Source organism: Hyperoodon ampullatus, assembly GCF_949752795.1.
Source record: "Hyperoodon ampullatus genome assembly, chromosome: 1".
In the NCBI taxonomy this organism is placed as follows: Eukaryota; Metazoa; Chordata; class Mammalia; order Artiodactyla; family Ziphiidae; genus Hyperoodon; species Hyperoodon ampullatus.
The window spans coordinates 228029582-228317939 of NC_136914.1; the positions used below are offsets into that span (position 1 = coordinate 228029582).

At 48.3% G+C, this 288358-nt stretch overlaps 1 protein-coding gene across 1 annotated transcript; it reads right to left on the bottom strand.

The window, feature by feature from the left end:
* Positions 1–20453: 20453 nt before the first annotated feature.
* Positions 20454–222554, bottom strand: TCERG1L (transcription elongation regulator 1 like; the record flags this gene model as incomplete). Its single annotated transcript, XM_079713647.1, has 12 exons — positions 20454–20610; positions 24292–24410; positions 28340–28429; positions 39758–39893; positions 64614–64683; positions 77147–77301; positions 87849–87937; positions 91375–91466; positions 183128–183313; positions 219102–219282; positions 220038–220184; positions 222225–222554. The coding sequence occupies 12 exons, from the start codon at positions 222552–222554 to the stop codon at positions 20454–20456; spliced, it is 1752 nt and encodes a 583-aa protein (XP_079569773.1).
* Positions 222555–288358: the final 65804 nt, after the last annotated feature.

Consider the following 288358-nt stretch of genomic DNA (forward strand, 5'->3'; position numbering starts at 1 on the left):
ATAAAACGAAAGATTGATAAACACAACAGCATACTTTTAAAATTGTGTGGTACAAATCCCCATAAATGGATTCAGGAAAAGAGCAAACTGTGAAAACGTATTTACAGCTTTACTCATAAAGGAGACTAATACGTTAAAACAACGTGTTGATCCCATTTCTCACCTCTCAGATTAACACGAATTCATAAGTTTGACAACACTCCCCTTGGCAGGTAGGGGGAGGAAGGGCCCCTTCCCCAGTGATGGTTGGTGTACAGAACGCTACTTCCCTGTGGCGGGGAACTAAACTAAATGTCTAAGAAAATGGCATAATCACACAATTTGGCCTCAGGGTGTACTTCTAGGAATCCCCTCAAAGATGAACCCACCTTTGCACACATTCACCAGGGCAGCGTTTTTCCCTCTGGGAATAGTGGAAGCATCCCGGGGATAGTCATGTGGACCACAGCACATCCTGCTGGTGGGAAGTCAGGAGACTGGAGAAATGACCAGGGGCCTCTCTACGCTGAGAGGGCAGTACCTGTTTTATTATTACTTTTACTTAAAAAAAAAAAAAATTGGAGTATAGTTAACTTACAATGTTGTGTTAGTTTCAGGTGTATAGCATTGGTTATATATATATATATATATATATATATATATATATATATATATATATATATATATTCTTTTTCAGATTCTTTCCCATTATAGGTTATTATAAAATATTGAGTACAGTTCCCTGTGCTATACACTAGGCCCTTGTTGTTTATCTATTTTATATATAGTAGTTTGTTAATCCAAAACTCCTAATTTATCTCCCCCCCCTTTGGTAACCATAAGTTTGTTTTCTATGTCTGTAAGTAAAAACAAAAAGTACAAAAAAATGCACATAGTACACAATCACTTATTTTTTTTACAAAAGGAAGCCCAGGAAGACTAAACTGTGTGGTGTGGAAGGACACAGGGTGAAGGGGAAGGAATGGGTGTGAGGCTCCTCTGATGAATCTGGTTTTTGATTTTAATTTTGAGCCATGTACATATTTTCCATATTCAAGAAATGAAATTAGTTAAGAAAGAAAGAGGAAATAAAAGCAAGCCATAAAACTGAATTCAAACAGAACTACATGGGCCCAAGTGTATATCAAATTTATAACAAAAAACAAACAGGAAAATAATTCAAAGGTCTTTTAAATAGTGCACTCTGTCTACCCTCAGTGGGATATATTTTGAGAATGAAAATAAAAAGTTTTAAATTTTAGTTAGGTTTATTGTTGAAAGTGGCAATGATGTAGTAATTGTGAAATGATTTTGTGTGTATTGTAGGAGAGAACAAATGAACGAGAGCTCTCACTGTGGCGGAAGGGAAATAAAATGCAGAACCACAGAGGGTGTAAGAGAAACCCGTGATGCTGGCTTTGAAATAGTCGTGTCGGTATAGCCTATGATCTTAAAGATATACATTCTTTAATTAAAAATATAAAAATAAAATTCCATGTACCTCTGCTGTAATTGTGCGTATATATGTGTGATGTGTGTGCCTATACGTGTATGTATATATAATCTCCTGTATCTACCCAGTAAAAGGAATCAGCGTTCCTTGGAGCCTGGCAGAGGGAGAGTGGCACATGAACCCAGGACATCTCATTCTTCCAGAAATAAGGCAGAGCCCGAAGCCAAAGGACTCCATGGCAAAAGGACACAGATGCCCATTTCAAGGGCCTCCGACTGGCCACATCTGAGACCATTTGAACATCAAAAAGAATACTGGTGGTAAAGGGTGATAACACATTGAAAAACCTATTTGTACAGATGCCCACGAGAGAGGAACAGGCAGAAAGGAGTATTTATTTCTCTTTTCCAGTGTAACACACATGTCCCACTATTTTGCTGCCTGTGGTTCCCTAAGTGAAGGGTCGTGACCCTGGGAGGGAGGTGGCTGGAACCAGGCGTCCATGCAGGCTCAGCATCACCCACTGAGTGCACAGCACTGCAGAGCACGTTCCCAAGGACACCTCCCACCTTGGGGACAGATAACAGAGCAAGCGCCGTCATGCGCCTCCTGACAGGAGGCAGGGGGAAGATGACATAGTCGAGTTCTGGGCGAGAATGCTGATTCCGTGGTTAACCATATAGGACAATCCGACAATCCCAAGCACTGATGCTGATCTTCCAAAGAACCAAGGTCCTGAAAAATAAACAAAATACTGGGAAGCAAAGGGAGTTCTGGATTTTTAAATGTCCAAAGACAACTGACCAAATCTAGTGAGTGAAATTGATTGTATCCTGGGGGAGGAAAAAGTCTGATGTTTTTATAAATAGAAAAAACTTGAATGTGGACCATGAGTGGATATTATTGCATTAATGTCAAAACGCCTTAGGTGTGACAATGGCATTTTTGGCTAGGTGGGCAAGAGTCCTTATTCTTTGGAGACTCATGATGAAGCATTTAGGGGTAAAATGTCATGATGTCTTAAATTCACTTTCACATAATTTAGAAAAAAGGTAAGTGTGTTTATAGATGTGTATGTGTACGTATGTGTATACATATATAAAGAGAGAACACAGATATGACAAACTGCTGAAAACTTATGAATTTGAAAAGTACAGCACTGTTTGTTTTACAATTTTTAAACTTTTTTTGTCGGTTTCAAAATTTAAAACTAGAAGCCAGGTAACAAAGAATAATTCTATGTACACAAAGCTAGGTAATTTCTTTAATCACTAATATGAAAGGTGAGTCAGAGCTGATTCTAGCTGGAAAAGAAGGAATCCCTCAGAAAAGCAAGTATCTCAGGCCACCACCCGACAGGGACCGGAATTGCCTCTGGCCCTTTGGGACACGGGGGAAGAGGGGGCTCTGGGCACAATGTGGACGACGGCCGCATCCTCCTCCAGTCCTGGGCAGAGTGTCCTGGTCTCTGGCCTCCCGTCCCTGGCTGGGTGGTTTGTTTTCAATGCCCAGAGGTTCCTCAAAAATACCGCCTTCCCTAAGCTGTATCCCTCTAAATATACACTTGTAAAATTGCTCAGCACGAATCTAGTCGCCCATGACTCCATTCATGCAACAGCTACATGATGTCCGACGTTTATGTGCTCGCTATGAAATATTTTTATAGCAAAATAAAATTCATATTTCAAAAGGAAGTAATGCCTTTAATAATTTCTGTACCCAAATTATCTCACACTTGCATTTCCCAGCGTGTGTGGGTGTGTGGACACAGGGTGCACTGGGTCTTGTGTTGAATGAACACACATCCAGGGCTTTGTTCTCCCCGTTGTGAGGAAACCATAGGCCCTGTCTTGCTGCTGCTGCCTGCCATCCAATCCTGCAGTCCAGGTGTGGACAGATCACCCACTACGTGGCACTCTTCTCCTTTCCTTTCCAGGCACACACACATGTGCACACACACGTGCTCACACACACACGTGAGTCCTTGCTCCCCAGGTGCTTTCAACTCTACGTTGCATGTTTAACCCTCATAGCTCAGAGCGTACAGTGGGTCCCTACAGCATCCGTGCTTCCAGACTGTGAGAGCTCAAAGCATCCCAGCCCAATGGAGCAGGGTCCCTGCGTCCTGGTGGCCCACACAGCTCGTGCTACCTCTACCCTGAGCACCCCTCCACCCAACCTGGCCTGGCCTCCACTGCTGCCTGTGTGTCCAGGCTGAGCTCAGTAAATGTCGTCCAGGTAATTGAGAAAAGCAGAGTGAAATTGTTGGGTTGGGGCTCATGGCAACAGGCATGAGTGCCTGAGAGCCATAAGTCAGCAAGGACAGAAATGACTCTGATCCAGACGGAGAGACCCCATGTGTGATGTTCCAGGGGAGGACCCACCTTAGAGCTCTGCTGGGCATGTGCTCTGGCCGTGGTCTCAGCCCCCAGGGACTCTGTTGGAGGGAAGGGTGTGGCATGTGTCCCTGCAACGCAAAAGGGGCTGCTGTGGCCCCTTGAGGACCGGCACCAGGCTGTCTAGAACACAGGAGGAAAGAGCCCGGGAACACAGAAGTTCCCACCCAGGACCAGGCGGCTCTGCGGGGTCTGTGGGGCAGCCTCGGGGCTGTGCTCCTTCCTGCACGTGAGCCCGTCTTCAGGTCGCCCCCCTTGGCTTCACTCCCTTCTCAAGCAGATCCCGGGCCCCTCCTCCAGATCTCTGCAGCCCACTCCTTTCCTGACGGCAAAGCGCCCCGAGCACTCCCTTACAGAAGACCCTAGTCACAGAGAGAGTCCTCGTGTCACCTCCACGAAGGCTGCTCAAGCCAGAGGCACACATGCGTCACCGTCCCCAGCACTGTCACTCCAGCCTCACAACTGCACACACAACCCTCCCTGCAGGGCTGCACCTGGGCAAGGCGTGTGGGCTCAGTGAAGGGCCTGGTTATGATCGGGGGAGCTCATCTGGCCCTGGCTGCAGAGTAACTACCCTCCAGTCCACTCAAAACACAAGCTTTCATAGGGAGATCAGCTCGGTGCTTTGTGACCGCCTGGAGGGGTGGGATAGGGAGGGTGGGAGGGAGGGAGACGCAAGAGGGAAGAAATATGGGAACATATGTATATGTATAACTGATTCACTTTGTTATAAAGCAGAAACTAACACACCATTGCAAAGCAATTATACTCCAATAAAGATGTAAAAAAATAAAGGCATTTCAGTGTTTCAATACACACACACACACACACACACACACACACACACACACAAAACACAAGCTTTTCGGTCCAGGGGTTTTGGGAGACATTCCTTTCCCGCGTTTCTGTATTGAGTCTGACCGAGAGAGTTCTCAATGCCTCTCTCGTAGAAAAAAAAGTCTTTCAGTTAATCAATAGTTTGTCTAACGACTCTGCTGAGACTATCAGTAAAACTTCTAAAGATATAGATTTTGTCCTAATCTCATTATTGGGCCTTCATCACAACTTTCTATTTTGAGCAGCTGATTCTAAACTCAAGGAACAGCAGGAAGGTCGGCTGACCTTGAGCAGTGCGGGGCCAGGCCCTTGATGACCGAAGACCCAGCAGGACCTGAGGGACTGGGCCCACGTGGATGAGTGGTTTCTGCACCTGCTGAAGCTCGTCTTCCCAGGAGGACTGGGCTGGCCACACCCAGATGTCACCTCCATGGAAACTGGTCTACATGGCACAATGCCGTCCAAACAACAAGTGCACGCAAAACCGAAAATGAAAAGAAACATCAAACCAGCCAGTGCACAGAGGACCCGGCGGGCCGAGCGGCTGGATTTCCGTGGGCCTAGGGAGGAGGTCGGCTTTGTTGGGAGGTAGACTTGGGCTGGTCATCCCTTGGCAGCACAAGGCAGGAGCAGGGGCCTGGGGACCGGGCTGTTTCTCTCTTTACGTCACAACCACAGGGTCAGGGCCGTCTCTACTCCGGGCAGGGCTGAGAGGGATGCTGATGTGGGGCTTGTGCCCAGGAGCCCTCCTCCATCACCCCCGACCCTAGGTGCTAGCTCTGTGGAGTCTGAAGTCTGGATCTGGAGGGGGAGGGGGCACCCAAAGGCCCAGCGGTGGGGACTGGGGCTCCTGATGAGATTTGGGGGCCTGGGGGTCACTGCTTTCTCTCCACTCTTCTACATGTTTGAAAAATTCCATCTTAAGCTTTGTTTTTTGTTTTTTGTTTTTTGGAGTACGCGGGCCTCTCACTGCTGTGGCCTCTCCTGTTGCGGAGCACAGGCTCCGGACGCGCAGGCCCAGCGGCCATGGCTCACAGGCCCAGCCGCTCCGCGCCATGTGGGATCTTCCCGGACCAGGGCATCGTGTCCCCAGCATCGGCAGGCGGACTCTCAACCACTGCGCCACCAGGGAAGCCCGGCATCTTAACATTTTTTAAAGGCCTTAATTCATCCAGGTCCGCATCTCATCTAGGTCTGCCTGAGTGTTGCTCAGAAGCAGGGAGGGGTGAAGGTTAGGATGTGTGAGGACCTCGCCTTTCATTCTTCTGGTGCCGAGTCAGCCCTGGTTCCCTCCTGGGACCTCGCTTTCCCCGTCCTGGTCTCCAGCTGTGCCTCCATCCGGTTCGGGCCATCACTGCTTGCCAAGAGGTGACATGTTACTCACCATGTGGTCCCAGCCTCGCTGCCTCCTGGGTCCATCCACTCCCGGGCTGAGCAACCCAGACGCCGCCAGAGCCTGCTGTAAAAGCGGCCCAGTCCTGGCCTGGGCCCCTCGGTCACCAGCGTGATCTGATCTGGCAGCATCCCTGGCCTCCCTGTTTTTGCTCCCAAACAGCCTCTCTCGGTTTGGTGCCAGGACTGATGAGAAGGTGACTAATTCATGAAATATACATAAAGGTAACAAGAGGCTCCACCAAGCTCGGAGCATTCAGCAAGGCCTCTGCGGTGACCTCATTCACAGCCCGGGGATGCTGCCAGAGGCTGGGAAGCAGCACAGAACCCACAGAAGGAGGTTTGGAGATGTTGGAACCCAAACCCTCACCTACGGGTGGAGAATTACAGTCCCACAGACGAGGAGGGATTGACCGGCTTGTGCTGCTGGATGCCGCCACCTAGGCCAAGCCTGGACCAGGAGGAAGCAGTGCTGCTTGGGGTGGGGGGGCGCGGAGCACAGGCAAGGACACCACTTCCCCCCCAGCCACGACCCCCCACCTGATCAGAGACTCTTTAAAAAGCCACCCTGCACCTGGCCGGCTTTCTCAGCCTGTGGACGAAAGGAACAGTTAAATCCTAAATATTTTCACGTAAATTTGTCTTTAGACTTAATACTAAAACCACAAATGATCGTGGAAGTGAACACCATAGCTGAGAGGCTGATTATTTTTCTGGACATATTTTCATTATTTGATAAGGATATAAATGGATTTTAACCACTTCCCCAGATAGTTCTTTTAAAATGTTTTAATTTTAAGAGCTTCCTGGCTTCATATATTATATGGTACATAATCAGGTTACATATTCTCTATCCTAACTCTGCCTGAATAATAAGAAAATGGGATTATAACAATACCTCTGCAGGGGTGATTAAATGCAGCAAGGCTGGTCTCCTCCCCATCTGAGCTGGGCGGGGGGGAATCTTTGTCCCCATACCTGCCATCTCCCTGACCTCCTCCGCGCCGCTTCCACTGTCGGCCTCCGCAGGCCCAGGGTCCTGGCCACGCCCAGTGCAGTCCAGACCCCAGGGTTCCTCCCCTGTGATAAGGACGCCTTGGAGGCCTAAGATGTTGTGCACGTGGCATCGGCCGGGCCTCTCTTGTGCCAGCCACCTGCACGTGTGACCCCCTCGTCCTGCAGCCCTCACGAGACGGGAACCTCTATCCGGCAGCAGAAGAACTGAACTGCCTCTTCTGAGAGTTTACAGCGCCAGCCCTAGCTTGCTGGCTGCCCACCAGCCCTCGCTGACCCTCTGGCTCTATTCCCAACAACACTGAACCTGAGTCAGCCCTGGAGGGACTACGAGGTCGGGTGTGGGCTAGGTCTGTGGCCCTAGGTACGTGCCTTCTGTCTGAGCCTCAGAAGGCATAAGAAAGGACTCCTGAGAGCTGGGTGAATGCGGGAGGGGAGGGGTTAAAAGGATTGATGGGGCTCTGGGCCCAGAGTTGTCATCACAGGAAGGTCTCTCTCCCTGGAGGTCACCTCCCGTCCTGACTGTGAGGGGGCCGTGTGGAACGGTGGCTGGACACCCAGGTCCTCGAGACAGCCAGCTGTGCTCCAGTCACCGCCCCAGTGCACACGGCCTCTCTTTGACTCAGTCTTTCCATCTATAAAACGGGCGATAATCTTGACCAGCTCCTGGGTGCATGGGAGGATCACAGGAGTCTGCAGTGTGAAGCGGAGAAATGCCTGGCAGGGGCTCTGCACTGAGGACATCGAGGGCCACTGTTGCCTTCAGCCCATAACACCCTGGACCTGGCTGTGCGAGGTCAGCAGGGCCCCGTCTCACCTCTCCCTTGTTTCCACTGTGAGCCCTGGATGCAGAGGCTGGGTCTGCCCCTTTTCCATTCCCAGAACGTAACAGGCTCTGACACTTGGTAGGGATGCAGCATCTGTTTTGCCGAGTTGCCACGTGGGACCTAGTTGTCCCACCATCACACCTAGAGATGAGGGCGGTGGCAGGATTCGGACAGCCGACAACCCCCTGGGCAAGGGGTTCCTCCAGTCGAGAACCCGGGGTTTGCTGACCTGACCTCACGGAAACCGTCCCGGCTGCTGGAGTTCACAGTCCCCTGAACTGGCGCCAGGAACACTTTACGCTTTACTGCGAGCAGCCTGGAGGGAAGCGGCCCTCCCCTTTGCCTCCTGGGTTATGCCGATGTGTTCACCGGCTTCTTTATGGGCTGTTTCCATTTCTAAAATATGGTGTCAGTTGCCAAGTGATAATGCATGTGGCAAGAAATATTTATTATGTGCAGGACCGTAACAAATATTTCTTTTATATCCTAAATAAAACCTAAAACTCCTGAGCATTTTGTGGGCCTATTTTATGTCTTCCCATTATGGACCCTGTCCTGTGATTTAGCCAAAATGTAGTGGCCTTGAACGTGAGCTACCGTGGGGCTCCCCTGACCCCGGGCAGCTGTCAGCACTTGGTGCCCAGAGCAGGTTCCATCACCTTTGTCCCGAACGGAGACCCCTAGGGGGCGGAAAGCAGGGGGGCATGGCTGAGAGGGACAGCTTTCAAAACACGGGAAGTGGGGCTTCCCTGGTGGTGCAGTGGTTGGGAGTCCACCTGCTGATGCAGGGGACGTGGGTTCATTCCCCGGTCCGGGAGGATCCCACGTGCCGTGGAGCGGCTGGGCCCGTGAGCCATGGCTGCTGAGCCTGCGCATCCGGAGCCTGTGCTCCACAATGGGAGAGGCCACAACAGTGAGAGGCCCGCGTACCGCAAAAAAAAAAAAAAAAAACACGGGAAGTGGCCTCTGATATGCTGATTCCTGCCTTCGGGAGCCATGGTTAGATCAGGATTTCTGTTTTCAGATCTCCAAGGGCAGTGCGTTGTGTAAAAGGTAAGAAAGGTGAAGACAGTATGTCTGCAAATACACCTGGATTCAGAGAGCATCTCAGTGCTGTCGGTCAGACCTACAAAATGGGGGGTGCTGGTGTGGGCCTGTGACTTGCGTATGGAGTGCGGGTGTTGGCGGCAAAGTGGCAGAAGTTGGAAGGGGCGGAAGTGTGTGTCCTTCCTCGACACACCTGGCCAGAAGGTGACTTATCGTAAGAGGCATGTGGGACGCCCACATTCTAAGGTTTCGCTGGCAGAATAGGAGGACGGAACGGAGAGGTTCACCTCAGACGACGTGGAGATGAATCCAGGTGAATCCAGTAGCGCCACCCGCCGACGCCACCACCTGCCCACCTGCGACTGCAGGGAGTGTCTGTCCTCCCCTGGGAGCTGTCGTCCTGTCTGTGATCGTGGCCCTGACTGTTATCCCCACGAGGTGGCAACCATCTCCCTAAGACTGGTCCACACAGGATCAAGACAGGGCCCCCAGAGGCCGGCTCACAGAAGAGAGTTTAGAGAACAGACACCTCCAGGTGGGGCACAGGGGAACCGGAAACACTCATGGTCCCCAGCATCCTGCTGAGATGCTCGCTCTAAAACAGCCTCTGAGGAGACGGACTCCCTAAGGACAGGTGAGAGGGCGACAGAAGGCACAGGGAGAGGGCGCTGTTTGGTGCACACTTGTGCCCCAGGCGCTGTCACGGGGCTGTTCACACACACACACTGCACACGCGTGTACACGTATAGACACGTGCACACACCTCACACACCGGGGCACTCACTCACTGAGGCGGAAGCAGCACGGCCTGCTGGCTCAGTGCCACTTTGGTGCAGGGACCTCCACCGCCGGCCACCGGGCACACAGAGGCCTTGATCCCAGCTCTGCTCTCGAGGGCAACAAAGCCACAGGGTTATGTCTCCTGATAACGCAATCAGTCCTCTTGAAATGAAAATGTTTGTACGCCTTCTCGCCGCAGCTGGCGCCTCGACCCCCTCTGCCGTCTCTTAGACGATCCCCTCCTGCGGGGGGCGGTGGAGGCAGTGAGCATGGTCCTGGGACCGAGGGACGACACAGAAGCAGGTGGAGAGAGTCCTCTTGCTCTGACCGGTGTCCAGTGAGCCCGCTTCCTGTAGCTCACAAGGTCATAGCCCAGCAGAAGCAGAGAAACAAGAATCCAGACCAAAGGACAGTAGTCCCCGCCTTCAACAGAGACGTTGTTTTGGACCATCTGAGCCAGGCCTGCGTGAGCAGTGGATGGCAAGTAGGTGCCCATTTCACTGATGTGAACCTACCGGTGGAGATACTGCTTTAAAATCCCGCCTCTGGGTTCTCGCAGAAAAGAGACGTTCTCACGCGGAAAAGCCCTGCAAGGGAAGAGGCTGAGCTGCGCGGTGAGCTGAGCACAGAGGCTGTGGGTCCCCGTCTCCTCCCGGCAGGTGGAGGCTGAGAAGGTCCTGGAGGAGCTGGTGTTTGGCTCTGGAGGAAAGGGGTTCGGGCCGGGGTGGAGGATTCGACACGGGCAGGTGTCCCCCAGGCTGACAGGCCTGCCGGGCACAGGCACTCCCAGGCCAGGGCACCTGGAGCCCAGGGTCCCCGTGAGAGCAGGTGCAGGGGCACATGTGCTGCTGGCCACCGGGCAGCAGGAGGGTCACCTGGGCTCTTCCCATCAGCTCGGTGGCATTTCTGAAAACAAGAGACCTGCCGGTATGTTACTCAACCCTTATTTCCCTTTCCTCCTGACCCTCGATCCACCAAAAATGGAAAAGTGACAAAGTTCAGTGTCCTCAGAGAACCAGCTGGGTGGCCTGCTGGAGCCCGCATCTGGGTCATTGCCACCAGCTGGGCGGGGGTCTCCTGACCTGAGTGTCCGGAACTCCCGGAGGATTGATGATATCCCCAAACAGAGTCCCCCAAAGGGGGCGGGTGGAGGACTGGCCTGGACAGGTTGGCCGACAGCTGGCTGAGGACCGACCATGAGGGCGCAGCACCGCTGGCATGAGGCTTTACCTGCTGGGGACGGTGTCCCTGGAGAACGTGGAGGGGGGCATTTGGAACCAGAGGGGAGGCAGATGGCAGCCCCCAAGGACATTGTCCATGAGCAGCGGCTGGAACCCGGCCGGGGGGCTGCTGGGGTCGCCGGGAGAGCGGTGCCTCCTGGGTACTGCATAGGACACCCTCTGCTGTTCTTGGGGCGACAAGGATTCCCAGATCATGCCAGCCTAGGAATAAAGCCAGGATCCTAGGGACAGGGGCAAACTGGAAAAATAGGGACCCTCTGGTTTAGGCCCAAACTGCTAATGCATGAGCACCCTTGTCACCCCCGCCTCCACGAGACGATATGGGCCATTTCTAAAGGTGTCGTTCTGGTTTCACAGCAGCTCCTGGGAGGGCCCGTCATCCAGCTGTGTTCGGGGTGCGTCCTGATGCCCTGGGTGGGATGGAGATGGAGTTGAGTTTCGGCTGAGGGCTCGGCTTCTGCACAATCCCTGTTTTCAGATTATTCTCTGTGTTCACAGCAAAACGCGTGTGCCAGGCTTTGAAGAGATTGAGTTGATAAAGTCATCCGATTACAAGTTTTCTGTGTCGGGGCGAGGTGTGACGGAACAGGGAAGCAGCTGTTTTCATCTGTGGTTTGCAGGAGGAGGTCACCAGGCTGAGGGCCTCGGGGTGAGCTGACCGGGCTGGGAGTAATTGGTCATTTCAGGACGGTCTCGGCCAGCGCTGCAAATCCACAGCCGCCTGACACAAACTGCATCTGAAAACCCGGAGCCTGTGTGCTGAGTGAACAGGGAGACGCACAGCTAATTGGCTTCACCGTTTCTCTCACACGATAGCAGGGAGATGGGAGGAGCTGAGCAGCTGCCAGCTGGCATCACCCAGGCCAGGGACACAGTGGATTTAAAGTCGCCCCTTCCCTTTCCTGGCGTTAGGAGGCACTGACATCCCAGCCCCCGGGGCCTGAGCCTGTGAGACCGAGGGCAGGGCAGGGACCGGATGAGAATGGTCCTGTGACTGGACCCAAATCAGACGTGAACTGGAATCGGGGTAAAGGGCAGAGATGAGACGGGATCTCGGCCAGTGACCAGTGAGGTCTGGCTCCACTGGGGTGGAAGGCTCCATGCTTCTAAAGAACAAGGGGGCGTGAGGCTTGGACGACCTGGGAGAAAATGGGGCAAATACCAATGGTGCTGATTCAAGTACCGTCCAGGGTAGAGGCTGGTCGAAATGACCTTGAGGACCTTGGGCGCCTGGGGAAGGCTGTCCCCTCACAGGGGTGAACGTGCAGCCCTCGCACCCCTGTGGCTGATGCACCACCTACAGAAGGTGCCCTCTGCTCCCAGCACAACTGCCTCATCCTCCCAAGAACCACGGCTCAGCAGGTTCACCGGCCCTGGGGTTCTGGTCCCACTGAGCCCTTGACCCGGGACCTGCCCCCTCCCGTGCCTGCCCAGCCCCATCTCCGTCCCTGGGAGGCTCCCCCTGACTTTCTACACTGGGCACAGGCCCCTGGACCTCTGTCCCAGCCACGACCCCTTTGTGACCCCACATACGGGCCAGGTCATTGCCAGAGTGCGGGGTCACATCTCTTCATTTCCTCGTTTCCTGCCTGGCACCTCCTAGAAGCTCACCAATACCTGTGGGTCATATGGAATGAATGAGACCATCCAACACTATGACCTTGCTCTCCATGGACACACATGTGGCAGACTTTGAAGAAGCCTCCCGGGCCCTGTCACTGACTCAGCCATTTGGTGTGTCTGTGCTGCATGCTTCCCCAGGAGGGGCCGGGCGCTGGGTCTTCCCTGGGCCTCAGGTGCGTGAGACGTGCGCTCGCGGGGTCACTGATGCTGGGGCAGGATGCTGCGGGAAGTTCCCAGGGCTGATCTCGCCCCCATCCTCTGAGCCTTTGCTGAGCTCTTCCCCCCGCCTCCAGCCCTTCCCCTCCTCACGCTGCCCTGCACCCGCTCCTGCAGCACCTACCCAGCTCTGCATTAACCGCTCCATCACAGGCTGACCCTCCTGCTGGCCTGGGAGCCGCTGCTGGGGTTTCCCTCCCGCAGGGCCTGGTGCGAAGACACACAGTAAACGTGAACGTCCGTGAGTAAAGCAAGGAATGACCACTTCCAACCACAGTGGCCTGAGCCCTACGTGCCCTGGGGGGGTCGGGGGTCAGGGAGGGTGGTGGTTTAGAGCACAGATTCCAGAGTCAGACCGACTTCTGTGCAAGCCCTGCCCGCATCGCAGTCTAGGTGTCTTTGGGCAAATTGCTTACCCTTCCAGACCTGAGATTCTCCTGTGAACGGAGGATGGAAACAGAACCTACCCCAGAGGTTGCTGAGAGGACCCGTGAGGCCCTCGGCCAGTGCCTGGCACGGAGCAGCGTTCGTGACATCAGCCACCATGATTGGTGTGTCCGTTATCTGCACATCAAGTGTGCTGGTCACTTGGAGCCAGGAGCTTGTCCCAGTTACCGAATCCCTCTGAACCGCGGTGGCTCTGAGCAAGGGCATGTCCCATTTTGCTCACAGGCCTGCAGTTTGGGTGAGGCTGGTGTCTGCTCCCCCCAGGGTCAGCCGCTGCCTCTCTGAGGCCGGGAGCCACGTGCATGGCCCCCAGCTGGGGCCGTGAGTGGGACACCTGCACCGGGCCTTTCCGAGGGGCCAGGGCTTCCGCACAGCACGGCGGCTCTCTGGAGGAGCTAGGAGAGGTGGCATCCTCTCCCCTCTCGGCCTAGGGAGCCTCGGCACCGCATCTGTCACTCTCTGCTGGTGCAGGCGGGTGCGGACTCCCACCCAGCTCGGGTGCAAAGCGGGGCGTTCATTTTGGAGAAACACGATTGGCCACAAAACTGCACCCGAGGGAAGTGTGTGAACTAAAAATGTCACTGCCGTATCAGTAAACAAAGGATGTTGCCGCCATCAAGCCATCACAGGGCAGCCGCCCCACGGTGAGCCCGGAGGGAACTTGGGAAAGAGGCAGGCTTTGTCGCCCACTCCCCCACCTAGCTGTCAGCCCCTGCAGCCGACGGTGCCCCGAGGAGACTCGGGATGAGAAAGCACAGGACGCTGGCCCCAGAGAGCTGAGGTGCACATCAAAGGAAGGATTTCGGTGAGCCCAGACTCCTGCCTCTTCTCACACACAGAAAAGTGCTGCATTCCTTAACTTGAGATGTCTGGTTTTCCTGATCTGACGGTAGCCTTTTGATGTTCTGATCACCTGTATCTGACTACTCCTGTGTATCCTGGCTTCACCCTTACCTCTTCAGAGCAGTCCCTCAGAGCGATCTGAGATGTTGTGTCCCGGAATTAAGTCCTCAGTTTTGTCCACCGAGTAAAACATAACTCTCGTCTTCTAGGCTGTGCATTTTTTTCAGTCAACAAGAGGATGCTGCTGAGCCCTGTGCCTGGGAAAAGCACACCCAGGTCCTAGAAGAGGTCAGAGCTCCACGTCCTCCCACTTCTGCAAAGAGCATGTGTTCTCTTCACGGTCATAAAAACATTTTTAGTGTAATGCAATTTTTAAAGATTGTTTCTTGGGAAACAGAAAGTGGAGGCGGAGAATTATCACATGACAAAAATCTCTAACGTTCCATTTAAACAACTCTGTGTGTCCTGCATTCCGTTCTCCTGAGAGGCTGTCTGAGCCCCTCCCTCCTCTCGCTCGTGCCCACCTGCCCTCTTCTCTCCCCACATCATCCCTCTGCACCACCCCCCTGCCCCGGCTCTGCCTTTGGACCTTATAACTGTCTGTAAGGCGAGCACAGTGGTTTTTTAAAGGCTTTGCTTTAAGCATTCTTTCATAGCAGTGACCCCCTGCAAAATCATCGCTTTGTTATCTCAACAGCTGGTTCATGAATCATCAGGAGCCTTTAACCTAGTTGACACTTTAAATATTTTATGGGGAAAATATAAACAAAGTTTACGTATTTGGGGGAAAAAAGATGCAGGGACAACTTTCCCTCATTATTGTTGATGAATTGTTTGAAGCATATCATTCAAATGAAGCAACCAGAACATGAACAGTAAAGACAGTAAACATTTAGTAAGAAAATAAACACTCAGCAGATCAAGGACAAGAAATCTGTCACAGCTGTCAGTAAGGAAACAAGTGGGAAGGAATCCACTCGTGTTTGTCATTCTTGCTCATGTCAGCAGACAGTTCAAAGGTCCATTCTAAAATCACTGCTCCAGGCCAGTAAGACCCAGGTCCAGGCCCCCTGCCCGCCTTCCAAGGACCTTCCCTGCGGGGCTGAGCTCTCCCAGGGACGTCTGCCCTGAGCGAGAGGTCCTAAGTCGATGAGGAAGCAAGGGACATGGCATCACCAAGAAGGACTTGAAAACTGTCAGGTGGAGAGAGGAAGAGGGTCACTGCCGACCCAGGGACCACAGACCGGACCCCACCTGTGGGTGGTGTGTGGCAGGATAGCGGGGGAAGCACGGTCTGGAGGACAGGTTCTTGTCTGGGTGACACACGGGAAGAGAAGCAAAGGGAGGGGCTCAGGTTGAAACGGAGCAGGACCCTAGGGTCCTTCCCCCTCTAATCATCCTCCACCTGCCTTTTGTCTGTGGAAAAACTTTAGCCAAAGAATAAGTTTAATCAGAGAAGTGAGAAAATGCAGAAACAGAGGAAAACAGTCCAACAAGACTAAATAATAACAGTTTAGTCATTAAGCAAAGTCAAGGACCTTTGGTTCCTTTTCATGGGCTCTAGATCATATTCTGAGCCGTACCCCGTGAGCTGTCTTGTAGATACGGAAACCCTCCACCCACCAACTCTATGATGACCAGGTTGTAGCCGTGACATAAGCTGCCGCAGTTCCGAGAACTGGCCTCAGGAAAATGGGAACAAACCGACCCTGGAACTGAAGAGTCACTGTACCTAAAACAATCAAGAGGACGCTGGTCAGACCACCGATGACCTATTTCAAGATGACTGTCAGAGCAGCCTGGGCTGTTTCTGCATGGAGCCCTCCCCCTCCGCCTATAAAAGCTCTTGCCCCCTGATTGTCAGAGGCGGGGGGAGGGAGGGCCGGGGGTGGGGCGGCCTTAGGACAGGAGTCAGCTCTGCAACCTCACCCCCGCCCCCCGGTTACCAGCATCCAAAATAAAGTAAACTTTCCTTTCCACCAACTTTCTTCTTTATTGGCTTTTGAGTGTCGAGCAGCTGGGCCCCACTTCCGGTTACAAGGTGACCAGGGGACCAGGATCAGAGCCACTTCGTCCCGAAGCTCTGGCCTCTGGGTCATGAAAGGAGGTTTAATCCAATGACCAATGACAGAAAGACCCACCTCTTCTTCCAAAACTCATCTTTGTCCTTTGACTGGATTCGGTGTTAACTGATTGACATGCTCACAGTTTCCTGCTAAATGTTTTTTTAAGAGGAGACACAAATGAGGTTTATGTTTTTTCTCTACTTTTCACCAATTTCTCCCACCTCTACCCCTTGCCCCTGGCAACCACCAATCAGTGGTTAGTTTCCTACTAATTTTTAACAGCTGAGAAGTCACTACTGAGTTTGCCACTACCTAATCTATGCTAGTGGCATTTAAAAAGAAAGTGAAATGTGCAAAAATTAAAGGAACGTACCATTTAAAAGAAATCTTCGTCTACTATATTTTTACAATGACTTAAATATATACAGAAGTCTAAAAAATGTTGATTACTTCTGCTGCCCTGAAAAGGAGCAAGTATTTCAAATATAGTCCGTGTACAAAGATAAACCAGCTTTTGTGCTTTTGGTTTTTTTTTTGCGGTACGCGGGCCTCTCACTGTTGTGGCCTCTCCCGTTGCGCAGCACAGGCTCCAGACGTGCAGGCCCAGCAGCCATGGCTCACGGGCCCAGCCGCTCCGCGGCATGTGGGATCTTCCCAGACCGGGGCACGAACCCGTATCCCCTGCATCGGCAGGCGGACCCTCAACCACTGCGCCACCAGGAAAGCCCAACCAGCTGTTTTGAAACTTGTGTTTCTCCTTGAGGGCTTGTCTGATTAGACCCTAGCTGTCCTTTCCCCTCCTACAACATACGGATTGCTAAGTGATAGGTGTGAATCTAGATGTAGATATAAAGATAATCATAGAGATGATCTGTCTATCCATCTACAACTTTCAACCGTTTAATTTTCTTAGATTCAAAATCACGATTATGTGAACTAAAATGTAAGCTTCCAAATACTTGGGTGAAAAGCAAAAATGTCTAGAAATTTTCCTACAGGCCATCAGGCGCCTGTGTCTTTCTAAGCACTAAGATACGTATAATTTAAGCTTAGAGGCAACATTCCTTTAGTGGTTAACTTGTAGCAAAAGCGGTAGAATACAAAGGTTAGAGTAAAAGAAAGAGATCCAATGTGGAGTCAGCTTTATTCTTCCCTGTTACAGTTTAGTTCCAGGAGTTGTCGACATGGCCAGAATCCAAGCGTCTAACTGAGCAGAGCCAAGGCGCTGGGTTCTGCCCTTGGGCACCAGGCCCTCCAAACCTACCAAGCTGTGGGCAGTGGGAGTAAGGATTCCCCGCGTGGGTAACTGAGAGGGGTCCCTCCCCCCTCCCCTCCCACTGCAGTTGGCTCGGGGAGACAGCCCCACCTCCCAGCCGCGGGTTCACCACCCCCTGTGAGAATCACCCAGCCTCACGGGGTCTGTCCCTCCAGTGGCATTGTGTCCACACCGTCAGCGGGCTGTCCAGCACTTCATCAAGCCAGCTGCTTCCGAGGGAGAAGGCCCATGGTCGCACCCATGAATTTGGTGGGCAGGAGCCCACTGTTGCATTGTTTCCCTTAAAACAAGTTCTGTGGTCGACAGGACGTTCTGCGGGAAGCCAGGACGATAGACGAGTCCATCTGGGAGAGCGCGGTCTGTGATGATGCTGGAAGCGCTTTGGGCAGGAAAGGAATCTACATCTTAGGGATTCGTTTCTTCACGAGGAGAAACTGCTGCCCCGTTAACAGCCAGAGGATCCACGTGATCTGCCCGGAAGAGTGCTGCAGTGGGGGCTCACAGCCACCTCTTGTGGCAACAGCTACACCACAGTGACAGCGATGTTGCTAAACTCACACACACACCCCCCACCCCCAGCATCGCAGTCTCTCTGCAGGTTGGACCACGGAGCAAGGATCCAGGGGAGGATGCGGCTGAAGTCCTGCAGGACTGCTCACCTGGCTCACCTGGCATTGAAAGCTCTGTGTGATGCTCGTGGGGCATCAGTACCCCCAGCTCTGTGGTGGCCTCATCATCACCCATCACCCCAGCCTCTGGCACCGCATGAACCCCAGCCCAGAGCAGCGTGGATTCCTGCCTCGGGCCACCTCCCCCTGATGCAGCGGATGACGCAGTTTCCAGAACGGTTGCTTGGAACAGCCTCAAGCTCCCCACAGAGAGAGACTCTCCCTCCACTGGTGCTTTTGGGGTCTCTCCTGACCAGGGCTGCGAGGGGCAAACAGCAGCTCATGGCTGGGACCAGCAGCACGTGAGTTAGATCACTAACCCAGGCTGCACCTTCTAGGTGATGTGCAGGAGGCAGGAGGCAAAGCCATAGACGGGGAGAGGCATCCGGAGGGGGGCGTGGGTTCTCTTATGCCTCCAGAACGGATCAGGCCCGGTCTCGGCTGTAGTCGTTCATTTTAAACGACGCTGTCATGCACATCTGGCGTCATGCTGGGGGATCAGACGGCAGTTCATGGAGGGCGACTCGGCTGCAGACGTCTGGTGTTCTGTGGTCAGGTGGTCAGCACCTCCCCACACCCCGGGCAAGAAGCAAGCAGCTGGCCTGGCAGATGGATGTTGCCTATGGCAGGAGAGAGCCCTGGTTTTGTGCAAAGCCCCAGGGGACCCCAGAAGCCCCTTACTGCAGCTCCCAAGGGCTGGGGAGCCAGAGCCTCCCCTCCCAGACACCTTTCCTGGTGGTTCTGGGCAGAGTGCAGCTAATGAGACACGGCCACAGGGCGACCTTCCCCCAGAGGGTGGCTGACCAGCAGCTCCCGTCGGCTTCCTGGCAGTTCGCTCAGCCGAGCTGTGCCCTCTCTGGCCGTGTCTGGATCTCTGCGCTGGTGGGGAAGCTTGTCTGAGCTGGGGCAGGGGGTGGGGATGGCTGCTCCTTACCTCTGCTGTTCCCATGTTCTTCAGACCTGTCTCTACTCACAGCCCTCATCACCCCAGTTCCCTTTCTGTTCAGTTCCTCTCTTTACATTACAAGGGGATTTCTATCTCCTGATGGACCCTGTCTGACCTGGCAGTGGCATACGCATCTCAGAGCCCATCTCCTGCAGGGCTGATGGCCACAGACGCCCAGCCCCACTGGGTGATGGTCTGAATCTGAGCCATGGCTCCGGAACCCACAGAGGTCACTGGCATAGAAGGTAACCAGTTAGCAATATGGGCATTAAGACCAGGACGTACCCCAATAAAGAGAGAACCCCTCCTTGACCAATACCCTCCTAATATGTGTGGCAAAAAGTGTTCTTTTTTTGGGAACTGACTGATGAGAAAGAAGGTAGGTGGGGAGGAGGTGCCACTGTGAGCTAGGGACAAAGACAGGGTATCCGATAGTGACTCCATAAACCTGAAATCAATGAACAGATGTTCAATAATTTACAGAATGCAATTAATTAGCTGGAGTTCTATCAAGTATGGTTCCACCCGGAACTCGTAATTTGAAAAGCAAGATTTCTCTTTGAGTAGTACTTTCACAGTCCTTACGTGCAATAGTCAATATTTTTATGATTCTTTCCAAATAGAGTATCTTTAGCTGAAACACCGTTTTGTTGCTTAAGATTGTGTTGGAAGTCTAAGCCACAAAAATACACTGGTTTAAAATATTTATTAATTCAAAAAAATTTTTAATTTTTTATACAAAGATGGTGAGAAAAATCTCATGCAAACTCTGGGCATACAAGAAAAATAACTTAAATATTAATAGGATGATTTTGTACAAAATAATTCTTTTTTAAGTAGGACCTCCCACAGAAAGCACAGCCCCCTTCTCCAGGCCCGATGTCCCCGGAGGGGGCTGGGGCGATCGCCCTTTGACCTGTAGGTGGTCCACGGTCCATGTGTCCGACGGTCACAGGTGTCACTATGAGGATGAACAGCCTACACTACTACTCAGAAAACTAGACCCGGGGACCCGAGCCGGGACGTCCCAACACCACAGAACTCCTGAAGGATGGAAGGAACTCATGGATTTTCAGAAAAGTTTCAGATAATCAGCTCGACTCATGAAAACACCTTGAGGTGGTTAGAGATGGTGTCTGTTTCCGCTGAGGTACAAACCTGCAGCAGATTTAGAATCTGTCTATATTACAAGTAATTTGCATAATTAAAGCAATTAAGGGAGCAACATATCATGGCGATTAGAAATGCATCAAACTCGGAAAGTTGTACCAAAGAGAGCTTCAATATGAAACAATAACCCTCTGAGAACGAAGCCCACGGCCCCTGGGGCTCCCGACCTGGCTGCGTGGGCGCCCGTCCCCCAAGCCTCCGCCACGCTCAGCCTGATGGCATTTGCACACACTCATCTCATTTTCCGTAGCCTGAGTCTGTTTTCCTTGTCCCGCTTCTTGAGAATAAGGATGAATTGGTTGAAAAAGTGCTCCTGGTCCTTCTGTTTCTGGACAAGTTGAAACCTCTGATCCCGGCCGTACTTCTCAGCAAACTCCTTAAATGTGGTCCTGAAAGACCAAAAGCATCCTGAGACCGCTTCCTGGAGAAGAGCGGGTCCTGGTGCTCTGAGTACCTCCTGCCCGAGCTCAGGGTGGGGAGCTCCCTCTTCCAGACCTGGGAGCAGGACCCTTGGCAGGAGGACAGCAGGAGGACGGACAGAAGGAACAGTGCTGGGCCTCCGACACCCCCTGACTGCTCCCTTCTCTGGCTGTTATTCCCCACTGGGCCTGGCAGGGGCCTGAGCCACGTAACTCACACACGTGCCCATCTCTGCATCCAACCGGCCCGTGGGCACGAGCCTGGCCTCGCCTGCCTCCTGGGCCCGGTGGCACCCCGAGCGGCTCGCTGCCCGCCCCCATCACCGCTCCGGCCACACGGGTCTTCTGTGCCCTGCTCTCACTGTGCCCCAACTTGCCATGGTCTTCGCGTATGCTGTTCCCTCTGCCTGGCACACCCTTCCCTCATTTCTTCACTCATTGTGTAAAGCCCTCTCCTCATTAGATGTCAGGACCGGCCTGTCTTCCTCAGGGAAACTCGCCTTATCTACGGGTCAGAGAACTGGGTATCATCTTCATGAGCCTCAATTGTGCAATGTTACTCGCCTCTCCCTGCTCGAGTAGAAGTGTGTTACCTGCTTTGTTTTCTATGGAGCATCTCGAATGTCTAAGCCCAGTGGCCGGCATGTGCTCAGCACCCAAATACTGACTGAATCCATGATTGCCAGGCTAGGGAGTCCCCTGTAAGAAACTCAGTGGCACCAGCCAGGCCCGGCCAGAGCGGGTGGGGCAGCTCAAAGGGCAGAAGGAGTGGACGTGGCTTTGCAGACAAATGGAACCTTTGCCAGCAGCGGCTCCCCGTGGCTTCCTCTTCTCCCAGGCCGGAGCTTGAAGCCGGTGGTTGGGACAGCTCCGGGCTGTGGAGGGGGGGCGGGGAGGCGGGAGGGGAGGGCTGAGGAGCCAGTCCCTGCAGACGCTTCCGCCTGCCTTCTGCTGGCAGAGAGCTGGGCTGGAGCTGCAGGAGGGGCCCTAGGTGAGTAGAAACATGCTCGCCCTGTGCCCGGGGGAGGCCTCTCGCTCCTCCTATTTCTCTTTGTGGAGAAATTTATATTTCATGGTAGACATTTAATTGTTGCATTAAATTACTATAACTTAATGGTTCTTTTTTTATACGTGAATAACAAGATTACACTGACATGGCTGTTAGGAGACAAGATGAATAATCCGTAGGCCCATCCTCACTGCTGTCACTAAACCATGAGTCTCGATCCTTCCTCACCAGGCACTGCTCTCCTCCCTGCACGCTCCGGGATTCCGCTTGCTAGACGCTTCCCGAGGAGGGAAAACTCTTCTCTCTGGTTTTCAACTTTCTCCATTCGTTCTTTCCTTCTTTTCCCCCCTCCCTCCCTCCCTCCCTCCCTCCTTCCTTCTATGATTTCACAATTGCCATGAGGTGTGACTAACACACACTTAATTGAGCTTCCATCACCGACCTTCTTGGGAAAAGTAAGATGCTGAGAGACACAGGGGGCTTGTTATTTTGGTCACGTGTCTAGGGGGAGCCTGAGCATCTTCAATCGGGGGCTGGGCAGAGTCCCTTCTAGAGAGGTCCTCTTCTGGGCACCTCTGAAAAGAAGTAACCCTGAAAAGAAAAAAGAAAACTCCGACCCTTTAGCCGTGCCCAAGGGGACAGCCTGGCTTACTGCTGACCCTGGTGGACCGTCCAGTGAGCCTGGGGAAGTCCTCTGAGTCACCTGCACTGCGTGTCCCTTTCCCCTGGGGACGTGGCCACCCACAGTTGAAGGAGGTGGCCGCTGTGGCCAGAGCACCAGTCCGCCAGCCCACGGGGAGGTCCCCGGAGGCTCCTCTCCCCTCTCCAAGACTCCGAGAGCTGGGCAGGGCTGGGATCTGGCCCTGGACTATCCCCACGGCTAGGATCAGAGCCAGGATGACTGGAGGTGGGGCTGAGGGTACTCAGGACGCCTGCGCTGAGCCCGCTGGCGACCAGTGGGCAGCAGGGAGAACTGTCCCTAGGACGCCTGAGAAATGGCAGGAAGAGAATGTAAAGAAGATCTGAAAAGGGTTTTGAACTAAAAACTCGTTTTAAAATTATAAAAGTAATATATGCCCAGTGTACATTTCTAAAAAATAGCAGGCAATTAAATCTAATTTCAAAGAAGAGTAACTTCATTTCTAGCACTGATTTTCCTTCTCTGTGTGTGTAATCTTTTTCGTAATTGCTGAATACATTCTGAATATTTCTCCTTTGCCTTCATAACATATTCATGGCAGGGGGACTAGGTTGGCTACTGTTAACATTTTACCAATGGTTGGACAGAGACTATTAGCTAATTGTCTTCACAGGCGGCACCAGTGGTAGTGACGGGAGCTCTCCAGGACCTGCCAGGCACCGTGTGTCTTGCCTACATGAAGGCCCACACACCGTCCTCCTAGTGGCCTGTGAGGCAGGGCAGCTACACCCCCTCAGGTCAAGACACCTGAGCTGTGAAGGTCCAGTGCCTGACCCTGCAGCGGGGGCCAAGGATGGGCAGGGCTGCTGTGCACTGAGGCGGGGGCTCTAGATCCAACTCCCCCCTCCCACCCAGGGTCACCAGCTGCGGGGACAGAGCAAAGCCACGGCTAGAACCCGGAGTTCTCACAGAAAATCACAACTTACAAATCACGAGGCCCACATCTGCTTTCCGAGGTCAGCATTTGGTGATGCGGATAATTCATGGGAATTTTTTTCCCATTCAGAAAGTATCTACCCTTTAAGTAGTCGAAGAAGTTTTCTGAGGCCTATGTAACCAACACTAAACTATATTATCCAATTATTGGCCAATGAATTAACCAATCATTGATCAAAATGTAGATGCCTACATCTGCACAGAAGGCAAACATCAATTAATGTTCATTTAAATATGATTTATTTATGCATTATTATTAAAAATGCATGATGTCAGCCTTATTATTAAAAATTATAATGTGTAAATGTCCATTTAAAAATCATGTCCCAATTTAAAATAAAAATACATCAAAATCAACCATTTTTTGCTCATAAAAGTTATGCTTGTATAATTAAGTAGTTCTAGTGCATTAATTTTTAAATGTCAATTAAAGTTAATTTTAAGGTTGAGTTCAGCTTATGTATTCTTCTAGTTTCTAACATCGTTTTCATATTAGTTTGTTTTATTTCATGGGAATAATGCCTGATTATCTTAGGTGAGGTTGACAGCCAAGTTCACTCGGGCCCTTTGCTGGTGTGGAGCGTCTGCACTTCACACTCTGGACAGCTGCCCAGGCGTGTGGAACCCGGGGCTGGTGGGGTTTATTTTGCTGTTGCTGTGTATCGTTTGTTTTGCATTTGTACTCCTCCATCATTAGATCAGGGGAATTAGGCCCCATCTCACGAGGGCTGACCTATTGATGAGTTATTTTGGCCTTGGAGTCAGGGCTGCTGACGTGTGGAAAACCACCACATAAGGTGGACAGAGCTGCTGGGGTGCCTTTGGTTAGCAAGCAGGGCTGGGAGGTTTGTTCACGGCCGGCACAAGGGAGAAGGGCTTCCCACTCCAAAATTACACGTTTGATGTCTATGGAACATAGGTCACATGATTTAACCCAAAGACCCCTTACAAAATTTGGTAAATTTCCAGCCCCAGAAATCGCCTGGCCTTAACTCACTTTCCATACCTGGGTGAGAGTTTAGATTCCTCTAGAAGCTTTTTGAATTCTTCTTTGGCTAGCAGCAATTTGCTTTTCTTTTCCTTGTATTCTTCTTTTATTCTTGTCTTGACAAACTGTTCAAATATCTTAAGACACACACAAAAGAGAACTATTACAAGAATGCATGAAATGAACGAGGTGTGCTTCAAACACCACACAAAACACAGCAAGAATCTGAGATAAGCCTGTCTTTTTCAAGTTGCTGGAGCTACAAACTAGAGCCTTTAATCTGGCCTCTCCATGAAAACAAGTGTCTGGATAATTACACCTGCTCTCCCACGAGGCCAGTGTGCTTCTCCACGTGCAGGCACCGTCTGGGGGCCAAACACTGAATCAGCCTGCTTAGAAATCCTGGGTATGAGTGGGCGGCCCTCTCTAGAGGTGTGGTGGGAGCGGTGGACAGTTTGGAAATCCCAGCTCCAGCGCTCCGATGTTTCTTGTTTTGGAACCTCCTGAGCAGCATTTACCTGCGTGCGTTGTCTCACCGCCTTTCACATCCTGGCCAGCAGCACCATGTCACACGAGAGTCTGTACTTTGTTCTAGTAACCCCTATGGCCATGTAACTGGCATTTGAGTCTCCAAAATGACTTTGAACTTGTGAAAAGAAAGTCAACCCAGCATCTCTGGTTTCCCACACTCTAGTCTTCAAGGAGACCCACTTGTGAACAAGGGTCTGGTTCCGCAGGGGCTCCTGTGGGCAAGGTGAGCCTCTCCTTGGTGTCATGGAAACACCCAGTGAGGAGACCTGGCCACCGGGCACTGCACTCCCACTCCCCAGCTTGATGAGAATGGGCTTTGAAGGCTACCTCAACAGGAAAACCAGACCCTTAGCCTAAAGGATATGGATATTGCCTGGTAGGCAAATCCATCCAAGACCCTGGAAAGGTTTATCTTGGGTACTGGCGGCCGACATGACAAAACGCCCACAGAGAATCCTTCTTTGCAGTAGACCATAGAGTGAGCCTCCCTTGCTTGGATTAAGACTGCTCATCGTTCTAATATCAGAAAATTGTCATTTGTAGACCAAAGCCAAAAGGAGGTGAAGACAGCTGTTTCATTCCCAAAGCTCTCCAAGCCTCGAAAACGTTAAAAGGAGAATAAACTGGGGAAAATTTAGATGTGTGTACGAACGCAGATAAAAAGATCAACAAAAAGCCCACATCTGGTCCTATTAGGCCAATGAATAGCAATTCTGTACCAACCCAATCAGTGGCCACTGCAGACACTGGAATCTGAGCCAAGAGCTCAGGGAATCTCCCGACCTCCTGCCGAGGACATGGAACCAGGAAGTGGCGACTCGGCCGAAACCCCATCACTCCCCTGCAGAATGGGTCTCCCGGCTCTGCCTGACGGTTTCAGTTTCCATTTCAGTCACGGCCAGCCTTTACAGGAGTATAAATACAAAATGCTACTCGCCTCCTGAAGAATCATCAGCAAAATGAAATATTCAAGAACAGGCCTTAGACGGAGAGCGTGCATATACATTTAAGAAAGAATATGATCGGCTTATTTCACCTTCAAGGCAAGTGGTAATGTAAACTCTCCAGTTCTTTTGTAATTTAAGCTAATAAAAAAGGTAAATGTAGGGTTATGATACAAATAAAATCGTGTGGGTCCATCGTTAGTCAGAGTTTTGCTCTATTAATTTTAAATCTGGATAGAAGCCCTGGCTGGTGGTGGGGTCAGAGCTGGCGAGAAAGACCTCCTTCTCTCTCTGCCTGGAACCATTTATCCCTCTAATCAGATTTTGCTCTGTCCTCTGCCTTTGCTCTGCTGCTTTATTTATGCCGCTATAATTTAATGTAACACGTTCTTTTTCCCTCCTCTTTAACAAATTACACCGGTTTTATTCAAAATGGGGCATGACTTTTAAAAAGAGAGACCACTGGCCATTATCTTGTCATGGTGTGTTCTAGTGAAATAAGATGGAACACTCTGTGTTACCATAGAAACAGGTCTGATCAGCGCTCCCAGGACCCCTACTCTCTATTTCGGCTCATTCACATTTCTGCAGACCCCGTGGAAGGATGGATGCAGTGCACACACCATGAGCCTCGGCTTTTCCCACAAACACTATGTGACAGTAGGCCCCACACAGAGTCCGTGTCTGGTGCTTGCCAGCCCAATTCATTCATAAATAGGACTGTGTTTTCTGAATGGGGCCCAAATATTGTTTCCTTCATCAGTTCAGCTTCAGCCCCATGCCTCTTAGAAACTACAACACTGTCGATTTGCTGGGGTGGGGTTTCTCTTACGATGCAGGCATTTAATCTGAGGCCTCTCTGGTGCTGAAGTGCATCAGCTACGGGGAGCCTGCTTCCTCCTCCCCCTCGTGGGGCTCTGGGACCACACTCTGGTATGAACACAGGCCTGATGTTTCCTCTGCGTGATTTCACAGGGACGTCTGAGGGCCTCCCACCAAACGGCGGGCTCTGGCTGTGAGCTGACCTTCTAGTCTGATCTGTCTGCCCCGAGAGCACCCTGGCAGTCATAGCCCGTCCCGGTCAGCACCTGTCTCTCTCACCGGGGCTGTGGGAGTCCAGCCCCCCTGCTCCCGTGGGTGAGTCTTGTGCCATGACCACCCCCCAGACACCCGGAGGGCAGGAGACCCTGCCCTGCCCAAGAGTCTGGTCCATTCCGGGCAAACAGCGCCCTGAGCTCCCTGACGTCTGAGAGACGGGGCTTAAGCAATGAATCATCAGCTCGGCTTTTCCTGGGGGTGTGGTGGGAAGGGTCTTACTTCTTCACTTCTTCAACTTCCTTTAAAGAGGCTGATGGCCTCTAAAACCATCCATGGACTAGAGATGGAATAGCATGGATCACGACAGTCAGTGAGAGGGAGTCCACAGCTGTGCTGATCATTATCTGTTACGGTTTAAAGTGATCTTGTCACCAAAATAAACGGGCTTCTCTCAGGTCACAGCTGGAGAGTTGAACTTCGTGATTTGTAATAGGGCAACAAAAGGGTGAGATATTACCAATGATTAAAATCACCGAGTTTCCTCGGCTGTGGGGAAAACAGATATAAAACACGCAAACACAAAGCGAGGCCCTGCCCGCTTGGCCTGCATTGAGCCCCTTGGTCTACACCTAAGGGAATTTCACGAGTTGACGACAGAATTGAAAATAAAATTGCACTCTCCATCCTCCTGGCCCGGGCTTTCCCAGACCCGACTGTCTGAAATCAGATGGATGCCGCCAGGGCCGTGACATCGGGGGTGAGATGACCCTCGTGGGCGAGATGACCCTCGTGGGCTTGTGTCTCTAGTGATGGCGCCTGGCCACCCACTTTCCACATGTATCTGCTCTGCACTCAGAGGGCAGAGGGAGGGAGACGCATGATTGGGGCGGGAACAGAGATGCAGACGCAGAATCTGGATCCTTCTGGAATTTATCTTGGGGCCCTTCTTGGATGTGCCCCAGGAGCCACCAGATCCTGGCAGGGCTGTGAAAGCTCAAGCGTCCCCACCGGTCAGCACAGCCCGTCCCTCTGTCTGCTTAATCCGGGAGACAGTTCTGGCTCTGTGACTTGACTTCTCAACAAGCCAGGGCGGACCCCTGTCAAGTGTCCATTTAAAATGACCTCCAGGCCAGCTATCTCGAATCCATTCTTGCTTTTCTGGGGACCCACTTTCTAGAAAAGTCCATCCTTTACTTTTGCTACTATTGTTCCCTGGACCCTCTCCTATTTCACTTTTATTATATCAGATCTTAAGCCTTTTCAATACGGCCATCCAGGATGTGGTTAATGTTCCCCAAAGCTGAGTTTTCACCTCTGTATTTGCCTCATGGGGTCATGAGCAGGCGGTTTGCCAAGAGCAGGTACCAGGTAGCCTCCCGCTGCACCCGCAGCTCTTTCCGTTCACAAGCTCACGGGCCAGCAATCAATTCTCACGGCTTCCCCACTGACACGGCAAAGACGACAGGCACCTGCTCGTCCGCAGAGCTCTCAGGACGGAGCATCACTTTAACGCCGCGTCCTCGAGTCCATCACCACACCTCCTACCGCCTTACCTGTTTCCGCTCCTCGGAATTTAGCAGCAGATAGCGCGGATCAAACACGATTTTATGTAATTCTTTCTCCCAGGTAGAAAACGCTGACACCTGAAGAAAGATAGTCAATAGAGTTGCTTTTAGCATCTCATGCTGAGCCTGGAGTCGCACTGAAATGATCAATGGTGAGAAACAGCACTAAGGCACCAGGGGTTCAGGGACGTAGCATCGTTTAAACGTGTTCAACTTGTCAAACTTCTAAGAAAATCACTATTTAGAGCATCTGAAAATCTAATTTCTAGACTCACGACACTACTTCCTCCCTGGATATCTTCCAGAGCCATGCGTCCTGATCTAAAACCCCAACTATGCCTGTGAAGCTGGGACATTCTGAAATGTCACATTGTGAAAGGAGATATTTGTAAAAGTTTTCAGGACACCGCAGGTCGTAACAGAGGACAGTATTGTAGAAATAATCAGAGTTTGGCACAATTTTAATTGATTTTTGATCAACATTTAAACCTTTTTTACGTAGGTCACCTTTTTTAACAAACTACCCTACTTTCTAATAGTTTTAGATTTACAGAAAACTTGCAAAAATATTATGAAGCTACCGTCTACCCCATACCCAGTTTCCTATATTGCTGACATCTTAATGTTAGTATGCTAGATGTGTCTACACAATTATTAACAGGAGTCCACACCTTACTCAGGTTTCTTTAGTTTTTGCCTATTTTTTTTTTTTCTGTCCCAGGATTCCACGTAGGACACCACATCACATGTAGTCTCATGTCTCCTCGGGCTCCTCTGGGCTGTACAGTTTCTCACTCTCCTCGGTTTCGATGACCTTGATAGTTCTGAGGAGTACTGGTCAGGTATTTTGTGACACGTGCCTCTGCTGGGATTTGTCTCAGTTTTTCTCTTGGTTCGACCAGGGCGGTGGTTCTGGGGAGGAAGACCCCAGAAAATGTGCCCTTCTTGTCACATCCTATCAAGGTCCATCCTGTCAACGTAACTTATCAGAGCTGATGTTGACCTTGACTGACCAGCTGAGGTCTTTCCTCTATGAATTTATTCTTTTTCCCCTATCCCATGCTGTCCTCTTTGGAGGGAAGTCACAATGTATAGCCCACACTTAAGTGGTCCGGCTCCACCTCCTGAGATGGGAGTATCTGTATAAGTTCCTTGGCATTCTTCTGGATGGGATATTTGTCCATTCTCTCTCATTTACTTATTTGTTCAGTCATTTGTTTATATCAATATGACTCATGGATATTTATTTCATACTTTGGGTTATAATCTAACATGATTATCGATTTGCTCCTGGTTTGGCTGTTGTGGTTGGCTCCTGTGTCCCTGGGACATTCCCCATCGTTTTGTTTTCTGGGCCCTTCAAGATGCTCCAGGGTCACCTCATATCGCTCCTACCTTGGCCCTAGAATCAGCATTCTCTAAGAAACCCTGGTCCCTCTTATTGGAGACCCGGGTGCCAGGTGAGCTCATTGCTGCTGGGATGTTGTTGATCCAGACTCTCTCAGCTGATGGAGCAGTGAGACAGTTAAGTCATCCAAAAATAATTTATTCATTTAAAAGCACTGACCAAATATTGACTGTGCCTTAGGCCCCATGCTGGGTGCTGAGGGTTCAGAGAAAATAAACCAAGGCCACTGACATCAGGAGGCCCACGGTCCAGGGTGAGGCAGAAAGCTAACTCAGGATCTCCTGGGGGACATTAGTGTCCTTCCAGAGACATGCCCAGGAGTCAAGGGGACACAGAGAAGGGCCTGGGGAGAAGTTGTCTCGAATACTGACTGTGCTGGAACTGGGCCCACGAAGGGCCTGGAGGTGTTCAGGAGGAACTGTCTGTGGGGCGAAGGCCAGGCTCCAGGAACTGTGGGGAATGTGGGGATTACAAGGGAGGAACGTGGTTGGGATGAAGGAGGCTATGAGGGCTGGGAAGAGGCAGGAGAGACGGGCAGAGCAGATGCGCAGGACACTCCCAGACCTACTTAGGAACCAGGGCCTTGTCTGGAGAGCAACGGGAGAAGAGCCAGATGTGATGTGTATCTAGGAGCCTGGGCAGGGGAGGGACTCCTGGGACGTGGGGAGGTGAAGCCAATAGGCAGTTTACAAAAACAAGATCCCTTCACATTCTTACTTTTGAGCAGGTTAAAATATTTCTGGTAGAGATATTATTTCAATAGGAATTGTGCTTTGCTTTGTGCATCATAACATAATGATTTTTCAAAATTGACAATTCCTATCTTCAATAATAAAAATTAAAGCCCTTTTTAATACTCATGAGCTCTTTTATCAGGCAGGGTGACCCAAACTCCACCCAGGGATTTTTTTCAGTTGACTAAAAACATGGTGAAATTTTGACACGTTACAGGGATTGGGGGTAGGGGCTCTGGAAAAGCATCAGGGCAGAATGATTTCTCTGTTTTTTGAGAGCTGACACTTGACCACGTGAGCCTTAGGGTGGATATGGAGAGAAGGAATGGCCAACTTCAATACAGCCCAATCAGATGGGCATCTCTCCACCATGTAGAGACCTGTCAACCCCTCCAAGGTCCTCGTTTTGTAAGGAAGGCCAACGATTGTTAAGAATTGGTGTCACATAACTGACTCCACCAGTTTGTTGAGAAGTTCTGGAGTTCTAGATGGATAATAAACTACATTTAAAAAATTAATATAGTGTCCTTGCCTCCAGAGGAATTTACAATCTGTATACAAGGCACGATGAGCCATCTCCCCAGTGACTGTAATTTGTGATAAAACAGACGTCGTCACATAACCTGACAGCCACACTAACAGATGCTCTTGAGGTTCAGAGGAGGGTGGCAGTTCTGGACAGAGGGTCAGCCTGGGCTTGGGACCTGTGACAGAGGCTGGAGGCTGACCTGTGGACAGTCGAGTGTGAAACGGGGCCCGTCACTGCCTGCGGGTGGACACAGCCTTGTCGGTGAGACAGACTCTTCCCAAAGAAGGACCCTGATGACTGTCGTTCCCTCGACTGGTGAGACTCACTCTTGATGGAAGCCCAGCCTCCCTGGACCTGTGTCCCCACGGTCACGTTGTCTGGTAGGTTCATTCCATGGGGCAGGGGCTGAGGCCTCCCCTTTCTTGCTGGAGGCCTGCGGGGAGCCATTCTCCACTCCCGGGGTCCCCAAGTTCTCCACGGTGGGCCCTCCACAATAGGTTGGCTTCCTTAAAGCCAGTGGGAGAATCTCTATATATGAGACCCAATTTTACATAACATGGTGTCACACCGACACAGGGGTGACCCCCCATCCTATTCAGAGTCCTGCCCACTCTCAGGAGAGGGGGTTATTCAAGATGTGTGCCCCGGGGTGGGAGTCGGGGCCACCCTAGAACTCTGCCCACACAGCAGGTCCCCAGGACTAATGCATGTTCTTGCCTCTAACTTGGCCTTTGTTTCTCAACAGCGATCTCCATCCCTTGCCTGCCTAACAGTCTTTTGAATCTTTGACATTTTACACGTGATTTGGTCCAGGATCGTGGAATTCTTCAGCCAATTTTAGATCCTTTCCTGCAGAAGTCCCGTCCTTCCCTGCAGCCTGACCACGTCGTGTAGTGCTTCCGTCTCCCTTGCTGGGCCATGTTCTGTGATGTATATATCATCTCCTGACACTTGGCAACTAGTCCATCTCAGGGTGCTGACACCAGGTGACTCTGTGCCGTGGGTGAAGGTCAGCACTACTTGTCTTGGTGAGAGTGTTTGGACACTGTCCCGGCCCGTGCCGCTGGCCTCTGGTTAACACTCATGCACAGCTTTATTTAACTCCCCTCTGGAACATCACCCCCTATGGGCTGGGAATTGGGAGACATGGGCAGCGGGTCCCTTGAGCTGCACTGGAGGCCAGCCTCCTGCAGTCTTGTGCTTCTCCTGCTGGCAGACTCCCCTCTGACTCATCCTCAGTGTCTGAATTGTGTTCCCTGCCACTTCTACAACAGAAGACACCAGAGCTGGTGGTTTGAAACACAGGCACAGAGAAGGAGCGGCAGCGTGGACCGGCCAGGGCACAGTTCCCAAACCTGGACAGATGCTGCCATAAAGTGGAAACTGTCAGCAGGCGTCCACCCCCGGCATTGGTCCGAGGCTGCCGCCTGGCTGGCTGACACGTGGGCATCCCATGTGGCACTGTCTGCACCTACAGGTGTCACTGCTGGAGGGATGACAGTTCCAATGAGGCTGTAGATCAAAGCGGAGACACTGGTATCCTCTCTGCGGCCACATAAACCAGGCCCTTCCTGTCATAGTTGTTGTCAAGGTTCTCCCAGAAAAATAACCTTGTTTTAAAACCCCAAAGAATCGTGCCAGCACAAGTAGCAAAATGACCACCTCATCCTTGTCGCCTTTGGGGGTGGTCATCTCCTGCCTGGACGACCACAGTGGCCTCCTGATGGCTCCCCGTCCCCCAGCATCATTTTCCCTTGACCCGCAGCCCCCATCTTTCCAAGAGCCCTCAGACCAACGGGTCGGCCACTCGGCCAGCACCCAGGCCTCTCGGGTCTGGCCCCAGCTGTCCACCCAGCGTCCTGTCCTGTCCAGCTGAGCGGCCCTGAGCACCCCCCACCAGCGAGGGTCCCCGACAGTGCCCACGCCGTGCGGCTGACCCCTCCACCCCCTCCACCCATGGGGCACTGCAGGGTGACGCTCTCTCGGAAGCCACGACGAGGTGACCCTTCCCCGGATGACACCGGCTCCAACCTCAGCCCCACCTTCATGGAAACCTCTCCGAAGGCCAAGGAGTGGGTCCTGCGTTGCTCCTGGGGAAAGGGACTCCGTTAAGTAACGTGCTCTGAGAGCGTTGGGTTAAGGCTAAAAAGCAAGATAATAACGCAAGTCCCGTGGGTGCCACGGGGCCATGGCCGTCCCCTAGGGGTCCTGCTCCCAGCCTGGGCACCCAAAGGAGGCAGGCATGCTTCGTCTCCGAAACTAAAGGCGGTTTTGGGTGCTTGTCAACCCTTGGGTCACAGAAAAGGCCAGGAGCCAAAGGACGAGAGGAAGGCACCCGTCTGCCTGTCTGTCTGCCTGCACGTGCTGGTCGGACCCTCGGCTGGCATCCTCTCTCCCTTCCTATCACCTCTGGTCTCTCCTGGTCTCAGGCAAACAGACCAAGGCCTCAGCCGGGAGGTGCGAAGGCCTCTCTCACCTGGGAAGCGGAGAAGCAGGTGCGGGAGTTCTGAGGGGGCATGAGGCCACTGCGGGGGGGACCTGACATGCTGAGCCGTGCAGGAGGCCCAGTGGCCCCTGAAGACAGTCCCTGAATCTCCCTCCAGCCTGAGCCCACTGCCCTCTGCTTCCAGGGGCCGGAGACCGTGGCCACAGCCCCTCCGTGCATTTGCTCAAGACTGCCCTCCTGGCTTCTCTACCTCCAGCCCCTACCTGCGCCCCAACACCACCTCCCTCCGTCGGCGCTCACCCCACCCCTCCCGAGCCCAGACCCCCTCCCTGCCCACTAGCTCTGCCCGCGGGGCCACCCCTCCTGAGCGCCCAGGCCCCGCCCCCTGACGCCGCGGGTCACGTGTGAGGATGTGCCCAGCAGCCTCCGGTCGTCTGCGCCGTCCTCCACGCCGCCTGCAGGCTCCGCTGATGGCAGGTGGCGTGTTGCTTGTAATTAGCACTCACGCCATTACCCTCTCTATCCATTTTCCTGGAACGCACAGCTGTGTCTTCTATTTCTGGTTCTGGAGCTCCTGACAATTAAAGGCGGCCTGAGGTGGACACAGCACAGGATGAAGTGAGCAGACTGTGCTCCTGGCTCATCCTGGGCGGGAGGCGGTGTCATCTCCGGGATCATCCAGAAGCAGCCGCAAGAAGGGAGCTTGGGTGATGGCGACGTGGTGGGGAGGTGATGCCAGGCGTGCAGGACACTGACACGTGGAGGGACAAGAAAGAACCAAGGACGGTGCCTAAATGGGAAGGTGGCCCCTGGGGGCCGCAGGGCGCCGTGTCCCCAGGGAACCGTGGAGACTCATGTAGAACACGCTGGAATCTGCCTGCAATTCATCCCACTGAAGGCGGGGAAGTGGGGGTTTACCTCCGCTCCCACCCTCCCTGGTGGAGCGCTGCCCCTGGAGATAGTCAATCCCTAAATTTAGAGGGGGGAGTGGTCGGCATGTGGAAGGTTCCCCTGAGCCCAGGTGAGCCAGGTGACCCACAGGTGATCCAGAAGTGAGAAAGGGGCTGCGTACTTCGCCCAAACTCTGGGACATGTCGATTCCCACCCTCAACTCCTAGTGTGCTCATGGTATTTTGCCAATTTTGGTGCTTTTTTTTTGGTATTTTGATTTGATAAATAAAATTTTGCACTGTTATTCCACTGTATCTCAGCTAATTTTACTTACTTTTCTTTCACATTAGGGGTAGTTATAACCCCTTTCTAGGCATTAGAGTGGGTGGTCCACAACTCCCCCAAGGTCATCTTCATGATTAGACTGACATCCACTCACTAATAGAGAGGTGACCACAGTAATATCTGCAGAGCTGAATCACCAAAGGCCATGAGAATTAATTCAGGAAAGAAAAACCACAGCATGGAAACCAAGAGAAAACCCAAATCAAAGGTAAAGAAGAATGAGATTCAAAAAATAATAAATAGTAAATATTTATACTTCTTACTATTCAGTGCTGGTGGAGCACGCTGGTCAAACACCGCTGGGAGAATACATTGTAAGAAAACGACTTTTTCCAAAACAATTTGGTAATACACGTCAAATGTTGACAGCATGTAGGAAACAATCCTACACACAAAAAAACCAACATTAATGCATCGATATGGTCATCAGAGTATTATTTAAACTAGCAAAACTGGGCAATAAACTAAATAAATGAAAAAAGGGATTTTTGAACTGACAATGAATTGACTACTATACCCTCATCAAAAATGTTTCCAAAGGTTTATAGTAATATTTTAAAAATGGGTAAAGGGAGAAAACAGTATACAAATGTATAAGTTAGGTTGAACCTTATGAAATTGACTATATTAAAAAACTTGGGTTCAGCCATGTTCAACTACAGTTCAATCTCGGTTATACTATATAATACAAATGTTTATTTTTGCTATTTCTTTAAAATCTGTGTTTAGAAAGAAAGACTGGAAGGACATGTACCCATTGATGATAATAATTGGGGTAGAGCTTCAGGTGATCTTTTTCTTATTTCTATTCTTTGTATTTTGCCATTTTCCTATAATGAGCATGTGTTCTTTTGAGAGCACGATTTTATTTCATTAGTTGTATGTGCCTGGTGAGGCTTTGAAGAGCTGCCATTGGAACACGAAGCAGATAAGCTTCCCAAGGAGCAAAGATTCACCTCGTGGAAGAGACCCTGCAGGTGTCCACAGCTCAAGAGCTACAGCTCAGGCACCTCACCTCCAGAGCCGTCTCGCCTGTGATGCGTACCTGCACCTGCGGGTGACGGAAACCCTCCCTCATATGTCTCGGCCCAAGTGCCGCTACAGCTCCAGGCAACACCACTTATGCATCTGAGTGAAGGAGCACCGGACATCCCCCACCGGGGAGGGGTCTTCCTGCCACATGGAAGAAGATGCAGCTTCCATGATGGTGGGAGGACACCTGGTAAAGAACCCCTCCTTCATTTTTGGACCAACTTTGCACCAAAAACCTCATGGTGGATGCCTGTCTTAGCGCAGAGAGAGACAACCATGGCTGGGCTGGCGAGGGCCTGCGGCCTGTGAGTTCCATATTTCAACACAGACTTGGACCCAAGTCCAGGGGTCTCAGCTGCAGAGCTGGCCACTGTGCCAGTCAGTCTCCCCAAGGCTGCCCGCTGCTGGGAAGCTGGCTGGGAGTCACCCGCAGAGGGACCCTGGAGTGCCTGAATCAAGGTCCAGGGTTATGGAAGAGTCTTTCTTTCTCGGCACCTGGGAAAGCCACTTCCAAGGGATACTTTGCAGAAGGAAGACCTTCAACAAAATGTCTCTACTGCATTTATCTAAATAGACAGGGTTAAATTAATCCTCTGCCACTCAGTGAATCCTGCCTCTTTATCGACCAAAGTTTAAAGAAAGCCCCACTGTGGTTTATACCAGTGAAACAATATAAAAACAAAACCTTCCACCTACATATTTCAAAACCACAAAACCGAAGGCCCCTTCCCCAAGCCATAATCCCCATGGAATGCCCCAATCCACGCCCTTTTTAAACGACTAGAAATCCACAAACCTGGGGCCATCATTCTATAGGCACATGAGTTTCTGAGCTGAAGCCCTGAACAAATGCAATAAAAAAATCTTATTAATCACCCAACCTATGAAAAAAGTGACCTTTCTCGGCCTCCTTTTTAAGCAACTGGAAATCTGATGGGCTTAGCTATCAACTCCTCTTGAGCATGTGTAACTCATAAAATCTCCTGGCACACTTTATAAAGTCCAAAAGTCATAAATGCTGGCTTTGCTTTACGACATCAGCAGTGCATTCAGGTTGGCCTTTTCTATTCATGAGCAGCATACGGGCTTCTTCTGAAACCCTTGTAAGATAGGGGTCTAGCCTCACCCCAGTCTCTCTCCAGAGAAAACCCAGAGCACTGGAGTTGGTGCCTCCCATTCCCAGGGTGTTTTTGCTGAGGCTCATGCATGAGTACCTATGGAATGGGTGGGTGAATGGAATCACCCACCTCAACGAGATAAGAACACACTGAAAATCTCCTTAGTAAAACCGCTCAGCTGAGGCCACTGGGATACATTCAGAGACTCACACCCTTGGGAAGGAGAGGGAGGCGTCTCCGGCAGCCCTAATCTCCCATGTGGGTTAGTCTGATGTTGTGCTGGTAAGATGGGCCTGGTTGGTTTCCAAAACAAAGAGGTGGAAAACTCAGACATTGATGAGATGGATGCTGCATATATTTCTCAAATGCTCACAACGCAGTCACGTCTCACAGAGGATGGGCCATGTCTCCCAGTTAATTCCACTGGGACAGACTGGCTGGGTCCATTCAGATACTCGGAATTATGAATATTTCTGCACTGTCCTTGCAATCAGAAGAGGTGTGGCAGCAAAACTCGGGAGTGTCCCTCCCAGTGGGTTTGCAGAAGAGAATCGTATTCTCAGTGGCTCTGAGGGCAGAGGAATCTGCTTTATCACATTCACATGAGTGATGCCATAAGCCCTGTCATGCAGAGGCTCTGGGGCCACACGAGTGGGGGAGAAGGAAACCGAAACAGCAGCTGCTCCAGGAGATAAACCCCCTTCTCCAGGCTCATGGGCCCACTCCGGGATCAGTGCTGGGCCGGCCCGGGGCACGTGCAGCAAGACCAGAGCTCGGACACGAAGGGAGTCCTGGGAAATCATTGAGCGCCTCCTGGGAGCCAGGCCCTGGGAACCCAACGGCGCATTGGAGAGTCCTGCGTCTCCAGGAGCTGCGAGCCCGCACGGTGACTTGGTGATGTGGAAGGGACGCAGAGCAGCTGTGTGGCATCATGTGTCAGCTGGGGAGCCAGGGAGGCGAGGGAGGGAGGGCCTCCCAGGGAAGGGACCCCGTGCCAAGAGTGGAAGGTGGGTGAGGGAGGCTGTGAGACAGCTGAGGGCGGCCACCAGGGACGGTGACCGGTGGTGACACTGGGTACAAGCCTCCAGGACCAGGAGGACACTGACAGCCACGGAATAAGCAACCCCATTGAGTGGCAGTGACGACCTCTAAATGGGAGTCAAAGCCCTGTTGGCAGAATCCTCCCGGGGTGGCTGGAGAAGGGAACGCAGGCACTGGACCCATTTCTCCGCTGTAGGAACAGAGGGGCTGGACGGCCAGAGCTCGGAGCGCCGGCCTGTGTTCCTGGCCTCCTCTCCTTAGCCAGGTAGTGACACTGGCTTTGTCTGCACGTCTTTGCTGTTGAAGTGGGAAGGCTGAGAATGGGGCGTGGGCCGAGCAATGGGCCAAGGGAGAGGTCGGCCGGAGCCCCTTCCCAACTGCCACGCGGAGTCTTCAGTGGGTCGGGCAGGGAGCCCACACCACACACACAAACACACAAACACAAGCATGTACACACAGGTGCACACACACACATATACACAGAGACACACCTCTCACAAGAGAGTCAGTTGTTTCAAGGCTATTTCACCCTGCAGGATTTGTTTAATCAAATCATCTTTATGTCTTGATAAAAAAAAAAAAAGGAAAGTTGCAGGGGGACGGAGTCTTTTTTAAAAAATAAAAATTTAGCCAAGTAAATATAGTTTTTAAAATTATGTCTTTTTACAAAAACACGTCCTCCATCTACACCAGGGACCACTCCAGTGTGCGTGTGTGTTCACGGCCTTCCCATTTTGCACTTCTGGGTTACTCGGCATATATGTGAATATAGGCTTAATCCATTGCATTGCAGTTTTAAGCTCACAAGCCTACTTTTCCTTCCAGGTCCTTGCACCAAGGGCTGTATTTTGTTTTTGAGTGAGTCTCTAGATAGATAGAGCGATGCATGCATTAAAATTCATGGTGCAGAGGAAAAGAGGTCTCCCACGGAAGGTGCATGAGATAATCTCCTTCTTACTCCTAATTCTTAAGCGCTGGCACCGTTTAAGTTTCCCTGTAGCCCCAGGGCCTCAACGTGCCCAGGTGCCAGCGCTGCTCAGACCCGCTGCTCTGGGGGAGAGGAGGTCTCCCCAGGCTGCCCCCCCCCCCGCACAGTTCCCAGCTGCACCTGCTCTGGGAGAGGCCGTGCAGGAAGCAGCCTTGGGTGGGTACTGACTGCAGAGGGAATTTGCTTTTGAATTCCCAAGGCCATTTACAGTGTTCATTATAATTATCATTACACACCGGTTCCTATTACTGCCTTCTGCGTTCAGTCTCATTTTATGAAGAAATCCAACTGGGCTAAACTATTGTATCGGGCTCATTTTATACCCGAAAGCCAAAACAGGAACTAAAAGTCATTGGAAGGAGATTCAATTATAAACTGTTTTTTCCTCCTCAATTCAAAATGAGATTCAGAAGTCAACTACAATTAAGACGTCCCAGGTGTAGGAAAACCGTTGGGTTGATCCAGAGGTGTATGAGTCCCTCCCCCAAGTGAAGAGGAGGGCTCGTCCCTCAGGGGGTGTGGACCCCGGAAGCCAGCAGGGCTCCAGCAGGAAGGCCATCAACACAGACCAATCATTTCTCCACATGGCCCCGGGGACCGTCCCTTCCAGGTGACCCACACCTGTTCACCTCTCAGCCACTTCCTTGGACAGGTGGCGACAGCTACCCCGCGATGCATCACACGTTTCAAAGCCTCCTTTCCCTTTTAGGACAAGAGGCAGGATCCATTTTCCTTTGATTTGGCCTCACATCACGTGGCCCCTGAATGTCAGGCAGCGTGATTGTGGGCTCGGTGAGGAAGGGGAGGGGGCTTGGGCTGGGGGACAGTAGCTCAGCCACTCCCACTGAGGGGCGCTATCATGTGACATCCTTACCCCTCTCTCCAGGAGCATGTCTCGGAAGTGGGTCACCCGCTCCTCCAGGGGCAGAAGGATCTGGGGCGGCGGCGTCTTGGCACCCGTGTCTTTTCTCTCCACCTCCTCGGGCCCGGGACTCACATGGCCTTCCGTCCTTCAGGGCACAAGACACAGAGAGTCAAACGTGACCTTGGAGACCCAACTGCTTCTCACTGCAAGCTCTCAAAACCCTCTGGGTAACCCTGTAAGGGGCAAAGATTCTTTGGACACATTGCAAAGCCTGGAACAGTCAGACCAGCAAAGCAGAGATTCTGCTCTTGGGATGCAAACAGCTCTGCTGCCTTTGGGGCAGAAAGTTGAGACTGAAGCCCTAACAGGATGGACACTCTCGGGAGGGAAGGCAGCGCTGGGAGCCCAAGGGCCGAGGGCACCCGCTGGGCCACCAGGAAGGAGGCTGTGAGTCCCTCACTGTTTCACCGCCAGAGACCAGACGTCACCCGAGGGAACGGAGCGAGCCTGTCACTTGAACCAAGCGGTGGAGCTTCAACCTGGTTCCGCTTTTGTTTTTAGATACTGTTTCATTTCGGATAAATGCATGGAAGACATTTATGGGGAGACTATTCTATCCACACTCAGGGGACAGAAAACATTGTCCCGACGTCTAACCTGCGAGGGAGATTTCAGTGACAGCGGGGAGACGGGATGCCACCTGGGCGATCTGCACAGGGATGGGGACAGCTGGGAAACGTGAGCCCAGAGACGGTCCGTCCCCCTCCACAGGGGTGGCCACAGCCACGGCCCAGACACAAGGGGCAGGGAGGAGGAGGGCCCAGCGTGGGCCCAGGGCAGGGGCCAGGCAGGGTGGCGGGGAGGAAGGAGAGAGCCTGCTTTTACGAAGCACCAGCTCGGCAACGTGCGTCCTTTTCTCTAACTGGCCAGTTGACAGATCTCTTTATGGTTCCACACCTTCTTCTGAAAGCATCTGGAAACCTCCTTCTAAAGCACCTTGATGTTTGCTGCTGGAAGAAGTCATCTGGCCAAATGCAGACGTGTTACCCCCACTCCTGTCCCTCTTGCTCCCCAACCTGGGGGCGGGGTCTGCCCAGCCCCACCCCCACCCCCGGTCTCCTCCCAGGCAGTCTGTTCTCAGCCAGGATGCACAGACTGGACCTCCACCGCCTAGAGAGCAGCCCTGCTTAGACACCCAGACCCCTCTGCGGGGCCTCCTCCTGGCCTAGCCCTGCCCCCCAGGACCAGGGCCCCGGGCAGAGACTTCAACAGGCTGGTGCAAACCTGATCCTGAGGCCACCTTTCTGATATGCCCTCAGGTCAAGTGAGGATGTCGAACCTAAACAGCCGCCCGCTGGGAAGCACCGGGACTTAGTGTCTCCTGCCTCCGGGACAGCGTCCTAAGTGCTTGGAGGTCCAGAACAGCAGGGCACACACACTTCAAAAGCCTGGCGCTTCCCTCCGTCTTTGCAAAACCAACCTCAACCCGGGAATCGCAGGGTTGAAGGTGCTCACGCCATGCACAGCCGGGTTTTCTGATGTAGGTCAAGATCAGGGCTCAGGCCCGGGTGGTTTGTTCCTGGGGGACTGTGGCAGTGTCTGGAGACATCTGTGGTTGTCACCACTGGGAAGGTGCTCCGGCACATAGGAACAGAGGTCAGTGATGCACAGGATGATCTGGGCACATCTGCACTCCCGCATTTTGGGAGAAGGAGACGGACCGTTCAGGTCATACAGTCACTTAACGGCTCAACCAGGACAGCCCCACCTCCTGACGCCCACCAAATCTGCAGCTTTTCCACCTCTGTCCAGGGTGCTGTGAAAATATGCAGGTTACCAATTTGGGGACGTGATGAGAAGGTGGTATCCCATGTGCTACGTCTAACAAGGGTTTTCACGCATCAGGGTTATAACGTGGGTTAATCCAACCTCATACCAAATGTGCAAAGAAAAAAACCTGCTTGCTCAGCCCATTAGGGAATCTTATTTATAGACCAACTATTGCAGGAGAACTTACATTCTTCGCTTCTTATGCAATTATGTGGAATTTTGAAAAAAGAAAATTACCAGTGGATTTGCCATTGAATCACACTCCAAAGGGTATAATTAGGATTTCTTTGTAATAAATTTTCATCAGTTAAAAATAGAAGTGTGGAAACAAGCCTCGCATTGTTGTAACTTGAAATAAGATTAATAGGAACATTGTGAGTGTGGCAATGATCACGGATTACAGCTTATTCCACAAAATATTGTGTTTAGAACCACTGGGCACCTTCCAGACTGCAAAGCTATCGGTTCAATTAGAATTAATCAAAAGCAAATGAAAACTTGCTAAATATATTTTCAATATTCTTATGGCTGAAAAATTTTGGTACAAAAAGTAAATTCAGGGAGGAGTTTCAAGATGGCGGAAGAGTAAGATGCGGAGATCACCTTCCTCCCCACAGATACATCAGAAATACATCTACACGTGGAACAACTCCTACAGAACGCTGGCAGAAGACCTCAGACCTCCCAAAAGGCAAGAAACTCCCCCACGTACCCGGGTAGGACAAAAGAAAAAACAGAGACAAAAGAATAGGGACGGGACCTGCACCAGTGGGAGGGAGCCGTGAAGGAGGAAAGGTTTCCACACACTTAGAAGCCCCTTCGCGGGCGGAGACGGGGTGCTGGGCGGGGGGAAGCTTCGGAGCCGCGGAGGAGACCGCAGCCACAGGGGTGCGGAGGGCAAAGCGGAGAGATTCCCGCACAGAGGATCGGCGCCGACTGGCACTCACCAGCCCGAGAGGCTTGTCTCCTCACCCGCCGGGGCGGGCGGGGCTGGGAGCTGAGGCTCGGGCTTCGGTCCGAGCGCAGGGAGAGGACTGGGGTTGGCGGCGTGAACACAGCCTGCAGGGGGCTAGTGCTCCACGGCTGGCCGGGAGGGAGTCCGGGAAAAAGTCTGGACCCGCCTAAGAGGCAAGAGAACATTGTTTCCGGGTGTGCAAGGAGAGGGGATTCAGAGCGCTGCCTAAAGGAGGCTCCAGAGACGGGCGCAAGCCGCGGCTGAAAGCGCGGACCCCAGAGACGGGCGTGGGATGCTGGGGCTGCTGCTGCCACCAAGAAGCCTGTGTGCGAGCACAGGTCACTCTCCACACCTCCCCTCCCAGGAGCCTGTGCAGCCCGCCACTGCCAGGGTCCCGGGATCCAGGGACAACTTCCCCGTGAGAACGCACGGCACGCCTCCGGCTGGTGCAACGTCACGGCGGCCTCTGCCGCCGCAGGCCCGCCCCGCATCCGTACCCCTCCCTCCCCCCGGCCTGAGTGAGCCAGAGCCCCCGAATCAGCGGCTCCTTTAACCCCGTCCTGTCTGAGCAAAGAACAGATGCCCTCCGGCGACCTACACGCAGAGGCGATGCCACATCCAAAGCTGAGCCCCGGGAGCTGTGCAAACAAAGAAGAGAAAAGGGAATCTCTCCCAGCAGCCTCAGGAGCAGCTGATTAAATCTCCACAATCAACTTGATGTACCCTGCATCTGTGGAATACCTGAATAGACAACGAATCATCCCAAATTGAGGAGGTGGACTTTGGGAGCAACAATATATATATATTTTTTTCCCTTTTTCTCTTTTTGTGAGTGTGTATGTGTATGCTTCTGTAGGTGATTTTGTCTGTATATCTTTGCTTTTACCATTTGTCCTAGGGTTCTGTCTGTCCTTTTTTTTTTTTTCTTTTTTTTAGTATAGTTTTTAGTGCTTGCTATCATTGCTGGATTTGTTTTTTGGTATAGTCGCTCTCTTCTTTCTTTCTTTCTTTCCTTTTGTATTACTTTTCAAATTTTTTAACAACTACATTTTCTTTTTTATTTTAATAACTTTATTTCATTTCATTTTAATTTATTTTATCTTTTCCTTTCTTTCTTTTTTCTCCCTTTTATTCTGAACAGTGTGGATGACAGGCTCTTGGTGCTCCAGCCAGGCATCAGGGCTGTGCTTCTGAGGTGGGAGAGCCAAGTTCAGGACATTGGTCCACCAGAGATCTCCCAGCTCCACATAGTAACAAATGGCAAAAACCTCCCAGATATCTCCATCTCAACGCCAAGGCCCAGCTCCACTCAACAACCAGCAAGCTACAGTGCTGGACACCCTATGCCAAACAACAAGCAAGACAGGAACACAACCCCACCCATTAGCAGAGGCTGCCTAAAATCATAATAAGGTCACAGACACCCCAAAACACACCACCAGACGTGGACCTGCCCACCAGAAAGACAAGATCCAGCCTCATCCACCAGAACACAGGCACTAGTCTGCTCCACCAGGAAGCCTACACAACACATGGAACCAACCTTAGCCACTGGGGGCAGACACCAAAAACAATGGGAACTACGAACCTGCAGTCTGCGAAAAGGAGACCCCAAACACAATAAGTCAAGCAAAATGAGAAGACAGAGAAACACACAGCAGATGAAGGAGCAAGGTAAAAACCCACCAGACCTAAAAATGAAGAGGAAATAGGGAGTCTACCTGAAAAAGAATTCAGAATAATGATAGTAAAGATGATCCAAAATCTTGGAAATAGAATGGAGAAAATACAAGAAACGTTTAACAAGGACCTAGAAGAACTAAAGAGCAAACAAACAATGATGCACAACACAATAAGTGAAACTAAAAATTCTCTAGAAGGAATCAATAGCAGAATAACTGAGGCAGAAGAACGGATAAGTGACCTGGAAGATAAAATAGTGGAAATAACTGCTGCAGAGCAGAATAAAGAAAAAAGAATGAAAAGAATTGAGGACAGTCTCAGAGACCTCTGGGACAACAGTAAATGCACCAACATTCGAATTACAGGGGTCCCAGAAGAAGAAGAGAAAAAGAAAGGGACTGAGAAAATATTTGAAGAGATTATAGTTGAAAACTTCCCTAATATGGGAAAGGAAATAGTTAATCAAGTCCAGGAAGCGCAGAGAGTCCCATACAGGATAAATCCAAGGAGAAACATGCCAAGACACATATTAATTAAACTATCAAAAACTAAATACAAAGAAAAAATATTAAAAGCAGCAAGGGAAAAACAGCAAATAACATACAAGGGAATCCCCATAAGGTTAACAGCTTATCTTTCAGCAGAAACTCTGCAAGCCAGAAGGGAGTGGCAGGACATATTTAAAGTGATGAAAAGGAAAAACCTACCACCAAGATTACTCTACCCAGCATGGATCTCATTCAGATTTGATGGAGAAATTAAAACCTTTACAGACAAGCAAAAGCTAAGAGAATTCAGCACCACCAAACCAGCTTTACAACAAATGCTAAAGGAACTTCTCTAGGCAGGAGACACAAGAGAAGAAAAAGACTTACAATAACAAATCCAAAACAATTAAGAAAATGGTAATAGGAACATACATATCGATAATTACCTTAAATGTAAATGGATTAAATACTCCAACCAAAAGACATAGACTGGCTGAATGGATACAAAAACAAGACCCGTATATATGCTGTGTATAAGATACCCACTTCAGACCTAGAGACACATACAGACTGAAAGTAAGGGGATGGAAAAAGATATTCCATGCAAATGGAAACCAAAAGAAAGCTGGAGTAGCAATTCTCATATCAGGCAAAATAGACTTTAAAACAAAGAAGGACACTACATAATGATCAAGGGATCAATCCAAGAAGAAGATGTAACAATTGTAAATATTTATGCACCCAACATAGGAGCACCTCAATACATAAGGCAAATACTAACAGCCATAAAGGGGAAATAGACAGTAACACAATCATAGTGGGGGACTTTAACACCCAACTTTCACCAATGGACAGATCATCCAAAATGAAAATAAATAAGGAAACACAGCTTTAAATGATGCATTAAACAAGATGGACTTAATTGATATTTAGAGGACATTCCATCCAAAAACAACAGAATACAGTATATTCTCAAGTGCTCATGGAACATTCTCCAGGATAGATAATATCCTGGGTCACAAATCAAGACTTGGTAAATTTAAGAAAATTGAAATCATATCAAGTATCTTTTCTGACCACAACACTATGAAACTACATATCGATTACAGGAAAAAATCTGTAAAAACTACAAACACATGGAGGCTAAACAATACACAACTTAATAACCAAGAGATCACTGAAGAAATCAAAGAGGATATCAAAAGATACCTAGAAACAAATGACAATGAAAACACGACTCCCCAAAACCTATGGGATGCAGCAAAAGCAGTTCTAAGAGGGAAGTTTATAGCAATACAATCCTACCTTAAGAAACAAGAAATATCTCAAATAGACAACCTAACCTTACAACTAAAGCAATTAGAGAAAGAAGAACAAAAAGCCCCCCAAAGTTAGCAGAAGGAAAGAAATCATAAAGATCAGATCAGAAATAAATGAATAAGAAATGAAGGAAACAATAGCAAAGATCAATAAAACTAAAAGCCGGTTCTTTGAGAAGATAAACAAAATTGATAAACCATTAGCCAGACTCATCAAGACAAAAAGGGAGAAGAATAAACCAACAGAATTAGAAACAAAAAGGAGAAGTAACAACTGACACTGAAGAAATACAAAGGATCACGAGAGATTACTACAAGCAACTCTATGCCAATAAAATGGACAACCTGGAAGAAATGGACAAATACTTAGAAATGCACAACCTTCCGAGACTGAACCAGGAAGAAATAGAAAATATGAACAGGCCAATCACAAACACTGAAATTTAAACTGTGATTAAAAATCTTCCAACAAACAAAAGCACAAGACCAGATGGCTTCACAGGCGAATTCTATCAAACATTTAGAGAAGAGCTAACACCTATCCTTCTCAAACTCTTCCAAAATACAGCAGAGGGAGGAACACTCCCAAACTCATTCTATGAGGCCAACATCACCCTGATACCAAAACCACACAAAGATGTCACAAAGAAAGAAAACTACAGGCCAATATCATTGATGAACATAGATGCAAAAATCCTCAACAAAATACTAGCAAGCAGAATCCAACAGCACATTAAAAGGATCATACATCATGATCAAGTGGGGTTTATTCCAGGAATACAAGGATTCTTCAGTATACGCAAATCAATCAATGTGATACACCATATTAACAAATTGAAGTAGAAAAACCATATGATCATCTCAATAGTTGCAGAAAAATCTTTCAACAAAATTCACACCCATTTATGATAAAAACCCTCCAGAAAGTAGGCACAGAGGGAACTTACCTCAACATAATAAAGGTCATATAGGACAAACCAACAGCCAACATCGTCCTCAATGGTGAAAAGCTTAAACCATTTCCACTAAGGTTAGGAACAAGACAAGGTTGCCCACTCTCACCACTATTATTCAACGTAGTTTTGGAAGTTTTAGCCACAGCAATCAGAAAAGAAAAAGGAAATAAAAGGAATCCAAATTGGAAAAGAAGAAGTAAAGCTGTCACTGTTTGCAGATGACATGATACTATACATAGAGAATCCTAAAGATGCTACCGAAAAACTACTAGAGCTAATCAATGAATTTGGTAAAGTAGCAGCATACAAAATTAATGTACAGAAATCTCTGGCATTCCTGTACACTAATGATGAAAAATCTGAAAATGAAATCAAGAAAACACTCCCATTTACCATTGCAACAAAAAGAATAAAATATCTAGGAATAAACCTACGTAAGGAGACAAAAGACCTGTATGCAGAAAATTATAAGACACTGATGAAAGAAATTAAAGATGATACAAATAGATGGAGAGATATACCATGTTCTTGGATTGGAAGAATCAACATTGTGAAAATGACTCTACTACCCAAAGCAATCTACAGATTCAATGCAATCCCTATCAAACTACCACTGGCATTTTCACAGAACTAGAACAAACAATTTCACAATTTGTATGGAAACACAAAAGACCCCAAATAGCCAAAGCAATCTTGAGAAAGAAAAACAGAGCTGGATGAATCAGGCTCCCGGACTTCAGACTATACTACAAAGCTACAGTAATCAAGACAGTATGGTACTGGCACAAAAACAGAAATATAGATCAATGGAACAGGATAGAAAGCCCAGAGATAAACCCACGCACATATGGTCACCTTATCTTTGATAAAGGAGGCAAGAATATACAATGGAGAAAAGACAGCCTCTTCAATAAGTGGTGCTGGGAAAACTGTACAGCTACATGTAAAAAAATGAAATTAGAACACTCCCTAACACCATACACAAAAATAATCTCAAAATGGATTAAGGACCTAAATGTAAGGTCAGACACTATCAAACTCTTAGAGGAAAACGTAGGCAGAACACTCTATGACATAAATCCAGCAAGATCCTTTTTGACCCACCTCCTAGAGAAATGGAAATAAAAACAAAAATAAACAAATGGGACCTAATGAAACTTAAAAGCTTTCGCACAGCTAAGGAAACCATAAACAGGAAGAAAAGACAACCCTCAGAATGGGAGAAAATATTTGCAAATGAAGCAACTGACCAAGGATTAATCTCCAAAATTTACAAGCAGGTCATGCAGCTCAATATCAAAAAAACAAAGAACCCAATCCAAAAATGGGCAGAAGATCTAAATAGACCTTTCTCCGAAGAAGATATATAGATTGCCAACAAACACATGAAAGAATGCTCAACATCACTAATCATTAGAGAAATGCAAATCAAAACTACAATGAGCGATCTCCTCACACCGGTTAGAATGGCCATCATCTAAAAATCTACAAACAATAAATGCTGGAGAGGGTGTGGAGAAAAGGGAATCCTCTTGCACTGTTGGTGGGAATGTACATTGATACGGCTACTATGGAGAACAGTATGGAGGTTCCTTAAAAAATTAAAAATAGAACTACCATATGACCCAACAATCCCATTACTGGGCATATACCCTGAGAAAACCATAATTCAAAAAGAGTCATGTATCACAGTGTTCATTGCAGCTCTATTTACAATAGCCATGGAAACAACCTAAGTGTCCATCAACCAATGAATGGATAATGAAGATGAGGCACATATATATACAATGGAATATTACTCAGCCATAAAAAGAAATGAAATTGAGTTTTTTGTAGTGAGGTGGATGGACTTAGAGTCTGTCATACAGAGTGAAGTAAGTCAGAAAGAGAAAAACAAATACTGTATGCTATCACATATATATGGAATCTAAAAAAAAAAAAAAGAAGGTCATGAAGAACCTAGGGGCAAGACGGGAATAAAGACTCAGACCGGCTAGAGAATGGACTTGAGGACACGGGGAGGGGGAAGGGTAAGCTAGGACGAAGTGAGAGAGTGGCATGGACATATATACACTACCGAATGTAAAATAGATAGCTAGTGGGAAGCAGCCGCATAGCACAGGGAGATCAGCTCGGTGATTTGTGACCGCCTGGAGGGGTGGGATAGGGAAGGAGTGAGGGAGACGCAATAGGGAGGAGCTATGGGGATATATGTATATGTATAGCTGATTCACTTTGTATACAGCAGAAACTAACATACCATTGTAAAGCAATTATACTCCAATAAAGATGTTTTAAAAAAAGAGTAAATTCTAATACTTAAAATAAAAGCTAGCTCAAGCCAAAACTGTATGGAGGGTGAGAGACAGCATCCCCTGGGGCACAGTTGGGTACCCAAGCCTTGCTGGCTTTGGGGGGCTGGGAACGGTTGCAGTGCTGGGGTCTCTTCACTCTGAGGGGCCTCATGTCCCGTGCATCTTGTCCCCCTCTTGGAGACATGATGGTGGCCACACCCTCCTGGAGCTCTGCCCCCCCCACCCCGCACTGCCCCTCCCCCAGCCCTCTAAATGCCACTGAGCTTATCCAGCTGAACCCCTAATGACGCGTGTGCATGTGCATACGTGTGTCTGTCCCGTGTGGGTGATCTGTAGGGCCAGCGTTTTCGGATTCTGCCCGTGTGCACAGTGCAGCACATTATTCTGTCAAACGCACTAGACTAGATGCAGTGCAGCTGGATTCTAGACACAGCGAGTCCTTTTACGAACAACAAACTTTCATTAGTTTATCTGGGGCTGAGGGGACTCGGGCCTCTGGACCTGGCACATCGGCTACCTGTCCAGAGGCCACCTCTCCGACGCACAGACACACCTCCTTCCGCCTCCCGAATCTTTCCATGGAGCCATCCTGGGGTCGGAATGGTCACCCTGGCAAAGAAATTATAGCCACTGACCCGCTGCCTGTTACAGTTCAAAGGAAAGTGTTTTTTTTTTTTTTTTTTTGTCCAGTCTATGAGGGGAGGTGGTGAGAGAGAGAGAAGGAAGGAAGGAAGGAAGGAAGGGATGGAGGGAGGGAAGGGAGAGATTGATACAGAAGACTGCACTGTTTTTTCAGCAGGTGCACACTGGGGAGGTATATTTCTCAGCAATTCTGAGGCTCCCCAGTTGACTCAAGTATCAATACAGTTGTGCCCCCTTATCCACAAGGGATATGTTCCTAGACCCCCGGCAGACGCCTGAAACATTGGCTAGTATTGAATCCTAAAGATATAGACATATGTTATGTTTTTTTCCTATCCAGACATACCTATGACAAACTTTAATTTATAAATTAGGCACAGTAAGAGATTAACAACAATAATAAAATAGAACAATGATGACAATATACTGTAATAAAAGTTATGTGCATGTGGTCTCTCTTTCTCAAAATGTCTTATTATACAAATTCAATGCCTTTTCCATCTTAACTTGAGCTCACCAGGCACTGTGGCCAGAACTATTGCAGTGTGAGGTGTAATAGCAAAACTAGCATGAATTCCCTTTTTCCTTCTTCACAATTTCATGGATGGAAGATTCGTTCTGACCAGAGATCTTAGCAACTTTATCATACAATTTTTTTTCTTTCCTTATTAAGTCAAGAACTTTCACCTTTTCACTTACAGGAAGCAGGTTCTGGCTTCTCTTTGGCAGATTCGAACTGCTATCTGAATTGCCAGCATCACTACTCTTATGCTTTGGGGCAGTTATTAAGAAAAATCGGGGTCACTTGAACACAAGCACTGTGACACTGTGACTGTGGGTCGGACAACCGAGACGGCTACCAAGTGACGACCAGATGGGACAGGCTGGACAGAGGGATGAGTCACGTCCCGGGCAGGATGGAGCAGACAGTATGAAATTTCACGTTACTCAGAACGGCATGTGATTTAGAACACATGAGTTGTTTATTTCAGGAATTTTCCACTTAATATTTTTGGACCTTGTTTGACCACAGATTAGCTGAAACTGCAGAAAGCAAACTCTCAGGTAAGGGGGGACAACTGTATACACATGTGTCATCATCCCATCACCCAGATGGGCAGGAGCTCAGAGTACAGAGCGGAATGCATACAGAGTCAACTGGGGCAAATTGCACACCTTCATGTCCTCATGTGGGGCATCAACAGTGCCCACCTTGTAGGGTCGTTGTGAGCATTCAGTGAAGTGATCCAGGTCACTCCCTCAGGGCAACGCCTCACTCAGCGGGTGCCTCCTCCCTCCCTCCCTCCCTCCCTCCCTCTCTTCCTTCCTTCCCTCCCTCCCTCTTTCCCTCCCTCCCTCCTTCCCTCCCTCCCTCTTTCCCTCCCTCCCTCCCTCTCTTCTTCCCTTTCTTCCTTCCTTCCCTCCCTCCCTCCTTCCCTCCCTCCCTCTTTCCCTCCCTCCCTCCCTTCCTTCCCTCCTTCCTTCCCTCCCTCCCTCCCTCCCTCCCTCCCTCTTTCCCTCCCTCCCTCCCTCCCTCTCTTCTTCCCTTTCTTCCTTCCTTCCCTCCCTCCCTCCTTCCCTCCCTCCCTCCGTCCCTCCCTCCCTCTTTCCCTCCCTCCCTCCCTCCCTTCCTTCCTTCCCTCCCTCCCTCCCTCCCTCCCTTCCCTCCCTCCCTCCCTCTTTCCCTCCCTCCCTCCCTCCCTCCCTCCTTCCCTCCCTCCCTCTTTCCCTCCCTCCCTCTTTCCCTCCCTCCTTCCCTCCCTCCCTCTTTCCCTCCCTCCCTCCCTCTTTCCCTCTCTCCCTCCCTCTCTTCTTCCCTTTCTTCCTTCCTTCCCTCTCTCCTTCTTCCTTCTGTCCTTCCCTCCTTCCTTTCCTCCTAATACTATACTTTGAGAGACTTTGAAGAAATAGAAAGTTTTTGATTTGACCATTGTCTGAACGCTGAACGTGAGATGGGAAGAGAAATAAATGCCAACTCAGGCTGAGATGGGCGACTGCAGCCCTGGTGATTCCATCTTCTGTAAAGACAATGCTGACATCTGAGCAGCACCTGGTTCTGGAGAAAAAACCAAATGTGGCTGGTGGGGTTGAAGACGCTTCCCAGGTGGGGACGTCTTGCTGCAAAACCTGGGGCCAATGATGGGAGCACTCTGGACCTTTTTTTTTTTTTTTTTTGGTAAAACAGATAGTTTGGACAGGATGATCTTTACACGTCTCCAAGCACTGCAGTTCTGTGATGCAAATGTGATCCTGTTCTTTCGTCCTGTTGAAATATTTAAACATCTTGATTCTGCCATCAATTTATGAGCTCTGTCTCCCAATTTTGCAGGTCCTATAAACGTGATAAGTTCCTATAAACGTGGTAAGCGAGCCTCCTGCCACTTTGTCCAATCCATGCTTTCCTGCTGGTGAGGAGTGGGGGCAGGGTGGCCACCGCGCCAAGAGGTCTCCTGCACAGTCTGTGTCTGCTCCTGCCATGGCCACCGTCTGGGGTCCCCGCTGGTGGCCAGCCCATGGTGGCCTCCGAGGCTGTGCAGCCCCGGGTGAGGAGGGCCACTGAGTGACGTGGGTTTTGTGCCAACCCACACTTCCTCCCTCCCTGCCCCTAGGCTGCTCCCCAGCTGGAGGGCGGCTGGGACGTCTTCCTGCTTAACCCACCAGCTGTCCATAAACAGTGACCGCTGGGGGCCACAAGCCGCCAGCCCCCCAGGGCGGGTGAGCAGAGCGGTGTCCTTGCAAGGGTGGTCCTATGAGATAACGAAGAATGTATCTGGTCTTTGTCCCCGTTCCTGGCACAGAGCTTCAAAAAGGTGTGAAATTTGCTGAGTGAAAGGAGCCCTTTTGGCCACACCTGAGTTGATGCCAACAAGGCAATGCAGAGTGGGCCTGAGATGCTTTCAAGGGAGGGGTGGCCCACCCTGTGACTAGAGGGTTGGAACTTTCAGTCTCACACCCCCACCTGAGGATGGGCAGGGGGCTGGGGACTGAGTTCATTCACGCAGCCAGTGATTGAATGGCTCGTGCCTGCATCATGACACCGGATATAAACTCTGCAGAATGGGGCTGGGGATCTTCCAGGCTGGATCGCATATCCGTGTAAAGGGTGGGGCTGGCAGGTGCTCTGCGACTCCACGGGGACGGCAGCTCCTGTGCTCGGGCCCCTCCTGGACCCCATCCCCTGCTTCAATTCCCTTTGGCTGTTCCCGAGCTGTACGCTTTACAACAAAATTGGCACCCTAAGCATAGCGCTCTCCTGAGTTCTGTGAGTCATTCTAGAGAATCATCAAACCTGCAGAGTGGTCATGGGAACCCCTGAATTTACAGCCAAGTGAGCCAGAAGCAGGCAAGGCCAGGGGACTCCACTTTCCACTGACATCTAAAGTGGGGGGGTCTTGTTGGGACTGAGCCCTTGACCGGGGGGTCTGCACTGACTCCAGGGGGTTCAGGTCAGAGCAGTGCTGTCAGGAGGAGCGGCCAGCTCAGTTTGTTTAAACCCTGTGCAGCAGTGTGGCCCTCATCAGCCAGGGCAGCCGGCGCGTCTCCCGGGCGCCACTGTTCCCTCATCGGTGACCCCAGTGACCCCGGCTTGGCTGTAGGGCTCAGCTAATCTCCCTGCCCTGGAAGAGCTCCCGAGGGGCACACTTTTAGGATGGACACAGGCCCCCCACGGCCCCAGGCTCACCTATTTGAGAGAGGGGCAGAGAGTAATAAATAATCAACCTACTAAGTGTGCAGTTACGTGGGGTATTCAGAGATGTTACCTGACTAGGAAGTTTAACACAAAAAAACCCAGATGCGGGTGGGATAGGGGCCATCATGGGGGCAGGCAGGACCCAGGATGTCCCTGGGGGTCAGGGCTGCCTCCAGAAAAGGGTGCCTGGGAGCACATCCCAGAGAGTGAAGGAGGCCCGTGCACATGTGGAGAAGGGGACCAGGGCTCCACTGTGCAAAGGCCCTACAGAGCATCCAGAATGTTCCAGAGACAGCCAAAAGGAGGCCACATGGCTGGAGCACCTAAGTGCTCACAGGGGCAGTGCTCACAGGTCCCTGGGGTCTCCTGGGCCACGGTGTCGGGGGACACGGCCTGTTACCTGAGTGAAGTGGGGAGACCCGGAAGGTTAGGCGTGGTGTGTCCTACGGTCCCCACTGCCCCAACCCCTGACTCGGCCCTCCGCCCCTTTGACTGCTCGGCCAGCGACGCCCCCAGGTGTGAGGTCCAGGGTCGGCTCTGGCAGCTGACGTGGGGTCCCTACCGTGGCCTGCATCTGGAGCAAGTGGTTATTTATCCTCAAGACTCCGAGGGGCTGAGGCTTGCCAGCCCACATCTTCCCAAACATTTCCTGGACATGAAACGATTCCCGAATGCTTATTTCCTTGGTGTGCTTTTCCAGCTCATTCATCATTCTAGGCGGCGCACAAGATGCTGGCTGCTGCCTGCGGGGAAGGATGGAGTTAACAGGTGCAGCGCGTGCACAGAGACCCCGCGTCCCCTGCAGAGGCTCTCGGGGCTGTTAGTACCGTGCATTCCCCTTGCTGCTTTACAGATGCTCTGACCGGCTGACATCACAAGCTTCACGCAGGTTTGCGCATGAGGCCGCGCCCTTTGGTCCATGCTTGTCACCCGGTTTGTGCATTTGACCTTGGACGTGACCCAAGGGCTGTATTTTAGGGGCTCTGTTACCAGACTCTGAGCGATGGGAAGTCCAGCTGAGAGGTATTCATGTCATATCCCCTCTCTCCCTCACAGTTCAAGTCACCCCTGAGCCCCCACCCAGGACAGGGGAGTGGCCGTTACTCCAGGCCACACTCTGTGCTAATAGCCTTCATGGCCGCTCCTCACGGGTCCTCAGCACCGCCAACAGGGCAGCATTGGAGGTAATTAACAACACTCCCAGGGCTAACCACCCGGGCTCCTGGGTTCTATTCTAGAACATTCAGATTGGGCTTGTGCAGAGAAGTCTCAGCTTCTCCAGGACGTGCCTCCGTTTGCCCACAGCCTGCACTGTGTATCTCCTGTGCCCTCCTGCAGTGGCATCATCTCAGGGTCTGCATGTCTTCCATCCAGGCTGGGTCCACGTGCTGGTGGCCATGATAAGCTGGATCTGCAGCCTCTCCCTGGGGTCCCTTGGTCACGGCCCCGGCAGGAGGACCCTAGTCTTCCTCAGGTCCTTGTCTGCTCCAATCCGGTCCCGCACACGCTGCGCCCCGTCACTGTCTCGCACCTCCATGCCTTGGCCACGATGCTTCCTCTGCCCACAGGGTTCTTCCTGCCTTCTTTCCACTCACAGGTCTTGGCTGGGCTTCTGCCTGGCCACCTGGCCATCCCCTCAGAGGTCGTGCCCCACCCCGAGTGACCCAGCTGTTTGCTCCGTGCTCGCAGAGTATGGTGGCCCTGCAGCAGGTGGGACACATGATGCTCTTATTGGGGTCACACCTGGATCTGCTCCTATAATTGCCAGGTGAGTCCCACAGGCAGAGTCAGGGCCTGATTGTGTGCCCACATCAGCACTAAGCATGGTGCTGGTGCCCAAAAAGCAGTCAACAAACACTTGTACACTTAGATTTTGTGGCTGAGTTTGTTCCTTGTGATCTTCTTGAAGCCCATCGAATGCAGAGGAGCTCCAGGTCCTGCTTTCTAAAGAGAACGGGGAGCCCTGTCCTCAGACAACCCTGTGCAGCCATCCCCACCCCAGCTTTTGTCTTGGTGCTGAGGACCAGTGTCCTTCCCGAGCACTCCTTCCACAATTTGTCCAGGATGTAACTGGCACATTTTTGTAAGCCTTCAAAAGTGTGGCTGTTCTTATTTAACAGAATTGTCAGAGGAATTTGTAAAACAAGGTTGCTTTTGTAAGTGCACTGTGGTCTGGTGTCACTGCCCCACGCAGTGCAGAGGGGTGAGAGCGAGACTTCAGGACTCGGGCAGGCTTGGAACCTGTCGTGCCACGATACCTGTCTGTCTGGATTGTCATCAACTTCCTCAAGCCCCACGTTCTGTATCCTCAAAATGGGAAGAAGGAGAAAGAAGAGGAGCGGGGGGACAGGACTGACACTATGAGGTGATGTAAAGAGGCAGGTCAGGCGTTAATTAAAGGCTGGACCTGCACAGATTTCTCTTTGAATCTGCACTTTCAGAGATGTGCTCTATGTTTTCAGATAACGCTTACCATTTCACTGACTCTCCATTTTTTCATCTGTGAAGTCAAAATTATAATAGTACTTGCCACTTAAGATTTATTTGTAAGAATTAAGTGAAACAATAAGAATGTCTGATATTTGTTGAAAACACTGTCAAACCCTCTCCTCCCACTTTACCTTCATCACTTCATTTAATCCTTATCACAACGCTATGGGGGGGCATGGTTTTCATCCCCATTTTCCAGCTGGGAAAACTGAGATGATGCATATAAAGTCCTCAGCACAATGGCAGGTCTATAAATAGTGATGGTGATGATGATGGTGATGATGATGATGATGATGATGATGGTGATGGTGATGATGATGGTCATGATGATGATGATGGTGATGATGGTGATGATGACAATGATGATGATGGTGATGATGATGATGATGATGGTGATGATGGTGATGGTGATGATGATGATGATGATGGTGATGATGGTGATGATGACAATGATGATGATGGTGATGGTGTTGATAGTGATGGTGATGATGATGATGGTGTTGATGATGATGATGGTGATGATGATGGTGATGATGGTGATAGTGATGGTGGTGATGATGATGATGGTGATGCTGGTGGTGGTGACCATGGTGACGGTGATGACAGTGATGAAGATGCTGATACAGTGGCGGTCCTAATGATGATGGTGGTAACATGATAGTGATAATGATGGGGATGACAGTGATGATCATTCTTCACCTTCATTGTCTCTGGGGCTTCTGAGCATCCACACCAACCCTCCGCAGGCTGGGTTCCAGCCCTCTGTTCAGCTGGATGATGTCTCATCTTTTATTTAACTTAATTGATGGGAAGAATCTGTTCTTTCCTCTGGCAAAGAGGGCTAGGAATTCATCATCAAAATACTGCCAGCCTGTAACTCCGGTGTGAGAAACGATAAGAAATTCTGCAGGAATCAAAGTGTCTGTGAATCTCTGCCTTGTAGGGCCTCAGACACTCTGTCGTTTGGGTTGTAACAAATGGACTTCAGATGAGGCAAACTTGGAAAGATCTGTATTCTCTAGTTTTTAGCCTCAATGCTGCTGCGTGGGAGCGTGCCTCTGGCTGCCATCAGAAGACTGGAACATAAATCAGGTGGTCTCCAAGTCCCCTGGTGGGCAGGGGTGCGGGGCCACCAGCTCGACCAGCACTGCCCTTCCATGTGGACTGTCAGGATTCAAAGCCAATGGTGGCGTCAAGGAAGATGCCTCCCCAGGATGGAGTCATGGTCAAGGGCACGATCTGGGCTCTGGCCCCAAGCAGGGAGCCATGGGACCTGACCGGGAACAGCTGTCCCTTGCCCTTATGGAGCAGCTGTGCCACCCAGCAGCTGTGCCACACAGCATGCAGAGATGAGGCTCTAGGATGGGCAGAGATGCAAAATCCACCTGGAGGAGCAGGATGCAGGGGGCCAGGCTGGGGCCTGGGCGGTCCCGGCTCTTGGGTACGTGTCCCCCAGCCACGGCTCACTGCTCCCCCGCTCTGCCTGACTGCTGACCACCTCCTCATGCCAACTTCCTCATGCCAGCCCCTATCCTGCTCCCCTAACCCTGGCTCATTGTGCCCTGGCCCCACCCCCGGCCCCTGATGTGGGTGGTCCTTCTGGTGACCCCTGCCAGGGAGGGGCTCTGGGGGTCACTAAGCCATTCCCAGCTGTGCCGAGGCCAGGCAGACCCTCCACGGGGGTGACCGTGCTCACCACCCCTTTCTGTCCATGTGTTGTGGCCGATGATGAGCCAGGAGCCACGTGGGTGGAGGGGTGAGCAGATCCCGGATTAGGAGCCACAGCACCCTGGACCTTCCACCACACTGATGGCCCAGTCACTGAGGGCCTCTGGAGGGATGCAGGGTCTCCCAGCTGCGGGTGTACTTGCGTCTTGGAGGCCAGGATTCCTTCCTGGGGAAGCACCTGCTGGAAGGTGTCTCACTGTAACAGCAGGTGGCCTCCCTCTGGGGTGGGGTGGAGCCCCTGTGAGCGCTGAGGGCAGGCCCCCGGGTCTCCAGAGACAGGTGTGAGCTACCTGCCGGAGGTGGCCGTGACCCCCACCGGCCCTTGACCCGGCTCTCGCAGGTGTTATGTGGCCCTGTCTTTAGAGTTTGTTGGCTAAAGCTGAGAGGACTCCCCAGCAGTTAGAAGTCCTCAGGCACGTCACTGGAGCCCACGTGGTCACCTCTTCTGGGGACTCACGCTGCTGGCCTCAGAGCGCCAACACTGTCACCCAATAGGTGACAAGTCATACCGGCTGGCATCTGGTTCCCACTGTCCCTGTTGCCCCAGTTTCTAGTTGCACCTGCGAGGTCACCGCATGCTCAGCCCTGAGGATGGGCCAGGGTGCCCTCAGGCTAAGGATTTGGGATGTGTCTCACAGAGGCTACTTCATCACTTACATCACAACAACAAACCAAAACTGACCTCCTGCCTCTACTTGCTGCTTCCAGCGTTGTTTTGGGGGACATTGGAGGAAACGTAAGAGCCCAGTCACGTCCATCATAGGACACAGGACTCTAAGACGTTCTAGTCCTAAGGTTTAAGACAAAACAAACCTCATGGGCTTCCCTGGTGGTGCAGTGGTTGAGAGTCCGCCTGCCGATGCAGGGGACACGGGTTCGTGACCCGGTCCGGGAAGATCCCACATGCCGCTGAGCGGCTAGGCCCGTGAGCCATGGCCGCTGAGCCTGTGCGTCCGGAGCCTGTGCGTCCGGAGCCTGTGCTTCGCAACGGAAGAGGCCACAGCAGTGAGAGTCCCGCGTACCGCAAACAAACAAAAAAACACACCTCATGATGTGAAATAAAGTAAAGGCAGAGGGATGCTTTTCTATCTATCCAAGTCCTCACACAAAAGCAGATGGGCTGTTAGACTAAGAGAACAAGAAGCCTGCAAACAATGTCCTCCCAAACTAAGGGGTGAGGCATCCCAAGAGCTTACATTGCGAGTGGGCGAAGCCAGACCATGGCACCAACGGACTCAGGGCACTGGCGGCTGTCCAGGGAAGCAGAGGGGTGGCAGAGGCCTGTGCCAAGGCCCTGAGCCCCATGAGTCTTTGATGTCCCCAGATGGAGGGGCAGCCACTGAGCTGTGGCTGCTAATGGGGGGGGCACTGAAGCTGGTCGGGGCTTCTGAGCTCCAAACTGCGAAGGGGCCAAGGTGACCCATGGGGGTTAGACAAGAATAAAACCAGGGATAAACACAGAGAAGCTGACATGGGCATAATCTAAACTAGAAAAGACACCTAGGAAAGGGGAGAGGAGACCCTGGGAAAAGTGAGGGAGCACATGGGACAGACCCCCAAACACAGGGCACGTTCACACAGTATGACAACAAGAGAGGAGGGGCCCCAGGGCCCAGACACCAGCAAGGCCATCCCAGGTCACCCTCTTTCTGTCACCATTCCAATGAACCTGGAACCACAGCAATGGGTACCATCTCACCCCACACGAAGTCAGCGAGAGAACAATGAGACTAACACAGAGTAAACACCCGCAGGCAGAAGAGGCAGGAAGACAGCCCGAGACTCTGATGCAATTTTAACTGACTCCGAAAATGAGCTAAAGTTTTCAAAGAAAATGGTGGATGCTATAAAATAGCAGCACATATCAGACAGACAAATTCAGGGGAAGAAAAGGATACTGGACCAAAGAAAGATCTGAAAAGACATCTCAGAGATCCAAGAAATTAGAAATAAAAAAGGAAAAAAAAAACACTTTAGAAATGAAGAATAAACCAGAATTTGCACAAACTTGAGTAGAATAAATGCCACACAGGTAATGCCTTAAGACTAACAGAAGGTGAGGAGAGGAAACTCAAGAAACAACAAGAAAATACATAAGAAGGATGCAAAACAAAGTGACACAGCAAGAGGGCAAAGAAGAGCCAAACAGTATACTTGGAGCTGCCAATGTGGAAACTCAAAGCAATGAAATAGAACAAATACTAAAATATAATTCAAAAAAGTACCTTATATAGAAAAGATGCACAGCTACACTTGGAAAAGGAACATATCATACATGGGACAATTACCCAAGAATCACCAAGATAGAGACATACTGTGTCATTTAAAGGCTAAAATTAAAAACTAAGATGGACTGAAACACATCAACTATGTGTCAATCTAGGGATTCATAATAAATTTGTCATGATTGGAGGATGCTGCTAGAGAGCTGACACAATTTTTTTTTTTTGCGGTACGCGGGCCTCTCACTGCTGTGGCCTCTCCTGTTGCGGAGCACAGGCTCTGGACGCGCAGGCTCAGTGGCCATGGCTCACGGGCCCAGCCGCTCTGCTGCATGTGGGATCCTCCCGGACTGGGGCACGAACCCGTGTCCCCTGCATCGGCAGGCGGACTCTCAACCACTGCGCCACCAGGGAAGCCCAAAGATGTAATTTTATAGCAATCTTAATTTGGATTCACATACTTTCTAGCATTACCTTATAGCATTTCAGAGGAGCCATGCTCTTACTTTCTCAATAGCTAACTTTTCTGGGATTCTGGAATCATGTATATGGAAGTGAAAGAGCTGGTCTCACAGTTCATGTGAGGACAGGGCACAGCATGCCGGCCCCTCCTTGCTGCCCACACTCACTGACCATCCTTTGCCTTTGCACCTCGGCGGGCAGCAGCAGCTATCTGACTATGAACAGAGTGTTTCCTCTCCTCTCTCACAGCTGACTCTCTCTAGGTGTGTGGGCTTGATCTGGGGACAGGCTCAGGGGTGGCAGCTACAAAACCTCCAGATACTAGATTGTTTGGTCTTGTTCTGTCTTTTGGATGGTTGTATTCTTTTTTTGTCCTAGACAGATGCCCCCTGCCCCAGGTGGCCCCCAGGTGGGATGCAGAATTGCAGGTGGATGGATCATAGCCTCACAGCTCTGTGAGGGCACCTCGGTGTCACAGATGGGCATGGGGGCTGGGGACTACCTCCTCAGGCTGCCCCCAAATCCTTAAAGATGCAGCCTGGTCCAGGGGACATGCTTTCAGTGTGACTTGGTCACCTTGGTTTGTCAAGAGGAAAGTAACAGAGGGCATATTTGGGGAAAGCAGAAAAATGCCACAAGGGCACTTTTGCTAATTCCATGCTCTTGTGTCTCCAGCCATGGCTGTATATGACTCCATGGAAGCACCTACTGTAGAAGGTCAACTTTACCACTTTCATCCAAGGCCATCAACGGGACTTCCCCGAAGTTTACGAGCTACCACAATAAACAATGTTCCAAGCCAAGAGATTTCTTTTAGTCACTTACCGTAAAAGGCTTCTGTACCAAATGGCCTAGAAACATAAATACATTTCCAAAGCCGTGGGGCCGATGATATTTAAAAACTCAAAAAAGTAACTGCACCCTGTCATGCTACAGAAAACCATTAGTTTAGCAGGAATCCCCTGACTTGGCAACTGGCAAAAACTGGCACCTCGTGAAGGGGCTGGAAGCCGTACGTACCACTGACAGTTTCTTTACTAACGGGTTTTGTAAAGAGTGATAATTTCACTCTGGCTTTTAAACCAAATGACATACTTTTGCTGAATCCTTCAAATAACTCAACTCAATGATTTGAAATAAATTCTAAATTCTTTAAGTAGACAGCACATTTGAAAAGCAGGTCTGAACTATAAACAACTTACACATCAGAAACCAGCAGAACCCCTGGGCACTGCACACAAAGGGGAGATGCAAACAATCAATTTTCCGGTCCCAGGGAAGACGCACTACCGTGCATCACAAACACATTCCATTAAACAGTAAATAACAAGTCATCTGAAACAGCGCTTACCAGGTAGTTGAAAATATTTGAGTAATTTGAAAGCTTGTCATTGTGACATATTTCTCTTCCCAGGGAATTTTAGGAAAAGTTATCATTTGGACCTGAATCATATGCACAACTGATTTAATCCCATCTGTGTAAGAATGTTCAAAATGTATATGAACTGGGCCAGGGTGTGAAAAATATGCAGGGAGCATAGAGCAGTGTCCAAAATGTGCCTTGTAGTTTAGAGGCCAGGATATGGCCGCTTAAGAGTCATAATTTGCAGAAGCATTTAAGTGCTTTTTTTGTGAAAAATTACACTATGTATACAAAAGGGAAGGTCAAAATGGACTGATTCTGGCAGGTTCTCTGGAGCCTGGCCTCTTACTAGTTAGGCAACGTCTACTAAAGCAGCTGGAAGCTTGAGGAGTCCTTGGGCTTACTGACAACAACCTTCCCCAAAAGGACAAAAACGCCAAGATGATGCTGGTGTCCATGCACCCGAGTGAAGAGCTCTGAGCAAGGGGCACGCAGGTCCAGGCTGGGAGAAAGCTTTGGAAAAAGCCACACGAGGGTGAAGCTTCCCCTAGAGTGGGCACAGTTTGCAAAGCGGCTCAGAAGTGAATGACCAGGACTCACGGAACATTCCAGACCCTGAGTGCAGCGCCCCCAACTTCCGTTGAAACCTTTTCCTCCTGGATCTCAGTGGCAGAACACAGTGACCCAGGGACCGAGGCCTGAACCATGGCGGGAGCCAGGTGCCTGGGCACCTGAGGGCCAAGGGGGCTTTGAATCATATGATGGCCAAAAGCTTCATGCAAACACCCGTGTTGGTTTCAAAGTCAGTGCTGAGTCATGGAAGAAGTCTTTCAGATGATGAAAACTGAGACTAATGCTTTGACATTATTTAAATGCCAAGTGTTCAGAGTTTGGGGCCAGTCTCATGGGAAAACGAATAAAGCTGGGTGATATAGGCAGACATCCCCACTCCTTTGGAGCTAGCTGAGACTTCCCTCCTGCAAGAGTTCAAAATGCATCCAGTAATGGCTAGATTGTTGTTTCTCTTGTGCCTCAGGAAGTTCACCTTGTTTTTAAAATTATATACATTTATCCAAAGATCACAGAGACTGGCTTAGCTGACAACCAGGGTGTGAACATAACAATAAAGAGATGACGCTTGATTTCCTTTCCTGGAGCCCTTGGTCCCCAGTGAAGACACTTGGTGTCTATCCTCTGTGGCCCACACAAGTGTCCTTTGACCCCAAAAGTGACTGTCTAAGCAGAGGATATGGGGAGCAGAAAAACAGAGGCCTGGGCGATTGGGCGGGAGGTGCCTTGCTCCAGCACCGCAGGGAGCCCCCGGTCCCGCCAAACTGCTGCCCCTGGTCTCCTTCACCTGCGGAAGGAGAACCCACCCTCCACTCAGACTGCCTTCCTGTCTTGGGAAGGACACTGCTTACCCTTCCCTGCATTGTTTCCAGAAAGTTCTGTGGTGTCTGCTTGGTACCAGTTAAAATGACAAGATACCTGGGCCCTGGTCAGTGAAATAGTTTTGTGAGGGGTGCACAGTGGAAAAAGGCCAAAGGTGTTGAAATAAAAGGAATAATGTACCCACTTAGGACTAATTCTGTAGGCTTGTGTCTCCACAGGCACCCTGACCCCTGGCTGCCAGCCCTGCCTCCACTTCCTGTCTCCCTTCCTCTCCCACCGTCTTTCACCAGGAAGCCACAGGGCAAGGATGGAAGAGGTGAGAACGGGCTCAGGTTCTGAGTCAAGATTGCATTTTCCTTCATCACTGCGAACATTTGTTACTGCAAAAGTATTTCTCCTAAGGCACACGTTTTTAAAGAGAAAATACGCACAGTGCAAACATCCTGACAGCTGCTCAGGGATTCCTGCCGCAGGCCTGGGTGTCCCATGATGGGGGCTGATAAATAGGCACCGGGTACAGGACTGAATGCACTGCTAGGCTGGGATGAGGGCCATTCCCGCCGGGACATCGGAACCACGTTGGCTCAGGAAGTGGCCTCGTGGGTCCTTTTTTAGATTCGCCTTCATCCTTCCCTGCCTCGTGCCTCCCACCTCCCCCTTCTGGGAACGTGGACACACAGACCCCGAATTTTACCCTTTACATAAAACTCAGTAGGAAAGGGACCACAGACCGGGCCTTCCAGGAGGGCCAAAGCGGGAACAACCATTCCCCGCCCCCAGCTTGAAAGGAAGGGCGGATTTCCCTCCCTCCCGTGTTGTGGCTACAACCAAATCATAACAAGCAAACTTGGATGGAGAACTTATTCTCCTGGTGCCACAGGAAGTCACACGGGCAACATGTCACTAGGGCATCACCCACTTTGCAGATGAGAAGTCTGATGTGGGAGTGAAATTACTTTGCCCAAAGTCACTAAGCGAGCAAGACACGGAGCTGGACCTCCAACCCAGGGCTGCCAGACGCACAACCCGCCGCCCCCCCAGCGCACGGCACCACCTTCACCTCGGTGCTCTGCCACTCCTCGGGGCCCCCAAAGCAAGGCTGGGGTGAACGTGGCCCCGGGGAGGCCCGGGGAGGGGAGACGACACCCAGTGTAGACCCTGGGCACCCAGAGCAGGTTCTGCTAAGACAGACCTGGGACCTCCTGCCCTCTGTTTAGGGGTTGGATCCATTCTTGGCTCAGTCAACAGAGTCAAAGGGATCCCTCTTCTTTCTCCACCACCCAATCATCCCTCGGAGAAAGACGCACAGGGAAGGACGCGGCCACCTACCGATTCCTCTTGGTTTTCACGTGTGCGTCTTCCCCGCCATCTTCGGAACTTGATCCATCGCCGGGCTTGGCTGAAAGAAAGCCAAGTTCACCTGTTAACACGGAGCCTGTGGCTTTGACAAACCGTTGGGAAGCACCACTTTCAAACAGACTCATCTTGAAATTAAGAAAACAGACTTCCCTTAAAGATGGTCCTCAAATCCTGTAACTACGCTCTCAGGGTGCACTCCTTTCATATTTCAGCAGAAGAGAAATCTGATGTGCTTTGGTGCAGAGAAGTCATCTCTAGCTGCTGGCTGTGTAGAGGCTGCTGGACCTTCCAGAAGGGCTGGAGGAGGAAGGGGTGTCCACCTGACCCCACCCCTCACAGGACTTAGGCCCTGGACCAGCCCTGCTAGCCACACTGCCTTCACATTCTTGTGCTTGAACCACAGACCTGGACTCCCCGCTTTGTCTCCTGCAATGAACAACCCAATTTCTCCTGCATGCGGCATGCCCACCACTGCTGTCTACATGTCTGCTTTCTAAAAGCTAAATTGATTTTGAAGCCGGGTCCCCTACTTACATCCTGAAGAGGTTGGCCCTATAAATGTTTGATGAGCTTTCGGAATGAAAAAGTAAAAAGGTGCTTCGGTGTTTCATATCTGTCTCCAAAAGGAAAGAGGAAAAATGAGTATAAAGATGGTTCTAGAGCATCATTGTTTTGGTGCTGGCAGGTTGAATGATGTCCAAATACTCCCTGGCATCACAACTGCCTCCTTGCCTGCTTTTTATTCTGTGTCTGTCATCCCCAAGAAACCACTTTCTCATAACCACATCCTGTGTGGGCACAGGTGCAGGGTCCTGGGCTCTGCAGTGCGTGCCCCACGTCCTCACCCACTGCCCCCGTCCCCCAGGGCTGCTTGAACCCATGTCCTTCCTGAGGAGGCTCTGTAATGAGCTCATAATGAATGTGAAGCTTATGGGAAAAAATATGAATTTCCACGACTGCAAAGCCCTCCACACCTTTTCTTTTTATAAAACCTGACAACTCTCCATATGCGTGGTTTGAAATCCCAGTAATGCCCCCCTGCTCTGGCTCCAACCCCCGTCTACTCTCCGGTTCGCTTTCGGTGCACAGTGTGGGGCTGCAGCGAGCTGAGAGGGGTGGGTTCTGGTGGCCTCTTCCCACCGACGGCCCGTCCACAGCGGGTCCTGCCCAGTACAGCACTGTGGGACCAGTGAGCGCTCCCTGGGCGAGAGCCCAAGCCCAGGTGGGCCTTTCAGGGCTCTCCAGTGGGGCCCTCCCCACCTTGGCTCCAGTGACACGTGGGGCTGGATGATGGGGCGTGCCGTGCACCGTAAGGTGTTGAGCAGCATCCCTGGTCTCTGACCCCAAGACACCCAGTGCCCTTCCCAGTAGTGACCACCACAGATGTATCCAGTAATTGCCAAATGTCCCCCAAGGGACAGAGCCTCACCCCACCCCCTGCCCCTGATGAGAACCAGCGATCTAGAGAGAGACCTTTGCAGTGACCGAGCTGACGGGGAGGGGACGGGCTTTCTTCTTCACTCCCATGCTCTCTCCCCACGCGCCCATACATGGCTCTGACAGTCAATCCCCTCTCTGCTGTGACCCCAGAAGGCACATGTACCTCCCCTGCTTCTGCCCGGCTCTCCACCTCCGTGTCCCATGGGCCCCTCATCTTAGCACATTCCACCTGGATCTACCCTCGCTCCCACTCTCCCGTCTCAGCCCCCAGATCCACCAACACCCCTCCACATAGGAGCTGGGACTCTCCCTTACGATGCTCCTCCTGGCCCCCACTGGCTCTGGCTGGGTTTTGAAGAAGGAGTGGGTTGTGTTTGTCTGCTTGTCCTTCAGGCGGATACGCAGAGACATCATCATCAAGACATTTAATAAGGTGTAGACGAGGCAGCCCTTCCCCACACCCCGCACAGAACACACTCGGCGAGACCAAAGGCAAGACAGGAAAACTGAAGAAATAATGGTTTTAAATGAGGTCACACAATTATAAAGATGTTGGTTCTTTTCTAGAGTGTTTTTGTTCATTTTGAAGAATTCTATCATGAGTGAAGTTTCCTGATCAAGATTCAAAATTCAGAAGTCATAAAGGAAAACACAAATTTGACTGCCTTTAAAAATACAAGACCAAAGGAATAGCAGGAAAAACGGTGGAATAGGGGACTCTTGGGTCCGTCCCTCCACGAAAACAGCTGCTGAACTGGAAAAGTGACTGGAGTCAAGTATTTGAGAACTCTGGGACCTTCAACATCAAGGGCAGTGCTGGCTGCGGGGAGGGGCTGCTGTCCTTCAGCTGACCTCAGAGATAACGGAACAGAAACTTCAGTTCTCCGGGACTGAAAGTGACAAGGAATACGCACATAAAAACTAGTCTAGAGGGACTTCCCCGGTGGTCCAGTGGCTAAGACTCTGCACTCCCAATGCAGGGGGTCCGGATTTGATCCCTGATCAGGGAACTAGAGCCCACATGCCGCAACTAAGACCCAGTGCAGCCAAATAAATAAATAAATATTTTAACAAACTAGTTTGGAAAGGTCACAAATGGACGGCTCCAGCCCTCAACCAGCAGGAATCAGAAATCCTTGAGGAGCAGGAGAATCACATTTCCAGTGCTGCCACACCATCACACTCAGAAAGTCCAGATCTCAATAAAAACTACAAAGCATACAAAGAAATAAGAAAGAAAGTATGGTCCATTCACATGAAAAAAAAAAAAGAATTTGACAGCAACCATCTCTGAAAAAGCCCAAGTACCAAAATTCACTCAAAATGGATGAAAGAGCTAAACGTAAGAGCTAAAACCATGCAAATCTCAGACAAAAATGTAGGGGTAAAAGCCATGATGCTGGATTTGAAAATGGTCTCTTAAATATGACACCAAAACACTGGCAATAAAAGAAAAAAAATAGATAAATTGGACTTAATAAAAAATTTTAAATTTCTTGCATAAAAGGACACTATCCACAGAGTGAAAAAGCAAACCACAGAATGGGAACCACATTTGCAAATTAAATATCTGATAAGGGATTCATAGTCATAATATATATAAAACTCCTATAACTCAGCAACAACAACTAAAACAAAAACAGCCCAGTTACAAACGGGCAAAGACTTAAATGGACCTTTCTCCAAAGAAGACACGCAAAAAGCCCATGAAAAGGTACTCAACACGTAGTCATTAGGGAAATGGAAATCAAAACCGCAATGAGGTACCACTTCACACACTCTGATGGTAATAAAATAATAATAAGAAGAATTTTAAAAAGGAAGACAAGTGTTGACAAATAATATGGAGAAGGACGTGGAACCCGTGTGCACTGCTGGTGGGAATGCTAGACGGGGCAGCTGCTGTGGTAAAAGTTTGACTCTAAGAGTTAAACGTAGAATTACCATGTGAGCCAGAAATTCTACTCCTAGGTATGCACCAAAAAGAACTGAAAACAAGGATTCAAACAGATATTTGTATGCCAACCTTCATACGAGCATTATTCACAACAGCAAAAAAGTGGAAACAACCCAAGAGTCCATCAACAGGTGAATCAATAAACAATATGTGATTTATCCCTACAATGGAATACTATTCAGCTATAAAAAGGAATGAAGCATTGACACAGGCTATAACATGGATGGACCTTGAAAACGTTACGCTAAGTGAAATAAGCCAGACACAAATGGACAAATATTGCATGATTCCACTTACATGAGGCATATAGAACAGGCTAATCTATAGATATGGGAAGTAGAATAGAGGTTACCAGGGGATTTATCAATAAATGGTTAGAGTTTCTGTTTTGGGGGAGGAAAAAGATGGGAAATAATGGTGATGGTTACATAATGCTGTGAAGGTATTATTGATAAATGCCTCTGAACTGTGCACTTAAAAATGGTTAAAAAGGCAAACTTCATATTATGCATGTTTTACCACAGTAAGAAAAAAAATTCAAGATCAATTCGTTTTATGAAAAAAATCAAAAGAAAAATATTGGAATCACACTATAGACAAAATATTGATCTCCTTGATTTACAGGATTCCGTATAATTCAATAAGGAAGACAAACACACTTCACAGGAATACAGAACAAACAAATGGCCAATCAACCAGGTGAAAGGTTCAATTTCACTCGCAATTAAAGAAACGCCAACTGACACAATGAATGGGTCTAAAAACTTAAGATTGGATGATCTACAGTGCTTATGAGAATAGGCAGAATCTATTAGTGGGCATGTGAACTGGTTGATCTTTTTGGAGGACGATTTAGCAATATCTGTCAAAATAAAATGCATGTACCTTCTGACCTGGCAATTCCAGTAATATGAATTTATACAAGAAAAGTACGCGTAAAAATGCTCCTAAGATAAATATATGTGTACAAAGGTGTCATATCAGCATTCTGTGTGTGCATGAATAAACAGATGACCTAGAAGCCCACCAGCTGGAAAGAGTCATGGGTATCCAGCCGAGAGAGAGAAAGAGAGAGAAAGAGAGAGAAGAGAGATGGGCTATGTGGGGAGTGGGGCTCAGGACACGGGGAGCCGGAAAGATACCCACAACGGTGAAAAGCAGAAAGTGCAGCATGTCAATTCCTCAGCTGTTCTACTAAAAATATATTCAATACATACTCACAAACATCTACCTATTTTCAAAATTTATTGTTTTATGCCTTTAACCGGCAAGGAAAGGCATGTACATTTTTTTTAAAAGGCACTGAGCATACAGTGAGGCTGGAGCAGGTGGTCAAAGCTCTTCTGAGTCTGTGAGACAAATGTCTTCCTTTGGGCAAGTGAAGGTGATGACCCCTATTATGTTCAGTGCCATCTCTCAGAAGGGAAGGCACAATGTCTGGTTAAACTTGCTGGAGAACTGCAGGAGTGGATTTGTTGGGGGAGGGCATGTTTGCATTCAGAGGAGAACCCTGGTATGTGGCAGACACCTGTGCCCCAGGCAGATGCAACTTGGAAAAGTCCAGGGCTGTAGCTGCCCCCAGGGATCTAGGAACAGTGGTGCTCCGGCCTGTGAATTGTGCGAATCCAAAGTTCACCCCTTAACGGCAGGTGCTGGTCACCGAGGCTGGGGTCGCGTCCATCACCTGAGCGGGCTCCACTCCTCCGCTTCCAGACTCACTAGCTTTTTCCAGGGGAGCCGTACGCCCTTAACACAGATGAGCTTTCACCTTAACACACGTGAGCAAAGCATGTGACCTGAGATCTTCGGGAAGTTCTAGGGGCGTCTGCAAACATCTGGCTGAAAAGACCGACAGCGGGTTATATAGTCTTGATAGTCAAGCAATGCACAGGCTGCTCAGCAGAACAAGACCTCCAAGTTTCTCCACCCCTGGAAATGCTCACGGCCCACAAGGAGTGCTGGCCGAGATGGGGCCGTCCTATCAGTGGGATGGCCCCTCCGGCCAAAGTCCGGTCCTTTCACTGAGGTGTCTGCAAACAAGGCAGTTTGGGAACCTGGCAAGCAAAGTGATGTGGTGCTTCCGTCCTGGCCTCTGCGAGTCATCAACCCCTAGTGGGTCGCCTGCCCAATGAGGCAGCACTGAGCTGAAACCTTCGTCAGCTCCTGAGACTGTGACCTGCGAACCCTGCCAAGAGAACGTGTACTCGGCCCACCTGGAACGCTGGGGGAAAACGGCCCCGGGTGGAAGCCTGGCTGGGCCGTCCGAGCTCCACCGGCACGACAGCCCTCACTCCCGGGCCAGGAGGGCAGGGCAGCTTGAAGCACTAAGTTCCGGGGAAACTGCTTTGAAAAATGCTGCTCCTGTTTCACCTGTTTAGCAGTCCTGGGTCTTGAAGGCACAGAGACAGGACATAACCCCTTTATCGGTACTAATTCAGGGTGGCATCTAGAACCCTGGATGATCCTTGGCCCTGCCCGTCCAGCAAACAGAAGGTGAGTGTTACAGAGCATCGTAAAGGCCTCACGGCGCCTGCACGTCCGGCTCCTCCCTTCCCATCACAGGCTGCCTGGTACATTCTGTCAATAGCGATTCTCGGGAAGGAAGACCTGTCTCCACTCACCTCCCTCACTTGCGGTCCCGTTACCGGGGCTGACCAGTGTGGGCACCGATGCTGATAATGGCGATAACAAGCCACCTGTTTCATTCACTGTGCAAAGAGGAGGCGTGGGCGAGGCTGCCAGGTGGCGTCGGGCTGTGGATGGGACACAGGTCCCAGGTGATGGTCGGGGTTCCTCCCAAACAGCCGGGGCACGTGACTTCTGCGTGGGGAGAGCCCCTCTCATCCACCTGAGTCCTCGCGGATGAACAAATGAGGCACATCTCTGCCACTTTGGAGAACACCCAGCATCTGTGTTTTCAGCAGTCCTGGGTCTTTTGGAGTACCGGGCACCTGGTCCCACTGTGAGGTGGAGGTCAGTGCACCGTCCCTGGGCAAACAACGCTCGGGAACGTGACCCATTCACAAGTCCTAGCTGGGTTTACTCACAGGGACAGTTTCATGTCCTCCTTGGTGAAATGCATGTCATTGTCCATGTAAGTTTGTCTTGAATATAAACGACTGAAATGTTTACAGAGCAGCTGAAGCCAAGTGACTTCCTGCCACGTGGAAGTGCCAGGCTCCCCGCGCCTGACTGTCCTGTGTCAGGCACAGGGAGAAAAATGATTACCAGGAGCTCCTTTTTATCCTATGCTCGTAAGATGCCTGGCGAGGCCGCCCTTCCTTAGGTCTGGAGTCAGACCCTCCAGGGTGCAAACCCTGGTCCCCCACTGGGTAGACGTGTGACCTTGAGCATGTCAGCTGATCTCCTTTCTTTAATTCCCTCTTCCATAAAAACAGGTATAAAGATGCTGGATTGCAGAATAATGGCCTCCAAAGATGTCCACATCCTGATCCCTGGAACCTGTGAATATATTAGGTTGCAAGGCAAGGGTGATGAATGCTCCTAACCAGTCGACCTTGAGACGAGTGGTGAGCCTCAGACATCCAGATGGGCCCAGGGTCATCACAAGGACCCTGGAAAGTGGAAGAGGGAGGCGGAAGACTCAGCCAGAGAAAGAGCTGAAGATGCATTGCTGCAGCTTTGGAGCGGGTGGGCAGGGCCATGGAGCCCGGGAAACCAGGTGGCCTCTTGAAGCTGGAAGAGGCAGGGGAACAAGTTCTGTCCTAGTGCCTCCAGAAAGAATGCAGTTCCGACAACACCAGTGAGACGTAAGCTGGGCTTCTGAGCTCCAGGACTGGAAGGTAATACATTGGTGTTGGTTTAAGCCACTAAGTTTGTGATGATGTGTTACAGCAGCAAAAGGAAGCTGATGTGGATGGCGCCCACCTCCTGCGGCTGCGGTGAGCATGAGGAAACAAGCGCCCCTTTTTCCCTCCAGGGTTCCCTCCCTGCTCCCCCCTCAGCACTTCTTGCCCCCCCCAACGCTCCCCCCACCCCAGCGCCGCTTCCTGTCCTCCTCATCCACTGGGAGGCACCCGAGGGAGACGAAAAGCAGGAGAGAGAGGCTGGGAGATACTCCTCCTCATCTCTGTCCCCGCCTCCTGTCTCCTCCACCCCAGAGGATGGGCCCACAGGCGTTTCATCTGATCACCCTCTGATACACCCCACTGGACTGCACCAAACCCTCCCAGCAGAAGGGACGGTACCCCGCTGTGGACGGTGCAGGTGACCAGGCAGCAGGTGCCTCAGCCAGACTGCCGGAAGATTTCTACCTGGGACAAAAAAAGAGGTCACCTGCCATTTCAGTCAACAAAGAATGTTTGTTTGATGGCTAACAAGCCATCAGCCACAGCAGCTGTCCTGATGGTGAGCCCTGAGGGGACTTCAGGATGGAGAAAAGCAGGATACTGGCCCTAGATAGGTGAGATGCATGTCTAAGGAATGATTTCAATGGGCCCGGACTCTTGGATCTTCCCACAGAAAAGCACTAGAATCGTTCACTTGAGATGTCTGGTTTTTATGATTAGCTGTAATCTTTGACGTTCCATTAAATGTTGTTTTTTTTTCCCTCAACAAAACCTCCTATATACCCTGGCTCTTCCCTGACCTCTTTGGAGCAGATCGTCAGAGCGATCTGAGAGGCTGTCCCCCTGGCTTATAGTCCTCAGTAGGTCCCCGAATAAAATGCGAACTTACAACTTTCAGTTTTCCTTCAGTCTACACTACCCATTGCTCAGAAGAGAGGTCTTTGGTGCTGCAGGTAAATACAGTGGAAGAATTGAGCCTCTAAGAGATTTGAGAAATGCTGAAGCTGGCGGAAAAACACACATGAGTATGGTACCCTCCACACTGAAGAGCTTGTAGCAGCCCCGAGAACATCAGGACATAGAACGGATGAGGGGTGAAGGCTGGTACTTGGCATTTCACATCAGTTCAACAGGCACTTATTCCCAATTAACAGTGTGTCTGCTAGAGACATAAAAAATCTGGATGTGCTGCAAGATAATTAGAAAATAATTCAGGCCTTCATCTGAACCTAGCAATGAAAACAGAATGGAAAAAAGGCGACTTTTCCCTTATCTGCTGAATGATGAACTGCTTAGCACTCTTGGCATCTCTGTATCCTTTTCCCTGTAGTTGTCTGACACTCTTAGCTCCCCCTTCCACAGCTGACATTCCTAGTACACACAAACACACACACGCACACACGCACACACACACACCTTCAAACCTACTAGCAGTTAAATGTGGCAGCGATTTTGTCAAATTCATTTATTTCATTTGCCTATTGAAAAATAATCAATATCAACTGGAATGTTTAATGCTTCCATTTCAGGCGAGAAACAGGCTTTAATATTCAAATCTATAATGACTCATAGTTGAACAAAATGTGAAAAACAAAATTCTACACTGAGAACAATATCTTCTAGAGCTGGTTCTTATAATAATTAGGGTCAAATCTTTGAATGAGTCATGATGGATGACAGCCAGGGAAAAACGTCCCTTGCTGGTGGCCTGAGGTCATCAACTCCACCTGCTCTTTGCTAATTAGTCCTCCAGAAATACTTCCTGTCCTGTTTCGCAGCAAACAGAACAATTGCGGTGAGTGGTTCTTAGGAAATTAGAAGTAATGCATTTAAATGCCAATTCTACTCTGCAAAAGCAAGTTGAGAATTGAGGTCATTTGCATATCTTTAAGATTCAGGTTAAAATACACTGGTTTAAGGCAGTGTCTTCCTCTTTTACAAGAGTTAAGTAAGGTTAAAGCTCATTTTGTAACTGCTTGTAAGTTTATAATCACACATCTATCTAGATAGAGTAGTTAAGGGGCTACCATTATAAAGGTGGCAGACAAAATGACTTGATATGTTAAATCTATGAGAATCAGGTATTTCCGGTTGTGTCTGTTAGATTTAAGGTTCCATTCTCCACCTTTTTAAGTGTAAAATGAGATTCAGGTCAGCAGAGTGAAGTGGAGCCATGATCTATGACCCAGATAATTCAGGTCCTTGTTGCAATTAATTACACAAGGAGGCCACTGGACCAACATCTAAGCCAGTAGAAGCCTCCAGGTTACAAATCAATGGACACGCTGAGGCCCAGTCTGGGCAGCAGGCTGGGCTTAACCTCTCGCCCATCAGGTAATGTCCTCTCTCCGCCTCTGCACCGTCACTAGGTCAGCCTTCCCAGGCGCTAACCACGTCCAGTTTGGTGCTGCGGGATCGGAATCGATTTTTGCTCAAATGAACTCTTCGCGTTTCTAATATGCCTGATACTGTTTTAACGCTGTCTTCCACGTACAGTCCTCACAAGCCTCGAAAGGGCAGAAGACTCAGTGGGGGACTCTGCAGGCCCCTCTCTGCTCTCGCAGCCCTGACTCCACTTGGTCCAGAGGAGAGAAACAGGCCAACAACTGTACACTGACTGCTAATGCGTGCCTTCCTTTCTCATTCCTTCCAGGCCTTGGGGAAAAAAAAGAAACAGCACCCAATTATCTCCAAGAATGACAGCTGAAGAAAGGAGCAAGGACTCTGCCTGCATTGTTTGCCTCTATCAAGAAAATAAACATCATGGCTATGACAAACTGCCCCCCAGGGCTTCCCTGGTGGCGCAGTGGTTGAGAGTCCGCCTGCCGATGCAGGGGACACGGGTTCGTGCCCCGGTCCGGGAAGATCCCACATGCCGCGGAGCGGCTGGGCCCGTGAGCCATGGCCGCTGAGCCTGCGCGTCCGGAGCCTGTGCTCCGCAACGGGAGAGGCCGCAACAGTGAGAGGCCCGCGTACCACAAAAAAACAAAAAACAAAAACTGCACCCAACTGTCCTTGAGGTTTGTAGGTCTCAGGACACCCCCCCCCCCCCGGGTGTGCTGTTCTCTCTTGCTCCAGAGTGAGGGTCTTGGGATATGGGTGTCTGTGAGGGGTTTTTGGTTCAAGCCTCCATTCAGCATGCAAAGCATCCCTTTTAAAAATGGATGCCACTTAATCAAAGGAGGAAACAAAATCACAAACCCAATTCTTACTGCCCCTGAGCACAGTTCAGTGTTACAGACTCAGTTGGATGTGCACCTAGAACATTCCTTTTTCTCCACATCAGTTGACCTGAGTTGACTCTTGGCAGCGGGTGGGGTGGCGGGTACGGTGGGGGGGTGTACTCTTTATCTTAAGTGAGGGGGACTATTAACCGTGTCAATCTCTCCATCCTAGCAAACTGCTACCAGCTTTGCAAGAGCAACCTTTCCCATGTCTTTTAGCACTGGTAAAAATGTTAAAACTTTTATGATACCTTTTCCTAAATTTCCATTCAAATACCTCTGGCTCTGACTAAAAATGGGGGCTGGTCTCTGTCATCTGTGTTAGCCCCACCTGAGGCGGAATCAAAAATATCACTGCAAACCCAATAAAACACCAACAAAAATAAAACAAACACTTCTTCAAGGGGTCAAGATCCTATTTCCTGGCCTTTCAGCCAAGCTCTGCGGGTCAGTCAGGGAGAACCACTGATCTCAAGTTTCCCCAGTGAAGCCAGTACTATTTCAACCCATGTGCTCAGGGAGTGGGCCTTTCCCAACACAGCAGCTGATTAAAAATGTATGAGATCTAATCGGAAAGGATCCTTTCTGAAAATGTTAAGTGTTCTCCTCTGACTCTTGGGGATACGAGATTTGTTGGGGCATCATTGGGAACAGTTACTGTCTGCAAGCACCCGATTCCTCTACGGCTGAGAAGAATCTTTCTCCTCTCCACATGCACTTCCATTGAAATCAAGCATCCCTTCAAATAAAGAACGGATGGATTTCATACAAAGCTCTGAAGTGGGTGTGTGAGGAGGAAGGGTTACGTGCTCCCATTCGTGACATGTGGTCTCAAGGGGCGTTCCTATGACATTTGGAACAAAAATTAAATGCTGGAGAAAAAAAAAAAAAAAACAGGAATTAGTACATCAAAATGACCACCATGGATGAGCTTGAAAAGTGAGAATTTTCTGCATTTTCTAAAATGTTTAACCAGCACACACTAATTTGATAGTAGAAAACAGATTTTAAAAGCAAAAAAAAAAAAAAGTTAAATGCAGGCTAATGTCTGTGCTGGAAAGGAAGTTTTGAGTGGCTGACAGATGAGAGGGCTTCCCCAGGTTAGTAACTTTATGCGAAAAGAAAGTCGTTAGTGAAATGCAAATCAAAACTACAATGAGGTATCACCTTGCACCGGTTAGAATGGGCATCATTAGAAAATCTACAAACAACAAATGCTGGAGAGGGTGTGGAGAAAATAGAACCCTCTTGCACTGTTGGTGGGAATGTAAGTTGATACAGCTACTATGGAGGACAGTATGGAGGTTCCTTAAAAAACTAAAAATAGAACTACCATATGACCCAGCAATCCCACTACTAGGCATATACCCTGAGAAAACCATAATTCAAAAAGACACATGCACCCCAATGTTCATTGCAGCACTATTTACAATAGCCAGGTCATGGAAGCAACCTAAATGCCCATCGACAGATGAATGGATAAAGAAGTTGTGGTATATATACACAATGGAATATTACTCAGCCATAAAAAGGAATGAAATTGGGTCATTTGTAGAGACGTAGATGGACTTAGAGACTATCATACAGAGTGAAGTAAGTCAGAAAGAGAAAAACAAATATTGTATATTAATGCATTTATGTGGAATCTAGAAAAATGGTACAGATGAACCAGTTTGCAAGGCAGAAATAGAGTCAGAGATGTAGAGAACAAATGTATGGACACCAAGGGGGGAAAGCAGGGGCAGGGGGTGGGATGAACTGGGAGATTGGGATTGACATATATACACTAACATGTATAAAATAGATAACTAATAAGAACCTGCTGTATACAAAATAAATAAACTAAAAAAAAAAAAAAAGAAAGAAAGCCAGAGCCACCTCCTTGGAAGGATCAGTGTTTCTGCAGAAAGCACCATAAAAACTTAATGACTAAATTCTGAAACAGGGAACACAATTCCTTCAAAATCAATTTGCCAAATAACCAGGAAAATTGTCCTTTCCTTTCATGCTCATTGGGAATGTACAGTTTAGACTCTTATAAAACTGGGTTCACAGGGCCCGTCTCTTAGTTACTTGTTGCCGCCTCCAGCTTGCGCTTGTGGGGAGGGTCTTCGATGATCCTGTTGAGGTCCCCGCGGTTTCTCAAGTCCATCGGCTTCTCCCAGACGGACAGCTGCATCGTCGGGTTGAAGAAGAAAACCCGGTCATCGCCCGTCCAGACCACACACCTGTGTGAATGGAGAAACTCCTCTAAGTTTCCCTCAAAGACCCTTGGTATGAGCCCTAACTCAAAAATCCCTTCAGGGCTGAAATCCACACATGTGCAAAGGTTATTTACGCAAAGTATGAATGACAGTAGCAATGTCTGGCTTTTGGGGTGATTCACAGATATTTCTCATATGTTATCTCATTTGGTTCACAGGCAGACAGTGTCCTCACCGTCGTTTTACCGGTAAGGACACAAAGTTCAGAGAAGTGGGCGGCTTAACCAGACCCCAGGAGGTCTGAGCTCTTCCTGTAGGCCAGCTCTCTCCTTTTAGTGGAATTCCCGCTCTGGCCCTGGATCCAGGGACCGAGTAACATGGAGCGTGGGGCCCAGTAAACCTCCCCGACTGGGAGCTGCCCATGCGGCAGGGTTCCCAGGCCCTGGAGGCCCACACAGGTGGGCAGCTCACCCCTCTCCAGCAGAGAACTAGCAGATGGGCTGCTTGAATCATCAGCCTCAGCCTCAGCTCAGTCCTGGTTTGTTTTCAGAAGAGCAAGGAATTAAGCTTTGTGTTTTCACATGTAGGATCCTAAAATCTCCGAAAGGAATAATACGAAATTTTAAGACCTCTTATCTGTGAAAGGTTATCAGGGAGGAGAAAAAAATTACAAAGGAAAAAATAGTGAAGAAAAGAAAAACTAAAGAAAGGAAAAGCTTCCTTCCTTAGGAATATGTCTGTAACGTGGGAATGCACACAGGAATTCAGATTTGGCCTCAAGGTACCCCAGCAAACAAGGCCAGTTAAGGCCACCAGACTGGCCTCTGGCTGTGTCCTGTGACCAGTCTTGTGATTGTGCAGAGAAATGAGCTCTGTACCTGTTTCTGGTCTGGGCCTTCCAGAAGATTCCTCTTGGGCAAGGCCTCCCCCCTTCCTGGACCTCAGCTTCCCCCAGTGACCTCTGAGGGCCCTGAAAGCTCCAGGACTCCCCTCGGGCTCCTCAGAAGCTGCGGAAAGGGGCAGGACAAGTCCACGTGACCTGAAACCCTCTGACCTTTGATTCCTCTCTGGGGGGAGACCCATCAGGGACACTTCTGGGCAGTGCCAGGGCTCCCGGCAACCAGCTCCGGCCTTACCAGACAGACACACATGGGTGTCTGCCCTCTCTCTGGATCTGAGCGAGCACAAGCTACTCTGCTTCCCAAAGAGAAAATCATTTCCACCCTGAATCTCCATGCTCAGCCCAGCCGGCCACTTCCCATAGGCTGGACAGATGTTCAGGGGCTGAGCCTCATGTTAGGGAAACTCTGTACAGACCAGGTCCCTTCGTAGAAATGACCTTGAGATGGTCCATCTGATTTACTACCCGGCCAGGCCAGGTTCATGGGAGTGGTGGACCGAATAATGGCCCCGAAGAGGTGCACATCTGACTCCCTAGAACCTCTGAATGTTACCTTACATGGCAAAAGAGACCTCGCAGATGTGATTAAGTTAGTATCTTGAGATGGGGAGAGTAGCCTGGACTGTCCAGGTGGCTTCAGTGTCATCACAGGGTCCTCATAAGAGAAAGGGGTGGGGGTCCGAGTCAGAGAAGGTGTGAGGACAGAAGCAGAAGACAGACAGACAGGCAGACAGGCAGACACACGCACACACCTGGGGTAGGTGGGTAGGGAGAGAGAGAGATTGGAAGATGCTCCACGGCTCGCCTTGAAGTTAGAGGAAAGGGCTAAGGAATGCCGATGCTTCTAGAAGCTGGGAAGGCCTGGAACAGATCCTTGCCTGGAGCTTCCGGAGGGAACCAGCCCTGCCCACACCTGGATCCAGCTCCGTGGGGTCCGTGTTGGATTCTGACCTCCAGAGCAATGAGATGACAGATTTGTGGAGATGAAATCTCTGAGTCTGTGGTAGACGACCCAGCGCGCTTCACCTTTGGCCCCTCTCCGTCCTGGGTGCCAGCATCCGGGCCTGCATCCCTCCAGCAGTGACCCAGACCCCAGCACTGTGCCCACAGCACTGGCCCCTGCTGGCCTGGTCAGCCAGGTGGAAGGCCACGACCCGCCTCTTTGGTGGACGCGCCCTCCAGCTCTAGACCTGCCCTTGACCTTCAGGTGATCTTGAGAGCCACCCTCACCCTCTGTGGCCTTCGTTCCATCATCTGCATAGGCGGGGGTTGGAATGGAGATTTGTGTTGTTCTGACATGCTCACCGCTGTGGGAAAATTCAGGCAAGACATGAGAGTCCCGCCTTTATTAGACGTTGGGCGGCTCATGGGCCCACAGGGGCTGGAAGTCGAGGGGCAACGCTGGCAAACTGGACAAGATCCCTGCCTATGGATTGGATCCCCCCCAGCCCCAGCAAGCCCAGGTAGGGGAGAGGTACCCTCTCGGGGCCTGGAGGAAGCTGCGTGCCTTTTGGTGCAGAACTCAGCTGGCATAAGACGTTTTTATTGAGTATAAAGCTGCAGGTAATTATGCTGTGCTGTAGATTATGTACAATTCCGCTCTCAAACAGGATTCGGGGCTAGCAGGGACCATAAACCCTGCTGGGGCCTGTGGCCCCTTCCCTCTCGGACACGGCTCCGGTGGGTGATGGAGAGCTTCCTGGTGGGTCTGGGAGCTGCGCTCTTGGCAACACTGAGCACATGTTAGCTTCTGGGGACCGTGGCGTGGGGTTGGGGGAGGTTGCCTGTTGCGAACGCAGGCTGTTTCCAGCTTCAACTGGATGAGAATGCAGGTAATGCCAAGTAAGAGGCCAGCAGACCCGCAGCAGCACCGGGGTGACGGCAGGTCCCACCGGGCGCCTCCCTCCCTGTTGAGCGCATCAAATCAGGTTTGTCTGGGGCACAAAAGCAGCTGGCCCCTCACCCGCATGCAGGCTTCTGAAGCCTTCTTTGGCTGGGCTGTGGCTGGAAAGATTTGCTCCAAGACCAAAGCTCCTGGCAGCCACCAGGCTACGTTTGTAACAGTCTGGCTTGAATTTTCTTTTTCATTATGTTTGACTTCACTTGGCCTGAGTGAAAACTTCTAGAAGCATCTTTGGCTCCCTGCACCCCTGTCTATACACTTAAAAATTTAAGAACTGCTGTGTGGACCCCAGGACCCCTGACCTCACTTGTAGGACAACGAAGTTCTGCAGCTGATACACCTGACAGGTGCCGCTGCCCTGGCAGGAAGTCATCCTGTCCCCACCACCCATAAACACACAGACACGCGCACACCAGAGACCTGGGCTTCATAGCCCAGCCCCCAGCAGCCTCACGCCCACAGCCGACTGGTCTACTCCCTCCTCTAAGAGTCATAGTGGGGAGCTGGGGGCGCGGGGTGTGCACCCAGGAGCCCAAGGGCATGGAGACCTGCCTTCCAGGACGGCTCTCTCTGTGTCTCAACACCTCAGACAGTGAATTCACTCTCCTGGGCCTCAGTGTCCTCATTTTTAAAAGATGAGTGGACGAGGCTCTAGCCCCAGGTGATTTCTTAAATCCCTTCTGACTTGTATTCTAGCTTCTATTCTTTTCTCCTAATTTTCCAGTTCGGTCCAGGGCTCCAGTCATAGTGAAGTCGGTGCCCTCCCCGTGGATCCACCTTACAGGCAGGCACACCCACCCCCCAGCTCCCTGAGCTGGTCTGCCCTGGGCTACGGACAGTCGTGCTCAGTGGGTCACTGCCTCACCTGGAGACCATGCCCACCCCAGGGCAGCCTCCCCTAACAGCCAGGGGATGAAAGCATGAGACAAATCCAGGTGTTCATGGCCCACAGCACCCAAGGCTTGGCCTCCAGCTGAGACCACAACCTCGCTTAGCCCAGCCCCCTCCTGCCCTGCGTCCCCACTGCCCCCTCCCTGGAAATCACTCCTCAGGTAACTGGTAACTCACAGGCACCCAGAGCGCTGTCCGGGGTGCTGCTTCTGGGGACCCCGACTCAGGACAGACCCCAAAGGTGAGGAAGGACTAAGTATTCAGGAAGACCTTCCAAAAGCAAGGCAGCAGGTGGTGTCTGGGATGGGCCACCCTCCCCCACCACCTCCCTCTTCCCTAAAGACCTGCACTCTGGGTTTTCAAAGATGAGACCTGGTCCCACCAAACCCGGCAACGTCATCGCTACAGCAGCTGAAGGACCCAGGGAGTGATGCGCTTGCTGAGAAAGTGTAGCAACTAGGATCTGCCGACGTGGGCAAGTCCGGGGCGTGTGACTCCCTCCCACAGGGGACAGGGTATTTCAGTGAGAATTACTGAGGAGCTGGCAGCCTCGGACACAGAGACAGGGAGGTGGTCATGCATCCATGGGCACAGAGAGAGCAGCCCCGGGCCAACCCCCCAAAAGCTGTGAGAGACCAGCCTCAGCACACCCCAGTCCTCCCACTGGCTCTGGGGGGCATCCTGAGGTCCTGGAGCCGGGGGCCTGCCGGACATGAGAAGCTTCTGGTCGGCAGGGGCAGGGTCTGGGTAATAAGAAGCAGCTGGAAGTAGGTGAGTGAAGGTGTCCCGGCCCCTGGCTGCGGGGAACAGGCCCTGTCCTGTGCTGCTGGGGGATGAAGAGCAACGGGGTTTCAACTTTCAGCCCAGGCAGATGCTGACAGATGTCACCTCCACCTGATGCTGGGCTGAGGGCAGACGGCTCAGCTGGGCAGGTGTCCTTCCCCGAAGAATCGGATACACTCAGACACAGGGAAACATGGGCTCCAAAAAGTCCCCCTGACGCGAGGCCCCAGATGTTCTTTATCAGGTGGACACAGTTCAGTATCTCAGTTTCCTGGGTACCTGCCCCTCTGGCTGCAAGCCTGGCTATTAAGAAAGAAGCTTTCCATTGGGGGATGGACTTGGGCCAATTCTCTCCCGACGCTGGATGGGTCTGTGTTGTACCTTTGCTGCCTCGGGGATGCACTGACTCTGTAAGCGCCTGGGGCTGCGTCCACGGATGCCCACACCACACCTTCATCGCGGGGAAGAGCCAGTGCCCAGGACCACAGTGCAGGAAACATTCACAGCCTCCTACTTTCACCACCCACTGAGCCGCTCCAGTGAGGGAAGAGAGGAGCTAATTAGGGACTTAATAGGGGATTATTACCTGGGAGATAGAGGAGAGGCAACAATTAGCACGGCACACGTTCATATCTAGGCTACAAAAAACCCAGTTCCTGTGCCGTAGGGACACGTGTGGGACTGAAGCAAAGAGCTGGTGGCCAGGTAAATAAACATGATTCCCCAAGAGAAATCTGCTTATCCACTTGTTACGGTTGGTCTCAACTAGACCAAGGCAGCTGTGACATGCAAAATTAATTTTATGTATCGTTTTATGCACATTTTAAGTAATACGTATACGTTTCTCTGCTTTAATCACGCTGTAAAGTTTCTGGATGGTTGCCATATTCCCTCTTCTCTTTAACTGTCCGCAGATCCCAGAGGACATAATTAGTGCATCAGAGTTAGTTAGGTCCGGTACAAAGCATCCATACTTAGCAGCCTGATTATATGGAGATCTGGATTTTAGCAACGGAAGCGGGGATTGCTGGTGTGTGATACAAAAGGATCCCTGTGCCCACCTTCACATTGCAAATCCAGACGTTTATGGGTTCTGCAAGATGGAAGTCGTCTTTGCTTCTCTCTCCAAGCGTCCATCTCAGCCCAGTGGCGAGAGGGGTACATGCCTTGCCACCCCCGACACAGACACACCTCGGTCCCTCTCTGCACCTGTTGCTTGCCCCCAAGCGCCCTGTCCCAGCAGGAGTGTCCCATCTGCAGGACATTCCCTGGGTCACATCCCCAGGGCCGAGGTCTCTGAACTGAAAAGGCAGCACCTCTGCGTCCTTGGCTCTCGGTCCCTGTCCACATTCTGCCCACCTTGGTCCCCGGGAAAGGGCTGACCTGGAAGGACTGAGCAGCCCCGGCTTCACGGGGCAGGATGGGTGAGGCACACTGGGGCCCGCAGACACGAAGATTCGAGGAAGAGAGAGTAGAAACCTCGCTCCCACTCTCCCTCCTGGGATAGCGTGACTTACGCCCAGACATGCATATCTGGTCCCCGTCCCCGTTTCTGCACAGAGCTCCTAACCTCTTCCCAAGTGAGGAGGGAGGAGGCATCGAGGTGGGAGGAGCGTCTTCTTACCTACATCCCAGGCTCCTTCCTCCACGCCCGAGTTCATGTCAGTGAGGGACTCTGGGAAGGTCCCTAAGGAAGGGGGCTGGTGAGCAGGGGACCAAGCCTGTGATTAGAAGGTGGGGAACTTCTGTCCCCTCCCCAGCCTCTGGGGAGGGGAGAGGGGCTGGAGGTTGGGTCGGTCACCACCGACCAATGATTTAATCAATCCTACCTATGGGATGAAGCCCCATTAAACCCCACAAGGACTGGAGAGCTTCCAGGTTGGGGAACATGTGAGATTTGGGGAGTGTGATGCCTGGAGGGGCCGTGGAGGCTCTGAGCCCCTTCCTCATACCTCACCCTGTGCACCTCGTCCATCTGGCTGCTCCCCAGTTGTACCCTTTTGTAACAACCGATGACCTAGTAAGTAGACGGTCTTCCTGAGCTCTGTGAGCCGCTCTAGCAAATTAACTGAACACAGAAGGAGGTGCTTCGAACCTTGATTTAGAGCCGGTGGATCAGAAGCACTGGTGACAACCTGGACTTTCACTCAGCATCTGAAGAGGCGGTAGTTTTGTGGGTCTGACAGTGTCAGGTGGGTTGACCTGTGGGACACCAGCTGTTGCTGCAGAACCACTCCATGTGGGTGGACCACACAACCTGTGTCAGAAGTGAGGTCAAGGCTTAGCGGGGTCTTGAGAGCGCAGGACACACTGGCGTGTTTTTGTTCACCCTCTAAGCCTGGTCTCCAGCTCGGGCACCACCGGCTGCCACGCCCACCGACACCAATGTGCGTTTAGTGACCCGATAACCTGCCGGCTGGAGATGAGGGCAGTGACCAGCCACAGGAACATCTCATGTGTGTAGGGGAAGCACCCGCGGGTCCTCAGCTCCCAGCTTGGGACTCAGGATCTGGAAGGGCCCCAAGACCCTGGCAGCGTGGGAGCTGCCTGGAGAAGGGGATCCCCCTGTGCCCCTGAAGACCCCACTTGCTTTAACTTCGTTGTGTAGCTTCTGAAAGATGCTGCCTGGCAGCCCTCAGTCACTGACCATGAACTTATGGTCCCATTTTCAAGTGGTGGAGACAGGGGACAGCACAGAAGCATCAGGCAGCCCTGCGGAGAGAGTGGCCCCCGCAGGAGGCTTGTTCTCACATCAGAACTTCGTCCAAGACCCCAGGCCATCTTCCCAGAACAAATGCCTTCCGGGCGGCTCCATCTCGACCAAGGGCCAGGGCGTCCAGGAGAATCCGCCTCCAGGGACAGTCACAGTGTTTCCTCCTCTGCTGTTGCATCAACCAGCCATTGCCCTCAACCAGGCAGAGAATGTGCCGGGGACCCGCTGCAGAGTCCAGCTTCCTCAACCCGGGGGTCTCTCACTGCAGGGAAGTTTGAGTGCTGGCTTCCCTGCCAGCCTAAGAGGGCAAGATGGGGGTCGGCTCCGCGGGAGCGGGCCCAGAGTCTGACCGGCTGGGGACCTCCATGGGGAGGATGCACCATCCAGGGAAGAACACAGTAACTTCGGACACAGAGAGGCACTCCGGGAGCTCGGCCGTGGGAAGTGGAGACCCACTCAGTGGAGACAGCCGAGCTCCCCCGCGGCCCTGCCCACTCCTCTGGTCACCGCAGCCTCTGACAGCGCCTGGGGATCCACCGGGATCCCTGGACTCACTGACTCTTACAGACCCAGTCACCTCCCCCAGTCTCCCCAGCGCACTGTCGTGTGGATGCCCCACTGTGGATCCCTGCTTACCAGAGAGTTAAAGACAACGGGTCCCTGGCACGTTCTCGGTCTGGGTGAGGGTTTCCTTACACACACGGGCGAACTCACGCTTCCTGGCCTGCGATGGCTGGCGGGGACGGCAGGTGGAGGAGGCAGCGCTTTGGCCTCCCGCACCTCCAGGAGGTCTCTCTGTCCTTCGTCTCCTGAGGCCCTGGCTGACCCCAGGCACAGGCTAACGACTAGCCCACTCCCTGCACGGGGTCGTGGTGGGTGACCCGAGCTCCCTGGGTGCAACAGGTGCAGCGCCCAGGGCAGAAGAGCTCTTCCCAGAGGCAGACGGCGGTCACACAGGGTGTGTCCTCACCAAGGCTTCCGTGGGTGCAACACCAAGGTTAAGGACGCGTCAGACCACGCTGCACACAGCCTCCCCCAGTCGGTGGGGAGGGAGGCTGCAGTAGAAGCCGGTCTGGTGCTGCCCCTATGTCCCCCTGCTCCCTGTAAGGTTCAGGTCCCTCTTCCACTTTTCAGGGGATGCACAGACCCAGCCTCCCAGGTGCAGGGTTTTTAACACACTGGCACCCTTTACCCCGGGCTGCTCAGTGAGGCCGGGCAGCCTCGCTCAGCTGGGACTGAGTCAGGGAAATAGGGGAGCGGAGCTGGGAAAGATGCCAGGTCCGGCCGGCGGCCCAACTCCCACTCAGAAAGCGCACCACGGCCTCGTCTGGAAGTCCGGACCGCGGCCTGGACACGCCTGCCCTGCGGCACGACTTCCTCGTGCAGTGTGACAGCCTGAGCCACCAGCCTCCCTGTCCTGTGAGTCAGGAGAGGACGGCTCCCTCCGTGGCTGCCACTCGGGCTGGAGGCCTGATGAATAATTCAAGGCAAAGGACCCACACAGAGGGGGCGCGGCAGCCGAGGATGGTGTGACTTCAGGATCCCAGGAAGCATTTTGGGCTGTAACACAGTATTCATGAGGAATTGAAACCACAGCTTCCATGATCAGAAGCTTCTAGGGCCCAAGGTCGTGTCTTCTCCCCAGTTATAATCCCCAAGGGCAGCATCATGTACACAGTAACAGGGCCACGCACCCACGCTGAATTTATCCTCACCCCAGTATGATTTGTGGCAAAGTGCGCTGTCCTTAGAAACACAGGTGAGGGGTCTGGTTACAGAAGACCCCGAACAACATTCGTGGCGTCATAAAAAATAAAGAGTTTAATTTTGTTTTGTCCCCCATTCGGTTCCTGGTACTAAGCTCCTAAAGCCCTTGGAATGAGCTAAGTGACTGAGCGTCTTTTTTACCCATAAGGAGCCCCGCTGAGCACGCTCGAGTTTGCGCCCGTGCCCCGTGCGGTGACTGCTGGAGGACGGGGCTGGGCCCGGAAGGACCCGCTACGTGGCGAGAGGGTTGGTTTGTGGCCTCACCTCACGCCCTCCAGGAGGAGAGAGGGCGTGCCTAGTAATGAGACGTCCATAAACCCTCCTTCAGGTCAGAGAGGCTGAAGGTGGTGACCACACTGGTGTCCTGGGAGGGTGATGCCCCCAAGAGGGAATGGGGGCCCCGAGACCCCTCCCACACCTTGCCCTGTGCCTCTCTTCCACCTGGCTGTCCCTGTGTTGTGTCCTTATAATAAAACCGCTATCGTAAGTAAATCACTCTTCTAAGTTCTGTGAGCCGTTCTAGCAAATTCTCAAACCGAGGGGAGGTCGTGGGAAGCCCTGAGTTTGCAATCAGCTGGGCAGAGATGCCGGCAGCCGGCTGGGTCTGAAGGAGGGGAAGAGGGGTGGGGCTGAGCCCTCAGCCTGCGGGGCTTTGGCTAACCCAGGAGTTGGTGTCAGAAACCAGCTGAATTGCAGGACACTCTGTAGGCGCTGGAAACACTGTGTCACTGTTAGCACAGGAGCCCGGACCCGTGAGGCATCCCCAGGGTGCTGAGCATGTCAGCTGAAGGCAGAGGGCGGGGGGCCCCCGGGTGCCGGCGACACCGACCATTGACCAGCCAGAGGAGCGGGTGCTCCATCTGTCCAGTTAAGAGCACAGGTTCTCGCAGTGAGCAGGTGACCAGGGCAGGGCTTCAGGGCAGGACAGATGCCAGACACCACTCAGGACACCATGCAGGGCGAATGCCACAGCCGGGGACCACGGTCTGCTGCTGCTCCCGCCGATGGTGCATTAAACGATGCCAATGGCTCTACTTCTGTTCTCTAAATTAGCTGTTCCTCCCAACTGTATCCTGCAATCTAATCTTCAGGTTTTAAAACTAATTTTACTATAATAACCTTTTCTTCTGCTTCCAAATTACTCCATTATAAAAGGACATTTTAAAAAGCCAAAGTCAGTGGCTCCCTCGTGGAGGGCGCTTTGAGTGGGGCGTACTCAAAGATGAGGAATCCTCACAGGGCAGCTGCAGAGAGCCAGACACATCTTTAATTAACAGCTATTCAGTTACGCTTTTCTTGGAGTAGAAGGAAAGGCCTTTGAAGCTCAAGGCGTGCTGCCGTTTCTTCAGACACTGCTTTTCACTGATATATATGCAACAACATTACTATTTTAATACATGTTTGCAAATATATTCGAGCAGGATAACTTATCACTTAAATGCTATTTTTTGGCAGAAGGTGACCACAGTGTGGAGAGCTACCTGCCAGGAGCTGCAAATTAATTTTTTAAACCAGCATTACCGATGGACTATGCATTTCTCTCTGGTGACAGCAAGCAAATGCTGGATCAGACAGGGCTCTTTCCCACCGCTCCCAGCCTCCGGGCATCTTACCAGGGGGATCCGGGCACCGGGGTGGAGGCCACGGGTCTTGTGCCTTTGGCCGCTCTGTCTTCTCCTGTCACTAGTATCGATGGAGCCTCCTTTCAGTAGAGAGAGAAGGAGGGCACTTTAAAAACACATTTAAACCGTCCTCGTCAATACAGGCAACCGAGTACAGAATAACAAGGCTCCTGCAGACAGACCTGCCCACAGTAGCTATTAGATAATGACCTGCCCAGTAGAGCCAGCTAATGGGACCCGGCAGTCACATGAGAACTTAGAATTAATGGATAATAATAATAAATAATAATGCGGGCACCACTGACCGTGTTCAGTGATTCAGACTAAGGCTTCCCTCTAATTATCCCAAATTGGCTCAGCTGCCTACTTTTGTAGAAACAGACACAGGTAGGTGGTGGTGGCTGAGAGTTTGCCTCCGGACGCCTTAGTGTCTTGGGGGCAGAAATTCCCACTGGATTCGTCTCTGGAGATGGACTGAAGTTACCCAGGGGCTGGAGTTACTCTACCGCCAAACACTGCCTTCAGCGGCCGGGAACCTTGGAGCAGTGAGGGTCCCAGGTGCGGCTGGGCTGGCCCGTCCCGTCCCTTGAAGGCAGGGGAAGTGACAAGCCTGTGTCCTTGCAGCGTTCCATTGCTCCAGTGACTCCCCCCACCCCCTCCTTCTAGAGCATCCATGTGAGGGCAGAGTTCAGGGCGTGTGCTACACTGTGCAGGTGAGTGTGGTGCACAGCTGGGTTTGAAAATCACTCTGTCTTCAGGTAGAAAATAAAGAATGTTTGAATATGACATCACCCAGAAGAAAATGAAGATTATTCCCTAAAGTTAAAAAAACAACAACAACCTATGACTGGGACACTTGATCATTGTTCATTATGGACAGAGTCTGGAGAGAAACAAAAGTTGTTTGAGATTAGAAAATGGGCAATTATGACGCCAACATAAACATGGATCCAAGATTCAGATTAACTTAGTTAGCTGCACTGATGTACGACACGTAGCAGATTTTCTCAAACAAAGGGAAACAGAACCAAACTCCTACAGGTGGACCTGAAAAATTACCATGAGGAATTTTTTTTTTTTTTTAAGTCAGTGCCATCTCAATTTTGGAACAGCTATAAGAAAGAAATGAAACCATAGTGAGCACAATAAATTCTAGGGGTGAGGAAACACTTTTTGTTCTTCTACCCGCTGTTTCCATGGTTTTAATCTCAAATTCAGAATAGTATAATAAGGACTGTGTTCTCTTTCACAAAATCGGAGAGATTAAAAGATACTCGTGCATTATTCAAAACAGCAACCCAGTTCTGAGTTGAGAATGTCAGGAGCAATTAAAGCCCTAGATTCGTTTAAAAAAAAAATTAAATGTCCTCCTAAAATTTGAGGATCTGTGTCTACCATCATCAGTGTCAGTGCTTTATGAGGTAGTGTGGGTGAGGAGACGGTTAGCCGTTTGTGGGAATGATTCAAAGTCAAGGACGCCAATGCTGCCACGCCCCATGTGGGCACCGCTGCCGGGCCGGTTGCACAAGCACAGGGCAGTTGCACCAAAAGTCCACAGGCTTGTTCCAGGGCCCCCGAGGGCCACACTGGGACCAGTACTCATTCCCACCGTCTCAACCTCCTTTGAAACAGAATCGTTAGCAAGGAAAGTGCTACATTATGAAAGCACTGAAACATAAAATTCAAATATGAAGTTAAAAGATCACCAAGGGTCTATAAGGGTAGGAAAACCCCCCAAACCAGTCAGGTGAACTCCGGTAAAACCACAGGCGATGGAGTGAACCTGTCTCCTGCTCACTCGGGAGCGGAGCCCATGACAGCAGGAGAGAAGGGCCAGAGCCAGCAGAGCCAGGCAGAGGATGGACGGGAAGGGCCGGGAGGAGAAGGTCATCCGGACCAGGTGCAGCGCGGCCTCTGGGCAAGGACCACGGGGAACGGCATCAACTAAGGGTTAGACAGGCCAGATCCATGACATGAGGGGTGACCTCCTTCACGCCTGTCCATCCTGGTCTCTTACTGGGGCCTTCCCGGGGCCCTGCACTCATTGTGACGTATAATTACACTGACTAAATGATTTGTAATTTACGTAATTATCCCTAAGTTCATAAGTTGAAGAACAATCTTTTTGTAGAGTTTTGGGGTGGTAGAACATGTCTTTGTTTCCTGTGAGAAAATAACATAACTGGGAGTATTCAGAAACAGTTGTGTTAGAAATATATGTGTCTATCAAGACCAGAGTTTACATTACTAATCCAATTAGAAAAATGAGGAGAGATTTTCATTATGAAGCTAACTGAAGAATGAAACCTAGTGAGGGGCCTCGGAGTAGTAGATTTCCCCCACTAATTATTCAAGTAAAGGCGGTGGGACATGATTTCTGATGGGGACTAACACTTAAATTTGGCAAAGCTGGGGTTCTCTTGGTAATTCTCACTAATTACCAAGGTCGTCTTCTTGAGATGCACGCTGGTTATGATTTCCTGTTGGTGATAAAAATGGCTAATCATGGCATAAAACTCTCCTTCCACACTGAAGTAATAAAAGTGAATTAGAGGCACAGAGCCCAGAGATAAAGAAAGTAGTTAAAACAGAAGAAAGACGATCTGTTTAATAAATATGTAATTCTGACACGGATGTTAATCTCTTCTAGAGAAATCCTACATCCGGGAGCAACAGTTTAATTTGCACTAACGTTCATGATCCATTTATACCATTTAGCATGGGCACTAATGATAGGGAGGAAGGCGTGGCCCACAGGTGAGTGTGCCCAGGGATGTCACTAACGGGGAACTGGCGGGACAACCAGCGGGAACGGGGACGTAACAGGCTGAGGCAGAGACACACCTGGTAACAGCAAAGGAAGAGAGAATGTTCACACGACACTGGGGCAGACCAGAGGCCAGCAGTGTATCTGACAGGTCAGACCAGAGGCCAGCAGTGTATCTGACAGATCAGAGCAAGTTAAGTGCCATTTGTGACTTTCAAAAGCAGCAATAAAAGCTGATTTCTTGGGTTAGTCGTGGGAAGAGAAATGCACCCAACACATTCACAGTCTATAAAATGCCCTTTGGTAAATGAGCAAAGGGAAGGACCTGAGATTCTAATGCGTTCAGAAAACACAAACATGCGCTGGTTTTCCCATAACAGTGAAACCAAACGCAGACCGCAGCCTCGCCTGAGGGGCGTCCAACTGCATGGCCTGGCTGCCCGCGTGCCCGTGCCTGCTGAGATGTGAGGGCGGCGGACCCAGGAAGCCAGGGTCACTACTCCTCTGAGCAGTGCTGACCAGCGAGCTCTGGACCCAGACCAGGAAGGGAAGGCCAGGCTGCTTCTGCCCGGCTCCCGGAAGCCTCTTCCCTTCCTCAGGGCTGTGGAGCTGTCCTGCTGGATCCGGCCCTGTTCCACACAGGGGACCGCAAAGCACCACTGCCGAGAGCCAGGTGGGAAAACAGGGGCGAAGGCCGTGCGGGCCCCGCAGCCCCCAGCCCGGGGTTTCACATCTTCACAGCCCACTGACCTTGGCTGGTCTGTCTCCCGCCGGGCTCTTCGTCTCCCCGTGCAGCATTAGGGCCGGCGGGCAGGGCGCCCGGCTGTGCTCTCTGCTTTTATCTGCGGGGCCAAAACAACCGTCGTTAGCATCCGTTTATCCTGTCAGTTTGTAAAACTGAACAAGGACAGACAGTGGCTTGGAGAATTCAGAGTGGTGGTGCACACGGTGCAGCCCACGGGAAGCTGTGCCCACTGGTGCTGACCACGCCTCCACTGCGACTTCATGGTGAGGTCCTGGCAACCCCATCTGAGCCTGCACAGCGCTGTCCACGGAGCACTTGGCCACGCATGCATCCTGGACCAGGCCACGTGGGTCACAATGGAAAGGACTCAGGTCTCCCTGACAAGGGGGCCAACGTGGGCAGCAGAGCCAGGTTTCCGTAGGCTTCAACAGCCAGTGGCCGTGATGGGCCGCCCTGAGCCCTGTTCCAACAGGGGCTGGGGGTCCACGCTGGCCGGACTTCCCGTTACCATTGTTTGGCCATCACTAAAGTGGACTCTGGCCCCTGTGGTGGCCTGCACAGTGCTTTGTGCTTTGACTGTGCAGACAGTGACCGTCTGGGAGGAGGGGGGGGAAAGTGGCAACAACCTGACTCCAGGTATGAAAACAGACTTAGGCTTCATCTTATTCAAACACGTTGCGTAGCCTCAGACGTCTGCGGGCAGTGACGGGCAGCAAGACTAACCACGGTGTTAGGACCAAGGATTAGTAGAAACACCAAAGCCACCTAAACACACCAGCCTCACAAACAGATAAATTCACCGAGGAGACCCTGGAAGGGTCTGGAAGGGATTGCTTGACCTGGAGCTCCTGTCTGTGCAACACAGTTGAGAAGGTCCCAGGGTCTCTCCTTCCCAGTGGAAGGGAGGAAAGGACAATGAGCACCGCTCTGTGTGTGTGTGTGTGTCTGTGCGTTCTCACGAATGTACGTGTGTGTGTGTGTGTGTGTATGTGCATGCTTGGGCTTGGCTCCCACCTGGGGCCCGGCCATGGTGCCACGGTGGGCATCGGTACCTGGTACCCTAGTGGCCGCAGAGCCAGCCACCCCAGAGCCTGGGTGAGGAAGCAGGCACCCCACTAACAACTGCACCTCAGAGATGCAGCAGTGCCCCGGGGCCAGCTCTGGACTTGGACCAGAAGTCCAGTCCCCACAGAGGTGCTGCGTCTGGACGAGGCAGAAGCACGCGGGAGCCAGCCCTGAGGCCCCGCCTCCACCTGTCTCGGACATGGATGGACGGACAGAGGTTGTGATGACCACAGCCAGGCTTGCTGTCACTCTGAAGAGTGGCCTGGCCTGCAGGCTCTCCCCAGGGGCCAGCTGGCTGGTCCTGGCTGTTAAAGGGACCTTAGCTCAGGCTGGTGGCAAACAGACCAAGTGTGGACCCCAGACCTTGCGGCTTCCGGCTGCCTTCACATCTCCACACCGCATGCGTCTGGAGCCTGGAACGCACATCCCCTTCACATGGGGGCGGTCAGTGCCGACCACTGGGCTCCCGGACAGCCGTGACCACCACCCAGAGGCTCGCCTCGGGCCTGGCAACACCACTTAAAGGGCCATTTCACCATTGGCCTTGGGGAAGGGACTGTAAAGCAAACCTCAGTCAACAAACCACACCCCAGCCTCGAGGGCAGCGGAGCTACTTTATCATCCCTCCCGCAGGGGCCACGTTAGCGTTTCCAGAACCTGTAAGAATGACCCCCACAGCCTGCCTCTTGTCAAGGTGCAGAGGGCTGTGCGGGACCGGGACGGCTCCACCCCGGGCACCCCTGTCCCCGCCCCCTTCCCGTGTGTGCAGAACAGGCCAGCGCGTCACACTGTCTACAACAGACAGAGGGGCCGATAGATGGGGAGGATTTAGGGAGACGGTCATTTGCTCGGTGACACTGCAGCTCTGCTTGAAAAAACAGAGGCAGAGACAAGTGCGGCCCAGAGAACAGACATCCCAGGAGAGGGGGCTTCATCACGAGATCATGCGACTGCATCCCTCATGTCTTCCGTTGTGTGTGGGACAGCACGTCCCCAAGTCAACTACGCAGGCCTCAGCGACGTCCAGGTCAGACCACCCTGTCCAAGCTTCCTCCCGTGGCTGCCCGCTCCTCTCCTTTACTCGGAGACCCTTCGTGAGGTGGAGACCCAACGCTCTAAACCCCCGGCCGCCCCCAGCAACAAGATTTTCCTCGTCTGGTAGAAAGAGCCATAAAGCAAACGCGCGGGTGGCTCTCCTGAGTCAGCAGTAGATTCTCTGACACCCTGTCCCCACTCGTCCTGCAGAACCCGGCGTGTCACGAGGTCCAGAGCCGGGGGCCCCCGTCTGGGCTTCAGCTCAGGCCCTGATCCCACGAGCCACCAACTCCGCGCCAGACGGGAACGGGGGTTTGCCAGGGGTCATCCGTGGGGCAGTCCTGGAACCAGCCCTTCCCGGCGCTGCAGCTGAGGAACAGGATGGGAGGCTGGTGCCCAAGGTGGGCAGAGGGGGTTTGCAAGGATGCCTGGGTGTGGGCAGCCTTAGCAAGAGGTCTACACCGGCCAGAAAAGCGCAAGGGCCTGGGCCGGGGTGGGGGCCACTGAGGAGAGAGCCACGGAGGGTGGTGTCTGAAGAGGCCACCGGAGCAGCTCTTGTGCGAAAGAGAGGCCGGGGACACAGGGACACTGCCTTGTCCAGGAGACCAAGGCTGCAGAACCTCCCCAGGGCCGCCCACAGGACCTGGGACCCTCGACCCCTGCTCTGTGAAGGAGGCCAGAGAACAAAAAGGAAGCTGAACTCTCCCCGCTCCCACCGTGCCTCCCGGCAAGGCCCAAGGACGGGGGAGAAAAGCTTGAACTTGCAACGAAGTGGAAGGGTCTGGGTTATGACCCTGGGCTCTACTTTCGAATTGCTGGACCGAGACCTGAGCTGTGAGTAGAAATGAGCAGCTTTCCACCACCTGAGCACACAGTCTGGGTTCTTTCCCAGTCCGCACGGGCCGTGCCCGGAGGGAGGGGCCGTGTGCCAATGCGGGGGCTCCACACAGGAAACAAAGCAATCGGGCGTCACCGGAAACGTGAGGATCTTCTCACCTCATGCAAATACTATACGTTGTCAAAAAGTATGAGGAAACTGACTGCAAGGCCCTGTGCTCATCACAACGCAATTCTCAATGAGAGTAGCCTTGCTTACGTGTATTCCCTCATTATTCTGAGAAAATATATTAATTTTTTTTCCTTTATTGAAAACACTTGATCTTTGTAAAAATCAGCTCTTCAAATCTGGCATTTGGGCTACACGCACGGCATTGCTCGCTGTGACGGCTTCTTTGCAAAGATGGTCCTGATCCTCACGCTAAAGGCCCTCACGGCACACGCGTCCCCCAGAGCGCCTGTGACCGATGTTGAGCCTCGCCCCGCACAGCTTCCTTAAGAGCTGGCCCCCTCTCACAGCCGTGGCTCACGCAGCCTTGCTGTTTGGCTGAGCTGGGGCACCCAGATCCCTCTCGTAATAGCCTGGGTCTCCACGTTCGTCCTGGAAGAGCTGATGCTACGTCTCCCCGAGGGCCACTCCGGGGCCCACTCTGACCTGCTTAACCACCCTGTGCTTTGGGCCTCTCCACAAACCCCGATGATGTTGCCATCAGATGCTCCCTTGGGTGTCAAAGAGGACTAGTTTGTGGAGGAGAATCAACGAGTCTGAAGACCTGGTGCTGAAGTGCTTAGGGGCGTGCATGATGCCTTTCCACCCTGTGAGGGGGCAGGATGGTCAGATCTTTTGGGGCGGTTGGTCTATTGATCAAGCCCAGCCCTGGCAGGGGAAGAGCTCTCAGATAGTTTGCTTTTCCTCCTGGCAGGGCTGAGCGACAAGGAGGCCCAGAAAGGTCGCATGGAAGCCGGGAAGAAGAAAGGGGGCCTGTGTGAAAACTGCCACACAATCCACTGAAAACATGTATTTGCTGCTTGTACAGAATCCAGCACAACCCTGGTTGTTTGTGGGGAGAAGTGGGGGGCGGGGGAGTGGAGTGAGCAATTAGACAGCACCTTCCCTCAAAATGCTGCAGGAGTTGGCAAGGGTGACAGGAGGGGATACACAACAGCCCTCGGAAGGTGAATAGTCGGCATAGCTTGTCCCGTGGAACAAAGGGGACAGAGAAGCCATGCTCCTTCTCATAGGCGAGACTTAGCTGTGGAAACGTCTAGTTCAGCAATCAATCAATCTCGTTTCCCTAAAAGAAGAGTGAGGTGGGCTTGCTGTGTCCTAATCTGAGGTTAGGGGTCCATGTCAGCTTCCCAGCATGTCACCTGTTGGTCATTAGTCCCCATCTGAGCCACCTGTTCCCTTAGAGTCCCAGGGACGTGAAGACTCAAAGTTATCTGGTATCAGGCCTCAGACCAAAGATGGCTCATATACAATGGTAATGGGACAATAACTATACACCCAGAACTATATTGAATAAAGACTAGGATTGTTTTAAACATTTAAAAATGGCTTTCTTAATTATTAACATAAAGAACCACTGCAGACGAGTCAAAGTTGTCTAACTTGTCAAAAAGATATGAAAACACGTCCGCATCTTTTAATTCAAAAGGTGACTCTGAAATTCAATCTCATTTTAATCCAATACATTTTCCCCTCCCTTGGTCTCAGTTTCCTCATCTATAAATGGACCAATCTCCTAAGTTTCTTACAATTCTGGGATTCTGAAAGTCAACAGGACATCTGGAACTGTTTGGGGTATATTCCCCCAAAATAGAAGATATAAGCAGTGAACTTGGAGGGCCAGAATAATCTTCTGGTTTCCTGCTGGAAGAAGGAAATGGATTAACCCCAAGGAAGAGGGCAGGAGAGACAGTTAACCTTTTCTATCCTGAAAACCAACGGTGGCTTCTGACGAATTTGGAATTAGTGGGGAATCTCCTCTTAGACCAAGGGGACCCCTGATCCACAGATGGTCTGCACCACACGACCCTGATTGTGACCTCCTGGGGGAGCCCGTGAGGTTGGGGGGACAGCAGGATGACTGGAGTTCCCTGGTCATTGCAGACCACTGGCCACGATGGGAAGGTTGACAAAGCCAGTCCATACCACTAAACACCACGTGCGCACAGGCCTCCGCCTGCAGAGACTGGAAGTGAACAGACGGGTCCCTGCCGGGGACTGTGCTCAGAAACAGAGGTTTCTCTCCAGTGAACCCCCCAGTCCTGGAGAAGCCTGTGTAGGATATGGGGTGCTAGGGGCAATCCTGGAGTGTTGGGGTCCCATTTTCTGTGTTTGCCACGATCTAGTGACCCCACTTCCATATATGAATGTTCTCACCTCCAAGAACCAATAGCGTATCACCCACTTAAAGAAATGTCTTAAGGAGAATAATGAATGGTATTTTAATCTTGAATACTGTCTCCTGTAAGTGCTGCCTTAAAATAATTTCTGCGATGCTTAAGCAAAGTAGAAACAATCACCTCATTTTACACCTAAGAATACTAGACAAGGCCTTCTAGCCTCCACTGTAACTGAAGATCATTTTCAGGCAAAGGGCAAATCATTTGTGAGTCCTCCTACATTTTTCATAGGCAGTGATTTCCCAGAGTTGACACGTTGCAGAGACAATTCATTTTCTACCGGTTTGTAACACCCTGGGCTTCCCTTTGCAGGAACAAAGGGTTTTATTTAAAACACTCACATTAGAGGCCTTGAACTTGGCTTCCTCCACAAGAAAGCATCATAGCACTGCCACGTGGCTCCACCCTTGTGACATGGCTCCACCCCTGTAACCTGACTGTTTCCCACTCCTGCAAAGTGACCACACCACACGTAGCTTGTCTCCATCTCCTCGGGCCCAGCCAGGATCTCAGGCCAGGGCTTCCAGATCCCGCTGCTGGCCTGACTGACTTAACAAGGGTCTGATGTCACCATTGCACAGAAGGGTGGTGGAGATGATGGGCCATCCTCACCAGACTGTCCTAGAGCCTGAAGCACCCCGGTCCTCTCGTGAAGGCAGGCCACATTAGATGACAGGGAGCCACATTAGAACGGAGATGCAGGAAACCTGCCCGCAGCACGGCGAGCTGTTGAACCTTGATGGTCAGAGCACTCCTGCCCTGTTTTCATCAGGAGACACGGAGAAGGGCGCAGTGACTGCCTCACCTGGACGTGGGTCTCCCAGAGCAGAGGAATGTCAGGGTCTGGGAGGGAAACTGGCTCCAGTGCTGTGCCAGCCCAGAGAGCTACTCCCAAGGCACCCAGGCACTGCAGCCCCCAGGAGCAGGCCCAGAGGAAGCTGGCACCCAGAGACAGTGTGTATCCAGGGGATGCTCAATCCTGTTGGCTGCCTAGTCCACACCCCTGATCTCAGTAAACGTATGTTCAGTGGATGAACGGATGAATGGATGCATAAGCTGCATGTGAGTCCTATGCAATTTCAAACACATGTTCAAAGTTCTAATTATCATCCCCAAATAGGGATATCAGAGGCAAAAGAGACGCATTAAATGAGATAATTTCTATAAGAAAAGAAATTTAGAATATTCTGTGCACTTCGTCAGATGTATGGTGAGCCAACTCGGACCAGGAAAAGAGGAGAGGCTGGATGGAGAGATGGAGGTGAAGGCTGGAGGGGGAGCGAGAGGAAGAGGGAGACTCCTGTAGACTGCAAACCATCATTTAAAACACTTCTCTCTGGTTCAGGTAGAGCATGTTGCGTAAGTGCGGCATTCAATCTTTTCCAAAAAGCATAAATCCATTTCACAGTCCCAGGCTGAGTTATGTCAGCAACGCCCACCTTTCAAGGCAGCACAGGAATTACAGTTGCTGAAAGAGGGAAAACATCCGCCCATCACTCCACCTCGCCCTGGGGATGCCAGAGAGCACACACCTGGCAGTGCTTGTTCCACCAAAGTGGGCGTCACAAGAGTCACAGCTGGGCTTGTCACGGTGGTTACCCTGAGGACTTGAGCTGGCACCAGGGGCTCAGGTGCCCATCCACCTGAGAGGCAAAGGTGCACCCCCAACACACACAGGCACATGCTTACACGCAGACAGACAGACAGACAGACAGACACACACATGTACCCACACACACAGAAAAGACTACTATTTTGATGATTTTTCAGCCATCGCAGAAGCGAAATGCATTATACAGAAATCCACTGCTTAGTTAGGTTACTCTCTGGTCCACCCATGTCAGAAAAGAATGGAAAAAAAGCTGACATGTGTGTGCAGAAAGTGTGATGACTTTTTCTACAGCTGACATCAAAAATAAGTTGTCTCTGTTATAAGAACTCTATATACTATGCATTGCTTTCAAAACACGGACAGCATCTTTGAAAACTGTCCTACGGTCTATCATTTCCCCTCTTCTGACTCCGAGGGCACTCTGTCACCTCCTCTTGCTTGGGCGCTCACACCTGCAGGCACGTGATGGGTGGATTGTGTGCTGTGCCCCTGCCTCCAGCAAGCCTCCCGCGGCCACAGCTAACAGCCACCTCCGGGGCTGGCACCGAGCAGCAGGCATGGGACAAACGTCAGCTGATGGGCAGGTGAAAGGCTGGAGGGCGGGCGCCCAGGACAGGACTCTCCACGATGCCCCCTGTATGCTCCCCCCATATCTCCCGTCTCCACCGACGTCTGACGGCTCTAGATCCAGACTCCAGTTTCTTTTCGTCTTTAATGACACTTGCGCTCCCAGACTGTAGCCATCCAGCCCCCAAGCCCCTCTGCTGCAGTCCTTTTCCTTCTAGTAACAGGGCCTGCATGTTGCCATTTTTTACCTAAGTGGCCTCTACCTTCCTGGACAGTTATCAAGTCTCTTCCTTCTCTCTGTCCTGAGGCTTTTTCAAGCTCCCCCATGTCCCTCTCGGAGCTTTAACAAATCGCGGCTTCCACAGGGGACTGAAGTCACGGGGGAGGGAGGTTCAGACCTAATGTGCTCAAAATGGCAAAGCCGGACGCCTCCCCGCCAGGCAGGTGCAGACCTTGGCCCATCCCTGGGCCCCTGAGAACTCTGCCTTGTAGCCGAAGTCTCCTCGGGAGGGCCGCCCGCGGAAGCTTCGTCCAGCCTCTGCACCCCGAGGTTACCTGTTTTAGTAGGATAATGAATTTAAAACAAGACAATGGGGCTTCCCTGGTGGCGCAGTGGTTGAGAGTCCGCCTGCCGATGCAGGGGACACGGGTTCGTGCCCCGGTCCGGGAAGATCCCACATGCCACGGAGCGGCTGGGCCCGTGAGCCATGGCCGCTGAACCTGCGCGTCCGGAGCCTGTGCTCCGCAACGGGAGAGGCTACAACAGTGAGAGGCCCGTGTACTGAAAAAAAAAAAAAAAAAAGAAAAAAAAGACAATGGCCAGAGTGATGCTCCTAGGAGCTTAGTAGTGAGATTCTCGTGGGCTGGTGCAAGAGACGAGACAGCTCACTGGCTGAGGTCCTTGCAGTCGTTTTGGACAAGGATGACATGCTTTGGAGTTTGAACGTCTCTCGTTCCATCAGCTGAGTTTCCACAAATGTAACGATGAGCGTCTCACGACTGCTGAGAGCTCCTCAAAAGGCCAAAGGAAGCCCCTTGGGGCTGAGCGTGATTCCAGGGTCTCACTCGACGGGCGGGGCTCCTCCACCCTCGGGGACAGGACCCCCAGCTCTTGCGGGCACTGGCCTTAATGTAGAACCTCTCCCCCATCTCCCAGACGTGAGGTCTCCCCAACACTGGGGCTCCGGGGGAAGCGCACGACACGGGGCGGCCTCCCCCCGCCCCACCTCCCAGGTGTCTCCAGATCCCTCAGGACCCAGCATCTGCCTCAGTGTAAATGCTGCCAGGTTGACTGTCCAGTTTCCACACCTGCTGGCTCTCTCTTTCATCAAGTTGAAGAACAGAATCAAGAGACAGGACTCCACTGTACCCTCCAAAAAGCCCCAGATTAATTGTTTAATGAGAAAACACAGCAACTCCAAGAGAGAAGTGTTAACTCCTTCTTGGACTCAAGCATTTAATAACTCGACATGATCCTTGACGCTGGTTTTGGTCCCTTGGGGACACGCTCCTGTATGGTCCCCACCGAGGGGGGCCTATGATCCTCTCTCATGGAGACACCAGGCAAACATCCCTCCCTGGGGGACCTGTGTGGGCACCTGTCAACACACCCCCCTGCCCTCCTTGCAGTGGGAAAGGTGAGCAGGGCCCCATCACAGAGTGGACGGGTGGGGTTCCCAGGCCACCTGGGTGGGAGCTACACCCGTGAGCAGCCCCAGGGGAGAACCTCTCTGTTTCCTTTCCTGGGTCCTGGTGACAGCCCACGCTGTGCTTAAGGGCAGGACTGGCTCCAGTTAAAAATATAGAAACATCAAATTGGTATCATTTAAGTTAATTTTTAAACTTTCTTCTCTATTCGAGAATGCACTAAGCACAGGTGTCAAGACTCCTCTGTTTAAAGCGCTGGGATGTGAAGAGCTCAGCCTGTCCTGCCTCACAGGCCACTGGGTCCCCCGGGTTCCCCTGGGTGTCAACCTCACAGCAGCCAGGAGGCCGAGCCAGCCTAGCCCCAGGAACCTGGGAAGTTCAGGCACAGCCCAACCACCAGTAACACCACCATGGAGGGCTGGGAGACGGGGGCTTCCAGCAATTTCTTCAAATCCGAGGTCATTAAAGCAAGGATCACAGATTTTTATTTGATTTGGGTTTTGAGGTTAATGGAAAGGTTACTCATTTCTGATCTACAGCAGACGAATAGAACCTGCACTGGCACGTCACAGTGATGGAAACAGTGCACACACAGCGATGGTTTTGTCACACCGCTGATCAGGGCGGGTCCTTCCATGAGAGGGGGCCCACGTACCCTGATTCTCCAGAAGCCACTTCTGATCTGACCACAGGGGGTGACTGCCAGTAGGTTCAGTAGCCACCACATTCTCATTTCTGCACCTGGTGACAGCAGTCCTCCAAAAGGCTCACGACAGTTTCTTCATGTTTTGGTCAAAACATGTGGCAGGTGTGGCCCTGTTCTAATGTGGCATGAGGTACAAGGTGGGTAGAGGGAAGAGAAAGGCACGTGAGGACTTGAGGACACGGGGAGGGGGAAGGGTAAGCTGGGACGAAATGAGAAAGTGGCATGGACATATATACACTACCAAATGCAAAATAGATAACTAATGGAAAGCAGCTGCACAGCACAGGGAGATCAGCTCGGTGCTTTGTGACCACCTAGAGGGGTGGGATAGGGAGGGTGGGAGGGAGACGCAAGAGGGAGGGGATATGAGGATATATGTATATGTATAACTGATTCACTTTGTCATACAGCAGAAACTAACACACCATTGTAAAGCAATTATACTCCAATAAGGATGTTGAAAAAAAAAAGAAAAAAAGGAAAGGCACGTGAAGCCAGGTGAGCTGCAGTCCTCAGGACCAACCAACCCTGCGGCCAGGGGCCTGGGAGAGGACAGGACAGGTCCCTCTGGAGCTGGCAGGTGAATCTACAGGTGGAGGGAGGGTCCAAAGATGGATAGGGGTTGGGACAAGGGGGTGGGAACAACTTATGGAGACAAGGAATAGCAAGTCCCAGAGCTGAGACCCACATCCGGGATAGGACTCGGACCACAGGTGCCAGGGCAGGTGACAGAAGGCAGGGCCCAGTGGGGAGATAAGGCCACTCAGGCCAGCGAGAGAGCAGCCATCCCCCTTCCCCCCCACCACGTGGATATGACAAGGAGCAGTGAAAGCTAAAAATACGAGGACAATGGCATATGAAATTGTCAATATAAATAATGTTATACATACTACATTATACATAGTATATTATAGAGTGCTTTATACATGTAACAAAATAATTAAATTTTATTTTCACACTGAAGATTTTTTTCAAGGCTACTAGCTACTGTTACTATTATTTCATAGAAAAGGAATCTCAAGAGAGGCCTGTAGCAGCCTTAGGAGCCTTTTGACGATGCTAAAATTAACTGTTAGAGTCTTAGAGTTCAGATATCATATTTAACACATTAGTTATCTTGGCATAAGTATTCATGGCCTCAGATTTTAAAACATCCTCAAAGTACATTTTTATATAACCTTTAGTTATATATGGAAGAGAAGCGCATGATTAAATATATTCATATTCTAAATTACATCATTAAATTTTATCCAATAGGAACATTTATGTAAAAAAAAAGAAATTCAATATTAAAGCAATTGTAATATAAAAGGGAGATTTGTGAAACCCTTGTTGCTGGAATGGGAATTATAATCACTGAGCGTGTTCTATTATTAGCAATGTCCAACCCCATGAAGAGGAGGTGTGTGGCTGAGCCCTTGGGTTTGATGTAGCCGTTGGAGGGGATTCTCATCTTGGGGAACTTTAGGGCTCAGGACAGGGGGGCACAGCCTCCCCTCAACACACTGCCCACCATGGAACTGAAGCAGCCGTCCCGAGTCTGAGGAATCTCCTGGGTCTGTGTGGTTGGGACATACCCTCTGGTTCTCCTGCCGGGGCTGGGCCCTCCCCCAGCAATGGGTCCCTGGCCTGGGAGGAGGGAGCTGCAGTGGGGTTCAGTTAGGGACAACCCTCTCCCTTCACCTGGTTTGGGAAGCTCCGGAACCAGGGAGTTTGGCACAGCAGCCACTGCATCCTGGGGTACCAGACTGGTGTTGGGCTCAGCACAGAGACTGGGGTTTGGAATCAGGCAGGGCTGGGAGTCTAAACCCAGCTTAGCCACTTATTAGGCCTGAAATATGGGGACAATCTCTCACCTCCTTTGAGTTTCAACTTTTCCAACAGAACAGGAAAAATAATACCTTAGTCAGCTCAGGCTGCTATAACAAAATACCATAGATGAGGTGGCTTAAACAACAGACATTTATTTCTCCAGACTCTTCTGGAGGCTGGAAGTCCAAGATCAGGGTGCTGGTACTGTGGGGTTTTGGTCAGAGATCTCTTCCTGGCCTACAGATGCCACCTTCTCCAAGAGTTTTCATACGACAGAGAAAGACTGCTCTGTGTCTCTTTTATAAGGGCACCAATCCCATCATAAGGGCCTCACCCACATGAACTCATCTAAACCTAATGACTTCTCAAAGGCTCCACATCCAAATCCTATCACATTGAGGGTTACGGCTTCAACATATGAATTTGGGGGGGGGGGGGGCAGGAACATTCAGTCCATAGCAATACCACATGAAGATTCTGGCTGTGGACACAGATACTGAGTATACTACAGTGCTGAGCACAATGTCTGCCAAGGCGGGTGCTCATGCAATGGGATCCTAGCAATAATTAGGGCAAAATCATCCTAAACTAGCCTCATCTACTGCACAGTGTCTGCCTGCCATTGAGCAGGCAGAGAGGACCCCAGGCTGGACGGAGACCCAGGAGGGGCCCTGTGAGCCAGAAGCAGAGGGGTGCCCTGCGTCCCTGCTCCCCACGTGTGTAAACTCAGCCCCAGGTCCAGTTATCTTCCATGCAAAACACAGCTTGTTCTTCTGGCCAGATCTTCAAAAAAAACTGTAGTAGAAACTATTCTATCATGAAAATTTTAAGGGAAACTTTGTCAGCCCTTTGCAAATACTATAGGAAAGACCATTTATTGCTCCAAAGCATCATCGCTCATGTTAAGATGTAGCTGCAAATCAGAACACAGAAGTCAAAGCCATTCTGGGGGACCCACCACCAGTCCCTACCATCAGGAAGCTTGCACAATCCTCTTAGATAGCCTCATCCACCAGAGGGCAGATAGCAGAAGCAAGAAGAACTACAGTCCTGCAGCCTGTGGAAGGAAAACCACATTCACAGAAAGATAGACAAAATAAGAAGGCAGAATACTTTGTACCAGATGAAGGAACAAGATAAAACCCCAGAAAAACGACTAAATGAAGTGGAGATAGGCAAGCTTCCAGAAAAAGAATTCAGAATAATGATAGTAAAGATGCTCCAGGACCTCAGAAAAAGAATGGAGGCAAAGATCGAGAAGATGCAAGAAATGTTTAACAAAGACCTAGAAGAATTAAAGAATAAACACCTAGAAGAGTTAAAGAACAAACAAACAGAGATGAACAATACAATAACTGAAATGAAAAATACACTAGAAGGAATCAAGCAGAATAACTGAGGCAGAAGAACGGATAAGTGACCTGGAAGACAGAATGGTGGAATTCACTGCCGTGGAACAGAATAAAGAAAAAAGAATGAAAAGAAATGAAGACAGCCTAAGAGACCTCTGGGACAACAATAAACACAACAACATTCACATTATAGGGGTCCCAGTAGGAGAAGAGAGAGAGAAAGGACCTGAGAAAATATTTGAGGAGACTAGAGATGAAAACTTCCTTAACATGGAAAAGGAAATAGCCACCCAAGTCCAGGCAGTTCAGAGAGACCCAGGCATGATAAATCCAAGGAGAAACATGCCAAGACACATAGTAATCAAATTCACAAAAATTAAAGACAAAGAAAATTATTGAAAGCAACAAGGGAAAAAATGACAAATAACATACAAGGGAACTCCCATTAGGTTAACAGCTGATTTCTCAGCACAAATTCTACAAGCCAGAAGGGAGTGACATGACATATTTAAAGTCATGAAAGGGAAGAACCTACAGCCAAGATTACTCTACCTGGCAAGGATCTCATTCAGATTTGATGGAGAAATCAAAAGCTTTACAGACAAGCAAAAGCTAAGAGAATTCAGCACCACCAAACCAGCTCTACAACAAATGCTAAGGGAACTTCTGTGAGTGGGAAACACAAGAGAAGAAAAGGACCTACAAAAACAAGCCCATAACAATTAAGAAAATGGTACTAGGAACATGCATATTGATGAATGGATTAAAGGCTCCAACCAAAAAGACACAGGCTCACTGAATGAATACAAAAACAAGACCCATATATATGCTGTCTACAAGAGACCCACTCCAGACCTAGGGACTGAAAGTTAGGGGGTGGAAAAAGATATTCCATGCAAATGGAAATCAAGAGAAAGCTGGAGTAGCAATACTCATATCAGATAAAATAGACTTTAAAACAAAGAATGTTACAAGAGACAAGGAAGGACACTACATAATGATCAAGGGATCAATCCAAGAAGAAGATATAACAATTATAAATATATATGCACCCAACATAGGAGCACCTCAATACATAAGGCAACTGCTAACAGCTATAAAAGAGGAAATCAACGGTAACACAATAATAGTGGGGGACTTTAATACCGCACTTACACCAATGGACAGATCTTCAAGACAGAAAATTAATAAGGAAGCACAAGCTTTAAATGACGCAATAGACTAGGTAGATTTAATTGGTATTTATAGGACATTCCATCCAAAAACAGCAGATTACACTTTCTTCTCAAGTGCACACAGAACATTCTCCAGGATAGATCACATCTTGGGTCATAAATCAAGCCTCAGTAAATTTAAGAAAATTGAAATCATATCAAGCATCTTTTCTTGATGCTATGAGATTAGAAATCAATTCCAGGGGAAAAAATGTAAAAAACACAAACACATGGAGGCTAAACAATACGTTACTAAATAACCAAGAGATCACTGAAGAAATCAAAGAGGAAATAAAAAAATCCCTAGAGACAAATTACAACGAAAACACGACGAACCAAAACCTATGGGATGCAACAAAAGCAGTTCTAAGAGGGAAGTTTATAGCAATACAAGCCTACCTCAGGAAACAAGCAAAATCTCAAATAAGCAATCTAACCTTACACCTGAAGGAACTAGAGAAAGAAGAACAAATAAAATTCAAATTTGGTAGAAGGAAAGAAATCATAAACATCAGAGCAGAAATAAATGAAATAGAAACAAAGAAAGCAATAGCAAAGATCAATAAAACTAAATAAACTAATAAAACTAAAAGCTGTTTCTTTGAGAAGATAAACAAAATTGATAAACCTTTAGTCAGACTCATCAAGAAAAAGAGGGAGAAGACACAAATTAATAAAATTAGAAGTGAAAAAAGGAGAAGTCACAATGGACACCACAGAAATACAAAGCATCCTAAGAGACTACTACAAGCAACTCTATGCCAATAAAATGGACAGCCTGGAAGAAATGGACAAATTCTTAGAAAGGTATAACCTTCTAAGACTGATCCAGGAAGAAATAGAAAATATGAACAGACCAATCACAAGTAATGAAATTGAAACTGTGATTAAAAATCTTCCAACAAACAAAAGTCCAGGTCCAGATGGCTTCACAGGTGGATTCTATCAAACATTTAGAGAAGAGCTAACACCCATCCTTCTCAAACTCTTCCAAAGACTTGCAGAAGAAGGAACACTCCCAAACCCATTCTATGAGGCCACCATCACCCTGATACCAAAACCAGACAAAGATACTACAAACAAAGGAAACTACAGACCAATATCACTGATGAATATAGATGCAAAAATCCTCAACAAAATACTAGCAAACATAATCCAACAGCACATTAAAAGGATCATAAATTTGTATGGAGACAAAAAAGACCCTGAATAGCCAAAGCGGTCCTGAGGGAAAAAAACGGAGCTAGAGGAATCAGACTCTGTGACTTCAGACTGTACTGCAAAGCTACAGTAATCAAGACAATATGGTACTGGCACAAAAACAGAAATATAGATCAATGGAACAGCATAGAAAGATCAGAGATAAACTCATGCACCTATGGTCAACTAATCTATGACAAAGGAGGCAAGGATATACAATAGAGAAAAGACAGTCTCTTCAATAAGTGGTGCTGGAAAGCTGGACAGCTACATGTAAAAGTATTAAATTAGGACACTCCTTAACACCATACACAAAAATAAACTCAAAATGGATTAGAGACCTAAATGTAAGACAGGACACTATCAAACTCTTAGAGGAAAACATAGGAAGAACACTCTTTGACATAAATCACAGCAAGATCTTTTTTGATCCACCTCCTAGAGCAATGGAAATAGAAACAAAAATAAACAAATGGGACCTAATGAAACTTAAAACCTTTTGCAAAGCAAAGGAAACTACAAACAAGGGGAAAAGACACCCCTCAGAATAGGAGAAAATATTTGCAGATGAATCAATGGACAAAGGATTAATCTCCAAAATATATGAACAGTTCATGCAGCTCAATATTAAAAAAACAAACAACCCAATCCAAAAATGGGCAGAAGACCTAAATAGACATTTCTCCAAAGAAGACATACAGATGGCCAAGAAGCACACGAAAAGCTGCTCAACATCACTAATTATTAGAGAAATGCAAATCAAAACTGCAATGAGGTATCACCTCAAACCAGTTAGAATGGGCATCATCAGAAAATCTACAAACAACAAATGCTGGAGAGGGTATGGAGAAAAGGGAACCCTCTTACACTGTTGGTGGGAATGTAAACTGATACAGCCACTATGGAGAACAGTATTGAGATTCCTTAAAAAACGAAAAATAGAACTACCATATGACCCAGCAATCCCACTACTAGGCATATACCCAGAGAAAACCATAATTCAAAAAGACACATGCACCCCAGTGTTCACTGCAGCACTATTTACAATAGTCAGTTCATGGAAGCAACATAAATGCCCATCGACAGACGAACAGATAAAGAAGATGTGGTACATATATACAGTGGACTATTACTCAGCAATAAAAAGGAACAAAATTGAATCATCTGTAGAGATGTGGGTGGATCTAGAGACTGTCATACAAAGTGAAGTAAGTCAGAAAGAGAAAAGCAAATATTGTATATTAACACATATATGTGAAACCTAGAAAAATGGTACAGATGAACTGGTTTGCAGGGCAGAAATAGAGAAAAACAAAAACAAAAACCGTTCTGCTGCCGCAGTGAATCTAAGTGCATCTGTGCGCTGTGTGTGTGTGTGTGTGTGTGTGTGCAGTTCTAGGCTTTAAACCAGGTCATGCTGCTGAATATTCTAGACCCTTTCACAGGTCCCTCAGTCTCTGGTGTGAGTGGACATAGGAAAAAAGGCCTGAAGAATTTTCTCATGCCTCTTAACAAAGTTCATCTTGCATGGTCATTGTATAGACAAGAGGAAAGCACACAATGAGGGTCTATCAGCATAAAGACAGCGAGGTGCTTGGAGCCTCACCGAGTGGCTTTCTGTTCCCTATATCTGGCAGGGGGCCTGGCACCAGTAGGGCCTCATTAGGTATATATTTAATAGGAATAAACACCTATTTAAAAATTTTTTTCTTAGATATAAATCATGATATGTGATAAATTCATCCTAACCTAACCCATTGGTGCGATTTAAATGAACAGATACTTACAAGGGTGTATGCCCAATGCACAAAAGTGTCCTTATGTTTCTTAAAACTCTGCATGGCTAAAGCAAAAGGTGATTTGGAAAGAGCTATGCAGATTCCCTGCATACTTGATGTGGTAGCCATGGATTTATATAACCCCCGCTTTAGCATTTGTAGGCTGGTTATTCTCCAAAGAGCTCATACTGAGGCAGCTCTGACTTTCTGCAGACTAATCTATATGAACCTGCAGGCCTGGCCAAGCTGATTTATTTTCACATTTAGATGTAATAAAATTAATAGTGCAGTTCTATGTCAGTTGATGAAATTAACTCAGACTTTTTTTGGGGGGGCAGCCAACATCTTTCAGTTATTTTCTTTATTTTCAAAAGGGAAGTTGTTTCAGTCATTTGATACAAATGGCTTTAATTAGTTTAAGGCAAACATAACCTTTAAGAAAAATACAGGCTGGGGACTACAGGTCTGTGTGCTACGGGAGAAAAAACAGTGCAGTGCCCACAAGTTGGTTTGTCATGGCTGCTGTATAATCCGATTTGGTTCGATGTCAGAGAAAACAACCCATCACCTGGGAGAATGCTTCCTCTGTTGAGGCCATCCAGAAGCCAGCCCATTCCCACACACAAACGTATTTTTATGACAAGTGCAGGTGCATGGAATGATGGGGACGAGGAGATCCACTGCATCCATGTCCTGTCTATTCTGCTCGGTGCCACCCAAGACAGGGCTTGCACTGGCTGAGAGCATAGGAGAAGTTTTCTAAGGGACTTGCATTTTTAATGACTAGCTCTTTTAAAGGTATTAAACATTAAAAACAGTCAATCCTATACTTACCATGAAGCACCTGGTAAAAAGAGACCCTTTGTTTTGGAAATACTCAAATGAAGGTTCTTATCTTAGGTTTACCCTTCCCCAGTTCTGTGGGGCTGGTTACCACCTGGGTCAGCTCTTTGTCAACTAGAATCAGAATTATTGGTCCAGAAATCAGCCCTTCGGTTGTAAATCTGACCTTGGACCTCCCATGCCCTTCAGTGGTACCCTTCCTCCACAGGACAGAATCCAATCCATTCTTTCCTTGTCCTAGGACTTGTCAATCATGTTCTCTAGGACTCCTGCTGCTCTGAACCCCTCCCCAGAATAAGCACAGGGTGCAGTTTCACGTCCCCGCTGTGTCTGCAGTGATTTCCTGCAAAGGGGGCGCAGGGCTCCTCCTCTCCGACGCTGACCATGACTTTCCACGGTGAGCAGAGCGTCCTTGCTCCGCCCTGTGCTCTGTCCTTTTCTTATCTCTTTACTGAAACTATTGGTCGATGCATCTGTCCTGGAAGATAAACTCCATAAGGTCAGAGCCAGGTACCTACACTGGCACTGGTGTTCAGCAGGGATCATCTGACCCCTTTGGCCAAAGTCACCTCCCCACTTTGACTATTCCTTCCCTCTGCATCTGGTTGGGCTGGGCTGTTGGTTTTTCCGCATGCCCTGTGCCTGTGCCTCTGCACTAGAGTTTTCTGTTTGCTGGTATTTGCTTCCCTCTCTGCCTGACAAAGTCCTTCCCTCCACAGTTGCCAGCACCACTGCACTCAGTGCCACTTGGAGTAAAGACCTCATGTCCTTCGGTGTTTTAAAATCCGTGATATATATTTCTATTCCTGCATATCACTTTTAAATGACTGATTTCATAGCTGCAAGCTCCTTGAAGACAGAAGGAGCTCTTTTTTTTTTTTTAACATCTTTATTGGAGTATAATTACTTTACAGTGGTGTGTTAGTTTCTGCTTTATAACAAAGTGAATCAGACATACATATACATATATCCCCATATCTCCTCCCTCTTGCGTCTCCCTCCAGCCCTCCTTATCCCACCCCTATAGGTGGCCACAAAGCACCAAGCTGATCTCCCTGTGCTATGCAGCTGCTTCCCACTAGCTATCTATTTTACGTTTGGTAGTGTATATATGTCCATGCCACTCTCTCACTTCCTCCCAGCTTACCCTTCCCCCTCCCCGTGTCCTCAAGTCCTTTCTCTATGTCTGTGTCTTGATTTCTGTCCTGCCCCTAGGTTCTTCAGAACCATATTTTTTTTATAGATTCCATATATATGTGTTAGCATATGGTATTTGTTTTTCTCTTTCTGACTTACTTCACTCTGTAGGACAGACTCTAGGTCCATCCACCTCACTACAAATAACTCAATTTCGTTTCTTTTTATGGCTGAGTAATATTCCATTGTATATATATATGCCACATTTTCTTTATCCATTCATCTGTCGATGGGCATTTAGGTTGCTTCCATGTCCTGGCTATTGTAAATAGAACTGCAATGAACATTATGGTACATGACTCTTTTTGAATTATGGTTTTCTCAGGGTATATGCCCAGTAGTGGGATTGCTGGGTCGTATGGTAGTTCTATATTTCATTTTTTAAGGAACCTCCATACTGTTCTCCATAGTAGCTGTATCAATTTACATTCCCACCAACAGTGCAGGAGGGTTCCCTTTTCTCCACACCCTCTCCATGCCTTTTCATCTTTAAATCTACTTTAAATCAACTGTGAATGACACAAAGTAGGTGCTTAATAAGTGTTGAATGGTTGAGTCAATGTGCACAGAGATGGGTGAATCTAGCCCCTGGAAGAGGTAAGTGTGCTTGTCAACTGTCCTCTCCCCTATAGAGAGCAACCAAACGAAGAGGAACAAATCAGCAGACAAGCAAGGGACTGGATGCGATGTCTGGCAAGAGCTGAGGCAGCTGGTGTGGGGTTTCCACTCCAGAGCCAAGCCCTCCGCACCAGTCAGCTAAGGAGCCCACTACCAAAGGGCAAGCTCCCAGCACACCCACATGCAACCCCAGGTGAGATCTGCCTACAGAGGCTCTGCGGGAACATAAGAGATCACAGCGGGAGCTCACTTTTCTACTGGCTGATTCTAAAGTGTGGATGGGCAGCCCAGGACTGCCGGACACCTGAGCAAGTCTGCCGTGTGAAAGAACAAGGTCAACTGTAAACACAGGGCAAAGAGTGACAGTGGATCTCAGATTACAGAGGAGAAGGCAAGACATCCCACCTAGGGTCTATTCATGTTTACATAGTGTCCTTAGAGGGACTGGAGAAGGTACTTTATCCATGAAACAAGAACAAAGTGCTATCAAAAAATAACAATCAGAAAACATAAATAAGCTCTAGGAAACTATATATATATATATATATCCTATTATATTTATGTATACTTAGGTTTATATTTCCCAAAGAGCACTTTCTTACTCTATAATGTATATAAATATAATATATGTATATATTTATATTAACGTATGTATATTAATATAGATATGGATATATATCATCCAAACAGAAAAATAATAACTAGAGGTTTGAAAGGCACTATCAAGTAAATATCCCCAACTAGAGAGGAATGTGATAAAGATTTTAAAAAGAGAGACATGAACTTGAACTTGGCAATGGATTCTTACATATGACATCAAAAGCATGAGCAACAAAAGAAAAAATGTAGATAAACTGCACCTCACCAAAATTGAAAACTTTTGTGTATCACAGGACAATATCAAGAAAGTGAAGAAACAACTTGCAGAATGGCAGAAAATATTTCCAAATCAGGTATCTGATAAAGGTTTAGGATCCAAAATATATAAAGAACTCTTGCAACTTAACAAGAAAAAGACAACCCAATTTAAAAATAAGCAACAACTTAACTAGCTATATCTCCAAAGAAGATACATAAAAGGCCAACAAGCACATGGAGAGATACTCTACATTATTAGTTCCTAGGGAGATGGAAATCCAAACCACAGCTAGAGACCACATCACGCCCACTAGAGACCACATCACACATACTAGAATGATAACAATAAAAAGAGGAAGGTAAGTGTTGGTCAGGATATGGAGAAATTGGAATCTCTGTACATTACTGGTGGGAATGTAAAATGGTGTAGCTGCTGTGGAAAACAGTTTGGTGGTTCCTCAAAAAGTTAAACATACATCAACATAAGACCTGGAAATTCCACTCCTAGGTGTGAAATTTTCTCAAAAAATTGAAAACAGGTACTCAACAGATACTTACAGACAAATGTTCATAGCAGCTCTATTCATAATAGCCAAAAGGTGGAAATAACACAGAAGTCTATCAATGGATGGTTGGATAAACAAAAAGTGGTCTACCCATACAATGGAATATTATTCAGGCATAAACAATAATGAAGTACTGACACCTGCTGCAACATGGTTGAACTTTAAATAGTATGCTACATGAAAGAAGCCAGACACAAAAGGTCACCTTATGTGATTTCATTTATATGGAATATCCAGATTAGGTAAATCCATAGGACGGGCCATAGTGTGGTAGCTGTGTGGGGCTGAGGGAGGGAGGAGTGTGGAGAATTGACTAGTTAACGGATGAGGGGTCTTCCTTTGGGTGATGAAATGGTTTTGGAACTAGATAGAAGTCGTGGTTGCACATTTTGCCAATGCACCAAATACCACTAAATTGTTCACTTTTAAACTGTTAATTTTATGTTATGTGAATTTTACTTCATTCAAAAAAAAAAAAAAAAGAGAAAAACGTAAGAAACAAGGAGACATAGAGAATTAATCCAGGAAGTTGAACATCCAATTAATAGAAGGCCCAGAAAGAGAGCAGAAAGTGACAGGGGAGGGTTTCTGAAAGCTTCAGATTTAATGGCTACAGAGTTACATCTGTAAACATCAAAGAGATATTTTGGAGCAGCAGTGATAAGGATCAATCTAGAAAGTTCCAGAAAGAAAAAGAAAACCTATTTTCCTATAAAAGGATGAGGACAGGTTGCAGGTAGCCGAGCGTTAAACGTGGTCGATAGGAAGACCCTTGTCCTTGTGCATCAGGTTTGAGGACAGGCAGAACGGCCTCAGCACAGAAGCTCCTAGACCTGGGTCTGCCCCTCTACACTGGGCATCGCACACACCACTGAGATGCCCTCAACATCCTTGTTGCTCATTGGCTGGTTTTTGCCTTTTCTCACTAGTCTCACCGGGATGAAGATAATATTTCTGTTTACCCCACAGAACGGCTGGTAGCCTAATGCAAGGTGATATTTATGTAAGAGTTTTGAAGAGCTGGAAGCTGGGGACGAGAGAGGCATCTGGGGGAGCCGCCACTGGCTACCCAACCCCCAAACCACACTGCCAGCTGTAGGCCAGTGGCCTTTCACCCCCTGAGGGTCCTTTCCCACCCAGCCCACGCCCTCACTCCCTCCAGCACCTGTGACCAGAGGCAAGTCCACCAGAGCTGACACACACAGTGGCTCCAATGGTAACAGAGAAGCACAGGCTGAAAGCTGGACGAAGGACAAGTCTTGAGATACCAAAGACAGTGACCTCGGTGACGGCAGGGCACCTGGGTCAAGTTCACTGTCACCACCACCCTGACCCCAGCTCTGGGGCAGGAGGGTCTTTTGGAGGAGGGGGTGATTCACAGAGGATCAGGTATGTACTAGGGCTGTGTGACCTCGGGGTCAGGGTCCACGCCAACCCACAGCTGTCCTGGACCCTCCCGTCATCCAGGACACGACAGTGGACGTCCAAGAGGCCCAGCAGGGAGCATCCCACCTGGCGCTCCACTCTGCTGATGGTCAACCTGGTGGCTTCACTGAGGACTGCCCGGTCCCTCCCTGTGATCCTCGTAAGGAGGGCAGGTTCGCAGGAGGCAGCCAATCTCTCCTGCACTGTGTCCTTAACTCTGAGACGGAAAGCCAGAGGCTGAGGTATGTGCCCCTCTGGCAGGGGTCACCTTGGTCTACCTCAGGTCCTCAGTTTCCCAACTTCCCGCCGGCCGCCCTCCCTATCCCTCACCCACAAAACTGCCCTAAATGGTGGTGTTTGGGTCACTTGGGAACTCTCACGCAGGCCCGTGCCACGCTCCCCTGTGACATGCTCTGTCCCCTGCTTTGGGGGACTCAAGGTGAACAGGTCAAAAGAAGGAAAGGACCGCACGGTCTCCCGCAGAGGGGGTGTCCCGCACAGCCTATACGGTCAGCACGAGCCCCACACCATCCCAGCCTGCCTCCTGCCTAATGGATGGAAGGGGGTCCATTTGGAGGTGAGTTAAGTGCGCGCTCTGCATCCCAGGATGCTCCTACTCTCCTGAAAGGCAGCCTATCCTTTGTCCCCAGCACACTCTGGGCTGGGAGACTGCAGACACCTCCACGCCCGCCTTGGTGCAATTAGAGCCAGGAGCACACAGCTTTTGACAAGAAGATGGAAAGCTTGGCTGTTGTGGTGGTTAATTGGGGGTGTTATTTATGTGTTTTGAATGCTTGTGATGTTCCCTGGCTGTTTCTGATGCAATTAGTTTCATTGACAGCCAGGTTTACAAGTTGAAATAGTGGGAATCAAAGTACCGCCAGATACAATACAATAAAAATGAGTAGGCTCTGCTGATTTCCATGCAGAACACCTAGAAAATGGGTTTCAAAGTTTTTACAGGGAGATAAAATCTCCCTCTTGCCTACACAATTACTTTATCTACTTTGGAGATATATAGGCAGCAGTCAGGGAGAAATGAGCTTCTGAAATAAGAGGTGAACATAAACGAAAATAATTTTACTGGTAAGGCAGCTCCAACATCTAATTAGTGTGGCAAAAACAGCTAAATTTCTACATTTCACTTACTTCTACATTCAGTAATGGACACATAAGTAACATGAATTCAGGACAATTATTACAGAAAAATTCAAACGATGTCTCACACAAGTGTTTCAGTGGTTTGACTTTGGATTTTTTGCATGTGTAAGTAGGACGGGACTCTTCTTTTTAAACCAATTAAAACTTTTATAGATATACTACTGTGTCTTTGGGATCCAGGTGAATAAAGCACACACTGACCTTTTGAGCAGCTCAAGATACCCATTTCATGGATGTACCAGCGTTTGTTTTCTCTAGTCTTTTGTTGTAACATGCAGCGCTGCACACACCCACCCGGCACCAGGGAGTTTACTGAAGCCCAGTGCCCTCAGGGGAGTAGGTGGATCAGAAGCTACACGTACTTGTGATTTTGATAACGTGGCCAAATTGATGGTCTCATCTTTAATTGTAATGAATGACCGAGCCTCCCACCTGGAGGCGAGTCCCTGGCTTCCTGCGTCCTGGCCTCACATGGGACATTCATGACCTGTGCCAACCTGAGAAATGAAAATGCAGGTCTTAAAAGGGATTCACCTAACTTTCACTCCTCCATTCAACAGATACTTTTCGAGAACTTACTGTGTCCCCGGCACTGCCCTTGGCCTGGAAGAGCACAGAACAGATGAAATTCCCTGCCCCGTGGAACTTACATCCTGATGGTGGCACACAGGGTACCATCCCGATCGAGTCTGAGCACCTTCCCAAGGTTGACAACGTTGCTGTGCTGTGCTTCCTCTTCTGTGACCTACACACTCGTGCTTCTGCTCTTTTCCCTTTTGGGTTGTGGCTCTATTGTCTTATAGATTTAAGGACCCTTCCGTCTAGGATAAGAATGGCAAAATACTGTTTTCCTTCTGACTTTCCTTGTGATTATGGTTTCTACGCCCCCAGTTTTTTAAGGGGTTAAATTTACCATTCTTTTCTTTTAGAGCTTCTGGGTTTTTGTTGTCCTGGGAAAGACCTGCCTCACTCCAAAAGTTGGTAATAATTCTCCCGTGATTTTTCTCTGGGAGTTTCACGGTTTCATTCTGCATGCCATTGTTAGGTCCATCTGGACTTTATTCAGGTGAAGGTGTGAGGTGTGGCTACACCTCTGTAATTCAGCAGGTGGCCTCCCTGTTTCCTCAACACCATCACCCTGACAATCCATTTCACCCCTTGATTTGAAATGCCTTCCCATCATACACTAATTGTCTGCAGGGACCTGAGTCTGTCCCTGGACCTATATGCACGTATTTAGATACAGGTAGACTTCGTTTTATTGCACTTTGCTTCATTGTGCTTCGAAGGTGTGGTGTTTTTTTTAACAAATTGAAGGTTTGTGGCAACCTTTCACTGTCAGATGATAATTAGCATTTTTTATAATGGAAGTATTTTTAAATTAAGGTATTTCCATTGTTTTTTTAGACAATACTATTGTACACTTCATAAACTGAAGTATAGTGTAAACATAACTTTTATGTGCACTGGGAAACCAAAACATCTGTGTGACCGGCTTTATTGCTGTATTTGCTTTATTGCAATGGCCTGGAGCCAAACTTGCAAAATCTCTGAGGTGTGCGTGTACTGTCCATATATTTTTGCATACACACACATGCATGCACACATGCTATTTTAAGATGGTAAAATTTGGCTGATGATACACATGTTACTAAATCCAACCCACCAAGGTTTTTACCATTCCGTTTCTTGAGGTCCCTGACAGAGGCAGACAGCCCTGGAAAGCCAGCCCTTCTGGTGTCTGTAGAATTCACCCTCGAGACAATGTGTTTCAAGGTCAAGTGCTTGGGACTTGTTCTGACAAGTGCGGGGAACAGAGGTGAAATGGGGATTAGCAAACCCACGCGGGAGCCTGATGCTGTGAGCACCATGCCCGAATCGCAGCCTGTTTGTCCTCCCCGGGCAGGTGGGCGTGCCGTCTTCCTTACATGTGGGTGCACATTTCAGTTCAGAAACAAGTGCTGACGGATAGAAGGGCACCTCACCAAATCCATCATCTCAAAGGCTTAGAACATCCTGAGTATAACCGGACCCGCCAACGAAATCAAACTGAAATTGAAACAAGGAACTCCCCTAATTCCAAGGTTGATTAGCATTGGGAATCCCTTCCTGAGATGGACCACAAGAAGGCTGACTTATTTCTAGAGAGGCTCTCCTGGATGGTCTTCCCAGCTCCCCGCCCTGAGGGCTGCCGGGGAGGGGCCCACAGGACCAAGACAGAGCCCCGCCTGCCCCTGGGTGCCTGGAGCGCCCATCAGTGGTGGGATGTGGTCCCCACACACCAGCCCTCTTTGTGGGCTTGGTTCTTCCCTTGGCCTGGGATGCTTCACTGTGGTTCCCCAAGCCTATTCTTTCCTCCTGCTCTATGCACCCTATGAGGGATGCCTGGATCAAGCATCGCCCCTCTGCAGAGACCCCCTGCACAGCTGGGGCCGTCAGCTCTGCGTACGCCTCTCTCATCCCTCTGGCAGTGCAGAGGGGGCGAGCACAGCCGCTTGCATCCCAGTCTCAACTGGACTGGGGGTCCGTGAAGAACCATGTCACATGGGTACAGGAAGCCCGTCCCCAGAGCCTGGCCCGGGGCTGGTACGCAGTGGACACACTAAACCAGAAGGATGAAGGTCAGCCACCCTGACCACTAGCTGTGCCCACATTTTCATGAGCCCTACTGGGGTGCCAGCTGATAAAGAGCCCAACATTCATGAAACTCACATTGTAGGGGACACAATAACAAGGGAAAATTAATGGAGAAATGAAAGTGATAAGATGTTCTGAATACAGTATAAATTAATAACAGACAAAGCAAGCTCACGACCCGTCCCTGGGTGGATGCCAGGGTGTCAGGGCTACGGCCTCTTGACAGCCTGCCCACCGGACAGCTTCAGTTTGGCGGTAACCTCTGTCTCCAGCAGCTGTGGGTACAGGGTGCTTTATGTCAGGGAAGAAAGTAACTTCTACACACAGTAAAGTGAGTCTCCATTTGTCCCAGCAGATGGAGATCTGACCTCTGCCCTGGAGACGGGACTTTCATAGGCTCAGCATCATCTGCATAGCTGGTGACAACACCCTCTGGTCACTACTCGTCCAAGCCTGGATGATCACTGTCTTCCTTGAACCTGAGACAGAGGCGCAGGCATGTGGCCTCTGTACAGTCACCTCCCACGTCTGCAGGCGTGCGGGCCCCTCCCAAGAGGAAGAGGAGGCGGGACGCTGGAGGCCTGGGACACGGGGGGCGTTAGTGTGGTTGGTGCACCCACGCCTGAGGCTGGAGTAGTCCCTGCAGACAGCCCGGATGTGCCAGGGACGTCTCCGCTCTCTGGGCTCGGAAGGGCCAGTCTCCACACTCCTGAAAGTCTGTGAACACGGCCTGAGCTCTCGCCAGCGCAGACTTAAAGACAGGGCAGGAGGGGCCGTGGGGGCAGGAGCCCACCTTCCCACCCCTCGGGGTCACTGCCCAGAGTCTCAGCTTTTCTGCGGCCTGAACGGCTTCACTTTGCCTGGCCAGACTGGCTGGGATGCCACCCCCAAGCAATTTTTAGAATTAATAAACATTTTAAAAGACAAGCACCAATCACTTCTACTAACATCATGTAGCAGTTATTCACCTCTTAGTATAAGTGGGTCAATTTGTGTTGTTGATACCAGCGATACTAAGAGAAGAGGAAGAACTTTTTAGAGTAGGAGGTACTTAGGAAGGGCCCTGACCGGGCCCTAAAAGGGAGGTGGAATGAGGGAACTGGTAACAAGACAGTAAAAGAGTCGGGGCTTCTCCAGGGAAGCTGCCGATGGGAGCGCAGCCCGGTTGGGAGACCCACCCACCCACGCCTCCCCTTTCTGCACACGGCACTTCCCTCCCGGTCCTTCAGCATCGGGGGACCAGAAGTCTCATCACAGCTTTCAGTGGGGACCCAACTCGGTTCCCTCTTCCTAAGCATCACCCAAGGGTTCCCTTCTCCCTCTATTTTTCTCTGACACTAACCGCAGAACGTTTGTCAAGGATCGAAATGCAAAATGAAGCAAAAAAGAAAACTATCCATAATCCAGTATTAAGAGACAATAACTAAACCCTACTGAATATTTTGTTTACATTCTAACCTTTACCGATAAACACACCAACCCAGTTGAGATGATTCAGGGTAGAAGGCTCATGTAGATGCTGGGCCCTCATTAAGAAAAATAACATAAAAGTATATGTCGGGCTTCCCTGGTGGCGCAGTGGTTGAGAGTCTGCCTGCCGATGCAGGGGACACGGGTTCGTGCCCCGGTCCGGGAAGATCCCACATGCCACGGAGCGGCTGGGCCCGTGAGCCGTGGCTGCTGGGCCTGCGCGTCCAGAGCCTGTGCTCTGCAACGGGAGAGGCCGCAACGGTGAGAGGCCCGTGTACCGCAAAAAAAAAAAAAGTATATGTATATGTATATATATCACCAAATATTGTATATATGTATCACCAAATCCAGAAAAATAACATAATATTTACAACAGCTCCCTTTCATTTTTCTAAAATTATTGTTGCTCCTACATCTTCAGGCCGCATCCTTGTCAAATGCTTCTTCATATGATCATTTTGTAACATCATCGCATCACTCTATAGAAGAATAGAAATGTAATTCCATTTTCCTGTAGTCTCACTGGTAACAGTCACCACACCTAAAGCTGTTTCCACACGTGCAGACATGCTGGGCGGGTGCAATGTCCCTGCCCAAAGGCACAAGCATTCAGGTAAATTCTGTTTTGTGGCATCACCATCATTGTACATGCTGTGTTATAAAACATAACTGGACCAGAGAGGACTCGTATTTGACTGGCTCTTGTTGAGAAATGAATCCTCATCTCACAGTTTCTATGTCATACAGTTTCTATGTCACTGTATTTTGGCCTTCAAGGTACATTGCTAAGTAAAAAGTCAGAAATACATGCACTATACAACCCCACGCTAGGGTAAAAAAATCCTTCATATTTTTAAGAATACATGTGAATGCCATAAGGAGTAGGAAATGTTTGATTATCACCCCAAATTGCTAACAGAAGTCTCCTTTATGAGAAGAATAAGGTTGAGAGCAGCAGAATCTACATCTAAATTGTTTCCATTTCTTAAATAGAATATATTCACAATTTATTGTTTAATTAGAAAAAATCTAAACATTTAAATAATTAAGTTTCTAGTCTACAGAGACACACATCTCGGCTTAAAATTGCCTGGTGACTTATGTTAATCAGTCTCCATCCTAAGTGGCAGTTTGGGGTGAAGAGGCTTCTTCTGATTCCTGGATGATGAGAGGTGGGGGGCGGGAGCAAAGGCCACGCGGACGCGCGTCTGTCTGCTTGGTTTATCACAACACCGCTGGGAGTGCCACTTCTAAACTCAAGAACACTGAGAACAGCCCTTGAAGAGTGTGAATGACTGTGACAGCTTCTCAAGGAGCAGCGGCTGCATCTGTGAATGATGCCTGAGCCCCATCGCCAGCCTCAGAGCTTCGCGCACTTCCTTCCCTGAGAGCAGCCGTGTGGGAGGAGGATCTGCCTTATGACTTTCCACAAGTTCCACGGTGACGCCCACGGGGGCTCAGCTCTTCAGACCAGCTTATCTCGGTGCAGGACGGCGTGTTTAGTGAGGCTGAGGACTAAGCAGTCCCCGAGACTTCTCTTCTGTCATAAGACAAACCACTTCCGGTGGAATACCCAAGTTGGCGCCAGGCACGCATAGATGTTTTCACCTTAAGAAAATGCAGTCTAGGCCTTGTTAGCTCTGCCACGAAAATGTCCCTCTGTGTCAACCCCCTCAGGTTGGAGATTAGTCATCCCGTGTAAGAACCAATGACTCAGGGACATGGTCCCTTCCTTTGGGGGTCCTGCCATCCCCAGAGTCTCAGAGGAGTTAGAATGAAAGTTAGGTGGGGAACAAGAGTGGAGAAGGCAGGTCCTGTTCTTGGCCACCATGCCGGGAGGCTGGTCTCACCACTCTGCTCAGTCTGCTGGTGTGTGGTCCACCGCGGGTCACCTCAACTCAGGGCAGCAGGGAAATGCAGTCCTGAGCCAGCAGCCACGTTCCAGCTACAGCCCTGCACCTGGCAGGGGGAGCAACCTTGAGTGGATGGCTAGTGTCTCGGCACAGCACAGCTGGCACGGAGGGGGGGACGTTAAGTCACAGACCAAGAAGTGGGCTGATGTCACGGGCTCCACCTCTCAGGTGTCCACAGATCACCAGGGGTCCTGGGTCTCGGCATCGCTGGTAACCCTTCAGGGCTCCCCCGTCAGGGTCCTCATGTAGGTCCCCTTGAGCATCCAGGATGGGGGTCCAGGGCATCCACACCATGCCCTCAACTCACTTGGTGGCTTTAAGTGGTACGGAGGTTCACTGCTGTAGAACACTGGCTCACCCAAGGATAAAGTGGATATTTTTGTAGGAGACAATGAATTATGTTTGCTCTTTATTTATTTATTTATTTATTTATTTATTTATTTATTTTTTGCGGTACACGGGCCTCTCACTGCTGCAGCCTCTCCCGTTGCGGAGCACAGGCTCCGGACGCGCAGGCTCAGCGGCCATGACTCACAGGCCCAGCCGCTCCGCAGCACGTGGGATCTTCCCGGACTGGGGCGTGAACCCGCGTCCCCTGCATCGGCAGGCGAACTCTCAACCACTGTGCCACCAGGGAATCCCATTATGTTTGCTCTTAATTACTGTCATTTTATTTTTTTATTTTTATTTTTTTTGTGGTACGCGGGCCTCTCACTGTTGTGGCCTCTCCCATTGCGGAGCACAGGCTCCGGACACGCAGGCTCAGCGGCCATGGCTCACGGGCCCAGCCGCTCCGCGGCATGTGGGATCTTCCCAGACCGGGGCACGAACCCGCTTCCCCTGCATCGGCAGGCGGACTCTCAACCACTGCGCCACCAGGGAAGCCCAATTACTGTCATTTTAATTGGGTCATTTGGCCTTTGGGTGTGCTGCCACGCAGCGTGGATTCCATTACGTTGTAGAACTAAGTGGAATATTTTGACGAAGTCGGCCGTGGGCGTGTAGCTAAGGATATCCAGCCCTACTGGGCTTCTCTGTTGAATGTCATTCACTTCCAATGTCACGGCACCTTCATGAGCTGCCAGTGCTGTTACCAGGCCTCCAACAATAAAAGGTGCTTGGGCCGCAGGTGTGCACCACCCTCTGTGCAGTGGGAAGGGCCCCGCCGGGCCCTGGCTGGGAGAGGCGGGGTCAGCGTGCCTGGAGGGGTCTGTTCCCTCCCATCTACGACAAGCTTTCTCTCCTCTGTGGCCTGTGCAAACTGCGCGTATTCTGGGTGGAAGTGAGGGGGGAGGCCAGGGACGGGTTCCAGGAGAGAATGTTGACCGTGAACCAGAGCCACCGCTGGCAGGTTCCCAAAACCCGGCCCCATGACTCGTCCTCGTCACCTGCATATGCACGACTGAGAAATGGGGTGAGAAGGTCAGACCCGCCCCAGGCGCTGGCAAACACCTGTGCAGCCCCTTCCAAAGGGAGGAGTCCTTTCAGATGGCAGCAGAGCTCACAGCTGACCATCCCTTCAGCTCTGTGGGTAGAAGGATGGGGTGAACCAAATGCACGTGTCCTCAAGTTGAAGGACTTTGGTGGAACATTCTTCCTCTGGAGGATACAACAAACCAATAAACCTGCAGTGTTTTCAGAGCAGAAGCCTTCAGGGAGAGGCCCCTCTTTTTTTTTTTAATGGGGGTACAGTTGTTTTACAATGCTGTATTAGTTTCTACTGTACAGCGAAGTGAAGTTCCCTGTGCTGTACAGCACGTTGTCATTAGTTATCTATTTTATACATATGAGTGTATATACGTCAATCGCAATCTCCCAATTCATCCCACCCTCCCCTTGTCCCGCCCTTGTGGGGTATATTTTCCATCAGCCCTTCGCAACTGGCTTGCAAGGCCAGTGGGTTGCCTGGGGACCAGACCTGTGAGAGCCTGGACATCAAAGGATCTCTGCATAGATGAAGCAGTGCAGACAGACCAGAAGATGCAGCAAGACTTCGGGAGTGGGGGGAAGATGTCTAAGGTGGGGGGCGGTCACGATGTCCTGTGCTGTGTCATATGCATCACACATCCCCCTAATTTTTCCAAAAAATGTCGCATTGCCCAGTGTATTAGTGTCCTGGTGTTGCCAAAATAAATTACCACAAACTGGTTTAAACAGAAATTTATTATCTCACAGTCCGGAGGCCAGAAGTCCTAAGTCAAGGTGTCGGCAGGGTTGAGATCCCTCTGAGGACCCAGGGGAGGGTCGTTCCTGCCTCTTCCAGCTCCTGGCGGCTCCAGGCATCCTTGTCTTATGGCCCCATCACCCCCATCTCTGCCTCTGTCTTCACATGGCCTTGGTCCCTAGGTTTCTGTGTGTCCTTCCTTTTCATGTGAGGACACCAGTCCTTACAATGGGCCTACGGTCCATCCTAAGTCCAAGATGATCTCAAAATCCTTAACTAATGATATTACCAAGACCCTCTTTCCAAATTAAGTCCCATTCTGAGCTTCCTGGTAGACATGAATTTGTGGGAGGGGACGCTATCCAACCCTGTACACCTTCTGAAATAGATTTCTTCCTAGAAGAGGTTACAAGGATGGTTCCTGCTTCCAAGTCGGTATAAGTTGAAACCATCAAGGGGTTTGCACAGGAATGAAAACGCTGAGATATTCAAAGGTGTAAACGTTACTTAGTCCTTTGTACTAAGAAGGGATCCGGGGAATCATGCCGCCCACCTCCTGGCTTTATCAGTGGGTGGAGGAAGAGGTTCCTGTCAAGGCTGCAGACTCTCGGCCTCCAGGGTCAGGTTCCCGCGAGGCCAGGGCTCAGCCTGCCCATATTCGGGATCCAGACTCCATCTCTGTCTCTGGGACTGACCCCCCAGCCCTGCCCCTTTGCTTGTCCTGGGGCGGCTCTGGGAACCCAGCCGAGTCACGACAACTGGCTCATTTTGTCAGCAGACCCAGCCTCCCTCAATCCAATCTCATCACACCTGGTTTATTGCCTTTTGTGCCTGATAAGCGATTCCCGTAAAAAGGGAAAGAAAATGTTCATCTTACTGCTTTACCCTTTCACCCCCGCAGACCTCTTGTGCGGGAAGCTGCGTCATTAACAAGGGAAGGAAGGTCTCACCGTGCAGCAGAAATTAGACACGTCCTGGCTACTGGCTGTGTCCCTTCTAAACTGTGAAGCAATGAAATCTAAACAGGTTTTCAATGTCTCCTCATGTCAAAAAATGGCAATAAAGTCAAAAAGTGAGAGAGAACGGGGGAAGGAGAGGGACCCGGGAACAGCGTGTGCCCCGCAACGACATCAGGTGTGAATTACATCCACGATGATCTCTCTGTAGAACTGACTCCTTCCTGCCTCTCTCTCACACTGAAATGCTTTCACGGGCTGCAATTTTATTTGGAAAAAAATAAAGACTTCCTCCTAAGGAGCCCCGCTGCAGGGGGCACTGCTTCCTGGGGCCACAGCACCTCCCCCGACCCAGGGGCCTCCTCGCTGAGGATACCAGCCCTTCAGGCCCAGCACTGCAGGGACTTGACTGCTTCTAACATGCAGTGCCCAAGGGGACCAGAGGCAGAGGGAGCCCTGGACACAGTGTCCGGCACGTGGCCGATGGTGTAGGGCCCAGGTGACAGCTCTCTTCCCGTGCGCCCCACCCCTGAGCCTCTGCGGGGTCTGCAGAGCCCTGGGGACCTCTGCAGGGGCAGAGATGGATGGATGTTGCAGACCCCTGCACCTGCCCTTAAGATTCCCCGGTCTGGAGAACCAGCTGGCAGCTCTGCATTCTAGAACAAAAAAGCACAGACGGCACCTGAACAGTGCCTTGGGCACCAACCGGCTTCACGAGAGGCCTCCCAAGAACAGCTGAGGGTCCCGCCAGAACGGCTGGGCTGGTGACCAGGATCCATGACCCAGTGGACTCAGGCGGCAAGGAACAGCAGAGGGTCCTCCAGGGGGACACAGGCTGCTGGTTCGGACACGGGCATGTGGATAGAGAACAGTCTCAGGGAGCTCGGACCCTGCCTCCACGGCCCTCTGACGACTGGGATGGGCGGGACCTGGCTTCAGGACACGACGAAAGGCAGAGTAGTGGACCTTTCGTGCGCATACCGGCATTTGTGGAGGCCAATTGTGAGCCAGGCGGTGGGGCTTGTGGTCCCAGACAGGGAGCCGCGTGGCTGAGCTCACGGCCCGTGGGGAGGGCGGCTGTATCCCCAGCGAGTGACCGTGATGGGAGCCAGAGAGTCATGAGAAAGTGCCCCCTGCTCCTGGAGCCTGGAGGGAGGGCTGAGGTCAACGAGGGGTGGAGGGGAGGCTGGGGCAGCCCCGGAGCACAGACCTCCCGGGAAGCAGCTCAAGGCCTGGGTTCACTGCGCACAGGATTAGGAAGGTGGGGAGAGAATGGGGTGCATCCAGGCAAGGGGTGGGGCACTGTAGGGTTTGGGACAATCACTGCGCTCCCAGGGAGGCTAGGAAGGGCCAGGGAGCAGACGGCCTTCCAGCCTCTCCTCACCGCGGAGAGGTCCATGCGGCACCCGTGGCTGGCGCCTTCCTCAGTGCCCGGCCTCAGACCCGATCCAGAAATCTTCCAGGGGTGCTGCGTCCCTGTCTGTGACTCTGAGACTGGGCGCTCCACACACGCTGGCCGTCGGCAGAGCCCAGAGAAAGTTGCACGCTTATTCGTGGGGAGGTTACCCGCCTCTGATCCCAACACCTGGGTCCCCACTTCAACCTCTGCTCCAGGCAGGGTGATGCCAGCTTCCCCGAAGGAAGGAAGGTTCTGTTGGAGACACAGTGATGTCACCTGTGCTTTCCAAACCAGCTGAAGTCGGCAGAAGTGCTGCGCATGGAGGGGGGTTGCTGTTGACCAAGGCCGTGCTGCCAGGAGGGGCCCCGGGCATGGTGCCAGCTCAGTTCCTCCACCAGAAGCCGGTCACAAATGCCCCCTTCCACTCAGGCTGGGGCATTCTCTCGTCTCAGTCGCATCCGTTTTGTCCTGTCCTGGCTGCAACCAGTGGGCAAGGAAGAGCCCCATGGGGTTTAAGAACACGGACTGGCAAAAACTAAAATCGGAGAGAAGGGTCATGCAGACTGGGAACGTGCATCCCCAGCCTGGACGCGAGCACCGCCCCTGCAGACGCAGGGCACTCCCGGTGACCGTCCTCGGACACAGACTCGGCAGGCCCAGGGGCAGCCAGCTGTGAAAAACCAAGGTTCCCGAGTGGGTCTTTGGCAGGGTGGCATTGATGCAAGGAAGAAAGAGGGTGCCAGTATCAGCTGGGGACAGGCTTGACCTCCGAACGAGGGCCCCCCAGGCCAGGCAGCTTCAGGGCTGAGGCAGGAGAAGCAGGGCTGGGAGACCCCCAGGGGCCTGAACTGCCCCGCAGGCCAGCCCGCCCCTCCCCCCTGTTCTCTTGGGAACCATTGGTCTGTTTAGCCTTCATGGATCACAGGGCCAACCTAATAACTTCTCCTGGAGTCTCTGGCCTGGAATGCACCTTTCTGAGCACACCAGCCGACCCAGAGTCTACAGCGCACAGCCATCTCCCAACCTGTCTCCACAGCAGCCCCATCTCCCCTGCTGAAGACCACCCACACCCAAAGCCCACCGAGACCATTCAACCCAGCTGTCCTGAGCCCTCTCCCTACCCCTCCTGCTTTCTCCTGAGGAGCCACCATGAAGGCTCTGGACTTGGCAACAAGTTCTTTCAGTGGCACTTGTCTCTCCATGTGGTCACAAGGCATCTCTATGAATTAAATCCCAGACACAATGTTAACCAGCCTCACCCAAGGCCCCGGGACCCTGAGGACTGCAAGAGGACAGGCCTGAACTTCATCAGCCGCCATCGGCCCCGTCATCTGAGTCACACTGGCTGCAATGCCCGGGAGGGTCAGCAAGCCTGGCCTTCCTCCACTGACCTCCTCTGCGGCCCAGTCCAACACCCCTCCCCCATGAAGGATCCCCCAAACCTAGTGCCCCTCCCCTATGAGGGATCCCAAAGCCAGTGCCCCTCCCACTAAGGGATCCCCTAATCCAGTGTCCCTCCTGCAGGGAGGATCTCCAGATTACTTCAATTGGAAAACCTCTCTGCCTGAGCTGTGACAGCGCCATCACCTGAGTCGTCCTGGCCGCCATGCCTGGGAGGGTCCACGGTCCTGGACTTCCCCAGCTTGGCTCCTCCATTCTGGCCACGTCCAGAAGCACCAGCTCAGTAGAGATGATGCGCTCCAGCCTGGGCTCTGAGCGGGCCTCTGTGGAGGTGACGTCTTAGCAGACAGAGTTTTGTGGTCAGAGTCAAATATAAACAGCACTGATATCTGGGTGCTGTGTCATCTGTCCCCTGCCTGACCACAGGGAAACACTGTCTGCCTGCAGCAGAACCCCCCTTCTCAGCCCATCCTTAACAGATATGAGAAAATCTAGGAAACCATGATCCGTTTACGTACAAACGCAAACTTAGTTCATGGATAATTTCCAGTGTAACAGTAAGGGGAGTGTTTACCTGCATACTGTAATTATGATTAAAAATAGCAGTTTTGTTTAAAAATCATTAAGAAATCACTATTAGATAGGCTTCCCTGGTGGCGCAGTGGTTGAGAGTCCACCTGCCGATGCGGAGGACACAGGTTTGTGCCCCGGTCCGGGAAGATCCCACATGCCGTGGAGCGGCTGGGCCCGTGAGCCATGGCTGCTGGGCCTGCACGTCCAGAGCCTGTGCTCCGCAAAGGGAGAGGCCACAACAGTGAGAGGCCCACGTACCGCAAAAAATAAATAAATAAATAAATAAAAGAAATCACTATTAGAGCTTGGAGGAATGGACATTTTTATATGCACATGGCATGATGAATACAATAATTCTATTATCACAAATGTAAATGTTCTAGATAAATGTACTTAGCAATATAAAATAAATAATCCCTACCACTTGTGAGACCTGCCAACCTTCTCTGGACAATCATTCAAATTCTGTAGGTTCTGGCAGCTAAACACCCCTATCTGTCTTCCCCGCATAATGACTGGCATCACAGAAGAGCATTACAATAATCACTGTATTTTATAATTATTTAAATACTTATTAAAATAAGTTACGAAATAAAACATTTTAAATTATCTAAATAAATATAAGTATTGATTTTAAGCTGAAAGAATACTTTATGTTTTTAATATTAATTTTCAGAAATAAATGCTTTATAAATATCGTTGTTTAATATATCAGAATCTTAACGATATGTCAGCCCAAATAGCTACATTTCAAAAATATGGTGTACCTACAACTGCAGCATTCATGGATCAGACTGTACAATGAAGATACCATAATTTCACTGGGCTGGTCAGGTCATACCAACAAAAGTGAGAATTTTGAAATCTAGAAAAATACTTTTCCTAGTTTTCAAAAAGGTATTTTTGTAACAAATGTCCATGAGATAAAGATTAGCAGAAGAAATATAAAAGCCCTGATCTGACATTCAGTGTAACACACTTTCACGCATCCTCACACCCTCTCTCTCTCAGTATGGCCATAATTTCAAGAAAGCTGGGAGCTGTTCTTATGTCCATTTTGCAGATGCAGACACTGATGCTGGAGGGAGGCGTTTTCCCCAAGGGCTCCAGCTTTGTAGGGAGTGTCAGCTCACAGGCCGACACCAGCACCTCCTGGTTCCTCGGCAACCCCCGGCCCTGATCCCGCTCCAGGCAGAGCTGAGAAGCTGCCCTCCCTGCTCTCACCTGGGCCACCTCTGAAAGGGCCCTCTCTGCAAAGCCCCTTCTGGCAGGGAGACAGCAAAATGGGAAATGCCAAGGGGGAAACAGGAGAAAGAAGATCATTTGGGGAAACTGGGGGGTGTGCATCCAGGCTTTGTCTCTTACAGGTGGTGTGGCTTTGCTGAGCCATTTAAACCTGGTGACTCTTGACACTGAGGACACTAAGAACATGCTTAGCCCTGGGAGCATTACAGGATGAAATTCTGGGCCGGGAGGAGCCCGGCAGGTCTGTCCTGGGGCCGCATCCTCCTCTTCCTCTCTCTCACGGTACCCACCTCCTCACCAACATCTTAGTATTCCTTCCTCCGGCTTTGCTAACCACGCCATCAGGCCCAGGTTACAAACATATTTTGCTCATTAGCAAAATTAAATCTGCAGAGTCGATAATTCATTTTCCGAAAATTAACTTGGGAGCAACAATACCCAGCTCCCTCTGTAAAATCAAGTAGGCACTTCAAGCCTGGGAAACACCAAGCCATTATTTCATGTTCTTCCTGTTTTCTCATTTTCCGCCAGTAAAGATTTACAGTTTCCATGAGGAGCTGCCACACACTTTAATGTTTTAATCAAAATAAAATGTCTGGAGACTTTGCGGTCAATCTCCCCTTCTGACTCAGTCCCACTTGGGGACCTGCTGATGCTTGTTTTCGGACTCTGCCTGCAGCGTATGCATCTGTGCTCTGAGGTCGGCAGCAAAGGGTAGCGCAGCAGGGCAGGGAAGACTGTCCGGGGATGCCGTGTGGCTGGTGCAGTGCGGTCAGGCCCAGTGTGGCCCAGGGCTTGATGCCAGAGGCACCACAGTCCTCCAGCTGCAAGTACAAAAACTAGGACGGCCTGGTGGGGACAAGGGCCATCCTGGGCCCTCAGGCCTGCAGCAGGTAGGGCTAAAATTAGACCAGTTGCCCCAAATCAGGACAGTGCCTGGGCACCTGAACATGCAGGTACCCATGGCTCTGTCTTACCCCACCATCGCCCCAGGAGATGATGAAGGGCTTCCTGCTGCAATTCCTTTCCTGGTGTTCTGGACCCAGACTGTGATGGGGCCCTGCCCTTAAACACAGCACTTCTACCAACACTGACATACATCATCCACCACTGTAACCATTGCTACCAGCTCCACCTCCGTCACCATCACCACCACCGTCAGCCTCACCATCATCATCACCATCATCATCACCATCATCACCACTACCATGACGACCATCACCACCACCATGGCAGCTGCCATCACCATCTTCACTATAACTGCTCACACTTTTGGAGCTTTACTCGGTACACGGCCCTGCATTAATTATCCTCACTTGTAGCATTTAATTTAATTCTTCCCTCTACCCTCTGCACTATAAATATCCACATTTTATAGTAAAGAATCTGAGGAACAGAGAGGTAAAGTAACTTTCCTAAGATCAAACAGCTTTTACATGATAAAGCTTAATTTTGAACCCTAGACCTCTGATTCTAGGACCATGGTGTCTAAGCCCTAAACCATTCGTTAGGGCCCCGACACTGTCCAGTGCTAACCAGTTTCAATCTCCTCATCTCTGGGCCAGATGTCTCTTTTCTAGTACCAGACCATCATTGATGGGAAGGTGAGGCTGCCACCCCCGACTCCCCTTTGACCTGTGGCCTGGACTCCCATCCAGGTCCCACTCCTGGGCATCCCTCAACTCTTGCTTGTGTTGCTGTGTCCTGGAACTGAGCTGGAGGTGTCATGGTCCTCTGGACAGTGGCTGGTTTCCCTGCAGGGAGAGCAGAATCAGCAGAGCCAGTTCTAAACGCCCACCTCACCTCGTGCATCTTCTCCCTGGAGCCTCCCGAGTCTCCCTGAGCTCTGCCATGCACATTTGACTATCACTCCATGTGGCCAGAGACTGAGCACGGAGCCACAGGATCGGGGGCTCCAGGCTGAAAGAAGGGAGTGCACTGGACGCTGACACAGGCCGGCCTCCGCCTGGAAGTCAAGGCACCCAGAGAAGAGAGCCCATCCCCCATCAAGGCCCTGCAGGGGATGGCATCGCGGAAGGAGACTGTAGATGGGCAGCACAAAAGACAGGTTCCCATGGAGTGTCCCCTTTACATGGCCGAGCCCCTCTCCCTCCCTCCCCCCTCCCTCCCTGTCTATCTCCCTTCCCCATCTGCTCTGCTTATCTATGGACCCGTATACATAAGGCTGGGAAGCAGGTACCTCCGCCACAACCTGCCACATCCCATCAGCAAAAGGAGACAGTTTTAGAATGAAATCAGCCAACAGGCAAAGTGATACAGAGAACCACAATAATTGTTTGCATGTGGACAAGTTAAAACCCACTCTTGGAAAAGCTCACGACGTTTTGAGGGTCCATCAATCCAATGGCACCAGGTGTTCTCGGAAAGTTCCTTCCCCTTTCTTCTGAGTGCCTCAGTGAAGTCCTCCTGCACTTTGAAGTTAGTAACTGAAGAGCAGGGGCTATCAAACTGAGGAAATAGCCCCCAAGTCTGGAGGGGTGGTGGGGGCTTCATGGACCATCTTGCATGTTTCAGAGAGCACAACCCTCACCCATGAGGATCCTTGGGCAACAGTGTACAGGTGAAGTGAAAGAGCTCAGCGCACTGACAAAAATGGTGAACTCTCCGAAAGAGAAATTAAGGAAACAATCCCATTTACAATCACATCAAAAATAATAAAATGCCTAGGAATCAACCTACCTAAATGAGGTACAAGACCTGTATTCAGAAAACTGTGACACTGGTGAAAGAAATTGAAGATGACACAAACAGATGAAAAGATATACCATGTTCTTGGATTGGAAGAATCAATGTTGTTAAAATAATCATACTACCCAAGGCAATCTACAGATTCAATGCAATCCCTATCATAATACCAATTTTTCACAGAAATAGAACAAATAATTTTAAAATTTGTATGGAAACACAAAAGACCCCAAATAGCCAAAACAATCTTAAGAAAGAACAGAGCTGGATGAATCATGCGCCCTGACTTCAGACCACACTACAAAGCTACAGTCATCAAAACAGTATGGTACAGCCACAAAAACAGACACATACATCAACGGAACAGAATAGAGAGCCCAGAAATAAAGACTTATGGTCCACTTATCTATAACAAAGGAGGCAAGAATATACAATGGAGAAAAGACAGCCTCTTCAATAAGTGGTGCTGGGAAAACTGCACAGCTGCCTATAAAAGAATGAAGTTAGAACATTCTCTAACACCATATGCAAAAATAAACTCAAAATGGATTAAAAACCTAAATGTAAGACCAGATACTATAAAACTCCTAGAGGAAAACAGGCAGAACACTCTATGACATAAATTGCAGCCATATATATATATATATTTGATCTGTCTCCTAAGGCAAAGGAAACAGTAGCAAAAATGAACAAATTGCACCTAATTAAACTTAAACACTTTTGCACAGCAAAAGAAACCATCGACAAAATGAAAAGACAATCTATGGGATGGGAGAAAATATTTGCAAATGATATGACTGATAAGGGGTTGATATCCAAAATATATAAATAGCTCATACAACTCAACATCAAAACAAAAACCCAATTAAAAAATGGTCAGAAGACCTGATAGACATTTTTCCAAAGAAGACATATGGATGGCCAACAGGCAGATGAAAAGATGTTGATTCAAATCAGAACCATTAATATCTAATTCAAATTGGAAAAGGAACTATGACTTTCATGCAGTTTATTTTGCAGGCAAAATCCTTTAAAACAAGAATCCATGGTGTGGAGAAGTGCAGCATAATGGGAGACCCGTGGGTGGTAAAAAGTTGCAGGGCCCAGGACTCAGGTGCTAGATTTGATAGAACCTCATGAATTGCCATGACGTGTTACACCTTGGGGCACAGTGACACCTTCATTCACCTCCCAGACCCGTGGAAGAAAAGCCAGGCTGCAGCCCAAGTTCCAGCCAAAGGTGGAAATTTGTAAGAAAGATTTTAAGTGGCTTCTTTCATGCATACAATGTACGTTATTAACATTTAGAGCTTCGAACTGCCCTAATGCTGCTCTAACTTCTCAGCCATGGCACAGGAATTGCCCAAGCAGAGGAAGATGACTCTGGGATGTGGACTCAGGCCTGAGGGTGGGCTCTGCCCCAGGAAGTGCCAGAGAGCTGGCTACCTGGCCATTCACCCATAGGCACCTCCTGGACACCCGTGACTGGCAGCACCCATTTCTCTGATTGAAAGGATTATGCCAGAACTGTAAAGCATCCAAGTCATCAAACAGACAGAAATGTCCATAGAATTAGTCCTGGGGAAAATCCTCTTTGTGCTACTGCTGAGAGGGTATACAACCATTCATAGATTTTCTTATTTTTTCCCAGGTTATGAAGCAACGACAGATGATAAGACACAGTAAGTCTAAGTCTCCGTGCAGACATGTACACGAACACACTTAGGGCCATGCATTCTTTCTGTGGAAGCTGGGGCTGCCTGGGGAAGCACAGGGAGGGGACTCCATGGAGAAACCACTCTGGCCCTCTGGCTGTGTGGCCCCAGGAGAGAGGCACAACCTCTCTGTGCCTCAGCATCTTTACCTGAGGAGAGAATCATAGCAGCACCTACCAGTGCCTTCCCCAAGGGCTTGCAAGGTGAGCAAGATAAATGCTGTTACTACGATTATTATTCTCATGGGATTATTAAAAGTTTCACCAGAGAAGCCTAGATTATTTTAGGGGAGCACTTTAGTATCCTCAGTTGGCTTAGAGAGAATTGTATTTCTGGGCTGGAAGCTTACGTTTGTACCCACTGCTAAAATCTCCCAGCTAAATTTAATTCTTGGTTTGGCTCTCACTCTAGCAAAACTCAGACACAACACACAAAGGCTTTGAGACACAAGGTGCAGTGAGCCTCGTTACCCTCATCTCTCAGGTGGACAACAGACCGTCTCATCCCGAGAGATGCACTGAGGTGCGGGCAAGGTCAGCCAAGCCGTGTCTGCTTCCCTGTCCTCTCTCTCTGCCTGTTCACACCATCTTAACTCAGACTCAGAGACCAGGCAAGAAAGCCGTTCCCTCTCCCCACTGCCCTCAGACCCATAGCACAGTTTATTTTGCAAGGTCTTATAGAAAAGATCTCGAAAATCCTCCTCAATGTCCACATCCATGACCTGATGTTGAGTATCCCGAATGCATGATGGGAAACTCATTCATCCAGCCAAATGCATGATGGGAACTTTCATTCATTTAGAAATGGCACCTGTAAGATGATAATTATTAGACCTTACCTAATGAACCCATAATTAAATTTAGCATGCAAAAAGGAAGGGAAAATAAAAGAGGCGAGGTTCCAGGTGATTTGACAAATGTGTGTAGATAATTCTTTGAAGGGTCTCCGGGTCCCTCTAATTTGCACATATAGAAGTCTGCTATTCCAAGATTCTCAATTACACCTGAAACTACTAAATTAGGCCTGTTGTTTACTGATGGCTAATAAAACAACTAATTAACTTGTGAATGCTGAGTAACCACAGATGCAAATAAAAGCTCATTTTACAATAAGATGAAAATTGCTAAGGCGTGAGTAGTTAGGACAGTTTAAGAGGATATGGTGCAGGCCCTGGGTGACACATGCTATGACAGGTGACAAAGGGCCCCTGCGGGGCTGTGTCCCTGGAGCACTCTTTATAGAAAGGTTCCAAGTACACCCTCCCCACAGCCCATTGTTAGACCTTCAGCGCTTCTTGGATCTGCAGACTTTAATCACTAATCAGCCCCCAAATGCCCCTTTCCACCCCTGCCAGGCAGGCAGCCCAGAAAACCATTTCCTAATCGGCCTCAAGCAGAGGCGGCGTCAGCAATGGGGGGTGTGGAGCAGCTGCAGCCCCCTAGAGTCCAGGCGGGGCCCCTCCTGTGGCTGGTGCAGTCCTGACACCCCGGAATGCCCTGCATTTTAGGGTGGGAGAAAGGATCACCCAGACTCTACAGAATCAGCACCTGCATTTCGATCTTCCCCGAGATGCTGGGAGGGCTGGAAATCCAGGACATTTCTACAGAAATTCAAACACTGAAAACAGATATAACTGGAGCCGTAGCTCCAGGAATTATAAAATAATTCTTCACTAGGACCAGCCATTTGTGAACTTCTATAAGGTACTTAAACATGATTCTGTTCTTCAAATTCCTAGTAAACTATCAGAGGGCAGCTAAGACTTCAGACCCCGGGAGCTCTGCAGACTCAGTCAGGTTCTGGCTCAGATGGGGCCGTTCTCTGTCTGTCCAGCCAGGCTGTGTCTCAGTCCCTTTCTGCAGATCTAGACAATCCCCAGAGCTGTGTCCAGGGCTGCTGGGGAGGTTCAGTGAACTTCTTTAAGCAAAGCACTTACAAGGGCATCTGGATCAAGGTAAGCCCTGAACAAATGTGATTGCTGTATCCTGCTCTCTGCTTTGTTTGCTCAACAAATGCCTGATTCAAAGAGCGATTGACACATGAATGTGAGAACTCAGGTCAGCAGAAGCTTAGAGCTACTGACGTGCTGAGCTCCAGAGACAAAAAGGGGGAAACCGGACACCTGCCCCACAAGAGGCTGGGATGCTTCGTGGGAGGGCTGTGCATTCCCGGAGCCTGAGAAACCCTCCCAGGCACTGGTCTGTCCTACAGTGGGGATGCTGTGAACCAGTTTAACCCAGCAGAGGTTCCCCGTGTGTCAGAATGGGGATGGGCTTTCAATGTAAAACAAACAGAAACAAAACTCAGTGACTCTGTTGACTGAAGAACTGGGCGTTTTTGTGTGAATTCCCAGCTCCTTGCAGATACCCGCAGGCTTCCTGGCATCCCCTGCACGTGGCTCTGAGGCCCTGCCAAGTGAAGGGTGGGGTTCTGAGGGGCCAGGACTCACGTCTGAGCCAGCTCGGCTGGTCCTGAGCTCCCACATGAAGCTGATTCACCAGACCCCAGAGTCCCTTCCCATCTTCAGTTAGCCCTCAGTGGGTAACTGTGAGACCATCAGTGTCAAGGGACATTTGGGCAAAGCCAGGCGGGTTATTGGAGTAGCTCTGCTGTCCCAGATGGACCCAGATCACTTCTAAAGTCACCAGGTTGTCCTCCACAAAGACACAAGCACGTGCTCAGCAGCCCTGGTGCATTCCAGCCGCACTGAAGATTCACAGAGTGGCCAGAGTCCCCTGCTTCCCAGACAGCCTTGTCCCTTAGAGAAAAGTATATGTCCTGTGCATCCTTCAGACTCTGACCCAGATGTCGCCTCCAGGAGCTGCCTGTCCTCCTCCCACCTGGCAGAGCCCCGGCCGCGCTCTTGGAGGACCAGACCACTCTTAGACGTATGCGCACAGAGGGGCTGGTTGGTGGACTTCTGGTCTGAGTCGTCCCCGCCAGCAACGGGCTGCCTGGACATTTCCTTCTCTCCTAGGTGATCCCTGTGCTGGTCATGGCACACAGTAGGTGCTCAATAAATATTCGTTGGGGGTTGAATGGCCCTTGGCCCAAGACCAGTCAGCAGCCCATGGTCTCCGACACTAAGCTACACAGGGTGTGGTGCTCAGGCCCCTGGGCGGCTTCCTCGTTGCTCTCCGTCCACATCCCCAAATCCCCCGGGAAAGCTTTCCCAGCCGCCCCCCCACCCCAGGAGTCTCTGGGGCACAGAGTCCATCGATGGGCAGGCACCCCAAGGCCACGGCCATGGGAGTTAAAGCTCATCTACCTGCATCTCTCATTTATGCCACACTAAGTGATTTAAACCAGAGTTGTCACCACAAAACAGTTACGTAACAACTGGAAGGCAAAATTAAAGTCGATTGTTACCTTAAAGGCTGTGGTTGAAAGACTGCCCTCTGCCGCCCTAGGACCCTCCTGGGGGGTGGGCTGAACCCCAGCCCTGGTGGAGCTCTGCCTGCTTGGCAGGTCCCTGGCACCCAGCACAGAGCAGAGTGCAGGACACACACACCCACACACACACCACGCACGTGCACAGACACAGACACTGTCTAGATTCTGCCATCCTGCCTTTGTAACCTGGAAAATGTGCCTGGGTCTCATCCCGCTGAGATACTGGCAAAATAAAAACAAAACCCAGAACACAACCCAGTGCTGCCAGTGATGCCTTGGAGCCCTCCATCCCTTTCACACTCAACCCCGGCTCCCCAGACCCACTGTGCATGTTTTACATCGTGACCCAGAGCACGGACTTCAGCTCTGGACTCACCACCTCGGAGTTCTTCCATAAGCTACCTGGGCTGTGGCTTCCTCTCCTGTAAAATGGAGATAAGACCAGCACCTTTCCCCGGGCTTGTTTTGAGGGTCATAGGAGGTAAGATGTATAAAGAGTGCACATCACGAAGTAAGTGCTTAATAGGTGCTGAATTAATACTTAGTTAAGTAAGTGCTGAATAAATGCTCGGGGCTCTGTAAGCATGACTTTACAATACTGGAGGATGTCCTGTCTTTCCTAGACTTGATTAACACCCCAGACATGGACCAAACAGGGGTACCGTTCCCTGTCGGCCTGGACTGAGCAGAGAATGAACAGAGAGGACACTTTGACTGACAGCCTCCACTCTGCAAACACCAGAAAACTGACCCCAGAACACAAGTGTGGGTGGGCAGGTCACACATCAGCAGGTCACCTCAGATGCAGAGCAGCTTCTGTCTCCAAGTAACAGGTGAGGATAGAGATCCTGGTTTCCCAAGGAAAGAAGGAAGTAAATTAAAAAGTGTTTTTCTCTCCATGACTGAGACCCAATGTCCCACCTAATTCTCCGGAAAGTTTTCAGCTCAAGGAAAATGCTGATTCCAATGTTCATCAACTGACTTTAGAGAAAGAACACATTCAGAATTTTCAAACCTATGCCTCTTAGAGACATTTTGAGCAGAATGCATCTTAAAATTTTATCAAGGAAATCATCTATTTATTAGCAGCCAATTTCATTGGTAATGCCAATTGTATATTTCTATGCATTTAATTTATAAAGATTCCTAAAGGAGATATTTCCTGTGAATTAAAAAATTTAACCACACTTCTTCTTTTATGCTACACTAGTCTAGTTGTGTATATACAAACACAGTTTTTATGCTGAGAAACACGCTGCTATGCGTTAGGGAGGAGACTCAGTTCTGAGATGGTAACACCAGCACATAGAACCGAGGGGCTTTCCTCTCAATGTCAACTTCTACAGAAACCGCCAAGAGGTGCAATGAGGAGAAATCCTCCAGGGAGAGGGCAGAGAAGGCAGTGGAGAAAGACCCTGCCCAGGAGAAAAGAGCACCATTCCCAGAAACCCACCTCCTCCGAGCAGCAGCAGGCAGCCCGCAAGAGACAGGGTCTTCCAACCAGGTCTCCAAGTGGGAGATTTCCAAAAGGTATATAACAGGCATACAGCACCCAAAAGTAGTACACTCTTAAGATATGCCAAACAGGTTAAAAATTACATGTGCTTTTATTGTTCATTAAAAACAGGTTTGAGAACTTCCCTGGTGGCTCAGTGGTTAAGAATCCACGTGCCAATGCAGGGGGCACGAGTTTGAACCCTGGCCCTGGAAGATCCCACATGCCGCAGAGCAACTAGGCCCATGCACCACAGCTACTGAGCCTGCGCTCTAGAGCCTGAGTGCCGCAACTACTGAGCCAGCGAGCCGCAACTACTGAGCCATTGAGCCACAACTACTGAGCCTGCATGCCACAACAGCTGAAGTCCGCGCCTAGAGCCCATGCTCTGCAACGAGAAGCCACCACAATGAGAAGCCGGCGCACTGCAAGGAAGAGTAGCCCCCGCTCGCTGCAACTAGAGAAAGTCCGTGCGCAGCAATGAAGACCCAGTGCAGCCAAAAATAAAGAAATAAAATAAAATATTAAAAACAAACAAACAAACACAGATTTGAGCTCCTTGCAAAATGAACTTGGTACCATTTTTTACAGCCAGGCAAGTCCCCGGGCTGTCACTAAACACAGACACCAGGATGCGTCATCCTCAGACAGGAGGCAGCGTGGCCACTGTCTGCTGAACTGACATCGTCCAGGAAGCAGTGCGGGTCCCTCTGCAGACTGCTGGCCCCGTCTTGCACAAGAGCCTGTGCGGACCCCCCACCTACAGTGACCTCAACCTGTGGTGAATGGAGGAGCCCAGCTGCGGTCACAGGGTGCTCCCTTCCACCCGGGTCCTCCCAGGCCCACAAGTCCTAGTCCTCAGAGAACACGGAAACCCACTGAATCCCTCAAAGCCCTGGCAGTCATCCACATTCTGCAGCAACCCAAACCCGAGCTACCTTCCTCCGTCTGGAGCTCAACTGTGTAACGTGTTACGTGGTAAAAGTGAAACAGTCACAGGTCCCAGGCCGCTGAGATGTTGTCTCTGCAGGTGCTGGTTTTATCCTGGCAAACACGACGACTCATCCAAAGATGCCTCCTCAGGACCCTGAGTGTGCCACCTCTGACAAACACTTCCGAATTATTCACACAGGGTGTTCTTGTTTGGACAGCGATGGCTATATTTGGAACCATGCTCTGCTTACTATTCATGCGTGAATTCGTGCTGCTCTAATGGCCCATGAGTCTGAAAACTGCATGGGCTCCTTTACACAAAATTCAGCATTCTGAGAAAGGTGCGTATCTCTATTGGCAGATGGGAGACTCACTGTAATTTCTCCATCTAAATCAGGAGGCACCCACAGGGTGTGCGTGTGGCCAAGGTACTAAGTTTCCTGATGACAGAGGAGAAAGTTCGAGGTTTTCAGGTGGTTTGTTCAGTGCAGTGGATCTTTGCAAAGTGAAGCTCCGTGAAACAATCAAGATGTGGCCTGGCTGTTTGGGACCGTCCCTCTCAGGAGAGGACATCCTGCACACAGCCATCGGCATGGCCTCTCTCACGTGGGCATTCTCGCCTGGTCCCCTCCTGCCCCCTCTCACATGTGGGCAGGGTCCTTCCCAATTCAGAGCCTTCCGGGGAAGTCAGGAGAGGAGCCCTGGGGTCCCGTCAGGCGGGGGCCGTGGCTACGCCCAGTCTGATCACCTGCCCTCCCTGTCCTCTGTCATAGACCTTGGGGCAGAATTCCATCCTTGGTGATGACCTGTCCCCAGCCCCATCCCTGGGGCCACAGAGCATGGAAGCATAGTTCTTAATTCCCCATGAATCAACTAGGAGGGGCGGGGACCCCAAAAGTTCCCAATCAGCTGTGCGTCTAAGGGAGCAGAGACCACACATGATTTGTGCACTTCGTCAAACCCACACTTCACCATTTCCCTCGGTCAAGTTCCTCACTGTTAACTCATGGCTCCACATCAGACCTTCGCAGCCACGGGCCTCAGAGACGCCCCCGTGGGCAGTGGGGCAGAGGACCAGCTGAGCCGCGTCCCACTCAGCACAGCAAGACCCGCCGGAGCCCCACCGCCAGGTGCCGGGGCCATCTCGCCCCTCCGCTCCCCTGGGCTTCGCCCCAAGGGCTCCCCCATTACCGCAGCTGGGCTTGTGTTCTGCCCCAGGGAGGGTGAAGCGACACCACTGTGATTTATTCAAGTATTCTCTGAAGACCACCCTTTTCTGTGTCTTCAGTTGCTCTCTGTTGACTATTAGAATATAAATAGATCCCAAAGCCTTTACCCTAAAAACCAATAACTACAAAAATTAAACAAAGTATGTGTGTGTGCACACGCACACAGGGTCATACAGCACTCTGACACAGAGGCTTACACACACACACACACACACACACACACACACACTTTGACCCAGCTGGGGTCCAGTTACTGCCTGGTCAGCTTTCTTATTCCAGGGTACTTTCCTGAAACATCAGACTCTGCTCTGAGTCTGTGTCCTGCCCCCTTCAACCCCCGCCCCAGCCAGTGACAAGATAATCAGATAAACTTTGCTCTTACTGCAGTGACTTCACAGACGAAGGGCACAGGGTCTACCCTGGCTCCGCCCGCATGGCTGCTCTGAGACTGGACGCTGGTGACGGGCGTCCTGGGGAAGCATCGTTGGGACCCATCGGCCTGCAGGTCTGGTTCAGCCCTCGGGTCAGGGTCAGGGTCACCCCCTCATGGTCTGTCCCTCGCTCACCGAGCCCCTCCAACACCCGGCGTTGCCCAAGGGTCCTCCTGGTCACTCTGTCCCGAGTCCCTCCCCCAGATCTCCCAGATAAAACATAAGAAAACACCAACAATCTGTGCAAATAACCAAAAAAAGCAAGTCTGGCAAATTTCAATCTTCATAAAATCACTGTTTCTACGCTAATGAGAACACTTCTGCTTTAAGAATTCTGAATACGGTGATAAGTAGAAAGTGTTTTCTGATCACTGGAGACAGGCATAATAATTTGGAGGTAACATGACAATGACAACATGGTTTATAATAATAAGAATAACCCACATCACTCTGCAGTGTGTCTGTTCCGCACCAAGTCCTGGTCCGGGCACTTTTGCTTATTAATGCCATCAGCATGTCACTGAGGGGAAGTCTGCTCATCCCATTTCACAGGTGGGAACAAGGCGGTGCTGAGGGCACAGCCCTTGTTCAGGATCCCAGCTTGCAGCACTGGGATTCCAACTCGCTCCCCTTGGACGAGGGCTGCCTTCTGCCTCAGGCATCTTATCAGCTCAGCAGAGGACAAACACTGCGAGGGCAGCCAAACTGCTACAGGCTGATGAAGCTTCCTCTCTGATGGACCACGAACCCCAGACACAAACATCCAACAGCGAAGCCCAGAGACAGTGACCTGGCCAAGCTGCTCAGACCGGAAACTATAGCCCGAATAGTCAATAACGATCTAAGAAGCCTGGCACCTGATCTAAGAACAAGCACATTCAGAACCGGCGGGGGCGGGGGGGTCGGGGAGAACGCAGGCCGTCCTCATTTTCCTCATCTTCTTAACGAAGGGCCTCCAAGGACACCAGCTCAGAGCACTGCCCTTGTGACACTCCCACTTGTTTTTATTCCAGACAAGGATATACTTTGATTAATTTCAAGACCCAGTTGCCATTTAATGCTGACACCCGAAGCAACACATCAGAAGGAAACCCCCAAATCTCACAACCAGTATAGAAGTGGTCCCCCCAAAGTACTGGAATATGGATCCCCTGAGACGCAGATGAAGACAAATTCCCATGTCACTGCACATCCCTGGATATCACACACTGTCCCTCACACGAGCAGTGTTCTTATTTGCGTGTGTAACGATACCCAAAGTTCGGCTAAAATAAGTGTTCTCGGCTGCATGAATGCAGATTCAAAATTAGTGACTTTGTTTTAAATCATTTTAATGAGATGAAATGACTTAAAGGATACACACCTCAGTGTCACAAACTCCAGGCTCCAAATATGAATGTCCCTTAAGCCCCTAACTTGCCCTATATTTCTCCACTCAGCAGAATTCTAGTCAGTCTTAGAAACAGGTGACCACCTTTCAAAGAACAGTGGAGAATCCAGAAAATGATTGGGTTTTCAAGTTTTCCTTCAGAGCCATAAAAATTAAGATTAGAGCCATGGAAATCAGCATTCAGAAGAAGCAGTTTTTTCTGCTCCGCAGCTGAGGACCTGAAGCATGGTCTTATTAAGCAGACAACTAAAGGAAGTGAGAAATAATCAATGCAACAGCTGGTGTGAAAGAGAGAAAACTACATCCACAAATTCAATTTCAAGGCATTCAAGGTAAATTAGCCACACAGTAAATACACGTAATCAAAAATAATAATTATCGTTAATAAGTTTAAAAGCCCAAGCAATGAAAACTAGGTTCATTTTGAACAAAGAGGAATCCTGTTTTTGCCTCAGGGCGTATGGACAGAGAAAATGCTGTGTTTTAATGTTTGTGCAAAACTTGGAAGGAACTGAGCTTTCCTGCTTCAAAATAAAAGCACAGAAGCCAAACAAAGACCGGAATACGGGACATTCTTACACCTGCTGGCCTCTGTGTCAGCTCCCAGCTGCGGGAGGTCGCTGCTCCGGGCCAGGTGGGCTCCAGGGGCAGGGGGGACGCGCCTCCCACTCTCTCCCCGCTGCTCAGCTCCTCCCCCTGGTGTGTCCCCTGCCTCTGGCCTCCTCACCACAGCCAGGTTGGCGGCCCCAGGAGACAGCCACAGCCCATCAGAGGCCTGCTGTCCAGAGCTTGCCATGGCGGTGGCCACGGGTCTCAGGCAGGGAGATTTCCTTTAGTGAGGAGTCACCACCAGGTGTGAGCCGCCAGCACCCGTCCCCATGGAGGGCTCCCATCTCTGTGCCCGGGCAGGGTGGTCTGGGGAAAGGCCGCTCCCATTCCTCATCCTCCCGGGCTGCACGCAGAGCTGGGAAACTCAGGAGCGGAATGCACTTGGGGGTCAGGAGGTACGGGCGGCGATGGACACAGTCGGCCCCCCACGCAGCCCCAGGCTCTGCCCGCTCCCAGGCAGGGCTGTGGGCTCCCGGTGTCAGGGCTGGAGCAGAAGGGAGAGCCCACCCATCCCTCACACACACCGGACACAGACCTGAGATGGCAACGCCTCCAAGGAGGAGCCCGAGCACGTCTGAAACCACAAACACCTGTGCTTTTCACGGAACTGACTCTCCACTGAGCCAAACAACCAGCCCAGCCGAAGCTTCAGAGTCCATCAAGCTGGCTGTCTCTGAATTGGCCATTCTGGACTGAATAGATGAACAGGTGACGGACAGGAGCACACAGCCTAAGAGGTGTGTTGTGATTATTCCAAAAGGTTACAGTCATGCTCGCTAAAACACTGATCACTTACGAATAATGATTTTTTTTCTATAAAACCTCCGTTTTATTGTATATTCTTGTGTTTGCATTATTTCATAAAAAGCACATGGAAAGTTAAGGCTACCCTGGCTGCATTCACAAAAGTTCAGACTTACTGAAATATTCCCAATTAATCTATCAACCACAAATACATAAGGTGAATGTAACAACAAGTGCCTTGCAGAGTTATTAGTGGATATTATTAGAGGATTACAGACATTGATAATGTATGTAACACAATGCCTTGCATATTAATAGATGCTCAATAAATTGGACTATAATAAAATGTATTCAGCAATGACAATAGTCTTAATTACTATTTATAGTACTTACTAACAAATTTGTATCATTATCAGATAATTCAGAAGTTAACTCAGAACCTGGAAGTACCTCAAGGTCATTGTCCCCTAAATCCAGTTAGTCACCAATAATGTTCTTTACTTCTCATTTTTTAACAGAAAAGGGAAGCTCTGCTCATGGTGTCTGTCTAGCATTCAAGTTTTCATCTGAGCACCAGCATCTTTAAAGTCGAATTCAGCAGCAGCCTGGACACACCTGTGGGAGACACTCACCATGTTTCATTCCCGCTGCCCCGGCAGTTCCCACCTTTGCGTCATCACCCCAGTCCTCCCTTCGTCCTGACTTTGATCCTCTCCCCCCAGCCCCCCACTAAGGCCACTGCCTCTCCTGCCCAGCCCCACCTGTCCTTTGCTTTCTCAGTAACATTCCAGGAGTATTACTCTGGATGATTCCCGTGTACTTCAGAGGAAGGGAAAGGCAGCTCTCAGGGACCCTTCGAATCTCTCCTCCTGGTGTAACCTCTGGTCAGAGTCTCTCCAAGCCGGCAGGGGCCACTTCCCAGGACAATAAAACTGGGGGTTAGCTCTTCCTTCAGAATTCCACACAGATTTTTTATTTCTCCCCAGATAGATGGACTGGGGAGGAAGCTAAATGCCTTCAATAAAATATCAAGGTCTTCTTTTTTTTTCTTACATCTTTATTGGAGTATAATTGCTTTACGATGGTGTGTCAGTTTCTGCTGTATAACAAAGTGAATCAGTTATATGTATACATATATCCCCTTATCCCCTCCCTCTTGCGTCTCCCTCCCACCCTCCCTATCCCACCCCTCTAGGTGGTCACAAAGCACTGAGCTGATCTCCTTGTGCTATGCGGCTGCTTCCCACTAGCTATCTGTTTTACGTTTGGTAGTGTATACATGTCCATGCCACTCTCTCACTTTGTCACAGCTTACCCTTCCCCCTCCCCATATCCTCAAGTCCATTCTCTAGTAGGTCTGTGTCTTTATTCCTGTCTTAACCCTAGGTTCTTCATGACATTTTTTTTCTTAAATTCCATATATATGTTAGCATACTGTATTTGTCTTTCTCTTTCTGACTTACTTCACTCTGTATGACAGACTCTAGGTCCATTCACCTCACTACAAAAAGCTCAATTTCGTTTCTTTTTATGGCTGAGTAATATTCCATTGTATATATGTGCCACATCTTCTTTATATCAAGGTCTTTAAGCAGCACGAACGTCTGCAGTCAACGACGTTCGCGTGTTTCATGCTTCCCGCCCTCACTTCCCGCCCTCACTTGCCGCTTCTACCGGCACATTCATCCTCCAGCAAGAAGGCCGTTCAGCATCGCTCCCGGCACACGCCTGACACAGAGCAACGGGAAGGCTGCACGCCGGGAAGCAGAAATGCCGACGACTAATTAGCACAGTCATGAACCTCTGATTCTGGGAGGGGAATGAAAGCGTTAAATCACCCAAGAAATAGAGGGATAGTCTACGTAGAAAAGCGAACGACTAAGAATCAAGGGATGGATGAGTAGCCTTCTAATTCGAGTACAGGTGTGACCTTGGAAGAACGGGATCCCGTCTGGCTCCCCCGCAAACCCTTACTGCGTTTAAGAGAACAAAGCCTGCCCCCCACAACGGGCTCCGAAGCTTCTCTGATCTGAAAGAGGGGAACGCTAGTCACAGATAATCGACAGACTCGGCCCCCAGCCCCCAACACGATGAGCTGACTGTCTACACAGCCCAGCAGGAGCACTTTGTAGTGCTGTGTCCCTACCAGGCGTCAGCAACCTCAGAGCAAACGGCCACCTGGGAGCAGCAGCCTGGGTGAAGCAGCCTGCGCTCCCCACAGGGGGTGGGGGCGGCCGGTCCATCCACGGAGGCCCAGATGGAGGGAGAGAGTGGAGGAAGAAGCCGCGCTCTGCCCGGCCCGGCGCTGGGCGTCCTCTGCTCCTGCCCTCGTGCTCCGGTTCTCAGGCCCTCAGACACGGCTGGGATCCGCCTTCCTGCTCTCAGGCCTTTAAACCTCCCGCCGGCTCTCCTGGGCCTCAGCTTGCAGCCGGCAGATGGGATGGTGAGACTTCTCAGCATCCATAATCACAGAGCCACTACTTTATAATAAATCTCAGGCTATAGAACCCTTAATAATACAACATACATACAAGCGTCTGCACGTGTCTGCATATATGCACGAGCGTATGAGATGTACATGTGTATGCATGTATATGTATGATGCATGTGTATACCTTTAAGCTGAAGAGGGACCTTCACTTTCATGGACAATTTTGAGATTCTAATTGCTAATATTTAAATACGTGTCAAAGGGAAACCTCACTCAAGTGTGACAGCGCATTTAACGGCCGATCTTTCCCGATGTCAGGGACCACAAAGGCTGGGCGCTGCTTCTGTGTGGCCTGTGCCTGAGACCATCAGGACTGCAGGCTCTCAGACCCCACCCAGACGCGGGAATCAGAATCTGCACGTCACCCAGCTCCCAAGGGCGTGACAGTGTGAGTCCCGCTGGCTCACAACGTTCCCTTCAGCCTAGAGAAAGCTCTGAACCAGCGTGCAGCCCACAGGGCATTCAGAGACGCACCCCTCCCTGCACAGCACCCCCACCTCAGCGTCCTCGCTGGGAAGCCACGGCTCGCCCGGCTGCAGCTGGCAGGGCCTGAGGCTCCCACAGGGGCGCAGCTCCTCCTCTGCTCACTGACCGTCCTGTCCCGCTTCCCCCAGGGCCACTGTCCTAAACTCACCTGCAGCCCAGCCAAGCTGTGTTCAGACCCTGGCCTTGGATGACTCCTGAGGCTATTAGCCTGCACAGCAATAAACAGTAAAAACACGTGTTCATTATAACCCCGAGGGAATCATCGTAGAATGGAAACAGAGTTGATAGCTTCCATGAAGACGGATACCAAACACACAAAGTCAGTGTTCTCCCTTTTGTAGACGGATGTGTATGTGAGTGTGTGCACATGAGTGTGTGTGCTTATATTAACAGAAAAAGAAAAGCTCAGAATACTATGCTCCACACTTTCTTCCAGCAGCTGCCGCGTCCCCAGGGGAGTGAGATCAGACTTGGTACAGAGTATTTTCATGTCCACTATGTATACATCTGTGTGGTTCGGACTATTTCAAAAACCACGTGCCACTTTTGTCATTAATCCTTCTGTTCACCGCGTGCCCGTGCCCGGCTCTCCTGCCTGCCTGCCCAGCTCCTGGCCCACCAGCCCCACTCAGGCCCCACATGGCCACGTCTCTCACGGGCCCCTCAGAGGGGACCAGGTGAAGAAGCAGAATCCGGGCAGTTCTCACCTGTGGCAAATCTCTAGCAGGGGAAGGAACACCAGGTAAAACAACCATTTGCAAAAGACACAGAAATATTCTGCCACTTGGTGATCCTGGTGGATCCCCAGGGAGGGACAGGGGACACTGAGTCACACCTCAGCAAAGCCAGTTGTGTTGGAGCAAGATGGCAGCCGTAGGCACGCTACCTGGGACGCCCAGCTCCTTGGGCCACAGAGCTCAGGCTGCTGGACGGCAGCTGCTCCCAGACGCCAACCCCTCGGGGGCAGCTCACAGGCCCCCGGAGCAGCCCAGGACTGGGGCTCCCTGGCTGCAGAGAGGAAGGTAGCTCCTGACAGGCAAGTGGCAGTCAGTGCTGAGGGGCCGAGGGGGACAGTGTGCCCCACACCAGCACCGAGGGGACACCTCGCAGTGGGGGGGGGAGGTGTGCAGGGCCAAAATCCAGCACTTCTGTCTGCTCGGGGTGCAGGAAATAGACCCTAAGAGCCACTCCTGGAAGTATGAAAACCGTGTAAGCAGGTGTTGCCAATAGATGGTCATGCCCAGGGGACCACGGCTGGCGCGACCATCGGATCTGGAGCTGGGCTCTGGCCTCCTCCACCTGCCAGGACAGGGTGACTCAGCCACCAAGTGCATCCTCGGGTTCTGGGTGGGCGGCCCTTCACTGGGGTCACATGGATGCCAGAGAAGGCCTGAGGAAGGCACCCTTGATTTTAGGGTGGGTGACACTAAGCATTTCTGGCAGTAAAACGCCACCAGGTCATCCAGCTGCTCCTCTGCATGGCTCCTGTCTGTGAAAATAGAACTGTCATTGGAAAATGACCACGTCAACTCAGTCAACGGTGACAGCTTTCTAAACGCCCACTAGATGCCAAGGATGCCTGTCCACCTCCTAGGCGAGGGTCATGATGAACAGTTGAGGCTCAGAGAGTTTGAGCTCCTGGACCCGGGCCAACCTCAGGCCATGCCTGGACCCGCCTCGACCCCGGCTGCAGAGCCTTCGCCCCATACCACTCTGGTTGTGCTGCTGCCTGTTGAACCGCAGCTGCGAGCCACACGGACGAGTCCCGCTGTCATCGGATAGGTGCGGTGCTGGGGAGTGAGTGGGGCAAGTGTGCTCTGAAGCATGTCATGGCCCTCCTCTGGCATTTCTTTGCTCTTGACCTTCCTCCTGGCCGGGCATCCACATGCCTTGGAGGAGAGATGAGGCCTCTGGAGCAGGAACGGAAGAGGGGAAAGGCCAATGTGCAGATTTTACCTGATGCACTCAGATTTTACCTCCACTCAGCCCAAGAGGACACAGATGGGCCTGAGTCTCAGAGCTTCGTGACCGCTGGGGGCAGGGAGGACTCGGTTTCCATATGTGGGGCTCTGGGTAGAGACGGCAGGTGGACCTGACTGCTGAGCGCCCCACGGTTGGGCAGACGGTGGCCTCAATAAACCCTTTAAAAGTTCCCTTGGGTTCATGTAGCACGAGGGGGTCATGGAGGAAGGAGGAAGGGGGGAGGGGGAGGGAGCGGCATGGGATGGTGGGGGTGGGGCACTGCCTGGGGATGGTGGACTTTCAGTGGAAAACCACCAGGGAGCCACCCGCAGACTCCCAGAGCCATGATGGGCTGATCAAGCCAGGAAGACCCCGTCTGGGCCCCCCGACCCTTAGAAGAGATCTGGTTGACACCCTGCAGAGCTCAGCAGAGGGTCTCAGACCGCAGTGAGGGTCTCAGATCAAGCCACTCAGGGGACAGCAGCCAGCACACCCAGGCCAGCCCGAGGCCCCAACACCACGGGGACACTGCGGGCCCGACAGCTTCTATCCTGAAGAGGCAGACGCGACCCAAAGTCACCCGAAGAGTGAATAATCCAAGGAGATCGTCTTAACCAACCGCGACAGGGAGTTTCCTTTCGAAAAGACTGAATCTTTAAAAAGAATAAAGCACTTGCACACAGAGACCGCGAAATCCTGCTTAGTTTAGTGGGAGGATAACTCAGAAGACAAGGCTCACAAGGAGGTGTACTTGCCGTGTGTGGTAGCAACACTCTGTGCAGCCTTGAAGGCTCTGGGCTTTAATGTCATGGAGCCCATCCACCCTGGGAGGGGCAGTCCCACCTCCTCCCTGACCTTCAGCCAGGAAGCTTGGGGCTGACGGCATGTTGGCTGATGCAATGCACCTGGGGCTTGAAGAACCTGTGCCATTGGGCTTTCTCCCTCTCATGCTTCTGCATCCCTGTGACACGCGGCTGGCGGGCAGCCAAAAGGATGAGGGCTGTGTGGAGCACCCGTCATTCTACATGAGACCATCCTGACTGCCAGCCAACCCCTCGACCTGCTGAGCAGCTGTCCAGCTGACGCTTATTGCTGCCTGCCACCAGGATCTTGTTATTTGTTACGCGGCATCACTGGGAGGATAGCTAACTGATACACCTCAAGTACCTAAAACCAGTATGTGCTCCCAGAAGAGGCTTTGAGGAAGTCTGTGTAACCAAATCCATTTCCTGTACTTTGGTCCGTAGCTCATTTTTGTTTGATGAGTCCTGAAAAAAGTTTTAAAATAGCTTTTGTTCTTTCTCTTTTAAATTGCAGTGTGTAGAAACTTGCCAAGAAAGAGCTACTGTGTTCTCACTGCTGACTCCTCAAGGAGTGTGTGCACAGAAAGCTGTTGCGAGGAGCTGCTCAAGGATGCCTGGAAACCCTTCCCGTCCCATCTCCATCACACAAGTGCCCACCTTCAGCTCTCGAGAAGGTCAGGGACAGAGACTGGTTTCATGAAATGCCCCACCAGCTTCCAGTCTCCACATCTGAAATACACCATGTGTGGTCAGCATTTCATGTTACTCTGTAGACTTGGTAAATAGCTTTTTAAAAAGGTTACATAAAAGAGTTACTTCAAAGAATAACATATATACAATACTGTTGGAGATGTTAGCTGCTACCCATTTTAAATATCACAAAGAGCTCTGCCTAGAGTCAATTTCCTATGACCTGAGACTAAATTCCTCCAAGGAAAAGTGTTGGTCGGATCATACTAACTGTATTAAGGAAATGATACAAATTCTCAAAATGTTTTCAAAAAGATACTTTACCCTGCTAACAGCAGCCTCTGCACATGGTAATATAGTACCGAAGGGAGGGCGGGAGCCACGCAGTAAAATATTGAGATCTCATTGTTAAATTTGTGTTTTTCGAATAAATGTAAATAAAAATGTAATAATAAAACCAATGTTATATTTATTCAATAGTTTATTAACTCATGTAGTTCTGTTTTCTTGTTTCTTTATTCACAGCTTTATATTTTTATAAACAAGAGACAGTGTTCATACATATGTGTATGACACACATGTATATATACACATATGCACATACATATGAAATTAGATTATGCATTCAAGTTTCTCTGTCTTTTTTGTGACTTTTCTCTCTCATTTCTACAGTTTACTAGTCCTTTTCTCTCCAGACATTTTTCCTAGTTAGCACTGTTTTTATATGTAACTTTATAATCCATTTTTAATGGTACATTAAAATATAAAATTTGAAACTATCAAGTATATTCAGTAAAAAAAAGAATCTGTACTTTTACTTTCCATTAAACTTGTAAGAAATTACTTAATTCTTTAAAAATTCTTGGAAGCTGACCATCAGGTATTTTTATTTTGATTATTTCCTGCTCCAATCAATCCCAATCCATTGCATCCCAAAGATCCAATATACCTTTCAAGTACACTGTTGGAAATACACTTCATAGTAAAATATGCTAATTTTACTAATATAATTTCATGAATGACTGCGATGGTAAATAATATTTTTGCAATTTATCACTAGCTGTTAAGCACACCAAATTGCTAAAATCGTGGAATGAAATATGAAGCCTATGGAGCAAAATTATTAAAACCTCTTATGGGGAAGTTTTGAGGAAACCAGGGCTTCCTGGCTTGAATACAGGAGGACTGAAGGAGATGGAGAGTTTACTTAGAGAACCATCTTTGAAGGTGATGCTTACATCCTCCTATCACAGCATCGTAGCGTTTAGCACGTTTGTAGCTAAAGAATGGCATCCGTTCAATCCCAGCCATCCCCGCAGTGTGGAAGAGCTCTAAATCTTTTAATCAGCTCTCTCCCTGTCTTGGATCACAGCTATGGATGACCCAGGGTGAGGACACTGCATAGAGGCAACTGTGTCTATAAGGAGAATCCACCAGCAACTCAGACTCTTAGAAGAAAACCACTGAAGCAGGCAAGTGAGAACATCTATAGGTCCCTACAGGCCGGTACAACTCAAAACCTTCAACGGATCCATTTGTTTTACACGAATCAACAACTTGACATGGAGAGACAATCCATTGTTCTAGTAAATTTTATCAGGTGAACATTTGCTTTGCCCTTTGCCCCCACACGGGTTATTCTTAACAGCCAGAGCGGTACTTTCTAACTATGGAACGTAGTGGCACATCCTTGTCCCAACCCTGTAGAGGCCCCACTTCACTTGCAGTAAAAGTCAGTCTTGAAAATGTAACAGGGAAGAGCAAATGTGACTCCATATTGGATCTGTTTCTTTTACTTTAACCTTTGTATTCTATTGTTTTTGCTGAAAGTTAAGAATGTGAAATATATATTCTCAAGGCTTTGACCTTTAAAGGTATCACACTTTTCCATTCATACAGAGATAAAAAGTTGCAGAACAGAGAATAACATTTGTCTTGTTGGAGGTTTACAGGAACATCGTGACCTGACCTACGCAGACAGCTGCAGGAACAAAGGATTCCAGCACCAAGAAGTTTGCCGCAACCAACCACACCCCCTCTCCTTTTAGTATAAAAGAGGACTAATTCTGACTTGAGGAAGATGGTTCTTTGGGATACTAGTCCACCATCTTCTCAGTTTGCTGGATTTCTGAATAAAGTCACTATTCCTTGTCCCAACAACTTGTCTCTCGATTCCTTGACCTGTCGTGCATCGAGCACTACGAGCTTGGACTCAGTTACAAGACCTCCTCCATAGCCCATCTCCCACCGCCCCTGTCTTAGCCTCCCTGCTGGCCCCTGAGTGCATCAGACTCACTCCTGACTTAGGTCTCCATGGTGGCTGTCCCCTCTGCTGGAATGGTCTTCCCACAGTGAATCATGCAGCTGAACCCCTCACCTCTTTCCAGCTTTGCCCGAAAGGTCATCTTCCCAGTGAGCCTACCTGCCCCCCATTTAAACTGTGACAGTCCCTCTGCGCCCCTTGCTTCCTCTTCTTTTCTGCCCGTCTGTTTTCCATAAAGCTATCACTTTCCAACATTCCAATGCCCCTCAAGGGCAGAGACTTTTATTTTGTTTCTCAAGGTTTTCTAGGTACCCAAAACAGTCCTGTGCACATAGGTGCTTAATGAGTATTTATTGAAATGAGTGAATGAATACATAAAGGAAAATAAGTTAATGCATCCACTAATTTAATATTTACCTGCATTGTACCTGATGAATTAACATTGCAGATGGATAATTTGAGGGACATACATAAAATTCCACCATTTTGTGTAGTACTTTAAAAGGGTATTGATGTTTTCCAAAAGGAAGCGTTACATCTCTCAGGTGTACCTGACGTAGGTGTGCCTGGTGGTTTGTGGCAGTAGGTGTTTTGCATTACTTGCAGAACTGTGTTCTTCACGAGGCCAGGGGCCACACCACTTAGCCCCACGTCCTCTGTGCTGACGTGAAGCAGATGGGCAGTAAGTACATCTCTGCTGAGTGAACAGAGGATTGAAAGCGTGACCGTGTCTTGCTTGGCTGAGCCTATATCCGGGCAGAGACCGAGGGGTTCCCACGCAGAGACTTTTCAGGGATATGACGAAGCACCAAGGGCAAAATACTTCAAAGCCTTAATGCAAACGGCGGGGTTGGGGCAGTTTCATGGTTTATTTTGAGACACTAAAACAAGCCGGTGACTTTAGGCAGGTCTGGAGAATGTGGCTGGGATTCCTAATGGCCAGACCTGTGCTCACACCTGCAGTGCCTGGGGAGCCGTCCACACTCTTTGCTTGAGCAGCTGGTCAAGGGGTCAGATGGCAGAAGAATGTCAATCTCACAGCTCCACAGGCCAAGTCGCTTCTCTTCTAAATATTCCCCTGCAGGTGGAAGGGGGTTGCACCCAGTGACACCCAACAGTTTGCAAGTCTCAACGCTCTTTCACCCCACGTACTGATAATTGAGTTGCATTTGCTCATATTCATGTGCTCTTGGATTAGGTATTTTATCCATGTTTGAATTAGAGTATTAGGTACAGCCCTCCCACCCCCAAAGTCTTAATTTAGAGCATTCCTATCTCAAGCATGGTGAAATAAATTACTTTATCTTCATCAAAATACTTTTTTGTGTTTTGGAAAATCATGGAACTACTGGTGACATTGGGGTCTGCCCGATTCCTGCTCCCCTCCCAGCCCCCCACGGCAGCCACCCCGACCCAGGCCTGGGTCAGCCTTGCCCTTCTCTCTGGCGCTGCCCCATGGCGGAAACTTGGGGTGCACCTCTGTGTGCTGTCCAGTTTGCAGGGCCATCGCATTAAGGTAGATTCATTGGGGCACAATTAACACCGGTTGTTTCCTGGATGTGATATTTTGAAACATTTCTGAGAAGGTACACAGCTTTCACCCTAAAAGAAGGTCTGATGGAGCAAGCCAGCGCCAAACGGGGGGCAGGGGCTCTCCCCTGTGACCACCCAAAGCCCAGCACACACAGAAGCTCGCACACAGGGCGGCATCGGTGCTGGGCGGCAAGGCCAGCGAGTGGGCACCCCACGAAACATCGGGAAGATGTCTCATCCAGGGAGAGGCTTCCTGGAAGCTGCGCGTGTGTCCGTGCCGAGCCTCTCTCCTTGTTCATCTCCACTGTTGGGTCATTCGAGTGTCCCAAGACTCCGTGGGAAATAGGAAATGATGCTTGTACTTGTGATCCTGCAGCGTCAGTGCGAGCGATGAGAACCAGGGCCTGACCAGAAGTCCACGCCTGGGAGTCTGGTGGCGATTGCTCTAGAAGTGCCGGGGCCACTGGCTGGAAACAGGCCCCCGGATGGCCCAACCCTCTTGCTATCACAAAGGCTGGGCCGAAGGGAAGGAGGGCTGGCTGCCGCCTCGCCCCCAGCACTGCAGGGCCCAGGGGTGGAGGTGGGCGATGAGCTATTGTTCCTGGTCACGAGGGCGTCCCTGGCCCACAGCGCGCAGCAGCACACAGGCCTGCTGTCCCGGGTCCCCTTGCCCGCCACGCACGTGAGCTCCGAGAACATAAAAGCAAAGGCCCCGAGGAGCCTGTGTGCCCCTCCATCTGCTGTTGGGCAAGCAGAGCCCTTTTCCCAAAGGACCGGCCATGGGGGCTGCAGGACCCACGCAGCTGGGACGCAGTGCAGCTCAGAGGCGAGCTGGAACAGCCCTGCGCTCTCACAAGAGACACAAGTCATATCTGCAGCCCCCTTTCTGAAATGTAATTCCACACCTTCACTTGAATGCAGCCTTTATCAGACATTAAAAAAAAATGAATAGCCGTCCCTAACTTGTTTGCTGATATGGAAACCAAAGATAGGCAGATGGAGAGGTACAGCCGCCGAAGCCATGTACGGGGCACCCAGAATAAAACCAAGAATTAAATGTCAATGTATATCTTATCTCCCCAAAATAAAACCACGTCACACAAAGAATATGTCCCCTTTGTTATGTTTATTTATTACCTCAAAAGAAATCTTTTCATAGACTTTGACAAGTGGTCAAAGAGTGGAAACAACTTTGTTAATAATCAGATATCTTTCCGAAATGTCACAGTCCACAATTTCTATTTGCAGGGACTGCCAAACGCCTCTGCCATTCAGAGCCCAATTGCTGAGACACACAAAGTAATGAGAGGTCAGCGGATCAGCAGAGAGCAGAGGGGGTTTATGGGATTGACCTCAAAGCCCTCGACGCCAGGCATGCCGGCGAGAAACTGCTTCCTGCACTGTGGAAGTCTAGCCACTTGACTTTCACCCAAGCTCCTGCAGAAAGGGGGCTGTGGCTGCTTCCTAATCTGCAGAGACCCTGCACCAGCTCGGCTCAGAACCAAGGCCCTTCCAGGGTCCTCACGGTCCCCTACAATGCGGGGGGAGGTCACAAAGTGCCCGGAAAACAGAGGATTGCGATCCCAGCCGGTCGGGCACAGGTCAGGTGGGGTCAGAAAATGCGACCCTGGGGTTGGGGAAAGAGTCCTGCCCCTGGACCACTCTCGCTGCCCACCCCTGTGGTGGGAGGTGACCCCGGATCTTAGAATGCCGTCCCTGGAAGCCCAGGAACACCATGTCACCCCCCGACTTTAATTCTGTGCGGAGACATGGCCTTGTTTGGGGGACACAGTGACCTGCCATGCCAGGCCTGGGCACAGAAGCTGCTGGGACCAGAGGCTGTGCCCCGGCCACAGGGCCGCATGGCTGTCTCCTCCCTCTGGCTGCAGGCGTTTTGGTATCAGCACGGGAGTTAGGGATGCTTTTCTCGTGCCCAGTGCTGTCCCCTTCATTCATTTACTGAGTACATTTAGGGGCTGAGTTATTGTGTTTACTATCTACCTCCTCTTGCTACCCTGGAAGCTTCCTGAGAGCACAGAGTTTTGCCTTTTTCATAGACTGACAACCTCAAGCACCCGACACAATCCCTGGCCGCAGTAAGACCTCGATGAGTATCTGCTGAATGAATGAATGAATGATGGTCTATGCCTGAGATGAGGCGTGGAGATGTGACAATGACCACCAACGCAGTCCCCACCCGGATGGAGCGGAGTCTCGTGGGAGGACGTGAATCCAATGCTCTCAAGGACTGACGCCTCGAGGCTGTGGAGAGGTGCGTGTGCCTGCTGCCCTGCCTCCCGAAATACAAGCACCAAGAGGGTGAAGCGATGAGAGGAGGGGGGGCCGGGAGCTCTCTACCGGGGGGGTCCACGGGTTTCAGGGAGGTGAGGGGCACAGGCAGCCAAGGCCTCAGGCCCCGGGGAGGGGGAGGCAGGGGCGTCGGGTCATGTGGCTGAAACCTGAGGGGCTCTGGCCGTGCCACTCCAGCGCAGAGGAGACCCTAGCCTCACCTAGGAAAGAAGAGCCGAGCACGGGAGGGAAACATGAAGCGACCCAGCCGTGAGGGCAGATGAGGTGGGGAGCTGAGCAGAGCTGACAGTGAAGCAGGATGAGTGACCGCATCCGGGGTGGGCGGGGCAGACACCACGTGAGCCACGGGAACAGGAAGACACGCTTAGAGGATGCAAAAAGGTGCTCTGACGTGCAGACGTTTAAAAAAATTCAATAGATTTGGGAAACAAAGACAAGGAACTCTCCCAAAATGTGGAAAAGAAGTCAAAGAGGCAGCAACATGACAAAAAAGAAGAAGAGACCAAGGGGAACAATCCAGGACAGCAGCAGCCCAGTGATAGGGACCCAGAAACAGAGCACACACACGGAGGGGGGAAATCACGTAGAACAGATCATTTATGTTACACTATATGTCACATGCATTTTATACTATATGTTATACAATACACTATGTTATACTATATGTAGTATATAAGCTGTAAATATAGCATAAAGATATAACATATATATTAACAGCATGTGTGAATACGTGTGTGTGTGTGTGTGTGTGTATAAATGGAAGAGAATTTCCCAGAGCTAAAGAATATGAAGCTTTGTATTGAAACAGTTCATAGAATTTTCCATGAAATTAATATTTTTAAAATGTGTAGATATCATTAGAAAATCACTACACATCAATGAGAAATGTGACACCGTTACCACTGTATTTTTTCACAAAGAAAACACAAGTCACCTATGAAGTAACACCAACTGGAATGCATCTTTCCCTTTGAGAGTTCAGAATTGAGGAGATATTAGAGGAGTGTCTTTAAAATTTCTAGGGAAAAACAATTCAAGCAAATGTTATATAATTCGACAACCTATCAATCAAGTTTGAAGGCAAATGAGAATTTTAAGCATCAAAGACATCAGAAGTATTTTGTATTGGGACGTTATTTCAGGATATCTTCCGGGAAAGGGTGGCCGTGGACGAGGAAAGGAGAAGTCCTAAATTCGAGAGATGGGGGCTCGGAGCCAGCAGAGCAGTGACATGGAGCTCTAGCATCCCAGCCCCGAGGGAACTGCCAGGAGAATGTGAATCACAGAGATAGATGCTCGGAGGAAGGAAGGGCCTGGGGGGAAAAGAAGAGAAACAGAATAGAAAAGCACAGCGAGCAACTTGAAAAAGATATTGGCAACATGTGAGAGAAAAGAAACGAGGAATGGCAGGACAACCAACCAAAGACGTAAGAAAGCCATGGCTTTACCTGGCATAATTTTAAGCAATTAGAGGTGTGTCACACATCTGTCTGGCTCTGATGATAACACGTAGTCCCAGGTGGGGTGGAGGGGGACTCTCTCCGGAACAGCATCTACTAAATTATAACATTGAAAACGTATTTATTTATCTACTTATTTATTAACTTGTAGAACCAGTCTATGAACGAGTCCAGAAAATCTCCATGGTTCCTGTACAATATATTAGCACCCTTGACCATGTAAAAGTGTAGCTGACCGAGGTTAGCAATGGGAAGGCTGGCAGGGAAATGGGGAGGCTGAAACCCTCATGTTATGAAAAAGAGAGTCACCATGTTAGGGATGAAACTCGCCATCTTATGGAAGAAGAATTGGAAGTTTAAGTGTTTTATTTACCTATAATTTATTGAAAGAGTATTTAGCTTGAAATATCTGAGACAATATAAGCATCATGGTGTGGGACTGTGTAAGTGAACGCAATTCTTGAGAGGCAGTGGCAGTAGACAGCGGACTCCTGTGTCCACGCCCCTTGGATGTGCACGCACCCCAGCCCTCACTTGACCATTAGACCTGCATCGCCAGTGCGACAGGAGCAAATGCGACACGAGCAGAGCCTTGAAAACTGCCTGCAAGTGCGGTCTGCCCCCTCCTGCTGCTCCGAGCATCCTGCAACCTCCATGTGGAAAATGCGGCCTCAGAGAGGAGGGGCACGTGGCCCATCCCCGTTCCTCCCAGCTGAAACCAACCGACAGGCGTGTGGGCAATACCACCCTGGATAAGCCACCACAGGGCAGAAGGGCAGCTGACAGTGATGCATGAGGGACCGGCCGGGCGCAACAGAAGAACCACCCAGCTGAGCGCAGCCCCAAGTGCTGGCCCAGGGCATCGTGAGCTAAATCAACTGCAGTTGTCTTCAGACACTAGGTTTTGGGGTAGTTTATTATGTAGCAGTAGGTGACTGTCACAGAAAGTGGTATGGAAAGAGCCACCAAAGCAAAAACCTAAAAAGCGTGGCGTTTACATCAGGACCGGTCGGAAAGTGGATGCCAGACCCTGTTATGTAGCATCGAAACAATCAGCAAGGCCGTGGCCTGCGGTCATTTGGAAGATGGAAAATACACTCAGGGACCTGAGTCACTGACCTTGGAAGATGATTTGCAGGCCAAAGGCTGCCAGTGCCAGACAGCGCATTGTCTGCGGGTGACGAGATGTGAGAGGAGGGCAAGCTAAAGGAAGAATTGTGTAGTTTGCGAGCAGGATTGAGAGGGGCTACGACCTGCTGAGCTGGAAAAAGCAAACTCTTTCCCATTCCCAGGCCCCCAGCTGGTAAGTGATCTTCAAAGTGAAGTGAAGCCTCGGCCAAAGGCCAAATCAAAGAAGTTACCGTAAAACACTTTGTTAATAAGACCTCTGAATGATTTAGGGCGATGCCTAGCAGCTAGATAAAGAGGCTTCCAAGCAATTTTGCAGGTGCAACCATACAGAAGCCTAACCCTGTAACTGTTGATGGGTTTATCTTAGCAATACACGTGGGTGTGGCTTTTGTTGAATCTGACGCATGGAAAACCCACAAAGGTTTTGAGTGTTGTACCAGCAGAAGAACCACCTGCCTGAACCCAGCCCAAATTGCTGACCCACAAAATCATGAGTTAAATGAGTGGTCATTCTTTTAAGCTGCTACACGGGCTGTTTGGTTAGTCATCAAAAGCTCACTTTTCCATTATGCAGCCGGAGATGACCAACAAAATTCTTCATCTTTCATATGACATCAATAGCCATTGTCTAAAATTGAGAAATCAAGAAATAAAAATATCAACAGTCTGGTTACCGTGGAAAAGTTAACTGACAAAAATACAAAACTGAAAAGTAGCAGCCACAGAAAGAAGCTGCCTCTGGGGTGGGGCAGGAGGTGGGTGAGGTCCTGGGGCAGGAGACCCTCACTCTCCATCTTGGTCTTCTGTACCCATGTGCACAGAGGCATAAGTAAAAATACATGTGAAAAACCTATGAAATTAGAGCCACAGACGAGAAGTGCTGGACGCATCATGCCCTATCGCGGGCACATGCTTTATCTGGGAGTTTGGGCGCATGTCCACGAGAAAGGGAGATGTGGGTTCAAATCGGGCAGCCCCAGGGACTGAACTGTGTAAAGTGGGAGGGGTGGTTTGGGGGTACCTGAGGGAAGCAGCCTGCAAAGGTTATTTAAAGTGTGATGGGTAAAGGATACAAGTGTGATGTCACCAAGGTTTACAAAAAGGGGGCTGGAGGTACAATTAAAATTAAAGTTTGCCTGGAGAGCAGACAGCAGCCAGCTCACTCCCGATGTTGTGTCCCCTACCAGCCCAGCCGGGACTTCAGTGTCAGGGTGTCCCAGTGTGGTGGGACATCCTTGACGGGTTCTGGTCAAGACGACTGGCTGGGGAGGGCTTCCTCCAGCTCATGGCCATTGAAATCATGGAGCAACCTGAATTTTCTTTCCCTCTGGACAGAGTCACCTGTGTGACCACAATAGCACCATAGACTAAAGGGCCCAGGTGTCCCCAGCCCAGCTCAGCTGCTGCCTAGACTACTGATGTCGTTCCCCTTGCGGGTTGGGGGAACCATGAAAGACCTGGTGCATTTCCGATCTCACGGGCTCAACTGGGGCCAGGTGTCTTCCTGGCCAGGACACTGTGGCTTTGGGGCAGCAGCCCAGGAGCAGAAGAAGCTGAAGAGATCACAGGAAGAAGCAGGTCCTGCAGGGGACCCAGGAGAGAGAAACCCAATCCAGGGCCGCTGTGGTGATGCCTGGAAAAAGCCATGTTCCAGTCCCAGAGACAGAGGTACACTGGCGGCACCACTGTCAACCATGCCCAGACCCCAGGTAGGCTCGCTGGAAATGAGCCCGACTTCAGTTCCATCCTCCCCACTGGACAAATCAGGATTCCTTGGTGACAGGTCTGCACTGATGAAAGGCCAGCAGGGCCTCACGCTTTCTCGAAAGGGCCTCATTGGTATTTCTGCCACTGGCGTGAGAAGCAGGGCGCCGTGACCCACAACACACGGGAAGAAGTGTTGGTGAAACATAATTACAGAGGCAAGTGAAAGGAGGCTGCAGGAGCGATATCAACTAAGCATTTAATCCACTGGGCAGTGCTGCCAGCTTAACCTCTTCGGAATTCTCCGAGTTCGTCTATGATCAATTGTTTTTGGAAGTAGCAGCCGACATCATAGCTTGTTAATAGGTTTAAAATAATAAACTACAAAAACACTGTGAGAGGTTTACGTCGGCTTTAGCTTCCTGGCTGCCCGCAGCAGTTTCCCCTGTAAAGCCCATCCCCGTCCTCCCAAGGCGCCCTCCTGCATCTGCATCATCTCCCCACAAAGGCGCAGCTCTCCTAGTGCGGCAACAGCAGGTGCGCGAAGTCAGCAGCTCGTGACCCTCCCAGAAAACCACGCGCGGTTCTCCACGGTCCAGACCAGAGGTGGGGCCGCCCAAAGCTGCCAGAGTGGTTTGTTCTGGTTAACAGTTAGTACCAAGTCCTCACACAGGGCTGGTCCAAGGTCTGCGTTGGTGGCGGGGATACGGTGGGCGCTGCGCACATTTAGGAAACGTGCGTGGGCTGTTTTAATCTGAGCAGGATGTCCTGTGCATTGGGGATGATGGGACTTGGAAGGCTGGACTAGAAGCCTGGCCTGGGTGGCAGAGGTCTCTATGGGGGGCAGATGTGCGGGCGGGGGGCCTCTGACAGTCGGTATCCCCCATGAAGATCGAGCACGTCCAGGCTCTGAGGACTTCGCCCCCAGGATCACTGCTGGGGGGCGATGCTGTGACCACCTGTGCAGCATGTTCATCCCGGCCACGGTGCTGTTGGCCACCCTGGGTGCTGGGCTGGGCCGGGGCAGGAGGGAGGGTCACACTTCATCTGGGCCCTCACAGGTTCACAGTTTGGTGACAATGGACAGTGAGGGACAGGCAGTGCTGAGCAGGGCACACATAACTCACGTGCACTCGGGGAGGCTTTCTGGGGCGACACCAGCTGAGCGTTCAAGGGTGAGCAAGTGTCGGCCGGGACCACCATGGAGAGAAGCCTGGGGGTTCCGAGAGATGCAGTGAACGCTGGGCCTGGAGAGAAGAGCCAGCATGGTGGGCGGGCTGGAGAGGGAGCCGAGGCCGGGCAGGGACAGGTCCGCATGCCAGGCCAGGACCTCACGCTGGAGCCTGGGGAGCGGGGGGTGTGCAGGGCGGGGGCCACACGGCTGGGGTGGCCCTCAGGCTGCAGTGCACGCCTGGCCAAGGAAAGAGTGGGCACCTTCCGGAAGGAGCCGAAAGGATGGTGGAGCAAAGGGAAAGCTGGGGGGCCATGAAACTCCCCTCCACGCCCTCATCTGCCTCATGCATCAGCTGGTATCCCGAGTTACACTCTCCAAGGCCAGAGTCACCAGTACTGTGTGTTCAAACATGAACACAGACCCCTTCCCTGACATCCTTGGCACCCAGCACTCAGGAGCCTGGGCTCAAAGAATTCCCAAGTTCACGCGTGTGCAGAGATGCAGACATGTGAGTTCACTGAACACTGCGCGTGGATGAAACACAACACCATCTCAGGTAGAGATGGAAACATGAATTATGCATGTGCACAGCCATGAGAGCACACACTCACCCCACACATATCCACACCATGCCACACACACCACACACACAGCAACTGGCACATTTTCACTAGAAGGGGCACCTAATGCCATATGACTCAAACCTGCCTTATGCTGGGCTGGGGCAAAGTGTCCATGTGTGTAATTTATTTCAATTAATTACTAGAAATTATTATGTATTTGAGTATATGCGTTAGCTGTTCTTGTGCACAGTTATCACACTTTGAGACGTGTGTACACAGATCTGTGTGTCCACAGGGAACGTGTTTATCCCCTGCTCCCTCAGGGGTCCCTCGCTTAAATGACCTCACACACCCATAGCCATGACGGACGAGCCCCATGGGGCATGGAAACAAGACAGGGTTTCTGAGGCAGAGGAATTTACAACTTGATAAGAAGGACAAGATAGGACAAGATGGGACACACGTGATGAGAGGAAGCACGACTGAGTAAAACTCCGGGACGAGAGCACATCAAGGGGGTTTAAGGACAGGTCCTCATGGGCTTTTCTCCCCACGTCCATCCTGGACGGATCCCCAAGCCTCGTCCGCGCACTGTTTCCCAAACGGCTCCCAAATCTGCCCCTTAAAGCTCCCTCTCTCCACCGCCCACCAGCACCAGCACTGGTCACCTGGCCTCCAGCCTCGGCCTAAATCACACCCACACACACCATCGCACACCCTGGGACACACAAGCACACACGCGTTTACACACAACTGTAAGTCTATGTGAGTCACTGAGCAAACCAGAGGAAACATTATGGATTCTGGAGAGAAATGCCAGGTCCTCTGATCCCTGGAATCTTTGAAATGAGTGAGAAGGACCAACACAGCTCCTGGTTCTGGCTCACACACGGAATGAGTGCGAGGCTTCCCTGAAGGGTGACTGACGCGGAGGCTATGGAGACGCATCCCCCAGCCACGTCCTCATCCTCGGAGCAGGAGCCACGACCCTGAGCATCTAGGGGCCCGGCTTCCTCCACAGCTCCATGGGGCCCGCCCTCCCTCAAGAGACAGGAACATTCCAGAATGGCTGAAGGAGGGGGCCGACCCAGGGATTTAGAGCCGGGGGACAGGCAGCTGCCAGGAGGTGCTGGCATCCATCCCTTCATCAGGCGGTGCTGTCAGCCGTGTCTGGGCAGTTCTGGGCAGGAAGGCGGCTCCCTGTGGACGGACGCCCGGCCTCTGTCTGGCTGGAACCTCACCCAGCCCGCCTCTGTTCTTCTCTACTGAGAAGGGCGCGGCCCCTCTTGTGTGTTCTCTGGGGAACAACGGGGGCCACCGCCTGTGCCGACCACAGCCAGAGGCCTCACTGCCAACGTCCAGTCCAGGGCACTGGGGAGGGCAGGGTGCTGCACACACAGGACGGAAAGGCTCTTTGGATTAAAAAAAAAAAGGGAAATAAACAGCAGCTGTGGTAAACTCAGCCCCTCCCGCAGGCAAAGCCTGTGCGTTTCCAGATTTCACTCCTTCTCTAAGTCAATGAAGGATCTTCAGAAGGCTTCAGCCGGGACTCTGAGCTACGAGCAAAGCTAGACTACAGGTCACCTCCCCATGTTATCTCTACAGAAAAGGGTCACAGGGAACTGCTCCCATAAATGTGCATAAAAATGCTAAAATAAGTTTATGTGCCATTGGGAAAACAATAAAGTCAATTTCTAGTCACAGGTTTACCAGTTACTTAAATGTGCCTGAGGATGTGTGTGTGCTGACCGGCATGCACATCTGGTCCAGATACACACTCTGGTTACAGGTCCCCTCAGCAGCGCTCCTGGTCTCGCCTGTAACAGGTAATGACTCATTCCAAGAGAAGGGCCCGGGAAGGCCCTGCCGGTCACAGCGCCCCCTGTCTTCACTGCACAGGAGCAGACACTGCCAAAGAGGTCAGCATCCTCCTCCCGCTGACGGGATGCGGGCACTGCCCAGGCCTGACGTTCCACTGCCTGTGAGTCCTCTCCCCCATCCCCCATCCCTCCACCCAGCTGACCCACAGCCTCTCCTCCTGAATCTCCATCCCTCCATCCCAGCGCCCAGGGGACCCTTCCCCGAGGGTGAGGGGCCGGAACCTCAGGTGGCCAGGCCAACACAGCGGGGCAGCTAGCATCCCACCTCTCAGGGCCTGAGCGCCCCTTGCTAAAGGAGCCCGGCCTCAGAGGTAACAACGGCGACAATCATCCAGATCTGCAAAGCTACCAGGAAAGGGCTGGAAATGACCTGAAAACGTATTTCAATAGAAAATCACTGAAATGAATGGGCTTGACAGACCACTCCTGCTCTCCCTCCAGGAGGGATGTTTAACCACTGGGACCTGAAGTGGTTTTCACATGTCACTTGATTCCAGAAGGACGCACTGCAACTCCCCGCGAAGCTGCACACGGCGGGGGGAGGGGAGTGAAATGGGGTTGTGAGTATATTTGTTTTTCTATTACAGCTTTATTAAGATATAGTTCACATCCCATACAATCCACCCACTGAAAGTGTCCAAGACACTGGTTTTCGCTAGATTCACAGAATGGCAACCATCACCACAAACCATTTCAGAGTATTTTGTCACCGCCCCCACCCCCCAACCAAAGAAACCCCGGGCCCACTGGCAATCACTCTCCTTTTCCACCCAGGCCTCCTCATCCCACCCCCCACCCTAGGCAACCACTAATCTCCCTTCTGTCTCTATGGATTTGCCTATTCTGCACATTTCATATAAATGGAATCATACAATGCATGGTTTTTGTGACTGGCTTCTTTCATTTAATGTAATGTTTTCAAAGTTCATCCATGTTGTAGCCTGTGTCAGTGCATCATTTCCTTTTATTGCTAATATTCCATGGTTGGATGGACTACATTTAATTTCCCCATTCATCAGCTGACGAACACCTGGGTTGTCCCACTTTGGGGCTATTATGAATAACGCTGCTGTGAACACTTGTGTACGGTTTTGTGTAGACAAACGTTTTCATTTCTCTTGAGTATATACCTAGAAGCGGAACTGCTGAGTCTTACGGTTATTCTATGTTTAACCATTTAAGGAATTGCCCGGCTGTTTTCCAGAAGTGGCTGCACCATTTTGCATTCCCACCAGCAGCGTATGAGGGTTCCAACTTCTCCACATTTTCACCAACACCTGTCCATCTTTTGATTTCAGCCATGAAGTGAGTATGAAGCGGTGTTTCACTGCGGTTTTGATTTGCATTTCTTGATGACTAGTGATGTTGAACGTCTTTTCACGTGTTTATTGGCCATTTGTATGTCTTCTTTAGAGAAACATCTATCAGATCCTTTGCTTATTTATTACTTGGGTTATTTATCTTGCATATATCCTTTTATAAGTCCAAATGAATCTTTAACAAATGTCATAACTCTATGACATGTGGCAAATGACAGCTACATACACAATGCAAACCGGACGGCTTGGGTAGTAAACGCAAGCTCCTCTCTGTCAGACCAAGGCCTCTTACCAACGTCTGCACAGCCTCTCCAGGAACAAGGGCACGGTCTCGGTGACCACAAAACTACTACCAAAGGATGCCCGAAGAGCCACAAGTGTCCCTGCCTCCCGCTCCCAGCCGTTGCCCCTTACATACCCTCCACTTTCATACCCTACATCCCCTTTCTTTTTATTTTTCCCCAGTGGCTGCCTTGAGAAAAAATGAATACCATAAAACTTATAGCTTATTTGTTGGAATTATAAGGACACTTGGGCACAGTTTGAGATCTGTTCAGTGCGAGGTGGTTACTAAACATACCAGTAGGAATGTCACGTGGACTTCTGGCCCCGCGCGTCTGGAATTGGGGGGGACGCTGTCAAGGTGACAGTGTAGCCATGAGACTGGGCAATTTCACTGGAAGCTGTACCCATCAACTCAGGCGGCTTTGCTGGAGAAGCTGAGTGGAGACTGTGAGGGACTGAACACAGGCTGGCTCCGTAGTTGGAGGATGGGGGGTCACCAGAGACACACAGCACAGACACGGGGAGGTGCAGCCAGGAAGGTGGGGTAACCAGGCTCATGGTGACCTGGAGGCAAATCCAACAAGGGCGTGTCGAGGAGGAGAGAGTGATTAACTCCGTCAAAGGCCATAAAGGTCAGTAACAGGAGGACGGAGAATGCACCACGTGAATTTAGGAAAATCCAAGTTGTTGGTGACGTCGATAAGAGCAGTTTCAGTGGAGTGGAGAAGCCAAGACCTGCTTGGATTGAGCTCAGAAGAAAAGAGGAAGACAGAAATTATAACCAGGAATAGGCGGCTTACTTGAGGAAGGTTGTTTAAGGAAAGAGAGACGCAGGCTGGTGCTACAGGAGCAGCAGGGTCAGAGAAAACTCCGGACCTGCCTTCCCAGGACAGCCCTGCTCAGAGGGCCCCCGTGTGATGCAGGGCGTTTCCATTCGCTCAGTTGCTCAGGACACATCTTCGATGCCACCCTTGACTCCATCTTTCTCGCACATCCACAAACATTTGGCAACTAGTCTGCTGAGGGGGCCTTTAATTCGGACCCCAATTCAGACCGCTCCCCGGCCCCCATCATGATCTGCTTGGTCCAACCTCTAGCATCTCACACTCGTGTCACCTTGGTAGCCCCCGCTCCGCTTGGCTGTCCAAAACAGAATAAACTAACCCAATAAAGACTGCACAAGACCCTTAAATACACTACAAAGACCCAACAGGGTTGATGCAAGAGCATTAAACCAGGAAGATCTTCACAAAAGGCTGCACCTGGCGTCCTGGCTGTGGTCTGCCCTCACCTTGGAAGGTGCCAGGCTCCTGCATCCCTGCACCGGGGTGCATGGACCCTGCTCTGTGGTCTCATGGCTCAGTAGAGCCGGGAGCATCTCAGGGATGACCTCACTCTGGCATCTCATTTCACCGCTGACCAAAGCAATGCCAGAGAGAGAAGCCAATGGACCGCTGAGATTTCAGAGCCCTTTTGAACGGGGTCCCCAGGCTGAAATCTCTTTCTGCCAAGATCTTTAACATCACGGCGCTCTTTTGCCACGGGGCTCTTCCTGGCTTCGCACACACTCCAGATCCCCACTGCCGCCCACTGTGGGGCTGGGACTCGGACCTCCGTAGACCCCTGCTTTCACGGTGGTTCTGCTGGTGTTTTCTTCTTATGTCCACAGGCACCGCTTTATTCAACGGGCACGCACTGAACACCCACCGTGTGCTGGATGGTTCCATGGGCTGAGCCCAGTCTTGGCACCCAGCACTCAGCATAGCCGCATCTGCTGCCTCACCTGGCTCCTGTGTCTGCCTGGCCACTGCCACTGCCCCGTCACCCAGAAAGAGAGCTGTCCTAAAGGTCAAGAGAAGCCTGGCGGAGCCCTGAAGGATGGCCTGGAATCTGAGGCCTCCTTCCCCGGCCAACATCTCAATTCACTGTGAAGCAAGGGAGTCCCTTTCACTGTTTACATACAGGATGGTATGCAGGCCCCACAGCCACACTTGGTAAGAAATGTCACAGCTGTGCGAACAGTCCACAGGTCTTCATGACCTCACACTTCATCTTTGGTTGTTATGACCTTTAGAGAGGTCAGGTCACAAACCAAGCGCACCCTCCTTGCATCCCTGGGAGCTTGGCCCCCACAGGGTCCACAGTCCACAGGCTGCCCCACCACGCTCCAGAAGCCCTCACCTTCCCATGATGCCAAAGGCCTCCTCCTGCGACCACGAGGACTGACTCTCTCTGCCTCAGGGCTGTGTCTGGTGGGGGGAGGTTTTGGCCTTGGAGTGGGGTGAGCAGAAATGCCAGGAAATTTGAGCCACCGGGAGCTTCCCTCAACCAAACGCAGGCAGACGTTGATGGGGAAGAGGCTAGCTTCTTCCCTCCCTTTTGCTAGAAGAACGTGGTAGACCTTCTGCTGCCTTATTGCTTTCCTGTCACACTCCCCCTCCTCCACGCATGCTCACATAAAATCTCCATCCCAGAGTCTTCTTCTGGGGCCACCCAACCTGAGACAGCCCTCCAGGTCCTGTGTACCTGGGCCAGCTCCTCGCATAAAGACCAGCCCCCGAAGGGCAGGATGCAGTGGGCGCTGACCTGGTCTGATCCTGCTCAGGACATGTGGGGTGGCTGGTTGATGTTTTGAGTGGGGAATGGGACGAATGAATCTATTTAAGAAAATTCAGATTTTTTCTACTCGCTTTGCCCCTGCAGAGTCCATGATCCTAAGTAGATCTGAGCAGGTCGTCCCTGCCACCTTAGTGAATGCAACATCCCAATTAAAAAACAGAATAACAAAGGGAAGACACCCCGCTCGGGAAAGCCATCCTCCAGGCTCACAGAGCATTTAAACGTCAGGGTCACTGACAGCGGGCTCCGCGGGCTCCAGGGCATCGTTTTAAAGCCCAGCGTCTGGGAGTCCCAGACAAGAGGGGTCCTTTTCAGCACAAGAAGCACGTTCTGTTCTTTTGGTCACTATCACAATTTCAGTTCTTTCTTGAAAAGCCTCAGATGTGCGTGTTTTCCTTCCATGTGTGTAAATTAGCAAACTACATACATATATCTGCTGTCAGAACTTGGGGAGCATGAGTCCCTGCTGGCTCTCCTGGCGCGTCCTCACCTAGGTCCCCGCCCGTGTGCGCACACCGGTGGCTGCTTTAGGGGACAGTTAGCGGAAGCCAAGTCCTCCTCCCTTTCAAATCTTTGCAGGACAACAAGAGCAGCCGGGGACCTGGGAGCAGACAGTCCTGTACGGCGCTCACAGAATAATTCAGACACTGCTCTCCTCCCGAGAGGGCTCTGCTCACAGAAGTCAGCTCCCACCGGCCCGAACGCCCAGACTGGACCCCGTGCACAAGCACTGCCCCTGGGCCTGTGGTTTAACCACATACTTGACCACGAGGGCTGCCAGCTGACCTGACCATAGTGGAGAGCAGGAAGCTTTCCCAGGCTGGGCGTAGTGGAGAGGGCGGCGTGGGGTCTGGACCATTTTGTCAGCTCTTTTCTAGACGATCGGGAACTGTTTCTCTGTCCTGAAGCGATGGGCTCCGCTTCGCCTCATCTCCTGGGATCCAGACCTCCCTGGCTCTGAGGTTCCACCTGCCCAGCCTTCCCTGCACCCTTCACCCCTTGGGACCAGTGGGATGTAAACACCTGGCATCTGGCCGGTCCAGGCTCCTCTCCAGCCCACGCTTGAGTGCACAGTGATAGGTGATCCTGGGCGACTTCCCAGCCCCAGTCAAGGTAAGCCCCCAGATGTGGGTCACTTGTGAGCACCGTGGGCCTTCTCGGGCTCTGTGCCTTTAACTCTTTTATGTTGAATGGCCCAGGGCATGGCTGTTTTCTCTCCAGCAGAAAGCAAATGAGATGTAGCCGATGCCTCCTTCTGTGGCTAGAGGTGGGATCATGAGTACCCACGTCTCCCCAGTGAGGCTGAGCAGCTGTGTGCAGGGAAACATAATAATACCTTGAGGAGAGAATGTACCGGATGGTGACTGGTTCTTTCTTCAGTCAGTAGGACTATATTTACACAGCGGAGAACAGGAAAAAACATGTTCTCTACATGTTGTATCAACAAGGAGGGGGCTATTCTACAAAGCCCTTTAACAATCCAGCCTAACTTGACGATGGAAGTCACTGCATGTCCTCTAGTGGCCGAGCCTCCCATCTGGGAAATATCCTCAGAGCTGGTCTAAGTGCTGAGCGGGGAAAGAGCCAGCCCCGTGGACATTCAGCGTGGAGATGAAGCACACTCCTGTGAACAGCTTGGCTGTCAGTTAAGTGACAGGTGAGACAAGGACAGCACAGGGGCTTGAAGGCTGGAAAGGCTTTGGTGGACCAAAGGGGTCAAGGCAGTCACCACAGACAAGGTCAGCTCTCAACTGGACTTCCAATGAGAGGCCAGGATGTGAACAGAGCAAGAGGAAAGACCCTGGAAGCAGGGCCAGATGGGAGCCCAGCAGTGAGCATGTGGGTGGTAGTTCCAACATCTTATCCTGACTCCTTTCTGAGGGTCCTCCCAGGAGCATCCTTTCCATATCCCTTTTCTCATGAAGGTGGGCCTGCAGCCCATCCCTGGATGGGCCCAACCTGCGCTGAGACAAGGTGCCAGGGGGGAGCCTGGGACCCTAGCACAAAGCGGGGGCTCCATGCTGCTCCCCCACCATCAGTCCTCCCAAATGGAAAAACGTCCTGTGCATCCGAGCTTGAGAAGTCTCATCCCGAGAACCCTGGGAGCTCAGGAGACACACGGATGGTGAACTGAATCTTGGACGTCGGTCATAACCTAGGTTCGAGCGCAGCCATTCTTAAATACATCAGGGACGGGGAGGCGAGTGGTGAAAGCCAGCACTGCCCAGGCTCTGCTGCAAAGCAGCGCCCTCGCCTCTCCACTCCCTGCAGTGGCTGACAGGTACAGCCGTTAGCTGACTTAAGGAAATGAGGAGCTCGTGCGTTGTTAGCTAAGTAAGCTCGCTCTCTTAACTATCGGCGTCTATAAACTGCAGACCACCGACAGGATATTTCAACAGGGCGTACCTTCCTTAGCTAAAGTTTCCTAAGCACTCACTTCTTTCTCGCGTGACCCAGCATCACAGGCAGGGTGGACACGGACCCTGTGCTGGTGTCCTCGTCCTTCCTTAGCTGTTCTCCACAGCTGGAGCTGCCAGAGGACTGGTGCCTTGAGGATGCTTCAAGCAGCTCCCCGTGGGCTCCAGCAGTTTAAGCGCCCAGGAGCAAAATGCCAGCTCCCTCCCTGACTTGGGCCAGTGAATAAACACAGATCCCGCACTCCTACAAGGCAGAGTCCTCTGTGTGTGTGGCCCTGATCTTACTGACACACCAAAAGGGTCAACTTGGGAATTAAGACCAAAGCAGCTGGGCCCAAAGATGCTCCCAGGTGCTTCCCGGACCACAGCCTCCAGTGAGTGCACATCTGGCACCTCATCCCCTCCCGCATCCTCAACTAGATGCCACAGATACTGTTTCCAATGGCGCTGTTATCACAGGTCAAATGAGACAGCCCAGCCCAGGAGGGGGTGGCCGCTCTCGGTACGGGGAACTCACCAAGACCAGGCTCTGACCTGCGGCTGTAGCAACGGGACCTAGCGCGGCAACCAAGGATGCTCTCTTAAAGGAAGCTCTCCATTAAAGCGACAACCGTCAGGGCTCCTGCCTCCTTCCTCTGTCTGCAGACCAACCTATCTTCTCAGTCTTTCTAGGGTCTCTTCTAAAAATGCCTACCCGCTGGAAGAGCTCAGGCCCGTTCCAGGGATCAGACCACACGCATCACGTGTGTGAGTGTGGCCTGGCCGCCCTCTCTGCCTGGGCTGGTCACAGAGCTGAATTTGGTCAATGTCCCTATACCACCAACAGCCCAGCCAAAGCCTCAGTCATCAGGTCATGGGTTCTAGCTCAGTGGCTCTATGGCTCAGTGTGAACTGTGGCTCGTGCGAGGGATCGCTGGTAGGAGGGGTTGATGGTGATGCCTACGAAGGAAAGGCGAGGCCCTCAGGAGACGGGGCTGAGTTCCGGGTCCGCTCTGCCCTTCCTGGCTTTGGAGCTTAGGTAAGGAGGTCTTCCATCACCCCCCACTCTGTCCCCCCGTTTAAAGAATGGGATCAGCTGCGTGGGATCCACGCCAACTTTCAGGGTGAAAAGTTGGGGTTTCAGGACACACCAGTCTTCAAGGATGTAGCAATGGGGGCTGGCCGCTCCTGTGAAGTCCTTCACAGCGTAGCCTGGTTTTCTGCCGGGCATCCTGACTGGACGGCCCGATCAACGCCGAGATGGAGAGCAACGTCAGCAGCCAGGTTCTGCGGCCGTGACCACCGCCGAGGAGCCCCGGCGCGTGGGTGGCTGCCCCGATTCCCACCTCGTCTGTGAGGACTGACTGGGCCGGGGCGGGGGTGCTGAACGGACATCCTCAAGCAGGCCCACCCTCTCCTCTCTCCCTTCGAGAACACAGGGAGCAGACTGCCCCCTTCAGCAGAGTCAAGGGGAGACCATTCTGCCCCAAGCACTGACCTTGGCCCTGAACTCACGGTGAATAAGACACAGAGGCCCCTGTCATCCTGGATCTCACATATCCGGGGATGGGGGAGGGCAGCAGAGGGAAACAAGCCAGGAACAGACACTGAGGTAATTCCAGACAATGAGAAATGCTATCAAGGAAGTAAACAGGTGACAAGAGGGAGTTGATTCCCAAGGGTCCTTAGGATGAGAAAGTAGGGGCGCTTCTCAGCTGGGCCTAAACGGTGAAGGAGGGCCTCTAAGGCAGGGCAGTGGCCAGTGCAAAGGCCCCGAGGCAGTGAGGCTGGGTGTGCTTGAGGCTCGGTGGGAGAAGGGAGAGTGGCCAGCAGCAGCAAGAGCACAGGCTGGGGCCACAAAAGGTGGGTGCCAGAGACTCTGGGGAGAAGTCTGGAATTTGTTCTAAGCTCCACAGGAGACAGTCAGTGGGAGTCTTAAGCAGGTGCAGGCTTGGCCTGCTGTACATTTTTGAGAAGGGAACTCTGGCTCCTGTAGGGAACAGTGGCTGATAAGGGTGGGTGGAAGCAGAGAGATTTTGTGCAGCGCGCTCAGTCAAGAGGTGGTATCCGTTTGGACGAGGAAGTTGGACTTGGGATGCAGATTAGGAGGGAAGACAGCGCTGATGGGTGGATGTGAGGTTAGCAGGCAGGAGGAAGAACAAAGGGTGACCCTGGGGTGCTGGGTGCAGACACTGGACAGACTGGGGCGCTACTTATGAATGAGAGAGTGCTAGTGGAAGAGGGGGTTTTCCCAGAAGCCTACAGGAGAAACCAGGTGTTTTGCATTGTTTCATAAGCAGGGCCATGGGTAGGAAATCGATGCTGCTTTTATAGAAAAGTGCAGCTTGAGGTGTCCATCAGAAACTGCATGTGTTCAGTGGGAAACTAAGTCTATCAACCTAGCACTCAAGGGAGAAACACGGACTGAGATAAAGTTGGGATTAGTTACTACCTAGGGTAAGAACACTTGGGAGACCAGAGAGGGAGGGTCCTGCACAGCCCAGACTCTACAGATCTGTGCAAAGACCCCCCCACACACCCCAAACCTGGAAGGATTATCAGAAGGGGAGGAAAGTGCTTCCAAAAGGAAAGAGCGGGCAATTGTTCCTGACATTTCAGGAAACAGTCCAGATGCCACCAGTAGCGGAATGGATAATGCACTGCATGGATTCATACAAACCAACAAATGCTATGCCACAGTGAATGTGACTGCATTACAACTACAAGCCTCAGCGGGGACTTTACAAAAAAAAAAAATACATCATTTTGAGCAAAAAAGGCAATCACGGAAGAATGCACGAACTCTGATGAAGTTTATGTAAAATTCAAAAAGCGCCTAAACTATGAAATGTACTGTTTAGAAATAATGCTCATATGTAAACCTATTTCTCAAAAACAGCATAGCAACGATTGGCACCTATCTGGGAGAGTAATTATTGCTGGGGAGGGTTGAGGCTCCCAGGAGCGCTAGGGGTACAGAAACATCCATTTCTTGGGCTCAGTGGGAGGTCCTTGGGGGTCTACTGTATCAGTGTTCTTTGTACTTGGCATAGACATAGACATGTTTTTCTGTGCGTGCTGGGTTGCCAATTTTTCTTTTCAAAGAAAGAATGAATTGGAGCTAACAGTGCAGACGAAGAATACAGCTCAAGTGATGGCAGTTCCTCAGGGAGGCTGCAGCACACAGGTCACAGGAGGACTTTTGTAGAGGAACAACCTTAAACAAGCTGACTTGCTGATAGGAAGGGTTCACAGCTGGATCTCCATTTAGACACTTCCGCACCCGGCACGGCCCAAACGCGTTATCACCTGCTTGACTGACTATTTGTATCTTGCATCCATAGCATGAGTTCACTTGTGGATAACAAACTATACAAAGTCCTTTTCTGTTTGTTTAAATCCAATAATTTTTCTACTAAAAGCAGCTCATTCTCTCCATTAGAAACACATATGTCTTTCTCACAGAAGCCAGCTGAGTCTCAGGCACTCTGGGGTATAAGTAATTACATTGCAGCAGTATTTTTGTCTCTACAAATCTCCAAAATGTTAATATGTATTATGACATTTTTTATTATAGTGGAGGAGGAAACAATTCCTGGATAAGAAGAGAACAGGCTGCATCCCCAAATGGCTGGGTTACTGTGGTTACAGAGCCCATTTCAGCATCCTTGGATTCTGCTCATGGGATGACTGGACAGCCCCACAGAGGCTGCACGGAAAGTGGCTTTTGCAGACTTTCCTGCCTCGTGATGTAGCCTGGCTGCTAAGCTCCTGATTGAAAAAAGAATCGTCACTTCCCAGCTGTTCTGTGGCAGCACACAATGTTAAATTTAGACCATTAAATTGTTCTGGAAGCAAAAGAACAGGTGGTAAATGGCTTCCAAGGCAGATGGTACTTTTTAATAGTGGTATTTGCTAGTCACTTGCTGTACTGGAGACCACAGTTCTCACTCATATTTTACCCTTTCCACTTCGATGCTTATGAAATGGTGGGCTAAGTTCTGAAAATAGCTACCATCATTTTAAAAAAAGAATCACTTCGCTTATTTCATCAAAGAGGGGCAGACGCTGGAGTCGCCTGGTGCTTGTAACCCCCCGAATGTGGTCTCCCACTTCCCACTTCCCTGTAACATCGAGGGGGCAGGTGAGGGAGTGCAGGTCCGGAGGGCTCCAGCCTGCAGAGGGCCAGGAAGGCAGTTCCGTTCCCTAGGGCAAATCCTTCTGCACGTCTTCCATTCCCCCCAGATAAACTCCACCTTCTCCTTAAAAACTAAGAAATAGATAGGATACAAGATATGCTTTCCCCCCGAAAGTGTTCCTTCTATAACCTGAAATTCCAAGGCTTCAAGGAATAGATGGGAATGAGGCAAAGTGGATTAGCTGAGACCTGCTGGGAGGAAACGAAGACAGCACCCCACCCCCGCCCGTCTGCTCATCCTCCTTCAACCGCTGGCGCCCAGCCCACGTGTGAATGCCCTCCGACGAGACCTCTAACGGTAAACCCTCTGCTCTGCCCACGCTGCCCTCTGCCATGCCCCTGATTCAGGAGCAAGCATGAGAGAAACAGCATTAGAGATTATGCGAGTAAGTGGAATCAGCTGGATTCATCCTTTGGACGTCCAATACAGCGAATGGACCTGAGGTTGGGGAAACCGCCCGGAGCCGCTGCAGGCTGGGCAGGGACAGGGTGACAGGGCCCTCCAGGGGGGACTCACAGGCTGGGAAGGGGCAGGCGAGGGAACAGACTGCCACGAGCACGAGGCCAACGGGAAGCCCCGGTGTGCACGGGCTCCTGCGGAAGAGCAGCAGCAAGGACTAACTGGGCTGCCCACGCTGGCGACACTCAGCAAGAGAAAACCCTCTTTCCGATGGAATTGGGAACTGGTCAAGGGGTTTGTATGTACGTATTTATTTATTTACTTGCCTTTCCTCGGGTTTATTTTTTAGTTTACTTATTTTTTTACAGCAGGTTCTCATTAGTTATCCATTTTATACATATTACTGTATACATGTCAATCCCAATCTCCCAATTCATCCCACCACCAACACCACCCCCCGCCATTTTCCCCCCTTGGTGTCCATACGTTTGTTCTCTGCATCTGTGTCTCTATTTCTGCCCTGCAAACCGGTTCATCTGTACCATTTTTCTAGGTTCCACATACATGCGTTAATATACGATATTTGTTTTCCTCTTTCTAACTTACTTCACTCTGTATGATAGTCTCTAGATCCATCCACGTCTCTACAAATGACCCAGTTTCGTTCCTTTTTATGGCTGAGTAATATTCCATTGTATATATATGCCACATCTTCTTTATCCATGAATCTGTTGATGTAAACTTAGGTTGCTTCCATATCCCCGCTATTGTAAATAGAGCCGCAATGAACATTTTGGTACATGACTCTTTTGGAATTATGGTTTTCTCCGGGTATATGCCCAGTAGTGGGATTGCTGGGTCGTATGGTAGCTCTATTTTTAGTTTTTTCAGGAACCTCCATACTGTTCTCCATAGTGGCTGTATCAATTTACATTCCTACCAACAGTGCAAGAGGGTTCCCTTTTCTCCACACCCATTCCAGCATTTATTGTTTGTAGATTTTTTTATGATGGCCATTCTGACCGGTGTGAGGTGATATCTCATTATAGTTTTGATTTGCATTTCTCTAATGATTAATGATGTTGAGCCTTCTTTCATGTGTTTGTTGGCAGTCTGTATATCTTCTTTGGAGAAATGTCTATTTAGGTCTTCTGCCCATTTTTGGATGGGGTTGTTTGTTTTTTGATATTGAACTGTATGAGCTGCTTGTAAATTTTGGAGATTAAACCTTCGTCAGTTGCTTCATTTACAAATATTTTCTCCCATTCTGAGGTTGTCTTTTTATTTTGTTTATGGTTTCCTTTGCTGTGCAAATACACATTCTTTTCAAGTGCACATGGAACATTCTTCAGGATAGATAATATCTTGGGACACAAATCAAGCCTTGGTTAATTTAAGAAAATTGAAATCATATTAAGTATCTTTTCTGACCATAAGGCTATGAGACTAGATATTAATTACAGGAAAAAATTTGTAAAAAATACAAACACATGGAGGCTAAACAATACACTACTTAATAACCAAGAGATTACTGAAGAAATCAAAGAGGAAATCAAAAAATACCTAGAAACAAATGACAATGAAAACACGACAACCCAAAACCTATGGGATGCAGCAAAAGTAGTTCTAAGAGGGAAGTTTATAGCAATACAATCCTACCTTAAGAAACCAGAAACATCTCAAATAAACAACCTAACCTTACACCTAAAGCAATTAGAGAAAGAGGAATGAAAAAATCCCAAACTTAGCAGACGGAAAGAAATCATAAAGATCAGATAAGAAATAAATGAAAAAGAAGTGAAGGAAACGATAGGAAAGATCAATAAAACTAAAAGCTGTTTCTTTGAGAAGATAAAGAAAATTGATAAACCATTAGCCAGACTCATCAAGACAAAAAGGGAGAAGAATAAACCAACAGAATTAGAAACAAAAAGGAGAAGTAACAACTGACACTGCAGACATACAAAGGATCGTGAGAGATTACTACAAGCAACTCTATGCCAGTAAAATGGGCAACCTGGAAGAAATGGACAAATTCTTAGAAATGCACAACCTTCCAAGACTGAACCAGGAAGAAATAGAAAATATGAACAGACCAATCACAAGCACTGAAATTGAAACTGCGATTAAAAATCTTCCAACAAACAAAAGCCCAGGACCAGATGGCTTCACATGCGACTTCTATCAGACATTTAGAGAAGAGCTAACACCTATCCTTCTCAAACTCTTCCAAAATATAGCAGAGGGAGGAACACTCCCAACCTCATTCTACGAGACCACCATCACCCCGATACCAAAACCACACAAAGATGTCACAAAGAAAGAAAACTACAGGCCAATATCACTGATGAGCATAGATGCAAAAATCCTCAACAAAATACTAGCAAACAGAATCCAACAGCACATTAAAAGGATCATAAACCATGATCAAGGGGGGTTTATCCCAGGAATGCAAGGATTCTTCAATATACGCAAATCAATCAATGTGATACACCATATTAACAAATTGAAGGGGAAGAAACATATGATCATCTCAATAGATGCAGAGAAAGCTTTTGACAAAATTTAACGCGCATTTATGATAAAAACCCTCCAGAAAGTAGGCATAGAGGGAACTTTCCTCAACATAATAAAGGCCATATATGACAAACCCACAGCCAACATTGTCCTCAATGGTGAAAAACTGAAACCATTTCCACTAAGATCAGGAACAAGACAAGGTTGCCCACTCTCACCAGTATTATTCAACATAGTTTTGGAAGTTTTAGCCACAGCAATCAGAGAAGAAAAAGAAATAAAAGGAATCTAAATTGGAAAAGAAGAAGTAAAGCTGTCACTGTTTGCCGATGACATGATACTATACATATAGAATCCTAAAGATGCTACCAGAAAACTGCTAATCAATGAATTTGGTAAAGTAGCAGGATACAAAATTAATGCAGAAAAATTGCTTGCATTCTTATACACTAATGATGAAAAATCTGAAAGAGAAATAAAGGAAACACTTCCATTTACCATTGCAGCAAAAACAATAAAATACCTAGGACTAAACCTACCTAAGGAGACAAAAGACCTGTATGCAGAAAATTATAAGACACTGATGAAAAAATTTAAGATGATACAAACAGATGGAGAGATACACCATGTTCCTGGATTGGAAGAATCAACATTGTGAAAATGACTACACTACCCCAAGCAATCAACATATTCAATGCAATCCCTATCAAACTACCACTGGCATTTTTCACAGAACTAGAACAAACAATTTCACAATTTATATGGAAACATAAAAGACCCCAAATAGCCAAAGCAATCTTGAGAAAGAAAAATGGAGCTGGATGAATCAGGCTCCCGGACTTCAGACTATACTACAAAGCTACAGTAATCAAGACAGTATGGTACTGGCACAAAAACAGAAATATAGATCAATGGAACAGGATAGAAAGCCCAGAGATAAACCCACACACATATGGTCACCTTATCTTTGATAAGGGAGGCAAGAATATACAGTGGAGAAAAGACAGCCTCTTCAGTAAGTGGTGCTGGGAGAACTGGACAGCTACATGGAAAAGAATGAAATTAGAACACTACCTAACACCATATACAAAAATAAACTAAAAATGGATTAAATACCTAAGTGTAAGGCCAGACACTATCAAACTCTTAGAGGAAAACACAGGCAGAATACTCTATGACATAAATCACAGCAAGATCCTTTTTGACCCGTCTCCTAAAGAAATGGAAATAAAAACAAAAATAAACAAATGGGACCTTCTAGTGTATTTTTCATTTCAGTTATTGTATTGTTCATCTCTGTTTATTTGTTCTTTAATTCTTCTGGGTCTTTTTTAAACATTTCTTGCATCTTCTCAATCTTTGCCTCCATTCTTTTTCTGAGGTCTTGGATCATCGTCACTATCATTATTCTGAATTCTTTTTTCTGGAAGGTTGCCTATCTCTACTTCATTTAGTTGTTTTTCTGGGGTTTTATCTTGTTCCTTCATCTGGTACATAGCCCTCTGCCTTTTCATCTTGTCTATCTTTCTGTGAATGTGGTTTTTGTTCCACAGGCTGCAGGACTGCAGTTCTTCTTGCTTCTGCTGTTTGCCCTCTGGTGGATGAGGCTATCTAAGAGGCTTGTGCAAGTTTCCTGATGGGAGGGACTGGTGGTGGGTAGAGCTGGCTGTTGCTCTGGTGGGCAGAGGTCAGTGAAACTTTAATCTGCTTGTCTGCTGATGGGTTGGGCTGGGTTCCCTCCCTGTTGGTTGTTTGGCCTGAGGCGACCCAACACTAGAGCTTACCTGGGCTCTTTGGTGGGGCTAATGGCGGACTCTGGGAGGGCCTACACCAAGGAGTACTCCCCAGAACTTGTGCTGCCAGTTTCCTTGTCCTCACGGTGAGACACAGCCACCCCTTGCCTCTGCAGGAGACCCTCCAACACTAACAGGTAGGTCTGGTTCAGTCCCCTATGGGGTCACTGCTCCTTCCCCTGGGTCCTGATGTGCACACTACTTTGTGTGTGCCCTCCAAGAGTGGAGTCTCTGTTTCCCTCAGTCCTGTCGAAGTCCTGCAATCAAATCCCGCTAGTCTTCAAAGTCTGATCCTCTAGGAATTCCTCCTCCTGTTGCTGGACCCCCAGATTGGGAGGCCTGACATGGGGCTCAGAACCTTCACTCTAGTAGGTGCACTTCTGTGGTATAAGTGTTCTCCAGTTTGTGAGTCACCCACCCAGCTGTTATGGGATTTGATTTTATTGGGATTGCACCCCTCCTACCATCTCATTGTGGTTTCTCCTTTGTCTTTGGATGTGGGGTATCTTTTATGGTGAGTTCCAGTGCCTTCCTGTCAATGACTGTTCAGCAGTTAGTTGTGATTTTGGTGCTCTTGCAAGAGGGAGTGAGAGCATGTCTTTCTACTCCGCCATCTTGAACCAATCTCCTTCAAGGGGTTTTTTAAATAGGGTGTCTTACTCAAAATCCTAAATCTTGTTAAAGGCATATGATTCAGCCACTCTCATGGCTGATCTTTCCAGCACAGAGCCTTCTTCTTTTTGGGTCCTACAGTTACTGGACCAGAACTTCTTCTTCATACACCAGTCCTGGTTTCCATGGTTTAGGTGGACATCTAGAACATGAACTAGGGTTTCTTGATGGAGGCCCTACTAACATTTGGGGCCAGATAATCCTTTACCACAGGTGCTGTCCTTTGCTGTCAGATGTGTAGCAGAATCCCTGGTCTCTATCCTCTAGATCCCAGTAGCAACCACCAAGTTTCAATAACCAAAAAATGTCTCCAGTCACTGGTGAGTATCTGCTGGGGACAAAACTGCCCCCAGTTGAGAACCATAAAGCTAAACCACATAGGGCTTCTAAGGTTATCTGGCTTTTCTCACCAAGCTTAGGGTGTAAATAAAATAGTCTAACTCATTTATCTAAAATGGGAATTATTATCTTCTGAATAAAAGCAGGATTATTCATCTGTAGATAATTAAAGTTCATGTGCTTTTATAAAATCAATTTGAATATGGAGCAAACTTCCCAGAGAGGTGCGTTTTTCTGGGCCTATGAAATCTCTTTTTCTGTTGATGCCATTCTATCCCCTTGTCCCCCTTCCCTCCACCAGCCCTCCTTTCTCCTATCCCCATCCCTCCTCCACTCCATCTGTTTTCAGGGGGGTTAGGGATTTCCAAGCAGAATACCTGGACCTCCACTGAGAATCAAGGCAGTCTACTCTTCAGTCTCACTGGCTCTCATTCCATGGGGCTACTGACAGGGGTTTAAAAAACCCAGCTCTGATGGACAAGCTGTCTGCCCTCAGTCTCCTTCAAGGCTTGGTTTTCAGAAAGTATTCAAGGGAAATTCTGAGAAGGTTTTCATCAGGGACCTGGCCAGTCTCTCTCAAATGCCTTCTTCTAACATCAAGAGGAGAGCCACGGCAACCCTTCTAGGTGGGTAGGTGGTCCTCCCTGCCAGAGAACCACTTACAGGGGCAGCCCTGGCAGTACCATATCCAACACTGGGATTGGCCAAAGAGCTCAGGGACCACCCACTGGGCTGGGGTCACTGGTCCAGACCCGCAGCCCCAGTTTCAACCCCTGTAGTGATTGGGGTTTTCAGATCAAAGGGACCAACGCCAGCAAGACAAAGGCCATTTCAGAAGCCGCCTGTTAAGTAGGGCCCCTTCATCTTCTGACTGTCCACTTTGGCAGTTTTGTACAAGATAGATCACATGGAGGTTGTCTTTTTCTAACTGAATGCACATTATGGCAGATTTGATTATAGAGCCTTATAAAATGCCAACATGGAAAGATGCCTAATGATTATGTCACTTTATAAATCATATAAGAGACATGAAGAGTGAAGCCGCCCCTGGGGTACACAGGGTTTGGTTTTGGGTTCTTTCTAAGATTAATTTGCTCAGAAAATAGTAAGTCATCCTTAATAAATGCCAGTGGACTGATGGATTTTAAAACCAGAATCTTGACACAGCTGTAAATCATGTTCCACACAGGAGATTATCCATGTGTTTTATTTATTTTCCCCGTCACACCCTAACTGTATGTTCACTAACATGCTGAAATAGAAATAAGATTTTGTTCTTGAGAATACAACATTCTATTACCAACAAGTTTATCAGGTCAACATAGAAACACAGAAGCCAAGGTCCAGTGTTGAGAAGACGACATCAGATTTACTAGAAACACGACCAGAAAACCAAAAACACTCCCCAAACTGGGAAGTAATGAAACCAGGTTAATCTATTTCTACCATGAAAAAAAGATATGTATCTCACAATCTAGAGATGTTTCTATCACTGATAACCTAACAATTAATGATATAATGCTAGTATACAATTCTAGGGTTAACTCTAGTATAGAATTAATATTATAATTCCACAGAATTTCTATCCAAGTCTTACTGTATCACGTGAAAAACTAAAACTCAAGTAATAGTGCTGGTTCCCAAGACTCCAGTACTTACTAAAGGTTATTCCAAGTCAACGCTGTTTTTGCGACATTTAAGGACAGACCCAAACATGCACTCATCAGGACAGCTGGGATACATGGAGTGCTGCTGACAGTTAGCAGATGTGCACGTACAGCTGAGAACATGTTTGGACAACAGAGTTGCAACCGATCCAGGACCAGGCCTTCCGCATCTCATCCTGCATCTCAGCATCGCTCACAACACCAGAATGTCTGCCAGCCCCGCCTCCACCCCGCGGACTTAGAACAGCACACCCACTGAACGGGTGAGCTCCAAACCTTGGTGGCTACCCTGTCTCTTCCTCAGCCACGGGCTTTGGTGGACCTCTGCACCAGTCCCGCCGTGGTGGGGAGGACCCCACTCCATGTGTTCAGAGCAGGCCCGGCTGGCCAGCCCAGGAGGGATGGCTCAGTGAGAGCCCCATGCGAGTCTGAGTTTTGTACTTTTTTGTGTTTTATTAACTCCGATGCTTAACTGTTTTCCATCATGTTGCCTTTGCTTTTTTCCAAGCCCCACACACGAAAATTAGACATTTCTCGGTCATGTGCATCACTCCCCATGAAGAGTTAGTAAAGGAATGCCTCGTTTCTTTAAACAGAAACTTCACACTTTGCTTTATGGCAGAAAATGCCCGGGTTGACTAACATGATCTTAGTCAAGGGAACTGAGGTCTGTTTGCGTGATCTGAGGATGAGCCCTCCCCTGACGCCCCCAGCACGAGAACACAGGGAACCATGAATCTGGGGGACGGTGGACTCTGAACCAGCCCAAGGCTCTGAGAGACCAGGCTGTGTACTTACCAGAGAAGGGTGTGGTCCGCAGGGGTATTTTGATGGGCGCCAGGGTCAGGAAGTGGCAGGGCTGCACGCTGGAGGGGGTTGGGCCCCCAAGTCCCTCGGGGTCCACGGAGACCATGGTGGCGGTGGCAGTGGTGATGGCAAAAGTGGGGCCGCTGCCGACAGGCTTAAGGCTGTTGTGATGACCACCTGCAGAGTGGGGACAGGGAGGTCAGCACAGGATGCCCGGTGTCCCCTGGAGACGATGCCATTTCCTCATGCAACATACGAGCAGCCAGAAAACAAGGCTGTGGTAACCCCCTTTCTTGGAAGCCTGTGCCCTGGGCCACTGTCCCTGAAATAAGTGTGATGAGTTCTTTACCCACCCGAATGTCACCTGTGCACAGAGCTGTGTGCCCTCACAAGGCTCACAGTCACCAGGGGACACTCCTGCCTTAAAGAGAAGCACTTTGCTGCAGCTCACAATACGATGCTCAGTAAACAAAGCCCATTATACAGTCATTTCCACTTCTACACTATACAGTCAGTCAACAAATTTCATTTGGTCAATTAGATGCCAAGCATGTTCTAGCTCTTAGGGACAGAGTCACACGTCTCTCACTTTAAATCAAAAGGGCACGCTCACTCCCAGGTCCTTGAATTTCTTTTTATTTCTGTTTTTCTGTATTTTCCAAACGTCCTATGATGGGCATTTACAGATTTTTAAAATGTAATTTAATTTTTTATAGAGCAGGTTTAGGGTTACAGAAAAACTGAGCAGAAAGTACAGAGAATTCCCACATATTCCCCCACACCCGGTTTCCCCTCTTATCGCCCTTTTGGGTTGGGTGCTACATTTGTTACCATTAATGGATAAACCAACACTGATACATTATTATCACCCAAAGTCCATAGTTTGCATGAGGGGTCACTGTTTATGTTGTACATTCTATGAGTTTTGCCAAATGCAAAACTAAAAATCCCACGTGCTCTGCCTGTTCATCTCCACAAGCTAGAAATGATTGAGCTCAGTGACGAAGTCATGTCGAAAGCTGAGAGAGGATGAAAGTGAGGCCTCTTGGACCATTAGTCAAGTTGTGAATGCAAAGGGAAAGTTCTTGAAGGAAATTAAAAGTGCTACTCCAGTGAATACACAAATGATAAGAAAGAGAAACAGCCTTATTGCTGATGTGGAGAAAATTTGAGTGGTCTGAAGATCAAACCAGCCACAACATTCCCTTAAGCCAAAGCCTAATCCAAAGCCAGTCCCCATCTCTCTTCAATTCTATGAAGGCTGAGAGACGTTAGGAAGCTGCAGAAGAAAAGTCTGAAGTTAGCAGAGGTCGGTTCATGAGGCTTAAGGAAAGAAGCCATCTCATAACACAAAAGTGCAAGGTGAAGCTGCAAGTGCTGATGTAGAAGCTGCAGAACGTTATCCACAAGATCTAGCTCAGATCATTAGTGATTTTCAGTGTGGATTAAACAACCTTCTGTTGGAAGAAGATGCCATCTAGGACTCTTATAGCTAGAGAGGAGAAGTCAATGCCTGGCTTCAAACTTCAAAGGACAGGCTGACTCTCTTGTTCGGGGCTAATACAGCTGGTGACTTTAAGTTGAAGTCAGTGTTCATTTACCATTCTGAAAATACCAGGGCCCTTACAAGTTACGCTAAATCTACTCTGTGTGCTATAAATGGAACAACAAAGCCTGGATGACAGCACATCGGTTTACAACATGGTTTACTGAACATTTTAAGCCCACTGTTGAGACCTACTTCTCAGAAAAAAAGATTCCTTTCAGAATATGATTGCTCCTTGACAATGCACCTGGTCACCCAGGAGCTGGAGATGGAGAGGAGATTAATGTTGTTTTCGTGGTAACACAACATCCATTCTACAGCCCATGGATCAAGGAGTTATTTTGACTTTCAAGCCTTATTACTTAAGAAACACATCTCATCAGGCTATAGCTGCCATAGACAGCGATTCCACTGGTGGATCTAAGCAAAGTAAATTGAAAGCCTTCTTGAAAGGATTCATCCTTCAAAATGCCATTAAGAGTACTTGTGATTGGTGAGAAGGGATCCAAACATCCACCTTAGCAGGAGTTTGGAAGAAGACGGTTCCAACCCTCATGGGTGACTTTGGGGGGGTTCAGACTTCAGTGGAAGAAGTTACTGTAGATGTGGTGGAGATAGCAAGAGAACTAGAATTCGAAGTGGAGCCAAAGATGTGAGTGAATTGCTGCAATTTCACAATAAAATTTTAATGGATGAGGAAGGAGTTGCTTAGGGAGGAGCAAAGAAAGTGGTTCCTTGAGATAGAATCTGCTCCTGGTGAAGATGCTATAAAGATTATTGAAATGAAGACAAAGGATAAAGAATATTACGTAAACTTAGTTGAGAAAGCAGTGAAAGGGTTTGAGAGGACTGACTCCAATTTCGAAAGAAGTTCTACTGTGGGTAAAATGCTATCAAATGGCATTGCATGCTACTGAGAAATCATGCTTGAAAGGAAGTCAACTGATGTGGCAGATTCACTGCTGTCCTATTTTAAGAAATCGCTGCAGCCTCCCCAGCCTTCAGCGACCACCACCCTGACCAGTCAACAGCCGTCAACATCGAGGCAAAGCCCTCCAGCGAAAAGATTACGACCCACTGAAGTCTCAGATTGTGTAGGAATTTTTAGTAATAAGGCATTTTCAATTAAGGTATGTACATTGTTTTACACATTAGGCTATTGTACACTTAATAGACTGTAGTGTAGTGCAAACACAACGTTTATATGCACTTGGAAACTAAAAAAATTGCTTTATTGCCATATTCCTTTTACTGCAATGGTCTGGAACCAAAGCAGCAATATCTCAGCGGTGTGCCTGTATGTACCTAAAGTTCCTTTCTGTCTTTTCATGGCAAGATAGCTCATTTCTTTTTATTACCGAGTAATATTTCATTGTCTGGATGTACCACAGTTTACCCATTCACCTATGGAAGGACATATTGGTTGCTTCCAAGTATTTATTCTTATGAATAAAATTGCTATAAACATTTGTGTGCATGTTTTTGTTTGTACATGAGTTCTCAACCCATTTGGATAAATACCAAGGAGTGTGACGGCTGGGTCACATGGTAAGACTACCTTTTGCTTTGTAAGAAACTTCCAGACTGTCTCTCAAACTGGCTGCACCGTTTTGCATCCCCACCAGCCATGAAGGAGATCCTGTTGCTCCACATCCTCACCAGAACTTGGTGTCAATGTCCTGGATTTTAGAGATTCTATCAGGTGTGTAGTGGTGTCTCATTGTTGTCACATACAGATTTAAAGTCAGCAAAAAAACCCACACTATTCAATATATATTGTCTTAATTAACAATTAAAACACATTACAGAAAAGGTATAAAATGGAGTAAATAAGCATCTAAAAATGTCCCTATGGTCCCCCAGCTGAACACTGTTGATCTTCTGTCATGCAGCTAAGCAGAAGTTTCCAGAGGCATGGTCTGGCTGTACCGGTGGTGGACCACCAGTACGCTGCACACACTGCTCTCCCACTTCTCCTGTCATTAAATGGCCTTCCCAAGTCCAGTTATTAATCAGAGACTAGTATTCCAGGCAGTGGAACCGCCACACAAATCTGCCATGCTCACTTAACCAGCCCCCATCATAATAGGTGTTGCCTATTTATTGCCCATTCCAGGATGGTTGTTCAGGGCCAAACAGGGTGAGCATTTTGAGTGTGCGTGTCAGTTAATGAGGCAATTCTGTGAAAGTCCACACACTATGAAGCTGTACACAAATATTTCTTTGTAAATTCAGCTTCCCTCCTTCAAGATTCCTTTATTTATATTATTTTACCACAGGTGTTTCCACTGCAATTTAACCACTTGTTGGCCCTGTTCAGAGACAGCTCCATTGGTGTGACACAGGGCTTCAAAGAACTGCGATTCTCAAAGCCAAGTTCAATGACCTCAGTGATAGGCTACCTGATGAATTTGTTGAATGAACTTGATCTTTTGTTCAAAACGAAGATGACCCTTCAGCGGAGAATGAGAAAGTAACAACAGTGACTTAAAAGAAACAGTGCCACGGCAAGAGCATTTTACAGGTGGAAGTGTGGGAACAGTTTTATCATTGCATGACTTTGCTGTCAGAAATGATAAGTCAAACAAAAAGGGAAAAAAAGTAAGTAAACCTTATCTACCTCTTTAAAAAAAAGACGCTGGAAAGATAGATTTTAACCTGCTTTGAATCCATCTGGGTCCATATAAAAACGCACCACTCATCAGTTAGTTCACAAAATCAACTGCGTAGTATCAGTGGAGATAAAAAGTTAATAACCAATGTCGACAAAATTACTGTCATAATTGGTGGATGAGATGAGATGGGAGAAGGGGTCTTATCACTGCCGAGCTCCCACCAGCTTCAGGCCTTGCGCAGGTGCGCTGTGTGTTGATATCAGACCCAGGCACCTGGTGTGGGAACAGGATCTGGCTCCCAACCTCCAGGACACAGAGAGCACAGAGGAGCTCAACCCTGGCCGGCAGGTGGGAGAGGTAACTTGCACAGTGGGAGGAGGGGCTCAGGAAACTCCACTGACCGATGGTAACCCCTGATCCCCATCTGGAGCGCCGTGTGAGCGGGAGCTGCTGGCAACTTCCTGCTTCCCACTCCATCCCCCCGCCCCCAGCTCAGGCATTTAGGGAGCATCTCCACCTGCCAGATGGCACACAGCTCGGCCAGGAAGATGCTACCATAGGAAACACTGCTGCAAACAGATAATCACCCGCCAGGAGGCAGGCGGGGCCGAAGGGACCCTGGGATGCCAGCTGCTCCCAGAGAGATGCCTCTTGAGCTGAGTCTTGGAAGATGAGCAGGCACTCAATAAACTGTGTCGACTGATAAGTAATTATCATAACTTGCTTTCCCCAAAGGACTGCAGAGAATCCCTTAGTTGAGTAAATAAACTGAGATAAGAGGCCCAGCCAAAAAAACCTGCTAAGCCAGCTAAGAGATAAGCCAGAAATGCAATCCTATCAGCATCACTAATAAAAATCAATGTTTTAGGCAAAACAGTAATTAACCCTGTGCTTCTCTGCAGCTCCAGATCCCTCTCCGATGGCCTGACTTGCAAAGGGGCTTCGTTTGCATTTTTAGTCTGAGTGACCCCAGGATAGCTGGATGAAGGAGAACTTCTGCGGTCCCTGTCTGTCGCCAGACAGCAGGACTCAGGGGGGTTCAAGAGACTCACACGAGCCCTGGAGAAAGCTGGCACTGACTCAAGGCCAGGCGTGTCTGCCCAAGTGCCTCTGCAGGGCTGGCACTGGGGCCCACCTGGCTGAACGCATGCCCCAGCCCAGCTAGACTCCTGGGCGGGGCTGGAGCGTCTGGAGGACTTTCTCCTTTGTGCTACCAGAGGCCACCCTGCTGTCTGCACGGGGGCCTTCGGTCACTGACACGCTGATAGACTCACAGGAGAGGGCGGGCAGGCTCCGCGCGGCCACCTGTGCTCACAGGCACCCTGACCACTGACCTCGCCCGGTACCTGCCTCCAAAACTGGAACCCAGCCAGCAGCTGGATTTGCTTTTCCCAGGATTCAACAGAAAAAAAGGAAGAGAAAGGCTGGTGGCCCTGGGATGGCGGGACAGGCAGGGGCTCTAACCATCCGGCCTCAGGCTGAGATGCTAACTGGGGACTGTGCGAGTTCAGGGGTGTCCGCTCAGGCTGGACAGTCTGGTCTGTTCCTGTTCCCTTGGGTTTTCTCTTCCTCTTAGGCCTGCCCTGGAACAGGGCTGCTCTCAGCCCCAGGTTCTCCATCGCTGGCCACGTTCCCCGGAGGAAGACGGGGACGGCAGTGCTGGAGACAACATTTACCTCATCCCTCCTGGAGGAATACTTGGTGTGGAAGGCCTGCTCGGGCATCACAGGAGCCCCAGAATTGTAACCACTAGTGGGCTGCAGAGTAGGTAAGATGCTAGACATTTAGCTTCCAAATCTTTACAAAAGAGCAGGACGAAGGCCTCGCCTGTAGCATCTGACATTGAGGACACCATGTAGAGAGGAAGACCTTTATCCTGGGATGCAGAGGGCACGGAGGAAACACCAGGATGGCGGCAGGTCTTCCGATGAAGGGGAACCTCACCTGATACACAGGCGATGCTGTGCTCTCCTCTCAGCCATGTGCTCAAAACAGCAAATAGTCATCAGCTAATTTAGTTTATTATGTCCGTTTAGCATATGATTCAGCTCTGGTGGAATCCTTCAGGCGGTGTATCTGCCAATTGGTAATTATTTCTGCAAACAGGACCGGTCAGGGGGTGACTTCAGGCAGTAGGCCCTATGTGGAGGCTTCACCAGGAGGAGCGTCTGGGGTCTCTGGCAGCATGTGAGGCTTTGACAACAGGCACAGGGGAGGGAGGGGGAACAGAGTCCAGGGCACAGGCTCTTCCTTCCTCCCCTGTGCTCTGAGGGCGTCGTGTCCCTGTGCCCCGACCCCCAGCTCTGGGGACTAAGGAAATCTGTCAGTGCTTACCTGGCTCCTTTTAGGAAGAGCAGTGACGGGCCTTGGTGTCTAAGTGACAAGCCAGCGCCAAGCTCCTGCACACCTGTTTGATTTTGCTTCCCTCTCATGGTGTTTGCCATTCCAGCAGTTTTCTGAAGGAGACATCCAGTTCCTGGTTTTGGTAAAGTTTTCCATGTTCCGAGGAAGCAAACCCGTACGCTGGGCTGGATGGTCACCCAAGCTCCAAGGCCGCTCTCACCTTGCCCAACAAAGTATCTGTTTCGTGATCGGCTCTGGCGGGTTGTGAGCTGCTCAAGACACGCACCACATTTGTCTTTTCTGCCACCCCAGCACCTAGACAGCACCCCGGTGCTGACGGAGTGTCTGTCTGCCAAGAATAGCCATGGGTAGCGGGTGGGCGACCCTGGCAACCTGCACTCACAGCTCCCTGACATCTCCCTGCTCCTTCTCCCAGACTGTGCCCTCCCTCGGAGCCTTTGTAACCTTCAAGTTGGATGGGGGGGTTCTCCCCTCCCTCTCCCAGAACCGCCAGCCCCCCATACCACGGAGCAAGCACAAACCCCTTCCCAGGTGACACCTCTCATCTCCCCCAAACCCCCCTGTTACATGCTGACCCACAAGTAACAGAGTCTCATACCTTGCTGCCTCCTGCCCCGGAGGGAGGGCTCTGACAAGGCCCTTTGACCCAAGAGCCCCCTTTCTGTGTCCCCTTTTGACACAATCACCTATGAGTGCATCTGCCTCCCCCAGGGGGCCCAGAGAGCTGCAGCGCTCAGCTGGTGGCCTAGCTCAGCCGCGATGTGAGCCTGGGCATCAGGGGGTGATCTCCATTTTTTCAGGAAATAGGAAAACGATGTCAGGATGTGTCCCTGAGTAAGAGTCAGCGGTGGGAGGGATACGTATGCACAGTCTGCTGTGAGGAATGCCCCAGGAGAAGTAAAACCCTCTGTTTGAATCTCCCGCTTCCCACTGTCTGGACGCTAGAGCAGCAGTGTGTTGGTCTGGCGTGTCGTACAGAAGTGACAGCCCTCTCAAGTTTTGCCTCTCATTTCCCCTGCTGGGCTGTGACTGCACCTACCTCATGGTCCTGGACCTAGAAGCACTGGAAAGGGAAGACTGGGAAACAGCATTTCTAGAAGGACCTACGTCTTCACTTTCTAAAGCATGGTTCAGTTCCTAAAATGATGCTCAGCACAGAGTCCAACCTGTGGACCAACGGAGCATCACAACACCACCTCTCAGGGTGATGCCTGCTCGCGGGAGATGCACCAGCGTGGCCAGAGCTGACGCTGGATCATCAGTCAGAACCCGTCGCCTCCCTGCCCCCCAACAGGAACTAACGTAAATCTTTTAAGTCTCGGGGTCTGGAGATGAAGAAAGGAAGCTACACGGAGAGAAAACCAAAAACCAGATGGAACCAGCTGGGACCAAGACGGTGATGAATCTGACCTCCCACAGACCCGGGGTCTCATGCTAGGCTGATTTTACTACATTAGCGACTAAATGACACACCCAGCGGAACGATGCCATGACTGGAAGTCAGGGACTGTAAAAGGATACAAAGGGGTGGCAGCCCGCTCCCTGGGAAAGCCCTGCCCCTGGGAAAGCCCTGCTCTTCCCCGGAGACTAATGCATGGGCCTCGCCATCTTCAGCCTCACCCCTCCTCCCTCTGTCTTGACTCTAAAATCCAACCCCTCCCCACGTGGGCAAGAAGTCGACCTGTGAACCAAGTTCCCGCTTCTCCATTCTTTGGCCACTGAATAAAGCTGGCGCTACATCCATCTCAGCTTCGGTTTCATTATTTGGCTACACAAATCCGAAGGGGAAAAGAACCTTTTCCCTCCAAGGCAAATGGTCCAGCTGGGCTAGGGGTGACCCATATAACTTAATGCGGTAACACAAGCCCGGCTCCCAAACGCATGTGTTCATTTCTGCTAAACCCATCTGAGCTGCCTCTCCTCATTTCAGACATTTGGAAGATGACTTTCCCGTACAAATCCTCTTCATCTACCCACAGAGCCTCCTCTTGGTTTTTCTTGATTTGCAGGCATGTCTGGCACAGAACTGCTCTGCAAAGGGTGGATTTCAGTCTGGTTGTTTCACTTAAAACTTCATCAGGAACCAGCCCTTCCCAAGGAGGCACTGCTGCTATTTGACTCATTTTACTCCAGCTTTGTCTACACACCGTACTCATTTTCAGCTATGCCCCAGCACTGGGACACCCCAGTGACCCCTGATACATCTAGTCTGTGGGCACCAACCCTGAAGACCCCATGGTGGTGCTCGGAGCCCCCCACCCAGGCCTGACGATCCCTCCAGGTCCTCGTCACCGACCATAGGATGAAAGCTGCTTCTGGCCCTGAAGCTGGCACTGAATCCCAGCCAGGATTCGTCCGGCCCCTTCCCCTCCCAGCCTTGGGGACCCTCTCAGCCGGGTCCCCTCCCACAGAGCAGAGAAGCAGATGGCATGGCTTTGATGTGTATCTCTGTTGGGGACCCTGATGACACAAGCGCCAATGGTGTGCTGGACCCACTTGGTCACTGTGAACCAGCACCCACCTCCACTGGACAGGAGTCCATGCACCTCAGCAGAGTCACCCCTCGGGAGGGGCATGCATCGCCTGGGGCAGGGTGGGGTGGGGCATGGACCAGCCCTCCCCTCCCCCCCGCCACCCCCCATGGCAGATGGTGCCAGGCAAGGACATATGAGTTACCTAATGCTAAGAGGGGGAAAATTCACTCAGCTTTGTGCATCAGCTTAGAAATACTAATTTACTGTTATTTTTTATGATTTCATGTAACTTGGTACACAATAATTTGAATATTCACTTTATTAAAACTAGAGATTAATTACACTGCCCCGAAGAACAAATTGCCACTAATACTGGGTAATCTACACGTCCTGATTGCTGTAATGAACTGAGTCGGTGAAGAAGAGTGGAAGACAGCAGCGTAGGAACTATCTTCATGAGGCCAACAATGGACCGGCTGACACTACCATCTGAGGAGCCCCGGCAGCACGGCCTCCCGCTCTGGGCCCACACCTGCTCTGGAATCCCAGGTCCACTGCGGAAGGGGTGGGGTGTGCAGCTCAGGGGCCTGGGGTGGGAAGGGGCTGTGACACGGCCAAGCACTCTGGCCAAGCGGACCCCAGGGCTGGACCCCAGGGCGGGCTCAGCAGAGCAACTGCCCCTCCCACAGACACACTTTCCACCAGGACACCCAGACCACACACTCATGAACTCCTTGAGGGCAGGGCTGTGCTCATGGGACACACCCAGGTACCGGGTATAGAGCAGGTGCTTAACAAATCCACATCAACCGAGTGGTTGCCAGGCAACATTTGTCTCCTGAAGGATTCATCCCGTAAGTGGTTTCATGGGTTCAGTGGGTCCAAGCAGATTCTCCAACCTCTGAGTTTACTCTTAGCAGGGTCACCCTCGGGGGTCCGGCCACACCTCTCCCATGGAGGGTCCCAGGGTGCACGTGGCTGTCCCCAAAAAGAGTGTCATTTTCCATAGAACACAGTGGCACTGGCAAAAACGTAACCTTCTGCCTTGAAATAAACGTGTTTCCCCGTGAAAGCTGCAGCAGATGGATTCTATCCGTCACAGGCAGCCCGAGGTTTTGTTGACCTTCAAACAGGACACAATCCCGTCTGTCTGCACAACAACACAAGTGTGGGAAGGGCTTCTGCGAGGCGTTTACCAACACCATGCTGTTCAGCACCAGGCAGCTGTTTTCCAACCACTTCATTATGCTCAATGCACGCGATTTACACTCACCTCTTACCTGTCTCGTAACATCCCATGGCAGTAATAAAGCACAGGAAATGATGCTCACCTCGCGTCTTTCTCTTCAGAGACACATTTAGACAGCGACGCAATCAACCAGCTGACGATTTTTAGGAAACTTCCTGCTTGACGGTGTCTCTCCTCATTATGAAATTAAGATGACTGACAGCCTTGTAAGGGGGACACCAAACCCGCCTTTCCCTTCAGCACCTGCCAAGGGTGGGTTCCGCCCCGAGCCCCATTTGGGTAACGGTGTGCGGCCCATCACAGGACTCGTTGGGTCAGCGAAAGGGGCTTTAATGGGTCACGTCCACACTGACATCTCCACTCCTCAAAACCCAAACACGCTTCCAGGAAACAGCTACTGGATCAGGGCTCCATACAAAACCCCAGTGAAGATGCTCGGTGTTTGAGAATAGGAATGTCTAAGACAAGAATTTTCAGAAAAATGTTCTCATCATATGTAGCTGCTGCTAAAACGTGCTGCACTGAATCCATGTTTCAGCAAATAGGGTGCAACTGTGCCTGTCCTTGTGGAACTGATGCCCTAAGTATGAGTATTTGAGTTTGCAGAATCAAGGCATCCATCGGTGGGGATGGGTTGGGGGGTGATAACCCTGCTGACACAGGAACAGGAGGGAACAGAATTCTCCCCTCACACGCAGACCCGGCCCAGGGAGCCTGGGGCAGGCTCAGAACTGCCAGTTCCGGCAGCCCACGTGGATCTGGTTCAACACTGCCCTCCCGGAAACTGGCCCAGCCTCACTGTAGAACGAGTGTCCCCCAGGGCAGGTGAGGACACTGTTACCGGCTCCACAGAGGCCTGTGAGGGTTCGGTGAGGTCATCCCTGTGCACAACAAGGTCCTTATAAAGCGTCTGCACGTAGTTCATGTTCAAAGAAAAACTCGTCATTTTTCTTACAATTTTAAGGCATTCGACACATGTGCTGACTTTACAAAGGGACAGAGGAAGGGAAGGGGGAAGAGAGCAAAAAGGAAGGCAGCAGGGCTTCCCTGGCGGCGCAGTGGTTGAGAGTCCGCCTGCCGATGCAGGGGACACGGGTTCGTGTCCCGGTCCGGGAAGATCCCACATGCCGCGGAGCGGCTGGGCCCGTGAGCCATGGCCGCTGAGCCTGCGCGTCTGGAGCCTGTGCTGCGCAATGGGAGAGGCCACAGCAGTGAGAGGCCCACGTACCGCAAAAAAAAAAAAAAAAAAAAAAAGGAAGGCAGCAGTTGGCAGGCAGGCAGGAGAGTAACCGTTGGCTGCAATATATTTACCTGTAACTGCCATTCCTGCCAATAACTTCCAGGGATCCTGTCACACCTAGATTTCTTATGGCCTAAAGCATCCCAGGAAAGGCCAAAGAAAAGCCATACCATCAGAGCTGAGAACAAAGTGAAGGGTCCCTGGGAGCAGTGACACTGGTGAGACAGACTTATGTTGTACGTTTACTGTGCCCAACGCAAAGAGAAGACTGTGGCCACGTTAGCCTAGAATCCATGGAAATTCCAAGCAGAGGAGACAGAAAATCAAGATGGACCTGGAGGGACGCCGGCCATCCAGCATCCCCGAGAGGATGGTCACGCTTCAACAGATCCACCCCGACTGTGACAGGCAAACAGTCCATAAATAGTCCGAAGGCATAAAACATGGATGCGTTCACGGCTGCAGCGGGTCTCAGGTGGCCGTGACACCCAACGCAAACGCGTCCAAACCCACTTCCAGCCCCTCCTCCGCCTTCCATCGCCCTGGTGGAGCCACCCTCTCAGGCGGTGCTTCCTCTTCCCACTGGGAATTCCTTGATGAGAGAGTCTCCCTTTGTAATGGAGCCGAGCAGAGCCAGCCTGCATCCTTAACACTAAGCTACCCGTGACATCGGTGCCTCTGGGAAGATACACACGCACCTGTTTCCTTCGTGTGGAAACAGCCACATGTTTACTTGCGTAGCCTTGGAGAGCCACCTGTGGCAGGCTCAGGACGGGCAGCGGTGGGACTTGTCACCAGAGGCTCTGCGGCCAGAGGCACCCTGAGTCAGGGCTCCTGGGCCGTCTTTTCGCATCCCTCCAGCACACAGACAAGGTTCGTCATCCACGGAATCCTGTGGCCCTGCCCCTCCCCTTGTGTCTCACATTGATGTCTTGGCCTTCAGCGTCCCTCACAAGGTTTCAGCTGTAAAGTCGCCGTGGTCCTCTGAGGACTCCTTTCCGCTCATCCGTCAAAGTCCATGTGCCCCTTAGGATCTCAAGGGCAACAATCTACCACCAACAGTCACTAGCCTTCTTTTTTCTATTGCAAATGGTAAAACCCCATTCTCTGCATCCCACAGTGCATCCAATCTTCCTTTTCCTGAATCAGCGGACATTTGTGAGTGTCCATCACGTGCACAGTCTCGCAGTAACGCCTCTGACGAGTGCCCTGCACTGCCTGCATGGCATGAGGAAATCTACAGGTAGGTTTGTCTATCACAGGGAATGGATGCAAATAGGCTAATTAGTTCAGAAGAGATTCAAGGCTCATTTCCAATGTAAAAAATCCACTCTACTGAGGATAACACTACCTGAAATGAATACTTATTTTCCTTAAAGATTGAATAATATGTTGTTTATATAAATGGCATTTGAGTTGATGCCAGAGGAACAAGGAAACTGCAAGTAAAACTCAAGACCACCAGGTCATTATCACAAGGAAACAATGCAAGGCTTGATTATTGGGAAACACTCATATTTCTATTCTTTCCAAAGGCAGACAGATCTGCCTTAAGCTGATGACGCTTGAGCTCCAGGGTCTTCATTCATACAAACTCTACCAAGCCTCCAGCCCTAATTCCGACTAGTGATTTTGTATTCTTTTCCTTAAAGAGGACAGTGAGTTTTATCAATGTCATGGTCCAAAACACCTGGTCTGCCCCTGCTTACCAACTGCAAAACCTAAAGGTAAATACTGCTGGATACAAATGTAAAACCATTCTTCTACAAAGGCACTTAGAAAGATTTTACCCAAATCTTCATCTCCTAAACCTCACGGGATAGCTAGATACTGAGGTCTTAAGCTTTCAAGCTTCTCAGAATTCTAACTGAAGTCACATTTATATGCATTCAAGAAATACAGTTAAGACAAAGATGGTCATGACATGCAGGGAGTTTTAGGAACACACATTATCTTCTGTGATTCCTGATGCAGTTTTTTTTGAAGACTGTAGTGTTGCTGATATTTGGAAGGAGAAAGGAACTGATTCTTCATCACGGAAACCAAGGGCAGCAGCCCCAAGGGTCACACCTGAAAGACCAGGTCTCCCTATCTGAAAACTTCCCACTAAGAGTATTTCAGTCTAGTAATACAACAAGTGAGACGCAAAAATATTAACACAATAAGCCGGGCTGTAAGACCTAGGGAAGCAGAAGGTTTTTTTTGTTTTTTTGTTTTTTTTTTTTGCGGTCCGTGGGCCTCTCACTGCTGTGGCCTCTCCCATTGTGGAGCATAGGCTCCGGACGCACAGGCTCAGCGGACATGGCTCACGGGCCCAGCCACTCCGCGGCATGTGGGATCTTCCCAGACCGGGGCACGAACCCGCGTCCCCCGCATTGGCAGGCGGACTCCCAACCACTGCGCCACCAGGGAAGCCCCAAAAGCAGAAGTTTTAATTGGTTTTATTTACTGCACTATCCACCAGCACATATGCCAGCGCCTGGTCCATGGTAGGGCTCAATCCATATTTGTGGTATTGATTATTGATTTAATATTTGCCATGTGCTTGTTAGAGACAAGACACTCTACCAGGCACTGGAGGTTCAGTAGTAAATTAGACAGACAAGGCTACTGCCCTGTTAAGAACACATATTCTTACCTGAATGACATTGACACTGAATGCTTAAAGGAAGAAAATCATGGTGGGGAAGCTGAATATTTAATTTTCATCAAAACATTATTTCTCAGCATTTATTTCTTATAGGCCTTGAACCTAAACTTTGACTGAAATAAAAACCTGGTGATCATCTGTAACTCAAGAGAAATCTAAGAACCTACCTATCTAGCTCTTTTCCTGGCTATCAGACCACAAGCGTATGTAATCCGAGAAAAAAATGTATACTCTGATGAATATTTCTCATTACACAATTCTAGAGATAAGTGGGTACGGGCCACTGAGCTGACCAGTCTTTTCAGTCATATCTAAATTACTATAACAAAACGTAACCACTGGTGAACTAGGAATGGAGTGAGCTTTCCTAAGCTCGAGGAAAGGTAGTTAATAAAATATACAATCCATGTCATTGATAGAGGGAAGTATTAGCAGCATCCCTTGGAAACGGGAACTGCAGAGTCCCTGCTGTCACTCCTGCATTAGATGCTGCACCGAAAGTCCTAGACAGCAAAGGTAAAAGCGGAATTTTAAAAGTGAAATGAAAGAGCTCGAGAGTAGAAGGAAAGAAACAAATCCTTTTCCTGTTCATCAACTCTTCTGTGGTTCTGCAAGGCAGCGTTGCATCCATTAAAGCAAGTCAAAGACTCTGACAATTTAGATTAAGACGCCTATAAGAAGTCTCAGAAAGCATTATAAAGAAATGATGCCAAAGTGCCTACAAAATATTTTCAGACAGTGAAAATCTGGAAATCGCTTTCTCCGGCGTACTGATGTTAAGTAAACCCTGCCTCATCTGCTGGATTTTGAAAAATTCATTCAAGATAACATTTACTAATTTATGCTATTATTGAGAAATATATATTAAAATATTAAGTCACAGTAGAATGCAAAACTGTATTACAATAGTGCATCACGTATGGCAAAGCACTGATACACTAGCAATGTTTGTAAATATTTAGTGGAGTTGAAGCGGAGCAGGACCCTATGGTCCTTCCCCCCCGACCCCATGTCCTCCGCCTGCCTTTTGTCTGTGGAAAAAATTTAGCCAAAGGATAAGTTTAATCAGAGAAGTGAGAAAATGCAGAAACAGAGGAAAACAGTCAAAGGAGACCAAATCATAATAGTTTAGTCATTAAGTACAGTCAAGGACCTTTAGTTCCTCCTTAAGGGCTATCGATCATATTCTGAGCCCTCTTCTGGGAGCTGTCTTGTAGATACTGAAACCCCCGCCAGGTGGAGGAAGTTAACTCCATGATAACCAGGCTGGAGCCATGACATAAGCTGCCACAATTCCAAGAACTGGCCTCAAGAAAATGGGAACAAACCTACCCTGGAACTGAAGATTCCCTGTACCTAAAACAATCAAGATGATGCTGGTCAGACCACCGATGACCAATTTCGAGATGACTGCCAGAGCTGACTGTATTGCTTCTGCATGTAGCCCCCTTCCTCTGTCTATAAAAGCTCTTACCCACTGGCTGTCACGGGCGGAGTCGGCCTTTGGACAGGCATCCCCCTGCCCCGGTTGCCAGCATCCAAAACAGTTTTCTCAGGAACTGGAGGGAGGCACGAGTACACTAGCTGGGTGGAGGACAGACACTAAATTGGCCACCACAAGGCTGAAGTGCCCTTGAGGGTTTCCTGTTATCTCTAAGAGTCAAACACATTTGCATCTTCTCCTGAAACATCTGTTTTTCCATGATAGCAAGGTAGAGTGTCTCCCCCAACTTTCTAAGTAAAACTGGGGACCTGAAAGGTGTATCTGTTTATCCTTTTCCTCCAGAAATCGCGAGGCATGGGGTCACCCCCCAACCCCCAGTCTGAGGGCTGAGGCAGAGGGACAGTGGGGACATCATAGTTTGACCTCCTAGTGAGTGGGGCTGATCCCCGACTAGGAGTGATTAGTCTGTTTACACTTTACACTCCACACCCGCACCTGCACCAGCACCTGGACGTACGGATCTCAGGTGAAGCCAGACCGGACCGTTCAGGATGGGCGCTCTGTGGGGACACCACTGTGCTGCCACCTGCGCTGGACCCCAAGGCTCCACAGGGTAGTCCAAGGAGGAAATGAGATACCTCTGCCCAGCGTTCTTCCAGACGCCTGACGCTACGGCTGTAAGATGGAGAACTCCTCCTTACCCAGATATGATGAGTGGCTAAAAAAAATCAAGCTTTGCCTCAGCGGGGCTGTTTCTTTGTGGAAACAGCAACTCTAAGATGGACACAACTCCATTACAGTGCTGTCAGAGTCACACGGCTGATGAGAGGCTCAAACAGCACCGAATATTCTCATTTTCAATGGCTTGAAGAAGAAAGAAGTAGGTTCATGTATTTTATGGCATTCTGTATTACACTGTATAAGTAAATTCTGTATAACCTAAGTAATGCATGCTCATTAAAAATGAAAAATAAAAGATATTACATCCAGTATCCAGAAATAACCATTATGAACATTTCCGGATGTTTCCTTCCATCTTTTATCAGCATGTGTGTGAACTGTGTGTGTACAATGCTCTCAAAGCTGGTACCATCCTGTTCCTTCGTGTTGTTACCTGCTTTTAAAAATTCACTACAACAAAAGCATTCTTTTGTCTAAATAATCTTCCGAACGTGATTCTACTAATGGTTGAAGACTGTTCATTTTTATTGCTATATTGTAACTCACTTCACCAGTTATTTAGTCATGGACATTTGAGATTTCATTTTTCCTTTTGGTATTATAAATTATGAGGTGCTAAATCACTGTGCATACATATTTGTTCTTCCTTTAACTTGCCATAGAAGGAGAACCACTGAGTGAAATTATATTAATTTTCTCAGAGGATCTGAAAGCCAACTTCCATGACCCAGTACACACTACATTTAATACCATGTACGAATGGGTGTACATTCTATTGCCCCATTGCAAACACCAAGGAGCACCAAGGCTTTTTGAAAGTCTGTGCTAATTTAATAGGGGAGTATTATATTCGGTGGTTTAAATTTGCATTACCTGAATTACTTGTGAGTAAACCATATATTGCATAATGACCATTTATAATCATTCTGTGAGTCATCTGTTTATGTCTGTCTTTTATTATGGTATTAGAATATTGTCCTATATAACAATTCTCTTAAAACTCATTGCGTTAATCTATATGTAGATTAGTATATCAGTGCCACATTTTTAAAAAATGAGGTAACTTTAGAATAATAAGTTGGGGACTTCCCTGCCTGGTGGTGCAGTGGTTAAGAATCCACCTGCCAATGCAGGGGACATGGGTTCAAGTCCTGGTCCAGGAAGATCCCACATGCCTCAGGGCAACTAAGCCCGTGGGCCACAACTACTGAGCCCGCATGCCACAACTACTGAAGCCCGTGCATCTCGAGCACGTGCTCTGCAACAAGGAGAAGCCACCACAATGAGAAGCCTGCACACCACAAAGAAGAGCGGTCCCCTCTCGCAGCAACTAGAGAAAGCCCACACGCAGCAACGAAGACCCAATGCAGCCAAAAATAAATAAATAAATAAACAAAATAGAATAATAAGTTAAATCCCTCATAGATTTTTTAAAGTATATATTTGTTCATCTCAGGCGTATTTCCATGATCAACAATTTTAAATGATTTTCTCATGTTCTAAAAAGTAATATAATTAGCATTATATCCATAAATTAATTTGAGAATTGATATGATCACAGTGTTCCATTCTCCTATCCAAGCTCACAGTGAGTCTCTCCAGTTGAAAAATATCAAAGTCAGCAAATTCTCTGTTTTCTTTTTTAGGTTTCATTCATAGTAAAGGCTCTGATCTGTATACCTGTGTTGACAGTGTGCCCAGGAACTTTATGCATTGCCCATGCTGTGTGAAGAGAGGCTCATCCCTGCTGCTATATTTAAATAACTATTAATATGTAGGGACTATGTTGTCTTTTGCATGTTTATATTTTATCAATCCATTTTGATGAACCGGCTGTTTAATTCTGAGAGTTTTTAAGTTGAATTCTGTGAGTTTTCAAAATACAAAAAAGTATATAAACCCCAAGTGGTATTTCTGTTTAATTTCTTACTGCACTGGCTGGAACTTCCAGAAGACAGTCAAAGTAAAGAAAAAATAGTGACTGATTCTCATGGGAATGGCAATGATGCTTGCCACTTAATATGGCAGTTTTTAGATAAATATTATGTATCATGTTAAGGAATTACAGTTCAGTTTTTACTTTCCTGATTTTTTAATGGCTGTTTACTTTTATCCCACAATACATCTTCCTGTAGTCTAATGAAATGAACACATGGCCATGATGTTGTCAATGCCTTTCTGATTGTGACACAATTTCTGCAATCATGAAATGCACTCCACTTAACCTTGGAAGATGTTAATGTCACTATACAGTTAAACTTATGTCACTATACAGTTAAACTTTCAATAATACTTTTAGGATTTGTACAGCTAACTTTACAACTGAGATCTGCCCATAAAATATGTTTGCTTCTTCTTTTCTCTTATTTTTGAAAAACATGGGTAAAATGGGTAACCAACCTCATAATCTATATTAATGCCTCACCGTTTTCTATGTTTTGAAAAAAACTGTATCAGGAGAAGATTCTCCTTGGAGTTTGAGAGGTTTTACCCATAAAATCCATGGAGTGTCAGGGTGTAGAGGGGACTCAGGCTAAGAGAAAATGTGAGGGTAAGGTCCCCACGCACTTGCCCAGGTAGAAGAGGGCGGAGACCTGTGGGCGTGTATACGGGCTGCTCCATCGTGATTCAAGATGAAAAGCTGCCAAAAATCAGTTCATCTAATTGTTAAAAAGCTGCTGATATCAAGCAGAGATGTCTCCATTTAATGTGTTTCTTTTTTTCTGATCATGGGAGGGGAGACGTTAATCAATTTAATTCATTTCCGTTTTTGAAACTATAAATGTTTGCCTTTACTTTTTATCATTTGCTTCCTCAGGTTTTCCTTAGTTTTTGCTAAGGAAACTTTTCTAATGCCTTGATTTAAGTTGATTTATTCTGTGCCTGTGCTTTCATAGTTCACATATCATTTCTGGCTCTACATTTGCCTTTTAGTACTGTTGGCTACATATTACGACTTCTAATATGGGCACATCATGTTTGGTTATTTTATAAAAGGTTTATTTTGTAATATTGATTTCTGTCTTGTTCATTTATTTTGGGGGGAGTCTAACTTCAAGACTGCTGGGCATCTCTTTATAGCTTATTTTAAGGTTTCAGTTTTGTTGCACTGTGGCGGGTATATGAAATCTATAAAATCACTCTTCGCAATTTCTTGAAGTGTCCTTGATGATATTACTTTTTACTCTTTTTTCTTTAATTTTTATTATGAAACTTTTCAACAGTAATATAATAGAGAGTTATATAATGAATCCCATGTCCCATCACCCACCCTCCATGATTACCAGCTCATGACTAGGCTTGTTTCATCTTCACACCTGCACTCCTAGCACCCACACCTGGATTACTGATAAAACATAACAGATTTTATTTCAGCTGTGTATGTTTCTGCAGGCATCTCTAAAATATACAGGTTCTTTTTAAAAGCATCAGCGTAGAACTCTAACAACACTTACAAATTAACAAAATTAATCATTTCTTGGGCTTCCCTGGTGGCGCAGTGGTTAAGAATCCACCTGCCAATGCAGGGGACATGGGTTCGAGCCCTGGTCTGGGAAGATCCCACATGCCGCGGAGCAACGAAGCCCGTGTGCCACAACTACTGAGCCTGCGCTCTAGAGCCCGCGAGCCACAACTACTGAAGTCCGTGTGCCCTAGAGCCCATGATCCTCAACAAGAGAAGCCACTGCAATGAGAAGCCCACGCACCGCAACAAAGAGTAGCCCCCACTCGCTGCAACTAGAGAAAGCCCGAGCGCAGCAACGAAGACCCAAGGCAGCCAAAAGTAAAGATAAATAAATAAAATACATAAATTTAAACAATCATTTCTTTAAATTGTTAAACACTTAGTCAACTGTTCCAGTTTCTCCTGTTGCCTCACAATTTTTTTTATGCCTTGTTCAAACAAGGGTCAAATAAAATCCACACATTTTACTGGGTATGTCTCTTTAAGTCTCTCTTTTTCTAAAAGTTGGGTGCATTCAGGTGTAATTTATCTACAGTGGAATTCATTCTCTTTGTGTACAGTTCTCTGAATTTCTGCAAAGGCAGTCATGTAACCACCACCACAATCAGATAACTGTCCACAACCCCAAAACCTGCCCTCTGCCCCTTTGTGGTCAGTACCCACCTCCCACCAATCCCTGGAAACCACTGATCTGTGTTTGGTCTTATAGTTTTTCTTCTCCTAGAACGTCATGAAAAGGGAATCATCTATGATACAAATGTTTGACTCTGGGCTCTTCCACTCAGCACGATCTATTGGGATTCAATCATGTTGCCGCGTGTATTAGAAGTCCATTCCTGGTGGTTTCTGCTGTGGTCCATAGTTTGGATGTGCCTGAGTTTGTCAATCCATGATGCCATAGTTAATGGCTACTTGGACTGTTCCCAGGTTTTGTTACTCATAAAGCCATTATAAACATCTGTGTACAGGCTTTTGTGTGGAAACATCTCTTTATTACTCTTGGGTAAATACCTAGGAGTGAGATTTCTGGGTACAGAATATATAGCCCTTCCAGTACGTGTGTAGGGACTCTACATTCTGGATTGTATCTGTGTTTCCCTAATGATAGATAACATTGAGCATATTTTCATGTGCTCATTTGACATTATATATTTTTGTTGATGATGTATCTGATCACATATTTTGCTGGATTATTTTTTTCTTATTATTGATTTATGAGAGTTCCTTGTATATTATGGATATCAATCCTTTATTAGATATATGCTTTACAAATATTTTCTCCCAGTATGTGGCTTTTCTTTTCATTTTATTAAAAGTCATTTCAAAGAGCAACAGTATTTAATTTTGATGAAATCCAATTATCAATGCATTTTATTCTATGGCTCATCTTTTGATGTCATATCTAAAAAAATTTTGCCTAAATCAAGGTCAGAAAATTTTCTTTTACGTTTCCTTTGAGAAGTTCTAGGACTTTGGTTTTAAAATCAGATTTATAAGCTATTTTGAGTTAATTTTTATATATGATACAAGGTATTTATCAAGGTTTGCTTGTTTATTTTAAAGATGAATGTTCAACTGTTCCAAAACCATTTATTGTAAAGGCAAGTTTTTCTCTACTGAATGCTTTGGCACCTTTGTAAAAAAATCAGTTGACCATGTCTGTGTGTGTCTATTTCTGAAGGGTCTATGATTGTGTTCTACTGATCTCTGTTCCTCTGATTTTGTCAGTTCCACAAAGCCTTCATTCTTGTAGCTTTATCATAAGCATTCAAATCTGTTCCATATGAGACCTCCACATTTTGCTGTTCATTTTCAACACTGTTGTGGCCATTCTACTTCCTTTGGCTTTCCATATCAGTTATAGAATTAGCTTGTTAATTTCTGTGAAACTGGGATTTTGTTTGGGATTACACAGAATTTATAGATTAATTTGGAGAGCACTGACATCTTAACATTATTGAGTCTTCCAGCCCTTTAATACAAAATATCACTCCATATATTAATGTCTTTGATTTCTCCACTCAATGTTTTGTAGTTTTCAGGATTCATATTTTGTTAGATTAATCCACAAATATTTTCTGGTTTTAGTGCTTTAGTGACACTGCTATTTATTGTAATGTCTAGTTGTTTATTACTGGTCATACAGGGATACTATTGAATTTTCACACCGACCTTGCATCCTGCAGCCTTGCTAAATCCACTTATTGGTACTAGCAGCTTCTGGTAGACTCTTTGAGATGGTCAATATGGCAACAATTTTGTCTGCATGTAGAGACAGCTTTATTTCTTCCTTTCCAATCTGTATGCTTTTCATTCTTTTTTTTTTTCTTTTCTTTTCGCCTTATTGCATTGGTTAGGTCTTCAAGTATAATTTTGCAAAGAAGTGGTGGAAGCACAAAGCCTTGCCAGGTTCTCTATCTTAGAGAGAAAACATCAGGTGTTCACTCTTACATACAATGTTAGATATGGTTCTTTCATAGACGTCCTTTGTCAGTGTAATATTGAGGTATGGCCCCTGAATATCCAGCTTGCTGAAGTTTTGGGGTTTGTTATCACAAAAGAATGTTGTATTTTTGTCAAATTCTTTTTCTGCATCTATTGACATGATCATGTGATTTTTATCTTTCATTCTATTAATATGCTATATCACATTTATTGATTTGGATATGTTGAACCAACTTTGCATCATAGGGATAAATCCCACTTGATCATGGTGTATGATCCCTTTAATGTGCTGTTGAATTTGGTCTGCTAATATTTTTTGAAAATTTATTTTTTAATATAGGCATTTTAGTGCTATAAGTTTCCATCTGAACACTGTTGGAGCTATGCTCTGTGATAATATTTTTAATACTGATTTTCATTTTTATTCAATTTAAAATATTTTGTAATTCTCTTTGTCACTTCCTTTTTGGCCCATGGGTTATTTGGGAGTATTTTTTTTTAATTTCCAGATATTTGGCAATTTTTCTGGATATTTTTTTCTGTTATTGATTTCTAATTTACTTATACTGTGGCCAGAGAACAAATTGTGTATATTTTTAATTATTTAAAATTTGTTGACTTTTTTGTGGCTTAGAATAAGGTCTGTATTGCTGCATGTTCCATATATACAAAAAAATATGTATTATATTATTGTTAGGTATTCTATAAATGTCAATTTAATCAAGTTACTGGATAGTATTGTGTAAATTCTGTAAATCCTTATTGATATTCTGCCTTCTTGCTCTATTAATTTCTGGGAGATGAGTATTGAAATTTCCAAACATAATTATGGATTTGTCCATTTCTTTTTTAAGTTTGATTAGTTTTTGTTCACGTATGTTGAAGTTATCTTGCTAGATGCACACACATTTAGAACTGTTATGCCTTCTTGGTATGTATTTAGTTATGAATTTTTAGTTATGGAGTGTCCCTTCCTATTCCTGTAATACTTCTTGTTCTAAATTCCAATTTACCTAATATTAATACAGTACTCCAGTTTTCTTCTGATTTGCATGCTGTATCTTTTCCATGTTTTTACTTTTATCTGCTCTAGGTTTTTATATTAAAAATGAGTTTCTTGTGGACATAATAAATATAAGGATGAAAATCTTTCCTTTTAATTATAAAGTTTACACCTTTGTATTTCTTTATTTCTTTACTTTGGCTTAGTTCTATTTTTATTCAAGTATAGTTAATTTACAATGTTGTGGTAGTTTCAAGTGTACAGCAAAGTGATTCAGTTATACAGATACATATATATTCTTTTTCAGGTTCTTTTCCATTATAGGTTATTACAAGATATTGAGTATATTTCTCTGGGCTATACAGTAGATCCTTGTTTATTTTATATATATTAGTGTGTATATGTTAATCCCAAACTCCTAATTTACCTCTCCCCCCATCCCCACTATCACCTTTGGTAACCATAAGTTTGTTTTCTAAGTCTGTGTGTCTATTTCTGTTTTGTAAATAAGTTCATTTGTATCTTTTTTTAGATTCCAAATATTAGTGAAATCATATATTATTTGTCTTTCTCCATCTGACTTAATATGATAATCTCTAGGCCCATCCACATTGCTGTAAATGTCATTATTTCTTTCTTTTTTATGACTAACATTCCATTGTATATATGTATCACGTCTTCTTTATCCATTCTTCTGTCCATAGACATTCAGGTTGCTTCCATGTCTTAGCTATTGTAAATAGTGCTGCTATGAACACTGGGGTGCATATATCTTTTTGAATTAGAGTTTTTTCCAGACGTATGCCCAAGTGTGGGACTGCAAGATCATAGAGTAACTCTATTTGCAGTTTTTTAAGGACCCTCCACACTGTTCTCCATAGTGGCTGCACCAATTTACATCTCCACCACCAGTGTAGGAGGGTTCCTTTTGCTCCATACCCTCTCCAGAATTTATTATTTGTAGATATTTTAATGATGGCCATTCTGACTGGTGTGAGCTGATACCTCATTGTAGTTTTGATATACATTTCTCTAATAATTAGTGATATGGAGCATCTTTTCATATGCCTGTTGGCCACCTGTATGTCTTCTTTGGAGAAATGTCTATTTAGATCTTTTGCCCATTTTTTTATTGGGTTGTTTGTTTTTTGATATTAAGCTGTATGAGCTGTTTGTATATTTTGAAAATTAATCTGTTGGTAGCATTGTTAGCAAATATTTTCTCCTAGTCTGTAAGTTGTCTTTTTGTTTTGTTTATGGTTTCCTTTGCTATGTAAAAGCTTTTAAGCTTAATTAGGTCCCATTTGTTTAATTTTGTTTTTATTTCCATTACTCTAGGAGATGGATCCAAAAATATATTTCTGCAATTTGTGTCAAAGAGTGTTCTGCCTATGTTTTCCTCTAGGAGTTTTATAGTATCCAGCCTTACATTTAAGTCTTTAATCCATTTTGAATTTATTTTTGAAAATGGTGTTAGAGAATGTTCTAATTTCATTCTTTTACGTGTAGCTGCCTGGTTTTCCCAGCACCACTTATTGAAGAGACTGTTTTTTCTCCATTGTATATTCTTGCATCCTTTGTCATAGATTAATTGACCATAAGTGTGTGGGTTTATTTCTGGGCTCTCTACCCTGTTCCATTGATCTATGTGTTTGTTTTTGTGCCAGTACCATACCGTTTTGATTACTGTAGCTTTTTTTTTTTTTTTTGCGGTACGTGGGCCTCTCACTATTGTGGCCTCTCCCATTGCGGAGCACAGGCTCCGGACGCGCAGGCTCAGCGGCCATGGCTCACGGGCCCAGCCGCTCCACGGCATGTGGGATGTTCCCGGACCAGGGCACGAACCCGTGTCCCCTGCATCGGCAGGCAGACTCTCAACCACTGCGCCACCAGGGAAGCCCTACTGTAGCTTTTTTACCAACAGTATAATTTAAAGTCAGGGAGCGTGATTCCTCTAGCTCCATTCTTCTTTCTCAAGATTGTTTTGGCTATTCAGGGTCTTTGTGTTTCCATACAAATTAAAAAATTTTTTTGTTCTAGTTCTGTGAAAAATGCCACTGGTAATTTGATAGGGATTGTACTGAATCTGTAGATTTCCTTGGGTAGTATGGTCATTTTAGCAATATTGATTCTTCTAATCCAAGAACATGGTATAGCTTTCCATCTGTCTGTGTCATCTTCAATTTCTTTCATCAGCATCTTACAGTTTTTTGGAGTACAGGTCTTTTGCCTCCTTAGGTAGGTTTATTTCTAAGTATTTTATTCTTTTTGATGCAAAGGTGAATGGGATTGTTTCCTTAATTTCTCTTTCTGATATTTTATGGTTAGTATATAGAAATACAACAGATTTCTGTATATGAATTTTGTATCCAACAACTTTACCAAATTTGTTGATGAGCTCTAGTAGTTTTCTGGTAGCATCTTTAGGATTTTCTATGTATCTGCAAACAATGACGGTGTTACTTCTTCTTTTTCCAATTTGGATTCCTTTTATTTCTTTTTCTTCTCTGATTGCTGTGGCTAGGACTTCCAAAACTATGTTGAATAAAAGTGGCAAGAGTGGGCATCCTTGTCTTGTTCCTGATCTTATAGGAAATGATTTCAGCTTTTCACAACTGAGTATAATGTTACCTGTGGGTTTGTAATATATAGCCTTTATTATGATGAGGTATGTTCCCTCTATGCCGACTTCCCGAAGAATTTTTATCATAAATGGATGTTGAATTTTATCAAAAGCTTTTTCTGCATCTACTGAGATGATCGTATGGTTTTTATTCTTTAATTTGTTAATGTGGTGTATCACATGGATTGATTTGCAGATATTGAAAAATCCTTGCATCCCTGGGATAAATCCCACTTGATCATGGTGTATGATCCTTTAACACATTATTGACCAAGGGATTTTTGCAGAAACTAATGCCTGTGGCAATAATACGTCTCCAGTCAATAATAACGTATTGTTTGAGTCAGTGGGCTAGTATTTTGTTGAGGGTTTTTGCATCTATGTTCATCAGTGATATTGGCCTGTAATATTCTTTTTTTGTGATATCTTTGTCTGGTTTTGGTGTCAGGATGATGGTGGCCTCATAGAATGAGTTCAGAAATATTCCTTCCTTTGCCATTTTTTTTGCATAGTTTCAGAAGGACAGGTGTTAACTCTTCTCTAAATGTTTAGTAGAATTCACCTGTGAAGTTAACTGGTCCTGGACTTCTGTTTTTTGGGAGTTTTTAAATTACTGATTCAATTTTGGTACTGGTAATTGATCTGTTCATATTTTCTATTCCTTCCTCATTCACTCTTGGGAGATTCTACCTTTCTAAGAATTTGTCTATTTCTTCTAGGTTGTCCATTTTATTGGTGCATAGTTGCTCATAGTAGTCTCTTATGATCCTTTGTATTTCTGCAGTGTCAGTTGTAACTTCTTTTTCATTTTTGATTTTATTGATTTGGGTCCTCTCCCTTTTTTTCTTGATGAGTCTGGCTAAAGGTTTATCAATTTTGTTTATCTTTTCAAAGAACAAGCTTTTAGTTTCATTGATATTTTCTATTGCTTTTTAAGTCTCTGTTTCATTTATTTCTGCTCTGATTTATGATTTATTTATTTAATTTAAGGTTTATCATAAATCTTTATGATTTATTTTCTTTTATTAGTTTCGGGTTTTGTTTGTTCTTCTTTCTCTAGTTGCTTTAGGCATAAGGTTAGGTTGTTTATTTGATATTTTTCTTATTTCCTGACGTAAGCTTGTATTGCTATAAACTTCCCTTTTAGAATTGCTTTTGCTGCATCCCATAGGTTTTGTATCATCATGTTTTCATTTTCATTTGTTTCTAGGTATTTTTTGACTTCCTCTCTCTTTTTCAGTAGCATATTGTTTAGCCTCCACGTGTTTGCATTTTTTTGCAGTTTTTTCTCTTGTAGTTGATTTCTAGCCTCATAGCATTGTGGTCAGAAAAGACGCTTGATATGATTTCAGTTTTCTTAAATTTACCAAGGCTTGATTTGTGACCCAGCATGTGATCTATCCTGGAGAATGTTTCATGTGAACTTGAAAAGAAGGTTTATTCTGCTGCTTTCAGATGGAATGCTTTATAAATATAAATTAAGTATATCTGGTCTAATGTGTCATTTTAAAGCCTGTGTTTCCTTATTGATTTTCTGTCTGATCTGTCCATTGATGAAAGTGGGGTGCTAAAGTCCCCCCCTATTATTGTGTTACTGTTGATTTCTCCTTTTATGTCTGTTAACATTTGCCTAGTATATTTAGGTTTTCCTATGTTGGGTGCATTTATATTTTAAATTGTTATATCTTCTTCTTGGATTGATCCTTTGATCATTATGTAGTGTCCTTCTGTCTCCTGTTACAGTTTTTATTTTACAGTCAATTTTGTCTGAAAAAGTATTGCTACTCCAGCTTTCTTCTGATTTTCATTTGTGTGGAGAGCCTTTTTCCATCCTCTCACTTTCAGTCTGTATGTGACTCTACACATTTTATTTAAATATACCATACTGTAGTTATTATTTTTTAATTATTTACTTCTTCTGTGCTTTGATCTTTTGTTCTCTTTTTCTGACTGAATTTGGGTTGAGTATTTGTTATGATTCCAATTTTATTGTTTATTGTTATTCTATTGTTTTATTAGTTATAACTCTTTTTAATTCTTAAGTGGTTGCTATATGCTTTATAATATGTAATTTAATTAATTAGAGTTCACCTTCAAATAATATCACACCACTTAATGTATGATGAGAGCTTTGCAGTTATATCCTTCCAATTCCTTCCTCCCATCCTTTGTGATTGTTGACATTGTTTTGATTTCACATATGCTATATGCACATACTACATCACTCACCATTACTTATCCTTACACAGTTAATTATCTTTTGGAGCAATTAAAAACAAGGCAAAATATATATTTTACCTTAATGTACTCTTTATTTCTTTGTACAGATGCAAGTTTCTCTCTGCTATTATATTAGTTCTGCTTAATAAGCTTCTTCATAATTTCTTGAACTGCAGGTCTACCAACAATTAACTCTTTTCAGTTTTAGTTTGGGAAAAATCTTCATTTCACCTTAGTTTTTGATCATTGTTTTTGCTTTGTATAAAGTTCTTGACTGAGAGATTTTTAGTTCAGTCTTTTAAAGACGTCACTTTGTTGCTTTGGGGTTTGTATAGATTCTTACAATACAACTCCTGCAATTTAAAATTTTTGTTACTATCTGTGTAATGTGTCTTTTTTTCCCTGTTTGTCTTCAAGATTTTCTCTTAACCTTTGAAACAGAAGTTTGAATATGTTTTGCCTCATTTTCAGTCTTGGGGTTTTCTAAGTCTCTTGGATCCATGTTTTGATAACTTTTATTAATTGTTTATTACCTTTGGTCACTGTGACTTCAAATGTTTTTTCCCCCCTCATTTTCTCTCCTCCTGAAACTTCAATTATATGTATGTTAAACCATTTGATATTATCTCATAGCTCTGGGAAAGTAGGCTCCATTGTTTCACTGTTTTCTCTGTGTTACAACTTTAGTGGTTTCTGTTGACCTGTCTTTAAATTCATTCATACTTTCCTTGGCTGTATCACATGTACTCATGAGTCCACCAAAGTAATTCTTCATTTCTGATACCATGTTTTATTTTTTCTAGTATTTCAGTTTGGCTTTCTTATCTTTTCCATATCTCTGATGAAATTCTCTATCTTTTCAGGCATGTGGCCCTTCTTTTCCATTAGACTCATTAATATATTAATCGTAGTTATTTCAAAGTCCCTGTCTGATAGTTCCAAAATATGTCATCTTAGGATCTGATTCTGTTGCTTACTTTATCTTTTGACAATGGTTTATCATTTTTTGCTTTGTTTGTGTGTCTTGTAACTTTTTTATTCAATGCCAGACATCATGATTAGAACAACAGAGAATGAGGTACTTAGGAGTTACTCCTGGAAATGGGCACACCCCTTCTTCTGTCAAGCTGAATGAGATGTGTCAATGTATTCAGGTGTTGACCTGGATTTGAATTTTGTTGCCACAGTTTCCTACTATGCCCCAGAGGCTTCAAAATCCTTTAACGATGCCTTTTTCTTAGAGTAAGTTCTAGGGTGTCTGATAGTCGTAATATTTGTGTCCCCTTAACTTTCAGCCATCCCCAAATTCCTGCATCACAGAAAAGGGTCACTCTCCATACCCGGTCCCTGCACCAGTGGTAGATGGCTGTTGCTTTTACTCATATTTGTAAGGCTGGCTATGGGGCAGGATGTCTTGTCCTGTGTCAGTCTTAAATAACCTTGTTTTCTGGGCTTCCAGCATGAGAGTTTCCTAGTGTTTCAGCTTCTTTTAACTATATGAGGGATTTTGAAATAATTTGTATCCTCAGATTTCTCAATTCTCCTCTTCCCAATTTTACCAACATAATTTGAGGTTACGTATTCAGATTATAATTATTCTTTTCAGCTTCAGTTTGGGGGAAAAAAGTTGCTTAGAAATTTTCAGTCATTCCTGTAACCAAATTAATGAACATTTACATATATTCTATGTTATTGACAAAAATTGTTGACGATTATAGATAGTTTGAAACCTGACGTCCCCATTCTTAGCTCTTGCTTTTGATTAATTTCTCAATTAGTGAAGAAAACTGAAGAGAAAAAAAAATTTTATGATATGTTTTTCCCGAATTTTTCATAGTATATAAAAGAATTCTAAAATGATAGTATTGTCATAATTTGAAAATTAAGGGAAACATAAAGCTTAAATCTCTTTCTTTAAAAATCTTACTGGCAATTGCTTGAGGAAATAGGATCAGTATGAACATATTCCAAATCACCATACAAAACAAAAATAAACTAAATCAAACAAAACATACATGGCACAGCAAAAGAATAAAAACAGACTAAAATAAAGAAATAACAAAACACTATAAAAAACAGAATATAATAATATGACAGAAGAAATAAAAAAATAGGAGCTCAAATATAGGTATGCTAAACTCCATTTTTAAAGGCAAAAGAAGGGCCTGTGCCTTTAAATGACTGACCTAAGCTTAAAACAAAAGACAAGGTAAAGACTGATAAGCAAAATAAAATAGAAATGTAGAGTGACAGCAACATTAACTTAAGACAAAGTAGAACTTGAGGTGAGGACATTAGATGTGAAAAAAGTCTATCCATCGGTTGTTTGAGAAGGTCTTTTCCTTGCTTATGCGTATGGACACCTTTCTTGTTGGCATATATTACTTTGATGACAAACGTTTTTCCTCCTAATTCTCTAAAGTTTTCCCCATTAGGTGATCACATCTAGTGCTGTACATTGATTTGAAGCTGTGCCCACTTATGTGTTCCTGGAAGGAGTGGCTCTCCCATTCATAAACTCCACCAGGATACAGTGAGCAAGGTATATGGCATGGCCACATTTAATATGTCTGCCACATTGTATTTGTTTTTCAAGGAGATCAAATCAACATCGATGTGTTGTTTGCTCTCTATCTCACTGTCACCTTCTCATGATTACCATCCATTTGTTCACTGCCACAGCTATACATGCTTGAGAATCTGTCTATGATGTCTGCCACCATCCAGTTCAAACCGTCTTGCCACGTGATTTCATGCCTCCGCCAGCTCGTTTTCGATTTTTCTTTTATTGCTTTTCTATAAAGCTCTTTTGTTCATATTAAGGTAAACTGAAAGGTGATTTATGCAAAATGCTTACAAGCTCCTGTATACAAAAGCTGTTTCCCAGATTTTTCTTTCCTCTGCATCTTTTGAGTAAACAAATCTTTCATGAAGCAGAACAGTTTCTGTTGTCCCACCTCATCTTCCACTTTACCTCCCTCTCTCTCTAGTCATCTTTGAACGGCACAGCCAGTATTTTTTTTCCAACAAGATATTGGTAGAATCAGGCTCTTTGATCTTCAGCCAAAAGGCAATGTGATATAGACAACTTTTAGACAAACCTCCAGTTTTCAGCAAACTATAATGCCATGTGTCCTTACTGGACAGAAGCTGAGTAAATTATTCTCCTGCTTGATACTCTGAATCTAAGTACTTGTATTTCTGAGTAGCTTGAAGGACTCTGAAGTTCTTATCTTTAGAAGTGAAGAACAGGGATGCTTTGAAAAGCACGATTTCCATGCTGGCCCTACCCCCACCTCTACTTGTGATAAACCTCATATCCTTAGAAGCAATGCAAGCCCATTTCTCCCTGGGATGAAGAGGGACTTAGCACTGCATGGGAGAAGGGAGATGTTGAGATTGGAGACAAAGTGATGGGGGTCTCGTCCTAAGTGCAGAGACTCCTGAAGAGGAGGGGGTGCCTGTGTCCTCATGCATCCTCGCCTTTCCTGCATCAACCTCTGAGGACTGGGAATTAATGAGTCCCAGCTTATTTCTCAGTTCAACCCATTAACACTGTAATTAGGGATAATTCCTTAAAAAGCCACTAAATTATTCACTGGAGACTTTAGTTTCCAGTACAGTTGTAACTTTGCATATTTTTGGACGCTTGCATTTATTTTTCAGCGAGAAGACTCGGCCCTTTCTTTGTCTGCTCTGCTTCCTGAGGACAAATTTACACTTTCCTGAAGAAACCATGGCTCCCAAGCTGAAGAATGATGGAACATCCCAGGATACTCTGGAGAGCGCCCAGGACTTACAACACAGGTCCCGTGGGATAATGGGGTTCATCTTGCATGAAGTGGCCCTGAGCTGGGCCACCACTGCCGCATCCCACCACCACTCTCCTCCTTGGTTTAGGCTGCTTGGCTGCTTGTCATCACCTGATGAAACATCTGTCATGAGTTTGTGACTTTACATGTTCTACTCCTCCATTCCCTCTCCTGCCCTGGTCAAGTTCTGCTGATCTTTGTGGTGTGTTTCAGGTACATCATCTGGAGACCTTCCCTGATGACCCTCCTGAGACCCTCCTCGGACGTCTGCAGAGAGCCCCTAGGACGGCAGTGCTGGGTAATGATCTACAGAGTGCACTTCCCCAGGAGAACATGAGCTGCGAGGGCACCTAGCAGAGCCCATGTCTGCACCGCCTGCAGGGGAGTGAACTCCTCTGATGAATGCAGGTGGGAACACGACTGACCTTCACGTTTCTAAACGGCCAACAGGCTTTCTTCAGGTCTCAGTATAACGGCAAATCATTACCTCTATCGTCAACATAAGTGAGTCTAGTATATATCAAAAATAAAGTCCTTCAAAACATTTATTAAATTTTAGATGGCTTACCCAAATTCGTTCAAGTTGTGCTAATATTATATGAGACGCTGCTGCAGTGCAGTTACTTCTTAACCAACCATAGATCAGGAGGGGAGTAATATTAACATGAGCCTCAGAGGTCACCCACCCGACGTCTCTGCCCATCACACCTTTTTAACTCAGTTCAACAGACCACATGCTTACTGAAACAAAACCACTTTCTAGTGTCACATCATTGGAGCTCATGGTACGTAATGCTATTGTCAAGAACGATTATTACACAAATGTACTATCTATCCAAGAAAGGAAAATGTGATGAGCCTGTTTAAAATGAGGGGAATCTGTCAGAATGGCCATCATCCAAAAATCTACAAACAATAAATGCTGGGGAGGGTGTGGAGAAAAGGGAACCCTCTTGCACTGTTGGTGGGAATGTAAGCTGATACAGCCACTATGGAGAACACTATGGAGGTTCCTTAAAAAACTAAAAATAGAACTACTATATGACCCAGCAATCCCACTACTGGGCATATACCCTGAGAAAACCATAATTCAAAAAGAGTCATGTACCACAATGTTCATTTGCAGCACTATTTACAATAGCCAGGACATGGAAGCAACCTAAGTGTCCATCGACAGATGAAGGGATAAAGAAGATGTGGCACATATATACAATGGAATATTACTCAGCCATAAAAACAGATGAAATTGAGCTATTTGTAGTGAGGTGGATGGACCTAGAGTCTGTCATACAGAGTGAAGTAAGTCAGAAAGAGAAAAACAAATACTGTATGCTAACACATATATATGGAATCTAAAAAAACCCAAAAATGGTTCTGATGAACCTAGGGGCAGGACAGGAATAAAAATGCAGACGTAGAGAATGGACTTGAGGACAAGGGAAGGGGTAAGGGTAAGCTGGGACGAAGTGAGAGAGTGGCATTGACATATATACACTACCAAATATAAAATAGACAGCTAGTGGGAAGCAGCCGCATAGCACAGGGAGATCAGCTCAGGTGCTTTGTGACCACCTAGAGGGCTAGGACAGAGACAGTGGGAGGGAGACACAAGAGGGAGGGGATATGGTGATATACATATGCATATAGCTGATTCACTTTGTTATACAGCAGCAATTAACACGACATTGTAAAGCACTTACACTCCAATAAAGATGTTAAAAAAATCTAAAAAAAAAATTAAATTAAATTAAAAAATAAAATGAGGTGAGTCTGACTCACTCTCCTGGTTCTCCTGGAGTTCTAATAGTGCTTCATTGATTAATTGAAAGGGGATCAATAAAATATATGTAAGATTCTAAGGCCATTTGCTTCTAAATATAACAATTTACAAATGGATCAACTTAAAATTTCAATCATATAATATATTCATATATTATATATTAATATAGTGTATATAAACATTTATATTTATAAATGCATAACTTTATATAATGCAAATCAAGATAATATTTAAGTTGATCAATTTATAGCAAGATATAAGACTTAATAGCAATTATAACAATAACTTTTAACAACATATCTGAAAATTTACATGTAAAATGTTTTAATGAGGCTATATTTTCTCATTAATTATATTAAAATTGCAACAGTGTATCTTAACTTTTAACTGACTGGGAGCTGACGCTACCTTCCACCTTTACTTGCTCCGCCTTCCAGGTTCTCGGTTAAACAGTTAGTAACATACAAACAACACCCTAAATGTGTTCTTTGGACTAACGGTCATTTAATACATGTTTCTAGAACAGTAATTTCTAAGAATCTGAAATGTATCAAAAAATCAAAATTTTCATGAAACAGTTCAGAAACCCCATCTCAGAACAAATGCATATATGACTGTTAGTAAAATACCTCTGGGCACAGATACATTATTCTCCAAAAGAGAAGTAAAGCATGTTATATTCTTATGGTTCATGAGTCCGAAAAAAAAAAAAAATCCAAGGAAGAATAAAAGCAGAAATTTGATAAATGTTAGATGGGGCGGACAGTTATTCTATGATCGACCATGTTAGTAAGAAATATTATTTTTTTTGTCCTTTAAAAAGGCTTAGTCGAAAAGTCAAAAGGTAAAATTAACACAAATATGCTTTAAGTATGAAATAGGTGCCGCACAATGGCAAGTAAAAATGTCCATGTGATACAAAAGCTACGATAATTTGCCATAAGCTTCTTCGACAAAACTGGTAGTTAGCATGTTCACAGTATGAGTTTTCTAAGAGGACAGAGGTATAATGCAAATGTCTACATGATATTAAAGAGTGAGCTGACAGGAGGAAAGGTCACTCAAAGCTTTTGTTGGAACAGTTAAACTAATTTCACTGTTTTTTAAACTAAATGTACTGATTATTTTGGTGACAGCATTGCCAGTGCATTAGGAAAGTAAAATATTATCCTTTCAGATACTGAAAAAGACGTCTAAAGCCTTGGAATACCATATATTACATGCTATCTGATCATCTTTTGTCATCGTTCAATTAAAAAGGATATGTGATCATCTTAGTGTAAAACGTTTATAAGTGTACGTATGTAAGACGCTTATTCAGATTTTAACAACTAAGTAATAGATGATTACAAGCACAGAAGGCAAGTTTCAGTCAAGAATCATTAAGGCCTATGAAAAAAACACAAAGAGTTGAGTGTTCTTCCTGACTTATTACTAAACAGGACACATAGCAAATTATAATACTATTAAGGTAGAAAAAGAGAGAAGAAAATAAATATGTCTCCTAAACCCGCACTGAACTATCCACAGATACATGTCCTTATTACTAAATTTTAGAGCTACATATTGGGACAATCTTGGTAGGCAGGAAATTACAAGGAAGATAATATAATTCTGAAGTCATAAAATATTCCATAATGGAAGGTGTTGCAAGATAATTTGGGTATGAGCAACATTTGCTTTTCTAATATGATCATATATTAAGGTGATTTTAAAAATCAATCAAAAAATTCGTAAGATGATTTTATTCTCTTGTTACTATACAGGTTTATTATACCATCTTTCAACCAGGGATTATTTCATGGGAGTCTGTTCCAGGACAAATGTTCTTTTAGGTCACTAGACTCCAAAGAGAGAACAAAATCCATCTTCCAAAGAGCACACATTTATAGACCATCGCCAGTATCACCCCATATTCGTGAAGGCAACACGTAGAAAAATCTTACGTGTGCCCGTGTCCTGCGGACCAGGGAGCTATGCACCTCACCCCACATAAGGAACATGTTTTAAATGAGTTGCCTGATCAATTAGGGCTCCTACGAAGAGCTGTCAGCAGAAGATTTGGTCCAATGCTACAAACAGAGCAGGAAAACCGTGATTCTGTACAAATCCCCTCAGCCGTCTCCTCACCTTAAAACAGATGCCATTCTCCAAAAACACAGTGAATAATCTACCCCAAACTCCTTCATTAGGAAAAGGAATCATGCCCATGAAAAAAGAAATTATATTTTACTGAAAGAATTGTTTCATTAGAGTGACAAACATAGTTTTCATACCCAAAGCTAATTTGTAGCTACAGCAAGCAAACAAACAAAAAACAACCACACATTTTAACAGCTATTTGGGCACCAACCTGGGATAGGCTGAGGTGTTAACAGCACCGTGGGAAGCGGCCTAGAGGCAGGAGCTGGCCTGGACAGAGACACGGCTACTTGATTTGCCAACAGTTGAGGCTTCTCATGCCCATGGAACAATCTTGATTCCTCAGGATATATCCATGTGGAGTCCAGAGCAAAGGAATTATTCAAAAAGATCTGTCCAAAGAGAAAGCAAGCATAACACTTAAGACCATGCACGTAATAAAAGCTGAGGACTGTAAAATACTTGTCTTACACTGACTATCGGAGATTCTATGCATGGAGATTCTATAAAGCCACTATCTTAAAACCTGAAGATCCACAGGGCTCTGATACCAATCACCTTCGAGTTAAGTCTCCTGGGCTGGTCTTCAGCTATTGACTTGGTTAATTCATCCCAGCAGCCAGTTAACAGATATAGAATCACCCCAGTGAGATAAGCAGTGTGTTGTAAAACAAGTCACTGTACTACTTTCTGTTGGTTTTCAGGTAAACAAAGTGTAGCCAGTATATTTGAATTCAAAAGCCAAGATAAACCATCAGAAAGATGAACACTCAAAGCAATAATACCAAGGAAAACTTACTTTTAAAATGTACACTTGAGCTATATAAGGTTTAAGGCTAGATTCTGAACAATAGTGATGGATTTAAAAACTGAAAAATTCAAAAAGTAGATTCTGATTCAGAAGTAGGAATTTTATATTATCCTACGGAAACCAAATATTTTAAGCTAAAACAAAATCCCTCACCACCCCCATCTACTGGTGCTTTTGAACAGACCATTCTTATTCTGAAAAGACTTCTCTCCAGACCTAGATGGTTGATCTATTGCAGTTAGAAACTAAAAATACACAGTGATTTCTGTTATGGCAATACCCAACAACTTAAAAATTAATAGCCCATTTATCCAATCAGACTAGCTGCATTTTTACCTTACAATTAGGTATCCTTTTGTCTATCCAACTTTTCCCAATGGGAAGTGGAAGAGAGGATGGGCAGACATGTGGGAAAATGGGCACCAATTCCACAGTGGAAGAGGGGGACAGTCCAATCGATGGAGAATGACCACCAAACAGCCACTGAAACCCAAGAAAAGAGAAGGGTGTGCTCATTAGCCTATATCAATCAACTCTACTTTGTACCAAAAGATGCTGGGATAGCTGCTTTAAAAGGGAATTTTTAAATGCATGTATTTGATTATGAGAAAAATCTCCTTTCTCCCAGTCCAAAAAACCCCCACAAACATTCAAAATTCTAAAAATTTATAAAAATTTTCATATCTGAATCATCACAATGCATTTACAACACTGTTTTCTGTAATATTAAGAAAGAACTTCTAAGCACAAAACCATGAGAACATGGTAAGAAATGGATTTCTGCCCTGAGAATATGAAAAACCACAATGGAAAGGTGAAATGCTGGGTATTCCTTTTATAATTCTTGAATTCTTTTTATAAGCAAGCAGAGAGCTATATTTTATGATATTCTTTTCCATATAACATTTTATATTAATTATATTTATCATTTTAAAAACAGTCACAAGTAATATTTTCAAAATAAGAGGTTAGGATTCAAAGTTTCCCAAGGTTCGCAAATGCAAATAGATTCCAAGGCAAAGAAAACATAAATGAGCTTATCACATAACTGAAGATCCCAATGCACAGAATAAAATAGCAAACGTTGAAAGGGGGCAGACAATTTAGGAGACAGTCTCTCTAATTAAATTAACTGAATCTTTATCAGTGGAGAATAAGATCATTGTTCAATGGTATGGAATACTTCAATACGCGTTTGTTTTAAAATCATAAAAGCATTTTTGAATTTCCTGTTATGTGAAAACGTTCTTCTGGTTTAAATAGTTATTTAACAGAAAATATGGCAGCACAAAATATTTTAAAGCTTAATACTAAGTTTGGGGGAGATTTTTCGTTTTAAATTTACACAAGAAAAAAAAAAGCATTTTCTATACAGAAAAAAAAAAAAAAAAATGTAGTTCCTTGACACCACATACCTCTAGTGGTAGCACTGGCATATGACAACCCCTTCGAAATATCAAAAAAGCTACCAACGCTTATTCAAAAAAAAACCCAACGTGAACTGCATCACACATCAAAATACCATATCCAGTACCACGTATGTGATGTATCATTACGTGTAAAGACCAGTTTAGGAAGAGTTAACAACATCTTTTAGAAAAGCTCACAATATAATACTGGAATTAAATTAATTATGTGGTGTATTCTAACATCCACTCATTTGAATATGCTAATTAGGACAGTCATTGGAATAAAATACATGTTATTCTCTGATTTAAATGCATCTGCCTAGTTAGATAGCAAACAATGGATCTTGCCAAAACCAGCTTCCCTTGCTCTGTTACACCATTAATCAAAGGCACAGTCACTTTTTCTTTTTAATTCCAGGTTTTAAACGCCAAACTCTTCCAAAGTGCAATATGACACTAGGTAATTTGGTGGACTAAGGCAGACCTAGGGTGGGAGTGGAAATCACCGGTAGCACGTCTCACTATTAAAGGCAGGATTTCCCTGCAGGCTTCCATTGGTTTGAATTTTCTTAAGCATTGTCCTGAGTCTATTTTCAAATGAAAAAAAACAAAAAACAAAAAACAAAAGAACTAGATCAGAATCAGAAACAGCTATTGATTCCCAGCTTGCTTTCCAAGCCTGGCAGAGACTGTAAAAGTATTAACTTCTATTCGGTAAGTCGGCCACAGTTCGCAGCTGCAACGCCGGGTTCCGGAGGCGATACTTAAGCACCGCGCTCTGGACAACGACCCCAGCCCGGGCGAAAGTTGTGGCCAAGGCGGTCCCAACTCTGGGCTTGGGGTGCGGGTCTCCAAACTGCTCGGCTGAGAAACCGGGAAGACATACTGCAAAAACTGCCGAGAGGCAGAACGAGACGTCGAAGCATGAACTTTGTTGCCGATGCATGGCTGCCAGGCTGCGCCGTGATGGGCTGGGGAGCCGAGGACCACCGCGGGAGAAAAGAGCGCAAGCCTCAGGGCCGGAGCCGCCGGAGCGGGGCGAGGGCCGCGCCCAGGGGCCAGGGGGGAAGCCGGCGACCCCGAACCCTGGGCCGGGAGCCGGGGGACACATTACCTGCCCGTTGAGCAAGGGGTAGTGGTGCACAGCTGCGGCGGCGGCGTGTTCTGGCGCAGAGGGCAGCGGCAGCAACGGCAGCCAGCCGGGCAGCCCCGGGAGCAGCGGGGCGGCAGAGGGCTGGGCCGAGGCAAGCAGCGCTGGCGGGGGCGCGACCCCGGCGCCCAGCCGGAGCAGCCCGGCCGAGCCGGGGACCATCCAAACCCAGGGCGGCGGCGGCGGCGGCGGCGGGTCTGCGTTCATCGGCCAGAGGAGAGGCTGCCGCCGCCGAGGCTGCTGCGGCTGCTGCAGCTGCCGCCGCCGCCGCTGGAGCCTGGCGCCCACCAGCATCCTACATCCCCGCGCGGGCGGCGGCTGCGGGCGCGGCGGGGGCGGCGGGCGCCAGAGGCACGGGCCGGCGGCGGCGCGGGCTCCGGAGCGAACTCACTTGGTCCCGCTGCGCGGCCGCACGCTCCGCCCCTGCCCCGCGCCGGGAGCCCCTCCTCCTCTGCTAGCGCTGCCGCCCGCGCCGCCGCCGCCCCCCAGGCCCGGCCCCGGCTCGCAGCTTCCCCGGGTTCCGGGCTCCGGCCAGCACTCACCCCGGGACCCCCGCGGCGGCGGGGGAGGGGGCGGGGAGCAGGCGGAGGCGCGGGGCGCAGAGGGCGCGCCTGGCCGGGCTCCCGCGGATTGCGCCCGGAGCTCAGGTTCGGCCGCTGGAGGCCGCCGGCTCTCGCGGACGGAGCGCACGCCGGGGAAGGCGCACCCGGCCAGGCCGGGAGACGGGGTCCACCAGCAGCAGCGAGCCGAGGCCAAAGTGGCGGCGCCTGAGCCAGGCACGTCCAGCCGCCGGGCGGTGCTGGGGGCGCCGTCGGGGACCGCGCGCGGGCCTCTCTCTGCCTGGCTTAACCTGGGTCGAGGGCGGAGGGTCCCCAGGGGATGCTGCCTGCAGCCCCCGACGCCCAGCGGGCACCGATCGCCACTGGGGACGGGTTGATTTCTCTCCCTGGAAAATCTGCCAAACACTTTCCTAAGACCCCAGCGGGTCCTCTGCCCCGGCGGCCCCTACCCCACGCCCCACTAGTTCAGGCGCCACACACTCCAGGCGGGTCGCCTCCGGGCCTTTGCACGGGACAAACGGTTGTCGCTGGGATTGCCCACTGTGAACTGGTCCTGGATTCTACCGGGCCCAGAATTGTGCTCCTCCTTTACCCACCGCACGCGGCCTCTGCAGTGCAACCTGGGCTGCCTGAGGCCAAGGACCACCCCTCCTGCGAGGACCCTCGCTCGGCCCGCACAGCAGAGCCTGGTTCCGCGCGGCTCACACTCAGTCGCCGCCAGGCGGCGCGCGCCCCGGCTGACCTCCCTCCTGCCGCAGACCCCGGTCCCGCGCGGTATCTCCTTGTGATGCCGGGGCTCTGAGACCCCGCCCAGCTCTGGGCCGTTCGTCGCCGAGAGCTGGTTGGAGACTTCCACGTGCTAATGAACTGCTTAGGTCGCTACGCCGGAGAAACCCCACCGCAGTCAACAGCGCAAGCACAGTGTTTCTTAGGAGCATTTGGTGAAGGGCCTTCCTGCCGCCTAAAGCAGAAGGAAGGTATTATGAAGCATGCTTTTAAGAGCTTGTATGAAAAGCCCACCCTGACCTGGGCAGGAGAGCATGCACCCACCCAGGTACACCACAGACACACCGGGACTCTCCAAACACGGGCTCTTCTCACCTCTGGACTGATCCATCGACCTCCCTCCTGAGATAAACTAAAGCAGCAGAGCGCTTTCAGTTTGCTTCTAGGATTGTTTCCTCATTCTTCTAATTTGCTTATTTCCTCCTGGCCTGGCATGATTTCTTTTAGATCCTGGCATATGCTAATTTACATAGCTGGCATCTCCGTGTTTTCCTCCAGGCAAACCATTTTTCAATTAGCAAGTTTATCGCTCTCTTTGATGCAAAAGTCCTGGCAAGATTTTGTTTTTTCTCACCTACAGTCAGAAAGCTCTGCAGATTAGAAGACTGTTACTATTCAGCTTAAGCCCTTAATTCATGCGCATATATTTGCATGTGCACACGCTCGTGATATGTGTCTTGATCTTGGTGGCTGCAGCTAGACTAAGGAATTGGGGCAGGTGTCTTTGGGCAGGCTAAGGTGGACCCCTTAAAGGGTCCTGTTTGAATGGGAGTTATTCCTCCCTTCTCCATTGTTTGGAGGCTGGCAGTGCCCGGCTTGCATGCTGCTCTCAGCAAAAGCAAGTGCAGTGTGCACAGAACCCACACTCTCAGGCAACAGGGTTTAGCCCTGATCTGGGGGTGCTTCAGCAGGTGCTTTGGGGGAGTCTCACCCGTTCCCACACAGCCCAGTCCTTGAAGTGGTTCTGCTAAAGTATGCTTTTGTCAACTGGTTATATTTATTCCCTCCCTGGGCCTTCCGGTGCCCTGAGCACAGGATGCCTTGGGCAGCTGATCGGCTCTGAACAAGAGCTGGGAAATTACAAGTATGTTCATTCAAAGAACCTCAAAGTAGCCCAAACTCCTTTGCTGCTTCCTGCCATGGGCTTGACTGTATTCATTTATTACAGCGTTTTGAACCCCTTTCCCTACCATGCTGTGCTCTGAATTCTGGGAACACAGCAGAGGACAACAGAGATGCAGAGCGATTTTCACTGATTAATTAATGGATATGACAGGGGAACCAGGAGATGGACTTATCCCCTATTTCTGGCTCTTGTTTTAATCACATTCATCTCAAGGTTTTCCCCACACACCCCACTCAACCCAGGAACAACCAGACACCCCCGTGGATAGGAGAAGCCCCCTTTCCTATGGGTACTCTCTTTCCAATGGGTATTTAAGAGGACTCTTTTAAAGCAGGAAGACTTGTTCTCCATGAGGACCAGAAATCAGGGGATCTCCCATCTGTGTGCGGAGGCTCCATGCCAGGTAGACCTGTGCCGCTGGTGGGCAGGTGTGCTTACCTATCAGTGCCCCCAGGGGGTCAGCCCTGGACTAGCACCCCATGAACTCAGGCCCTTTATCTCCCTATAAAAATCAGTGACAAATTCTCCTTGTAATGGGTTTTATACACAATCTAGTCTCAAGTTCTCCTAACCAATAAAAACAGCCTTAAGTCTGTCTGTATTATTCAGACAAAACCAGCAGAAATTTCCAGCTAATCTGTGACAGACTGAAGAAAGACGAGATGCACAGCACAAGAAAAGTGTGAATTATCCTCATATGCTAATGAATTCTGAATTGTTTATCACCTTTTTGGAAAAAAGAATGTTGGGTGTTAGGGGGAGATGGATGAAGTAAGATTTTGCAGCTCGTAGAAGGATTTTTTTCAAGTTTTTTTTTTTACTCTTTTTCTAAGTAAAATATAAGAGAAACTCCCACCTCAAAAGAAAGAGAGAGAGAAGCATGAAGATGCCTTCTCCAGGCCTGCCGAGTTAAAATAATCCCCAGAGCAGTGGGGCAGGCGGGAGTGGGGACGTGTGGGGTGGAGAACTGAGATGATGCCTCAGCAGCGGCCCTGTCCCGCCCACCAGCTCACACTGCCAGAACATCTTTCCAAAACCAACGCTGATCCGACTGGGTCCCTCCCTGCTGAAGACTCGCCAACTGTGCTATGATGAGACCCTGGATGAAAGCCACGAAAGCGAGCCACCGCCTCGGGAGACTGGCATCTTCCGGAGGAGGAATTGGTGATTTGATACCTGACTCGGGGTGGGCTGACATGGAGCGGGCGTAAGAGTGATTTCCAAAGTTCTGCCAAACTCGGGAGTCTGCAGCTGAGCATCCCTTCCCAGAGATGAGGAGCCTTTGGGGATGAGCCGCAGAGAGGAGAGGTTGCTCCGGACAGGACGACTTGGCAGTCTCCGAGGGACACCTGGAAAGATCCGTCCGTGTCACGGTTGCCTGGAGTCAGGAGCAAAGTCTTGGATGAAGACACGGAACTGGAATTAGCACAAGAATGGAGAGGGGTAGCCTTCCGCGGTGGTGGCTGAGATCGGAGATGTGGATGGGGTCACCCCAGCCGAGCACGGAGCGGGAGAGGAGAGGCCGTCAGGGGGTCCCCGTCATGGGGAGTGAAGCTTTCTAGGAAACACGGAGGGGAACCGAGGCGGGTGGTAGCATGAAACCACCCTGGACCGGCAGGAGTGTGCTCGTTTGTTAAAGGGTATTATTACTGTTTTTATTATAAATGTGGTATTGCAGAATATCTGGAAAGTATAGAAAAGCATCATGAATCAAACCCACTCAGGGAAAAGGAATATGAACCTTTTGTTGACCTCCCCTCCATAGCATTGTTTTCTTCTCATCTCTCTCTCTATAGCATGATAATGTATATTGTATATATATTACATATGGTAATATATGTATAGCATACATTATAGCATGTTATCATATTACATTTTATATTAAATTGCATTTTATAATAAATAGTTTTAAACCTTATTTTTCACTCAGCATCATAGCATGAGCGGTTCCCCACATTGCTGAAAATACCTAGAGGAACCCCGTTATCAACAGCAAAGCAGAAAGCTCACGGAGGACGTGTAGGAGTGGAGGTGAGGCTGCCCTGAGTGGGAAGCAGTAGCCCACGTGGGACAGCAGCGCACCCTACTCAGCAGTCTGTCCATTTCATAGCTATAAAGAGCCACCCGTCCACCCACCTAACTTCCCACCATCCATCGAGCTAAGTCATAGGTAGAATGTCTCAAACACTGGAGCGCGTAGACGCCGTGTCGGGCACAGTGAAGACCTTGGAAACCAGACACCCCGGGCAGTTATTGAGGGATGCTCAGGACAGCGCAGAGGCCCCCTCCCTGCGTCCGGCCCCGCCGCCCTCCGTGGAGCACGTCCCAGGGTCCACGCTGACCTCGGGTCGGCTCATGGAGGCCCTGGGTGGCAGGAACCGCGTGCTCCCCCCTCCCTTCTCCACAACAGCTGAGTGTCCAGTGACCAGAAGACTCTTCATGCTGGATTGAAACCCCAGCCTGGGATCATTACCGAGCCCCCAGTGGGTGCAAAGACAGGCCAGCTGTCTGACCACGTCCCATCCAATAGACAATAACCCAGCCAGGGCTTTGCAGGTTGTGTCCTGCATAAGGGCGCCCAGCCAGGAGAGGGACTGGGGTCCAGCCAGGCACAGGAATGTGTCCACTCAGAAAGACAGCTTCCTGGGACCCACACCAAGACAGCCTGGGCTCTGGAGAAGGATGGTGAGGAAGGCAGATGTCCCCCATGAAGCTTAGAGTCTGGGAGATGGTGACAACACCAAACAGGTGACCACAGAGAGCAGTGGCCCTGCTTATCCTAGGTGCCCCGGGTCCAGAGAGCCAATGGTGGGAGAGGGCCTGGCCCAGCACCCCCTCTGAGGTCACCCCACCTCTAGCCCATTCTTTCTGCTCCTGGTCCCTTCCTGTGCCCTTTCCTTTCCCTGGGCCCTCTGGTGATCCCAGCTGCTGGGGGAGGGGACGGAGGCCTTTCGTCTTATCAGAACATGACTTACGGGCACTTAGACAGGGAGGGACAGGACGACCTTTGGTCCACGCATTCTCACGAGCCACACGACTCATCGGCCTTATTCTCAGCACACACATCCGGTGGCATGATTTGTGGGGTCTGGAGACATGAAATCGTTTGCGTTTTCTCTACAGAGCCTGACCAGACAGCTAGAAAGCCATCATGATGTGTGCTAAGTAGGGCTTTTGCCAGTCAGAAAACACCCAGACTTCCTACCTATTTGGACACACACATTTGTGCTTGTGTATAGTTTTATCTTATTTTGTCAAAGCATGCTGATCTCACACCAGATGAAGCCGGTGTGTTAACCCTGCTCCAGTCTGTCCCACATAAAGCGCTCGTTCCCTGGATGTCTTAACTGGAGCGGAGAAGGGGGCGGGAATTCCCACCCTCCGAGTCCCTGTGAAGGACACACTTGGCTGTCACTCTGCTTAATTATACCGTGGCCAGGCCACACGCTGACACGTTAAGAGGGGCCACAACTGGGAGACATGTTACAACAGCCCTACTAATTGGAAATAATTCGGGAGGAGAAGCAGCTTGGTCCGAACTGGGAAAGAATGTAGATTATCAAGTGCGTTTTTAACACAGTCTTACTGTTAGGAGGCGAACCCGGGAGCACGAGGGAACAGGAGGTCGGGGAAGCCCCACCGTGCCGACTCGAGCAGGTGAGATGCTTCAGCAATTAGCGCCCTGAGAGGACCCCTCTGCCTTCTCAGGTGAATCAGCCTCCTCTGTACAAGGCTACACTTTGCAGTTCCAACCGGGTTCAAATTAGCATCGACTCCAAAGTACAGGGCCTGAATTCATGACATAGTCCAGAACACATTTCTTTAGAGGCACCAGAAGAATGAGATTCCTGGGGAGAGGATGGTCCTCACCGTCGCCAGTAGCAGAGCTGACCGGAATGCTGAGGATCACAGCACCCCTCCCCTGCCTGTGAGCAGCATCCAGGCCACCAGGATGCCAGGCCTGCCATGCAGGCTCGCTTGGCAAGGTGGCCGTCCATGTCTGGATCCAACCCGTGGTGTGAGCCGGCACTCAGACGCTGACAAGGGTGGAAGTGGGGTCCTTCAGCAGACCAGTCACCAGCGGGTGGTTGTGCTCAGGCCAGGGTGACACGTCGTCCATCCTTGACCTCATACGTGTTCACACACTTCCCTTCATGTTGGCAGGGTACAGCTGGGCAGCCGTTCTCTACAAGTCTTTGATTTCACCAGCAGCATGCTCTCCTGAGCGGTGACAGCTCTGAGCCCCGCGATCATAATCCTTCAAATCCAAATTCTCTAACCTCAACGGTGAGTTATATCGCAACAGAAGAAAAGATGGAGATGCCTAAAGTGCTCTCTGCACCGCTGACTGTCTTAATAGTTTTCACCTTGATAAAATATTCTTAGGGTAAGAAAGAAATACAATTTCACAGAAGATAGTCTGTGTTTTTTCTTCCCTGAACTGTTAACTTAAATAATTCTGTGCATTCAGCACATTCTGCCACTTAACCTTTTCTCCAACTCATTAATAAATATATTGAAATAGACTTGCTTTGGGACCAATCTCTGGGGCATCCAACTTCTGACCTTTTTCTATGTTCAGAAGTACACAGGGCAAAAGTTTTGATTATTTAAGGAGCTAAGTAGTAAAGTAGAGGTGCACACATGGAACCGGGGGGGCCCCAGGAGTGAGGTTTTCATGGGGACGCTGGTGGAAGGACAGCTGGGCCATCTTGCTGCTCAACAACCTGTTCTATGAGCTTCCCAGAGTGACCAGGAGATCAGACAGGGCAGGATGGCTCAGCAAAGGGGCAGCCTTTTCCCTGCACGCAAGCCATTCCGTAGGATGTCTGTAAGTGGTTGGGGGCAGAGACCCCACGGCCCAGCCTCCAAGCCCCATCAGGCTGTTCATAAGGATTCTGTCCCTCCTGCCCCCAGCACCTGCTGGCCAAGTCCCTGACATCCCTGGGCCTCCATTGTCCATACGTGAGACAGATGTGGATGAAGCCAGCGTTAACACGCAGTGTGGGGTCTCTGAGCTCAGTCTGCCATCCATGTGTCCTGAGCGGCTGCCTGCTTCTGGACGAGTCCTGCCACCTTTGTAGGCTCAGTTTCCCCCAACGGAAGCTAGAGGTAAGTCACATCAACTTAGCAGGAATCCGATGGAGGCAAAGCGAGGGAGACCACCTGGGGATGTTTGCCAGCCGAACCACTGAGTTGGATGTCGCTGAGGCTCATGAGGGTCAATAAAGTGCACGTGTGCCATTCTTACCTCGTGTCTCTGTCCAGCGGCACGTATGCTGCCCTGCAGCCACTTTGTCAGGGCTGTGATCCCCCTGCCTGGGACACAGTAGCTCAAGGAGAGATAAGGTGTCTTAGTCCATCAGCTGCTACAACAGAATATCATAGACTCGGCTTGTACAACAAACCTTTACTTTCCATAGTTCTGGAGGCTGGTGCCGTCAGATTCCGTGTCTGGTGAGGAACTGCTTTCTGGTCCACAGATGGCTGTCTTCGTGCTGTGTCCTCACATGGCCGAGGGCAGAAAGAAAGCAAGCTCTCTTGGGATTCTTATAAGGACACGAATCCCGACATAGGGTCTCCTCTTCCATGAGCTCATCATCCGATCATCTCCCAGAGGCCCTCCTTCCAAACAGCAGTACATTAGGGGCTAGGCTTTCAACCCGTGATTTTAGGGAGGCACACAAATTTCGATCATAACAGCATGTGTGTGCAAAAGTTTCTGAACTCCACCCCAAAATAAAACAAAATGCGCAAAAGCCCAAAGAGCTTGTGCTGTCGAGGGCCATTCCTACCATGAGATGGTGATCGTGCAGCAGACTTTCTGTGCTCCTAACCGGCAAAGCTGACTCAGGGCCTCACCCACCCCTGGGCACCTGAACTCTGGGAGTCCGGCTCACTGCCTGGGGTCCATTGGCTAGGTACCGGGCCAGCCAGACATGGCCACACTCTTGGGCCTTGGATGCCTCACAAGGGATACCTTCCTCAGCACAGAGAAAAAGGCAAAGATCCTACAGTACAATACAATACAACACAATACGACATATAGGATAAAACAGCCTTGAAGGAGGGTAGCAGGTAAATCATCCCAGACCCCATGCTCTTCATTTCAAGATGAGAGCTCCTTTCGCTCAACCAGACACAGATTTGTGCATTCCAGAACCAAGCCCAGGCCGGGCCCCCAGACCCTTCTGGATGCTGCCGTGGCCTCTGCTTCGTGGGAGAGGAGACACCCACGACGCTGGATGCTGGGGCTCCAGGAGCCCGGGGAGCTGTGCGCTCCTTACCAAGTCCCCGCTGCTGCCCCGGGTGCCTGAAGCCCCTCCTGCAGCTGAGTCAAGACCAGCATCCTGGTTCCTGGACAGCTAGTCCGGTGTTCTTCCTTCTATCAACAAGACCAGGACGAATTACAGATGCACAGACTTGTCTGGGGAGGAAAGAGGGCACCCCCGGGGCCATCACCCCGAAAGGCCCAGCCCGGCCGGACCCAGACCCGCCCTGAGCCTGGCGGGGCCCCAGGAGCCCGGCCCAGCTGTGTGGTTCTAACCAGTGGCGCCTGCCCTCCCCCAGCCTCTCCTCTCCACCCTCTCTTTGTCTGACCAGGGTGACTATTTGAGTCTGTGAAGGTTAAATGTTCACCTGAAGTGACAGCCATGCTGCATCAGCTACGCTGCCAGGAGGCTGAGTGGGCCTCTGCCCCGGAGCTGCTGCTGCTTCTGCCCGAGACCATCTGCGCAAACACAGAAGCCAGCGCTGGGGAGCAAGTCGTGTCCATGGCCCCTCGGCCCGGAAGCAGCCCTCAGCCCAGTGCAGCAGTGGCACCTTTTCTGATTTTAGTATACAATTGTGTACCGCCTGGGTGTGGGCACCGCACAGGGGTTCACTCAGGGAGCCTCTGACCTTCACGGGGACCTGCCTGGGGCGTGGTGGGCCGGGGGTACAGGTCAGCTCAGTGACCGGGGCTGAGCCAAGGAGCGGGTCTGAGCCCCAGGGTGGCCGGCTGTCCCAAAGGCCCGCTGCCTCTCTGATGGTCAGAGCCCCCCACCTCCCCGAATGTTCCCCTTTCTTCTTCCCGCACAGCCCTCAGAGGCTCCCTGCGGCCCCTGCTCCAGTCGCACTCCTCCAGCAGCCGCTGAGAAGCCGCCTGCAGGCCCCTGGCCCCCATGCCCTGTCCCAGGGCCATCTGTCACCCCCTCATCCTCCTACTTCAGGTGGAGCAGCTGCAGGTGCCCCAGGACAGTGACAGTGACTCCCCAGGGGGTGGGGAGGAAGAAGCGCACTCGCTGGGGTTCCCGTGTCATCTGGACACCCCCTGCCCTGAGCACAGGAATCTCTAGACTGCAAACCGCGTGCATGGTGTTCTTGGAACCAGGAACATAACAGACCAGCACTCATCCATACACTTGTCAAATGAAATGTGTCTTGAACAGAATGAAACTTTTTTTTTTAAGTATGATTAAAACTTAAAAAAAAAAAAAAAAAGACAGGGCTGAATTGGGAAAAAAAAAAAAGAAAAGGTAGAGAGATTCCTAGAAGCTAAAAATGACAAGAGAACCCAAAATGGAAACATGATTAAGCTGAATCCGTCATCTGACCTGGACATTTGCTGCCCCTGGTAACCAAGTGCCCCTGCTTTCTTGTACTGCCGCTGTGGGGAACAGGCTGCCCGCGAGACTTCCAGGCGGGTCTGGGTCCGGCCGGGCTGGGTCTTTCGGGGTGACGGCCCCGAGGGTGCCCTCTTTCCTCCCCAAACAAGTCTGTCCATCTGTAATTTGTCCTGGTCTTGTTGATAGAAGGAAGAGCACTGGACTAGCTGTCCAGGAACCACACAGCCACCAGGAAGACTGTCCTGCAAACAGAGATAGTCAGAAGCTCTTTGTGCATCGGATTCCAGCTGGTGGGTGGAGAACGCCTCCTTGGATAATTTATAACTACGGACTGTCCCACATGAAAAAAAAAACATATTTGAAGTGGTCCCTGATGGGGGGTGGCCCCAGGCACCTGGCAGTAAGGAATACAAACCCTCTCGAGGAAGACATAGTAAATGCAGTCCCCAGAGACATGTCACAGAAGACGATCAAAGGGACATCGCAAAGCAAGACGCACAGGAGGAAAGAGGCGATGGAGGTTTGCGGGAAAAGATTAAAACAGAGGCATCAGACCCCAAAAGATGAAGAGTGTTAGAATGATAAGACATGGAATATAAAATAGGTGTGCTTGACATCTTCAAGTAACATTTAAATATTTTAGTGAGTTCTTCCAAAATAGTTTAAAATAATGCACTAAAGTTGCCTCTAAAAAATAAAAGATAATAAAAGACAGCTAGGTGAATTTGTAAATTGATTTAATAAACCTTTTAGAAATGAAAAACACAGTGTTTGAAGTTTAAAACACAGCATGTGGATTAAAAAGCAGATCAGACAGAGCTGAAGAGATAAATGAATGAGGGGAGGAAGGAATCTCCCAGAAAACACCACAGTGAGAAAGCACCGGATGATGTGAAAGTGATGAGAGGAAACATGGAGGACAAAGTGAAAGGGCTGATGTGTGTCGAGTAAGAGTTCCCAGAAGTGAGGAAAGAGGAAAAGAAGAGACGAGAGACACGATATTCAGAGATGATGGCCGAATATTTTCCAGAGTGCACAGAAGTCACAAGTCCCCGGCTTCTGGAAGTGTGACAGACCCCGGCTCATCCCCTGTGTGCTCTGAAGCAGACTTGAGAGTGTGATCTCCACAAAGGAAGCCCAGGGACAAGCTCTGAGTGGCTCATTGGAAGCCAGGGTTCGTGGCCAGCAGCACCGACGGAGCAGTTTCTAGAGTCACGATGCAGGAAGTAACACGCACAGTATTAAACCACAGAGGCGAGAGACGCGGGCTGGTCCAGGCACACAGGTCCCCAGGGCCATGCACTGCGAGTCACAACAGAATTGCCATCTTTTTCTCCTGTTGGGAAATTGGCCAGGCATGGTGCCCTTGGCAATAAATAACAAAGAGAAGATTCCTGGACCTGAACAGGAAGAGATGGTGTCTCCCAATGACCAAGCATCTTCACATACACTGATTGGAGAATAAAGCTGCATCTCTGTCCATTGTTCTAAATCTTCGTGGATAAATCATTATACCTCAAATGGACCCATGGGTTTCTAATATATATTTAATTTAAATTAGTTTTATAGATAGCACCCCACATAAAATACTTGCCCAGGGCCCCACAAACACTAGGGACAGCCCTGGCTACAAACACTAGCTGAAAGAAAGTTGGTTTAGGTACACTGATATCGAAGTGTACTTTAAAATAAGGAACATTATTAGAGATTGAAGAGAAGCGGCATATAATGACATAAGAAGATAATTCCGTTCTAAATGTATATGTACCTAATAACATAACCTCAAAATATAAAAAATAATTATCAGCAGAGTTTTTTAAGTAGACAAAATGAGTAAACACAGCGGGAAATTTTAACACATCCCTCTTAGTAACCAATAGACCAGCTTGACAAATACAGAAATCAGCAAGTGTATAGAAAAAATTTAAAAGGTGATAACAAAATTCGCCTTTTTTGATAAACATGGAACATGGTTCCCAACATCCGTGGAATGCAAAAACAAGGGCAAAATAAAAACTTGTGAAAACTGATCAAAACGGGGAGTGCTTACTTCAATGGCCTCTCGCTAAAGGGAGTTACAGTGAGGTTCTAGAGAAAGAAGGTAAATGATGCCAGGAGGAAGGTCAGGGGCGCCCCCAGCAAGACTGAGCAGAGTAAGTATTACAGTAAAGGTGCAGGCAGGACATACACCTGCATCAACCCAACCATACTTGGTGGGGGTAAAAATTAAGTTAGAACTACCTCACTGCACAGAAATAGCATGTAAGTCTGGGGTGAAGTAAAGATATTTATTAAATTTTAACTTTAAGTTAAATATGCATGCTAGAATTTCTAGAGCAAATACTAAAAGAATAAAAATAGAGTTTGGCAAGTTTTGAAAAATCAATATATAAAAGTTATTTGCATTTTCATAATAAATGCAAGTGGAACATATAATTTAAAATTATGTAGTATTTAAAATAGTAACAAAAATGATGAGGTTCCTAACAGTAATCCAACAACGAAAAATGTATAGTTTCTTTATGGCTGAAATTGTATAACTTTCTTGAGATTTTTTTTTTTAACTTTAAAAGTGGATAGACCATATATATGGATAGGAAGACTCAACATTTTAAAGCTGTCAGTTCTTCCCAAAGTGATGTATAATTTTAATGCAAACAAAATAATCAAAGGTGAGGATATATACATACTTTATATATACTTGATATGCTAATTCTAAAATAGATATACAAGTGTAAAAAGCAAGAATAGCCAAGGCGTGACAAACTGTTCAATAGGGAAAACTGTTCAAAAGTCTTTTCAACAAATGGTGTTGAAACTACTGGATAAAAGTATGAAACACAACACAAGAAAACAAGTATTGGACCCCTACCTTATACTCCATAAAACTTGATGCAAGATGTGTCATAGAATTAAAAGTAAAATCCAAAAGTATTAAGGCTTTTTAGAAGAAAACATGTTTGAAAATCTTCCCAACCTCAGAGCTGACAAGACTATAAGAGGATGCAGAAAGCAGGAAATATAAAAGAAACAGTGGATAAATTACTTTCCATCAAAATTTAAAACTTTTCCTCTTCAAAAGACACCACCAGGAACATGAAAGCACAACCCACAAATTGGTAGAAAAAAAATTCATAACACATATATCTGACAAAGATATCCAGAATATATAAAGAATATCCATTATATATAAAGAACTTCCGCACATCAGCAAAAAAGAAATAACAATCCAGTAAGAAAAGACCTGACTAGTCATTTCACAAAATCAGGTATACAAATGACTGATGCAAATTAAATATTAATATCCTCATGAAAATTGGCTGAATGTCATTAATTACCAGGGAAAATGCAAATTAACACCCAATGGAGATATCATGTCACACCTCCCCAGGATGGCTAAAATCAACAAAGAAACCAACAAACAAAACTGACCAACTGACCGTGCGAAACACCATGAGGCGGTGAAGTAACCAGAACTCATGCGTTACAGAGAAGAATTTTACTGGCCATTCCTCACTCTAGGAGCCCATTTGCCATGTGACCAACAATCTCACTCTGAGCTACGTACCTGAGATACATGAAGACATAGGTCTGCAATAGGCTCGTCCAAATTGTCTTAGCAGACTTAGTCATAATTGCCCCAAACTGAAAACACCCCAAATGTCCATCAATAGGAAAATGGAAAAACAAATTGTGGCTTATTCAGATAATGGATTACCACTCAGCAATAAAATAGTATGTTATTGATACCTACAAGATTGATTAATACCAAAAAAAATACACGGAATGAAAGAAACCAGACATAAGAGAATACAAACTTAATAAGTCCATATTTTATAAAATCCAAGAACAGGAAAAATTATGTATAGTGACAGAAATTAGGACAGAGGTTGTTATGGAGTAGAGATTGACTTGAAGGGGACCCAGAGGAACCTTCTGGGATGATGGGGGAGTCCTGTATCTTGAGTGGATGGGGTTACATGGGTGTGAACATTTATCAAAACTCATCAAATTTTATGCTCAAGATCTATGTGTTTCACTCTATGTAAGTTTGTCTCATAAAAGCATAAGTATTATAAATGACTCCTAGGGAGGGTAAGTTCTATTATATGGAACCGCTTGTTTTATGCTTTTAAAAATTAAACTTTCTATTTGAGATAATTGTTGATTCACATGCCATTGTAAGAAATAACACAGAGATCATGTGTACTTTCACCCAGCTTCCTCCAATGACAACATTTTGCAAAACTATAGAACATCATCACAACCAGGACACTGACAGAGACACAGTCAAGAAACAGGACATTTCCACCATCCCAAGGACCCCCGATGTCACCCAGTTACAGCCACGTCCACTTCAGTGCTATTCTGGCTCTTCCTCAACTCCTGGCAAACACTAATCTAGTCTCCATTCCTATAATTTTGTCATTTCAGGAATGTTATGTAAGTGGAATCATGTGGCATGTAGCCTTTGTGGTTGCTCTTTGTCACTCAGTGTAATTCTCTGGAAGTCTGCCCAGGTTGATGTATGTGTCAGGAGTTTGTTCTTTACAGTTAAATAGTATTTCATGGTGTGGATGCATCACAATTTCTTTAGCCATTTATCCATGGAAGGCCATCTGGATTGTTTTCGTGTTTGCCTATTATAAATAAAGCATCCATAAACATTCATACATAGGCTTTTGTATAAACATGTTCGCATTTCCCTGGGATAAATATCCAGCAATGCAATTTCTGGGTCATATGATAGTTCAGCTTTTTAAGACACTGTCAAGTTGTTTTCCAGAGTACCTTCACCATTTTACATTCCTGTACGAGAAATCCAGTTTCTCCTCAACCTCACCAGCACTTGGTGCTGTCACTTTAAAATAAAATTGTCCATCCTGATAGGTGTGTAGTTGGTGGTTTAAATTTGCATTTCCCTAATCGGCGATACTTTTGAATTTCTTTCATGTCCTGATTTTCCATCTCTATATCCTCTTTGGTCAAATGTCTCCTCATATCTTTGCCCATTTTCTAATGGGATTGTTTGGTTTTTTTTTTAACATTGAGTTATGAGTGTTCTGTGTGTGGTTTACATAACAATCCTTTGTTGGACAGGTGATTAGCAAATATTTTCTCTCAGTCTTTATTGTGTCTTTTTATCCTGCAAACAAGGTCTTTCATAGAGCAAAATATTTTAATTTTGTTAAGTCCCTTTTATTTTTTTTTTTCCCTTTTGTGGGTCATAGTTGTAGTGTCAAGTCTAGGAACTCTGTGTCTAGCCCTAGACATAAAATATTTGTCCCTCTGCTTTCTTTTCTTTCTATTAGTTTCATGGTTAATATTTTACATTAAGTTCATGATTCGCTTTGAGTTAACGGTTGAAGAAGGCATGAGATTTAGGTAAAGGTTCATGTTTATTTGTTTGTTTTGCTTACATTATTTCAACTGCTCCTGCACCATTTGTTGAAAAGAATATCTTTCCTTCCTTGAGTCGCTTTTGCACCTCTGTCAAAAATCAGTTAGGCAGGCAGAAAGAAGCTGAATGTCCATCAGTTGATGAATGGATAAACAAAATGCGGCACATCCATACAATGGAACCTTCACCATAAAAAGGAAAGGGGTACCAGCACCTGCTACAACATGGATGAACCTTGAAAACAGAATGCTAAGTGAAGGAATCCAGTCACAAGAGATCACATATGATATGATTCAATCTTTATGAATGGTCCAGAATAGACAAGTCTTTAGGGACAGAAGATAGACTGGTGGTTGCTTAAGGCTGGAGGAGATGTAAGGATCGGGGAGGGATATCTACATGGGTGGGTGGGGTCTCTTCTCAGGTGATGAAAATATTCTAAAATCAATTGAAGTGATAGTTGTACCTATCTGTGAATATACTAAAAAGCACCGAAACATACGCTCTAAATGGGGGATGTATTGTGTATCTCAATGAAGCTGTTACAAATGTTTTTTAAAAAACCTGGAATGGGGGCTGTCCTGGCCATTGTAGGATGGTTAGTAACTTTAGCCTCTCCCCAGTGAGTACCAGTAGCAACCTTCCAAGTCATAGTTATCAAAAATGTCCCCAGACGTTGCCGTTGAGGGGAAAATACCCCTCCACCCAACACTGAGAACCAAGGTCACAGAATAAGAAAATAGCAAAAGAAAGGAGAGCCTTGAAGCCATGTCCATAGACCTATCATCAAGATGACCACAGCAGAACCATCCTGTGGAGACTCTGGAACAGGTCCAGTAGTTATCACATACTCCTACACATCAACACGTATGTAACCTGGAGCAACATGGACCACTTGGTAATCGTCTCTTAAAACTTGGCTTCCTTCCTCCCTGACTGAAGTCCCATCTCTCTATGTCCAGCCAGTGAGACACCAAGTGGAGGTTAGCAAACAGGACCCTAAATCTTCCCGTTGCTAATTTTAATGACAAGGTGGGCATGACCTTGCACTATGACCTAAGTCTGCACCATCCCGGTGGTTGTCCATGTTTTCCTGGTTTCATTTTAACCAGGACGACTCAGGCTACGGTGCTTCCATTTGCCATGTTGAAGACCTTCCCCCGACTGATGAAGCATCCTGCTCTAAAGGAGGATCCAGCTCTGGTCCTCTTATTCTTCTGCTGTGTTGATACACAGAACGTCTCCACTCTCAGGGAACATCCGGCAGCATTCCTGCTGAAGAGGAAGGGGCCCCTCTTAAATGACATCCCAAAAGGGGAACTCCTTATTCAGATACATTAAGGAAAAACATAAAGCCACAAGCAGCCACCAAAAACATCACACTGTTTATTCATTTGAACTTGACCTTCCATAGGGAAAAGCATTAAAAAGTCATATTTAGCAATTGATGAGTTGCACTGCAAGAATGATTCCACTTTTACTATCAAGTGGCAAGATGGTTTTAAATAACATCACTCACGCTGTTGTGGACGTCCCCTGGGAGCCTGCTTCATGACAGGCCTATGAATAAAAGATGCCAAAGCAGGCACTCTTCCCTGGGCTCGACAGAAGCTGCAGGGGGGCGGTGGTAGGAGGTGAGACGGGGCCTCACACTGGAAGCCTGAGCACCTTCCTAACACCAGGAATGAAGCAGCCATCCACCTGTTCAACCTCAGAGGTGTGTCTGTTGCCCTGAAGACCCCTAGAGCAGCCCCTCGCTATGGAAGGAAGCTTCTTTCACTTCCAAGTCCTCCTGATGGAAATGATGGTGTGTCCCCCAGGTTCCTCCTGGTGGGCTGAGCCCAGGGAGCAGAGGGGAGCTGCAGGACAGAACTCCCTAAAAAGGATGATGAAATCCTCAGGGAGGGTCCATGGAGAAACAGGTTGTGTGGTCACACAGGTACAAACCTTCCTTGGAAGTCACGGAGAGGAATAGGTTTGAAACTAGCCGTGTGCTCCACTGAGATTTCTGGAGCCAGAGTTTCCTCTTCTGCTCTTCTTCTAAAGGCTTCTTCCCTGGGACAAGACTTTCTCCCTAGAAGCAGACACTGCTGTGAGAGTGAAGCCAGGAACCTACACCAAAGGCACATAGAGGGCAAGTCTCAACAAAGGAGGGTGATCCGGCCCAGAAGTCAGAGGTGGAAGAGGAGGGCAGTGTAGCCCTTACAGGGAGAAACCGGGTGGAGGCTGGGCGGCCACTGGGGCACCCCAAAGGGCGATTTCTCCATGCCACTGACCTGGGCAGGGCTCTCCTCTCCTGGAATGTGTTGTCCCATCTATGCTAACCCTCCCCTCTCTCCAAGTCCACCTCAAAGTCACTTCTGTGTGGGCCCGGCAGGTCTAAGCAGGACTAGTCACCACCTTTTCCACGAGCACCTAGTGTTGGCACAAGTGGCCATGAAACACTTGTAGTGTTGGTCATCTCTTCCCAAACTGGAAGACCTTCAAGTCCCCAGGACCCAGTGCAGAGCTCGACATACAGCAAACATTCCACCAATACGTTGCAGATTAATGGGAGGGCGAGAGAATGTATGAATGAAAGGATTTTATGCTGTCAACATCACCTATGGAATACGTGACTAGTGATGCAATCAGCTTGTTAAATGCACACCCCTGCCACCTCGAAACATTGTTATATACAAACAAACAAACAAGAAGATGCAAAATCTCTAAAAAATAAGTAAATACCTTCAAGAAACAAGTAATATAAAATGGCACTGTTCCTCTTTTAATCTGTCAGTCTATACACGAAACTCTTTCTAGCAAACATAATTTGGCTTTGTTGCAACAATAATATCAAGTATCCAGACAGGCAATTTCAAAACCAAAAGGTATCCCCTGGGCTGCTCCGGGTATCAGTTGGGAAGGCTCAAAGGATGGGAGACCCACCCACCCAGCTGCACCGCCAGCACCAAGCAAAACCCACACTCCCTCCGCTGATGGGGAAGGAATCTTATTTCATGCCAAGGACAGACTTTTTCTGAGGCATTAATTGCCATCAGCCCACACACTATCTCATCATTTCTCACAAATTGCCAGGAGAGGGTTGCCTTGTGAAACCTCAACATCAGAGGACATTTGGTAAGCCGATCGCTAGACGTTATTTAGAATATTTGGGGGGGGGGGCGGCAGATGGTGGGAGGCAGACACTGAAAAATGTTGTGTGAACCTATTTTCCACACCCTCCTTACAGCTGCTTCTGTCCACCCAGGGACCAACTCCACCTTGGCAAAATGCACACCAGTTTCAGTACTTCCAAAGCAACTTGCTTCACCCCTCATTTATGCTTCAGTTTATGAACTTGTTTTTTTCTCTTTTCTTCCTATATCTTTCCATAGGGAAGGTGCCTGGTCCAATGCCTCCATTTACCTCCACTTATGTTCTTTTGATTTTTAATTTTAATTTTTAAAAACTATGGTAAAATACACAACCCATAACCTTTATCATCTCAAACATTTTAAAGTGTACAGTTTGGAGGCATTTAGTGTACTCACACTGTTGTGCAACCATCGCCAACGTTCCTCTCTAGAACTTTTTTCATCCTGCAAACCTGAAACTCTCTGCCCTTTAAACGACAAATCCCATTTCCCCTCCCCCCACCCCAGCCTCTGGAAACAACCATCTACTTTCTGTCTCTGATCTGAGAACTCTAGGACCCTCACAGAAGTGGAATCCTACAGCATTTGTCCTTTTGTGACTGGCTTATTCTACTTACATAACGTTTTAAAGGTCAATCCGTGTTGTAGCGTGTGTCAGAATTTCTGCTCTTTTTACGGCTGAATGATGTTCCATTGTGTGTATAGACTACATTTCGTTTATCCATCATCCATGGTCAATGCTTGAATTGCCTCCACTTTTGGCTAATTGTGAATAATGTTGCTATGAATGTAAATGTACAAATATCTCTTTGAGACCCTGCGTTCAATTCTTTTGGGGACATACCCAGAAGTGGAATTGCTGGATGATATATATGGTAGTTCTACTTTTCAGTTTTTGAGGAACCATCATATTCCATCGTGGCTGCACCATTTTATTCCCACCAACAGGGCACAAGTGTTCCAATTTCTTCACATCTTTACCAACACTTCCTATTTTCTGTTTTATTTTGTTTGGTTTTTAAATAGTTGCCAGCCTAGTGGGTATGAAATGGTAACTCAAGGTGGTTAGATATGTGTTTCCCTAGTGATTAGTGATGTTCTGCATCTTTTCATGTGCTTATTGGACATTTGCATATCTTCTTTGGAGAAATGTTCTTTCATGTCCTCTGTCCATTGTTTGATGAGGTTGTTTGTTTTTTGTTGTTGGATTGTAGGAGTTCCTTATACATTCTGGATATTAACCCCTTATCAGACACATGACTTGCGAATGTTTTCTCCTATTCTGTGGGCTGCCCTTTCACTCTGTTGATCTGTCCTTTGTTGCACGGAAGGTTTCGTTTTGATGTGGGCCAGTTTACCTATTTTTCTTATGCTGCAGCCTCCCTTCCTTTTCGCAAGCTCTTAACTCTCTTTACTGTCATCCTCTCCTGCATCCTCAGCGAGCTGGTGATCTCCAGGAAGCCTTGGGCTTTCTGGACAACACGTGCTTTGGAGTCTGACTGTCAGGGTTAAAATCCTAGTTCAAATGCTTTCTGAGTGGCATTTAACACCTGCAACTCTGTCTTCTCTGGGAAACAGGACAGACACCCTAACATTTACCTTAGAACGTTGTAATGACAATGCCAAGTCAGGGTACATGTTTCCTCTCGACAGAGTTCTTTGCATCCTGTTTTCAGGAGCACATGGGCTGGGTCTTTACAGTCACAGAGGCCCCATAGACATGCTATGTTCAGTAAACATTGGGTAAGCAGGGAATCCTGTGCCCTGCCCCCATTTCACATTCTGTACCAATGCCTTAGGGTCCCCTTTCTTTTATTATCTGGCCCCATTCCATTTATACGTAGGACAGGTGATTTTCTCTGTAAGTGCACCTGATAGAAATACTTCACAGTTAAGATAATCCTAAGAAATAAAATCTCATGTACTTTTCTACCAACAGTTTAGATTAGGTTCATATAACTAGTAGCAAAAACAAACATCTATCTGCTTTGTCCACCTATTCTGCTTAAGCATTAATGTTTGGGGTTTTCTTTCTTACGTGTGGAAGTGCTGAGGGCAGCCATCCAGGGCCAGGGCTCTGCTCCCAGATAACTTTGGGAATGAGCCCTCTGGGTATGTCCCAGATGGTCCCACATAGAGCTCCAGCTAAAGGATAAGCCGAATGAGAAAAGGCAGAAGAAAAGTCAACAGGTGTTGCCAGCTGGTCTTTAAGGAAGGCTCCAAAGACTGCCATATCCACCGAGAGCCTATGGTGCACTATTTAGTCGCGTTGCCATACCTCTCAGCAAAGGATTCTGGGAAATTCAACGTTTGGACTTGAGGGGAAGGTGTCTCAGCTGAAAACTTTATTACTCTGCAGGAAGGAAAAAGGGTGTTAGATAACAACCAGTAATCTTAGCCATGGAGAACATCCTATGGGATTTTACACTTTACAAAAAATACAAATCTACAGTGAGCTGTGTTCATGGTTTCAGAGCAGACTCGCGTGGACAGTCACACACATAGGATGAACTACAGGAGACACAGGAATATCCCTTTGGGAGATACCACACTCTACAGCTCATGGTTAATTGCTTAAGTCTGCATCCTGACTCATCAGCTGCGTGACCTTGAGCAATGTCCTTGAGCTCTCTGGGCCTGGCATGTTGCAGGCATCCACATTCAATGTGCACACACACTGCCACCGGGGTCATATTTTTGTCTTATACTCCAATTGAAACAGAGACTAAGAAGACCACCTCGCTGGTCATGCACATGTGCTGAGAGGGGAACAGCTTGCTTTGTGCTGGTGGGGGCCAGCAGAAGCGGCCTCCTGAAGCTCCAACCTCCAGTGCTTTTGTTGGTTGATTGTCTCAAGGTAAAAAAGAATGATATCATGCCATTTGCAGCAATGTGGATGGACCCAGAGATTATCACACTAAGTGAAGTGAGTCAGAAAGAGAAAGACAAATACCATATGATATCACTTATATGTGAAATCTAAAATATGACACAAATGAACTTATTTACTAGTTAGAAGCAGACTTACAGATATAGAGAACAAACTTATGGTTACCATAGGGGAAAAGGGGTGGCGGAGGGATAAATTAGGAGTATGGGATTAACAGATACACACCACTATATACAACATAGATAAACAACAAGGATTTACTGTGCAGTATAGGGAACTATATTCAATATCTTTTAATAAGCTATAATGACAAATAATCTGAAATATATGTATAAGATATATATTCCACTGACTCATTTTGCTGTACACTTGAACCTGACCCAACATTGTGAATTAACTGTACTTCACTTTTTAAAAAAGCCTCCTTTCCACTCACACCTTTTTGAAAGTGAACTTTTATTTGATGATGTCCCTGTCCTGTGAGCACCAGCAGGTCCTCCACAGAGGTTCCCAGGTGCCACCATAAATTCATCCACTTAGGGACCAGGGATTGCTATTTAGTCACACAGCCAATATACCCTTCTCTTGATGTGGTTGATTCTCCTACAACTTTGGGAAATATATGGCATTTCTCCAGTTAAAGTTCTTGGATAGGTGAATTTGCTATAGGGAAACACTATTTTGGTTTTGCTTCTTTAGTTTCTTTTTTTTAACTTAAATTTTAATGAAATATATTTTATATGCAATAAATACATCCATTTTAAATATCTTTACAAAGGCAAACACCAGTGTGACCACCACCACAATCAAGATCTAGGACATGCCCATCACCCCCAAAATTTTCCTTGAATTCCATCTGAAAAGCCCACCCCAGGCTCTAGGCAAACACTGACCTGTTTAGTGTTTTATTGGTAAGATTTGCATGTTCCAAAATTTCACATAAGAGCAGTTTTGCAATATTCACACATTTTTATCTGATTCTTTTGCTCAGCACAATGTTCTGGGATTCGTGAATATTTTTATGACGATGATCAATACATCCCTTTTTATTACTACTCAGTGCTCCACCATGTAAATGTACCCAGATTCTGTTATCAATTCACTTGTGGACGGACTTTTTGGTTGTTTCCAGTTTGGGGTTTAATGAGTAAAACTGCTCTAAACCTTTGTGTACGGTCGTTGTATGGATGTATGTTTTCATTTCTCTTCAGTAAATACACGAGTGGAATTTCTGGGTTATGTATACGTTTCTGGAATTTCTGGAATGTGTATGTTTAACTTTATAATGAACTGCCAAACTTTTCCAAAATGGTTGTATCTTATTTAATCTCCAGAAGTACAGAAAGTTTTAGTTGCTTCTTATTTTCTCCTAAAATTATTATTATTTTTTTAATTTTTTTTATTTTTTTGCTGTACGCGGGCCTCTCACTGCTGTGGCCTCTCCCGTGGTGGAGCACAGGCTCCAGACGCGCAGGCTCAGCGGCCATGGCTCACGGGCCCAGCCGCTCTGCGGCATGTGGGATCTTCCCGGACCGGGGCACGAACCCGTGTCCCCTGCATCGGCAGGCGGACTCTCAACCACTGCGCCACCAGGGAAGCCCTAAAATTATTACTTTTAGATTTTATCCATGCCAGTCCTTCCCCAGTGGAGCTTTATTTTGCCTTTTGGTGATTACTAATGATATTGAGCATCTTTTCACGGGCTTGTCATTCAAGTGTATTTCTTTATCAAACGTCCCCTAAAATATTTTGCTGAGGTTTTAATATAAAATTTGAAATCAATTCCACTGATATTTAACTTACATAGAATAAAATGCACTCATTTAAAGTGTATAGTTCAATATGTATAACTTAATGCTTTCTTTGTTGAAGTGTCTGTGCAAATCTCTGTCCCATTTTTTATTAGAGCGTTTATCTTCTTCTTATTGAGTTGTATGAGTTTTCTATGTTTGGGATACGGGTCTAAGATTCAGCGATTTTTCTTGAATAAATGCTTCTCAGATTGTTGCAAGTCTATGGTTAATGTACAAGGTCCTGAAAAAAATTGATGTTGATGGATCTTTAGTGTTCTTACTGCTTGTATGGAGTAGTGGATTTCCAGAGGTCTTACCCATTTTGGAAGTGTTTTCTGAAAAGACTGTTCTCCAATGAATTACCTTGACATTATATTCTGTTCATTTGCTCTGTTGATCTACACTCATGCAAACTGGACATTTTCTTGATTAAGAGAAAGTCTCGGAATAAGATAGTGTGATCACATGACAATTAAAAATAACCAGAAGAGCCAAAACAATTTCAAAAAGGAACAAAATCAGAGAACTTATAAATGAATTTAGCAAGGTCAGTGTATACAAGGTCAATAGTTTATTTTAGATGCCCTCGAGCAGAGTGAGGAAATTCCCATCTATTCACAGTTCGTTGTGAATTTATTTCTTGTTCCTCAGGGATGGATGTTGAGTTCTGTCAAATGCGTTTTCCACGTATATTAAGGTCACTTTTTTATTGTTCTTATAATATGGTAAATTAAACGGATTGATTTTTAATGTAAAATCTCTCTTGCATTCTGAGAATAATCACCATTTGATAATAATATATTTTTTATATATTGCTTGATTTGAATTGCTAATATTTAGCTAAGCATTTTTACATCTATATTCATGAGGCATATAGCTTACTTTTCTTGTAATTTTTTTCATAAATGACTTGGGAAGTGTCCCCCCCTCCTTTATTTTCTGAGGGAGCCTAGGTAATATTGGTATTGCATCTTTTCTAAACATGAGAATATTCACCATTAATGCCATCTGGGTTTGCAGTTTCCTCTGTGAGTAGGTCTTAAATATAAATTCAATTACATTACTAGTTAAGATATATTTATTTTGTATCATTCTTGGTACATTATTGCTTTTCAAGGAATTTGCCAATTTCATTTATCTTTTCATGTTTATTGAAATATAGTTGTTCTTACTAACCACTTATTATTCTATCAACGTCTGTAGGATCTATAGTGAAATCACCTCTTTCACTCCTGGTATAAATAACTTGTATTTTTTCTGTTTCTTAAAATAAGTCTAAGTAGAGAGACATCAATTTTATTGATACTTTAAACTGTCACTTTCCATTTATTTCCTCTCTTTTTTGTCCATTTTAAAATTTTCATTTATTTTTTTCTCTCATCTTTATTATTTCCTTTCTTCTACATACTCTGGGTTTATAGAATACCTCTTTCTCCCAGCTTCTTAGTGTAGCTTTTGATTAATTTTAAAACTTTCTTCTTCTCTGATATAAGAATTTAAATCTATATGTCAGCTTTACCTGTATCCCACACATTTTAAGACACTCTTTTTTACATTAAGCTTAAAATATTTTTATATTTTCAAGATTTTTTTGATTTATAGTTTATTCAGAGAAGATAACCCTTGTGGCTTCAATCCTTTTAAATTTATTTTGATTTGTTTCGGCCCTGCGTATATTCTATCTTGGTGATGTTTCATGTGTACTTGAAAAGAAACGTGTGTTTTACTATTGTTGGGTGCAGTGTTCAATGAACACAATATTTATCTGGCTGAAAGCATTGTTCAAGTCTTCTATGTCCTTACTGATTTTATGTCTACTTGTTCTTAGATAACTGAGAGAGGAGCTGAGAAATATCTAACTATAATTATTGATTTCTCTATTTCTCCACTGAATTCAGTATTTATTCTTAGAAACTTTGTTATTGGGTGCAAGCATATTTAGGACTACTGTGTCTTCTTGATGAATTGATCCATTTATCACTGTAAAAGTTTGTTATTTACCTCCTGTGATATACCCACTTTCTGAAAACTTTGACTAGTAATTATATAGCCACTCTGTAAATTATAAAGCCACTTAATGACTCACTATCGCTAATATTAATGTGGCAGAATTTGTCATCTTTCTATTTTTTAAATGTTTCTCCCTTTTTATGTTTAAAGTACATTACATGAACACAGCAGATAACTGTGGTGCATCTTTTTCCAGTCTAGTGATTTCTGCCTTCTCATTTTAATTTAGACCATTTATATTCAGTGTACTTATTGATACGGTTAGGTCTAAGGCCACCATTTTGTTATTTCTTTTCTATTTGTCCCATCTGTTCCTCTTTAACTTTTTTCCACTTTGCTTTTTTTTCACCATTCTTTTGGATTGATTGAGAAAATTTGGTATTTATTTTTTCTGTCCCACCAGCTTATTAGCAAAACCTCCTTGTTTGTTTTTTACTAGAAGCTGTAGGAAATATGCATAATTAAAATGACAACCAGCCTTTACTGATCTACAAATTCTCATTTAATGTAAGAAACTTAGGTCAGTACATTTCAGTTTTCACTTTTACTTTCATGTTATCTTCATTCATTTCACACCATTACATGTCATGAACTCTACCACATATTGTTGTTTTCCCTTATGTCTTTGATGAATGATCGGGTGCTAAATAAGGCCACCCTCCTTTGATTGGCCAAACATCTTCCAGCTCTGTATGAGGTGTGAGAATTGTTCCTTTTACAGCCATGCAGGAGTTAGTTTTTCACTAATTTTATAGAGTTCCACATTGTGCCTGTGCACCTTGATATTCAGCCAAATATAGAGTGGGGATCCCATGAAAATTTCTGGAGCTCCTTTTCTGTAGAGCTCCTTCCTCTCTGGTAACCTGCTCTGTGAATTCCAGCCACAGCAGCCTTGTTAAACGCTGTGTCCTCCGCTCAGCTAGATCGTCATGCACCACTTGGGTTCGACTCCTTGTGCCATAGTCTGGAAAATGCTTCCAGGGAGAAAGGGGAGGGCAGCATAGGGCTCACTAATCTGTTTACCTCCTCTCACGGACTGCAATCTCAGGCTGCCAGTTAATGACAGACTCCAAAATATGGTTTTATATATTTTGGTAAGTTTTCTAGATAATGGAGTGAAGATGAGTCTATATAAGCTAATCTATCATGGATGGAAGTGGAATAGGAATCATATTATATTATTTTATACTTTTCTTCACCACATTCTAGTTTTATTTAAATGCATTTATATTTACAATAATCTATTATTATTTCTAACCATTATATATATTGTTTTTAAAATCATACTCTACTTTTATTGCATGCTGTCTTCCACAAAGTTTTATTTATAGAATCTTGCCTTTATTTTTAAATTTTCCCTAAAACCTGGTCTTCTCTGCTCATATTTTTAAGCAACTGGTCTTGGCATCTATAGCCCTCACCACCTCTTGTCATCCTGTCATTCTATGGAAGTCCTTAAGGAAAAAAACAAGGTAAGTTTTGTCTTAACTATGTAAGACATGTAACAGACGCACACCTTATCTACTAACAGCTTCTAAAATATCCATTTTCAGTGAATACAGGTGTTCTAATGGTTGCTCATTACAAACAGTCAACACAAATCTCACATTGTACTAAAACTTCTTCATACAAATGCTTCTTTTAAAATTATCTTTTACTTGTTCTCTGTCTTTAAAATAAACTTATACTGATGGAAAATATTTGTAAGTATTCAGACACACAAAGGAGAAAATGAAATTCAACCCTAATTTCACAATAACCTAGAGAAAATTACTGTTAATTTTGGGGGTATTCTTTCTTTTTTTTACTCCAAGTGTATTATGGGAAGATGTTGGTTGTCTACCCAACTGCCATTATTCCTCTGTTCACGATCTTTGCTGGCAGAATTCTTGACCTTGTTCAGATATTAGGTGGCAATGTGCTCAGGGAACATGGCTCCTTCCCACCATAAGAAAGTGAGTGTTAGATTTGTCTTGTCCATTCCCCTAACCAGAAATAAATTCTGGCATAGACATATTGAACCATGGTCAATAAAATGCAAGCTTGTAAGGGCTGGTGTAATAGGAACTTGGTTAAAACAGGAGAGTTAAAAGAAGAAAATATATTTTATATTTTACAGATATGTAAAATATATGTGAGAGAGAGAGAGAGCTGTGTGAGTTTGTGTCACTGGCAGTCATCTTGTGGGCAGCAAGAAGGAACCAACCTGAGGATGGGACCATCATAGTAAGACTGACAGTTTGGAAAGATGCAAGTGCCAAGTGCTTAAAAGTGTAACATACTAATTCCAGGGCCATCTATGTCCAAATGTCTTGTTATAGAGGATAATAAACTTCTTATTGTATAAGACACTCTAAGTCACATAACGTTACTTGCATCTGAAAGCATACACCCTGACACACAAATTTTATGGGACTATGATAACAGTCACTGTGTAATTTTGTAACGTGAGTTTTACTTATACCATCATTATCTTTCCAAGTCACTAAACATTTCTTACAAACATGATTTTAAACAGCCTCCTAATAATCCACGTTATGAGTGTTCCGTATTCCTATGTTGAGTATTTAGGGTTTCCCAATTTTTCTGACGTGCACAGTACTGCATGACTGTCTTTTGTGTATAAATCTTTGTCTTTAGGTTGTAGAAAACCAAAAGGTACTCACACTATTAAAATTCCTGATACGTATTGCTAGGTCATGGTGTAGGAGTGTGGTCGTCCATCTCATGTTCTCACAGAGTGTTATCATTTTGAAATCCTTAGAATCTGGTTGGCAACAAGGAATCTCTTTTTGTAGTTTTGATTTACATATACTGGGTTCCTACTGAGGTTGAATCATTTCTTAAAAGATGTTTATTTGCTAGTGTCCATATGTATGTACTGTGAATTATTGGCCCTTGCTCAGTTTTCCATGGAACAAATGTCTTTCCCTTATCTGAATTCTGCCTGAGAAGGTTACCCCATGTTTGTTTCTCCTCCTCATACTTCGAGGCCTAAATGAAATATCTTCACCTAGGAAACATTTTATTACCTCTGTGGCATTTCTGATCCCATGCCTCACTCTCCTCCCATAGCTCGTTGTATGTCTGAATTATACCACTGCATATTCTTTCTTATGCTTTGCTTGAAGACAGAAATGCTATTTCATCTGCTCACACACAACTGGCCCTCAATAAATGCTGCCTGGATAAAGAAATGAAGGAATGAATGAATGAGTTTGTGCCGCTGCCCTGCTGGTGCTGAGCTCCTGTAGGGGCAGGGATACCTGTTTCTTCATCCTGGGAGATGCTGAGGAAACTGGCCATCGTTCTAGTATGGCAAGTTTGAGGAAAAATGGGGAGACTGGCCTTAGGCAAGGAGGGAGGCAGAAACAAGGACCAAAAGAATCTCAAAGAGGGTAGCTGGGAAGCTGACAGTGGCTGCTTTTCAAGTTCAGCCGGAAGACATCCTGGGAGTCAGGACTGCATCACCTCCCCCAGCAAAGCACAGTCAGGTGAGCTTAGAGGGGAGGAGGTGATGGGACACACTGGTGAGACTCTGTCATCCCGCTGGTCTTCCTGTTCCTGCAGACACTGTATCTGGGGCAGGCACTGCAGACCAGGGTCCACAGAACCCCATTCCTGGGGTTGCCAGATAACTTGTTTGAAAGGAACCAGGGCACAAGTTCTTCCTGAGAATTCAGACGCCCCAAAGCTTCACCTCAGGGCCTCCCCTCTTCTCCTGATGAATTTCCTGAAGGAGTCACATGCTCTGGGGTGCTGGCTCTACAGGAATTTCGCCTTTGTGCCCCTATGTCCATGAAAAATGTTCATTTGCTCTTTCTCTCCCTCCTCTATTTTGATTATGGAAAAGCAAGATTACTGTGATATTTTTTCTTAATTCTGAGAAGTACTTTTAAATGTCAACCAAATGAAAGGAAGAGTGAACCTCGGATGACACAAGGTGCAGTATATTTCACATAATGGGAGGTTTCACACAAGGTCAATAGTCTATGTAAATTTTCCTCATTAAAATAGAGTCATTTTTATATTTTCCTTTAGCACTGAGTAGTTAAAAGAAGGCTGTTTTAAATTGCTGGCTTGTCTCATTTTCAAGAGTTATTGATGTCATACAGAGTGAAGTAAGTCAGAAAGAGAAAAACAAATATCGTATATTAATGCATATATGTGGAATCTAGAAAAATGGTACAGATGAACCGGTTTGCAGGGCAGAAATAGACACAGAGGTAGAGAACAAACCTATGGATACCAAGAGGGGAAAGTGGCAGGGGGATGGGGTGGTGGTGGGATGAATTGGGAGATTGAGATTGACATATATACACTAATATGTATAAAATAGATAACTAATAAGAAACTTCTGTATAAAAAAATAAATTTTTTAAAAAGAGTAATTGAGATCCTGAAATAACAGGATGAAATCTTTTTTAAAAATGTTTACAGAAATGAACTTTTTCTATAGCTCAAATAATAGGAAGTCAGTGTCTATTTCTGTTTCAGATTTTTGTTTAATTTAATTCCACTAATCCCATTCTTCTTTGGTTCATCACTGTCCAAATGCATCATTTTACCTTTTTAGTATTGATTATTATATCACCATGCTGTAAAAGCTTGGGAAATCATGCAGCTGCATTTATGGTGAGATTAGACACTCCATTTCAGAAAGAAAAACCAGGCTCTGCCTTCCCTGTATTCATGACTGTGATTCATTCTTTCCCTGGAAGTACAGCTGGCTCCCAGGAACGTGTCAGTCTCATTTCATGAAAGGAGGCACGTCCATCCTTTGGCTGGTCTTTCCCCATAAAGTACTTGGTGTGATCCGTCAAACCACAAAAAGAAAAAGAGGAGTTCTCTAATCACCACAAGGGAATCTACAACAAAACTATATGGCAGGCAGTCCCTGTCCCCTTCTGCAATCAGCAGTGTCCTCCAACCTCCATCCTAGGCAGGTGGATGACTCAGGTGCCCTCACAGGCAGGTCTTTCCCATCCCAGCTCCTCTGGCCTTGATCAGCACCTGGCTCCCTTGGGAGAGACACCCTGGGCCTGGTTTGCAGCTGTCAGTTCCGAAGTGTATCAGTTATCTTCTGCTACAGGACCCACTGTGTAACAAAGGACCCCCATACTCAACAGTGTAAAACAATAAACATTTATTTAGCTCATGAATCCATGGGTTGGGCAACTGGCCAGATTCACACGTCTGGACTTTGGATGGCTGCCACTGGGTCTATAATGGTCTATCAAAGACCCCTGAGGGACCTGGCTCCCATCTGAGTCTCATCCTCCAGCAGCAGGAGGAACATGGCAAAGGCCAGGAAAGGCCGGGAAGCCCAGCCCTCTAGGCTCTGCTGGCAACATGTTTGCTGACAGTCTGTTACAGTGCACACCCCCGGCTGTGTCCAGGGTCAGCCAGGGAGGCGCCATCAGGAGAGGACGATGGAAATCCATCACAGCAGGATCCTCTTCTGGCCAAGAGCTGGCATCCTGACTGTGGCCTCCCCTTCACAAGGTGGGCTTGGTCTCATGGGGTGGGGCTTAGGAAAGAGCCTACCTCTGCACATGGTCCTTGCAGCACGGCTGGCTTCTGTGGACCTGAGCAGCTGCTGGACTCTGGGGAGAAGGGTCCGTGTGTTCATTCTCTGAAAACTTCAGGGTCCCCAAGGGACACAGCGTCTGTCAATGTGGAGAAAAGTTCTTTTAGGATCCAATAGCGGCTCACTTTGCATTCTGGCTCTTTGCTTACTGGCTTTGTGATCTTAAGTTACGTACAGAAGATCTGTGGCTTTTTCACCCCATCTCCAAAATGGCAGATAGAAGTCCTACTTTTCAGGATCGTTGTGAGAAACAGAGATTTTATATATATGTGGGGGGGGTCTGTGTGAATAGAGATATATACATATACAGATATATTTGGCAGAGAGCAAATGAAATATCAGGCACATGTTATTTTAACTTTCAAAATCACAGTGTCCTCAAGTCACATGGAATGAACCTGTTTCCTAGATTTGGGGTTGTCTTTGTGTTTTTGCCGTGCTACTGCTGTTTAATAGCGTGGGGTACAGAGAGGTTCAAGGGAAACTAACTGCTCAGAGGAATGGCGCGCATGTCTGATCGTCAGCCTCAGCATGAAAGCTCACTCCCCTCAAACCAGGAACGTCTGAAGGAACATCACCAGGACCCCACCAGGCGTCGGGATGAGATGACAGAGGCCCCGCTTGCAAAGCTGGGGTCTTCTCTTATTAAAGGGAGCCTGGGGTGGATGACTCAGGTACCAGGTCAACCAAACAAGGCAGTAGGTTCTCATTAGTTATCTATTTTATACTAACACCATGTTGTAAAGCAACTACACTCTAATAAAAATAAAAAAGAGAAGTGTCAATAACAAATAATTATATGGCATTAAAAAAAATCAATCGAGGCAGCGGTTTTGTTCACATCACACGCCGGCAGCTGGCACAGAGCTAAGTGGAGAAAAATCTGTTAAGAAGTATTTGCTGAACAATCCAACGTGTGTATTCAATAACAGACATTCATGAAACACCCCTGGGCCCGCATCGTAGAGGTTAGAGTCTTAGAGGCTGGGGATCGACAGGCAGCTTTGAAGAGCTCACGGACGATGGGCTTGATGGTGAAGAGCGGCCTCCCCGCCGTCTCTCTGCCTCTCCTTTTCCTAACCCCTCCCTCATCTCCTTTTTCCCCCTCCCTCCTTCCCTCCCTCCCTCCCTCCCTCCCTCCCTCCTTCCTTCCGACGACCCCTTTCCAAGGCCTGCAGGCCAGACTCTGGCTGACCTGTTCTCAGTTCAGGAATCGCAGGGACGGTAAAGACAAACCACACAGGCGACAGCTGTTGGATGTTGATGATGCAACTGGAAAAAAAAAAAAAAAAGCCTTTCTTTTCCTTTCCTTTCTTTAAAATCAGTTACAACTTATAAAGCAGATATCACATGACAGAAATTTTTCTGACCACTGTAGCTGGTTGGAATGCACAAGTATCTAAAAATGAAACTGCTTTCGTTGAGACATCTGAAAAGCACAGGTGCAGTAGTATATAGGAGGAATTACCGGTGCAGATGTAGGCCTGGTGGGCTGGCTGGCTTTTCAATGTGATCACGTGCTTTGCATCAAGGTAGACAAAGTTCATGGCAAAACCTGTCTTCCTGCAGCTCTTGCCCACAAGCCTCTAGGATTTCACACCAGGAGAGCAAGCACAGGGACCTTCAGAAGATCAGCCCACCTGTAGAATGGGAGCCCCAGGGCGCCCATGATCCTGAGCTGCCGGGGCAAAGAGGAACAGGTGATTGATGTCTTAGGACGTCTTCCCTGTGTGCACCTGCACAGAGGCTCACCTGTAGCTCCCCCACCTGGGCGACCCTGCTCTTGGACACAGGCCTGGGGCTGGGTGCCTGTGGTCAGGGCTTCGTCATCGACAAAGAGCCCCTCAGTGACACTCTGGTGGTGATGGGATGGTCAGGAGAAAGCATCTTGGTCCAGGCTGGCCACTCTGGCCACCCTGGATAGAGTCCTTCCACTGGGGACTCTGGCAAAGACCCACCAGGTCTCCGGTAAATGATGTTCAGTTACTTTAAGGTCAACTTGGTCCCAGTCATAACAAGGTGACATAAACTTCCCAGGCAGAGCTCTCTGGCACTGTCGGCCTCCTCTTGCCAAGCTGCCAGGTGTTTCCAAGAAAACCAAGTGGCAGCTGGAAGTAGGGCCTTGGGGTGCTGACCTGCCTGAAGTGCATCAACTGGTTGCCTCCCTCCCTGGCTGCGGCTCCTTCTCCAGGAGCAAGTGAGGCCTCTGGAGGGAGCTGGAGGTGGGGCCAGAGCTGCCCCTGCCCTGCTGCAGTCTGGCCTCGTTCACAGGCTTGGCTCTAACAGCCGCTGCTCGGGTACCCTGCTGTGGTCCGGGGATTCCTCCCCACACGGGGCTCTGCAGGTGGCATGTGACAGAAAATCAAACTCCCCTCCATTGTCCAGAGTGCATTCACTCTAGGAAAATTCTTACCAGTGATCTCTCCACACGACTTCTAAGGTGGCCCTTGGGGGGTTGGGGGCTGAGCCCAAAGCCTTCTACCTACCACGGCCTCCTGGCATGGCCACCCACCCAGACCTTCGTTCTGGCCATCCCTGAGCGGGCGGGCTTTCTGGTCAACCCCTGAGGAGCTGCTCTCATCTGGTTCTCCCCAGCCTGCAGCAGCCCCTCTCTTCCTTCTGGCTCTTGGACCTCAGGCCCCTCGGCCTTGGTGCTCCCCTAGGAAGCAGAGCTTAGGCTTCTGGAAGAGCAGACAAAGGAGGCTGTCCCCTCACCCTCACCCTCCTCTGAGGCAGCATTTTCACACTGCGGCCTGTTGCATCTGATTCTCCTACCTGGGCATTCGTTATAATGCATATTCCTGGGCCCCATCCCAGGCTTTGGAAGGCAAAATCTCTATTTTAACACCCTGGCTAATTGCCGTGTACGTTACAAGCTGAACGTATGTGCTCTAAGTTCTTATTTTCTCTACAAAACATCCCTTGCCCCCTGCCCCTGGCCCAACTGGAGGGGAAAGAATGCACTTAGGACACAGAGCAGTGGGGACTTTCGGCCTGTAGTGGCCAGGAGAGGCCTTTGACTTGCTTTAATTATTGGCACCCTGTTGCCTTGGGTCAGACACGTACAAATATAGCTGCATCAAGCCAGGCCCCTCATCTGGTGGTGGCTTTGCAGAGGGGAAATCAGTCTAACTTTAAGTTACGTGGTTCACCTTTGAGGGAAACCTTTGTGCACAGTCTTTATTACCCAGGGATCAATTGCACTCCAGGGGTTTGCTATTTGGTATAATATTTATCCACAGACCCTGGGCTATTGTTTTGTCAAGCCCATTTCTCTCCAGAGCCTTCTGATTGTCCTCCAGCTAGTGTGACCGGCAGAATTATAATGCATTTACATGCCTCATCATCGATGTAAACAATACACCCGGAGGTTAAAAGGTAGCCGGGATAACAGAACGGCATCTCGGAGACATTCCTCCTGCTCTGCACTGCACTGCTGGACACGTCACGTGGCTGCTGTGAGCATTTCTAAGAGCCAAACTGCAATTGTCCTTGTTGGAAGGAAATAATCTCTTGAAGAAATCCTGTAGTCTCTGAAGGTACTACTTATTCCCAGAAGCGGAAGAGCGAGCTGTGGGCAGGATGGGGATAGTCTGGGAGGGCTGCCTTTCTCTTAGGGGGCGGCTCTCTTAAGTTCCCCTGCACCACACAGGAGTCAGGTGGAAGTGGGGAAACCCTGGGAGGCTCACAGACCGAGTGACGGGTGGGGAGGGGCTTCAGCTCTCTCTCTTGTGTTCCTGCGGAGGTGGAAGGGCAGAGCCTTCAGGCACTGGGTGAGTGGAAACCCTGCCAGGACAGGCTTTGTTTCTGGTGAGGCAGCAGCCCTTTGGTGAGGCCGATGGGCTCTGGGATGGAACTCGCAGCTGCTGACTAGCCACCAGCCCCGTCTCTGTCCCAGGTGAACACCCAGCAGACCAGGGATCTTCCACGGATGCCTGACTTGGTCCTGCCTTTTGAGGCCCTTCCTAATCCAAACTCTTCTTTCTTTCTCTCAGAACCTGATGAGAAGAGCTGAGGCCTAATTAATGGGTTGGAACTGAGTTATCAATGGGCAGACATTCTGCTTTTTAAGTGTGTGTTAGACAGACGTCACTGCTGAGTGCTCAGGGCACGTGTCATCTCATCATCCTCCTTCCCTCTCCCTCCACCATCCTGTCTCCATCTTCTAAGGAGGAAAACATCTTAAAAACCAGATTTTCTTTCTGCTGTTATTTTAACTGATCTCGGTCCTTTTTCTGTGACTGAGCATATTATTGAGAACGGACCGCGTGGAGCTCTGTGGTTTTTTCAGGTCACCTGGGGGAAGCAGGAGGGCCAGTACCTCTATCAGCCCCTGAGGTGTGGCCCCCTCTCTACTTGAGACCTGAGCCACAGGTGCGTTTTCACCATAATTTCCAGATACTTAAAAGAGTGTCCTGAAGAACAAGGCTGATTAGAACCTGGGCCACTGGATCTCAAACAATATCAGCTAACACATACGGTGCACAATGGTAGCAGACACTGTTCTGAGTCCTTTACATACATAACTCCTTCTAGCCTCACAGTAGACCTATGAGGCAACTGCTTCTAGTATTGGCACCCCCATTTGAGGAACCTGAGGCACAGAGAGGTCAGGTAATTTGTACAAGGTCACACAGCTAGGAAGGGACAGAAATGGGATTTAAAAAGAGCCTCAGAGTCTGTGTTTTTACCCTACACTCTACAGTCTCCAAACACATCATGAAAACTGCACGAGGTCAAGACGGCAGGTCTGGGCTTGCGTGTGGCTCACTGGTGTAGCAAAGAGCAAAGCAAGTCTGCTTGGTGTCCTGTGAGTTTACCCAGCCAAGGACATCAAAAACCATTCCTGGGGTTTCCCTGGTGGTTGAGAGTCCGCCTGCCGATGCAGGAGACACGGGTTCATGCCCCGGTCCGGGAAGATCCCACATGCCGCGGAGCGACTGGGCCCGTGAGCCATGGCCGCTGAGCCTGCGCGTCCGGAGCCTGTGCTCTGCAACGGGAGAGGCCACAGCAGTGAGAGGCCCGCGTACCGCAAAAAAAAAACCCAAAAAAAACACAACCCATTCCTGTACACAAGCTGCAAACACAGCAGCAAGTTTAATCCAGCCTCATGGAGACCAGCTTTCTAAAGAAATAATAACCTTGCTGAACAGACAGGAAGTTCGGCATCAGATGAGAATGGTGCAGTTCAAGACCATTTCCCTGTCCCATCAGTGCAGACCTCCCCTGAGGACAAAGCTGCGCCTTGGGACCTGAAGTCTGGCTGGCTTTGGACCCTGCAGGCTTCTGGCCATGACGAGCTGGAGTCCATGCGCAGCGCCCTGGAGGAGTGGCTAGAGGGCGCCCTGGAGTAGGGTGGGGGGCAGAGGAGTGCTGGTGTGGGGAGGGTGGGCAGGGTCTGGAAGAGGAGAGGGTGCAAAGCCTCGTGAACACTTCTCTGGTGGACGACCCTGAGGAGCCAGAGCCACCAGGAGCCGATCCCTCCAGCCCAGGAGCACAGACAGGGCAGGCTCAGCCACGGCCAGCTTGTCTCTGGAGCTAGCCTGACCCCTGGAGACTCTCAAGCCTGCATCTCCTTGGTGCCCAGCCCTGACCTCACCTGTGGGGCCTGAAATAAGCACGTTGGCTGTTCTGGGGGCTCAACAGAGGCGTCACGGGCTTATCTTCACTTCTGACCATCTCCGTGATTTTAAACTGTAATACTGTCATTGGCGTTGATCTACTCCTGAATATGAGAAAACAAACAAAAAACCTCGTGTAAGAGTTACATGATTGCTGTTGTTGTTTTGTCTTTTCTTTCTTTTGTGGCTACTTTGTCGGAAGTGGGACGTGTCAATGCATCAGGTACTGAGTCCTCCATTTCTGACACAACCTGCCAGCTTCTGGGGAATAAATCCAGTGGTGAGAGACTTGGACTCAAGAACATTCAAACAATCTGTTTATTTATAATTTTGCTTTCAGAATGAATAATTTCACATAAAATTCTCCCACATAAGGACACAGCCCAGCGTGACGTGGTCCTTTCTGAAGCAGGTGACAGATGTCTCAAGCTCCCTTTGCTCCCTGCCCCCGATTAGATTCACTTTGTCTGACATCTGGGCAGACGTTTGGGAGGGAAAGGTTAAGGTGCTTCTGATATTTTCCAGGAGAAATGAATAGGAAGTCCATTTGCATTTATATGTCTTGTTATGACTGATTGTATCAATTAGGATTTCTGAGAAACCACCAGGAGTGAGTGTGTGTGTGTGTGTGTGAGTGTGAGTGTGTGTGTGTATGGATGCAGCTAGAAATGTAGATAGAGACACAGAGAGAAATATAAATGTAGGTGATGCAGTTAGAGATGATGTAGATAGAGGTGTTATAGATAGAGAGATTTTTAAGAAATTAAAGCATTGTGGGGCTGGTGAGACCTAAATCTATATGATAGGCTGGAGACTCAGGCAGGAGGGAGACTGCAGGCTTCCTTCTCAAGGAAACCTCCACTTTTTCTCTAATGCCTTCACCTGATTGGATGAGGCACACACACACTATGGAAGATGATCTGCTTTACTTAAAGTCAACGAGGGAAGCGTTAACCAGGGTCCACAAAATGCCTGGCCAAGCTGACAACGAGGTCTGACAATCACCCTACTCAAGTGTTTACGGTCCAATGTGAGAACAGATGCACACCTGTCTTCTTCTCTCCAGAGTTAGAAACAGGTTAAAGGTGTCCCCGCAGACGCTGGATCCATCGGAGGGAGCGTGGAGCAGGGGTGCTGCACAGTTGCCCTGGATCCTGCCTCTTCCTGCTTCATGCAGGGACCCAGGTTCAGCCTGGAGACCCTCACTTCTGTTTTCATAGCCAGACAACGGGTGTCCACCAGACCCCCATTAGGCAGACAACAGAAGTCATTCCCTTCGAGTGACCCTGGGACTCACACAGGCAGGGATCCCTGCATCTGGGGATGCAGATCTGAGCCACAGGTGCCACTGACCCGGGAGGGCTCAGCCCTCACAGCACAGCCCCTCCCGTCTCTCGGCACAGAGCCAGCCTCAGGACCATGGCCGGGGCTGCTGTCACCTCCCAGACGCTCCTGCCTTCAGCCAAGTCAGCCAGGCCCTGTTCTGAACTTCACGGCCACTTCTCAAGGGCAGGGGTTTCCCTAGCCTAGTGGAAAGAGCCCAAGAGGCAGCAGAGAAGACCCAGGTCTGTGTCCCAGCCCCACTGGACTAGCACCTGGGTGTCATTTAAATTCTCTTAACATCAGTGTCCTTGTTTGAATACAGAATCAATAGTCCTAGCCAACCTGCCTGGCAGGTGAGGACAAATAGGCGTGTTAATCAACTGTAGATTGTACCCCACGGCCGTGTATAGCATCTGATGACAGGATGCTTCCCCACCCCTCCCCACTTCCTTCCTTCCTTCACACCACCTCACAGCCGGGGGCTATGGACGCAGCCCCACCCGCTCCCACCTCTGCCAGGAGTCGCAAATGTGCAGGTGGTGGAAGCATGGAGGGTGCACAGGGCGGCCTCTGTGCAGCAGCTTCTTCTGATGCAGCTCCTGGAGCTTGTCCGTGCAGCATCCACGGCCCGCCGGCCAAGGCCTTTAGGCTCACCTGTGGCTGGGGAACATCAGCCCATCCCTCAACTACAGGAGTCCCCACAGCAGAAGGGGCTCCGGGGTTTGGCTGTCAATGTTTCCACACTTCAGAACAGCCATGGCCAAGGTCTGGTCTAATGGCCCCCACCCACCTTCAACCCTCGTTTCTCGATGAATTTCATTCCTGCCTCACTGTTGCTCTCTCCCGCTACCCCATATCTATCTGTGGTCGTTTCAATTTCCACCTAAGTGACTCACTCAGCACACAGCTTTCCTGGGCTCCTTTAGTCCAGAACCTTCTCTCCTGTCCCACTGTGGCTGCTCTTTTCGATATTCACATGCTTGGCCTCGTCAATGCCAGGAACCGCAGCTCACTTACCATCACGACGCCCAGGGTGCTCATCCCTGAATGCCACCTTCTTTGCAGCCTGCTCCTCTGACACCCGGTACCAGCTGCCCACAGCCCACGTTAATGCTCCAGGGCCCCTGGCTCCTCCACCTGTGTCCTCACCTCCCTCCCATCAGGCTCACTCCAGCTACACCACCACTGCAGTCACTCCTCTGCAGGTACCCTCCCTCCTATGCCCTCCTTTCGGCCAAGCCACCAACTGGATTCAACCCAACCCATGCCTGCCCCTCTTCCTGAATGTGGTGGAGGGGACACCACGCTGGGTGGAATGTCCTCACCTCAGACCCAGGATCCAGCCGTCACGTGAGCTGACCTCTACCCAATGACCATTCGGCACTCACTGTCTCGTACTCCCTCTCCTTCAAAGCTCAGGCTGCAGGCTCGGTGCATTTGGTTCCTCTCCTGCCCTCAAACCCACGTCCACTTCATCAGCACGCACTCTCTGTGCTCCGGGCAGATGCGTCCGGGTCCCAGGTCACTGGCTCCCCCTGCCGCTCTCACCTCGCTCCTGCATCACCACAGCTTCCTCCCGCCCCCTCCTTTGCTCTCCCGTCTGTGCTCACGGTAGAGGGCCTTCCTGTTGGTCAGGACAGGTCACAGCACTGCTCAGTCAGAGCCCTCTCGTGGTGCCCGTCTTCTCAGAATGAAGCCAAGGTCTTTCTGTTGGCTGCCCAGACCCCGCTCAGCCTACCTGTCCCTCCCTCCCTTACTCTACCATGCCCCCTTCCACATGGCCTCCTCACTACCCCTCTGGATTGCCAGGCACCCACTTACCTTGGCCATGACCTTGCTGTGCACAGGTATGCCTGTGGCTCACCCCTCCTCCACATCTGCTTTGTTTTCCCCATAGCATTTACCATTGAATGTATCACAGCCTCTATGTACTTTCTGTCTATTGTCTGTTTCTACGCACTGAGATGAAAGCTGTAAGTTCTAGTTGTTGTTGTTGGAAAATATTTGTCTCAAAACATTATGCATTTATCATTGCTGTGTATAGGTTAGCATATGGTCTTGTGACCTGGGCCAGTCTTCTGGTTGGATTCCTTCACGGCCCTCATGGAAGACAGGGGGTTTTAATGTTTTTCCTTCCTGGCTGTACCTTCAGCACCTTGGACAGCGCTGGGCACCAAGAAGGGGCCTGGTGAATTCTTGTTAATCAAGGAAGCCTGGCTCAGCTCTGTAACCGCAGGGTGAGCTTTCTTTTCACTGCAACCCAATTTTGCATCCTCTCTAAATTTTGGGCAGCAGCTTCCTTTTGCCATCTCATCCCTTAATGACACAAATCAAAGTGATCTGCCGCGCTAGGGACTCACTGCTCTTCTATGCTTGGCAGAAGGTAATGATCATGGTCACTACACCAATTTGGGGCTGAAAGTCACAGGGCAACTCAAGAAGCATCTAGATGATAATTTAGAACCTCTTCACCTAACATTTGGACACATTTTTATGGCAGGGAATATCTGAAGATATTTTTCACTTTCTGAGTTTAAAGAGAAATTTGCGGTTATTTTCAATGTCACCTTATTAAAATAGAAGCTGAAAATGCTTTGAACCAATGCCAAACACAGTGAGCTTCTCATTTACTGAGGCCTTTTTTCCAGTGTGAGCCAATAGTTTCCCTTCTCCCCTTTGCCATGTTAGGGGATAATCGTCCTCCTTCCAAACTTGTTTATCTCAGTCCACAGCAGCTTACAGCTCAGTGTCAGGGAGACAACCCTGCCCTTGGAAGTGTTTCAGCACAGAATGGAGGATGACAGCCAGCGAATGCCCTAAATGTGCCTTTCCCCACCCCATCCCAACCTCTCTGTAGGAATGAGAGGTGAGGTCCCACGCCAGGGAGGGGCAATCTGTGATTCACAAACATGATTTCCACCCTGAACTCAAGTTCCCACGTGAGGGCAGATCACCGGAATTCTCTTCTCCATCCCCATTCAGACTCATTTAGGTTTTCTCTGGGACCATGGACCAGCCATTTCTTCATTCTAGGTTTTAGAATTATCACCCCAAAGTGACTAGCTCAAAACTGGGATTTGGGGGTTAGCAGATGCAAACTATTATATGTAGAACGGATAAACAACAAGGTCCTACTGTACAGCACAACGAGCTATATTTAATATCCTGTGATAAACCATAATGGAAAGGCATATTAAAAAGAATGTATGTATGTGTATAATGGAACCACTTTGTAGTAAGCAGACATTAACACAACATTATAAATCAACTATACTTCAATAAGAAAGAGAGGGAAAAAATAAATAAAATTGGGTTTATATTTTTTTAAATGGAAAATGCGCTGTGCCATTGAGTCCCAGTGTTTGATAATCCCTTCCCTCTCTAAACTGTTGTTGAACTGTTTTCATAACACCAAGATTTTGATGAGTGGGACTTTGATAAAGGTCAACACAGAGGAGACATCCCAAGGTACAAAGATCCCAGGAACACTGACCAACCAGATCCTAAAGGCCGGAAACCAACCCCACAAATCCTGCCACGTTAAATTTACTGGGCACCATTAAAAATTTAAACCAGGGGTGGGTTAACACGATATAGTTTTTATGTTCCTTCAGTGGGGAGGCTTTCTAAAAACATACAAGTTCAACCGAAATGCAAGACCACCATCTCCCACTAGCGAAAAAGCTGTTCTTATGGGCTTGTATTTCTGTGTTCATAAAATCAGTTGTCTGCACCCTGACATGTTACCGATTCTCATCCAACTTGAAGCTCCGAGTGAGGGATGCAGGCCCCCACTAAGCACCACGTGGGCTTCAGTTATCCTGGCGCTGCCCTTGCTGTCGGTTTGATGCTAGACCCAGAGCAAATGGTGATTATCATGGATGACAGCACTCTGGAGATTCTGTCACACACATGCTTTTAGAGAAATCACAGTGCTCATATCTGCATAAGGGGATGCCCCGGAATTACCCTGAATCACACAGGCAGCTCATTATACTCACAAGGTTTAGTGTGGAATCCTGATGCCTCTTGAGGCCAATCTGATCGTTCCAGATTTGGGTTTCCAAATGACTCTCACAGGTTCAGGAGATGGAGCATATTTTATTTTGTAAAGAGATATTTTGGGTGAACAGAACCTTTCCTTTTACTAATTGTCTGTCAAGCATTTGGAAATCAGTCAAGCATTCACATCATGTCTCTATCATTTTGTAAAGATAGTCTCTGATTTTTGATATCCAGCTCTACTCAGGCAGGCCCGCTGCTTACAAATGAACGTTTAGGTGAAGAAATATGAGGGAATATCCTGGCAAAAGAATCTGACAAAATTATTAGTTATTGCGTAGAGATGTAAGGGGATAGGACCAGAAATGTGCTCACATGAAACTGTATTTTAACAACAGAGAAAAGAACAGGAAAGATAGCCTTTTCTCCAGAAGCTTTAAAAATCAATTACTGCAGATTTTCAGGGAGGAAACATGTCTACTCAGCACAGCTGTTTTCATTCTACACATTAACAAGAAATATTCGGCTGATTTTCTGGCTCTGCAGCTCACAGTCAAGCATGCCCCCTCTCTGAGGGATGTCTTGTTTGCCCCAAAAGGGAGAGGGCGGTGGGCTATTTCTCCCCCACTTACATTTGGGGTTCAATATTCCATTCTCTGGATCACAGGCTTTGTCTCCCAGGCTATCACTTAGTTTCAACAGCATAAAATGTTCAAGTGCTGTGGATGTGGGCAAGGAAAGGCCCAGAGGAGAATGTGGTAAGCTATCTCTACGCCCCTGGTTAGTGTGGCTTCCTCTCCTGTCATCGCTTATTTGTGGCCGTGGGGAGAGAGTAAAGACTGTGGCCCTTTAGGGTAGAGCGCCTCACTCGCCCGGCCTTGCCATCCTCGTGCACCCCCTCGTGCACCCAACGTCAGGTGCGCTGTGTTCCTGACCAAAGCCGGGTTTTGCCCAGCGAAGACCAGGCTCCTCAACGTAAAGGGAGCAAAGCATTTGGTAAACCTTCATAGGTGCCACAAGGGGGCTCCACACCTGAGGGCGCGCTTCATGTTTTGTATTCTCCTTTCCAGAAACTATGATTCCAAGTCGCATAATAGAGCCGTTTCAGTCAGTTGCCACTGAGTGGAAAATTTCCGACAAGTAAACTGAGAGGCACCCTCCTTAACTTCAGAAGCATGACTGTCTGAATCACCTGAATAAGCACCCCCCTCAGTTTTTAACTCTCTCTTAACTAAAGAGATTCGCGGGAGCGAGAGGGCAGCCCACGGGGCAGCTGACCAAGGTGGCCTGTCCCCGTCTGCTCTCCGAGTGGTTTGTCGCGTCTCAGCGGTTTTCTCTCTCGAAGGCAGTCGATTATCTCTTCACATGGTCTGCAGGCTGACTGGATTTTCTTCTGAAGCTGAGAAGGAAAAGCACTTGGTGAAATTTCTGAAAGCAGATAATATCCCTTCCGTTAAGTCATGATTGCAGTATCGGTGCTCAGAAAAAAGTGTCAACATATCACAGTGACAGTAGCGCTACTACATCACTGAAAAATAGTCCATGGCTCCTCTGAAGGTTATGGTGGAAAAGATTTCAGGCTTAGGTGCCCTGATGAGCAGTGCTGTGCTTTCATGCCCTCCCACTGCCACAGGTACCCTGGATGCAGCAGCCAACTCCCATCACACTGAGTCTGAAAGCGTGTGTGTGTGTGTGTGTGCATGCAAGTATGTTGTATCTCTGTGCATGTGTGTTTATGTCTGTGGGTCTGTGTGTGCACGTGTGTTCTTATATGCATGCATGCATGTGTATCTGCATATGTGTGTGTGCACGTGTCTGTATATACATGTGTGCATGCATTTTTGTGTCTCTGTGAGCAGTGTGTATGTGGATGCATGTGTGTGTGCAAGTGTGTGCATGTGTTCTGGTGGGGAAGGGCGGTAGGTCGATGGTCTAAGAATATAGAGAACCAGAGAAAGAACTTCCAAGCACCTTGATGACATGGGATGTGCCTTGTTCAACATGGATCTCAAACACTGACCCACAGTGAGTTGAAAAGTGAGTAAATGAGTGAATATGTGGATGAGAGAGCAGTTAATAGAGTCAGACAAGACCCCGCACCAAAGACCGACCCCACATCTCATCCTTTCATCAGGCGTGAGAGACGCCTCTCCCCACTGCAACTTCAGCTCTCCCAGCCCGTCTGATACCCTGGAATGCAAGCCACCACCCCGACACCCTTAGGAGTCCCACTTAGAAAGCCCCACATCTGACCTAACTACATTTTGAATCAAAAGCAGATATCTGTTCATGAAAGCCAGGCCATCTTCCAGTCTCCCACACGGCTGGGGAGAAAGTAACAAGCAGAACTGCTCATGAACAATGAGAGACATTAAAAGATTAAACCAAAAACAACTTTGGCAGAAGTGTCTGCTTAATTAAAACTAAATTCTAGCACTGGTAAAATATGTGTATCCCATTTAAAACAAACCCAACATAAAGTACTCCTAATTCACATAAACAATGAATTAGTAAGCAGTCGTTTGCATCATACAATTTTTCTTGTCTTTGCAAAACTTTCATTCATTCATTTGTTTAACAAACATTCCTGAACACACACTGGGGTTGTAACAATAAATAAGACAGGCACAACGCCTGTCCTTAAGGAGCTCTTGCCAGAGAGGAGAGGCAGACATGCAAATAAGCAGTGGTAATAGTGTGTGACAAAGCACCCCATGAGAGCTCAACAGTAAGCATGGCTTTGGATTCGAAGTAAGAGCAGGATCCCAAAGGATCAGGGGAAGATCAGTGTGATGGGTGTCAAGGGAAAGAGCATGTCACGGGGGCAGAGATGACAGGTGGTATTCGGAAGAGGGAGCTGTAAGTGTTCAAGGCAGGTGTATTTGTCAGCATAGGTGAGGTTAGGCCATAGTAACAAACATCTCCTGTAGCTCAGGAGTTTGCCAGCAAAGTTGAATTCCTTGCTCATGCAAAGTCTGATGTGGTTCTGGGAACTCTCCAGGGCAACTTTCCTTCAAGTGGAGACTCAGCAATCAGAGATAAAGGTCAGACCCAGAAGCTGCACCACGTGGACACTCCATCTGTTAGTTCATCTCACGTTGAAGATTAAAAGCTTGGCCCGGTGGTGACACATAACAATTCTGCCCCCAACTAGTCGTGCAGCCCACCTAACTTTGAGCAGTCATGGAAGGATGCTCCTTGTGTTTATTGGGAATGAGAAAAGGACTGGGCATGGGTGAACAGCAGGAATGCCTATCCCAGCAGGAAACACAGAGGCACAAACCACCCTATAGAGCCCAGGACCTATGAGTAAATAGTGTTGCTGTCTAGAGGATTTGTGGTGGAGAGATGTGACTGTTTGTGAGGCTGAGGACTCAGCACTTCCTAGGGGGTCTGGCTTGCCATGCCAAGGACCCCGACCCCATTATTGGTACAGGACCATCCTAAACTGTCTCACTGTGCACAATAAGACCTGGCCAGTGCTCAGCTCTGGAGGCAGGATGGGAGTTATCTCTTGCCGAAGTTAAGGTTCATTGGCATTTGAGAGGAAAACACATGCTAACTTATGTAGAAAATATTCCGGCTTCTTCCATCTCAACTTTATCTCTTCAATAATATTCAGACAAGAAGTGGTTCATGGACATTTGGTTCAGCTTCAAAGACGTTCCTGTAGGTAAGGAACGGAATGCTTGACGGAGGTTCTGCTGTCAAAAGGCAATTACTCATTAAGAGAGAGATTTCAGAGGTCATTGCTTTTCACAATCCCACGTCCAAGCTCCCACAGATGGAGTGAGGAGGAGCACTGCTCCTGAGCACTGCCTCTGCTCTAAACTGAGACACCCCGCAACCAAGGGGTCCCTCGGGAGCAACCACTTTGGATACAGAGCCATGGTTACTGTTGAGCCCCAACTGGCCAGGGGAGGCAGAGCTGTCCCGTCTGCGGGATCCTAGCAGCGTTGGGGGTGAAGTGGGGGTGCCGTCCATTGGGAAGCATGGCAGCTATGTCTGGGGCCCCAAAGGGAATGACATCACAGGGTCCTAGACACAAGATCAACTGCACCCTTGAAGGTCACCTGCTCTGGTGCCATCGTATAGGGAATCCCCTGCATTGCTAATTCCCAGATTGTGAATACCCTGGGGTAGTGGTCTTGAGAGTTTTAATGGCAATACTTATTCTCAATTTTTTGCCACATGAATCAACTGAGCATCTTTCAAACTGAGGATTTAATTGGTGAAGATTTGTACCAGGCATCATTTTAAGCACTTTGACAGATGCTGTGGCTTACACCTCACTCTTACAGGGAAGGGAGGTTCATTCCTATATTCACTCATTCAAAAGATTTTTGAGCCCCTGGACTCCGATCCAGACAGGAAGACATCGTGGAACATTCCACACTTTGCACCTCCAGTGTCCACTTTGTCTAGTGGGGTCCCAGCCGACCTCTGTCCCCAGCGTGAGGACAGGTGTTGGCTTTTCTCCACCCGTTCACTTTGCCTCTCCTTCTGCCTCGCCGAGTTCCCCAGCCCTGGATCCTCTCCTCTCTTGGGGCCCAAGTTTTCAGTCTCTTTTCTTCTCCAACCACATCTCAGGACACTACACGTGGTCTCTCCCAGCCAGAGCTTTCCCACTGGGTATTTCTCAAATCCATCCGCCTTCTGTCATCTATTCCCTTTGGATGTGTCTTTCCCCGAATGACCTCACCTACATGCCACTGAATCCCCAAAATAGAGCTGATCCTGATCTCTCCCCAGAACTCCAGGCTCTCTGAAGTCCAGCTGCACAGCTGACACCTCCAGATAATGTCCAGAGCACATTATCTTTTTCCCAGACCCCTAAACATCTGTTTCCTCCTGAATTTCTACTTAGCTCGAGATGCCATAGCTTCCCAAATGCCCACTCTAGACATTTCGGCACCGTCTTCTCTACACATGCGCCCACCTCTAGTGCAGCTAATTGGTCCCTGGATCCTGCACAGTCCATCAAAATCTCTTCCGTCCTCTCCATCTCGCTGCCTGTAAGTCCAAGTCAGAGACAACAGCTAAATCCTCCCAGGTCTCCCCTCTGTGGGCTTCTCTCTGCATATCATCTTCCACATGACTTCTAGACTAGAGTCACTTCTATCAAACCAACACCTGGGGTCACGTCACAGCTTAGCAGTGTCTAATGCCTGCCTGGTAGCCTTGACATTGCCTGTGCATCCGCTCCCTGTCCCAACTCCCCTCCTGGGTCCTTGCCGGTCCTCCCCACCATGTGCTCTGTTCTGAACAGCTGTGAGTTTCTTTCTTCTGCCAGCCACATGCCCCTCCTCCATCATCCACCAGTCTGATTCCTTCCTCAAGATCTAGGTCAGATATACCTTTCTGGTGACGTCTGTCTGAATGCCCCAAACAGGGGCTGCCAACACCCCTGATGCGTCTCAGAATAGCAGAATGTGCATGGGAGACACTCCTTCTTCCTGTTGCTGTGATCAGCATCATTATTAGAGGTTAGTCGAGAGACACTGGTTGGCACCTATTATGTGCCACATGCAGGGACCTGAAGGTGAGTCAGACGTGGCCCCGCTCTTGAGAACTGACTGCAGGAACATGTTCTAACAGCGTGGGTCCTCCAATCTCACTTTTCTAGACACTGAGTCTGTGAGCCAGAATCTGCTTTCTGAACCCCATTGTGGGGTTCCTTCACTTGCTCTGTTGGTTGAGGGAGCAAAGTTCTCCTGCAGCTTCAGAGCCTCAGGCAGAGAATGACACTTAACCATAGAACACGGTTTGCAACACAGCCGCCAGGGCAGCTCACCACCAGCACCACCGCGCCCTGCATGTCTTCCTAGGGGAAGTCAGGGGCCTCGTGGTGACTGTCGCTGCTTCCCTCCCTCCGCCACCCAGTGCATGGGGTTCCTGGGACTTTTCCTCTGGGCTCTGCAGAAGTGGGAGGAGAAACGTTTTCTTTACAAAGTTGACATGAATTTTTAAGCCGTGCTGCTTGGTAGCACCGTATTCTCAAGCTGTTCTACGTTTTCCTGGTTGCATCTCTGACATGTAAATTAAATGATTGTTTCTGCCCCAGATAATCTTCTGTGTGTGGGTCACAAAGCGGGTGCTGTGTGAAAGTCAGTTCTACAGAAGAATTTAAAACGTCTTACGCATTTTACTCCTCTGTTATTGGAATGATAATTTTTTCTAAAATAAGCTTCCTCATTTACTACAGCATTTCTCCTCCCCCTGAGCAGTTAGCTGTGCATTGTGCTATGTACCTTAAAACAAGACTTTGAGAGAATCTGTCACTTAGGACGGCTGTGTGTGTGTTGGGGGGAGAGGCTGAGGTCAAGAGAGCACCCCTCATGACATCTGCGATGACAGGGTTCTAGAGGTCTCTCTTTGGTGTGAAGCAGGAGGGCTGCAGTGTAATTAGGCCACCGTCAAGCACTTAGCAAACTTGAGAAAAGCAAAATGTCCAATTAAGTAGGCAAATTAGGTCTTCTGCTTTGCCAGGTAATTGTAATATTTGAAAAATAAAAACAAAAACCTTTTTAATAAAAACAGCATGAACTAGAGGCAGAAACATGGAGCTTGAGTGTTTGGAATTGGAGTGAGTGGTGTCCAAACTAGCTGCCTCACTTAACTGAGTGACTTAATTGAGTGAATCCCAACTTCGTCATTTAAAAATTGTCATAGGCAAAACTATAATTCGAAAAGATACATGCACCCCTATATTCATAGTAGCACTATTCACAGCAGCCAGGACATGGAAACAACCTAATTGTCCATTGACAGAGGAATGAAAAAAGAAGATGTGCTACATATATACAATGGAATACTACTCAGCCATAAAAAAGAATGAAATAATGCCATCTGCAGCAACATGGATATACCTAGAGCTGATCATACTAAGTGAAATAAGTCAGACAGAGAAAGAGAAATATCATACGATATCACTTACATGTGGAATCTAAAATATGACACAAATAAACTTATCTACAAACCAGAAACAGACTCACAGACGTAGAGAGCAGACTGTGGTTGCCAAGGGGGAGGGGGTGGGGAAGGGAAGGATTGGGAGTTAAGGATTAGCAGATTCAAACTAGTATGTATAGGATGGATAAACAACAAGGTCTTACTATATAGCACAGGGAACTATATTCAGTATCCTGGGATAAACCATCATGGAAAATAATACGAAAAAAAAAATATATATATATATGTACAGCATATGTGTTAATTTCTGCTGTACAGCAGAGTGATTCAGTTATACATATATACATATGTGTGTATAACAGCGTATGTATATATGTATATATATATATGTATAACTGAATCACTTTGCTGTACAGCAGAAATTAATGCAACATTATAAATCAACTACACATCAGTAAAAAAATAATGTCATAGGATTGAAGATAGATCTCCTATCTTCTCTCTTAGGTGTTTAATCATCAAGAACAGAAATCTAAAGTTGAGGAAGAAAACTCTGTCCAGGGTGCTGCCTGGTCTTTCCCTCTCAGCCACTCCCTTCCGTGCAGCTTGCTGGATGTGGGCTTGCACACCCCGGTTTCCTGGTCCTTCCCTTTGCAGACACTGCAGCACAATCTTACTGCAGCAGCAGGGTTTCCAAGCCTACTTTTATCCCTCCCTTTGACAGAGGTGTGTTTCTTTTTCTTTAATAGTATTCAACATCACTAATTTTGAATAAATGGTATTCTGTATAGAAAAAGTGACAAGTGACATGCCAGATCAATGTCTAGTTTCTTCATGGACTGTCTATTTCCAAATCAACCATCACTTCCTACAGTGTAGAGTAAGTTCTGAGAGCACATTCTATAAAATCACGTAAGAGATAGCAAAGCTGAGCGATGGGCTGAGTGAGCAGGTGTTCCTGTGTGGGACTCAGGTGAGGTGGGTACCTCCTCATGTGCAGCCCCTCCCCCTGGTCCTCTGTTCACCTGCGTGCTGTCATCCCAGCTCACATCTGTATAGACTCACTCCTATTATGCTTGGCCCCTGACTTTCTATCACATTCTCTAAGTGATGTAAAGAGAGCTACTGATTTTGGGTGATGACATTGTATCCCTTCCCTTTGCTAAACTTATTTCATTTATTATAAATGCAAAGATAAAACAGCTGGTAAATACCGAATGTGCTAGGGAAAGACCAATAAAATGTGTCTCTCCCCACACAGCCAGTTAGGGTCCTGGGAATACTCACAAAGCTTTCAGTATCAGTCATGGCTTATGTCTGCATATATAAGAGCACACACGCAAACAAACATGCCAGATTGTTCTACAAAAAAAAAAAAAAAATCAATGGTCAGATCCATCAAGTGTCCCTCATGATTGGGGGCTGTTTTCTGAGTTTCCAGTCACCTTCCAAGTCTCCTGGTACCTTCACACAGACCACTGCACTCTCCTTGTCCACTTAGGCTAATATATTTTCAGCCCAATTTCTATTTCTTGAATTCCAGTAAAATATTTTAACCATTACTCTATTAGGACCTTTATATATTTGTGTGTTTTTTGTGACATTCTATTGATATATGAACTTTTTATTAAATATATTAGCACTCAGAATACTGCACACATCATAAAGGTATGGTGTGATGAACCTTCACAAGACCAACAATCTGTGTAACTTCAGCCAGGTCAAGAAACAGTCATCACCACATTTACAGAAGCCCCCCTCCAACCCTGAGTCCACTTCCTATCACCACACTCTCCCACCACAGGGGAACTCAAATCCGCCCTGTGACACCAGAGTCCGTCTGCTTAGTTTGGGGCTCTGTACCACTAGAATCACACACTGTGTGTGTGTGTGTATGTGCGTGTGTGTGTGTTTGTCGTACCATCAGAATTAGGTTTGTGATATTTGCCCATGCTACCCATGCAGCTGCAAATTTGTCTGTTTTAATTGCCATACAGTATTCTGTTGTAATCCTTGCAACCACGGATGGGCATCTGGGTTGCCTTCAGTTCGGAGCTGTAGCCAATAATGCTGTCGTGAATATTACAACCCATACACTTTGTTAAACACCTGTATGTATTTCTGTTGGATTCTTTTCTGGAACTGGAATTGCTCAGGTATATGGGGTTTTCAGGGTAGTAGGACCACCACACAGATTTCTAGAAGAGTCGTTCCAATTCACATTCCTCCCAGAAGCATACAAGGGTTCCAGTTGCTCTAGGTTTCCTCAAACCCTCAATATTATCTACTGTTTTAATTTTAACAATTAAATTTCTATTGAGTGTGCAGTGGTACAATATTATGTCTTAAGTTTGTTGAAGTACAATTTACACATTATAAAATACACTTATTCTAACGGAATAGTTGAATGAGTTTTGACAAATATACATTTTCATCACCTTTAAAAGGCCCAAATGCTCCTTCTGGTCAAGTTTCCCATCCCTGTGCTGAGTCAGGCCCTGACCCATCTCTGTCTCTATAGCTTGTTTCACTGTTCTAGAATTCCGTATTAATATAAGTGCAGTTATGAAGTATGAACTTTTTGTGTCTGGCTTCTTTTCACTGAAAATCATGTTTTTGAGATTCATGCATGTTGTCATGTGAATCAGCATTTTATTCACTTTTATTGCTGAATATTATTCCACTGTATTATGAATATTCTGAAAACTGTTTAACCATTTTGTCCTATACTATTTTGAACCAGGCTGACATGGACATTAACGAACAAATCTCATTTGAGCTCAAGAGTTCTTTTCTCTCAGATAAATGCCCAGGAGTGGGATTGCTGGGTCAAATGGTGAGTGTTTATTTAACTTCATAAGAAATTGCCGAACTATTTTCCAAGCAGGTTGTAGAGTTTTTACTTTTCCAACCTCGGAAGTATAGATTTCCACTTCTTCCATGTTCTTACTTTACTTGGTATTGTCATTAAAAACATTTTAATTAGCCTTTTTAGTAGATGGATAATGGTAGTTCACTGTGGGCTTTGTTTTTAGTGGACCTTTTTAAAGAGCATTTTTAGATTCATAGCAAAAATTGAATGGAAAGTGTTTCTTGTGCTTTAAATTCTCATTTCTGATGACTGATGGTGTTATGTGTCTTCTATGTGTTGACTGGTCATCCAAATACCTTCTTTTGAGAAGCACCTGCATCTGCCTATTTTTAATTAGCTTGCTATGGACTGAATATTTGTTTCTCCCCAAAATTCGTATGTTGAAGTCTAAATCCCCGATGTGACAGTGTTTGGAGGGGAGGCCTCAGGGACATGATGGGGCCATGAGTGGGGGGGGCCTCGTGAGGGAGTTAGTGCCTTTATAAGGGGAGGATGGAACAAGAACTCTCTCTCTCTCCAGCTTGTGAGGTGAAGATGGGAGGATGCCACCTGTAAACCAGGAAGACCAGGCCTGCTGACACCTGATTTCTGTCTTCCAGAGTCCAGACCTGTGAGGAATGAATGTTTGTTCGTTAAGCTGCCCAGCCTGTGGCATTGTTATGGCTGCCCGAGCTGGCTAAGACATTGGTCTTCTCTTACATCTTTTTTATGTGCTGAACACAAGTTTGTTCCCAGTTACATGTATTGTAAATATCCTCTCCCAGTCCATGGTTTATTTTTTTCTTGTTTTCATGGTATTATTGGACCAAGGGTAGAACTTTTTTATTTTAATGAAGATCAACTTATCAATTCCTTTCACTTATGATTAAGAATGATCCAAGGCTCTCTGCTCTATTTTCTTCTAGGAGTTTTATATTTTTAACCTTTTACACTTTGGTCTATTCTGTTTCAAGCTAAATTTTGTGTTTGTGATGAGGTAGGAGTCAGTGATATATCTGTTATTTGCTTGATTTTATGCTTTTTTGGAGCAGGTCTAGACTAGTTATTTTTAAGGTACGATTCTTCTCAGTCTCTAATGAGACCAGTAAGCGTTCAGTGCAGCCTCTTGGTTCTCACTGATTGGAGGCTGGATGCCCCTGTGACCTCAGGACCTGCTCCACACGCTGCCCTCAGCCGCTGGACTTTGTCCAGGCTCACGGAATCTAACCCTGTGAGCCCTCAGTCTAGTGGGCAGTCAAGGACTCGAGGGGACACCAGAGTGCATTTCTGGAGCTCTTTCTCTGAGAAACTCCCTCATCTGAGGACTTTGCCCTGTGAGTTCCAGCCACCTTGGCCTCCAGCATCCCTTTCCAAACTCTTGTTTATCATTCATTGAATTCTGCTTTTTTCCATGTATGCTACCTTCTCATCCTGGAGCTCCAATTGTAGAAATTTGAGAACTTGACAGCATGCCTAACTTTGCTCTTCAACTCTGTATTTTCACTGAATATTTCTCTCTTCAGTTAGGATGTGCCCTGTTGACTTGGCTTCCAAATACATTCTTTTGCCCTTTGAAATCTGCAGTTACACTCACCCAACAGATTCTTTATTTTAGTTAATATTTTTCAGTCCTAGAATCTCTATTTAATTCATCTTTATAAATCCTCACTCTTTGGTGGTAGCATTGCCCAATCTCTCTCTCTCTCTCTCTTTTTTTTTTTTTTTTTTTTTTGCATTGGAGCTAAAATTGGTATGAAGCTGTAATTTCCAAAATGTGTTTTCCACAAACTGGTCCCAAGAGATGCCTTGAAGGAGGAAAAAAAAAAGGGCTGTGGATGTCTGAATCTAGGAGGTACTTTATAGGATCTCCCTCTTAGGAATCCAAAATGCCTATTAGCTATGGAAGGTTTTTCCACAAAGAAAACTATGCATTTATTTTTTAACACAGAGTTTCCAAAAGTTCAGCACCCAGCATCTATGGTCCTTCCTCCTGGACTGCGATGTCAGGCCCTCCTGGGGAAAACACACCAAGATTGTCTAGGATTGAAGAGTGAACCGCGTCAAGGGGAAACACCAGCTCGGGAGTGTGGTTCCCTGGGGCTCCACATCCTCAGCAAGTCCTCCTAACTCTGTGCGTCTAAGCTGGTGGCAGGTAACCAAAGAGGCCCTCACGTCCCTCTCATCTGGATGTTTGCGGGTATCTTTACAGCCGTCCACACCCCCTCCAGCCCCCTCACTGGCACCCCTTTCACTGCAGCCCCTGGACGACTGAGGGGGCCTCCCAGTGGGGGCTGGTGAACAGAGGACGTTCAGGTGGACCTCGGACGGCAGCACGGATGTCCCCCATTTATCACCCTCCCTTTGCAGGGGCCTCGCCCTCCCAGTGTGGGGCCTGGCCTCTCACTCTGTGTCCATTTATGCTCATGCTCCGCTCCAGTGGCTTTATCCTCCAGTTCCCGGTCAGCATGACCCAGGCAGCTGACTGACCTGCGTTTTCACCAAGCACCATGGAACCCTCATCTCAGGCTCCTATGTTCGTCCTCAACAAGCATGCAGTAAGATTCCCAAGAAACCTCAGAGTCGCAAATGTCCGTGTGCAACAAAGCCTTCCATGGCCACATGGGAGCTGAGCTGTGTGGGCCAGTGAGAGGCCCCGACCCCCAGATGCCAGACTCAGGACAGTGGCCATGACTGATGCTAACACACGCAGGGTCTCTAGGGAGAAGAGGGTCCCCCCAAGGGCAGGTCGCCGTCTGAGCCGAGGTGGAGTGGATGCAGGGGTCGTCCAGGCTCGGGAAGGCCCCCTGGTCCCCGTGGAACTCCTGCAGCCTCTGCAACCACAGTGAGGCTGTGACGCTCCAAGGCCCGCCCTCCTGGAAGGGGATGTGTAGCCAGAGCCCTTGGGAGACAGGAAGCCTCTCCCGCCCCACCACCTGCTGCCCTCCGCCACCCCTCCCTCCTCCCCTCCCATGTGCCCTCTGCCCTACACTCTCCACACACCCCCAAACCTCCCCCTGGACCCCTCCACCTCCTCTGTCAAGTCCCCGCTCTAGTGTCACCTCCACGAGCAGGTTTGTCTCGGCTGCACTTGGAATCACCCGGGAGCCCTAAAATGCCGCTGCCCGAGTCCCTTCCCTGAGATTCTGATCCAATTGTTCCAGGTGTGACTGAGCATCAGGTTTTCCCAGCTTCCCAGGTGATGCTATTGGGTTGCCAAGGTCGAGAACCACTGTCCCCCGGGAAATCTTCCTTGCTGCACCCTCTGTCCCCAGCAAGGGCTGGGGCCTCAAAGTCCTGTGTGTGCCTCTGGGATGGCCTTGATCAATCAGCCTTAAAGATGGAATCTTATCCAAGTGTGGGTCAGCCCCTCCCCAGCCCAGCCCAGACCAGCTCAGGACCTGCACAAAATGTCTGGGGATGGGAGAGGCGGGTAGGGGGTACAGGAGTGGAAATAGCGGGGGGCTTGGGCTTTTGGGGTCTTGGGCTGGGTTGTCTCCATTATACAACGTTTAGCATCCAAACCTCTTAAACTTTTTAAGGTTGAAAGAAACGTGAGCTTATAAATTTATTTTTCTTTACTATTTTAAATATTACTCACATATTGCAAAAGAGTTAGAGTCTGTGTGTGTGTGTGTGTGTCTGACGCTCTGCGCAGTGAGCTTTCCTCATCTTCCTGTCTTGAAAACTGTCCCCTGACACTCAGGTAGCAAGCATCCCCCAGCTTCAAAAAAGGTGACCTTCTGATTCAAAGGGTGTTTTCTTGGAGTGAGAGGCAGTCTGCAAAATGAGGGCAGCTTACAGAGTCTTGAGGTGAAAAGAAATGTCTTTTTGTTAGCCTCTGACAAGCATTTCCCCAAACCATAATAATTGGAGAAAAATGTTTCATCACAAAATAATTTTTAAATATACTAAGCTAGTTGCTAAATATGATTCTTGTAATTACTGGCATGGTCTTATTTTATATTATTAAAGCTGAATATTTTAGATGAGATTTTCTATCTCCTGAGCAGCCCAAAATACAGAGATTTTTAAATAATTGAATTCCTCTCCATTTTGATTAAACCCTTAACCAAGATCACCGTATATGAATGAATGGCAAAACAAAATTCCTTTTAAAACTTCAGGTGACTTCAAAGTTTCCGCCGATGACCTGACTTTAAATGCAATTTATTTATTTAAAAATGTAGGTGGAGAGATGCGACCACAGTTGTGTAAGTGTCCGGGCAGCGCACCCACTCCTCACCACCATCTCTCGCCAGCTCTCCTGGATCTTGGGCTCCAGCCCGCCGGCCTCCTGCAGCCCCTTTGCACATGCTGTTCTGTCTGCATTTCTGCTCCCCACAAACCACCCTTCCTGCCGTCCCCTGCTCATCACGGGGCCCTCATCCCACAGAGAGAACTTCCTGAGCCCAGCCCTCCCCCAGCCTCTCTCAGCCCCTGCCCCTCTGAGCACTTGTAGCACTGAGCCTCAGGGTGGCAGTGGCTCTGGGCAGTGGAGGTGCCCCACACCCAGGAGCAGGGGGTCCTGAATGGCACGCAGGGCCCCTCTGCAGAGCCAAAGTCTCCGCCCATGGGTGGTCTACAGAGGGAGAGCCGGGCAGGTGGGGAGAACCCTAGGCTGGAGAGAGAAAGGGGGTCAGGAAGGCAGGTGCCCTGCGGCTGGCATTCAGGTGGGAGAAGCAGGAGGGGCTGCTGAGGAGTGGACACTCCCTGCAGACCTGGGCACCGTGTGAACAGCCCTCTCTGCTCTGGACCCATCAGGGTGGTGAGGGGCAGGGTCTGAGATCCAGACATTTGAACTTGAACCTGGGCTCTGCCCTTGCCTATCCATGTGACCTCTGTGCCTGAGTGTGCCCTCCACACAGTGGACATGATGGAAACTTCCTGGCTTAGAAGTAATACGTGTAATCCCCCCACTTGGCTCTGTTGGGTCACTGTTGGGCACTGTGCCAGGGAATAGGGGGTGGTCATAACTGTCCCAGCAGGTGTCCAGCTGAGGAGGGGTCACAGGGCCACCCTCGTCTCCATCTAGGTCTTCGCCTCCCACCCTACCCTACCCCAACCCGTCCACATACCCTATCTCTTACCTATCTGCCTCCCCTCTGACCTGTCTGGAGGCCATCAACCCGCCCACGGCCATAACTCTTCCCATCCCTGCACTGAGTGGACCCCGGCCGCCAGCCCCCAGATCCCCCTGTGCCCACACCACACCCTCACTAGCACTTCCCTGCGCTGGAAACCAGCCCCACGACTTTCTCCCTGTGGTCTGCGGGCCACAGGTGACAGGCAATATCACCAGGGACCCTCCAGGAGCAGCTGGCTCCGTGACCACCTGAGCAGCTCCCCGCATGAACAGCCAGGCCACCATGTTACCGTGAACTTGGAGAAGCCATCCAACCAGCACCCACCTTCAAGAGCTGGCTCTCAGTAACCCAATAACCCAATATCGGTCCATTTTCTCTATGGATTTTCTGGAAGAAGATAATGCTAACACCAGCGCCAACTCCTTTTTCACTCTCCAAAATGAATGACTATTGGTAAAGACAAAAACAAAAACAAAAACAAATTGTCTCTTTTACTGCTGTATTAGTTTTCTGTCGCTGCTGCAACAGATCACCACAGACATGGGGGCTTAACCAGCACAGACGCACCTCCCACAGTCTGTAGGTCAGCTGTCCAGCACGGGCCTGGCTGGGCTGAAATCCAGGCTCCAGGGGAGAAGCTGTCCCCTCGTCATTCCACCTTCCAGAGGCACCTGTGTCCCTTGGTTGTGGCCCTCCTCCATCTCCCAAGCTAGCACTGTCACGTCTCCTGACCCTGCTCTGGGGTCACGTCCACCTCCCGCTTTTAAGGACGTTTGTGATGACATTGGGCCCATCTGGATGATCCAGGATAATCTCCCTGTTTTAAGGTCTGCTGATTAGTAGCCTTACTTCCCCTTTGACAGGTAAGCTAGCATATCCGCAGGTTCCTGGGCTTTGGACAGGAACATCTTTGGGTGTCTGTGTGGAGGACATATCAGTCTGCCTATCACAGCTCTTAACTGTTGAAAAGCAGTGACAAAATAATATGTCTATATGATGGTAGAAAGCTTAATATTTCTTTTGCAACCTTTTTAAATAAAAGAAAATAAATAGAAACAGACAATCGTTTTTAAGAATTTTTTTTACTACACGTGAAAAAAAAAGGATTAAAAAAAATAAAACTCCATCTAAGACAGGATGAAGTCATCTGCCGAGATCTTTGGTGTCAGTAAGTTAGCTCTTTGTTTACTTAGAGTCTAAAAGACTTTAAACAGCCATAAACATTTAATAGGGAATGACCCATTATAGTTCCTGGTCTTAAGCTAATCAATGACGTGGATCAGACTGATTCCAAAAGTCTCCGTTCCCAGTCGTGTTCTTACCAGTATTACAACAAAATGTCATCCCCAAATTCCAGGAGTGAGGAAGAGTGTGTGTGGGGTGGAGGCGGGGGCAGTCAGGGAGATAGGATGACCAACCATCCTGGTTTGCTGGGACCAAGGGTTTCCTGGGATGGTCCCAGGAACACTGGGACAACTGCTCACCCTGGCTCAGATGTGAGATGCCTACACAAAGCAGAGAACTAGGTGCCAGGAAGCAGAAGAGGATGCTCTCAACTCCTACCAAGTGGGAACATGAGTTTACCAAATGCTAACTACTATCCCACCTCCTAGGGTCCTCACCATAACCCATGAGGGGGAAACTGAGCTCAGTCACACATCTGTAACATGGCAAAGCTTAGGGCTCAACCCCAGGCCTGTCTGGCCCCAAAGTCCACACCTTAATCCGCACACCCAGTGGCTCACGTCAAAAACTGTCGGGTACTGATCTCCTGTTCTACCCTCCAACCTCCAGTGAAGTGGCTGTTAACATGGCCGTTGGCAGAAATGACTCGGCGTGGTGCATGTTGGGTGTACGTGTGTGTAGGTGTGGTTACCTTTAACCACCAAAAAGCAAATGCAACCTGCTTCCTACCAGAAATTATTTGCGTCCTACATTTTTTTTTTCCAGATTCAGAGCTGGAGTCTGCAATTACACAGCTCTGCAGACTTGGAGTTGAGCCACCAGAAACTCGGGCGCTGGGGAACGTCATCCGGGTCTGCCTCAAATTCTAAGACCTTCACTACAGATATTGTATATCTGAGGCTCAAACGGTATCCTGCTGAAAAATAAGCAATTTTAGTAAAAGGTGTATTGGATTTAAGGGGAAAGAGTCAGATGTAAATAATCACAAAGGGGAAAGAAAGGCACCTACATTGAGAGTTTAGAATAATGTATAACTATTCAAAGATTTTGAAAAATTCATTTTATCTGTGTAATAATCTCCGAGGTAAAAGGGGCGAAGGCTAACAGTCTCCAGTTGAATTATTGGCTTATGTTATTCATAACCAGCTGTGATCAGGCTCCATCCAGCCTGCGTATTTTTATATTCTGTGAAATTCTTCTTCTTTGTAAACTTGCGTGGCAGGAAGACTCCTGTCCTACCTCACAGACCACATGGAATAGGTGATCGGAGATTTTTAATTGGTGAGCCTTCGGCTGGGGAACTTCACTGAGGTCTTCATTATCTCCCTCACTGTGGGACTATCAGTAAGACGTTCAAACTCCTGCTAGAAGTAAGAAGTGAAATATCTCTCAGTGGAAGGTCCTGCCTAACAGCTGTGCTTCGGCGGTTAGTTTCTGGGCCAGGTGCTCTGACGGGGGACCTCACCCAGCGGGGGACCTCACCCAGCGGGAGACCTCACCCAGCGGGGGACCCGGCGTCCTGAGCAGCGGGTGGACAGCTCAGCTTCTCCCAGCTGTGGCTGCAACACAGCCTATGGTATTAACCTCATCCCAGCAGCTCACGGGTATTTCTCTTTCCTTCTGCTGACAGTTTAAAAAGCCCAGGTGTATATACACAGACACACACACACACCTGGACACACACAGTGTGTTCTCAAAGACACAAGTCCCAGAAAAACAGATGAATTCATGTCAAATATGATTTTTGACCCATACATAAAAATAAACCCTTGTCTTATACTTGTTTTTTTCTTTCAAATTATAAAAAGCGTGTGGCTGTCTTTGCTATGAGTATATTAAAACTTTTTTTTTAAAAAAAGATCCTATTTTACTAGACTCGCAGAATTCTTAAAAGATTCTTGCCAAGGGATTTTAGATTTACAGATTAATTTTAATCTAATGTGTGTGTTCTTTCTGGCACGATACAGCTTATTTACGAGTAAAAAAAAAGCCAAAAACGTGTGCTTCGTTGCTACCAAAAATGACTGGTTCCATTATTGATTTGTATCAGAGTTCCTCTTTCACTCTGCACATCTGTGGAGCAGACAGAGCTTGTGACCTGGGAAAAGTTGTCGAAATCTGGTTTTAAACTAGCCGAGCACCTGGCCAGAGTACTGGGAGGGGCCCCCTGCAGGCAGACCCCGTCCGTGGCCCCTGGCCCTCAGTCACCTCTTCATCCGCCTTCCCATTTCCGAATCTCTGACACAAGCCCTGAGAACAAACATGGCGGGTGTGCCATGTCCCTCTTTAGCTATTTATTTTTACGCCAGCTTCTGTCGACCATCCTCAGCGGCAGTGAGCCCAGTCCTGGGCGGGCTCCCACTCTGCTGTCTGCCTTTTTTTGATGGAAGGCGCTCCCTGGTGTCAGTGCTGCGCCACCCTGTTTCTGGGGCTTCCAGCTCCCTCTTCACCTACTTGGTCCCAAGCTCCTCTCATGCCTCCATCAGCTGCCTCTCCCTCCAGGCCTGAGAAAAGGGAGATACGTGACAGCCTAAGGCACTCGGGAGCAGGGACACTCCCCGTGCACCTTCCCCAGCACATCCCATGGGCCCTCGTCTTCTCAGCCTCCCCTGGACCATCCCCCCTTCATCCACTCTGGCCCCAAAAGATGCCAACATCTGTGCCCATCAAAATCAGTGCCGTCTAACTTCCTGAGCTCTGACATTCTCAGCAGCTAGAAACCAGCACCACCACTGACCGAAACAGCATCGTTGTGTGATTGAGGAAAGGGCCCCTTTCTCAACGCACACAAACGGTGTGTGCTCTGACGTGGCACCACGACATCACAGGGAGGTCATGGGATGCTCCCCAGGGTCATACACTTTAAAATGATGCTCCTGTATGGGCTTCTCTGCTTAAGCCGGGGCATCATAATGGCCTAGCACTAACAGAGCCAGCTGTGTCCACGAAAAAGAAGATTTGGACTACATTCTACGACATCCACGTTGCCTTATTTCTCATGTGGTTCACACACGAGTTTTCTCATTAGTTAAAGTGCTTTCTAGAATTAGTTTGGCAGGTTGTCTGATGAATCTGGTCAGGGTGTTGGAGATTCTTCCAGAAGCTACGAGGCCCCATACAACTGAAGTTTTCTGTGGTTTTGGCAAGCCCCTAATACTGGCATAAGACGGAGGGCTCGTTTTTGAGAAGGTAGATCTAGCAGGTGTAGACATCCAGTACGTGCTTACTGAACTGGGTGTGAGTCCAATTCTCCATCACCACCAGGGTCCTGTGGCTCTACTCAGATTCCCAGGGGCTTAGAGACAGACAATGTTCCTGGTCTTTGATTTATAGGCACTCAGCAACCCCACACATGCCGTGTGCTATGGGCGTAGGTGCACAGCACATGGACACACCATGGTTTGCCAAAAATATTTTCCTAGTTGAAAACTGAGTACAGGCAACAACGCAGCAGGGCCAGGCCACCTGCTCTCCCTCCCCATGTCCCCAAGGTCTCCAGGTGCAGAGCTAGCCGACTGGGATCAATTAGAAATTGTGATTGAAGCTGAATGTAATTAATTATATAATTTGAGTGATTCAGGTTTTAATTATACTAAAATGGCCTCATACACCCAGGGCATTGGGAAGGATCCCCAACAAAAGGCATGCAGGTAAGAATCAGCCCCTGCATGCACCTGATTCTCCTTTGCATCACACCTCTTGCTGCATCGAACGTGGACCACTCAACTACACTTAGGAACCACCATGTGACCTGCGTGCACGGCCCCTCACTCCCTGGCTTCTGAGGGAACGTGGGTGCTGGAGCCCGAAGCTCATCAGCAGTCAGTGAGTGGAATCATGTGTGCCAGAGTCAGTCTGATTGCACTGTCCTTGGTACAGAGACGGCAGAGCATCGCCCTTTCCATTTGTGCGTCTGAGGTTTCAGTCGTTGTAGGTAACCTGTCATCGTGTCTTCCTCAAGCCAAAGCTTAATCCGAGCTCCAAGCAGTCAGCTGTGTGTCCTACACTTATATGGGCTGCTCTGGGGAACAGCCATTGATTAGTTGATGTTAATTCCCATGAGATTAATTTCTGGTGCATACTTGGAAGTTTCTGGAAAATAGGACATGTGTTCTGTCCTATTTTTAAGAACCAAAAAATTGCTTCTTATCCCTCAGAGGGCTCTCAGACATGGTCACATGAACTGGGCCATTGCACAGCCTGGATTTGCTCCAGCATCATCGGAGAGCAAGCGTCACCAGGAGCGAGTGTCCCCCAGGCTCTCCGAGGGTCCCCATGGCTTCGTCACCCACTGTGCACAACATCAGACCTTCCTCACGGAGGGCGCCCTCTGTAGCATCCTCCCCTCCACGTCAGCCCTGCTAACTGCTGGGTAACATTGCCGAGCCATTACTGGTTACAGCGGTCACCTCTCTGGCCATTGGCCTCTCAAGACTGCATTCTGACGTGGCAGGGTCAGTACTAGCCAAGGGGAGGACAGAGAGGCACCGTGCCTGGCACATGTGCCCACACAAGGGAACTCTGGAGGTGGGTCCCAGTGCCTGGCCCTGGGCTGCCTCTTGTCCCCGGAGGTAGCTCAGAGGGGCAGCTCTCTCCCCATCTCAGCACACAGAGTGGTGACCTTGGTTCCCCCACCCCAGCTGGAGCGCTCACCCCATCATTCTGCCTGCAGCTTTCCGAACCGTATGAGACCCTCGAAGAGCCAGCCTGGCCTCATAACTTCATCATGGTCCCTTTTAATCCGCTCCTTTCTACCTGCCTGGGCTTCGGACCACCTGCTTGTCCTTGGCTCTTCTGTGCTCCAGCGACGATGGTTTGCAGAAGGTGCCCTCCGGGCTCTCGGGAGCACAGGGCCTGTCACCTGGGCTCTGGGGTTAGTAAGTGACTAAACATCCATTTCCCGGGAATGGCGACGCCCGTGGCTGCCTCCCCGGTGTGGGAATGGAAGCAGGTGATAGATGCTAATGCTCTGAAAAAACCGAGAGTCTTAGTGTTTTGCATTCTGTATCAAATTCCCTACCATCCCCAAAGCACCTTCAAGAGTGTTGTACCAGTAGATGGAAAATCGAATTGCTTGTACGCTAAAATATCAGAATGCTCAGCTGTAAAAACTCTGAGCTTAGTCCGATGCCCAAGTGCCCTCACGCACAGATGCGAGCATTTAATTCCTCTTAAAGCTACAGAGACATCTATTAGCCAACTGAAGCATTAACTAGGTTTCCAAAAGAGAGGAACTGGGAGACTGTCTTCCAGCTCATGTTTCCAAATTCCTAACATTAGTCAGAGCTTCCTACGTTAAAAAAAAAAAATTGCTCCAAAACAATGTCAATGCAATGTATTTCTATTCGGGTTTTGTTCCTTCCAGCGGGATGCTTAGCTGTGCAGGGGGGCTAACGGGCACCATCTCAATCGTGTTTTGCTGATTCAGCCTCATGGGAAAGCGACCTTCATAAATAATAATTACCAACTTTGTTCATCTTCTTGCATTCTAATAAATTACACGAAACAAGTGACAGGATGCATCGATTTGTACTTCAAGCCGTATTTTAGAACGTCGGCCCACGCTAGTGCTACCCTCAGGCTCCTGAGCTCAGCCCCATGTCTGTGACACATCTAATTCATGGAGCTGCTTTCACGACGTGAAATGAGGCCATTAACGCCGTGACTCACATCTTGCAGACCACTTTCTACAACGTGCAGAAGCATGAATATTGCTGCCCAAAGGTTTGAGACAATGGCACTGACAGGCATGCATACCCTTTAAAGTAATCGGAAGATATGTCAGACTCTTTAAATCTCAGGATATTCACTGAGAAATGAGTTTTGCAGTCTCACAAATAATAGCCCTCACTGAAAATTGTCTGTTCTTTGTCTGAGTTCATTTTCAGGAAGCTGAGATCCCAGACCCGATGGAATTTCTCTCCTCAATAAAGCAATATGCCAGCAAATTATAGACAATAAGTCTGATTGAATTGGTATTATTCATAAGTACGCTGAGTGATAAAAAAGGAAATGTACAGAAGCTAAGGATGCTAACTGTCAGCTTGGGCATCGTGCCTTGGACGGCCTGCTGAGCGTAGTACCCGGGAAGCCGGCGGCATGGCACTGGGGGGTCCATGCCGAGGGGACCCCGGCACGACGGCTCTTGCCTCTCAGGGAGACCTCCTGACTCGCGGCCTGCCCAGGTCAGATCTGCAAGCTAGATGGATCCTATCACTGGAGTATCTCTGTGGATTCCGTTTTGATTCCTTTCAAATGCTGCCACACATTTGAGAACTCAGCCGGGCAAAGCACAGATGTGCCTTTGTCACTTGGTCGTCTCCATTTTGAGAGTCTAAAGTGGGGTCTCTGTGAGCCTCTGCTGTGCCCTCGTGTGTGTATCCTGCCTGCTCTGCTGTCCGTGTGAGCTGTCAGACTCCGCTATCTGGCCTATTCCCTTTGGGCACACGTGAAACCAAGGCTGAGTCTGGGGCTGTCGTGGGGGCATCAAAGCCTATCCCTCCACGAGGGCAGTGCCAAGCCCCTGCACCATGGTGTCCGTCTCTGCCTTGTAACAAGTCTGTGCCGAGCTGCTTTGTTACCCCCAAGAGTCACAGCTGCAGGGACAGCCCTTCTTTTCCCTCCGAGGGAATGTCCCCCTGCATCCACCCCACACCCCGGTTCTGAGCATCATGCTCTTCCTGACACACGACTCACTGGGCTCAGAGAAGTTGTCAGGAACCAGCTGGAGAACGGAGACCAGCCCAAGCCTGGTGCGTCACAGCTTGTTTAGCCAAAAGCCCCCTTTTTAAGCCACTGCTTTCTGCAGAATGGGGGCCACGTGCACGGGAGCAGGGTGGGAGCTACAACGGAGGCCTGAGGGGAGAGAGGAGAGTGATGGGAACAGCAGGGGAAAGCTCTGGGTGTTAGATTGTTTTCACGATGAGCCTTCAATGCTCTGAAATTGGAGATTTAGTAACTGAACGTTGCACGTGGAGGTTGACTTTAGTGTGTGAAAGACAGAAGTCAAGAGCCGACACCCTTCAGGACGTTAGGCTGCCCCCTTCTTGCTGTGAGCTGACTGCGGAGCATCCGGTGTCTGTGTGTGACGGCCCGGAGGCCCCGAGCTCAGGGGGCATGTCTGTAGGTCCTCGGGGTATTTCTAACCCAGTTCTCTTGGTTTCTGAAGCCAGAGTGGCCCTTTTTTTGAAACACAGACACATACTTGCAGTAACTCTTGGTGCTGCATGAACCCAGGTCATAGCTCCTCCCCACGGCCCGCGGGCCGCCCCTGCTCATTCCTGCAGCCTCGGGCCTGGACCTCCCCGGCCCTCTCCTTCCCGGCCCTCCTCAGGTTCTGTCTCAAGACGGGCTGTGCGGGCACTGACCTCCCTGCCTGGACCCTCCCTCTCCCTACGCCCGGACACTCGCCTCTCCCTACGCCTGCAAACTTCCCATCTCACCCACCACCCACCTTTAAAATCTCAACTCAGCCATTACTTCCTTCTGGAAGTCTTCCCTGGCTCCACCTCTGTGCCAGCCTGGGGAAGTGTCCCTCCATGAAGTACTGACACCTCGTCCCAGCCCACTCCCCTCGCTGTTTTAACCCTGTCTGTGTGCTTGTTTCCTGAGGCTGCTACAACAGATGACCACAAGCTTAGCAGCTGAACACAATACAGATGTATCATTTTACAGCTCTGAACACCAGAAGCCCAAGATCAGTTCACTGGGCTGAAGTCATGGCAGGACTGAGTTCTTTCTGGAGGCTTTTTTTTTTTTTTACCTTTTCCCGCTTCCAGAGGCCCCTGCACTCCTTGGCTCGTGGACCCATACTCCACTTTCAAAGCCAGCTGTGCAGCATCTTCAAAGCCCTCTCTGACCTCTCAGCCCATCGCCTTCTCTGACTGCCCCTCCTGTCTCCCTCCTATAAGGACCCTTGTGATGACAGTGGGCCCCACAGGTACTCCTGGATAATCTCTCCGACTCAAGATCTTTAACTGAATCACATCTGCAAAACCCCCTTCTCTGTGTAAAGCGACATTTTCACAGGTTCCAGGGATCAGGATGTGGACATCTTTGTCAGGGGCAGGGGGCATTAGTCAGCCTACCACAGTGCGCCTCATCACCTTGTAAGCTCTGAAGAGCAAGAACTGTGTTATCTCTCATTCATTCTGTTGTAACCCTGGCATGTGGCATAGGGCCTGGCTGGGGAGGTGCTAAAACATATGTTGAATTAAGTAA